The sequence below is a fragment of the Helicoverpa zea genome, chromosome 12 (genome assembly GCF_022581195.2).
Source record: "Helicoverpa zea isolate HzStark_Cry1AcR chromosome 12, ilHelZeax1.1, whole genome shotgun sequence".
Lineage (NCBI taxonomy): Eukaryota > Metazoa > Arthropoda > Insecta > Lepidoptera > Noctuidae > Helicoverpa > Helicoverpa zea.
This window is the reverse complement of record NC_061463.1, coordinates 4,865,287-5,151,701: the sequence shown is the minus strand read 5'-3', so window position 1 is coordinate 5,151,701 and position 286,415 is coordinate 4,865,287. Positions and strand designations below refer to the sequence as shown.

The window sequence follows — 286,415 nt, the reverse complement described above, 5'->3', positions numbered from 1 at the left end:
AAGAATTTTAATTGATAAGCGAAATATTGTTTTAAATCAGATTTCTTATAGCCATCAAAGCAAATTAAAAGGTGGCTACTTGACTGAGTAGCAAGCATGGCGCTACTTATTCAAAAGTTATCATACAACATTTGCGCGGTTGTGCTGTGCCTGCACCAGATATTAATTATAAAATTAACCTATTCAACGTAATTCACAGTAGGAAAACATTTATTTAACAATTAAGTTTCACTTGCTAAGTAATAGAAGATAAGTAACTTATGTTACTGGGGAATAATGTATGTAGCTTCTCAATAGTAAAAGGTTTTTTTTGGAGAATTCTTTCAATTCGTTTAAATAGTCTTTCGGAGCCTTTAGGATACAAACAACTTCCAAAAAAAGGTTTTTTCTTTCTTATGAAATGCAGATTATTCTGGCAATACCTACTAGATTTTTAAAAATCCAGATCAATTGTGATTTTCATAAAAGTTTATCACTATATAGTGTAAAACAAAGTCGCTTTTTCTGTCCTGTTGTACGCTTAAATCTTCAAAACTAGGCAACTGATTTTCATGCGTTTTTTTTTTTAATAGATAGAGTAATTTAAGGGAAAGGTTTATATGTATAATTACATACATTAGGTAAATAGTGGAAATACTGTTACCTAGTGCGATGCCAGAGCGGGTCGCTGGTTCCTAATAAATACCTACCTACAGGCTTCTGCCAAGCCAACCGATCTTTAGATGTAAAAGAAATAGATAAAATGTCTGAATTTCCACTTCAATATGGTAACATAGAAGCTTGATTTACACAATATTGCTCTCAGGCCCATTCATCTAAAGCTACAGTTTGTCCAACAATAAAATAATGAAAAGGTATCGTTTCATTCTTCAGAACACCTGAGGTATATTTTGCTGGGATTTAAAATTCCAATACGTATTTGTGCCCGGATTGAAAGGGCTTTGGTCCATTGTGGAGTGTCTTTTAATTCTATTTTCTGGCTGCGGCGGCGGCGCGCCGTCACAATGTATCTGTGCCGTGACGCGGCGCGGACGCACCTGAGTATTCCGACTCGTTTCACTTTGAGAAGCCGCATCTTTCTACCTACATGATCGGTTAAATGATATCCCTGATCCGTGTAGGTAGGTACAGCTAATAGGTATGAGCTACTTTGTTGTTGCTAGCTTTTTGAAACACTTTATAGTTAAAACTAGATAGATAGGTATGCTGCATTATTTTTTTAGATGTTTTGTTTAAAACTACAGCTAGGTACGATTTCATAATTATCGTCAATCATGATGTGTTCTATTTTAAGAATGTCTGGACACTTACAATATGTAAGTAGTGGCGTCAGACAATTTAAGCGGGTGAGGTGCTTGAGGTGCGTGGTGGGACGCAGGCGCAGGTCACGATCTGCGCGGGCGCGGGCGATGTGCACGTGTGCTCCGACCACTACACAGATAAAGAGAAAAAATAAAACTGGTAGATAAAGGCGTATTTTGACTCGCTTGGAACCGCGGCCGTTGGACCTCTCCAAGGCTTTTTGTTTTTGTAGTGGACAGCACATAAATATATCTGCTGTGGAACCTAAGGCACTTTTACTGATGGTTTTTGAAAAAACAGTTTCATGGAAACGTGAAAGCTGAATATTAACTGGAATCAAGAAAAATAATTACATACATATAATAGCCACAAAGAATTTAACTAGGTATACTAATAACTGTAATTCATAATTATGAGCGATAACATTAAAAAAATCGGAGGATATGAACATCAAACCATTCTGTGCAGCAGAACTATCGCGGCATGATCTTGACCGATTGATAAAGAGCTTGCGAAATATCGAACGAATTTTTGTATTTCAATGAATTGGATGTTGAGTTGCAGGACTGATTAAATGCCAATAACATAAAGAATAGAGGTATTTCTATGCCTAGCTATTATTACTATTTTTGATAACAATAGAGTCGATACGTGAAATAAAGAACAAAAAAAATATACACAAAGCAATGCTGCCCACGTTCCTATAGGCGTTGTAATCCGTGAACTTGGCAGCGCCACAACTCACTCACGCGGATATCTCGGCCAATAATTTAAAAGGCGCGAACACTTTATCGATCAACCGGCTGCCGCTCGCCCTCGGCACTTTATACCAATACAAGATTCGCTTTTAAGATCCTCTTTGTGTTAAAGATTCTCTTAAGATTGCCGCCGAGCTAATACATAGGATCTAGATTGTTCTAGGCTTGCATCTGTCGGTGCCTTAACTGCGTAGCTTATAGGTGTTTTATTCAATGCTGGTTACTTGGCGAACATTTTGTCTCGTTCTTGTCGTTATGCAGTCTCCAGGTTTACTAAATCCTGGACCTTTCAGTAAAGAATCTAGACCCACAAAGTTTCTTGAATTGAAATGGGTAGGTCCCGTCCCATTAGTTCGAAAAACTTTGTTTCAGCCAAATTCAACAGCCAGTGACTGTTGAATTGAAACATTTAAAAGTTACTAGAACTTCGTTTAGCATCGTACAATCACGAGTCTGGTCTATAGTGTGCACATAAATCTAGTGTATTAAGATTATAATTGGGAGAGTCATACAGTCTGAGAGGTGTCAGTCGGACACTGACACTGGGTGTCTGACTCACCCGCGGCTGTTTGGACAGGGCGCGTGGCATTGTCTTTGTCTATAATGTTTTGTCAAACAGAGTTTCGAGGAAATTACAGCCATTATAACAGTGACCGTGTTTATTGAACGTCTGCGGGTTGTTGATAGATTCGTGGTCGTCTATGTGTCACCGGAGCGAACGGAGCCCGTTTGACAATATTACGCCGGGGTTAGACATAACACGAGCTGCAGCTGAAATTTCAGACGATGCTATAACATTACAGCGATTCAGACGGCTATTGTCAATCGAATGGTATCGATTATCGCTTTTCAAGGAGGGGTTTTAAATAGCCCTGAAGCCGTAGAAAGAAAACTACGAATAAGTTATTTACCAAAAACCTATGCACTAGAATTATGGTTCAGATTAGTGTCCAAATATTGCGTTTAGCTTGTAGGTATAAGCCCTACGTATTCGATTCAAGAATTAACTTTATCATACCTGCAGGCCAAAACAGTATCTCCTCAAGCTTTTCGCATTAATTCATGGAAATAGCCCGTAGAACAATTTCTCCGGGAGTGTCTGTGATGGCTTAGATTGCAATCAGCCAGTTTATTTGACGCGGAGCGTGACGTGCGGCGCTCGGCTCACTATAGGAATGCAATATGGCCAGGGCCAGCCCTAAATCCCTCTGTAAACATTCCTCCCACACCTCGCCGCCGGGTAACTCAATATATGACGCTCAGATCCTGCATAGGGTTGCGAAATTTTAAATTTAAATTGCCTTAATATGAGCTGTGGGTTATAGTTTTTTGTCGCAGCTAGATTAGCAGTTTTGCTTAAACTATGTTTTGAGGCATCACGTAATACACATAAGAAGTCCTTAATAGTTTTGGTTCCGAACAGTTTTCCTGTGATTTGGATGACACTCCTATCTACTACCTATAGAGGCATCATTATCAAAACATTCGTTAATCGGACTGGTCTTTTACTACAATGTATGATTTCCTTACATGTTTACTTAGGAGATAACCCTAGAACTCCCCTTGTCAGACATACCGGCCCCTACTTTAATAAAACATCTCGATAATGAAAAGTCAGGCATTCGCAGAGGGTGGCGAATTAACCCTCAATCCTTAGCTATGTCTGTGCTCATCGAATATATGCTCTATCTCGTGGACACACCAGCCAAAATTCAACAATAGTTGCGTGTTCAACATCGCGCAATAAATATCTTAATGATATGGAATCAGAAAGTATCTTCGCGTTCGTTAGAGGTAAAAAGACCGAAGTGCTCGCGAGGGCGATGCGAAATGTGTTTTACGTTTTTTATTGAAGGTTCTTTATATGCATCGTGGTTGGCCAAGTGCGGTGTTCCGAGCACATTTGACATTCATTGCGTTTTATTCAAGTCGGCACGTGCGTGGCCACCTGTCGCTGATGCTGCACTTGTTCTAACTTTGCCTACCAGCAATTTAATTAATAAATGCTAACGAAATTGCATGCGCATGGAAATTTACGGTGGACCCCTTAGATAGAATCGTGTACTTGCGATAAAACTTATGTTTATTTCTTGGTGGGTTTTTAAAGTAACTTTCTGATTTTAAATCACGAGCGCTCGAATAACATGTTTGTTAGCCATATCTTCAATCTCGAATAATTTAAAGCGGACTTGGGGTCATGCGCGTCTGTTTAAGTGCGTTATTTAAAATCAAGGAAAGACATCACCATAGAATATTAGTTTGGTTAAATTTAATCGATTCTGGGCTCGTCCGATGCAAATGGCCGGCGCCGGATGGACCTCCCATCACTTCGGCGCTGCACCGACAATCGGTGACAATACGAATTCAAGATGGCGCCTGCATGGTTTATTGCTCACTGGACATGTTGCTACCTTTGGACTGAGCACCAATAAACGCTTCCGCCGACTACGTGCTACGATTTATTGATTTGCCTAATGAGTTGAATACTTATTCGTATTTATTTGTATTTATCTCACATAATGTTCATTAATTATAAATATTGAAAACTACTCCATCAGTATGTTATATCAACCTTACGTTTACTACATTCGAACTGGAATTATGAAATTAAAACAACGGATTTAAATCTCAATTGCTAAAAGTGGTGCTGAGAGACGAAAGCCACAAGTTAAATTGAGTGGTTTTATGCATAAGCGGTTTATCCGACAGGCGTAGTAGCATTGACTCTGAAATAAGATGTGTCATGGATATACCTACATATTACGACTATTTTAACGGAACTGACCATTTCGTAATCGAATGGAAATTCGAAAATCTTGGATATAAAGAGGAAAGGATAGTTCAACTAACTAGATACATTTTATCCGGTCTATAGTTCAATTTATACCTATAATTTGTATTGGTCTTCACTGTTATTTCAAACCTTTATTTACACTTCCCTATAAGAACAACTGGTGAGTTCAATACAAATCGTGATTTCCTTGTGATTGAACAATACTGTTAGGTTACCCAGGGAGAGTGATGGGTCGGATCGTGACGTGTCTGATCGATCAATCTGATCATGATCAGCGCGCTCTTTAGTGCCAGCCTACCAGGCAATGCCAGAATCGATAGGAATGAATAATGCACAATACCTATCTTTCTCTAAAAACGATTGCATTGGTACTAAGTACAAACATAATAATTTTTAGCAAGTGTGGAACCAGAAATAAGTCCTTCGGAGTATTTTCAGGTAGGTACATAGGTACGTTGTAATTTATAACCAGAGTTATTCCGAGGTGTAATTTACACACTGTTCCTGATCTCAAATTCATATAAGTAACCCAGCATACAGCATGTATCATTACCTCGTTTAAGTTTAGGAAATAAAATATATTTGAGTAGCTTCGTTAGTTTCGTAGCTCGTAGCAAGTTCGTAGCCGAAATAATTGGCTTATGAAATAATGGGTGTTTATTTACATAGATATTTACAATACATATTTACAATAAAAATCAAAAACTATCCTAGTAAAACAAACAACTAAAAAGCGTCAAAAAATTCGTCCCCATCGCTGTCAACTGGGAGCGTGCCCAAGAGGCTGGCAGCATTACCTCGTTCGATCGCCATGCTGATCCTTTGTCCGAGGTAATAGCCAGCCTTCTGGTCACGAGAAGCGTCAACCAGCCGCCTAGAGAGATCTTTAAATAGAATGTGGGCATTCGGACCCCACGACCCGAGGGTTTCAACCCCAAACGGTTCGAAAATATAGTTACCGACAAGGCCACTATATTTCCGCCGCTTGAGGTTCTCCGCAGCCGCAGCGGCAGCAGCAGCACAGCACGCAGAACTTGGAAGGTGTGGTGGCGCAAGAGTATCGACACAGGTTGCGTCCCATACTAAAGGCCTACCCATCTTCCAAGGGAATAACGACATGCCGTCTGGTCTCTTACCGTCGTCGCGTGCCAATCCGTTTGGTTCTAATACAGCTGGTACCCCGACGGCAACAAGAGCTCCACGTATAATGTCATTGATGTTTGTATGCCATGCAATACGGCCCGCACTACGGCTGCACGACAGGCCGTGGTGTCCGAGGCTGGTGACAGCCTCACCACAGTGGCAGCGATGAGGGGAGCAGCACGGTGCTCCTATACGTAAACAAGTAGCGAGGCGGAAAGTTGTATCGTCAAACATGGTGCCAATGTTTGCTGGGTAAATTTTCGTTCGGGCAAGTAATTTTCCATGCATCCATAGCCTCGGCTAAATACGGCACCTCGAAATCAGCCAGTGTTGGAGTAAGAATATTCCTGGTTAATTTCTCAGTGCCGTGAACCGAGGATATGAATGCCGGTAAACTAATACTGGTAATTTTGCGGACGCCGAGACCTCCCATCCGGATGGGCAATGTGGCTTGTTACCAGGCTCGGTCGTCTAGGGCCACATTGTGAATGGAGCTGAGGGTATGGCGGATAATTTTATCAATTGGGTCTAAAAGGTGGCTATGTTTAAAGAGATGAGAAGAACGGAGGTAATATGTAAATTTAGGACCAAAACAGCAGTGTCGAATAATTGTGATGGCCGAATGCATTGTAATTTTCTGTAGGCGTTCCGAAATATCGTTGAAATTATCAATTTTTTCCGAAATAAATGTAGAAAAAGATTGGTCTAGGATGGGAGCCCCAAGGAGGCGGAGAGACTGTTTATCTATAATTTTAATCTGTGGTGCTAATGATTGAAATTTGGATATTGTCATTTGTCTGTCAGTCGTGTCAGTAATAAATAATTCACATTTTGTACAATTTAGTTCTAAACCAATGAAATAATTAAATTATATTCGGAATGCTAGTAGGTGGTAACGCGCCTAATGACGAAGAATTCGGAGGGTCTGTACCTTCATTTCCAATACATTGATTATGAGAAGCTTATTTACAATCTAATTAATTAACTTATATATCGTTTAAGTTTTTAATTGAGCCACTTGTAATAAAGTTGATCGCCCGTTATCTATGTCTCAATTAAGTTAAATGAGATTTACTTGGAATGATAAAATTAGAGGAAACAGGTGTTGGAATAACAAACATAGCTTGCTTAGCTAAGGATGTCTGCGATTGTGCTAATTACAAGCATTTGTGTGCTCGTTATAGTCTAATATGGTGGTTAATGCTCGCTAATGTTCTTATTTATTTAGAGCTAGACATTGGTGACATTCATGGAAAACCAACGGTAGTTACTTTGCAGATACTACATAGCTTCTAGTTTTCTTGCACAAATTCGAGTTGATCGTTTGAAGAAGTGAAGCCTTGATGGAAAGCTTTATAGTTCCAGTGGATTAGTAGGTATATTTTAAATAGCTGTCGAGGTTTTGTCTGTTATTTTTATACCTTGTTGAATGTCGTCTACCTATTATTGAAAATATTTAAATAGGAATGTGAAGCAGACACAGCTTTCTCGTAATAATAAGGAGATATAACTCTATCGGACTGATTGGAGCTATGACTTAACGATTTACGTGATCTCATTTGAATATTCCATCAAGTAGGACTTAAATTCTATGAATAATATCGAAATAAAATCTGTGAGATTACGAGACAGTCTGTGGGCACAAAGGAGCATTAACCACGTCTGTGTCCCATGGCTGGCCGGTATCGGGAATAGTAAATTAGAAGGTGAGCGCACCTGTGTGGCCCGTCGACCAAAAAACGTGCCCGCTACCTCTGGACTAAACGAATTATTAACCACTACCTGCTACGCTCACACGTGTTCCGCCCTTCAAAATGAGGCAACTCTGCCTTGTCTACCATCCACTGAACCATTCCTTTACATGTTTGAATCTGATTGTTCGAACTAGCAGCAGTGTATAACAGTAGTCTTGCATCTCTCGTTTCACGGTGATTTGTAATAATCGAAATATTAGTCAAGTGGTCCCGCCTTCATTCTCAGGTGCATTTTTGTATTGAAGAAACGTTTGTGTTTTTTTCTTGTGTTTTAAAAGTCCTTTAAACGTCAAGTTTCCCAAGATTTGTTAATAAGGCAAGCTTTAGAGTTCTCTCCCGGATTTATAATATGGTTTGTGAATATTGATGGGATGTATAAATTATTGCATCGAGATTACTAATATAACAATTCCCACTAGGAGTACAGTACTTTTTAGCGTTGTCAATGGTTCTTTGTTTCAGATTTATTCTTGTTTCATAAATATCGAATCTTTATGGTCCCAATTTAATTTGCACATTGTGTATGTATGTTGTAGAATTTAGAATGTGCACAGTTTTTCTATACTTCATTCTATACTTTTTACTTCAGTTGCTCGAATATTGTACTGAACTCCAACGACAGAACACCGTCACTGACTTGACCGAAATTTTGACTAGTCACAATGGTCATTACAATTTTCTGGGTTGTTTCGGAATTTTTATTAAGTTAAGATAAGGTATTCTGTAGGGTGACTGTTTTTGTCAATATTAAGGTGTTTTCATATTAAAAAATTACAATTTATTATGTTTCGAGTATTAGGAATGTATTGTATTTTGATTTAGTCCGAATTGCTGAATTATTCAGCATAAACATGGGTAATGTCCATCTGGCTGAATTTGAAGCTGCTTTAATGTGTTTTTGAGAAATATAGCGGATTTTAGAAGAATGTACCTACCTGGGCCCTACTTTTACCACTGGTAGACATATCTATTATTCCATATAGGCGACCTTTCTAAAATGTCGAGTTATCTAACCTATTGTTAATTAGGCTAGTTATTTTTCTGTTTTTTGTTGTGCATTCCGATAGATGAGAATGGTGAGCGATGACGTGAGGGCATCATCTTGTGTTATTGTGCGGCGTGACTAATGGGCGCAGTATGTGGCAGCAGGTTGATAAGCCGCCGGCGCCGCGCTGCCGAAGCCGATAACCCTGCCACCGCTCACCGCTGACCTGCACTAGCCGCCAGTACAATATCCACCATACTACACTAACCAAACATCACATAAGAACACAACAAATGAAAACAAAAGACAGCTGCCCATCGCCAAACACGCAGTGGTGTTGGTGACCACAAACTCCGTTTTTCTGCAACCAGAACAAGCGATCGATGTCAATAAATTTGATGTCAGCAGGACATTTGCGATTGCAAAAAATCAATGATTGATTACCGCAACTTTTTCGCCAGATACTGACGTATGTACGGATCGCTTTAATGTAAACAAATTATCCCACCCAAAACATAAATGTGAAAGACTGCCAAGTTCGATAATATGGGAACGCTTCGCCTATAAAAGAAGTGAGATCTGAATAAGTACCAAGTTCCATACACATACCTCAGTTAAAAATAGTTACTTTTTAATGATGCTACTTGGCAAGTTTTCACACACCTTGTTATAAACCTACTAAATGCAATGAATCAAGTATTTAATTTTCTATTAAAACTTGCCAAGTAACATCATTAAAAAGTAACTATTTTTAACTGAGGTATGTGTATGGAACTTGGTACTTATTCAGATCTCACTTCTTTTATAGGCGAAGCGTTCCCATATTATCGAACTTGGCAGTCTTTCACATTTATGTTTTGGGTGGGATTTCATTTATTTTTGTAAGGTTGTTTATTTTATTTTTTGACGTGACAACGTCTTATAAATCGATGGAGCCGGCTGCACGCACGAAAAAACATGACTCATGCGGCGTTACCTCGCTCTGAGGCGTTCCGTTTAAGGCTTGAAGTGCAAGCGAGAGCACGCAGCGAGCGACAAAGAGGCACAATCGGCAGCTACTCACGTTGTCACGTTCAACTATCGTCAGTAAAACGACTTTACAGACAATGGTTTTTTTCATATGACTAAGTTAGTTAAGGAAATGACTCATTTATTCTATCTTTCAGATTTTTTAATATGCACGCTTCTTACAAAGAAATGAACTAGATTTACCAACTGACTGACATGACATGTTATCATATATTATGTTTGTGGATCAAAGTTACACATTCGTTATTTTCGAAAGTGACTCACACTTGGCCGTTTTCAGATTTTTACTTTACTTTGACTAAATACAAACCTTTGTAACGAATTTCAGATCGGTACGACCATTCGAAGATACATTATATAAATATAGATTAATTTAGTTCGTTTTAGTTCCTTAGGGGTATAAAACACCTTCATTATTTTAAAACCGACTCACACTTGACCATTTTCAGATTTTTCCCTTTACCTTGACATAAAGACCTACCTCCATGCCAAATTTCAAGTCAATACGACCATTGGAAGTGGTCTAGGTTTTTGATGAGTGAGTCAGTCAGTCAGTCAGTCAGTCAGTCAGTCAGTGAGTGTATAGTAAAAATAGCGATTTTCTGACGTCAATATCTCAAGACCTACAATAGGTATATTAATGAAATTTTGTATTTTAGATACGTGAGGGGGTCTCAACAGATACTTGAAATTTGATATGCGTGAACAAAATAGATTTTGAGTTATAGGGTGTTCGAATTTGGCCCGAAATGGTTCGTGTAATATAACCCACGGCCGGTGTGTCGCTTTTTTTGCTCGAACTTGGCGGACACACTGCCGTGTGTCTAGATAAGGAAGAATGCCAATTGATGCAGAACATTCGTCCGTTTTTACAGAACGTTTAAGTAACACAAGTTCCTCATTACGTAAAGTCAAAGCGGCTCTTTCAGTTCACCTGCATCCATAAGAGATTATTATTCCTTTTATATAGCAAACATAAAAATGTACATTTTCTTGCCAAACATGGCGCACGGAATGGTCGATGGAAGGCAGTGATTTCTTTTAATAACGAGCTCCCCTGATTTAAGGCGACGTCAACTTTCCTTGCGGAGTTAGAAACAAAAAGCAACAGCACTTAGCTTTGGAGATGTGATGGCCTTACATAGATGGACGACTCGATAGCGCTTAAACTTTGCAAACCACGCACGTCGGGAAAGGGATGCCCATAAAATTTCTTTGCATTTGGCGATGCGCACTTTAGTTATGTTGCAGTAGTTGCAAGTATCAATTTAAATGTATCCACAAGCATGCATATACATACATAGACGTAGAAATGCGTAATACACAGGTACTTATGCGGCTAAAGTATTTCACAAGGTAATCGGAGTCTAAACATTGTTGCACAAATGTAAATAGCAATTGTATCTGCTAATATAAAATGGATCAATGTGTCTGACAGTACAGTAGTATGTTTACGATTTTATTATAGCCACCTCAGTAACTTTGTACATATTCAAAGTAGGGATCAAATTTCACGACTTCAGTGCAATAAATTTTAACTAGGTGGACGTGATTCGTGTACTTTATTTTACTTTATAAAGCGGGTATTGGAAAAATGTTAATAGAAGCATTGAATGTATGCGCCGGCGCCGTAGTCCGTAGAGGTGGGATGACGTCACCGGCGCGGGCGAGAGGGCGGGAGTGCGGTGCGCGGGCGCGGGTGCGTTGGCGAGGAGCGCGCGCAGGCTCGCCACCATTGGGTCGCGACACCTGCAAATCGCGAGTCAATGATCTCGGCGGCGGTCGTCGCATCGTCGGCGTAGGATTGCTGCACGTGTGTGGCCCTCCACTAACTAGAAACTCGTTTTAATGTAACTGAATCTGCATAATGCGCACTCGACGTCAAGTGACAGCACAATTGTAGCAATCTTCTGTACTGTTCTTATTATTCACGACCTGGGTAGTACCTATGCTGGTTAGAATGCTTACCTGTCTAACATTATAGCTGTGTCCTCCCAAATTGTAGCTAATAACATATTATTATGCAAAGGTATAATTACCTTATTCAACTTGAAAGTCAAAAGTGGGCAGTTTAAACCTATTGTCTCCGAGGGCATTGTTTGAACCATTTTTTTTGGTTATTAACAAACAGGTAGTCATCTTTCTATTGTCAGCATCCAATTAACGTTAGTTATAAAAATCTTAAAAAGGTACTTTTACATAACAGCTTAATTTCTAAGGTGGACCACAAAAGAAGTTATTATGTAACTAAAATGTACCACTTGCCCTTTTAACATTTCAGACACCATAGAGTGTTATCGTATGGGCACCATCAATATAATATCATGCTGTATTCTCGAATTATTTGAAGGGGTTTCAGTTTGAAACTTCTATTAGATACTTCTAAAAGATCCTTTTAGATATATATTTTTATTTAATAATTTCTGTAAAAGAGGCAGAAGTTTTGCATTGAATTTTAAGAGCTCCAGAATGATCTCGTTTTCATGATAACCACAACAATATCTTCACAAACACTTTCGAATGTATCTCTGTCTGCTCATTTTGTAGCTCTATGCTTTATGAAGTGGACAATCGGACTGGTCGCAACTTGCACTCAATATTGGTGACAATCGTTCATTGAAATGTACAGTGGCTATTATTTAGGGCATTTCCGCCACAGTGCCGATCCGTGCCCACCTGAATGTATTACAACGAGAAATACTGCTAACCGATGAATGGGCGATATTAAGAATAGTGTTGTCGGAGCAACGGTCGGTTTGAATAGCGCATCGACTGTCGGTGCGCCCGCGCAGCCTTATTGCCTATTGTTAGCGAACAAACGCAGGAAACTGTAAAGTCGAAAGTCCGCTGAGAGATTTCGCCGTACAGACAGGTAGGTCGCAGGTGTTTCTATTCTATGTCGACGAACACTCGGAGTTGCAAACAACCTTATAAACAATGCCCAACCTCGCTGTATGGTGACCACACATTTAATGAGTAAACTGTGTATGCAGATAAGTACAACACACTAGATATATGTATACGTTTCTATAACAAACATTATGTACATATGAAGCAATTTTCTTGAAATGTTATGCCATTCAAACACTGAAAATATAAAACCCAAATAAATTTTAATTCACAAACTTGGTGAAATACATCTTACAAAATAATACGAGATCAAACTTCTTTCAATTCATGGACCCAGCAGTTTATGGTTGCGATTTCAATATTTGTCCTAAACCACGGTCACCCTACAGAGACTACACAGCTCTAATGCGGTTTTACTTGTCAAAGAAAAGGAAGTTGTTTTGAAGAGTTTCGCGAAAGTATAAAGAGATATATCAATTAGCACAATGCTTACTCATTGTATTGTGTGCAGCGGTGTTGGTACAACACTAGGGAGCTGTTTGAAGATTCGCTTTTGACTTACAATGCACGTGCAATAAGAATTTACGGGTATTATTTCACGTCGAGTAGAGAATCAGAATAAAGCCTTTGATGGATAATAGAACCCTGAATGTATGGGATAATAGATATTTAAAGAAAGTGTTACATGAGAAAACCCAACTGCACATTTTGTTAATAGTTTTACTCAACAATTAGTTACATGTAGTTCCCACAATGTTTGAATTGCCTTTGTTTAAAATTTAATTAAAGTAAACTGAAATATTTTTCGTTAATATCTCGAGTTATACTTATTGTGTGTGACTTAATTTGGAAATAGAACTATCTATAATACAAGTGTGTACCTACCTTTATGTCTAAGTCTAAGTAAAAAGATGCATTGCTCAAAGGCGTGCCTATATACCTTCGTATAGAACACTATCATAGGTATAATTACAGCTTTGCACCCTACTATAAAACGGCATAGAACGTCTGAAAGCCTTCCCCAGTCACTTTCCCCTTCGCAGCGTGACGCGTTTCCATGGCAACGGCTTTTCATACCTACCAGCATTGGTCGGAAAATTCAAAATGGCGGCGAGTATCGATCGCGAGGGTGACGGAGAATGGAGGGGGAAGGGGGGAAGGGGAGACGGAAAATTGTATTCACAACGTTAATATTTATGGTGAGGTAACTGAAATATGATTTCATGATACATCTCCAATATTGTTTTCGTTGTTTTATGTATAGTTCTGAGTGGTGAAAACTGTTAATCGTTTCAGCATGTCTTTCGTGAGAGTGAAGGGTAAAGTACCACTTATCGTGTTAAATGGTATTTAGATTGTAAATATCTTTGTTTAAGTTGTAGGTCTAGAGGTAGGTTTAACAAAGACATCTTTTATGAAGATGATAAAATCGTATTGTGCATGTATTGTATTGTATCATTGTTGACTTGTGTAATATTTACTCACTCTAATACCACAAATATTTACAAGTATAAACGCACTTTACGACGTCAGTTAACTATTATTTATTAATATGGAGTAGGTATGTTAACATAGATACTTACCTACTCGCTTAAGAGTACGTAGCTACGAGTATAATGAACCTCTTAAGCTTGGGTTTCCTAGGAAAGCGGTGCAGTCATATAGCGGCCGTAATATTACGGACGCAAATAGACGGTCGTCTTTACGGTGATGACATGCGGAAAGTTCCACGGCCGTTTTAACACACCGTCATAAACTTTTTGTTAGTTGTATCATACTTACTAACCTGTTTTATTTAATATTTCTCAAATTTCACGACACCAATTCTGTTTTAGTTGACTTTTTCTATAATCTTTATTTTTTATATTATATATTGCTTCGTGGTTACGAACGAAATCTATTAAAATTTCGTCGTCCTCGCTGCTCTAAGAGTTGTAACTAATTTTTGACGTTGTTCCGAAAAAACAACACAAATACGTATTAAAAAAGCTTCACCGCTTTCAATAAAACGTTCACCAAACTATCTGACACCGTCAAGACGGCCGTCATGCAAATGGCGGCACCGCTTTTTGAAGTTACGGTGTCAGTTACCGCTCTCTAGGAAACCGCCCCATTTTGTTTACATAGACAACGTTCTGGTGACGTCTTTCACCGCTGTATTACGGCCGCTATATGACGGCACCGCTTTCCTAGGAAACCAAAGCTTTAGGAAAGTAGGGTCATATAGTTTATATAATCATGCTTAAAGTTTTCTTCTAAACATAAACTAATCTAAACATAAAATAAGACGTAAAGTGAAGGTACTTTACTAGCTATATTGTTTACGATGTCCTCCATTCTTCATACGTTTACTTACTACAATTGAAACAGTGGTATAATGTTGTATCAATTAAAAATACATATTATTAAATATTTAATTGTTCTCTTACTTAAATATGTAACAGTGTCGCATGGATACTTAAAACATTGTATTCTAACGACACTTTTGCGAGACAAAGTTGTGAATAAAGAGTCATTGTCCATATGTGTGTATATTTAGAAGTATCGATGACACGCGCGGTACCTACATTTAGAGTTCCGAACCCAAAGGGTGGGCAAAACGGAATTTTAGTACTAAGACTTTGCTGTCTGTCTGTTTATCTGTCATCAGGCTGTACCTCATTAACCATGAGAGCTAGACAGCTGAAATTTTCACAGATACAAGATATTGTATTTTTATTGTCGTTTCAACAACAAGTAGATAAGTTAAAAAAAATATATACAACAAATATTGCAGAAGGCTTCCATAAAACAAACATGATTTTTCTTACGGAACCTTGAGCATGCAAGTTCAACTCGCACTTGGCCGGTTTTTGGAATTAGGAAGAGGCGCCCGCGCACCGAACGCACACGGCCGTCGATCGGCATGGATCGTTGATGCACGAACAATGAGAGCTAAATGCCGCCATGCACGGCATTGTGTGTGCCTTGTTAGGTATGTGGGACGAAACGATGATACTACAGCAAATAAAAAAATCAAGTCTGCGCTATGCTACTTAACACTAAACTGAAAAGTCCAGTTTAATTTAGAGGAAATTAGAAGAAAAAGTTTTGATGAAAATCTTCATGGAAAATATATAGAAGATGAGAAATCTGTAGCATTGGAATGTTTAATTTAGAAATGCGGTGTGTTCATTATTAAATTCTTATGTTTATATTTTAATACTGTTACAGCCTTTTATCGTCCCACTGCTGGGCACAGGCCTCCTCTCACACGGAGAAGGATTGAGCATCACACGGAGAAGGATTTTAATAAAACAAAATAAAGGCATGCTAACAGTTGTAGGATGAAAAACTACATTCAGATAGGGTATAATTTAGGCGGTCACCAAAAATATTTTTAAGACAGAGGCACCAAATAAAATAAACAACTCCAAAAAAAATAAATTGACTTTATTAAAAGGGCACTAAAGTATATAATATTATGATCCAAAAAAAATAAAATAACATCAGAAAAATCGCAAATCTCGCACTCATATTATTTTTGGTTCCCAAAATGGATTAATGGTCACCAAATTCTATCCAACTAAAAGATTAATATTACCACCAAAAATCAAAGTTAGTGACGAAAACGAATCGCTGCAAAACCGACTCCACGTAGTCTTGTCTGCCCTACCCCTAGAGTGCAATTCAAAACCGCGTAGGCGCGGAGGGGCGAGGCGGCCTGCGAGCTGAGGCGCAGGTAGTTTTAAGGCTCGCCACTGCGGCTGAGGCTGGCCGGCGGAGCCGGCCAGCAAGCCGAAGCTGCGGTGGTGAGCGTGAAAACCATCTGCGACGATAAGCTCGCATGGGACCGCCGGAGCCCTGCAGTGCCGGAGCCGTGACAGAAGCCATGCTTGCTGCATGTTGCGTGCTTACATTTTAAACGCACTGAGTTACACACAAATTCATATAACAATAAATAAGCGACGTACGTTTGGGAACCCTAGTATATTAATTGGTATTTGGGAAATATTCTAGCGATCGTTAGCTTTTTTAGTCTAACAAAAATGACCAAATTAGGAGTCATGGTATTACATAATTGGTAACATCTAAGTAGTGACAATATATAATATTTGGTCTAAAGTGTATTTTAAAGGCGTCCATATATTTTTTTAGTAGTCAATAATATGAAAAAATGGTTTTATCTAATAATATTTTTGGAAACGTTATTTGGTGACCATTTATCCATTTTGGTAACCGTTTAGATTTTTTTTGGTTGTAAAATAGGTACTTTTTTGGGTGGTGTTTAAACACAAGCCATTCAGATATTCGTAACAATATGCACACTACGTATTTCAAGATAACATCGCTATGTAGAAAATGTCATTTTGAAATGAATAAATGTTTTCTACCATCGATATCTGCGATCTTGCCATTTTAAATTTCGTGATTTGAATATAAATTGTAGGAATAATATATTTTTTCTGTAAAATGTGTGTAAAGCTCGCTGTAAAGTTTTCGAGCCAACTTCTTGTGTTTTACAAATGTTCCGAAATTCAGTGCGGAGTTACACAAACGTAGTTTCTTTCAAAGTGTCGAAGTAGGTAGGCAATGTATATTAAGATTTTATGACACGTGCTTAAACTTAATAAAGTCACGCTACTTGATAATCTGTCAAGTAGCTTTTGTAAGTCAGATATTGTAAGTTATACTTAGCGGAAGCTTTTTCGCAGCGGAAGCTCTCTCGTCGTTTTGTTCCGTTGTTTGAGTGCGAAGAGATCGTTTGACACGTGCCATAGAGTATTTTTAAAGCTTAAGGTGCCCGTTTAATTTATTTTTGAATAGGGTTTTAATTAACTACTAACAATGGTAAATAAAAGATCCAGATAACACAGTAAAAATTGCAATACATCATACACGTAAGCAAAAGCTTTGAGATCATCACCACGGCTTAGTGTTTAATATGAGTACGATGTTGTAAGGAAGTTAGCAAGGACTAATGATTAACCGGTATACAAAGTAAGAGCACAGAGTAACCGAGAAGATATTTAGGTACAGACAACAGACCGATTTGTTGCCAACATATTTATGAGTTTATTCGGCCAAACAACACACGTATTGGCTTACAATCAAATTATTTATTAGCATATTGGAATTAGCAATGATTTATTTACACAGTGGCAGCAACGTGAACATGAAAGCGAAATGTTGATTGTTGTGCCGGGATCGGCGCTGGCCAGATGACCAGATGTTATGACACCGCACGCTAACAAACAAAAGAGCGATTTTACTGTCGATATAATGTTTGATGTGGTGTTTTATCTGTGGGGTGGGCGTGTCCGCGAGACAATGATCTATTTTTACGCGGGCGCGTAAAGAGGCGGCCACGTGGCGGGCAGCTGCGCCGACGCACGTGCCGCGTATTTATACTGAGACGCCGACGACGACGCCGCGACGCCGCCCTTAAGGCGCAGGATGCGTATTCTTGACCGACAATTCGATGCAAGCCGTTAATTATGAACATCTTAAAGCTCCTTCTCAGAACGTGTTTGTTAAGGTACCCGATGAAAATTTCTTAAAAAGGACTGAGGCTTCCATTACATGTTAGCGCTCCAAGATATAGGAAAGATGTACTTTTAATTTTGAAAACCAAATCGATTGCTGAAACAAAGCTTGATTATTTTCAACAGCTGTTTTACCGCGATAAAAAATGCATGAACAAAGACAGACACGATCGCTAGTTTACTTAGGTATATTTAAAAACGCAGCCAGAGCAGCTGTCCCCGTGGGTGTGATATGACGAGACGGAAGAAAGCGACAGCCCGCCGGACGGCGAAATATGAACACCCTCCGGGGTTATTAATCTGCTCAATTATTACGAAACTGACGCACAAGGCGACATGCGTCTTCTTTGTCGCATCCGTTCTACGTAGGGATGTCAGGAAAACTTCTAGCATTTGAACGATATTTGGAAAATTACGCCGTCACTATTGTGGTTGGGTGTTGTCGAATGGTCTGCAGTGGAAAAATGATTGACAGCCATCTTAAAACATATCTAAGTTATGCATTGTTTTATAAGGTTTTTATTGTTTTTTCTATATATGATTATATGGTACGAGTAACGAGAGGAAATCAGTCGCAGATTTAAGTAAATTCATGGTTAAGTGTAAGTGCTTGAATTGATCTACAAATTGTTCCGAATAATGGTTTTACTTGTATTTTTTGAAGTAGGTACCCAAATCATACTGTACCATGCCGAGGTTCTAGCAAGCTTTTGGTCCTGGTCATGAAAATTTAGTTTGTTAGAGCGAACGGTTTCCAGCCCTGGGCGGCTGGGCGGCGCGCGCGCTCGCCCGCCCGGTCCAATGTAAGCGGACAGGTGTGACCGGCTGCCGCGCATTTTCATACAAAACCAACGTTTCAGATATAAAAGGCACTTCCTTTCATCCCACTACCCACCGTCGGGAATGCCCATTAATTTGCCAACACAATATTTTTAGTGCGCGGCTCGCGTGTAATATATCGTGGCCACGTGTCGCCGTATGTCGCCCGCCGAACGGCTGCGTCAAATTATTTTCGTTCATGTCACAAGATACAGCGTTCATCTGGACCTTTCTTCCTTAAAAATCACACCATTTGTTGGCTTAATGTAGTTACACGCATTATGCATCCGGTGGAAAACGCGCGCGCCGCGACGCTACCCGCATGCCGGGGAAACTATGACCGCGGCTACGCAATGCTTTCACGAAACATCATTTGAAATTACGAAAACATTTTTGTGATAATGACATATAATTTATTTCCATAAATCACTGATATTGTAGGTTAATGATATATCCAATTGTCTGGTTTATGCATCAAAATTGTCCAGACGAGGAGGTTGAGATTTTCTCGAAACGATTTCTTTATGAGCATATCACGGCATAAATCAGTATTATTTAGTTTTTCAAGTGCGCCCTCGACCCGGTGGGTACTGTAATCATTGGTGTATATCTCATCGCTGTAAAGTTTATATGCAAATCATCTAGCAATTTTCATGGAAACTGACCGTTTCGCGGGATGATGGATGGTGGCCGGCGCCGGCGGCGGTGCGGCCGCGCTACAATTTTACATTATCGCACCATTTTATGCTTCTCTCGCCGAAACCATCCATCAAACAGCATAAGCGTCTCGTTACAATAATTTTATATTTTAACACTAGTTTATTTTAGAGTACTGTTACTGCGGGATACTGCCTAGTGAGCAACTATAAATCTTTTTCATATGCGCCAGATATTTTTCACATGGCAGATAATAGTTCTTTGTGTTATTTATGATTTAATGCAATCCTTTTTATTACTAAAACGACTTATTAATGGTGACTTTTTCATCGCGGGATTAACATCAAAGGTAGATTCTTATAGAGATATAATGCCCTCATATTTAAAATTGAAATGTTGCGGAAAAATGTTGGTGTTTTTCTTTGTGCTTGACATTTTATTATTTCTGTGAAAATGTATTTTATTATTTGGTCTAAAGGTATGGATAAACAGATGAGTTTGCTGTAGAAAGTAAATGTTTGCCCTGAATATTTTGAAAATTCAGTGACATTAGTTACAATTATCAAAAGCAATACTTTGGAATCAATACATTTAAAAATGCAGATAATAAATCCAATTTTAAACAACAAAACAAAGTACCACCACAAGAATGAACATACTTAATTAAAACCTTTTTTCATGTCGTGTTTAAAAGAAAATAGTTTGGAATGATTAATCTGGTACTGGTGGTAGGATTGGTTGCGCGCGCAGTTGAAGACAAACGCGATGGACAACTGTTGTCTGCTCGTCTCGACAGCTGCGCTCCACTTGCGCGCGCGGCTGCTCACATAGATCGTCGACAACGCGATTTACTGAACAAATATTGCATATATTAAAATATTCAACTCATTTTCCGAGACAGGAACATGGCGTATGAAGGAACGCTGCGATTGTAGTTGCCGGCTCTCGTAGGCAGCCGTTTGTTTGGCTCTGCATTGTCTGGTTCGCAATTTATCTTACCTACAATGTAGTCGTTTTCTGTGGCCGGGGTTAATCTAACAGATTTATTTGAATAGCTATTTTATATAACTATTTTAGTTTTATTTTTTACACGAAAGCTTCGGCATTGACAAGCTTTCAAGCTGGTGTAAGCGACAGCGTGCTCATGCGTCGATCTGGCAAGCAATTCATCGCTACGTCTGCCGATGTAGCCAATACCTTAAACGCGAAACGATGCAGAACGAGTATCAGTCGTGTTTCTTCTCCAACTTTAAACCTTATAGCTTTGCGATACTTAGAATCTGTCGTTATCAAATATAAAGGACACAATTGTTACTAAATGTCGCTGTCAGGGTACCAATGTTGGTATTAGTCATGGAAGTCGCACGGCTTTGCATGTTTAATTAAGCGGAACATGTTCAATGTTCGTACGAAGGTACGTATCGATATAGAGCGGTTGGATTAGACCGAATCAATGTGCTTGTCCAATAACGTGACTGTTTGACTGATTGAAATGTTAGATTAGTTGGCTGGCAATGATTTGAAGAGTTTGTGTGACAGGTGAGTAGTTGAGCAATGTTTTTAGTCGATTCTGAATGTGATGTTTTGATGAAGAGGGTTTGAGTCTATTACTAAGAAGGAATAGTTGTCATACAAATAACAAGTCTGCAACATAATGTGGTTTTGATGAATAAAGGCCATGTAAATGCCTTTCCATGACTAGTCAAAAGGAATGCTTTGAACAATGTAGGTGCTGAAAATCTTACTATATCTGTCTGAGGATTTCAGTCCTTTGAAGACAAATTCAAATTGATCAAAAGGGAGTTCGAAAAAAGGAATGACTCACGAAGCTGTCACCTACCTACACCCCGTACTCCAACAGGTAACTAATAATCTGAATCATATCAGTAGCAGTAATTATCGTCCGTACATTCTTAAGCTGAAGCTCGAGTGAGTCATTTGGACGTGTGGTAGTCAGAGGAGCCGTCACTAGGCGTCAGGGTGACGCCGCCGCGGACGGCTGCGCCCGCGCAGTGATTTATTTATTTGTAACTTGCGTCTGCTTGCATTTGTTATTCATTGGTATGAACAATAGTGTTGGTGAAGGTAATCGATATGAAGTTGTAGTTGCATTGCTGCTTATGTACATGCTACGACTATGGGCTTGGGGAAATATCACGCATCAATATTATTACATTTTACTACGGCTTTCAAGAAAATGGACATCGTGTTTAAAAGGAAGCTATAAGGGAATAAAGAATATGCTTTGATTCTTATCTGTTACACTAACAATTATTGTGTATATTTTTCGTACAATATACCGATAGTTAGTTACGACAAGAAAGTACATGCTTAAATATTACCAAATTGCGATTTTCCCTGTAAAGACTTACAGAGATCAGGAACAGAGCAAGCTTTATTTAGAGCAAGAAAAATCGACTTGTTACACTCACAAAGGATGATAGATATTGTCTTCTAATAATACTCTAAGCGTAGCATCTTCACAAGTTGGTGGCGCACATGCGTGTTCGTCGTCCTGCGCACGCGCTAGTTCGCTATTAATCACGATCCACGCGCGATCATAATCTCGCGGTCGGCGCCGCACGCCCTCTCTGTTTGGATAACCGTTTGGTACAAGCACCTTGACTGACAGATGAAACGCATACGATACTCGCCTTATTATATATCCAGCTCTAATAACTGTGAAATTGTTTCATCACTCGTGACTAATTAACTGGTCAAGAGATAGAAGAAATTGGTACGTTTCGTTGAACTTTGAAAAGTTCAAACCCCATTTAGAACGCTGCACTTTATCAGAAGCACAAACAGTATTGTTTCGTTACAAAAGGTGACGTTAATTACTGGCACGGCTTTAAAAGTCATCTTGATAAAATACCGGTCCACAAATATCCATTTCGGGTTCCAGTTTTTGTCGAGCGTTAATTGGCAGACGCGCGAGCTACATTTGTCATTCTTCGGACATATGCGATCTAAATTGGTAAACTAAATAAAATTAGAGTTTTCACTTGAACCAAGCGTTACACATGCACGTGTGTATTTTCACAACACGTCGAATTATTCGCCTCGTTTGCTTACGATAATAGTTCTAAAGAGAGCGCGTTGTATGACGTGTTAAAAAGTTTCCAATGTTATTGTTTACAGTAAGTAGTGTATTAGCTGAGCGGCCATGATGAGAGAAGCTTTTAGTACGATCGATAATGATGAAGGCGCCACGGATAAATGAGATTACATAACAGTTCTGTTTTTATCGATTTTCCATCATTATTTTAGTTTTCATGTTGCATTGTTTATTTTTACTGTCGACGCGAAGACAGAGGAAGAAAAAAACCATGGTCAGTCTGTAAAAGCAAATAAAAATTCTGTTCATATTTTGGGAAAAGACTTCAACAGTTTCAGTTTTGGAGATTCAGTAAACGCTAAAATAAACTAGTTGGGAAATGTTTACAATGTCATTAGAGCTGAGCGAGTTCGTCTACTGTAAACACGCCATGTTTTCCTATAAAAACAAGGACTATTTAATTACGCTCGGTAATGTAATTTCGTTGATGGTGTCGTGTCCTCTCAGAGGGCGAAGTCTCTGATACAAATTGGCGCGCGCATGTCACGTAACTTAATCAGCACCCTTCCCTGCCCACCCCACTAGTTTTATAGGCAAATATAGCGATATATTTAATAAAATATGTACATTGCTCTAAATTAGGATCGATTCAGCCTTTGTTACACTATTTAATGAACCATGTTTGTTTTTTTTAAGTCTAAAAAACAACCATTTGCGATATGGTAACGTAATATGTAATTTACTAAGAAATATTTATAGCATGTACGAGTCAAATTAAACAGAACGTACTTAAAACGTGTTTACACTTCATAAAGTTTCATGAACGTCCAGTATTTAGGTTATGGCTTTAAAACGGGCCTTATAGAAATTATACTGAAGATACGTATTAGTTTTCCACGTTCTAGACTGTAAATCTGTAAACTCTTTACAAAGAGTATTACAAAAGATTTGTTGAACAAACTGACCTGTCACAACAAAGATAACACAGTGTGTAACATACAATCGCAATGGTTACAGCCACAAAGTGAAACCAAAGAAAGTTGTATCGTTTGTCGCGTCATCGATTGCAATACGCAATAACATCGCACGTGCATTTCCAGCGCTCACTACGGCCGATAGGGGGGTACTTGTGAACTACGACCGACGTACTCTATGGGAAACCTTTTTATTAAATTGGATCGAGGAAGACAGCTGGCTGAGTTGTATGGGCTCGTCCCTATGATTTATGCCGCTGCTTGCTATATGTTTAAATAAAATTAATTAGTTGATTGAATTGGCGATACGGACTACTTAGTATTAAATAGTTGAAATAATTGAGTCAGACTCGCTGAAGCGACGCTGTTGATGGAAGAGATTATAGATGTGACTTAAAAGTATTCTTGTCGTCAAGATCAGTCAATATATAGTTCGGCCATTCAGAGAATGCGTTCCTGACACGTCGCGATTGAACTGACGACGTAATAACATTCATTGATTATTGATATAATAATGTTGTTTTAATGCTCCTCAATTGTTAAAACGGTAAACAACCAGCAAAAATATTTTTATCGTAACTGCAACGCCATTGCAAAGTTACGTCGTCAGTTCAATCGCGACGTGTCAGGAACGCATTCTCTGAATGGCCGAACTATAATAACATTGTCGAAGAAGTAAAAACGTTTTTACGGCATCATAAACATTTAAGTCTTTCTTTTAGTCCATTTAAAAGGATCGAAGTCGTGGAACATTTTCAATGAATATGTAGTTACATTTTACGGGTGCTATAAATGTGTTTTGGTATAATCTGAAAGGGAAGGGCAGAGCGGATATTTTGTGAATTGCGAGCACGTTTCATGTAATTTAGCCGAGCGGGGCCGACGCGAGCCGATGTGGCCCGAGTGGAAAACGTTGTAAGCATTTCATGCGCCAATAATGCACGATCGCAAATACCCAAGTGTCAATTTAGGACGGTACGAAATAGCTGAACTAACATTATACATTATTGATGTCTCTTTACGGTGACTCAACTTTTACAAAATGTTTACACAGTTCCTTTTACATTATCTATAATGCCTATCTGTTTGTGATCTCTTCATCTTAAATGTTACGTTACATACAGCACTGTGAATTGAGACGGAATAGCAGCGGTTTTCATGCAATCAGCAAATACTCACTAAGTCATTTAAAGAAGATTTGGAACGTTTATTTACCTTGTTTATCTTTTATTATTTACCTTATTTCATCAGAGTTCCTATTTTCTACTATTTTTATATTTTCTTTCTCTAGATTTATGTCAAAATTCTTCACAACATTTGCTTACCCCGAGTAACCCTTCCGTTGCTAGATCCATCCCCAGGGAGTGGTGCGCCCCGCCCGAGCCATCGCAAGCGTCATTGACTTCACCGTGTTAAAGCAGGGACATTATGTGAAAACATGGTGTGTTTGTTTATTTTTGTAGGGCTAAAAAAGTGAGAGGACTTATTGCAGAAAATAAAGAAAGGACGGAAGGTCCTTTCGAACAGGTTCTCGCGTTTAATATTTTATAAAAGTGACTTACAATTTCATACGACAATATCATATTATCGACTTTTTATAGGAAGCAATTTGTCCTAAAGCATCGATTTATTTGTGTGCTTAGTTTACCTACTTATTATTTTAAAATGTTGATGGCGTTAGGTAGATATAGTACTGTTCTCAGTAATAAATAGGTAGCTACGTTTAATTATTCGCCCTTTTCACACAGAGATTTGCGTGTAAAAATACACAAAACTTTTTTATACCCACATTTAATAATAGATAAGGAAAGTCGATAAGTTTTTCCCACAAGTCACGTTACAAACGGGCGTCTATTTTCGGCACAAGACCGGAAGTCCGGAACTAAGTACACGTGCCGCTGCGGAACTTACGTCAGTTTCCGTTCTATCGCAATCAGGGTGTTTATTGTTTGTGTGCTATATGCTGCATACTACATAGGACTGTTATGTATTACATATATTATAGGATAACTATATGAATATGTTTTTGAAACTGATTAACTTTCAGATATTTTCAGTCCCGCATTAACTGTAATGGGGTATTTAATTAGGTTACACAGTGAACTACCTACATAAGTCTATTTTTCAGCTCAATAGATTTTGTCGCTATTCTTAATGAATACTTACGTACTTATATCATTTTAGTTCACACATAATTGAGTCTAATGGAAGTAATATTACATTACGTATTAGTGGCATAGATAGTAATATTATATAAGTAAGTCCCACACTATGAACGTCTTTGTTGTATATTTCGTAACCAAGAACAGTATTAGGAATACGTAAAAACGTTGACAATACAAGATCGATAGTTAAGAAGCCACGTGTTAAGATAAGGCTGAGCGTGCACTGCACGTGTCACAGCCGAGGGGTTGAATTCGGTTACCATGTTCTTATTTTGAACAGTCGATTCGTGGACGGAAGGAATGATTGGTATCTATTGCATATCAATTATATGCTTGTAGTACCAGCTCGGTATAAATTAAGAAATTACTTAAAATGTAAACGAATAATTTGGGTGTTAGTTTAACTGCATAATATATACCTCAGTATAATATCACTGAATGGTCCCAAGGATTCATTCCTATTTCAGTGGTCTTAGTTTTTCAGCATCCAGTCAGAGCGTCAAGATCAGTGTCTTCCTCAAAGTTATATTCATAGGCTATGTTTAGTGGCTAGCAAAAATAAAAGATGAAATGTTGAGTTCCTGGGATGTCATATTTCACATTACAAAATATGAACTTTCTTATACACAGAACATTATCTCAATTCCTTGTCTAGAACAAGCGTGACTGTAAGTACGTTTTTCGTGTCAACTTTTAGCAATCTTTTCTTTTTAATAATTTGAGAGTTGAGACCTATTGTCGAAGTCGTGCGCGTATTACCAATGTAGTAGATTTCGACTCACGATCTTACTATTGCTTGAGGTAAGGCTGTTGGTAATTTTACCGATACCTACCATGTTGTACGGTTATGCAAGAGATTGTGTTGTGTAAAGGTGATTGGGATCTGATTAGCACGTTTAATTTTTGAAAAGTTGACGCTGGAATAAGTATATGTAGCGAAATAAATTGACAGATAAAAGATAACTTCATGAATTACCTTGCTCATTAAATATTTAGCCATGTTTTTAGACCCATGAAAATAATAAGCTTTTGATTGATTTATAATAAATCGTCGTGTGCCGTTCATAAATATTAAGTTCCATTTTATGACGCTGTTTTGGTTGCTCTTTATAGAAATAATCCACGGCCATAAAGCCAGTCATCAAAAAGAAATCTCAGATATACACACCGCTACTGTTTCATCCCCCTTCGATACTGACCAATATTAGTAGAACCCTCGTCGTAATTTAATGTAGTACATGCTTTGGGAGCTTGGGAGGTCTTGTAACAGTGGTCCTTGTATCTTCCCCACTCGGTTTTCCCTTTGAAAGGCCCTCAGGGCGGGCGGAGCGAATCACGACGAGAGTGCAGTCGGTAATGACGACACGCTCCTCTAACTATGAAAGCCATTTCGTGATGAATTTTTCTGCTGAGCTGTCTCACAATTTTAGTGGTAAACCGTATTTGGAAAATATAAAAGCATGTAGTAGTAATGTTTTCGTTTGTATTCGTTCAAAATTCGGTTGTAAGTAGACTATAATTCTAGCGGTTTGTGAGCGGATGTGGGATTTATTACCATTCAAAATCTACAACCGGTCCATTCCTTTCTAATATGTATAGCAATTTTTCTTTGATCCCGATGACTTCTTGAAGATATTATCAACCACTTAGAAGTTCTATTTGCGTTAAACGAACGATATGTTTACGAATGTAATCCTCATTCGCCACGGATATAGTTGTGAATGCTTAATGCAAATCGAATGATTCGCGCATCGCCACTCTTGAACGTTGAATGGCACTCGATCTGGGGTGCGTTTGCGACTCTGCGCGTGCGCCACTGAACACTTGTCCGCTGTCAAACCGACACGACATACGCAATTATCTGCACCGTACAAATGGATGGCTAATGCGTTAATTACAGACACTTTCTTTTGTTAGCTACTTCACAATTTGTTAATTTAGAAAGCATTCATAACAAGCAGCTAATATAGATTTTCTTCGATGGTTTATTTTTTGCCTGTTTGAATATATTTTATAACTTTTAGCAAAATAAAGGAAAAGTTAAGCCAACATCGCAAGTTTACAGAAGATAGATTGCTATTTAGCACGTGTCCGCGATGTCCGCTGGATAGTGACAGACTGACAACTGGAGAGATGGACCAATATTTGTACGCAGGCCAGGATGTTTGCACTACGTATAACGCCGTCCGTCTAAAAGCTAAGGAAATATTTAAAAACGAAAACTTCACGGGCAAATACTGGACAAAAAACTGATCTCAACTCGACCTGAGTGAATAAGTAAATCTGAAGTATCTTATCTCGTGGCTGTATAAAAAGCAGTTTTGACAGAATGCTCTTAGATAGGGGAAAGTTGATTTTTTTTTGTTATTATTAAGTAATAAATACATGTTATGGGATGCTGTGACGATTTCGGTCGTGCTTATCGTGAGTGTTATCAGCCGGAAGGCGCGCTCTTGACCCCGTATTGATAAAGCTTACACAAAAATAGCTCGGCAACAGATAACGTATGCAACGTCCGCTTCTCGGAACTGTGGGATACAAAAACTGTTATACTGTTACTCGTATTACGTTATGATTTATCGTGACTGGGTTCCAAAACATTAGGATGTGAGGATAAGTCAATTAAGAATATGACAAGTACCCAGTAACCATTGTAAAGTTCAATTGAACTTACTTCAATAATCCTATTCAGACTTCCTATTTTTCAGCCCCGGATCTTCAATTTTTATTAGGCGGGGCAAAATCTGAAAAATGCCGCCCCGCCTACCTACTTATGCTTATTTTCACCTTTACCATCTATATAATCAATATGTAGGCAGGCAGGGCCGTCTCTAGCTCACGTAGCGCCTGGGTGCAATCATCACCCAAGCGCCAACTATGTATTGAAGTACTTACAGTAGTTACAAGGAATATAAATAAGAACGTTCGAATGAAGTGCACTTTTTTGGTAGGTAAAGGACTTAAAAAATGTGTCCAATTCTTGTAGGCTCAAACTGTTGGCCAGGTTTAAGTTATGAAAGTCGAGACGGACGAACGCAATTGTGAAAAGTAGCGCGAGCGGAGCGAGCGCGCAAATTTTTCAATTTTGGGACACAAAAAGTTAATAAGTTTTAAAAAGCGCTGTAAAGTAACAAGCAGTCGGAAGCGCAAACTTTTTGTGGTTTTGAGGACTCCATAAAAAAAATGTTTTCTACATTTGACTTATAAAAGGTGAGACAGCGTGGACTTGACTGACGAAGTTATTAGGACAATGTAAATTTTTTGAGCCTACGACACAAAATTATCTGATCAAGTACACTGACAAGACTCACAAATTAAACTGGGAATTACGTACAAATAAAAAGAAAACGTGATTAGAGACCGAATCAATGACCGAGTCAATAAAAATAATAAACAATCAGAAAAACAGGACATACATTGTCATTTAACCGCGAGCGTAGCGAGCGAGAATTTTTTCACTTAGTTGGAGGATGTTAAAAGTAAAAAATAATGAAAATGATCAATCAAACAAAGCGAAGGCGACTTTTTTAGGAACTTTGATTGTGAGTATCGTGATACAATGTGGAACTTCCTTATCAAACGGGTGAAATTTCATCCAAAATTCCTGGTGGTGGGGCGTCCCGCGGCGCCCCTGAGACCGAGGCGCCCGGGTTATTCACACACCCTGCACCTTAGGTTAATATGGCGCTGTAGGTAACTATTACAGTAATCTGTAATGTAGGATTTAAAATAAAAATAAATATGCGATAATCCTGGCTCATAGATGATCGCAAATAATATTTAATCAATTTTAGTTTGCTAAAACTTCGCCTCGTGAATAATAAATGTTCGTGCAGTCATGCAGCATGTCTCACTCCGCGCTCAGGGTATCGGTCAAGTTGATATGGCTATGAAATTGCTGTACTTGTGCTATTTTTATTTAACCGTTAATTTTTCCGTGGTCAAAATTAGTTATCCATTGGTCTGTGAAGTGTGAGTTTTGCCGCCCCCTGAATTTGCCGCCCGGGGCACAGGCCCCGGCTTGCCCCCCCCTAGATCCGGGGCTGCTATTTTTGTAATCTACTGTCATTTTCAACCGGTAAGTGTAAAAGCAGGGAACTGCTGTTGAAACTGCATGCAAACTGAATAGTTTTTCAAGCAGAATTGTACCGTCCAAACGTGCCATGCACCGTGTCGTATTTGCTTTCGTGGGAATAAAAAAGAAAAGACTTATGAGTTATTCCATAGCACTGGCTAGACTGAAGCGTGAAACATTTCATAAAAACCGTCAAGTGTCGCAAAAACGTTGTTCCCAAAACGTGTGAGTCAAATAGGTTATATATTTCCAGCTCGACTATCTTCGTAAGCACAGGCCCATCAAATATTTTGACACTCAACTGTCGTCAGATAAGCAGTGAGACACTAAAGTCATCGTCGACCAACACTTTTGACTTTTATCGCCTTTAACTTTTTGCGAGCTGTCGTAATATTTTTTCTTTGTATTTCCAATATATAATTATATTTTCAGTGCGGTATATTCCGACTATAAAACCCACAGGTGACTGTGTTATCTTGTTTTAATGATGATTGATTTTTTATTTTAGAATTTGGGTTAGTTTGTTTGTGTAGTGTTGTTTGAGTTTTACTGAAAGTCATAATATGAAGACGACAACGTACCTTTACAATCATTCAACTGTCTCATTTACTTCAGTTTTCATGGAGATTGTTGAAATATTGTTTATTCTGGAATAATACTGGTGGAAAAGTCTTTCGATTATAAATGTAGGTATTTTGAAGCAATGAGATGATTAAAATTCCCTATGTAAAAGAATAGTGAACAAAGCAGGTTTTTTTAACGGGTGAGAGTAAACTTTTGTTCTGTGAGCTGTATTTTTTAGTTCCCTTGAAAGTGGTGGAGATATAGATACTGACCTTTTTTGCGTTTTTCTTTGACAAATCAGAATAAGCCGCTGTAAAAATCTGCACTAACTACATACATTTTGTGCGATGTGACCATCAGGCGAATAACAAGAGGCTCATTCATTATGTAGGCTCGGTAAGCGGGGTAGCCTCGGAGAAAGGGACGAGAGACGCCGCACGATCAATAAGTCAAGACGTAGCCAGACAACGCGCACTGCATTATATTATTAAGCTCAAATTCAGTGAAAAAAGGAAATATCGTAGAACATTATCAATTTCTGCTTCTGCAATGTTATTCTTGCGAACAGGAAATCGTTATGTGTTAATGTCTTATGTTTAAGTATATATGTAACTTGGTAACACGTGTGTACTTATATAAAGTGAAGACTTAAAATTGGACGTAGTTATGCAGAAACGTTCCAACCCACAAGTCACCCGAAATCGAGTTATTGTGATTGAACAGCCTAAAATTTAGCATATGGTTATCTAAACTCAATATAATTCAACAATAAAACCTCTAGTACCTTTACTAGTTAGAATAAAAAAGAATACAACTGCTTATATCTCAAATTACACTTGGATTTGAGATATAAGCATTTACGCGTACAGTGGGTTGGAACGTTTCTGCATAACTACGTCCAATTATAAAGAGGTAAATGGGATAAAAAGTCCAAAAAGAAAATTCGCGACCCTGCCAGGATTCGAACCTGGAATCTTCTGATCCGTAGTCAGACGCGTTATCCGTTGCGCCACAGGGCCAGTTGGCGATTTTGCTAAAATTGCTTATTGGTTTCCTAAACACTCATATTTAGGGTAAAGTCGGAAAAGTGGCATTAATTTTTTGTGATATTTGAATTTTTTTAACTTTTTATTAGAAACTGATCATTACTTAGAAAACCATTGCGTTATTTCAAATACATTTAACTATGTAATTAGTGTGCCTTTATTAGTTTAGCCGTATTTCTTTGATCGTAACATAAAGGGGTTCATTAGATAGCGAACACGTGAACATTTTACTAATTAACGCTAACAGTGAGGTCGTGTGCAGGCCGCGTGCTCATTAGTGCGCGCTCCGGCCGCGGGGAGGCGCCACTGTGCACGCTCACGCTTACTATAAGCACCATTATTTGATTTTTATTCTAATTTGACATGGCAGATGCAAATAAAAAATCTTGTACTGATCATAATTTATTTTGTTTATAACATTATTAGTATGTGTACCCAAGATGTAAGCCATTATAAATCATAATTTATCGGAGAACAAAATTAATATCTACAATAGGAACATTTCTATTAAGGTGGGAAAACAAGAAAATGCGGGCTCAATAAAAAAACTTTACTGGCCACATATCATCATCAAAATATAATATCACTTCAAACTTACGAATGGACCCTAAAAAAAGATTTAACGCGAACATAATTTTAATATCATTTCATTTTACGATTTCCCTTGTCGTTTCACGTGTGAAGGCGGACTATTTTTCATACTATAAAACATTTCAAGAGGAACATTAGGTACATAAATTAGTGCGACGAGGTTCCTATGGCTATCAACACTTCGTCGGCTGGTGTGTCGCAACTGTACCACGCACCATCATTTCCACTTCCCTCGTTAAAATGCGGTTTTATGAAGTTTTTTTTATACGAATAAAATATAATTTGATAAAATAACGTTTGAACATATGTACCACTGTAAAATTGGTTAAAAGTGTAAAAATTACGAATATCAAACCAGCTATGTACCTATTTCAAAAATGCATGAATATTAATGACATGCATATCAGTTTGTGAATAGCTTAAGATATTGTGTAACTTGAACCATAATAACATGAATTTACGTAACTTGATAGTTTTTGTGTACATTTCTAATTTGGTATCTTAGTAATATATAGCCAGCCACTTCAGCAATTTCTCGCAACTCGCAGCTGCTTAAAGATTTGTGTGAAGAGTTGAGTGTGAAATGATAACTAAATGTCAGCTCGGAGAGGTGATTTCAACGCACCGAGGGCTTTCTGGCGAAGCGAGGCTCGCTTACATTTATCTAAATCCACCACTTGAGATAACGCGATAGCAATGTACTGCGCAGGTGGTTATACTTAAAACGGAAAATTGCTAATAAACACGACATGGTAATGTAGGTAAAGAGATACTGTTAGATATCAGAGGCTGCTATCGTGTTTCAGTGCAAAAACTTCTGCCAGTACATTTGTGAGAAAAAACGTTCCCATTATTTAACCGTGTTTATAACTAAGAAAGAATATAGGCAGAAATAAGAACTGAAATCCCACATACAACAGTGTTTATTGTGATGAAGCATAACGTCGGAATAGTGAGAAATTGAATTCAGTTCAAGTTATATGTCATGAATAGGTAGCTTTAGCGCTCGTGCAAATAGTGAAAAATCATTTGGTTTCTAGGAACCCATTGCTATTGTCATATTTACAGCATAAAGTAACAGCTTAGTCTAGCCGGTCAAGTATAACATACGCAACGCGGGCGCCGCTCTCCGGTGCGAGTAAATCCCATACATCATCAGCCGATCCGCTTCCGTTCAAATAAACAAGCTTCATAAAGCTCGCCCGATGACGTCTATATCTACTTCGCACCCATCGCTCTTTATAACACGCTATAAATATGTAAGCGATGTATTTCAAATGGAATAACGCGAATTGTTTGTGTGTCTAACTGAAAAATATTACCCGCTAGTTTTTTGTATGTGAGTGGGTGCACTGTTATTGGTACTTCTTTCTTTGTAAATAAGCTATATTTCACTAAGCGTTATTACTTGAATGAACATAAAGCGGGATATATCTTTGACAAGGGTAATGTAATATGTAAACATTGGTCATACTTCAGTTATAAACGCAACTGTGTATCGTCTTGCTTTAAACATATTACAAGCGAGAGACCTATAGAACCTTCTCCCACGACGCTCTCCGTCATAAAAAACCTTCTTACATTTGTGGCGAGTCCTGTCAGCGGGTGAGCATTTCATTCCTGTTTCCGCAGGATTGTTGGTAATGTCCTAATACGGCGACGTTCATGTCTTGTGTTCGTACCGAGGTGCTAACAGGCAGGCCGTGGGAACTGCAAACAAATGATTTACTCAAACAGCTCATTCAAAACTTCTTGAGGTCCATTCACGTTTTGAAGTATAAGGATCCTCTGTTTGAAGGTATTTAATCAATAGCCTTACATAAAATGTTAATTTTTTGACGAACTAGGAAGCAGTAATTTCAAGAATTCCTAATTTTCCAAAGCTTTCACTGAAAACTTTTTCAAGTGCTCGTGTACCTACTGATGATGGACTTGAAATAAAATACATAATGTATTTCTAAAAATAAGTTGAATATTGGTCTTTAACCATTCAGGCAATCGTGTCATGTTCGTTTTTGTGCAGCACATATCTTCTCTCATGAAAGATCAAGTCATATTAGTACAGACAATTTCAAGAATTCATCTTATCCACCGGACAACACTTGTAACTGTCCAAGTTTCACAGAAGTTAGCAGGAAGATCGTATTGCATTATTTATCATACCGAATAACTTACAAATAAAGTAGGTAACGATGACACCGGTCTCTAGGAACGGACCCACGGCTCGAGGTGTCAATAGCTGGCGCCAGTCAGCCGCAAGTGGTAGGCACGAACCCGACACTGTCACACGAGAACGGTACAATACCATTATGAATGCAAATGTATGATTGCTGCATTCTAAATATTTTTCTCGTCTTACCGATGGGATAAGCTGTGCTGACTGTGTTGTTATGAGTGAGAGGTTTCAATGTAATTTTTAACGAACCATACGAGAAACGGGGATTATTAAAATTGAGTCCAGAGGATCTATCAGTCTGTTCAAATGTTTCTGTTATTCAACCCTTATCCTACAGAAAGGTTAATTGATAGGAGGCACTTGCAAAAGTAACAAACAAGATAAATAGGTTTATTCCCTAACTCGTAGGTCTTGTTATAAATGTCATTATTTACTGAACTAACTTGCACATTGCATGGGCTATAAAACTTGTGCACGAGCAGTTGTACAAATTAAGTGACTGAACTACTAATGTCCGAATTTTCTCATCATCCCTAATGCATGCATATGTCGTTGCATCAGCTTTTCCGCCCTAAACTACTAAGGATAATAGACCAGTTTATAAGGACCTACCCCGCCCCCTTCTTCTTCTAAAAATCTGTTCGTAAATAGAGGGGTGCTATACTTTATCAGGGGTCATGAATTTTGGTTGTTTATGCATTGCGCATGGTGTTACGCCATATGGAGTATTAGCGGGACACTTGGGATTTAGATGCGGGATTGCTTCGAATGGAAACAACTGGCTACATTCGCGATCTACTTAATGTTGTTTTATGATAACTCCATCCCTTCTATAAATAACTGACCATGGTAAAAAATAGGGTCTGGGGACTTTCTAAATTTTTTTAATGATGTTGAAGATGACACTAAATATTTAGCAAGTTCTCTTCAGGATTCGATAATAATTTCGACTTTTAGTTACCCACTCACAAAAACTCATATCGCATGATAATCACTACTCAGTACGAGACACCTGCATGTTCATATTTCTGTTAAAAATGCGAAATTGGCTTTTAATATCAAACTGCATAATTAACAAGAAATAAAAGTCATAATCCATCAATATCTGCCGTCGACATGAATTCGAGTCATAAATTCATACGCGGGGCGACTTAATCAAAACGCGCACTTGGCCAGCCCCGAACCCTCGGAGGGCGCACAATGTCGAATATATTCATTTCCTCCGCAATATTTGTACATTAGAGGTCTCGGCTCGCTACGCTCCCTATTACTCTCTAGTTTGACTCTATGGCTTCAGTTTTCTATGGGGGAAAATTCGCCCTTACTACCACTTCTCGAATCAGTTTTCAGGTACAATTTTCAAAGTGACTATCTTCATTTTTGTTTCAACAACGTTCTTGGACCATCTCCGGTAGCAAAACCTTGCAGTAATGTTGATGACGTCAATTGAAAATGCAACCTTATACGTCGCAATAATTAAAACTAATTTTAGTGTCCAGGTCATGCTCGTATTTGTAATTTATGAATAAAAGTTGCACAGTCATATAAGAATTTAAATATTGCAATTAATGCTGATTAATATTTGTGTAGTCACTTGATATTATCTTCAATAGCCTGCACATTTTGAAAACAATTTTATGCCGATCAGTGTTTGTGTAGACACAAGATGGAAAAAAAACATCTTCACTTAACTTGTAGTGTCAATAAAGTATTCTACAATGAAAGAGAGTGTGATCGCTTTTTCCGAGCGAGTTAGCTTCGAGTTTCCTGCGTAAGGTTCCGTAGGTATGAGACAAGGGAGACGGCCGCAGCCGAGTAATGAAACCTTAAATCCCTGGTATGGACTCGTAATCCCATGACGAGAAGTGAGTGCAGGGGTGCCGCGCGCCAGTTGGCCGCACCTAATGTGGTTTTGTGTTTCATTTCCAGCGCAAATTGTGTTTTTATAGAATCATCGTGTTGTTTTTTATCTAAATCTCTTTTGCAACTGTTATGGGACTTTCACATCGGTGATTTGAAAAGAGGATGTCTTTGAGAACTTGGCTTTTTGAATCTTTGTGTACAGTCTAGCATCTTTATATGGCTAAGATATCTACAACAGCGAGGTTAATGACGTTAATATTGGTATTATACTGTATGAGGCAATCATTGCCTTGTCAAGTAAATAGGGATTTCTACGAGGTCATTTGTGTTTTATTAGAAACTGTATCTTCGACAGAGTGACTAAAACTCATAACTGCATATACTTAGTGGCTCCCAGATTAACATTTTCAGATAAGCCGGTGAAGTCATCTGGGCGAAGTTCCTTATGAAGTCAGCTGATTACGTAACGACCAATGTTAGACTACGTAAACAAAACAACAGTGACGAAACGATACAAACATTTCATTGAGATGATTGCTGCAAGAACGTTTAAATTCTACAGTTAAAACTTAATCTGTAGCCGTCAACCTTGACGAGCAAACTCGACCTCGAAGTACGATTTTCCTGTTGGTTATCTTTGTAAATATGTTCAATATTAATGCTGTGTACTTTTAAATGTTTGAACAACATTGTAGGGTTCCTTGTGATACAATCAGTACGATCTTTACTTTTACCGCAGTGTCGGGTATCGAGATTGCACGATCGGTGGTGTCGCAACCCTGTGCGATCGAGCTCGGCACCGCGACTCGAGCCTGCCGGCGACGCACGTGCACTCCGCCTAATGAGACCCTGCCAGCCATCTTCCGATCGATGTTTACGCTCGTTACTTTCCTCGATGCTGGATACTGATTTAAAATAATGACCGCGATAATTAAGGAGGGGTTACACAGCCTTTTGCTGGTGATTTTGTTTTTTATGTTTAAAATAGATTCTCATTGATGTAATTTTTGCAAAGTACCAGCGATATAAATACATTCAGACACTGATAATACAAGCATGTTTATAGTTCAATGAACTGTCAATGGCATAAAAATAAAACAAAAAGGTTTTTCGCAGTCGGTAGGATTCGAACCTACGCTCCCAGAGGGAATCTGATTTCTAGTCAGACGCCTTAACCGCTCGGCCACGACTGCTCATGCCTGTAGAACGAAATTATCTATCTTTTGCGTAGAAGTTTTTATATTGATATTGAATTGAAATAGAAACGATTCATTTATAAAAATAAAAAACTCGAAGTGCCCTTAGACTATCTTATTATAGTTTGCAGCTGCTTTTAATTAAACAATTTAGCATTGATTATTCAACATGACTTATCTTGCACAAAGATCACGGAGCTTGACACCCTGCTCTTTGAATTATAAGAAGAGAGAGCGAGAAACTCCGCATTCCTAATTAAACAAAGATAAACTGATTACAAATTGAAAGTTAAATCGGAAGCGGTGGCAGTAAGTAGAGGCTATTTGTGGAATCAATGTACAGTAGTGGCCGCCTATTTACTCAGCTGTAAGGCAGGCACTAAAACAAAATAAATGGACCGAGAAATCCCCGCTCTGTTCACAACACAAGTGCGGTTTTATGATTATAAGATGCGCACGCGCCTGTAAAACGCCACGAATTAATCATTACGCGTGAACATCAGCTTTAACTATTTTATGCGTAACAACAAGGAACTTGCTTTATTAGTGCTTTTTCTTGTACGTTTCTTTGTGAAGTAGATTGATTTTGTAGCTTCCTGTAATTCCAATTGTATTGAAGTAGATGTAATTAAGCTAGTGCTCAGTTATTTATCTCCTCGGTGAAAGTAGTGAGTCGAATTTGGATCAGAAACACCCAGAAACTAAAAATTAATGGGGGCTTTGGTACCATACAGAATATGACCAATGATGAGCACAGAGGCTTAATTGAATAAATATTTTGCATTATGAATACATGTTAGATGTGCTGTGAAACTTGCTTAATTGGCTGTTCTGCAGGTTCAGGCAAAATATCATTAGAATAACAAATGCCCCACATTAATGAATGAATGCCATGAATGAGTCCCATTTGCATTCGATGACATTTTCGGTGATTATATATTTATATTCCATATGGTAATACATTGAATATTCAAGACAAATATTACATAAACTGGTCGGCAAAAACAGTGTAGATACGTCAAATGTAACCTTATGAATTTGTGAATGTAAGTTGTAATGTAACTGTTTTTACCAAGGCTCTGGTGTAAGGCTTCACTGGATTTGGTGATGATGAATAAAACATATAAATATAGAAGTAAAGTAAATGTAGTTTGTCACGAAGAAACCACATTGACGTGGTTACAGTATCGTGAGCCTGGTGTGACGTAAACAAAGCCATGTGAACCGGTGTATACCGGTATATGCCACGTCAACACCTAGGGATAACAGGGAATTCTGACCACAATATTTACTAACTTTGAATTCTGTTTGTACCTAATTGTATTATATTATTATATACCTAACTAGCTTAAGGTTGACGTCATACTATTGTACCGTGAAAGGATTAAGAAATAAATACGTAGGTAGCTGTTGTTAACACAGGTCGATAAAAAATAAACATTCTTATACACATAAGTTACCAATGTAAAGCTTTAGAGGTTCTATGTAGTTGGTACTTTATCGAGTCAATATCAATTAGATGACAAGTTAAGCAACCAACAATGTAACATTAAAATCAAACTGGCAACGGACACTTGTATTGTAACAGACTTACAAATGCAGAATATTATACTGACTAGCAAAGTAGTTTGACATTGACACGCGTTAAATGTGTCTATTTACTGCATGCGGTAGCCCTAGCATACAAATGAATGCGCTTTACTAGACAGTTGCATTCTTTTGCATGCCTATTGAAAATAGTGTACTGTTCACGGTACAAATGTGAACCAGGGAGGACAATACAGAGGCGTGAGCTAAGCGATTTAAATTTAGAATTGTCGCACAAACGCCATACGTTACCGTTTTGTCGCATATTGTCGCGATTTGTCTCTATTGCTTCAAACTGTCACATTGAGTATGTTCACATTAAAATATGCGACGACTCAGTGTTAATAGGGTATGTGCATGTATTTTATGAAGAACAACTTTATTGCTTAGCTTTATTGCTGAGTTTTTAAGATGACACGTCTTGTCTACGTGACTTAAGTTGTTTTCATGACTTGTGTGTTTTAGCAAAATAACATAGCTATTTTTAAACATTTTTTGATTGCAATAATTGTACGAAAAAAATGTTCACTCATTATTTCGAAGTGCAGAAAAATGATTGCGAAACAAATTACAGAGTAATTACTTTGAGCCTTCTCCATCCTTACTCCATGCAATTTCGTCATTAGTTATGACTCGAGTGGTCTATTAATTGTAAATTATTGCAAATGTCGAGCACTTAATGTGTGGTAAAATAAAAAGGCAAGCAGATCGATGAAAATGGATCAAGAAAATGTTAAATAGTTCTGTGCCTTTCAACTATTTGAATAGAAAAACACAACCGATATATTAATTAAACACGTTTGAAGTACATTTACTGCTTCCTCAATTAAACTGCCGAACTAAATAATAGTCGATTTTATTGTTATTTAAATTACTATTTTATCGTGAACACAACGATTAAACACAGCACTAGTGACGTCAGCATTCAGTATTCACAATGGAGGAGCGAAACAGCGTCGAATAGAATTACAAATTGCATTTAGCTTTATCGTGAATAAGCTAAAAATAGAATACTATGTCAGAGAAGGCAGTATAGCAAGCAAGGCGTGGGTATTTGGTACACAATGCACGAGGTGACTGGGGCATCACTTCCGCTGCAGCTAACGCAACGCACCAGATAGGCTCAGCACTAGTGTGGTAACACCACAGTCTAACAATGCACTCATATTGTAGGTACCTACCAGTACACCCACGGAAGATAGAAAGATGAACGGAGATGCCATAAAGCCGGTAGGTCAGGCGCCTTCTTGTAGGTCAAGTAACATACGGTAGACGTGACCAAAACTATGAGTTACTATTAAACTGACGTTTTGAGAAATCTGTTAAAGATTGATTGGTGATTTGGTTTTGAAAAAATATGGTATTTTAAGAAGGTGTACGCAGGCGGAGCTAGTAACGTTCCACGTCCACCTAACACACGCATTTTGACTCGCTATTTTCTGTTACATCTCCGCGAGTCATTTTATTCTCCGTGTGTGTACTCGCACCCGTTACCCATAGAATTGGCGCAACATGGAAAGAATACTGTACCGTGTACATGTTCGTTCATGTCCACGCTTTCAACGGATGCAGGTGGTGAGGTGGTATTGTCACCTTTCTCTGCCGGTACTTGTTCCGTAGTGGGTTTAATAGCTTTGGAAATCTTCGTTTGTGCATTACTTTTGCTATTCTAGATTTTGATGGCCATGTTAGTTTACGTGCATTTCTATTTATTGTTAGATATTTTTAATTATCTTCTGTAAATAGACTTTTAAAAAGTAGTCCTCTGTCCCGAAGTAATACTATTCGAAATTTCCCGTAATACACAAGCAAATGCTCTCAAATGAATTACAAAATTGTTGTTTGTCAGTCCAAAGTGTTTGGCTACAGTGTAGGTATATTTGTATGTTTCGTTTAGTGTAGACCAAATAAAACAACTATAGAGTTATGAAATGAAAACAGAGGGGTAAATACAGACGACCCTGGGGAAATATGCGCTGTGTTGCCCTTTACACCCTTTGAATATTTAAAGTCTATGCCAGTTTCACTCACGTTTGACCCGAGGGACTTACGTGGAACATTACTGCATTGTTTCTTTTCCTATCTAGACACACGGCAGTGTGTCCGCCAAGTTCGAGCAAAAAAAGCGACACACCGGCCGTGGGTTATATTACACGAACCATTTCGGGCCAAATTCGACCCCCCTGTAACTCAAAATCTATTTTATTTACGCATATCAAATTTCTAGTATCTATTGAGACCCCCTCACTTATCTAAAATACAAAATTTCATTAATATACCTATTGTAGGTCTTGAGATATTGACGTCAGAAAATCGCTGTTTTTACTATACACTCACTGACTGACTGATTCACTGACTCACTCATCAAAAACCTAGACCACTTCCAATGGTCGTATTGACTTGAAAGGACATTGTTCAATTTTGGCCTAAGAACCGATGTGAATATAAATTATACTATAATTTTCATTTATTTTTATATTGCTTGAAACATATTTTAGTATTCCACGGACACTTCAAATAAATACATTCCAAATAAAAAGTTGGGTCACAATTATTGATGCCTTATAAAATGTTTCCGTCAGCCAGTGCTGCCAGTTTCGGAAGTTTTCGCGATTTCGGTAAATACGGATCGAATTGAGAACCTCCTTTCCGAAGTCGGTTATTAAAATTAGTTGGTAACACTTTATTCATTTAAAAACCTAAACTGACTAGCTAGAAAAAAACTAGTATTCTATTCTTTTTTAAGCGAAATCGCGAATTTCTAGCTTGGCATTCGAGTATTATAGTTTTCGTAATTGGCAACACTGGTGTACTTCAGTCAGTTTGATTGCTTTGCGACTATCGTTTCTTTTGTGATTTTCTATGCGTTTCATGGTTTTATTCTAACAATTTTGGCTTGATTACGGACTCCGATTAGATTGCGTACTTGGTAGACTCGGCTGTGTGTAAAGGACTGGATTTTCCTGGCATTTTCGGATATTGCTCTGTCTGTGATCGAATTTAGTTGTATTATAATTACAACAATGGATGAAGAATATAGTTTATATTGTGTAAATTGTGGATCTGCTGGAGGTTCTTTGGTATTAGAAAACGAAGATATACTTCGTTGCATACAACAATGGACTGTTCCCCGTATGGTAAGTGGTCTACGAAAGTGTTTTTCTAATTTTGATAAGAATGTTACTACCTACTTATGTTTTCATAAGCACACAATTTCTCGGTTTTCAAATCAATTGCCACAATTGCAAGTTACTTGACATTTACTAATGTTTTATTGTATTTATTTATTACAGGTTGAAGCTCATGACCTTATATGTACGACGTGTTGGTCTGAAGCAGTCGAGCATAATAAGATGCAATGCACTGTTGGACGCAATTGTGTACTTTGTAAGAAGCTCCTACCATCAGGCATTACTGTTGCAATTGTATCGTTGAGCGTAGAACAGTGGGCTGTTGTGCCCACATAATGACTATTATCTGGTACTTAAGCTGGGCGAGATACCAAAATTCAATTGAACCCCCTGCTCAGTTCTTAGATAATATATTATTGAGGAATATTGATGATTAAAAACCTTTAATTGAATATAAATATTGTTTTTATTGCACATCCTCGAAAACCTCTTTCATTGTTATTGGTAAACCTTACTTTAACTGTTAAATTATTTTGTGTGGTAATGACATTTTTAGTATGGTCTGTGCCTTCTTGGTAATAGACCGCGGGTTCGATTCCCGCCTTATGGCATGTAGATAGCTAGGTAACTGTCTAATATAAAAGTAGTAACAATCATTTAAATAAATAATTCTCTATCGTAATAATATCGATAGGTATTTTATGAATTGTGGTGAATGGAACTCTTCCATTTTGGATACTTATGCGTTTTATCACAAATCCAAAGTGGATTCACTATATATTTAGAAACGTAACGTTGAAAGCAAAAGCGTTTAGGTAGTTGTTTTTCATAAAAAATCTAAGCATTTATGAAAACTAGCCACACGCCCCATCTTCGCACGGTGGCAATGTAAAACCTTGGTGTAAACCTTCCTCTTGACCTACTCTATCTATTAAAAAAAATCGCACCCAAATCCATTGCGCAGTTTTAAAGATCTAAGCATTCATAGGGACAGACAGAAAATGCAACTTTATAAAATGATAATTGTCAAAGAATTATCTTAAACTTGATTAGGTAATATCTTTTTTCCTAGTATCTAGTAGAGTAGTCTTTTCCTAGATCTAGAAAAGAACATATAGAGCTGTACATAGTATTGTTGATATTTTGTATAGTGTAGTTTGATAATACTAGATACTCTGATATTTCACGCAAGCTTGGTTATTTTTTATTTATAACCTCAAAATATTAACTTTTTTCGTAATTATTTTAGTTTCCTGAAGTGTCCGTTCGTGAAAACTTATTTCATAGGATTCCATATAATTTTAAGAGTTTATAGAAGTCACTTTCCATTCGAACGGTTCTTAGGCAGAACATGTATGGAGCCGGAACAATGTCCTTTGGCATGGAGGTAGGTCTTTATGTTAAGGTAAAGGGAAAAATCTGAAAATGGCCAAGTGTGAGTCGGTTTCAAAATAATGAAGGTGTTTTATACCCGGTGTAAATTTATACCCCTAAGGAACTAAAACGAACTAAATTTATCTATATTTATATAATATATCTTCGAATGGTTTGTATTTAGTTTAGTTAGAAGTAAAATAGTGTAGTTAGAAGTAAAATAAAAATCTGAAAACGGCCAAGTGTGAATCACTTTCGAAAATAACGAATGTGTAACTTTGATCCACGAACATAATATATGATAACATGTCATGTCAGTCAGTTGGTAAATCTAGTCCATTTAGTTAATCTAGTTCATTTCTTTGTAAGAAACATAGTGCATATTAAAAAATCTAAAAGATAGTATAAATGAGACATTCCTTTAACTAACTTCATCATAAGAAAAAAATAAAATAAACAACCTTACAAAAATAAATGAAATCCCACCCAAAACAAAAATGTGAAAGACTGCCAAGTTCGATAATATGGGAATGCTTCGCCTATAAAAGAAGTGAGATCTGAATAAGTACCAAGTTCCATACACATACCTCAGTTAAAAATAGTTACTTTTTAATGATGTTACTTGGCAAGTTTTAATAGAAAATTAAATACTTGATTCATTGCGTTTAGTAGGTTTATAACAAGGTGTATGAAAACTTTCCAAGTAACATCATTAAAAAGTAACTATTTTTAACTGAGGTATGTGTATGGAACTTGGTACTTATTCAGATCTCACTTCTTTTATAGGCGAAGCATTCCCATATTATCGAACTTGGCAGTCTTTCACATTTTTGTTTTGGGTGGGATATTATGTACAATTCTATTTTCTGGAGTTTTTATCATTTTTAAAGGTATTTTAAACTGATGCGTATTTGTTTTTCCAACATTTGACACACCTCACACCTGTATGCACCTAACGATTTGATAACGATGTTTTCCTTAATTATTATCTTTGTTTGCTATCGATAAGTTTATTGTGCGATAGGCAATGAGATTTTGTTTAGTGCAAACGAATTAATTAGAAAAATGTTAATCGTTTCCGCTGCAGTGAGTTTGTACTTGTTGCACTTAATATAAGATTGCCTTGAGAGATTGTAGTAACGAAATATTTCATCGAAACAGGATCGTAAGAATCCAAAATTCACTATTGTTTCATTAAACAAAACTTCATACAGAACCATTGTTCCGTTGTGAATTCACCAAGAAAACGCTACGACAAAAAAAATAAGGAAAATACTATGAAAAAGTTTTTAAATAATTCATAAGTCTGCCAGATGTTGTGTTGAAAACTGTCCTGAACTCATGGGCCTCTATTTAGAATTTCAATTTTGCATGAAAAATGTATTAAGATTACACAAAAATCTGTTGTTCCGCCTTACTATCATTGTAATGTATGGTAATGACTTCCCATTATCCTAGGTGAATGAGCTACCACCCGGCACCTGTATTCTTTGAAGCCCCGAATGTACGGCGATGGAAATTCGGCTCTATTTTGAAGAATTCGTAAGTTTATTTCAATTATGGCATGAATAATATATTGTGTCGGGTGTTCGTGAAAGGTTAACGAGTTGTACGTACCCTCGCCGATTGTGAAGCACTTAGGTATACCATATGAATATTTTGTACTGTGCTTGTAGGGTTCAGTTTTATGACAGCATACCTACTGTCTGAGTGTTGCGGTTATGGCAGATCTGAAAATGTGTATGGTTTATGTCTAGATTATCTCCTTTGGATGAAAAGAAGGGTGATACATCAATGGATTTAACCATAGACGTTTAAAAAAAAAATTGCGATATTTTCTTTTTATTTGAAAACTCAACCTATACTTACGTCAATGCATTGCATGGAGTAACGCGATTTTGTACAATGCGAATAATGCGATTTTGTGCCTATATCCGCACAGATAAACAAATAGGCATTGTGTAAGTTAAATAATTTCCACGTCATCTTGTTATTTGTGTTTTTACAAATATACTACGCAGTACGTGTTGTTTATCTTTTTATTTATAAAGTAAATAATCATTGGTACCTATAATTATCCTATCATTAATAATCCTTTAGTAATCTTTAACACATTGACTTAATTTCTGATGATTCGATCTAGCATCTTGTAAAAACCGAAGATTTATTTATTTATTTATTTATTTATTTATTAAAAATAAGCACACCAACAATACAATCACTCAATGTTATACAAAACAACAAAAATCAAACAATTGAAAGCACAAGCAATTGTACAAATTACAGGAGTGCATGACATTAAACATGAAACTCATTTGAGACTTACACAAAAATAACTAAGCTAATAAAATTAAGACACACATTAAAGTAATAACGAATGGGCACTATTCACACTGTTTAAGAAGGGAGCGTTTGTATGATGCGAACTTCATAAAAATATATCGATGGGATAATCTGTCACAATGGTCCTCTCATTATATAACCTTGCCATACGTGTTAGAGGGCTATTAAATGTGGTATTTAGAGTAGATATAGGAATTTCAAAAACTCGATGATGTCGCTTACTACGTCGGTCAAACCGGAACTTTAAACCTTCTATCAACTGGGCATCAAGAAGGCCATTAACAATTTTGTAAAGAGTCAGTAAATCAGAATGAATTCGCCTTTCTTTTAAGCTTAACAACCCAAAGTGTCTTATTCTGTCACCATAATCAGGAATAGATCTTCGAATGCCTTTCTTTGAACACAAATACCTAACAAAACGAGCCTGAATAGATTCAACCTTGTCAGCATAAGTAGAGTAATATGGAGACCAGATTGTGGAACAGTATTCCAGTGAGCTTCTTACTAGTGCATTAAACAGTAAAATAATACTGGTGCTTTTACGATACACGTATGTATATAAGATGTAGATATACATACGTGTAGATAGTAACGTAACATAGTATATTTGCTATATTTTATAAGCTATATTTCTCTGATATTTGATGTCTATATTTGCTCAACTCAAACACAATTTCCTTCAGAAATCGTAAGTCAAGTTATCATTTAATCGTGTTAACGTCGTTATATCAATTTGGGAGCGTCGGTGCGTCAAGTGCGAGTCGGGTACAAACACCTGTAACTGATAACTGTATCGTCACTATCTTATGCGGACTTTGGCGAAGTAGTTTACTAAGTGCTGAGATAGCGCGAGATAACGTTAATTTTACGGCGATCGGTACATTCAGATTTTATTGTGAGCTCGCTACTTATAAATAAAGTTAGGTCCTGCTAGAATTATATTGAAGCATAAAGAAATATAAGATACGCCATATTTCACATTAGTGTTATGAAGCAGGTGCGTAACTAACACAGTGTAGGTACTTAATGCTAATTGGCAAGTGAACTGACAATTATAATAATCTGAACATTTGTATTTCCACGGATGTCGGTTTTTCCGCATTCTAAATCTTACACCCATCATTATTTAAATGAATGAATATGCCTACCCATTTAACCTAATGTTCGTCTATTACCAGTCATCATATTGTATATTGGTTCATAAATGTGCTATGTACGAACATAGTACGCCTTATATATATTATTGAAACTTATATTATTGAAACACGTGTCTTGAAAGCATTGCTGAAACACCTGCTGAATAGTCGAGTTTACGGACTGAACATTAATATAATAATAACTTATCCTGACTAACTTATCCTGGGAAATATATAAAACTCAAAGGTGACTGACTGACTGACTGACATAGTGATCTATCAACGCACAGCTGAAACCACTGGACGGATCGGGCTGAAATTTGGCATGCAAGTAGATGTTATGACGCAGGCATCCGCTAAGAAAGGATTTTGATCAATTCTATCCCCAAGGGGATAAAATAGGGGATGAAAGTTTGTATGAAACTTTGTCAATTTTAAACCGATCGGACTGAGACTTTGCATGCATAAAGCTACTATGGCGTAGGCAATCCTTAAGAAAGGATTTTGATAAATTCCATCCCTAAGGGGATAAAATAGGGGATGAAAGTTTATATACATCTTCTTAGATTTTATAAAGAAGTCCTGATGACGAATCAGAATTTTATGATGACGTTCGCTTAAATACGATTTTGATTAATTCAACCCCCATTCAACCCCCACGGGTGATAAAATAAGGGATGATGAAGGATGTAAAATGTATTAGTTTCAACCTATCAGTACGTAATGGAACGAACAAAATAATGTTTAGTTCTAAATGTTGAGAAGATCTGCCTACCGCTATTAGATGGCGCTGTGCATTTTCGTCTCATTTCTGAATCGCGGTGTTAAGATTCTCCGCCAGTTAATTACCTTCGAACTGAACTGTAGATAATCTGTTTGTTTGGTTGCTGCGGATTGCCTTCCTCACTGACATATTAAACATAAATATTTCTAGCGTATTATATTTGACGGTTCTTTTCTTGGCATTTTGGTTTTTAACCGACTTCCCAAAAAGGAGGAGGTTATGGTTAGTCGTTTTGGTCATAGACTGCGTTGTATTTGGCATTTGTTTTGTTTTCGTTTGGTTTAAGTTTAGATTTTGTTGGTTAGACTTATTTTAAAATGGCTAAAGAAAATCTAAACGTTAATGGAGAAGTTGAAGAATGTACTGTCGTCCCTATTGTTGGTGACGGTGCATGTTTGTTTCGTGCTCTCTCTTATTTAATGTACGGAACACAAGACAGAGCAATGGAGGTGCGTACTTAATACCTAACGATATCCCGTTCGAATTTAAACGATTACAGTTTCCCCTAAAAGTCTGCTTTGCCATGACAATAAATAAGTCTCTCAAATTTGCGGGTATTGACTTGAGAGAACATTGCTTCTCTCATGGACAGTTTTATGTTGCTTGCTCACGAGTAAGTTCACCCAATAACTTAATAATTTTAGCGCCTAATGACAGATTAGTAAAGAATATTGTGTACAAAGAAGTTTTGTAGGCCCTAATTTTTTACACACGCTAAACAAAAGTAAAGCCGCAAAAACCATACCTAATTAATAATAATACTTCTTAACGCGAGCGAAGCCGCGGGCAACAGCTAGTACGACTATAATACGTTATCGAATTTAATGAAAACTCATGCAGAGGAATGAACGTATATCAGAATTATGCGAATATTTGTTGAAAAGGCTTCAGCAGCGGTGCAAGTAGGTATTAAAATTTATTTACGTTTCTAAATAATATCTTAATTAGGTCTCACATTTTAATTAATCCAAGTAAATGACATTACGGTGCCTGTATAGAATTGAATCTGTAACCCAGGTGTTACGGTCACTGTCAGTTATTGTTATGCTATGATTCATCCTTAACAATATTTATTTTTATATAGATATCGAAGTAAATTTAAGGAATAATCCGGTCCTACAGCATAGCTATTGTCATCAGACAGAATTATAATAAGAGTTTTGATTGTATTAAGAATACATATAAACGAAAATTGATTTAAATTTCGGAACCGCTAGAAGACTGAAAAAATACAGTCGGGAAATGTGTACATCATCGGCCATTACGGTGAAGCGTAATACAAAAATAACAAAGACTTTAACTTATAAAACTTATAACGGATTCTGTTATTCTAGATATTTCATGCTGGTAAAGAAAACAAACCCATAAAATGGCGTATGCGAAGCGCTTATCTAGTTGTGCAAGTTGTAACACTCGACTAAGGAAAATCACTTATGGTTATATGTTCGAGATGTGCTATATTTACTTAGCTTTACGAATAATTGGCATATAATTTATTTGTAGATGTGTATTTTTGTCATCGGTAAGCTCAACCGTCATTACTGATAGCAGCTATGGCGGGGAACTATTGTTCTAGACTATGTGTAGGTTAAGTGACGATAGTGTGGCGATTAACATTGAAATTATTCCCAATTATGGTGCAATGTTCCTAGTTCAATTCAAACGCATGATCGCCCAGAGATATTCTATTACTGAGGGATGAGTGATAGAAACTACAATCTGGACCTCTTACGCAGTAGCAGATTCTTCTATGCCAACTAAAACTGTACCTAACTTGAATTTAGTCATATACTTAGACTGGTATCGTCCTAAAAAAACACAATGAAAATTGTATTGTTACATGTGATCGGCTACACTTCGTATTGGCGCGGTGCTCGTTTACGTCTCCACTGCGAGAAAAAAAGCGTGCTCATAATAACGGCTCTGGTATGTTTCCCCGAGGTCGATTCCAATTGATGAGCCTCTTTGACATTGATGTATAAAGTGGACAATCAAGTTCTTTGTTCTTCCACGACGTGGGACGTAAATTTTACGTTGTAAATCAACATTGTGCAAGTTGTTTGGCCGTTACGACGCACTCTCGGTATTACAGAGTATTGTTTGGCCACAGATTGCGTGTGTAAACTTATGTAGCCGACCGTATCGTCGACTAACAACGGCTTATTGTTATGGTTAGCATAACCGCGTTGCCTAGTTACGCTTCTTGTTGCAATAATTCGCGGTTCGTGCGGTATTTTGCTTGCAACAAACCATGTTGTTGTTTCGTTGCTTAACTCCCTTAAGCTTTTCAAAATAAGAGCTGTTTTCATTTGCGTAGTCGTTGATTATAATTTGTCATAGCAAATACCTAAAACAATCTGACGCGACAAGCAGTCTTTGTGTTGACTTGTTTACACCGCTGGGCACACTGTAGGAATTTTGTTTGAATGGTCATATAACATAGCTGTGAGTCAATAAATATCAGAACCAAGCTTAAAATCTGTCTCTATTATCGCCATTGTCTTGGGTAATTGTAATTTAGTTTGATTTGTCACTGATATATCAGTTGAAGCCTGCCCTTCAACTGAGGTAAGTGCCATTTACAGCCTTTTCACACTGGCGTGTTTTCCGCTCGGAGAATTTGCCAAAGTGAATATGTAGATTGAAGCACACTTCATATTTTTCAGTACCGTTGAAATATCCAGGTAAAATTCCTATACCGAATACTTTACAAGGCTCACAAAAATTACGGCAAAAATACCTCTCATACCTTTAGTTACTTACACCAGTACGCTACGGTTCTTGAGTGATTAAGCCTGTTATCAGGAACGTTATCAGCGCGGTGCGGGTACACTGGGCAAGTGCAACCACCTGCCCACCTGTCAGCGACTCATCACTGATTACACTTATCAGATTAACACGTACTACACTATACTATTTCCGTTTATATATTTATCAGTGCCTAGACTTTAGCTACGCACATACATATAGTTTCATACATACTTACATTTTTAATTGAATAAAGAATGGGGTGTATTAATGAAAAATCCTTGGTTGTAGATTTCGTAATGTAATTAGATTTCTTATCGGTAATGTGTTTTATAATGTAGCATGAATTTCTTTATGCCATATAGTGGTGGTTCTGATGTAAAGTGATTATACATAGAGATCGCTATTATGTATTAACTTACTGTTTAATGCCTTTTTAGATAGGTCATAAAACCATCATGTTTACTTGCGATAGAGATATTTCGAGCAGGATTACCACTGGAAATTTACTGAATTTAGGATTTTCTAACTGTCCCCACTACGCCAGTCATGTCCTAATTAATGCCAAGATCCCGTCCGAAGACTTTCGGTTCATGTGATATACTACACCTGCAAAAGGTCCACAATTCAAGGCTGGTCTTATCCAAAGGGACATCCCGACGCATTCACAAGTGCTCCCAAAAATACTAAATGATTAATATCATAGACCTATACCTATAGCCACAATTGAATGTCTGAAAGAATGAACATACGCAGTAACTGCGTAGTCGTTATCAGAGGCTCAGCCAGGCTTCGCACGGTAGATCCGTGTAACAACGTAATGCGTGTAACAACGTTTTCCACGGCTCCATACAGAGCTGCACAATCAACGCCTAAAGAGTCACTGCTCCGACGCCATTTTAGTTTTTGTACGAAGTATTTTTGTTCGAGTAATATCGTTACTTATGTGGTTGAATAAAAAATGGTGTCAATTTAAATGTGATTGATTATGAATAGAGAATCATATTTAAGTTTCAACTTTATTTATTCACAAAGCAGGTAACTAGCCTAACCTCGAGCTGTTTTTCAGAATTTCCCGTCATTAAGCTGATTAGCTAACCTTATAAAGGTCGCCGGAAGACGCTGGATGCAGGTCGCTTCCAACAGGTATCTGTGGAGATCAAAGGGGGAGGCCTATGTTCAGCAGTGGACGTCCTATGGCTGAGATGATGATGATGATGATGAAGCTGATTAGAACAGTATACTATCACTTATATTACATACACAAATTATAGGGAAGAAGCTTACTAGGTAAATCTTAATGATATATAGGTACCTATGTTTAGTTCCGTAACAATTATCTACATAAATTATCCTTTGCAGGCAGCTGTCCAAATAGGCTTTGTGTAGCTTGAAATCTCCGCTGATAATCTATCTATCATACGATGTTTTTATCAGATGTTGATAGGTACCTCAACAATAATCAATGAGACTCTAGACCTCATCGTGAATTACAGGATACTTTAATTAGCTCTCTAATTTATAACCAAGGAAATCTGACAATATCTCTTTACCTAGCTTTTAATATATCAAGTAAACATTTTTTCCTCTCGAACAACAAAGTTATTTGTCATGTACTGAAGACAATACACGTGCACCGAGCGAAGGTCGCCGTCGCCGGCGCAGGCGCACCTGCGTGAATAATCGCCACTCGGCTATCGGCGTGATAGCGAGTCGCCTGAAAAACCCGTTAACGGTATCGAGACGTTTGTGATAATAAACAGTTGGTGAGTTGGAACTTCTAGCGGTGATCGAGAATAAATTAGCGTTTTGAAAATGCTTGACGATATAAGACGAAATTACTGGTAGACTAATTAGTGTCAATTTTGATTATTCGTGGAGTATATAAAGTTGGTAGGTACCTGATGATGGCTTTCAGTTCCAGGTCAGTCGTTGTCGGCTACTGCGTTTTTCTAAGGAGATCAGCCAGCTGCGAAGAATGTTTTGTAGTGCACAAGCATTTGCGTAGATACTACATCTGGTAGCTCATACAGAGTGACAGGTATACTAGGACGACCTCCAATTAATGTAATTTACGTTTGCTAAAGACATAGAACCACATACATTACACATCACGACAAGAGACTTCAGTTTTCCCACAAATATTGGTTTAAGTTCACATACAAATATATTGCACTGGACATCCTGATCCGGATGAATCAGTATGTACCTAAATTGTTAATAGTACTGCCGTCGAAAAAAATATATGCAATTCTTTGTTGTTCACACCACAAGCTGCATTTACATTATCAGCAATTTAAAATAAATATGTGTTGTATGTAATCGCGAGGCACAGTCCATTAATTGTCGTCATCCCACGCTATGTCGGGTAAGGGCATTTCCTCGGCTTGTTATTTAGCTAACAACCTGTCGGCACAGCTGTGCTCTCTGACCTCAGTAACTCCTACACAGCTAAAGTGTTGGACGTGACCGCGAATCTTGTGTGTATTTATGTACTACCTAAGTAATTGCATGTGGATAATAATAACCTACTATATCTACTTGCAGTGAGAGAAAAAACATACCTACACATGAATATTTTGATAGAAGTTAGTTGCTACACGAATGAACACTTGAGAAACGGAAGCATAGTTTTTTTGTTAAATATTTGATTATGTAAGGACACGATTTCTATGGCATTTAATAGAATCTGAAGCAGGGTAGATCGTTTCTATTGCATACCTACTTTTACAAGCTGTTGTGATAAAGTACATCAATACATGAGCTTAGTAAAAAGAACGGCAGAGTAACGTTGTATTTCGGTTGCCACATCAACAGGCCCTGTGGCGCAACGGATAACGCGTCTGACTACGGATCAGAAGATTCCAGGTTCGAATCCTGGCAGGGTCGCGAAAACATTTTTGTTTGTAGTATAATTTTGCTTGTTTACCTCATGTTAGTAATTAGTCGCATTGTTCGAATGACGGCATCCAGTTAATGTTTGCGAACAAACGCTCACGAAACCAATTATGAATTGTGTTTTCAGTGTACCGTATTCAACTTACTGCTATCGCATCACGGTACAAATTGCTTTGTTAATAACGTAGATTTGTAGATAAGCGAATTTGAGCTCTATTCTGTGCAGTTAAAGCCTATTCTTGAATGCGTGATTTATGTTGTTGAAGTTCGTAGTACATTATGTACGCAGCTGACCAAATATTGTAGTTGCGATAATTGGCTGTGATGCAATCGCGTGATCTCGCCGGATCCGAGGTACAATGATTTTTTTAAAAGTGTAAGTAAGCGACAGAGTATTGAAATCATATCATTTTTATTTTACTCCTTGTTTTTAAAGTGCAAATTAAACTTCTGAGTTCTGACATTTTTATATGGGTAGGTACGTTGTATAAAATGCTCACGTACCTATATCAATTCTCTCTCTTGAATATATTTCTCGAGATTTGAGAAATCCAATGTAGGTAGTAGGTTCGTAAAAAGTAGACGTCTTAGTTTCGTTTCTGTATCATACAAAACCTATAAAAAGTATGTAATAGAATAAGTAGGTGTATTACATATCTTTAGTAAAAGATCCTCAACGATCTAACGAATAAATAATACTCGATATTTTTGTATAACCTGTCAATATCCAGTGCGTAGCATTCCGTAGTCTGCTACGAGAATTAGGGAGAAAGCTCGTAGCCATGTGGTATAATCCAAATAACTATGGACAAGGACATTGCATTGTACTGTGTTAATGAATATTATTGATACACCTGCATGGTTTGTTTTGTATTAACTAAAATGATAGTCATCATTTTAAGTGGTTCGTAGCAGTCTACGAAATGCATACTGTTATATTCATAATTAGTTCGCGGTTATTGCAAATGCATGCATTTTTGATTACTATAAAAATACTTGCAACCGCGTGGCGGCTTCAGTCTACCGGTGCCGTCACTTTGTCAATATCTTATCCTGACGAGTTTAAGACAATCCTTTACTCTAATCCTTGTAAAGTTCAAGTTCTTTCATTAAAGTAGTGTTAGCAGTATCAGTGGGTTTTTTTTAAAAGGACTGACACCAGCCGCGTCCTAACAGTACGAGCTGAATTCTGATTTCTTAGATCATATTTTTTAGGAACGTCGATTTGTATGTTTGTAGATGTAAGTAGTGTCTGCAATTACTGATGATAGAGAGAGATGATAGATGTGTAGTGTATACAGGACTGTAAAAAATAAAAGATTTCAAATAGCCTTAATATTTTTTTATTTTTCTTTTCATTGTACTGGTACTTAATAGAAAATCAGTGCACAATTTATAAAACTAAATAATAAAGGAAAATGTGGGTGATTAACATCGTGAAATGCAATCAAGACAGATACGGTTTGTGACACAGAGTTGTTACGGATAGCTGCCGGGGCCGCTGAGTACTGTGGGCGGCACAGCGTGCCACATATCTACTAACAACGCATATTTGATCATTATTAACGCACCTCAACTAAAACTATAACAGTCTATTTAAAATTATAATACAATAAGTAATCATTATGTATATAAAGATAATTAAAGCATCTTCACCTTATAATCGAAATAAAATCATAAAATGTATCAAATCGATAATTTTCAATTAAATTTTATATTCATTTAGTTTTTATTACATACATTATTTACATATAGTAATGTGCTAAACACAAATCATAAGTTAATAATAGAAAATTTGCGTGAAGCACTCACAAAATAATATTTTATTAGAAACAAAATCGCCATGCAAAATCACACTCATGAAATAACTTAGAATAATATAATTATATACGTGGGTCGACTTTCAATCGGCCCACTTCTTTGATATAAATGGAAGCATTAGTTTTATAACTAAAAGATAGGATTGACATGTTCTAAAAAAAAGGATTTTTACAAAATTGAAAAACTACAGCATTTTGTACGTGAAGTGTTCTGAACAGTAATAATAAGAAATCTATTTATTACAAAATATATCTTCTGTTGTCAGACAGGATGTCCCTTGGGTGTACCACAAAACCACTCAACATACTTATTTACAAACATGGAAAATTTACATTCATTACACTACTAACTACCTAGTAAAGCTTTTTACACAAAACATCATAACAAAACTAGCCGCGGCGCCCGGGCGCGCCCGTGCCGCGGCCGATTGCATTGCAATGCTCAAGTCTTCTGCGTGTAATGCCACAAAACAATTACATTAAAGTAGTTTACTGATCGTAACGAGATCGTGCATAGGATATCATCGTCCATGATGATGTTCACTGGAACTGTTGGCGGGGCCCCGCACCGGCCCGGGGGCCCGGCGCTGCCACCCGCGGCGACCCACGTCGCCACTCGAGGTATATAAACATTACCATAAATTATAGTGTCTCTCTTAATCTAATCACCACTTAGCATGAAGGCCTGTCAAGCTGATTCTGCTTTTCTGGCGTCTGTAACAAAAAGAAAAGACACATAAGTAAAGTTTTATCAATGCATCAAGTGGCGTTTAGGAGTTGACATGATATGAAAACAGAAGGATAGCCCATGTAATCACTGACGAGGGTGCAGCTACCAATCATTGCACAGATGCGCGCGCACATGTACACCTAACATCTGACATGATCGTAGCGCAAGAATTATAATATTAAGACTGAAGCTTGTTTAGTAGGGTTATTATATGTATGGTAAGCGATAGGAGCAATTTTTATTTATTACGTCCAATAAAGTCTCCCTCATCGTTTTAGTGTTATTAGTGATTGCGACAAATAGTATCGTGTGGCACATGCGCATCCCGCGCGCGCCCGCGTCCGGCCATCTGTCACCGCATATGCGATCGTTTCAACACTGTTTTAATTCATTAGTACCCTGACAATAGCCCTGCTGTTATTTGGTTGTTCTAATGTACACGTGAAAGCGTGTGTGAGCCGGGGATAGGGGTTTCGATAAAGAGGCGCGGAAGGCATGGTTGGATTACTTTTTTCAGCAGCTGGAGTGCGGTGGTAGTTTCAGTGTGACTTTCCGAGTATCAGCGAGTGTTAGATTACGGCTTCCCGTCCGTGCACATCCGCGACACAGCTGAACGGCCGCACGTGGCCACACCCTATTTACGGACACATACCGAAGGGAGAGCACACATGTCCCGAACGGATCGGGACTTTGCGAGTGCGCACACGTGAAATCCCTTTATGAGACGAGCATTGTCGGCCGGATAATGAATAGGTATGTTCAGTGTTCGTCGCATTTATTTAGCTATCCGGCCACCGGCGCCGTCACGTGTGTTCACACGCAGCTGCGAGCGACCGTTACCCGCACAATGCCCTCGATCGATCCGTCGTCGATGGAATCCAAGCGATCGGCGAAATCGCTGCACGTGTGCAGGCGCTGGCGAGACATTTCGCGGTGAAGTTGCATTGTCTACTCGCCGACGCCTTGCGGTTTATTAGTTCGGAGAAGCGTAAAGGTGCTCGTAAAACTTTCACGTTCACGATTTATGCGCGAGGTGCGCGGAGACAAAGATATTCAGAGGAGCGGGGTGCGTGGGCGCGGACACCTGGCGGCTCGTTAGTGTCGCCTGTCGGATGGACGCCGGGCCCCGAGCGCGTAGGCGAGCAGGCCTGCATCCACACGTCAGTGCTAGCTTGTACCACGAGCGAGAACACTTGTTCATTCAATATATGAGCTTGATTTAAATTGGCTTAAGGCACAAGATAAATATTACTGTTCGATGCTTGGTACGCGACGATTAACAGTAGGGGTCCTTAAATTGGTAACTAAAGGCAACATACGGGCCAGTAATTGGATGATAAAGTGATATTGACAAACTAAAGTTCGGTTGTGACTGACTATAAGAAATATGTCTGGTAAACAAGGAATGAGACGACTCATTGATAACGTGATCCTTTATGTTGTATCAGATATGATTATGAAAAGGGTCGCACCCTTTATGTGAAATAAAGCGGGGGAGCTACCGCAACGGATTACATGCCTAACAATCGTCATTACGGTACTTAGCAGCTTATTATGGTTGAAGTGCAAAGTCAAACAAGAACAAAAGTGCAATTGGGGTAACTTGGTAGACATAACACCGAATCGGATACTGATAGTGATTTTAGAGAGCAGTATCTAAAGAGCAGAGTGGATTGATCTCACGGCCTTTCGAATGCCGGCGGGCGGCAGCTGCAGGCTACAATTACGGCCGGCGTGGCGTATGCTCGTGACCGGAGGTTTGTGGCACACGGCGCCGATGGCCCACGAGATACCGTCGTGAAATGCCGCCTCACGACGACCACGATGCAGATCCAAATACCAGCACGATCGCTCCCAGCCCACTCATTCTTTCTAGAGCTTGTGAACCACTGCCTCGTGTTTAACGAAAAGAAGATTTGGCTGTTCAAGATAAATGTCCTTGTGAACATGAATATTCTACTTTGTATTCAAGAATGCGGCCCGATTAGGCGGCATTCCGATATTTTACTAGGCGGTATATTAGTAAATATCTGTCTATATCGCGATACTGCCGGCGCCTGTCATTAATTAATTCATGTTGTTTGTTGTGTCGGTTTTACTGATTAGTTTTCCGAGAACAAAGTTTATTTTACTTTTTCATAGCATTTTGTTTGTTTTAACGGACTTAATGAATTCTCGGCGTCACTACTTCTTAATGCGTCGATAATGTTACATAAAAAGAGAGATTTATCTTTTAAAGCCGTTGCTGCAAAGTTTTACAACTCTTTGTAGATGAGGTCGTACATTAGACAATATGGGTTTTTGTTATAAATGAAATGTCGTCCATCACGAGTGGGATAGTATATAGCCGTGGTGGAACTATGTATAATTAAATGCTGTAGTGCAGTTGTCGTCTACGTGGCACTTGCGTCGCTGTAAATACAGCAGGCACGTTGCGTCTCTTAAATCACGCTTGTTTTGAACATTTCCCTCGGTTCCAACAACTGGCAGTGATTAAAATTTACGTGGCGCGACCAAGTATTAACGAGCGCGCGTTGCTCCTGGGGCTCGTAATCGCACAGCGCACGAATAAATCCTGCGAGATGCACCTGCTGCATGCCGCGACCAGACAACACGCTCGATGTGCCCTGCACCACTGTTACCCGTCCACAACTCGACAATTGTCTAATTGCGTGACCACAATTCTGTCACGGTAAATGGGAATGACGAAACGGCAATCACACACAGGTGTCAGGCGGAAAATTAAGCGACCAAGATAAATATGTGTTGAATATTCAGATTGTGTGTCAGTACACGGTCGTTTACGCGGCGCCGGCGCAGGTGGCCGCGCTTCAAGGCTGAAATTCAAAACAGCAGTCACGCATGCGTGAACAGCGGTTTACTCTCAGACTGCTTATTTACCGAATCTATCTATTTCATAATGAAACGCGGTGTAGTCATAGAGTAAGGTCCGTTGTTTATTTATTTGCCAGAGTTAATAAAGGAAATAAGTATGTAGATAATTAGGACTGCAATAAACATTCTGACGCGACAATCGATTGTTTGTGCGACGAGAGGTTTACAGTTGATTAGACAATCAATATATTGGCAAGTTATGCGTTTTGAAATGGCGGAGTGGTGACAGTTTATATGAACGTTTGCAGTAATAATTGTGATGGTGATGCGTGTCGTGTTGTGAAACTTTGCATCTCCGCTTTTACCTTCCCGCGCTTGCGAAACACGCAGGTGCGCGCGCACCGCAAAAACACCGACACGGCCGATTTCATTTACTTTTTATGCAATAGTAGGTATCTCTTGTACTAACTAGTGCACAGTTACATTATCTCTACTGAAAGCCGCTAATAGCCGCCGCACGTGATGTTTGTTATTGCGAGTTAACTTTCTACTTTGGAAATAACTATTAAGTTAAAGCGTTAGTCATTTGTTTTAAGATTGCAATTTGCTTTGAAGCAGATTAACATTTTATTTCTAGACTGTTTTAATTAATTGCTACGACATGGTTATTTGTATTTGAGGATTACATGGGGTATCATCTTCTATTTACTATATTTAATTTGTTAGATAGAGTCACGGAGAGTACACAGAATTAGAAACTTACGGTTTGGTTTCTGTGTTCTTGACTGAGGTCTGTTTTGCGGAGGATGGTGTTGGGCGCGGCACGGGGCCCGAGCGGGCGCCGGCGGGGTGTTGGGGCCGCGCAGGCCGGGCTGGCCAGTGCACCCTCCGCGTCGAACTGATCCATGGCGGGGTGGTTCTCCAAAGCTGACTGCAGGTCGCAGATGTAGTCGATCACGTGCTGGATCACCTCCAACTTGGAGATCTTCCTGTTCTTGGGCATGAAGGGCACCAAGTCCTGCAGCTTGGACAGGTACATCTGTATCTCTGCGTTTTCACCGTCGCGGTGCCGCTGTACGCGGCCGCTGGCGATGGCGGGCACGGAGGCGCCGGTCGCGCACACTGCTGTTATCGCTTTCATTGTGACTGTCACTGAACACGAACACTGGGTTGGAACTGACACGAGCGCGTACGTGCGTCGGGCGCGAGTTACGAGCGAGGAATGAGGAGATGCGCGAGTCGGCGTAGTATTTATGGGCGCTGGTGGGGCGCGGGGCGGCGCCGGGCGGTCCAATGGGCGCGCGGGGCGGGGGCGGCAAAGCCTGATTTTTCCCATGGCGGGCGGTGGGCGCCGCGTCTGCCGCGCTGGGCGGCCCTGACTAAGGCCGTTGCGCTCGTGACATGCACTTTGTCCTGTCTGTAATCTTGTTTATTTCTGGCTTCTTAATTATTATCGTTTGTTTATTTGAGTTAGGCCTGTTACATTAAAATCTTGTGCGGCCTACCCCAACTTTATAGATTTATTTGCAAATGTAAACAATAATTAGTAGCAATAATTAATTGCAATTTAAATTGATGAAATGTCACGGGATGTCAATTTACTTTATCGGACATGTGCAGGTAAAAGTATTGGCGCACTAGATATCTAATGAGTGACTTCCTTGCATGAGCCTACATATCTACAAAACATAGGTAGGTACCTAGATACGTAAGGTAAAGGAAGACATTGGTGGATACGTTTGCAACCGTAATTTTGAACAAAAAATTTAACCTCCAAATAACATTATTACTGTTACCTGACCTACCTTCGTAGGTATATAGGTATATGGGTAAATGTATAATCAAATATGAAGCCTAGCCTTCAGGACGAGGGGGCGCTCATGCCTGAGACGGTGAGGGGTGAGGAGGAGGATGGGGGGGGGGGTAGGCTGCAGGGGTGACGAACAATGGGAGAACGTGAAGGCATCCACTTGTCGCGCTCCCACGGCGACAGGTACCGGAGGCTGCGACTGCGCAGAAAAAAACACCTTTTGAGCCTTACCCCGCCTTTCAATTTGTATTGTATAAACATAAATCGTTTTTAATAAATAAGTCCTTTATTAATAATTGTTCTTTAATTTGATTCTTGGGAAGTGAGATGTAAGAAGGGTCATGAAAAAATAAGTAACTGCAAATTTTATTTCTTTTTTGTTTTAATCGCGTTGACAAGAGGAATGTCCTAAAAATAAACAGCAAAATTATGTAAATGTGGACAAAACGTAAAAGAAAGAATGTTGAAGATTTTTATTATCAAATGATTCAGATCCTGCTTGACAAGATACTAAATATAATGTAATTAATCATTTTAAAATACGAACTACTTTAGTAAATGCCTTTCGTGATTAATTAATTATCCGAGAGTTTCACTAATCTAAAATGCAATTTTAAGGTATAAAGCATTTTATTCGTGTTGTGGGCAATAACTACATAAAGTACATTTTAATTGGAAGGTAATAAAGTTTATAACATGGTATTTACCAAGTGTTATACAATTTCTGATATATAATTTTTAGGTGAAAAACTTAAGTTAGTCGATATTCAATACACCGATTTATTATGTAACTTTTTCAATTACAGATTAAAGTGTCAGGTAATAGCCAAAAATTCTTCACACTTTCAAATAAAGTGCGCACCAATTTATTAACGTCTACATTTCACGATGACATCCAGAATTTTTTACTGAAATTGATGACTTGAAAGTTTGTCACAAGCGACGTTAACGTCCATTATATTGGTCCAAGATTTATGTTTTACTACAAATTAATTAACTTACGGTGCTATTAATGGCTTAGGTATTTATGTTACTATATAACCACTTTATCGTTTCGACCACACGGAGGTCCAAATCGCAATAATACTGGTCATAAAAAACAAAGCAACAAAAAGTCTCGAGTCACCTTGGAGGCGGGAGTAAGGAACTCAGGTAGTGAATTGCTTCATTCTGAGTTATTTGGACCGCCATTTAACGTTATAATGTGATTCGATAAATTGGAACGTACACGGTTACGTGACGAACAGTAAACGCATTGTTGTCGAGGTTTTGATGTCCGTTGAAACGTGATTCGTTTGTTACGGATACTTTTATAAAGTTAAATAGTCATTATAACATAATATTTTTTTACATCGGATTATAAACTACTGAAAGTAGACTTTTGACCTTTTCTGCTAGGTATCCCGTACCAAACGTCTATAGTTTTCGATAGGTTTCACTAGAATATTTAGTTTTTTTTTTCAGGCCTATCCATCATTAATCTCTAAAATGTACAACAAATAAACTAAACTGACCACTGGTTTCTCACCGAGATAAATAAATACATGTATCTATAAAAACTCGAATAATGTTCAGATTATCAATAGCAAGACGTGTCGTCACGGCTACCTGTGAAATTAGCTGTCGCGACGAAGGTGAAGAAATTTATTTTGTATTGTTTCCTCACGTTTCGGACCATTGTCCAGTGGGCGATGGTCAATTTGCGTGTTGCCAACGAGGCACCTTGCTGGGCAATTGACAGAATATTGTTTTAGAAGTACAGGTATCTTTTGGAGGATTAGAGAAAAAACGTTTTGAGAAAAAAGGCTACTCAAGTGCGAGGCGGATGAGGTGGCGGTGGGTTCTGTAGCTTAGTTCTTTTCAAGTTCAGATGATATTCAATTTTAATAAAAAAAAATAATGATTGACCTTTGTTATTTTAATTAGGCATTAATTATAGGTTTTATTTCTCACGATTGATTTTAAAATGCAATACTTGTACAATTTCATTATTGGATGAAGGAGGCATCACAGTGTCTCCCATATTTTGTAAAGTCTTTCGAAAATAGCAATAGGTACCTTAACTTGCCAGGTAAGGTTTCGACATAACCACCATGGATGCGGAATCCAAAACTGTCGAGACGTTGAAAAAATGGTACAAGAGTACACGGCCATAAACACCTCGACTCCCAAACGATGACAATGCGTAAAGTGTTTTTATGTCTACGTAAATATTAAGTGTCCGAAACAAAAAACATTCGTCAACAGGCTTTGTGTGCAGGTGTCGTGCATTCTCATGAACTCCTCTTAAATAGTGAGGTGTGAAATTAGTAATAACGGAAATGCATCGTTCTTTAATGACATTTCTGTACAGTTTCATGTTTTTGAAAAGCTACAATGGAGGCGACACAATAGCTATTTGTGTTCTTTAGGTTTACCTATGAATTGACAAACAAACAGACTAAGTATTCAGGTGATGTAGACACTGGTGACCCCCTGTAGGTGTTCCCATGGAAGTAACTAAGTTGTTTTATAATCTGGACATTGGGATTTATGGTAAAATCGAATCATTTCCTGCTGACAAGCTTTTAGAGCCTTTTTAGAAGGTTGACATAATCATGAAGGCCGTAAGTGGCATTAATAAACTGCAGGTAACAGCGGTAGTCAATTGTTTATAGTCATAAACAGCAGCGGACCTGTTAATTGAAATCAATTCTGCAGTTGAGTTCTTAGTAGCTATTCAGTTGACGTGTATTTTCTTATAATTTCAACCTTGGACGAAGTAGCTATAAATAATTGATGGATAAATAATGGAATCAGTAATAGGAGATATCGTAATCTCTATGCTTCTCAATAAAAGCCGGTTCAGCATTCCTTTTATTTGACATCATTGTTCATATTGTATGTATTTCCATTAAGGTCCGCGCATTAGGTCGGGGTGGAGCGTTTACCCTCGCGCGTGTCGTGGGAGTGCCGTGCGCGTGCCGCTCCCATCACGCGATACACCCCGATTGATCAGTGTTATTTGTTACGACATTACTGATATTAGTACACTCTTTGTGTGCATGCGGTTAAGTGCTGTTCTAAACAATTGTTTAAAGCACTTTATAAGTCCCCTGTGCTTTTGTTAATTGTTTGGAGCTTGACTGTCTTTGGAAAATTAAATGTTGCTCGTGAAACTATAAACTCGCATATTGATTATGTTATGTAAATACTGGTATTAGCATATTTCACATAACAGACATCGTAAAATCGTAAACTTAGCTAGTATACTGCAGGAATCGAATTTACTTGTATCTAATATCATTAAGAGAAACCCAATATCCTCGCCAGAGGCCACAATCAGCCCCCGTGCAATATTGGCTAGCCGTTATTGTTCCTCAGTGTGTGCTTATGGACAGAACAAACAGTTCGATTCGTGCGATACCCTCCGCTCCCACGGGAGGGCGCGAGAAATCCCTTAATTCGGACAGTGCAGGTGCGGGCTCATTACGCGCTTTTCCGGCACGTGGCGACGCGTGCACTGCGTATGTATAGACTTTAGTTTTAGGTCGAATGCTTTGCACGCACTTAGAATATTACTTTGATCGACGCGACGTAGATTAATGGTTGAATGTTGTATATTATATATTGGCGCCTGTTATGTGTTACTTACGTGATGTAGGTGAGGCTGAAGTTATCGTGTAGCTACTTTATTATGCATTGTTTAAGAACTAACTTACTAGTTAACTTATGTACTTATTCTTTATATTCTACGCGATTGTCTCTATGGTAGCATTTCAGAATTGGAAAAGACATTGTTCGTTCGATATTGTATTGCCCATGTAAGTACTTGTAACAACTAATATTTTGTAAACTCTTGTCACAAATAAGTACTTGATAATCGTAACACATAAAATGTTTCATATTATTGCTGCTATGTTTTTGTGCTGGCCCCAAAATATTGAATGTAATGAGCGCTTCACAGTCTGACTCACCCATTATCGGCGGTCGAAACCACAAAATTCCGAATAAGCTTGGAAAATTCAGAGTTCCGATGGGAAGCAGTGATTCTCGTGTGAACAGCTCGGCGTGGGAAGGTTGGGCGGGTGGCTCGGGTCACAGGTCGGGATAATTACGAGCGAAGCCGAGCGCTCGAAGACGCACGCGCAACTCCACGGGGTGCGAGACTCGCCACGGCCAGATACTGCACCGCTTATTACACGTTTAATTACCTTTGTTTATTCTTACTTGCAGGATTTCAGGGCATGGGACTTTAGTTTTATTCTGATACATCTATTATCTTGACCACATATTTGGAAATTAACACAAATGGCTTTTCTAGATGGGTTATCGAAGGTGTGAAGGAATATACGAGGTGTTAATATAAGACTTTTAAGTACAGTCCACAAAACTATTAAACGAGGATTACACAGGAATGCATCATCGTGAGACTGATGGTGTTCCCAAAGTAAATCGCGGTATAATTTAGTTCGAAGCATGCGAGTGCGCAGGCCGTGAGATTGGAGGTGTTCCTATGTGAACCGGCCCGTGAGACCTCACCGACGCACCGTGGGGTCACGATCATACAACCTTACATGAGTAAAATATAACTACTTAATATTGGTAATGGGCTGAGAATTATGAACCGTTCCTATTTAATGCCTGAGAGCACGCATCTTATCCTTACAAGGATAGTCACTTGTTTTTGTTGCTGATAGGTGAGCATTACTTTTCGCTCTGTAGAGACATGTGCATTTGAGTCTAATAATCTCATCTTAACAACTACCCCAGTAATGTTGGGGTATAAGTTTTAAACTGCTCTTTTTGTTAATCGATGGTTATGTCAATGTGATACAGCCGTCTCCCTTAACAACCCTGTCTAGAGATTAATAACATGGCTCCTACATAGTTGGGGGGTTTTAATTCGCAATAAGCGTAAAAGGCATTTAATAATGCAGACGTCCGACCACGTGCGTGCATAGTGAACAAATACCTAGCAATCGTAGTAATGAAGGCGCGCGGGTGGGGGGTCGGTGAAGGGGAGGGGGTGACGCGTGGCGGTCACGTGACAGTTTTACATTACCGCCCGCCGCTCGGGGTGATTTACATTAGGTTTTTTTGTAACATTTCCACTGATTAAAAGACAATATTAGAAAAGTGATAGCGTGAGTTATTGATGATAGTTAAATATCATAAATGGCTTCGGGCTATTCAGAAACAACGCTGTCAAAAAGAGCTTCTAAAAGAGAAGTCTAGATAATATGTATTTTTTGCAAGTATGTGCATTTTTTCATAACTGCGTGGACATAATTTTTTTTTAAAGTTTTTATACTTAATTGTGTTTCGCTTTTAAATCAACAGCAGTAGGTTGGTATGCGTTAATGATTACATTTTTCACTGAATGTTGACATTCTTTATGTGTTGTGTGTGACTGAGTACATGCCTAGACTAGAAACTCTCAATTGTTTCCCACTGCGAAATCGCAACTGTCGAGAACCGTTAAACAAAGAACCCACATAGCGATGTCAAAACGAAACTCCCACAGATTTATAACAAAAACTGTGTCGATTTTCCCACAATCGCAGTTATAATGAACGCTGGGGATCAAACGGATTGGATCACCCTGGGCGCGTGATCTGACGTCACCCCGCGAAAAAGAACCAATTTATCAAGACCTTCAATTATGTATAACGGGACTTGGCAAAGCTAGAACAGCGAGAGGTCTTAATATAATGGTGGGGTTGCAATGTTCGTATGGGGTGTTTTGACATGGCGTGGGAGCCGCCTCTATTGTGAAGGTACTTAACTCTGATAAAGGAACTATAGGACCATTAGCTGGATTCGTTTTGCTCATTCCTTGTCGCTGATGAATGGACATTGGATTATGATACGTAAAGAGATTTCGATGGAGGCACGATGCTGGAACGAAAGCAAAGCGACTGGAAGATTAATGTTAGCGAATATCATGATAAGTTAGTTTGTTATTGTGTTGTGTGAGTAGTCTAGTTTCTAGAAACATTATCATGTATGTAATTTAGTGTCGTGATCTTTGTTTTTATTTCCTATTTCAGTTATTTATATTTTCGGCATTCATATTATTGCAGTCATGAGATCTTACTATGGATTACGGATAGAGGTTCTAACAAAACAATCAAAGATTGCTATCAATACTTGAACATATTTTGCGGAAACAATAAAAAAATCGCAATACTTGTCGTTATATTTACAAGACTATGGGCCCCATTCACGAAACCAATGAGCCGTGGAAAGTATTATTGAAATTTTTCGAGCACCTTTGAACGCGATAATAGAATAGCTAGTCCCGGGGTGAAAGCCAGGTGTATCGGGGTACGATATCTTGATTCACTTATGAGGGCTTTATGAATGTCGGTTTTTTGGTGAAAGAAACGCCCTTAAACCTTTGGCGTCAATTATTCGTGACCCTAATTGCAGATGATGCGATATGACCGTATTGTGATGCAGTTGACGGCGCTATTGCTTTATTTGAGAAGTTTTTTTCATCCCTCGGCTGCTGTATAAAGCAGTTGTTTGGGGTTTGAAAGTTTGTTTGCTATTGTTGACTTTTTAGACATTACCCACATTGTAATAACGTTGTTTTCTCATGTTGGTCTATTGAACAGATGTTGGCTTTTAAAAAGCAGCCTTGTAATCGGTTTTGGGAAATAATTTTGAGCAAGAACCTTTCTTGTTTTGCCGAGAAATTACTTTAGTTTTTGGAGGGATTTTATGTCTAAAAAATCGCACTACTTCTCTCGATCATCTTATTAGTACAGCGTCACACAGCTCGCATCCTGTCTTTGGGAAAGGCTGAAATTCACATCATTGTGGCCATCGTTTGGTTTGTTATGAATGACATCATAGGTACTTGAAAATCATTGAGCCTATAATAATAAATTGGCCAGCTGAAGATGTGAACTAAAAATAGTATACGGCTCTATTCATTAATTGTCTTACTTGTGGTGTGAGTCATCAATTTATCCCAGTTTTGGCTACAATTAGCTATCATTGTAATTGTTTGACATAAGCCTTTTATCTTTACCGCAGCCTTAACATTTTTTTTATTTTATATACTATTTCAGAAGTCGTTAGCAGACAAGTTTTACTTTGATGAAGGCCGTAGATGTGTTATGGCTTGGTCTTGCAAGAAAATGTTGAAAATTTCTTTCTCAATGATCAAGTAGGTATTACTTTCACACTTTTACGATTATAGAAAACTCCAAAAAATAGTCAGATGCATACTGTTTGTAAAGGTGTTCTTACTTCCCCTATAAAATCATCAGCCCAGTTGGTGTGTATGTGAATCGCGGTGCGTTGCTTTTCACACCGTGCGGCAAATCGCAGCTGCGACGGACATCGCGACTACAGCTGCCGTCGTGTTGTATGCAAACGCCCTAATAAACTAACACTTTTTATTACTTTGTGCAATATGGGCGTATTATGACCTCGTAGATTATAACGTTAGTCCCGATAGATAAGACACCTCCTGTACTTCAAGAATGGAAGATGCTATAAAAATACTTTCTTATGAAATTGTTCTCATGGAACTATTGTTTAGCTATTTATTATTTGTTGGTAGAATGTATTTGGTGGTTAAGTTCAATCTGTCCCACATCTGTTACACCATTTCAGGAAACAGTTTTCAAGTACAGAAAATGTTGTAAAGATTTTACACATAGGTATCTGTTCTGTTAAATATGGATTTCGTAAAAGAAGATTGTCTCCTAACAGCGAATATATTTATAACTTTAAACAATGCTGAATGATTATTTATCTCATAAACAGTGTACAAGCACAGATTACTAACAAGTCAACTGGTACAAGCGTATGTTTCCATCTGCGGGGCATGTGCTGTCCAGGTCCACATGGCTGGTGCAGATGACAGAGCTCCTTGTTGAGCTATATCTGTGCGCGCACGTGGCGACGCGGGCGCAGGGCGGCCCGCCCTTACGGCAGGCGTGCCTACAGATACTCGTATAGTTTTGACTTTTGTCTGTCATTCACTAAGTTGTACATGTACTTGGGCCTTATGGCTGTTTCCAAGATTTTATCTAACTGTTAATTTGAACAAGAGATATAAGCTAGATAGAATATAGGAAATTACCATAAGGCCCTAGGCTGAAGTACACCGAAAATACAAAAATCGGTTTTCTGAAAACGACATTTTAATAAGGATTTTAAAGTTCAATTTTCGTAAAGTAAGTACTTAAATCGTTTAAAAAGAACGTTTATGTTATCGGTGAAAATGGGCCTGACTCAAGTATAACACTGATATTTGAATCGAGATCGATATTGGCAAATAATATCGAGTAATTTATTTTATGGTTAACGATTATGGAAATATCGACATTAAGATTAGATATTAATAATTTATTTCTAACAAAATATCTGGTACCTACATATAAGTATTTCTAGTAAATACTGGAAACACATATTTATACTTATTATCCTTTGTCTAATTTTATTGTAGTTAGGTACATGGTTCATCACAATATGTTATATCTAAAAGTTTATATTGCGCCATAATGCACTTCCAGACAATGTCGTAAAGGTGATCGTGATCATATAACTTTATGGCGTATCTACGAGCTGTTGCCTTTTCTTCAAAACAACAAAAATAGATTCTAATTTCAAAATATGTTATTAAAGCTGGCCAGTATTTAACGGTGTTATTTTTTACTACGGAGGTTTGTTGTAATGAGGTTCAGGTTTTCAATATTAATTAAAGTGCTCACATGATACCTGGTAAAAAAAGCTATTGGGCGATTCCTCGAAATTAATTGGTCCGTCTCGATAAGAATACGCAAATTCTGAAATCTGATTCAAAAAACGAAAGAATAAATTCTGTGAAAATGTCTCCTGGAACATTTGGTCTCTGCTTAGAATGGAAATTTGACTAAAGATAACTCAGCAGAACAGTGGAGCGACTTAACTAATGTAAATCTGCGACACACATGCGCTCTCTTCGATGTTTTTTTATATCTACACAATCCGTAAATATTGTGATTCCTTCACTAAAGTATGGCTTGTTAGTTACGGTAGCATTTGCTTTTAACAACAATTTTGTAGCAAGTATTTTGTGGAACATTACAGAGCTTCTTTTCATAAACCTTTTCTGAAAAATATTATAGGTATGTAGTTAATATTTTCATATTAAGTACCATTCGTCAGGTGCAAATCTGATAACGTTTTATTACCGCGGGGAAACTTGCATGAATTATGGTAAAATATGTACTTGACCGGTGTTTAATGGCCATTTATTTTATAACTGAAATGTAAAAAAATATGGAATATTCTATGATTTTTATTTCAGTATTTTTTAACATTTTCACTTTTGATAACTGTATTCAAAAGGGTTTTGGCATTGATCCCTCATATAATGATCCTGAACAATAATATTTTAATGGGCAAGAAGGCCAAGAAGTTGAACTATAACTGGCTTGATTGATATCACCTAACAAAGTAAGCACGTGAGACATTTCACATCTGGGCACATTCAGTGCTCATTGTCGGACCCCCGGAATTTCGCCTGATTAATGATAGCAACACTGTGTCAATATTTGCATAAGAAACGGACAAGAAAGGAACTTATCATCCCGCAGATCTGGCTTGCGTACATTTGATCACTTTCCTGCTGAATAACGTTTAATTTTATCAATTTATTTGTATTTTGAGTTCTATTTCACCCCTTATAAGTCCCAATTTTATTTGCACACTTAACTGTTCACACCTCGGTTTTAAAATTAATCTTAACTTAGGGCAATAAGAATCAAATTAGATTGAGTGTTTCACAGCCAAAGATGCGACGCAGACGTCAAGATCCGATGTAAACTCGTCAGGCGCGTCAATAAAAATATTCATTGGCTCACACTCTATTTAACAGTTGATGAGACAACCCTGCGAGATTTATCAAGGATGTGCCAGATAGTGTTTCTTGAAACTCACAATACGAAACACGTACATACAGTTTTACTGGTCTACGTGAAGATGTTATCTAACTGTACAGCGTGCCTTGTTTGCATAACAAGTCACTCAGAAATAACTTTAGTGTTTCATCTGTCCTTTCTTACATTTCAAGGAGGATGCAGTACACATAAAACTTGGTCGTTAAAGTATTAGGCTTTATCTCTGTCATCAGTAACTCGTTCGAGTTATCATTACCTACCTGTATTTATACGTAATAAACAGCGTGATTCATCAATTTTATCTTATTTGTTTATGATACTGAAATAATTCAATGGCAAAGCAAGATCCTAGTGCATTTTCGGTGCAAAGATTATAAACCGCAAATTGAAGTGCCTACTAAGATCCCTTGACAACCCTAGGTATCCAAGAGCGGTCCACATAAAGCTGGCTGATTGATGCAATGAAAAATGACGCGACAATGTTTTGAGAAATTGCGTGCTTGAGAGGGACAGCTTTGTAGCGGACACAGAAGAGGATTTTATTACTTGCATAATTTAATACGTGCAATACGAACCGGACCGCGGGAACATTTTGTATGCCTTTTGTACAACACTTGATTAGGGACATCACCTTTACTTTCCGTTTATGATGTTTCAAAAGATTGTCATATATCTGCGTCTTATTTTTAGGAGTCATTTCGTTAATGTCATTCATTGGCTTGGTCAATGACTTTTTGTATGTTAATACAGTGTTCTCTTATTGAGGACATTTTAAAAAAAAACTTCAAAAAGTTTTCGTAAGAGTTCCGTAAGTCATGCCATTACGGAAGATTGATACTTAGCGAGCAGCTCAAACGATTAGCGTGGCGCGGTCATTTAGTATTGAGTCACTAATAAGCTGGTGGAAGTGTAATGACGTCGCGAACATTCGTCACCGCGCATGATCTGACCGACTCCCGCGCAGGTGACCGGCCTCAGCCTCCAGCCTGTCCCTCCACTCATTTGTTCGCGTCAAACGCCTGTTATTTTTGACCAGCTCGTCTTACACGCGCTCCACATATCAAATCTATTATAAGTTGTTCTCTTTCAGTTCAATAACAAGTCTGACTGATTGAGTAACCTGAAGAAGTTTTTATGCCGCCCAAAAGATTTCTGGATGGATTTATAAATTAGCCTCTTTCGTTAAATAGCTGGTTGATGACAAGGGTTCTGAAATTAATGGTGGTTTCGTACTAATTTACCCCCATTAGTCGATATTTCCTCAAAACTACCTAATTTATATGAATAAGTAAATCTTGGAATTTATTGCCAAAACATTAATTCAACGAATTTAAAACAATGAAAAGGATGAAGCAAAGGGTTTCGCTCATTGAACACCTGGAGTAGAATTCTAGGCAAGCCAGATTTTACCCACGGTCGGACACAAAGATAAGCATGTACAATATACTAGCTGCACACGTGCATTACTGCAGATGCGAATAATTACCACCACCTACAATTATGAGGAATAAGGAAACAATAAGACATTTATTACTCCAGTTTATTGGTGGCCGCCCGCGCGTTCCGTTTGACGGAAACGCTGCCCACATTTGGCGATCACCTTTCTTTAGAAAGCTATAAGCGCTAGTAGTAAAACATTTCATAAAACAGTCGTTATCTCGCCATGTGCGCTGCAACTGCAGGCGGTGGTTCCCATACCGGTGCACGTGTAAGGAAGCTAGCTCGCAAATCTGTGCGACACATTGGCGCACTTATCAGCTACAGTCGCACATGGGGGACTGATAACATTATGGGCTTATTGGTAGCTGGAGCTTGCGCCCGTATCTTTGTTTTGATGCTCCTAATCGTTTCAAGGAAATATTTTCAGTGTCATCTGGACTGTTTGTCGATTTTATTTGGAGCCCAAAGAAGTTTTCCTCTAGGCTTAAAATATGGCAAAAACAGCCACTAGAAAATATGATATTAAATTCCATCCGTGAATTAATGTATTTTTAAACAACAGCCTTATCTAATTCTTTTTATCAGAATGTACCGAGCTCGCCTTCTCACCATGTGACCCGAATTCGTCAGTACATTCAGGTGCACCATATTGTGTGCTATCAGGATTAACATCATTAGCTAATTTAACGAATTTATCTTATCTAGTAAAACACGTGCGATACTGGGTACGAATTAGGTGCCAAATGTGTCATCAACTGCACCTGCCTAATTATACGTAGGTATTATTTCCGTAAAGTAAATAGGTTTAATGAATTTTACTGCATGATAAGGAAAGTGCCAGTCTTACTGGTTATTTAGTGCATAATTACAGTTGAAGATATAAAAACGAAATATTTTTAGTGCTGCGTAAAAAGCTCCAGAACTTACAAATTTCGTTGTGTTCTGGATAACGTGTGTGTTATGTAAATAATTATAACTTACCTACCTATGTGTTGTATATTAGGTTGTTCAAGAATTCGAATAAAGGCATTAGGTATATCTACGATTACTCATTTATACCCGACTAATAAAGATTAATCACAAATTGATGTACGTGAGTGGTGCAGAGGTCATTGAACGGCATAGTAAGTACCTAGTTCTATACAAACATCAGACTTAGCCCACAGAAGGATGACGCATAAATCGCATTGCCTTTATCCTAGTGTAACCATGAGCAGAGTCGACAGATGTGCACCGATATCATATCTACGTAATAAGAATCGCAACTGTCACGATACTGCCGTAATTGGTATACCATAGTGTTGTATCAGTACTTGAAACGTTATCAATCAATGCATGGCTAACATGGCTGGGCCTCTAAAGCTAATTATGTTCGCTCGTTAATCCCGGAAAGTATTGATTCGAGTGTTATGAGACCGTAACAATATAGCTTGTGACATTACGCAAGTACATGAATGTGGATTTCAGATAGTTTATTGAGTATAATAAGGAAATGCGCTAGATTGCGGACACAACTGCATAATGTACTAAATTGTGAACAGCTATCGATAAGATTTAGATGTGGAGTTGGAATGTATTAGAGATACTTTATGTATCTAGCATTAAATCGTAGAATTGGGTATCGATTTGTTCTTTTTTTTCAATATGAAGTTTTTTTAAAAATTTTTATGGAGATTACAAAATGTGACGGACCTACTATGTGGCGAATGATCAATAACCCAACCAAAATAAGCTAATTCTTTATAATTAATTCCATTATACTTACCTGAAAAACTTGTGTTTTCTAAATCGGGATTTTAAAAACTACTATTTCGGTAAACAATAAAACAGTCGAACAATAAGGCATTATTGTACTAGGAGCGCACAAATTCAAGGATATGTGTTAGCCACACGTGCGATCATCAGTGCGTACAGCTGCGAGCACGTGTGCTGTCTCATCTGGTGAATCCTACGCATCTACCCAGGTGGCTTTGTGATTCTATATGTATTCGTTACAGACTAAACTGTACGACATAATTATAGACTTCGAAAAAGATGTCTTGGATTCTTTCTTCATAAAAAGTTAGGAGAAAAAAGTAAGAAAGCCTGGCCAACAAAATTCTGAGTCATTAATATAGTATTATGCAGATGGCATCAACAAAAACATATTTTTCACTAACTCCCAAATGTTTTCCATTTCAAGAAAGCAGATGTGAAACCATAAAGCCATCTGACTTTATAAGCTCTAATTTGTAAAACAATGGAAATGCCCAGTAAAGCCCGCTACAAATCTCCATATGTTTCCGAAGTAGGTGCCTATCGTAAAAATATATAAACGAGTGTTTCTTTCACCAACAAATGTTTCTTCGGTTCTCACGTCCATGTGGACTGCAGGATTTTGGGCAATCGTCATGGTATACGTAGAATCTGCTTTGCACATGGTGACGGGGGGCGGCTCGTTAAAAGTCTGACTTCCAGTAATTTCCCAAATTAAATGTACTTCAAATTGTTCTCATATGAGTAATCAGTCTGTCTGAAGTCTGAAAAGCTTTTGTTTTTTGTCATTTAAATAAAGAACGACACTTCGTTAACCGAAAATTCCAAATACGAAAAATGTAGAACAATCTATTACGAAATCTAAAAAATAAATTGATGAAAATTCATGGAATTCCTTACAATCTATTTAAATGTAAGACGCTTTTCAGCCAATAAATATTCCGCCTAATTATGAAAAATATCTGGGGACACTGGCCGCCTATAAATACTTCCAATCATAATTTGAGTTCACCTAAAAACGTCGGATCTTTGTGGAGACAGTGACTGAGCGACAAGGCGAAACTTTATACCGGCCGAACTGGACGTATCGCGGTGACAAAGTGGACAGATTTTACACTTTTTAAATAGACTATTGAAATAACAACACATCCTGATACTTTCTTGTTTTGCAAGATTAAGAAATCACTTTAATTATTTTAACTTTCAGAACATGTAAAGTGTATGAAGCCTTGTAATTGTGACTATTTTTTTTATCAACGCCTATGATTTTAAATGTCAATAGGTTTATTATAGTTAAATTGATAAATATAGATTTATTGAATGCAAAAAAGCCAATAACAATAAATTTGTAATCTGAGATTGAATTGTTCATATTGGAATTTTTATTAGATACACGTCTATCTGTTTTCGCGAACACTTCGGCGTTTGTCATAAAGTACGACATTTATATGGAAATGTCAAGCATATTTATAGGCAGCTATTGTCGTTAAAAATAATCATTTAGCATACAATAATATTCATTAACATCCGGCCGGACGAAACCGTGAATGTCTGCTGCGTGTCCAGTTTGCATAAGACGTTCGTGATTCGCACATTCGTTTTTTCTTCTATGTATCATCTGACATCATTGTTTGGCGTACCCAAACACTAATCATGCAAATGTCAGGTCGTATTTCTTTATTTAATGTGCGTACATCCTTGTTTTAGTACGCACTCAAGTTACTTAACACTGCTGTGACTAAACCACCCAAGTACTTCCAAGCAATTGTTTGACGGCTCTATGATTCAGCGTGCAGTAAAAAAGTTTATGTTTCTTCAGATTTATATCTTAGAATTATCACATGCCATTGTAGAAGGGGTAATAAATAATATTTTCGTGTGTCTGTTACAGACCAAGAAAAATACACATGACATGGATACTAATCCTAACTAAATTAGAAATACGAATGTGGTTTTGTTTGTTTTGTCATGCTTTCACGGTACGGTAGCTGATCCATTTAGAGGCAATCTACCTCCAGATGAGACCCAAAAAATCAGGCAACTTTATATTCCGTTGCATCAATAACGCGGGCAAAACCACAAGAAACAGCTAGATTCATATAATTTCGAAGTACCAAAATATTGGCGCATGTGGGCATCGCATGTGCGCTGAAGACAAGGGCGCATTGAGCATCGCAGGCGCAGGCGGCGACAGCGACACCGGGCCACGTGCTGTACAGATTGCTGGCCACATGTGCAAGCGCAGAACATACCACCACTGTCTAGTGTTTGCTTTGATTCGCTATCTATTATGTTGTTTCAGGTCATGAGTAATAAAGTTCTACTTAATTATGAGTCGACAATGTGGAGTGCGCAGTATCTAAATTGAAATAATAAATCATCTGAAACACTTCGAGGGATCTAGCTGAGTTTAAAAGAAAATCCCTTGCATGATATTTATCTGTAAATGCATTTTGCAGGCCGAAGGCCGAAAGTGATTGAGAAAAAATAGGGGATATCAATTTGAAAATATTTCCGATGCCAATAAGCGAAAGTCATGTAACGTATTTTCAAATCATATAATCAGTCTTGTGTTCAGTTCTTCATTCCACATATCGATAGCTTTATAAAATTCAGCACGGACAATAGTGACGTCACAGTATAATCTCGCGATCTACGTCACGTTTAACAAGCTATTGCAGATAGCGCACGCGCATGGCGTACCGAGACAATGGCATCGCTTGATGCCGCGATATTCGCCCTTTGTACTCGCCGACTGTAAACTGGCGAATCTAACAGATGCTTACAATAGACGGATTCAATTGTACACTAGAATATTTGCACATTAATAATCACATAAGGACATCATCTAGGCAGTTTTGTGGTGAATTCCAAAGCAGACCCAGACTTTAGCGTCATAGTTAAGATAAAGCAAGGCATCCAATCACAACCCACGCATTGATAAAGTTAAAGTGATAAGAAATGACGTCACCTCCTGTTACACTTTCTTCCAGAATTATCAGTGAGAAGCACAACAATGGTCCTAGAGAATAGGTCGTCTAGATAAGGTGGAATTAGTAAGATGCGTAAATTATATTTGTCAAAACGCAGTGAGGGTGCTATTTTTAATCATTAATCTTTTCCGCTCGCTGTTTTAAGCCACATCAGCCTATGCTGAAACATTTTACAAGATAAGGAGGTTTTAATACATTCTGCGCAGTATAAAAATAAATTGCGTTGAAGGTATAAAGCTGTAAGTCCTATAATATACACCTGAGTGTTGATGACGCAACCCGCCAACTGGACAATGATCCACCATTGTTGTATGCAAAGGAGGAAACACGCTTCCGGGACCACGGTTTGATGGCGTGCAAATTAACTAGGTAGCTACTTTTTATAAGGCGTTGAAGTATTTGGAGTTCATGGTCAAAATTGCCTTGGTATGATATAATTTTTTGTCTGGTTGGCGGTAACAGACTACTTGCGGGTTTAGCAGACTACTTTGTGCATAAAACAACGAATGAAATCCAGTCTTCAGTTTGTCACTAGTCATTGCCATCAGTCAGCACAGGTTCAGATTAGGTACAGCAACTTAGAAATTCGCACCAAAAACATCAAACAGTAGACCACACAGCAGAAATTAGCACGATCCTTCAACGAAGCAGCGTAAGTGTGGCAATTTAATGTCTTATCAATGCTCTGTTTAACACATGCCAGTTATCATCACACAGCAGAGCCACAAATCGCTGCACAACATCAGGGTATGACAAGCGCTGAATATAAATAGTCCTTCTGGTTTCTGTTAGGGTGTCAGCCACACGTGCCCTGAAGCGGCCCAGACGCAGCCCTCGGGTGCTCTGTCAGTGTTTGTAAACATCTGCTGCACTCACTTTACTTGTTTTGCGCACTGAAATGTTCTTGGTCATTGACTAGTTCATGTTTTGGTACCTTATAGTTTGTCATGTACCAGTGTAGGTACATGACTATTCCAAAATCTGGTAGGTTCTTTTGCGTTTGGTGGAATATAAACTGGCGGATGTTTTCATGTGTCATTTTAATCATTAATTTTCATGCAATATGTACCTTTTATTTCTCCCTTCATTATAATTTCCAGCATCCGATTTGAATATCTTAAGAATGTTTTTCGATGTGTTCACATATTCAGATAGAATATAATACATAAATTTTTCGTCAGGTGGTAAATGTATGTAAATGTACCGTATATGAATAGGTGTGAAATTCAAATGTGGATATTATTCCGGATAAAAAAGGGCCACGGTTGTTTTGCGAGCGGCCAGCTGGTCACAGCGGAATGAATTACCAAGTTGATAGAGTGACGCAGGCGCCGCGCGGCCCCAACCTCCGACCTGCGCCGGCGCGGGTAAACGTGCTACCTAATGATAATGCTGTGGAATATTCTTACCAAGCTGTTGTTTTGTCTAGAAAGAAATTAAGTAATCATTAATTATAGGTTCCTGAGTAGAGGTATTATGTAACTACAGTATTCATCTTTCATTTGTTAATACCATTCGCTTTGGATTGACATTATCATCATGTCGAATGATTCAATAATTTAAAGATAATGCTTTCTTCGAAAGCATTTTGACAGCCTTTGCCTGAGCCGTGATTTGCACTTACTCAATATTATTCCAGTAGCCAGTCACCAGCAAAAGATAATCGCACCTTTTTTCCTGCGCACGATCTGAATGCACGATTCGTTTTAAAAAAGTAAAGCAACTGCTGAATATTAACGAGTGTTCCTTGTCGTGATATCAGAAATCCGTGAGGGACCCATGTCTCGGTGGTCGTGACCATCGCACGTGGCCGGCAGCTGCACTGCCCACTGCTGATCCAATTTATTGTCATTGAAATTTAAATACGGCTACCTACTTACTGGGAATCTGGAAGTATTGATTTATTTAAATCGAGAACCTTGATTGATTTACTTGCGATTCAACAGGTAACGTGCTCTATATGCGGCTCGAAAAACCTGACCTGTTTACGCACTGAATATTTGCCAAACGAGATTTCTCTTTGAGTATCTCAAACTTCTCGAGGCAAAATTGCACTTCCAATAAATAGTAACAAAAAGTGAGTCAGTTAAGTTTGTTTGGCCAAGAAGTTCTCACACCAAACATTCGTGTAAAAGTAATCTTTTATTTAAGTGCTTTCGTCACATTTTCAATGTTTCAACAATTTGTTTGACATGTGTCGGGATTATGGCTCGTAAAATTGGTTATTTATGGCAAAATATATTGAATTTTAAACGGCATGCCGTTGCCGGCCGAATTATCGCCACAGATTAGAAGACCCGTTAGTATAATTAGTTCGAAAACTAATTAATTGGCGACAAGGACTGACAGATTAGGTTACGACAAATGACGAACACTGATTGTAATAATGGAACAGAGACGTTTATTAACTGTGGAAATTAGTTTAGCTACACAAATTAAATTAGTTCAACATACACGATACCTTGGTCAAATTATGTCTCGCTTGCTGTTATTTTTAATTTATTTTGCGGTTTGTCTGGTTGGTTATTCCGTCTTGCATACAGTAGTGATCATCATAACCATGGCATTTCCTGGGAAAAACCTTTTTCTCAAAAATGTTCCGCTGTTTTGCCTTATGATAAAAATTTAATTAGTTGTCATTTAAATATAATTTAGGTGACACTCGTGATTCATAGACGCGGGATAAACCCACAACAACAACGGACACAGATATGTAAATAAGAATAGTACGTTTGTATATGAACTCGGTATTATAGGAACTATTTTACTGCTCCAACGAGCTGACATGCGGTCGCGAAACGAATTCCACAACAAAGACTTGTACAAGGAACACCCATAAAGTTTTTGTATGAACACCATTTTAATGTGGCCACAAACAATCGGCTTGTCGTGTCCTAGTATTTGAGTGAGAGGAAACCTCGTAATTAGAACAGGGTAGTAAAATAACCATCAAACTTATTTGAGAGGAGTGTGTCGCTGTTAAATCCTTGCCAACTGCTATGCTGATCTAAATGTTATTATAGTCTTTGCTGCAGTACTTATAAGATTGAAAATCCTACTTTATCTACGATATTGGCGGCATTAAAGAGGTTGCCTGGACCGCGAGCTCCATAAATTAGGTTGTGTATGACAGAGCGCGTTGTTGCAAGTTTTTACGATCGGAAACATCGGCGGTGGGATTAACTTAGTCATATGTAAGGTCAGGTACTTAACTGCTCTCGTAATTGTATCCTTGGTATGTATTTATTTTATGATACCCGTCAAGGTAGTCATAAAACTCGAGTACTTGTTGAAGACGAAATTAGGCGAAGAGAAGAACTTGAGGTTTCTGAGACTTTAAATGGCACTTCCATTTGAAATAAATCTTATTTTGGCTAACCTTGTAATATTCATGGTTCTAGTCTGAAATTCTTTTAACTTGAGATGGTCTCATGTTATTTCTAAAGGAACTGATGAAATATTTTTTGATATGAGCATTAAGTCTCATCGGTAGAGAGTACGTTTTTTTTCTTATTAGTTTACTTCTTAAGGCTCAAATCTGCGAAATATATTCAGTAGCATATTGAATGGTCTAAATACTATTAATTAAAACTGCCTCTGGGATTTTCTCTTTAAACAAAATGCAAATAATATTGTTTGGGAGTTGTCGGTGAGTGACGTGGTATTGTACAACAATTTCATTCAAACGCCTGAAGGTACCTTAATATTGATTAATGATTTTTTTATAGTTCAGGTTATTCTAGTGCTAAAGCCGGTCAATCAGGAACTACTTCATGTAAATTATTTTGTTCATTCATACTTTATCCCAAGCAAGGTCTGCCTAAGAAATAAAAAAGACTAATAGCGTATGAATATTTAAAGTGTTCATCTCAAATGAAACACTTTAATGATTAGATATGAATAATCGATTTACTAGTATTTAAATTATTCAATTTGCGCCTGATTAATGGCAATAGGCCCTCTATTAAGCGGAAGTTTAGATCATCATTATAGACAATAATATGAATCTATAGTCTATTAAGTTTAACTTTGCTTTGAGATGAGCAAGCGTGATTATTATTCTATGTAATGTTTTCTTTAGCAGCTGCATCAGAGATTACTAAGCAGTTTGCATTAATTCTGAGCTCTTTGATTTAAATGTTGTTTGAATAAATAATCGGCCAGCATGACATCATTTAATTGCTGTGATTTGGGGATTTCCTAGGTAAATTCTTTCACTTGGAAATCTTAAACTGGTATTCAAGTAGATTTAGATTTCCAAGTAGGTAGATGACTTGCCGCATTCCTACGTAAAGTTCGAAGAAGTAAATAAGTTTTATTAATTTACACAAATAGAACTAAAAATTAAACATTAATTCTTGGACTTTGACTAAATACGAAAAAGTTTACTTTCTACAAACAAGGCAGCGTTCCGTGCGCAGGCTGTAAGAATTCAAGCACTAGTGATGTGGCGAGTTCCGGGTAATAGAACCGATATCGACAGTTTGACCGAGATAGCGCCATCGCGACGCCAGGTGCAAGGCCACGATGAACGAAAATGCGACCTCATTAGACATATTTACATTATTCATTAGACGAATTCCGCTCAGATGGCTATAATTTAAACTTATTATGATCCTGGCTTCGATATTATGGCTTCGCTTGAAATCATCACACCTGAGTATTCGTGATATCTGACAATCCGACCTGTTTAATGTGAATTTAAATTAGCATCTGATAATGAATTTTGGACTAGCTTTTCTGTTTGCTTAAACTCGGTTTGGACGAATGTAATTTGCTACTGTATTTATCCAGAACGAGGTTGAACCTTCTGAATAGAAACGCTTAAATTACGTCTTCATGTTTGAGCATAAAGAATAACCTTCAAAAGTTTCGCATAAATACATTTATATTTTTTTTAAACGTATTATATCGTAATTTTTTTTATATTTTTTTTTGTCGCAAGTGCGGCTGCTAAGCACGAGGTCTCGGGTTCGATTCCCGAGTCGGGCCGAAATCGCTTTGTGGGTTTTAGAAGACTTTCACAAAGCAGCCCGGAGCCTGGAAGCTGGTGATTGATACACCCGTGCATCGGAGAGCACGTAAATGTCGGTCCTGCGCCTGATCTCTCTCCGGTCGTGTCGGATTACCGTCCCATCGGGCTATGAGAGTTAAGGAATAGTGAGTGCACCTGTGTCTGCGCAAATGCTCGTGCACTATTATATGTCCTGCGTAGTTGGCTAATCTCCTTACATGAGAACAGCCGCCGTAGTCGATAATCGGCTAGGAGGACATCATATCATCATTTTTTTTAAACATTAGTAGGTGTGCCCACATATTTAGAGCAGGTATTATTGTTGCAGATTTTTAACAAAGATTAAACACCTGGGTCCGCGTTCTTTATTATTCATTGTCGTTTGACCTTACGCAATAAACTAAGATATTAAATTAATCTTAAATGTTAGGCTATTAATTGTTTTTTTTTTAATTTACGTAAACTTTCAGCCTTATTAATATAAAATTGAACACATGACGTGTGAACGACGTCACTTTTGTGCAATAAATACATAAAATTCTAGTTCATAATTCCAGTAACAAGAATAAAATTACTTTGAAAATGGCAATCTGAAGTTAAAACCATCGAGAAAAGATTTCTTCAAGCTATTTTAAGTACCAGCTCATAAATTTACCATATCTGCCTCATAATACCGAGATATTCAACAGCAGGCCTAATCATTGTGTCATTTGTAAGCGCATCCTCTAGACGCAATCGTTGCCGAGTGCGCTAAGTACATCGTAAAAACATTATACGTCATAAGACAAGTTTTGTCGATAACATCCGTGTACAAATTGGACATGCCTATCCTCAGCTGAGGTATCTAGAAAAACATATTAAAAATATTTTTATTGATAAACAAAATGAACGGAACAGCTGTGCCGTAGATGAGATTCAAGAAATTTTCGTACCTACTGCGATTTACATAATGGCACGGGTTATTCCGAATCTGTGGAACAGTTACGCGACAAGGCCGTTCACGAACTGTTCTCTTATTTGTTACGTTTTAAACAACTTAATTGGTTTTATTTCCGTGGTTGCTAAGGAGGTTTTAAATACCTCAGTTTACCTGACTTATTTATAGAATTAAATGTTGATGCCCTAAAGTCTTTTGACATTTGAAGCTAAAGTTACAGTTAACTTTACGACTAACGTGCATACAATACTTTAAACATGCTATGTTGATTATAACCGAATATTCAATTACAAACCTTTTTCAGTAGAAAAAAGCCTCTAAACGAAAAATCTCTTATCGTATTCTTAAATTTTATCTGCCGTGAGGAACCCTAATGACACCTTGTAGTGACTGAAAAACAATTCAATAAATAATCGGAGATTAGTCAAAAATAATATTAGAAAATAAATAGATGTCAGAAATAGATAAGTACGTGCAAATAAATCTATTTATCATAATTCTGTCAAAAACAGCAGGATATAGGTATAACTTATTTTAAACAAGATTTTCTATTTCGTCATCTTTTCGTCTTTTTTAAACGCGCACGTGCACGGATGTTGCACAACGTTGCAGAATCTCAATAACTATAGTTATCAGTTTCTCTGGGATTGATATCTGAATATCTAATGAAATTCGCAGGTGATGCATTATCGCTAAAACATCATTATCTTATAAACTCATTATGGTCTTATCTATTCAAATCATTATTGAAATTATCATTGTCTGATAAGTCCGAGACGCTTTTAATTAAATTAGTGTGTGTTTTTACATTTTTATGGAGTTCCGTGAGAATGTTTTAGCTTGCAAGCAATATCATTTTGAGTGCTTTTTAAACAGAAAAAAAATCCGAAAATAGTTTGGGTAATACAAGTATGACGTTGAAGATAATTTAAATTTCTAATCAGAAAATATTCACCCAATATTTATGTAATTTATTCATATTTAATGCTTATAATTTACATATTTGTATTAACTTCAAATAGTTGATAATCCTTAGTCATAATATAGTTGGTAGGCAATATAAATAAGCATTCTTAAAAGCAATTACAATAGTAACAGCATAGTAAGTAACTCCATTAAAAACTCGATATCAGCTACGGAAACACAAATGCGATTTTTAATTGAACTTATTCGATTTAAAGTTATCGATTTAAATAATGTTTGAAATTAGAAACTCGTTATCGGGCCCTCGACTGTAGGTAAGAAGTTAGAACGTTGGGCAAACTGTACTAGCGATGTGGTTTGACCAGCCTTGCAAGGCCGAATAATTCCGTAATTAGTTAATAAAGTAGGAATGTGTACAAAAACATAATATTGTGAACATGACGAGGTATTAATGTGAATTTTCCGTTGCGATATTTGTTATGATTGGGCTAAGTATTATTTTGTGTGATGATGTAGCAAAAAGTATGTAAGGTGCTTTATGAAACTGATGAAACTTATTGTTTTTGTAATCATGTACAAATTAATATTGGTCAACCATTTTCCTCAATCAGCAATATCAAAGTCATATCTTAACATAACCCAACATTATACACAAAGGCAATCAGCTAATTGCTATTGAGATAATTCCTATTCAAATCAAACGTCCAACCAAGCTACATTATTACCATCGTGAATACCTCGAGCCGTTTGGAAGGTATTTATCACTTATTTAGAGTCACAATAAGCGGAATGCACGGAATAAATATCCCACAATTATTAACTAGTGTCTGCGAACAGAACACGTGCAGCGTTCCAGTAAACAATTCGTTTTGATGTAGACAAGCAAGAGAATAAATACGCAGAATACCCACTACATTGTCTTTACTTTCTCCCTAAATCCTAAACTTTACGGGTTTCAAATTGAATGTCAATAATATTGTCTGAAATTGGGATCATTTTCAATTAAAAGGTTCTTAGTCGCCAAAGATGGGATCTTACTGGAAATGTTCTATCTTCAAATTACGTAGGTACGCATGTTTCGGAGAAGTAATTGGCCACCATTATGTTGGTCTCCATGCAATATTGGTCCTATGTTTCTCGTAGTAAAGCTTCTGTCTGTCTCCTTACTGGTTGCGTAGGCGCCGATCTGTGGTCGCCGCTGTCTCTTGATCCCTGCCGGTTGACAGGCATTGTAGTTAAATTATAATAACCAACACTTCCTGTTGTTCAGATAAGCAAACTGTGCTCAACTGATTAGCTGGAAGCAATACTTTTTGGTGGGGAATGTTTATTACATAATGCCATACGAAGAACATCTTTATTTAAATGTCAACCGTCTGATATCTGAATATAGCAACACCAAATTATATTCGCACTGATTGCGTCTACAGTCCCTATATCTTTAGGTAAAGGAATCTCAAGTAAGCTACATACTAGTTAGAGATACCTATATCTATTTGATCTACAAACTCGGTCAAGAGGAGTGTTTAACGGTAGCACGTATTGCACAAATGATGTCCAGTGCCCGGGTGTTTACGCGATCCGATATTCGTTTCCGCAAATAGTTGCGCTAGCGCAGCTGTGCGCTTGTTTTGGCGCCATCCTGTCGAGAAACTTGACCTGCTTATTGTGCTAGAACGTGCACCTATGTAACACACAATCTAGCCGAGCTACCAATTAATTCATTCATTTTATGTAACTCCCACGACAAACGAGTCTAGCCTTTAAATTGACGGAGAGTAGAATGGAGATCAAATGTCAATCCGACAGTAGCTCTTCGTTCATGTAATTGTGCAATCTATTTTTGGCCGTTTCTTTAATACACACGTTATGTTATACATTTTCTTTTACGGCATTGATGGCGAATTCCCGACCTCCTTTATTAGAAGCATTTTGTGAGTCACACAATTTTACAAAGTCGTTCCATTTAAGGCCGAGGCAGTCTGGAAACCAGTTTTTTAAAGTCTAAGCGCTTCGGTCAGCACTTTGGGAATGCAACAAGAGAAAAATGTTTGGTCTTAGGTTGGCTTTACACTGAAGCAACATCACCTGACATTTTAGATTGTCTCTGTTTTGGGTCACACGTGTAGAAGTAGCGATCATTTGTAGCGTGGAGCAATCTTCTGTGGAGACGTCTGTCGCGTGAACTTTGGAACATAATGAAGCGTATGCATAATGATTGTGTGGTAATTGACTACGCCGACAAGAAGTGGCTTATATGTGAAGCCGCCTTTACCAGTGAAAAAGAATTATAAACTACAGGGTCTGCGGCTGCCGTGGAAACAAAAGCCTTTGTTGTGTTCCACGTATCCCGGCCGCGGTGTTGTGTTGCGGAATTCTATAACCAATCGAATGGATTGTTTGGTGAAATCTGATTAGCGCGTGTATGCTTTATTGGTCTGGAGTCGCTTTGATTAGAAGTTTCGTAACTTGAATTCTAAATGATTGTTTAGTCTTTGACTGCGAATACGATCTCTTAATGCCTCAACGAGTATTGGATCGGGTTTTATTTTCGTTAGCTACTAGAGAGAAGCTTGGGGAATAAACTTTATAGTTTTGAAATGTGCAATTAAACTTCTTAATTCCGAATTTTAGTACCGATACTAATTTAAATGTGGTATTTGAACTTGCGTATGGTATTTAGTTAACGATTAAGGTTGTTTATCGATTTATGACGATTTTTTTTTGCCGAAATTCTGTTAATTGATTTGAGAATATTTGTATAAAAATATTTATATAGAAATATTTGTATTCAACTCAGAATATTGTTTTTGTAGTAGAAATATTATTTTTGCTCTTTCAATTAAATTATATTCCTAATGTTCGTTGACCTACTAGAGATAATTGAGAATAGTAGACGTTTAACATAATTCTACATAAATATAAATAAACAATTTAACGAAACGGTGAACTGTAGTTAATTGCGATGTGACTAATCAAGCCAGGCTTGATATTTATGATAATCACCAAGAATATTCATAGATTCAATTGTGAAACTGTAAGAATAATTTTTACAAGAAATTCATTATAATTCTACACACTGAGCTGTAAATTTACAACAATTAATGTTATTGTCATTCGCGCAAGCAATTAAACTCCGCGCGAACAGTAACACTATCTTTATTAAGGTCTTATTGCATAAGCGAGCGGTCATAGAAACGCGTGATAGCGCACAATTAAGAGTAATCGCGTCGCAAGCGCAGCCAACAGCTGTTATTAGGTATCGCAATAATGTGAGATGAATGGGGAGCGTAGCGCAGTCGCGGACGTGGCTGCCTGGCGCCTCGCGGGTTATCGCGGGTCAGCACAGCTGCGCACGCCGCGATCAATGGACCGCAGCTGGCTTTGCACAACACACTCGCTAATATTCCATTGATATCTATTTGTCAGTTAACTGTACACTCGATAATGGCTTCCTGTTGTTCACATGGTCCAAAGATAATAACAGGATCTGCTTAAGAGATAAGTCTGGTGACATCACTCTCGTTCGGTGCAGTATGCGTGCATCTCGACTACATATAGCTATTGTCAATATGATTGCATCATTATGAAAATCAGTATTTTTGCAGTCAGCACGAGTGCACATTGCTGACATTGAATAAAAAGTATGTAAAATATCATTCGCTGCACGTACTCGCTTAATATGTCAATTTAAACAATTTAATGTTGTTTGAAGCGCGGTTTCACATTTCTGTATGCGCATGAGTTGCATCGCGTCTTCGCCGGCGCCGGCGTCGCGACCTGACCCGATAGCAATGCTGCGTAAGTTATAATTCTTGCAGCAATCGCTGACTTCTATCTACTTTGAATTAATAACAGCTCATATGTAAAGTAAATATGTAATGTTGAATCATCTACGAATATGACACCCGATCTTTATGTACAAGCATAATGTCCTAATAAGTAATTCTTTACATATAGCACAGCATAGCTTAGTTTACTGTTTAATACTAACATGTTGATCTTGAAGCAATTACTTACACTGTCAAACCATAAGTACTTATACTTAGGCTGCTTTATATTATGTATATTTAGAGAACTAGAAAGACTACCCAGTTTATGTACAAATACATAACGCTCACATCATTTCATGGATTACAGCTACCAACAGGTCCGAATATGTAGTTTGAATTTTCTTTTCCATTGAACTTTTGTAGAAGCTGTCGTAACTTATGATGATCAAACCAGCTATGAAGGAATGAAATATTGGAAAATGTGTTACAAGTTTTAACCACGTCACGTATTATTCCATCGCTATAGCATATCTTTGGGTATTACGTAGTGCAATTGTTTCTGCATATTTTGATGACAACTCGTGTTTTATTTAGTGCAGCACGCTTGCTATTGAATATTTCATAATATACAGAAATTGTGATTTTAAACACGAGTTCGACGCCACAATGGGTGGCCACGCTCATGACGAAATTATGGACGGATTTTCGATATCAGACATTATTGTGATTACCGTATTTCTGGTTCTTTTGTTTCTGACTGGGATATATCTTCTGAGGCAGTTGAGACGGCAGTGTATCAGATACATTCAGAATGAAATACAGAGAGAAGTGGAGGCAGCGGCGGCGGCGCAACAAGCGGTCAAATTTATTTAGTGTTAATGTTCAGTGAATAAATTATTATGTAAGTTTTATTATGTTTGTTTTATTTATCTTTTGTATACAGTTTTACGTAACGATACAATTTTACATCAAGTTGTGTTTAATTAGAAGTATTAAGTCAGGTTCATAGAGACAGTAAGGAGTTCACAATATGATATGTAATAAGTACCTATAGAACATGCATAGAAAAGTAAAGTTATGTAGCAAAGATAGATAATAGCGAAACATGGTATGACGTGTTTCATAATGAATGGCTGTGGGGGAGTGATTTACTGCAAGACTCAGGTATGTATTTAATAGACAATGGTAACTTCTTACCTAACATATTGATAGGTATATGTATACCTAATCTTAGGTGTGATATCGAAGTCGACTTTGGAGACTTTACCTCTTTATTTTTACATGCAATTTTACTTCAATGTTCTGAAAATTGAGTTTAAGTTATTATTAACTATATGAAACAGAATGTTTATAATATGACACGAACAGTTAGCCAAAAAACTATTATGATAAATACAATACAATAGCTAACAATAACAGTAAACAGTAACAATAGAGATTGCGCGACTGCGCGCGCGCAGATGTCACGAGCGCTCCTAACTACACCTGGAGGTCAATCTGGGTTAATTTTGATATATTAATTCGGTTATTATTAATAATTTGAACAACGGTATTTAGATAAAGACTAGGTACTCATCATAACTTCGGTAATTAACTGACCTTATTTGATTCTAAATAGTTTTTCTATGAACCTCATAACATGTTGAGAGATTATAGGTAATGTAATTTATTTATTGATCGATTTTTTAAAAGGTTCTGTTCTAAAGTTGCAGTGGTTATAAAATGAATTGAGTAAGTATTTTCTGTTACTTGTAAAAGTATGTTGCGATACTTTAAAGGAAACGCTGTCTTGTCAGCATAATTTTTACATGCTGCACACGCAAGACAATACGAAAATACTCTACCCATTAAAAACCGCGAGTAAAAGTAAAACTAACTAATAAAAATCTCTAGCAAACAATCGATGTCAGCACCAACGTATTTTAGCATCTGTCAGTAGCAGCCGCCATGACATGTGTGACTCCCAACTACCCCTGTTCGAGGGGCGACACTTCCACCACCAGGTGAGTTACCAAATGTTCGGCAAATGTTCCAGCCACGTGTGGGGAACCCCTGCACAGGTGCCCGCCATCAATGAGCCATTGTTGGCCACTCCATTGACAAATGTTTGCCATTTGGCGCGTAATTTTGGCGGGATTATGAAGCGGACAAAAGGGTTGTTTGTACTGACGAGTCTGCGAGTTTGTTGGCTGCCGTCCGTGAATGGAGATTTGGTTACAAGTTTGGACTGCCACTTTTGGACTCTTGACTGTCTTTGTCAGGGTGGTGATTCGGTTTTATCAATAAAAACAATACACCACAGCTCAGTTTGTCAAATTGCATCACGAATTTTATCCTTGTGCAAACTAAAGATTAGTTATATACTAAATTGTACCATTTTTTGCATGAAACCGTTTAAGAAGTACCGAATAGTAAATAAACATGATAAGCGTATGAGTAAAATAAGAAAAAGTCATAAAGACACTCTTTTGCCCATATTTCAACCGCATAATGCTAATTTGAAATTTCAAGTAAACGGTTCTACAATGTCCCCTAAGCCGAGTGGCACGGTTCCCATGCTTAAGATTCCCTAAGGAACCCTCGCACAGGTGCTTATTGAGGAAGGTCAAGGTGTTCCCATAGCTATGGGTCAGTGGCCACGTCTTAGATCGGCAGACCATGGATGACCGTTGCTATTCAATATGCGTAGGTTTTTTTTTGCTAGGATGGTAATTATTGGATGTAATCCCTTCACTGTGTAAACTTTGTTTGGATAAAGTTTTAAACCCTTATAAACACATACCCTTATACATACTGCATTTTTATTTACCTAATTATGTTCATCATTCATTTTAATGCTTCCAGAATTGCATTTTAAACGTAAATGCACATTATGATCAAAAAGTGTTTCTTCACATAATCTATTCTAACTCAGACAAAATATTAACACATAGCTTACTTAATGATGGTCATGTACTGAGAAACGATAAATACCAACTGTTGCAACTAATAATGATGGGCAAAATAAAGGGTAAAAGACGCGTTGGAAGGCGCAAGAAATCTTGGCTGCGGAACATCCGAGAGTGGACGAGTATTGCCAGCGTTGAAGACCTGTTTCGCTTGGCACAAGATAGGAAAAAATTTGCTGAGCTGACGGCTAACCTCCAGTAGTGGAGAGCCACCCGAAGAAGAAGAAGACTTAATAATGAATTAGGTTAATAATGAAAGTCTACTTGACTTTATAATAAGCTCTACAATGTTCTATCAAGGAACAATACGCGTCAATTTCCTACAATTCGTCTCTCTGTTAGTCTAATACGGTGACAATAGAAGTCAGACGGCAGTCGGGACAACGACACATATCCTGCGCAGGATTACGACCAGTCGGCACAAAGTACTCGCAACTACTACTTCCTCATTAGCAGCCAGTAATCGCCGCTTCCGTTAACATCCGACGACGAACAACTCACTTTACGTAAATGACTTGCCCCTATAAGTGTCCCTGTATGACATGTAGGCGGAGTGCGTCCCAAATTTTACAAAACGGCATTAATTGGCATTCTAATCTGAGAAAAAGATCTCAATCAGAAACAAAGACAGCGGCACTAGGCACAAACAGAGTTTTCTTATGTATCAACCTACACCTTAAATAATCAAAACAAAATAAGTAATTTGCATGTGGGCTTTAAATCTATCAAGTTCATATTCGGAATGAGTTAATTTGTTTACAATTTTGCAAAACCAATCAAGCTGTCCAGTGCCCATATACGTTACATACCTTTATATAAATTTGTATACATATGAGTCGACGGCCATATTTTGTAATACGCTATTAACAATGACCTCAATCGATAGAAATTTACGTAATAACAACAACAATGTGCTTTTACATCGAAACGATTTACGATCAAAGTACGCGCGTGACCATAGGAATCGTGAGCCAGGTGCGCGCGCAGCGACACCTAATTGGCGCATACCGAGACGCCTTCGTGTAATTGGACGTCATTTACAGAAATTGTTCGCTGATTGGTAGATATAAATGTCATGTGAACCTCCACACTTGCCGTTGAGAAATTAATATTCAAACTGTGATCTGATTTCATAAGTCATTATTGTATTTAAAGAAACACTTTAGGGACTAAAATGATCGATTTATAATAGCACCCTTAAATCTGACAGCTGGAGAGAATCAGTTAGCCGTTGTACCGTGTTTAGACACCGTGATTCCTGTGATTCACTTTTTCAACTCTCGCCGGTCATTCACCAAGAGGCATCAGAGCAAAACGAAGAATTGTGAATAAAAAGGTGTGTCGAGGAATCACGCTGTGTACACACCCTAGTCGAAGGAAACGGAGATAATCACACTGAGGAGACGGTTGGTAATGCACTTTGCAATTGGGCGAAGACTGTGCCGTGTGGTCACCCTCGCAGGAAGTCCAATTTGTGTGATTACTGGTAGTGATGTCGTGAGCGAGATTTACTGTGCCTCGTAAGTGCACATTACATGTCATTGTTACTCGGGTAATTTAATTTCAAGAAATTGTTCTGTGTATCCATACACAAGCCTCCAGGCTTATTGAGTTATTTTAAGACGGTTCACCTGTTTTTAAGTAAGCACACCTGTTGACATAGGTACTGTTTTACTTCAGACGTTACACTCTCGACAATCATTCGGGATAATCATTAAAATTACTGACGCAAGTGACCTCATACATAGGCGTAGCAACAATTCAAAATAATTGATTTTCAATCTCATAGAATGAATTCCCTTCACAATAAATTAGAAATATGATTGATGACGCTCCATGACAGATTTGGAATGAATTAATTCTCTCTGAATTCACCTTAACTTAAAGTAGGTAATATACTTACTCACATCTAGTAGGTACTTAGTTTTAAAAGTGAAAACTTACTGAGGTTCACCGCCTATCTATCGAAGCTGAACTGCATTATATTTTTTTCCAAAACCGCTATTTTTTCTACTTAATAGTCATCACCTATTCTCATATTCAAGCAATACCGTGCATTTACTGTAAAGGTTAAGACAATTACCCTTCAACAGTCACCGTGCATCATGAAACAAAAAACTATCTAAGCACCTACAATAAAGAATCACCATAAGGAACTCCGGTCACTGATCACAACGACTTGTAAGCAAAAAGCATAACGCACCCTCTTGGAAGCCGGTCACGGGGTGAGCACAGTGATTGCTATGCTCCTTGCACTCCTGCGCAGTAATGCTTCGGTGAACAGCTACCAGACGGAACTGAATACTGATTGTAACTGACGATGATTTGATTGGCTTTGTTATTAATGGTGGTGACTGGTTTGGTTTTACTTTCCAATGCCATGTTTGGTTTTCATTAATGTTTAATTTTCTTGACCAGCAGATTAAGATCGATAGCAGATTTAAGAAGAATCTTATGGGATATAAGTAAAGTCATTTGACTGGAATCATAGTTTCTCAATATGTGTCAACTTAATTTTTTGCGGTGAGATTAGAATCTATTTCTCATGTGAATCGGAACTATAGCCCATATCTCATGCATGAATACGCATTAGCATTCCCATGACCTTGTTAAGGGTTACAAATTAGAAGGATATCCTGACCCACCTGACCATAACATTGACTCCTCAAAACGCTCGATTTGTGGCACCATTCAACCGGCAAATTGCCTCGTTGTTCATAAATTATCCCACAAAAGTGGAGCTATTTGTTTTCTTTTTCAATTAAATAAATAGTATACTTTATTTTCAATTGTCTACAGATATTTAGGAAATGAAAGAAGGCTTATAATGATAGTTGTTTCTGTTTGAGAACGTTTTTTACTACACCAGTTGCCGAAAATGTGGTCGAAAGGTTCTGCTTTGTACAATACCAGATAGATACTTCAAATGCCTGTTCAAACATCGTAACAATTACAATCAAGCCACATAAAAGTGAAACGCACACAAAAAGTTAAACATGATGCGATGTAATTCGTAACACACATGTTTTTCCGCAGTTAAAACTGTTCGATCAGACGTCAGACCGAGTAAATGTATTTTCAGAACAAATAAATAGTGTTTAACTGTGAAGCTATGGAAATTCAGCGTCGACGCACGCGGACTGCGCCTGCGCCGTGAAAATCGTTTGTACTAAGTTTTAAGCAAGTATTAATAGTTGAGGTAACAATACACAGATCGTGGCCGCGAGCGCTGCGTGTGGCCCGAGCTTTATTCTCCAGATGAAGACCAAAGGCTATTGTGAATGCTCGTGATGTTCAAGAATTTCCTATTGTTCTTACTTTTTGAAATGCAGTATATAACGCATGGAATGGACGTTATTGAAAAATATTGACCGCTTACGCGCTTTTAAAATTGATTTATCTTGAAAGTTTGCTCGAGGCTGTTATTATAAAAACCCCTGCATATCTTCCTGCGAATAAACTTGTACAAGTAATTTGATTACATTATAATCGTTTACGCGAATTTCAGGTAAAACGTCGGTGCATCAATCTGGCGAGTTCGAAATTTCCTAACTAGTGTCAGGTGCGTATTATTTAAGTCGATAGCTCATTTAGCATCGTCCATTAAAATCACGTTATAAGGTAATTACTTGTGTGTTGGTATGTGGTAGAATTAGTTTGTGTGCGAGACATTAATCTTGTTGCAAAACTTTGGGAAACTGCGGTGTGAAACATATTAATCAGTGAGAAGATTTGTTCCTAATTGCCTTTTAGTTAGGCACCTGTAAATAAAATACATATTGCTTACTATTTCTTATCAATGCCTATTAGAGAAGTGTATGTACACCTCCTTTCGTTGCCAGATATCGATCGTCCTTAGGAAACGCAAATTGGTGCCATATACTTAGTATACTTACGTACAAATGCTTCCCAAATTGACAATGACACTGAACTCTAATTTGTCGTACCTGCCTATGTATTTTTTGCGAGTCCACTTAAGTTTTTTGATCATGATGATAAATGACGGCAATTATTCGGCATACATTATCATGCTACGGCGTCATTAACATTGGCGCCAAATCAATTACAAAAAGACAACGTGATTTTTAATCAGCGATAAAGCTCTATGGATTGTTGACTGTTCTTATATGGTCTGATTCTACAATCCTAGATACAATGATATTAATATAGAGATTCTCGTGTAATATTATTCTTAGAAAACCCTTATACGTGGGAAACTAATAAAATTCTTTAAATACGATCGATAATAATTATAAAAAACTTCTTGCAATAAATTCTATTAGTCATGATGGTGGTATAGGTATTTAATGGCATCAGCACTTAGCGGATATTTTAACGATATGAATCACTGTAAAAAAAGTTATGAGGATTCCTGCCGGACTTGATATGTTAGTTACTTTCTTATGAGTGTAGGGTAACCAACATTATCATGGGAACTTGATAATGCATCAGCTATAACGACATATTGCATACTTCATTTCAATCATAACCTTATTTATATCCTCTACCCTTTTGTAACAACGTCATCTACCAAAAAAAATATGTAGATCTAATAAATTATACGACTATCTGAACGTTATATTCAAATCAGCGCAAGCGCCGGGTCGCAGGCGCCGTCTCACCTACGCAACCTAACTGTCGCTTACCACATTTTTTACTGTCACTATCCTTTATTTCAAAATAGATTTGTGTAGTTGTACATTTAAACATCTATGTAAGATGCCAGAAAAACTAACGAACAGGGTTGCCCGGCTAACGGGGTTGAGAATGACACATAAACAGTCGCTCCTTGTAAAACACTGGTTCTCAACCGCATCTGATTAGACTGGAAGCCGACCCCATAACAGTTAGGAAAAGGCTACCCAGATACATTTATGAAGTTGTACATTTTTCTTTGATTATGGTCACCGTCGTGATTGCAATCTAGGTGTAGATACATAAGGTGCGCAAGCGCCGTCACCTGCGCAGCTTCCCACGGTGACTCACTACATCCTTGCGGTCTGCACACTATCCTTCCTCCCGTGGTTTCGCCTGCGGTTTTTCAACGGATTCACCTGTGAAATCATGATAATTGTTTGTGCTTGTGTTGTATTTTCGTGTAATAAGTACGCGTGCTTTTAATATTAATGATTTTATTAGTTTGCTTTGTTAAAAGACATTATAATATACGAGTACCTACCTACATAATTTCAGTCTAGTTGAAAAATATGAAAACCCTTATTTCATGTTTGCCAAATTCATTTCATTCATTCACTTACTTGTCTACTTCTAAGAACACTAAATCAGATTTTGCTGTGTTATTATTAGGTGAAAAAAAAGGTAAAATGATTAGGTGGTAGTAGGTTTCCAGTGCTATAACTGGTATCCAGTATTTAAAGTTAAGAATCCTTCTCGAACTATTTAACTGTTTCTTGTGGGATCTGTCCGTTTAAAGTCAAACAGCCTCTACAGATCTCAGCTCCACAACATTTCCAATAGCACAATTATTTTGTCAGTTGATCGTGCAAATTAGCACTTAATTACCGTCATTAATCGGAACAGCATAGACAGTAAGAATGTACTATATAAGTAGACGTGTCACTTAGCGTACATCACATGAGGAGGAGATAAACAAAAAGTATTATTTTATAATTCCCCGCATACATGATACACCTGCCTACTGTTCCCACGGTGTTCTCTGTTTCATTGATAATCATGGGAATTATCTATTTTCTTCTTTACATAAGCATTGATTTGAGACAATGAGCTGTTTTTGCAATAAAACTGATGTTTTGCCACCAATTTACGCCGTTAATAAAAGAAGTCGGGTGCAAAGATTGCAAGTTGCGTCACTATTTGCGCTGCAAGTAAATCATAGCAAGACATGTGTAAGTGATTTAAGGGTGTATTGTTTCACACCGTCTGGAATTGTAAGTCGATACGCAATCGGTACGATATAGGAATGCCAAATGCGTAGCGGTTGAAGATTATATACGCGTAAGTGAACGATGATGCAACTGACACTATTCGCACGTATCCAGAGACAAAATTGTCTTCATTGTATCATTTGTCTGTCACCTAGCTTAAGTTTCGTGATTTCCTGAAAAATAAGTCTTCTCATGTATTATGCGTACCTATTTAACTATCGTTACATTGTTGAGTAACAAACAGGTATCTATCTCATCAACAAATGTTAAATACATAACGAAGTATAGTTATGTTCTAGACTCACTGCCCACGATAATGTCCTGTCCACTATACATAGAAATAATACGTTCTCAATAAATAACTGGCTTCTAGCACAAGTACAGGAGCTGGTAGTGATTTCCTGAGGCTAAGCTCGCACCTGTCTGCCGTTCCCACACGTCTGTTACACAATGAGCGAGTTTTTTATCCGTCCGCGATGTTTTTATAGCCAAGTGAGGATGCGGCTGATATTGAGGCGCATGACAGTCACCGAGTAATGACTACCATGTCGGAATTATGGTTGCAAGTCAATTTCATTGCTGTGGCCGTGTTTTGTTTTTGTTTTGTTGTGCGCAGTGAGCTTAGTGTTTATTATTCGCTTTTTATAATTTTTATATCATCTGACTGTAGGTTCTGAAACCGGCTGTTGATTTGTCACGATGACTGTGTATGTGATTGTCAACACAAAGATTAAATGAGAGAGTTTAATTAGAAATTCAAATAACCTCCTAATTAGAGTTAAATCAGACTCCATTACTAGAAATACCAGCAATTTTCCTCAATGAAACTATTAAATAATAACTACAGAAAATGCTAGGTGTAGTGTATGCAGGTACATGTGCATCATTGTATAGGTTATGTCATTATTATGACGCCTCGTGCGCATACGTCACTCGGTTATAAATACCGGATCGAGCGGTGGGGAGTCAGTCGTTGTCAGACTGTCGACCTGTGTGGTGGTGCGTTGGCGAGTCGATTAACATAATAAAATGAGCGTACAATACATTGGCGACGAGGATAAAACCGTGAGTGTTTGGACCAACAGTTACCTATTATCTAATTTTTATAATTTTGAACTACCTATTAGTTCTGTGATCCAGAAAAATATTTGATATACAAGGTTATACTAAATAATTTGTCCTATTCATGCCTATACCAAATTAATGTATGCTAAATAAGCTTTGACAACAAGTAACCTCTGACCGATGTTAATATTCAATCATATTAAAAAGAGCAAAAGGAAAGAAGGAAGGGAAGAGAGTAGAATGACAAAGTATACATAACTTTTATGTTCATGTATGTATCACCCGAATTGCAAACAAATTTTAACCTTTTTACGTAATTCTTTGTTTAAGTTTACCTTGTTACAATTCTAATGGAAGTAGCAATATTTATTGCAGGTGTTAATATTTATCAAATGAGTAATTTATAATACGAAATCATTACTTGGTGATCAGTTTACTCATTCTTAAACCTGCATCAAAATTTATTCAATAATAGGCATTTATTGGAAGCAATATAAAGTTGCTGGTTGTTGAATTGTCGTCAAGACGACTTTAGCAGTGGTGGGATTTCCTAGAGGATATAATACAATAACCTATTTGCCTTATAATCAATTGTGTTTAATAATTGTTGTGCTTGCATGCCAACAAGGCGGAATGTACACGGATCTTATTATGTTGTTTACAATCCTATTTTGTAAGTGCCTGCATTCTAAGCAAATAAAGACCTATTCTATTCCAAAAATCTGCTGGTCATTAAATTGACAGCTTGACGGTTAGCAGTAGTGTATATCTACTGGTCATTAGATTGACAGCTTGGCAGTTGGCAGTAGTGTGTATCTACTGGTCATTAAATTGACAGCCTGATTGTTGGCAGTAGTCTATATCTACTGGTCATTGAATTGACAGCTTGATGGTTGGCAGTAGTGTGTATCTACTGGTCATTAAATTGACAACCTGATTGTTGGCAGTAGTCTATATCTACTGGTCATTGAATTGACAGCTTGATGGTTGGCAGTAGTGTGTATCTACTGGTCATTAAATTGACAGCCTGATTGTTGGCAGTGGTCTATATCTACTGGTCATTGAATTGACAGCTTGATGGTTGGCAGTAGTGTGTATCTACTGGTCATTAAATTGACAACCTGATTGTTGGCAGTAGTCTATATCTACTGGTCATTGAATTGACAGCTTGATGGTTGGCAGTAGTGTATATCTACTGGTCATTAAATTGACAGCCTGATTGTTGGCAGTAGTCTATATCTACTGGTCATTGAATTGACAGCTTGATGGTTGGCAGTAGTGTATATCTACTGGTCATTAAATTGACAGCTTGGCAGTTGGCAGTAGTCTATATCTACTGGTCATTCAATTGACTGTACACGCATAAATTATCTGGCGATAGTTGTCAACTACTGCAACAACTAAATAGTAAATCTTGATAATTTTTATATTTTCTGTGCCCGGTGATTTGGATCATAAAAAGCTTCCAAACTTAACTTCTCAGAGTCTAGTCAACAACTTATACCTGCTATATTGTTCTGGTACTTAACTAACTTAATTCAAGTGCTTGCAATATAGAGGATATTACAAGAACAAACTGGTGGGTTATATACTCAACGGTTCTACAAATGACAAACATGTGCTAGGTATCTAGTTAAACAAACAGCACATTGAGGGACCGTAGTAGGTTGGCCATGTATGTTGAAGAACTCGCCCAGCTATAACTGGTATGTATTCACCTATGCACAACATCCAAGTCCATCAACACCTCTAGTGGGTTGCCTACCCATAATAGTGTTAATTATAACAGTTGCTCAGTCACCCCAGGTATAATTTCAATACTTTTACTTTATTTTGCTGTATTAAAGAGGTTGTTATACAACAGAGATATTCCAGAAGATACAGAACAGTAGAACAGCATACAAGCAGCAATACTAGCTGGAAAATATGGATCAAAATTTTGGTATTCAATAGATAGAATCTTTGGTAAACATGCTAGCTCACAATTGTAATTTCAGTACTTTAGGTTGATATAAAACTCTTAGATCAAAAGAATATGGAACTAAGCATTGGAGCAATCTGTGATTTATTTGACAATGCTACTTTATCTACCCAACTGCCTCGTTGGTCTAGCTGTCGCAAGCGCGGCTGCTGAGCACGAGGTCTCGGGTTCGATTCCCGGGTCGGGCCTGGAAGTTGGTGATTGATACACCCGTGCATCGGAAAGCACGTAAATGTCGGTCCTGCGCCTGATCTCTTTCCGGTCGTGTCGGATTGCCGTCCCATCGGGTTATGAGAGTGAAGGAACAGTGAGTGCACCTGTGTCTGCGCAAATGCTTGTGCACTATAATATGTCCTGTGCAGTTGGCTAATCCCCTTACGTGAGTACAGCCGCCGCCCGTAGCCGATAATCGGCTAGGAGGACATCATCATCATTTACCCAACTGGGCCGTCTCATCTGTGACAAAAAATCTTTTAAGGATGATACCTGGAAGGAGTTCCAATGTAGATACTTACTCTGGGAACTGTCTAATGATGATTAGCTCATGGATGATTGTTGCAATCAAGTTCTCAAAAGTTGATGATTGCGTGTGCTTTTAAAACCTTCAAGATTCAGGCTTGAATGAATTTTAATTGATATCTTGGCCTCTTTTTTATTGATTTACATTGGTGTTTACAAATAGTTTAACAAAGTGGCCCTCATTATAATATTGTTATTTGCAAATTATGTTTTACAGTATTGCAGTACCAATAAGCAGTATAAGTACATTGAGAGTTGTGGAAGAATATGCTTCCATAGGGGCGAATAACATAACCATATATGAACATATATGAAATAGAATCCATTTATTGATCTCAAGTTAATAAATCATCACATTAATATATTCTTGAAGTGCACACCTACTTGTAATATAAAGTTGTGTAATTTCCTCAACCCATCCCATAAGATAAGATCCATATGGGTGGTGGGATGGATATCTATTAACAAAATAATGTCCTGTGTCCATAGCGTTAGGGTTAATAATAATTGATCTTAGAACACCAATCTTAGGTTACCGTAAGACAATTGGAATCGCACGAGAGGTAAAGAACTTTATCACTATTTACATTTATCGACATTTATTACTCTTTTGTGCTAATTAAACTACACAGTTGCGTCGACATTTGGTTAATAATAACTAAAATATTATTAAGTTCCTAAGTCCTACTGCAAAATATAATCTGAGTAAGTGTTCCTTAAAGTATAGGAAGTAAAATTGCCCTTAGTCACCAAATCGTTTAAAAATTTACTGGGGTGCTGTCCCTATAAAAGATAATAATATTTTTATATTCTGGTTGTCTAACTAAAACAACGTAGATAAAGTCAGCTGCAATAAAGGGTAAGCGCTTTTGAACGAAACAATAAACATACTTATGCAGCCAACTATACTTACATAAAAAAAAAAAAATAAAAAAATATTACGTTACCTATACGTGGTCATGAAATTGGAAAAGCGTAAAATATTAAAAATGGAAGCAGCACAAAGCTGATCATCAAATTGATGAGGTCAAGTATGACATGAGAGCAGCATAGCTGCTCATGAAATTGAGATATAGAATTAGAATCCCACATTTATCTATGTGTAGACAGATGTTTTAGAAAGGTTAGCGGTTGTTTTGCAAAAGGAAAATTGCATCGACTAGAAAACTGTTTATGAGCTGCTGTCACCTTGTTGAAAGGAAGAAGAGCATGAGTTGAGGGTCAGGGACTCTTCTATTTTATGGTGATGCAGAATGTCACAGCTTCAAAATATATAGTGCAAAGTTAGTGACACCTGTTAAAGTGCGTTCGTTGCATAATATGGTTCTAATTAGTTAAAATCTGATTCGTAATGTTACTTTACACCTTCGTTATAATCAATATGTAACCATGACACTAAAAAGCTTACCATCAAAGCATAATAATTCTTTGACTACTTAAATTTTTGAAAACCACATTAGGAAAAGCAAACAAACATTACAGAACGCAATGTCCGGTGATAATAGTGTTCTTGGATGCCTAACCGAAATATAAGTATCCCTATCGCACTATTATATGCAGTAAGGTATTCATATGTTGGGTGTTGAATGCTAAGAAGCTTACAGTTTCTTGACTAGATATTGGACATACATTGATGTAGGGTATTTAAAGCCTATATCAGAATTTCAGCGAGTGTACTAGCAGAAACGTGCAAAGTACCAGCGCTGATCAATAGGGTTGAAGACCAGATTGTTTGTTACATTGCTGAGATAATGATAGGCTTTGATATTCCACTCTCAAATTAAAAACTACATATTACCAAAATTAGTTGAGTTAGCATTCTCTTGCTTACAAGGCACACAAAGTACTTAACTCGTACATAGAACTACAATTTAAACCATTAAATTGGTGACAAAATATGTGGTCGCCATTAAATTGGAGACAAAGTATGTGGTCACCATTAAATGGGTGACAAAGTATGGAGTCACCATTAAATTGGAGACAAAGTATGTGGTCACCATTAAATGGGTGACAAAGTATGGAGTCACCATTAAATTGGAGACAAAGTATGTGGTCACCATTAAATGGGTGACAAAGTATATGGTCATCATCAAATTGGAAACAGTCCATCTAGGTCACCATTCAATTGGGACGATCTTATGTGATTACTTTCCTCGTACGGCTCGTACGGTTTTGAATGAGTGAAAAGCATTGATGAGGTACCCTAATGCCGATCTTTTACCTTGGAACAATGCATTCTGTATCAGTTTTAAGTGAAGTCGAACCAAGCAAGATGAGTGCTCATTATCTGAAGGTACAGCAATATTTGAGACTTGCTTGATTTCACATGGACTGATTGGCGGGATGTCTGCCAAATGGATGGATCATCTCTAGTGTAGATATAATACAGGGCCGGAACAGCGGCTACAAAACCTGAAGTTAAACTTGCCGGCCTGATATCACTGCTACGAATTTGTCTTGTTGAGCCTGAAGCAGATGCTGGTATGTTACCGTCTGCAAAGGGACGGATTTTTATTTATGTTTATTTCACAAGGGAAGGGATGTAGTGTCCTGCAGTATCACCGATATCTGTCGTCTCCTTAAATGGAAAGGGAAATGAAATGGAAACGGAACAAAGTAAATCAGTTTGATGGCAGTGTGATCGGTGGACTGATCTGATAGCGTGGTTTTGTTGTGCTGCAGGTGTTTGATAGATCTTTAAGAAATGAGTTTGATTGTTGGACTTTTTGAAACAAGGTTAAAATCAAAATAACAAGGGAGAGATGTAGTGTATGCAGGTACATGTGCATCATTGTATAGGTTATGTCATTATTATGACGCCTCGTGCGCATACGTCACTCGGTTATAAATACCGGATCGAGCGGTGGGGAGTCAGTCGTTGTCAGACTGTCGACCTGTGTGGTGGTGCGTTGGCGAGTCGATTAACATAATAAAATGAGCGTACAATACACTAGGTAATCCAGAGGTTCAATTAAATGAAAAGCTAAAGCAACTAATTGCAAAATTATAATAAAGTTATTAGCTAAAAGCCTAGAATTCATTGGGGTCTACCATTAATATTCTTGGCCAGTAAAATGATCTAGTGGCTGTATAATTATGAAGGCCTAGTACACAAATGATTATAGATGTAATTGTGATTGGATTCCGTCAGTGGTCTCTCAATGATTCAGGAGGTTGTTCCTTACACCTGTCCAAGATTCTCACGTTCTGATCCGGAGATTATGGCCTAGTGAGTCCATGGTAACCACTTAATGTAATAGTGGCAGGTTGTGTGATCGCGTTCCTTTTACAATTTGTCTGTAACTACGAAGTTTATGTATGTGTTTGTTGAAATGAAATATCCTATACACTTAATAACATTCTTTAAGCAGGCTTAAATCTTATGTATTCATCACATTAGCTTAATTACTGTCGTCGCCAAAATGAAGGTGTTGGTAACCTCTAAATATCGAATCTGCCTTTTTAGACATTTACTTTTGGAAATAATTTTGTGAAATTCAACCATTTAACAGGAAACGCGGTTGTTAACTTCCGCAATTTAAGTTTCTTAGATACAGGTGCATTGGTACTAGGGAATGCAATCCCGACTCGAGATTGCAAATTCGGGATCCCGCGGGATTAGAAATATCAATCCCGCAGGATCCCGGAATTTTCGGGATCCCGTCTAATTAAAAAAAAAAAATTGAATTCAGATGACTGAAAAAGCTAATAACTGCTTGTTTGTGATAGTGAGGTTAATTAAAATAACATATCACTCGAAAGAAAATAAAAACCTTTATTCTTTAATCTTACCAACTAAATAATAATCAGGTTGTAAGGAAATTAACGTAGGTAAATTAGGTAATCAAAACAATAAGCTTATTTCAAGGGAATTAGGAAAAAGAGTGATTTTGAAAATGACTCCTTAAAAAACAAAGGGTATTAATAGTTTCATCTGCTAAACGGCATCTAATGTCCGTTGCAATGTACCCCGCTGCTGAGAATGCCCTCTCCGACTCAACGCTGGTTGGCAACAGCGTGGCGAAGCAATTATACGCAAACTGCAAAAATCGCCCCCTTGTTCCTCCACACTCAAACAAATCCTTTTCTTTTTTAATGGTAGATTCTAATTTGTTTAAGCTCGTGGACGTAGATATACGTGCAAAAGGACTTGGTTGTGTGTGTTGCGTCGCTGACCACTGCCGCCCAATCCCGTCAATCTCGAACGGGATCTCGTCATATGATGCGTCGGGATTGATCCCGAAAAATTACACGAGATCTCGCGAGATCGGGATCCCGCGGGATCGGGATTGCATTCCCTAATTGGTACCTACACCTATTGCGCCGGTATATAATGATAAAATGTAAATACACGAGCAGCTATAAATGAGTCACTTGTCGCAGACGTAGGTAGCTGCTGTACAGGAAACTCAATCATACTCACATTATCTAAACCAGAATAATATCTAAACAATCACTTAGCCGACCGGATCGTTAAGTCAACAAGGTATCAAATACTCAATAATGCATTCAGCTGTAACAAGCGGATTTATTATCAAAGCCTCTATAGACTAATTTGCTGTGTCAGCTAGACGGAGTACATTATAATTGATTTTCATGGTCCACTACAATGTGGCTCAGCACGACATAATTAAAGGCTCGCTCGCTCGTTATTTGCTCGACTCGTCGCAAATGAGTTTTTGCGACGCTATCAATGCGTGAAGCTCACTTAAAAGTTAATTACCTACACTTCATGAGAATAATCTGATTATGCCCGCTTCGAGTACTAACCATATATTTTCTTACGGGCGCAAATGTAAATTATACTTAATTTTACTATATTTTTTCTTAAGGCGGCCGCGAACCTGTAAACTGTAATGAGTACCTGCAAACGAAATGTGCATTTTTTACAAATATCTTGTCATCTTTAAAGTGTTGTGAATGTGACTGGTTCCAGCGAAAGAGAGCTGTTATTACGTGCAAATGGAGATTTTATTACTTTCAGAAATCTCAGAAAGCTACCGACCGATTTGACACTGAACGGACTGGTTAAACTTGCAAATGCGCTCTGATTTTATTTCTTAATACGCCAATCTGTGAAAGTGGAGCACAGTTAACCACCCGGATTTTTATGTAAAGATCGACATTGCAAAGCTGTCCTGTCTTTATTGTAGGGTCTTTAGTATTTCTTAAACCTTCATGAATATTTAATTTGCGACGTGACACTGTGGTACACAATTTCATTGGACAGTTGAGAGTCAACAATTAAGTGCCGGCTGACAGGCGGTGGACAAACAGCGCAACCTTGAGACGCAGACAGCTCAACTTGTTCGAACTTGAGCCCGCAATTGGATAAGCACTTTAACGACATTGTCCTGTTGTTGAGTCGCGGTGATGCAGTGCAGGTGCACGTGACGTCACTGCCCATGAGAATATCCCGCGACTTGCCATTCTCACGCCTCCGCAGGACGACAATCGCGAAACCAGTTCCTCCATTAAAAGTGCCGTTAAAGTAACTGCATGCTCGTTTTAGCGGACCTGATCGAACCATGCTTACAGATCATTTGAACAGGCTTAACTGATAGGCTTAATGTTTGCACCCTCATTATCATAAAGGACCCGTAGAGGAAACATAAAAATTAAATCTTCGGATGGTTAAAATGAGCAGCGATATCGAAGTTACAGACTATCAAACTGCTATTGACACTTGCTTACGATCATTACCATAAAAGATTTACAGCCACATCTGCAATCCAATATGGGATCCGAATGTAATGGAATTTTAATTGCACGTGATAGAGGAAGCGTGTCCGGGCTTTTGATTGCAATTACAAAGTCAAATCAATAATGAAACAAAGTCACCCTTGTTCAACACGGAAATTACCATAAAATCAGTCCCACGGCCGGCAATTGTTTGTAGCGGGGGTGTCGCCGTGTGAATGGCCGGCCGGATGCCGTGCTCGGCGCTCATGCGTGAAAACTATTCCAAATCCAAAATAGTGCAGCACGGCCTTTGTCTTATGTGCACGATGCGTTGCCGACCTCAATAGGAAATCAACGTGAATCGCCGCAATTGTATCAAGGTTCGTCACTTACCACGTCATATACCACGAATCACGATTACAAAAAATACTGTAGTCATTTCTCTAAAGATTATTGCTGTTTAATCTGCATTTAATCTGTACACAGTTACTTAGCTCAGTATTTTATTGAAATCACATAAGCTCAGGTAGGCTAAATCGATTAAACCCTACGATGCACAGGTGCAATCTTCGTAACAATCATTGCATCGAATCGTTTAATTGGTTACGAGTTTCGTTTGATATGTGGAACTGAGTTCGCCTGCAAATTGTCTTATGTTTTGCGATTGATTGATATTTTATAATCAATTCCAAGTTATGTCTGATCTGACCTATTTGCTTTTATACGGCGTCTGTAGCTTTGTTCCTGGTAATGTTAACGCAGTTTAACGCAATTCATATCCAATTTAGAGTTGTGGTAACCTAAACAACTATTCATCTTCAGTTAGTGTGGGTTTTACTCACTCGTAGACAAGTAAGCATATCAAATTGATTTACGAGAAAGTTTCAAGGACTTATAAACAAAAGAGTGGAGTGTCAAACAAGAAAAACAAGTGCGAAATGATGAAGCGGCATCGCATGCGACTACAAAGCGGTCGAGCAGTATTGTTTCGCGATGCGTCACGACATTATCACGGCATGCGTCGGGTTATATCAAGTGTAGGCTGTAGAGTCAGCGGTTCCTAAAATAGGGGTATTTAGTGTCGGGATAAAAATGGTACTGGTAAATTATAATAGATCAAAAAGGTCCAAAATATAAAAAGAAAACTACTTCGTGTGTAACGAACAGCTAAAGAACTGACATTTGAGAAGTAATCCGGACAGACTAACAGGCTGTAGACCTGACTGACTAATGCACATTCAAAAGAAAATGAAAGCAAGGATTAGAAATCGTCCGAATGTGGAATATGAACTAACATCCATAACTTACTCAGAAAAGAGGTGGTGTTTTCCTGAGCCTACATCTTAAGAGCAACATGTTCGACTAGGTTGGGAACCACACAAAGAGAGCGGGTAAGCCGATATGGCGTCAGACGGTAACCGAACCGCGGTCTCACGGCACGGAGCACACGTCTTGGCGCGCGCTGCGCTCTGCTGGACAGACGGACAGGCCGCCGTGACCTCCAGGCGAGGGACTTGGTATCAAGTGATGCTGAATGGCCAGTCAGGCCTTAAGACCTAGTGTCAATTCCCATACATTCATACTGCAGTGCTCAACCTGGAAACCTGTTGGAAATACCCAAGACCCTCTTTCAGTTACTCTCAAAATGGTAAAAGCTCATTTATTTGTAATCATATTCGGAACTTTTGCTGTTTTTCCATTTTCTTAGCTCCAATTACTGCCAAAAAACAATCCGTCAGCAGACTGTCTGTTTCATAATTTAATGAGGTTAAATGACTACAAGTTATATTGAACTTATCCATATATTCGTTTTAGCTTCTTACCTTTTCAGTCCCTTAGTGTTTATGAGTCCTGTAAGTCGATGCAAACGAATGTGGCATTAATCGAGCATCTCAGTTAATGCCACACCTTATGAACTCAGTTCAGCCAACACCAGCTCACATATTCTCATTATTGACATTCACTATTTACATAAATACTCGTTTGTCACGAACAGACGAGAGGAGGACAAGCTTTTAGCGTTTACATGTCTTTGGCAGTCAAATGATAATAACACATGTTCGCAATCATTTAATTCGATTTATCTTACAACATAAACCAACAGATATAGGTACAGCAAATTTATAGTGGCTTTATTGATGCAAATACTAGCATTTAAATAAATTATGACGGGCGCCCGTCTAGACGCAGACTTCGTCACCAGTAATGTGCCTTTCCAAGTTTCAATTTGGCGAGTAACAAACTAGGAATGTCTTGACAGCTTTGATTGCTTGCATATTGTATGTCTTAATTTATTCCATTCTACTTATGTTTATGAGTGAACTTAATGAAAAAAGCTTCCTTCATCAACATTTTGTCTACCACATTTTCTTCGTTTCTGTTAAAATAAAAAACATAGATACAAAAACATACAGCAACATTATAAATCCTTTAATATTTCTCTGTCATCGATTTATCGGAACAGATTAGGGCACGGTAGCCACGGAGCGCGATTGGTACTAAATTAATTGTCGATCACATCGGCCTATCGATTCCGTCAGTTACCCAGCACGCTAAGTATACAATCGCTTACGTATTTAGTTACACGTCAACCCGTGTAAGATATTACTTCCTTGTGTAAGCGACAGCAGGCTTGGACACATTTATCCTGGTATATAAAGATACTTTTATATGTAGACTGAGGAAAAGTTAGTTGGAAATCACTACATTGGTCTATCTATGGCAATCTAAGTCTGTTCAGATGACATAAAACCTTTTTATAAAAAGTTGAACGAAGTTATAGTCAATAGGAAAACTCAATGGTTCTCAGCTGTTAACTGATTCAAATAAATTCTAGAAGTTTGGAAACCCACATATTTAATATGGCGGATATTATTATGTAGTTACAAAATTGTCGTGGATAATGATAGTAACATTAACAGTAGTAAATGTTTCAACTTAACGACATTAAGTGCTTCCTTATTAAACAGGGCATTTCCTGTGTTTAGTTAGCTGGTCTCATATAAACAGAATTTATCTAACTACGTAGTAAGAAACTACGTACCTAATATGTAGTATTTTTTCTTCGTACTTAGTTTTTTATCCTTCACTTAATGAGACTTTTTGCTTTCCTATGGTTGATTAAGCGAAGAAACATATATTTATTTAGACAATCTTGAAATAATGAAGATAAATGTAGATAAAAACAGCGACTTCTGAAATTTTTCGTGGTTTAAAATTATTACAAAAATGTAGTAGATTATCTATAATAGCTTAATAATAAAAATTGCGTAGAAATCTATGAAATGATGGTTAACGATCCATATTGTATCCGGGTGATGAACCACTTTCTAGAATTATAGCATCTCTTAAAGATTCCATACATCAAATAAATGCTGAACAAGTAAATGTAAAGATACTTGTACATAAGTATGTATAGGTATGTATATGTCTGCCTATAAATGCAACGGCTTTCCTTAACATCCTCTGAAAGTAGCACAATATTCAAGAGTCTAGTCTAGACATATAAACTTATGGACACTGTCTAACAAAAGTCGGTCAGATGCGAGCGTACACTCGAGTGCATTTAAATAGTATGAAAGATAATACTGCGAGCTAAAAGTATCGGTATTAACTTTCAATTTCAAGTTATTGGAGATACATTACGAGATGGCGACATTACAGTTAATCGGGTAACTGGAAGCTGGGTTCAAAAACCTACGCCCGCCGCTCCAATTAGGCTACCTGAGCAAATACGCTCGGTACCAATGAATCAGTTACGAAAATCTTTTTGTGTTTTACATTAATCATGTTGACTTTAACTTTGTTTCTTTTGTTTTTATGCAATTAAGTAAAATAAGGATTTCGTTTTAAAGGCAGGGTTTAAATCATAACTAATTTTGGTGATGTTACGATCTTTGAACCATTAGCGTCAAGGTCATAGAAAACAATGAATTGACGAAGCCTCAGGTTTATTTTTCTTTATCTACATTGATTAATGATATGTTCACAAAACATATGACCCAAAAAGGTACTACGATCACTGCCAAAAAAGCCCAATAATTGGCCTCACGCTGGCTGTCCGGCTTCTCCGCCTATGGGCACAGACTTCAGATAAAAACAGTATTGTCCAGGCCACTGAACCTTAAAAATCAAGAGCACCGAACATTACCGGTGCGTTATAGTAAATTATTAGTTTGCGGTACAGTGGACGTGCCTCCGGCGCGGGCGCAACCATAAGCGGACCACGTAATGATGGCCAATTTCCGAACCGACGCAATTCAACTATAGGTGTTTTATTAGCCCGGAGAAAGTTCCGTTTTATACCGATTTTCATAGACCCTTTACGGTAGTTTTTATTTATTTTAGATGGGGTCATTTAAAGAGATGTTGTTGGAAATACTTAGACAGCGCCGTAAAATATGCAATAAACTAAATTGATAATTTTATGTGGTCACGTAAATATTTGTCGTTTAGATAAGGCTGCAGTAAACGGGGCAGTTTCATTTAACGATACTATAATGGAATCAGTGTAGTAAGGTCGTTTTATTGTATAGAAAATGATTCGAAAAATCATAAAACGCTTTGGTGCGGCTGAGGTGCATGATCATTTTCTACATAAATAAATTCAGTAAATCGGCTCATAAAATAAATTAAATTAAAGAATAACAGCTACATAACACTATGCATTCTCAATTCGGTACATCGGAATATAAATCGACTTCTGAAGTAGCGTTGACCTCTCACCAATTAGTAAAAAAACTTTTTATTTCCTCACTTTGAAACAAGTTTCTTTTATTTTTATTAACAATTTGCGATTACACGCACAATTTCAGCGGGTATCATAATAAAGTTAGATTGTGAAAGATGAGAACAATTTGGCAATTAAATAGATGCTGGTAGCGGCGCCCGCGCACCTCAGGTGTCGAGGTGCACGCAATTTACCGTAACTTTTAGTAATATGATTGGCTCAGATGTTATTTTGTACATTTGTATTGAAGTAAATACCTATTCGTTTATTCGTAAAATGCCATTAAAGGGGTTAATTAGGTCATTTGGGAGAACGTCGAATGACAGTAAAGAGCTAGATGAAGCATCCAAATTCCAATAAATCTGTTGCCTAATGACTCACAAGATTCACGGATCACGAAGTAGGTCTAACTACTTCAAATCCAAGGACAGTTAAAAAACAAACGCACACTATTTCCGATTTCGTCGTGACCATAAACTGGCTCCATACATTACCTTTCAAAGCTTGACAAATGAAAAACTGTTCGACATTGCTTATTCCCTTGTAAGGCAAACTATAATCAATATAATGGTCTCGCTTCAGGACCATAGATGTTGTTAATGTACTATTAATTCTTTTTATATTGTAAACAACCGCTAATCAGTGATTTGCTGCTACCCATGTTAGGTAAGATTAATGAAAATTAAAGTAATGGCTGTAATACTATTTTCCTGACTCTTGATGAGTGACTAAGCTAAGCTAACGTACTACGTTAACTCGTACTATCTGGGTGTCCAAGGTATGGAAAATCTCGAGTCGTTATTGTTAATCGAAATCTCTTGATCTCTCGATATCTCGAGTATTTTCGAGATCTCGATAAATTTGGAAACCTATTCCTTCCTCTCCTCCAGATCTTCATATACCTACACTCATTTTTTTTAAGGAATCTTAACCTCATGTTATCTCATCGGGTGTCAAATGAACTTTCGGAAAATTACACGAGTTGTCGCGGGAACCTTGCAAGGTCGGGATTTCCATATTCATTCCCTGGGTATGACAGACTTATTATTACTTAAAGTAGTAATAGCAGAAGTTTTAGTGGTCTCCGAGCCGGTACAACAGTATGGTTGTTGTTACCTGTTCCAAAAATTGTTCCAGTAAAGTTTCCACAGGATGTTTTCCTTTCGTTAGTCCAATGACGCACGACATAAGCTTCATTAGATCCGCAATCGTAAGATCCGCATTTGCAAGATTCTCATTTATTTTGCACCTACAAATCTTGATATCTAAACACTACCTACTATGTAGATACTTTTTACTTTATTTTGTTGCGCTGGCTTCTCATGTCCGGGTCAGTATAACATTTTAATATTAGTTAGGTAATTTTATTTTTATTGTTTTTCAGTTACCTACAGAAAACAGGATCCTTTAATCTGTCATGCTGTCGTGGTCTGCCGTACGTAATGTCTTAATATCAGATTACTGCGCCTTCTGTTCCCAGTATAACGTCATCAGTGTGCAGTCTGCATACTAAATGAGGTATCCCGTCAACTGGGTAGAAAGCTGATTTATTCTTTAAGCAGTAATTGGTACGCTGTAAAGTGCCCTGTAAACCTGACTGTGGACCATAAGTATTATGTACTTACTGCAACAAGCATAGTACTGCCCCATAATACCCCTTGGTTTGAGTCCTGCATGGTTCTATCAAATGGTACCTACCTAGATACATCCACAAGCTTAGATGAGTAAAGATACATTGTTTTCGTATAAGAAACCACAAAGTTTGAACGGGAACAGGAAAATCTGCATTTTACTCTGAAGAAAACTCAGATGTTAAAGGAAAATTCATTCCACTGAATTTTAGAACAAAACTTATACTAAATAGATTTTCCTATGCCACCTCATTCGCATTCAGTAGTAGGGGACATCAGTACTTGCCGCTTTAGGTGCCGGTATGCAAAGTGATTATATCCTCCGCGCGGTGTCGCTCGCTCTACTTCACCGCATTTGGCCCGTGCTCACTGATCCGCCTGACATCTGGCCCACTGGTAAGGCTAGGGATACAAGAAGGTAAAGTAACCTGCAATTTATTGTGGGCTCTAAAAAACACAATCATTAGCAAGATGTAAGTTAATCGTGAGGTCTTCAGGGTCCAGAAACTAGCAAGCATTCTTAAACTTATAGTCAGAACCAGTTTTACATACGTTTTTGGTTATGTTCACCTCAGTGCAATAAAATAATAGTTATTTGAAGTAAATCTCCACAATAAAAAGCCTACTAACATTTCTATTTACTTCTTGAGAAGAACTATCAGATGTTTATGCAGTTATTATCAAAAATTACATTTTCGCACTAAGCTTGATTCAATTTACCCTTTCTTCATGCTCAGCCTTCCTATCGTCCCTCGTGTGTCCTCATCCTAATCAACACCGGTGACAGTCACATGTGTTTCGACCTCACCTCAACGGATTTAACACAGTTTTGCTACTTTTTGTAAAACTTCCTCTGGTAATACGATAGTTTACGGAAAGAAAGTTAATTGAGCTTTTAAACTGCTGCTGCCTACTTGATAAAGGTTTAATATGGGACATATGGCGTAGTGTCTGAGAGAGGCTTAAGCAAGATAAGATCAAGGTTTTTAGGGTAGATTTGGCAAAATGTTGAAAAAAGAGAAGAGAGAAGACAAAAAGAAAACAATATTTAAATTAAAGTTTATGTTTACTATAAAATAATTATGACCTCAGATTTGTCACAAGTAGATAATTAATTCGACATAAAAGTTAGACGATGAAATATCAAAGTACCTAAGATTGTTATCGCCCCATTAAAATCCATGCATCTGATATCATATCTACAATTCTACATAAAGGGTACAGTCACGACTAGCCATAATATGCAAATAATCTCTGATTGGTTCCAATGAATTGTTAAACAAGGCTTTAAACAATACACTTTATGGCAAATTACGAGTAATTACCGACCGGCTTCACCTCTATGCTAATATTTGTTACAGGATTTACTAATAACTAAGCAGAATTCCAATTAGAAACATTATTATGTGGCAGTGAGTCCTGTATGTATGAATTTGAATTTCTAACGGCATGCGTAAGCGCGTCGTTTCGAGACAAACTCAATGTCTAAACTAAATCATCGGTTGACCGTGTAACCCAAATAAGAATATAGGGTTTTGTTATTGATTATGAATGAATTATATTTTATTTATTCAAATATACACACATTGTATCAACAACCTTACTTTAGTTACGTTTTAATTGCCCACAATGCCAATTACAGCTGTATTTACACAAGTTTCATAAGTGGTTAACAATTTTATTGTTTAAAATAATACTGTAGAAAGACAACCATTGTGTACCCAACTGTACCCGCAGCTCGTTTGCAACCAAACGCAAATTACGAGCTCATCGCTGTAGCCTCCATAGCTCAGGGGTTAGAGCACTGGTCTTGTAAACCAGGGGTCGAGAGTTCAAATCTCTCTGGGGGCATTTTTATATTTGTGCAAGATTTAATTATTTCGACTAAAAAAATTCATTAACACGCGATTATGGTAATAACTTACATCTTATTATGCTAATTAATTCTTATCTGGTCATAAACGGTGTAAACATTCTAACACTCTTTCTTTTTGGAATTAATTCTTGAAACTGCAAAATTGTTTTCGTATTACATACAAAAAAAAATTGAAAATTAATGTAAAATTAGACATTCATTTCATTTAGATCTACAGATATGAGTGAGTGGAACGGTAAAAGAGGAGGTTCCGGACCGAGTAAGCCCCATTTGGTTAGGCTGACAGCCTCTCAATATTCTCTTTGCTCTGAGCAACGCTACGAGAACGGCCTCGCACAGGTGACCTCCCCTGCGAGGCCGACCCGGCCTCCACCATCACGGTGCGACGCTTTCCGCCCTATCTCCGGGGACTTTCCACAGGGTGAGATGAGTTACAAGAACTCTGTATGTGACCCCGATGACTGAACTGGTCGGAACCCTCAACATAATACACGAATTTCCGCGTCACTCCTTATTTTAGAGAAAACTTTAATAGTGCGATTTAGGACTTTGCGTTAAAAAATGCTAATTACACTTGTATTAGTATGTAAAATTAATTTAAAAAATATGTAATTAATATAACTATTCTATATATCAACTTAGGGAATTTATTCAAGTTCACAATTACCAGCAATGCAGTAAAATTACTCTTGAAATAAACATTGCAGCTGACAGCGCCATCTAGTTGATTCGTCCGAAACTAAAGTCAGCAAAAAGTTGTTTATAAGTTAAAAATAATGAATTCTATTTTTGCCCCAGACTTACTAAACTTACTATGTATGTATATTGTTCGGGCTTTCATGCATTTGTCTGTTAATGAGGCCTCAAAAAGAATCTTCTTCTTTAACTTTTCTTTGTATCTTTTTTTTGGGCTTCTTTGTTTAAGTTGGTAGGTTTCTCGTTAACTTTTACTTGAAATAAAAAATGACCATATTTCTTCGGCAAAGGAATCTTTATAGTCATGCGTTGACCGTAAAATCCAACTTTGCTGTAAAGGTAGATACTACAGTGTTTTGTATAGTTTGTTTGTTACATCCGTGATTCGTAATGAGGGATTTTAGTTGCGCCATTGGATTTAGAAACCAATGTCGTCAGCTGTAAGGTGCTTTTTGGCTTGTGTGTGTTGAGATGCGCAGACGCAGGTGTGCGGCCGCCTGGTCGTCGCCGCGGCTACTGCTCTCGGATATGGTATTCATTTATTAATTTGCTTGCGTTGACCGACGCGCCAATTCATTTAGTTGAGACGTCCATTGTGCTTACATACTTTTTTGTAACTTAAAAACTTATTAGTTTCAAATAAATAGCCGAAGGCAAAAAACTGAAAGCAGCATTATTAATTAATTTGACAACTCTCTAATTTAGTTTCGTAAAAGATTTTGACAAAGTGCTTTTGATCAAGCGTTTCTGTTAAGAACCCCAAAAAGACAAATAGTATGTTCGAAAACGTTGCAATCCTCTTTTAAAACGTAAATTTCATTATTCTCGTACCTGCTTGTAGGCTATGTGGAGACTAGATACGTGGCCAAATTACGTACATATTTGAGTCCCTAGAAAGATAAACACCAGCGTATTTACACAACAGAACCAATTTAACAAATTATCTCTTATGTAAACTCCGTCGACAAATAAGCAAATAATGACAATTGCTCACACTAACGTTGTAGGCGTTGAATGCTAACAAAAAATACTTATGTGAAGCATTGTTATTTACTTTAGAACTTAGTTATGTGGGCATGTTTTTTTGTTTTAAACAAGTAATTTGACAGATTCAATGTCATCCAATGATTATTCAACGGCAGTGTACATGCAATGTACCTGCTACACCATATGTACCGTCTTTACTTACTCAGTCAGTTTCATATAATGTTATGTTGCTAAGGGTTTCCTAGGTTTTCTCCAATAGCCAACAATTACTTAGGTAGTTAATATATCTAGAAACAAATATTGCAAAGTGACAAAAACCTCGATGTTGCTAACCAAACTCAAAACAACAACGTCAAAAGAATGTAATCCGGCGATCGATAATTCGATACCCATAAACAAACCTGAAACCGAATAAAAGACTGGAATGCCAAACAGCCATTAGGTATTTAATTTGCAATATAAATAAAGCCGTCGATAGCGGAGCGTTTTGTCTGAGTAAATTGTGGATAAGGCTGGGTACACATAAATCATTGAGTGAATTAATGCAGGCTAGCTGCATTCCTGTGCCGGCCGGCCGGTCCCGAGGTAGTTATGCCAACTATTATGATGCTGAATTTGGGATCCGGATGTCTTTTACAGTAATACTAGTAGCGGTAAGTTTAGCGTGATTTTTTTACGATTGAGATACACTTTTTGGTGAATTCAGCAAGATTTTGAAGTTCAAAAGTGAACGGTTTTTGTGCTTATAATAGCCGGAAAATAAGAATGAAGCCGGATTTTATTTCGGATGGCTATGATGTAATGAGCTTTTAGTGCGGAATTTCCTACAGAATTTTCCTCTTACAGGGAAATACTTAGTGGTCAAAAAGTCCCAAAATAAATTGAAATCAAGCTTTCCGCTTAGGTATGAAGGCCGCTGCTGGTAAACCGTTAAGTTTCTCTATATTCAGAACCAGATTATTATCCATCTTTCTATTTTACTATGATTATTAAGAAAATAGGCCTGTCTTCTTGTAAAACCGTGGTATCCTAGAAGGCTGCAAGTGGAAGAGAAAGGCAAACTGCATTCTTTATGTCGTGCAGCCAGTTTTTGCATAAATGATGATATGAATGAATTATTGAGCAAAACGGCGCTGAAAACATAAAGTGGTGACCCGAAAAACTACTTAAGGATCTCTAGCTGTTCCCCGCGGGTCCACCCGCATCCTGAGGAAATTATTTCTTGCAACTTGATAAATGCTAACGTCCTTTTACAGGCTCTTACGATCTGTGAAAGTTAGACGTGAAAGCCCGACCGACAGATAGACAAAGTCGCTTTCATTATTTTAATAATAAGCAAGGAATATGATTCACAATAGGTAATGAAAAATCTTATTTAAAAAATCTTGCCAAACGTAAATCCTCGTAGATCCTGTATGCCAACCTTAGTCCAACAGAATTCCAGAATATAGACATTCCACTCCCTGATCTACACAGGACTTTCAACATCATATATCTGAGAAAGCAGGACATTCCTCACATAACTTTATCCCTAGCAACAGTCTTCTACAAACACGGAACTAAAAACCTTTGAATGAATTCCAAAGCGTTGTTTTTGCTAAAACCTGTTGCCACGGAAAAACCCGCGCCGTTCGAGACTGCCGAAATATATTTATGCAACCAAAATAATCGATTATTTAATCGATAGTGGCGCCAGAATCTAATTATAAATATATATTGTTCCGTATATGTGGCGAATAATGAATAGTGATAAAGTTAACAAAAAAAGTGCTTATTGACAATTCAAATTCATATACATATACATGTAAATAGTTAATTAATGTATTCAAAGAAACTAGCTTGTTCACGTGTCTATGGTCACGGTTGATTTGACATATTACGGACATAAATCACTTTTTGGCTCATCTTCATTAAATAAATATTTATGAGCCACATGTAAAATTACTAATAAGATTTTGCTCTTATTTTTCTTTAAGATAATCCTAGTGGTATTAACTTTTTCTCAGCACAAACCTACAGACACTGTTGGTACCATTACTTATCTATACTAATATTATAAAGCTGAAGAGTTTGTTTGTTTGATTGTTTGTTTGTTTGTTTGAACGCGCTAATCTCAGGAACTACTGGTCCGATTTGAAAATGTCTTTCAGTGTTAGATAGCCCATTTATCGAGGAAGGCTATAGGCTACTTTTTATCCCAGTACGGGAAGTAGTTCCCACGGGATGCGGTTGAAACCGCTGGCAGAAGCTAGCATGACAATAAGAATTAAGTAAATTTAATTAAATGTAGACCTTCAAAAAATGTGTAAAAACTGTAAATTGCATAATTAATTTTCATGTCTAGACGTCTAGCCCGAAGATAAACAAAAGTATCTATTTATGTAAATAGCCTGATAAAGTTTATACACGCACCTGGTAATAAGTATACGCGGAAAACTTCTTAACAGATTTTCTTGTAACAATCCTTCTGAACTAACAAAGAAAGTTCAGAACATCTCCATTTGGATTGATAAAAGATAACGCGATCTATTTTCCCTATAAACTTTTCCAAGAAAAATTGAAAGTAGTATGTATGTACCTACTTCACTAATTTCTTTAGACGCACTAATTTCTTTACACTCGAAAGCGCCAAAAAATATTCCAGAAAAGCAACTATTCTGCCCATAAAGGAACAGGTTGCCAACCCACGTACATAAAACATTTAGGGCCTTACTACAAAAACTTTAAACCCTGTTTTACACTTGTCTAATAAAATTTTGGCTGCAAAATGAACCATATGTCAACGTCATAATTTGACATTTTTTTAGACAAGGCATAAACTGACGTTTAAAAGTTTTTGTGGTAAGACGGTTAGTAACCAGGTTTTTTGCGATAACTTTATCGATAAGCAGTCCCACGTATCGGTTTTTGACAACAACAAATAGATAACTGAGTTACATGCTTACGGGACAGGTAATGAAGGATGGGGGCGTCATTTACCGTTAATTTGAAAATGAGGTGATAGCTGACAGTTATTATTAGATGAAAAAGCTTCTTGTGCTTGTTTCAGTGGCTGTATGTTAATGAAAATGTTTTGCTAAAGAAACTTGTTTAGGTTTCCCTTTTAAGGTAGGTGTTCGTAAAGTAAAATTCAAAACGTAAAGACTCAAAAATAAAACTAATCCCACATTAAACAGACCCCAAATATTGCGTGGACCATACAAGTATTCGTCAAATTTTATCAGCCAAAGTAAATTGATCACCAAGCTTTATGACTAATTTAAACCGCTTTTACGTAGAACACCTGCTTTCTTATCTGTACAGCGCAACATATAGCGACATGCCTTTCTTCAGCTACTAAACTACACCATAACATTGAACAAATATAGTATGGATCGAGCAGGTATCGAGTAGGAATCGAGAATCGAACAAGATCATAACTCGGCCACGGGTGTTACTGCACGTAGAGAGGTAATGGCTGCCACCATTAAATAACCCCCTTTCATCATTAAATTAGGAGAAGGCACGAAAGTCGTTAAAGCCTGTGGGATATCGATACATGTGGATGTCCAGTGTTTCATGTGTTTAAGAAAACTATATCGATTTGATCGTAATTCTGCAGCCAAGGGATTATATTGTTCACCACTAGTATTATTATTTATTTCACCATTTCACCACTCTCAAAAAATCATAATAATTTTCTTAAATAGGTACTTACTTCTTTATGAAAAGAATTTTCACTAGACACAGACTGGAGTAAAACTTCAGTTCGATCTAAAACAGGAACTGTTATAGAACTGGTTCAAAATTTACATACCAGATTCCTAGTTGATACAAAAGACAGACAGGCAAAAAAGTGTGATACAAAATAACAATACCTGCCCAATTTTGTTCACACACCTACTTGTAATTCCGAAATCGTTAAGATTTTATAGTAGGTAGGTATATAGATTCTATTTATCAATAATTCTAACAAGTAAATAATATAGCTGAGTATAACATACACCTATTATCTGGTATATTTTCATTGGAACACGGCTAATTAAAAAATATATTTCAAGGAATTCCACAATGACTTTCTTGTTTCTGAGTCCTACGTCACCATTCAAATAATTTGTACAGTCGAAGTCAAATAATATGTAAACGTTCACAGATCACATACAGCCGAGCGCTAAGTGCTTTTAAAACAACGTCTGACTGAATGGAAACCACGCTCATGGAATACTAATTTGCTTAATCAATAATGTACGGTATACATAAATTGTTTTTTCCTTCCCCGGGTTTAATTATAGGAGATAAACAGCCCGAAGTTCGTATTTATACCTTTTAACATGATGTTTTATTGCCTTTTTCTTCATCCTGTCGTTTTCCCGGACCGTGGTCTCTGCTTACGTAAAGGAACCTGTCGCATGTTCATTAGAAGTACACGCTTGACCGGTTCATCTAATCATGGTATTAAACTAAGTAAACGATTCTTGCACCTCATCGGAGGACCGTAGCACATGTTTACTGCTTCTGAATAAACTTATTTTCAAGAATTTCTAGCAATCTTTTCCCAAAGATGAAAATAATGCCTCTCCTAATTAAAGGCATCGAAACCCTAAAGCTCTGACAGACGATTTAAAAGCACAATCTTAATCGTTCCCCAGAACTAAGTGCACCATTCCAAAGCCTTTTAAAGCCGAATTACAAAACGAAACACGTGAGATCAGTGATACCTCTTAAAGCAACGCATCTTTATTTCAAAGCGACGGTAGTTAGTGCATCGCGTGTGGACCGACACGACAAATTACTTGTCGCAGGTGGGAAATGACACCGAGGCCGCACGTCGTAAAACATTTTAATTTATTTTACGCGTCCCCTGAATTATTGTCCCGACTGTACAGAGCAATCTTACAGTATTAAATCGCTATTTTATTGCGAGTAAAAGCAGAGAAAATCGTGTGAATTGTGGTTCGTTTAAAATAATTGTGCTATTTGAAATGGAGTCATAGTATATGATTCAGCGGCTATTCTTAGGTAATTTATGTACCTAATAATTATGAAAGCATTACAAATTCATTTTGTTATTTACGAATATCCGGAGGAACTTTTAAGGCCACATGAATTTTAACAATGAATATAAATAGAAGGCAATGAATTATCCTTTTTCAGTACGTCAAATCATAACTAGGTGTAGACTTGTAAACCATTCTATAATGAATGGTGCAACTTAATTTCACAGTCTCTTCAACATAAAAAAAAACATAACATTCCCATTTAATATCTACAGCTAATATAATTTAGGCCACTCTGTAATAACATAACACAAATTGGTCTATAATCAGGCGTTATTACGTGTGATGTGTCGGCGCTGTAATCCAGCGAAGCTGCGTGTGCGCACATCCCGCCCTTTGACTCCGCCGTTCTAAGAAATAAAGCCTCAATGTTAAACACGTTAGAAATTCTCACATTAGCCTTGATTTATCTTTGATATTACCGCTCTTTATGTGCTTTTAGTTAATTGCTATGTGATTAAAAACTTCATCACGTTTAAATCTTTGCATTTAATGATCTAACTTCAGAAAAGCAAAGTTAGGTATTTGTCGGAGACTACATCGTCATCTCCCGAGCCTTTTCCCAACTATGTTGGGATCAGCTTCCGCCTTAACGGATGCAGCTGAGTACCAGTGTTTTACAAGGAACTACTGCCTATCTGACCTCAGCTCCGCAACCCAGTTACCCGAGTAACCAATTTTTTCGTACCTACTGGTGGAGACTGCACAGTGGTAGAATAAATTCTCATTCCTTCTCTAGATATAGGTAGATACGTAGGTATCATACTCGTAACAGCCTATAACTTCTGTTTAAATGTCTGAAGTGGTTAGCGTGCCTACGTCACATTACAGATGACTTAACTCGATACTCGAACTATCGAATATCGATAAAATTAAGGTTGACTCGGAATTTATTACGAGTAACGAGTAAACGTCATACTTATCTGCTTTATCAATTTATAAGTAAGCCTAGTAGCAACTGTCTTTTAGTTATTTGTAAATAATTTCTGTGACACTATTTTTATGTATTTTCTTCAATGATTACAGACCAAGTTTAGAACTGCATGATTGCATTAATAATCTATTAGAAACTGCGTGGTTTGCTATTATAGTCTATGATTTTGTGCCTATTTAAAAATCTAATTGGCCATTCCTGGTGTAATTGTAACACGTACCTATGTGGTATAAAAATAACGACATGTCTGCAGTCTCTGAAGATGCAATTATTGACGATGAGTGTTGCAAAAACTGGGTTCGTCTAATAATATAACAGATGTGATTCCTTTTTATCTATCTGAATAATTGTATATGAAGTTTGTTTTATTAGTCATTGGGTACTGAAACATCAGATTTTCAAATATTTTTCTATATTAGGAGGAGGTACCCAGAACTCAACTGAGACTTCTCCGATTTTGAAACGTTGAAAATACTTAAAGACAACTCGACAATCTTATCCTCGGGCCTCTTAAATTACTGTAAGCCCTATTAGAATTAGTGAACCAAAATCAGTCTACAATTATTTCGTTAATGCATTAGACACCAATAACTTCAGGCTTAACCAGCAACAGCGAAATAGTCCGCCCACACATTAAAACAGATGGAACGATATCCTCCAAGCTCCAGTTTTCCGTGTCTTAATCAAAAGGACACTTAGCCATAAACTGATATACAGTTACCGTGACAAACCTCCTTAATGGAAGTCGTGGAAACCAGAGAGCCAGCAGAACTTGCCAGTGTTGCCACCATAACGATAATATTCAAATGAAGCTGTAATCGACGGCAGCTCAGCCATTAGCTACGATTTAGATATGAAGACTTATATGGAGCTGAAACTGTTAACACCTTAGGGAGACGGACATTATTTCTTAAAAAGTTATGGAAGAAAATTGTTTTTGTTTTTAAGATCCAACGCAACTTACAGTTAGGTCAAGGACCACAAAAATAGCGATTATGTACAAAGAAAAGATGTTGCATGTCTTCCCATTGTCTTGCCTCATTCTTGGAAATGAATTTCAACTATTCTGGTCTGGTCTGACCAAAAATTCTTATAAGTAAAATTGGCCCTGCAAATATTTCCCTTTGATCGATTTATTTATATGTCCTTTAATCTTATGACATTTTTTAAATGAATTGCACAATCTTAATTAAAGGTATATCATTACTAAGAACGGATAACTGAGATGCTTGCAAGCATGTTAATTATATCATCAATATTAATATATTAATCCAACAGACGAAGCAAAAATGAGGAAAATGTCACCAGTACTCCATTACAATGCATGAATGCAACTCTATGTAGATCTGTGCGTATTAACGGCTAATTAGATTCAGTGCGCGGCGCTTGCGCAGCGACGCCAGGATGTGGCGTGGTGTCGCATTGCTACCTACCCGACACTTATCTGTGACTTGTAATTACTTGCTACCATTATAAGCAATTTTTGCTACTCGTAACTTCAACTTTGAGGTGACATTAATTCAAAAATAGAATAAACAAAAAATATTTTAATATCCGAACGTCAAAAGGAGGATGGTCAAGGAAGTCGCTTCTAAAATCGAATGAAATAAGAAATGTAAAAAATGACGGAATCTTCTGATAAGGTGTATCGATGTTTATCCATTTGATATTTCTTTGAATAGGCATAATGCAAATATTGACTAGTTGATATGGCCTGAATGCAAATATAGTTTTAATCGCTTGGACCTCGATAAGAGAAGGCACTCCCTGTTCCATCTTCAGGATGAAAAGTTCTGTGTAACCATGAACTTTTAAATTCACCAATAATTAAGTTTGTTTGTTTAAATATTCAAATGTTTACTGCAAATCGCATAAAATTACGATGAAAGCCTTTTAATAGGCGAATTTTAATAATAAAGTTTAGCTTTAGTTTCGAGATACTTGTACGAATCAAATTCAATCCAATGTTGGAACGTCATGTACCCCAAACCCGTCGGTCATTACGAGAATAACGACTGCGTAGGTGTTAAATATGCATATTTAAAAAATAACATCTCACGTAATAAGCAATTAAAATAATCCCCGATAATCCCCAATCACACGAACCGACTCGTAAGTTGCACCCAATCGAAATACATTATAGATTCATTACATTCCGTCGAACATTCGATGGGACATTCAACATATTAACACATAAAATATTACGTGATCAAGATGACCAATACTTAAAAAAAAAACAACTAAAACCTCAAAACGCATTCTTTTTAAAAATAAACATTTATAACGTTCCAAATTCAAAAGAAGAAGTGTAAACCGTGGACAAAATCCAAATTTTTATCTGTTCTCAAAAGGAACACATGTATTTGTAAGCGATCCTTTTCCTGTGATAAAATTCAAAGTAAACACGAGTATTAGACGTACAGGTGCGCGGTAATCAGTGCTAGGAATGCAGAAGGCAGGTGACAGGACGGCCGTGTTTCACGTACGTACTCGCACACCGCTCTATGTTCTATGCCCGCAGCGTTAGAGCGCTCAAATCACGTCCATTAACCACAGGACTATGACCGACCATATGCGTACGAAGATGTTAGACTGGACATCTTTAAAAGAAGGATATAAATCAACTACTTTAGCTCTCGTTGTCAATGGTAATATGATAATCGTTTAAGGTTTTCTCCATTGATGAATTTGTTGTTCTGTTAAGTTATAATCATCACTTAAGTAAAAGTTTTTTTCAGCGCAATCGCCAGCTGCCAAGGAAAATCCAAGTACCTATTAATTTTCTCTACGGTGATTTTCATCTAAGTAAAATAAATTAGGTATCGGGATTTCCACCTGAAACTCTCTATTTACAGTATAGTAATCTGTGGTAGTACTAATCATTCAAATTCTGAATTGTGATCAATTTATATCTACAAATGATGTCATTGAAAACTTTTCATTTACTGCCTATTCATTTACTCTTCTAAATAAAACTGTTTTCAAAACACCACTTCAAAGAAAATCCACCTCTAAACATTACCAACTCTATAGTGGGTGTAATAGCGTAATTCTAGACGGACGCATATAAGGTATAGTGAGTAACAAGATTAAAAAGCTGCGCGTCTGACACCTGGCGTTAGAACCGCGTTAGCTACAGGCTTCATGCACTAATCATATTACTTGTACCCGCTTCGATACGCGCCCAGTTCCTAGTGGTAGACGATACGCGTCCAATTCCTAGTGGTAGATACTCAAGTGTAAGTTGAGGTTGCGTGCTTGAAATTCTTCGCGATTAGATGGGTATGAGAAATTCAAGAGTTTGAATGCGATGGGACTCACTAAGAATAAGTACTTTGGTAATCTATGTGGTAATGAATGTGTTCTACTTTTAAGCCGACTCCAACATAGTAAAGTCCACCGTAAAAGCTGGGCAGATGATATTACAAATTTTTGCTTATCAAGCACTACAAGTTTGCACTTACAAGTGCTGGAAATGGATTTACCTACACATCCCTGAAACTCTCCGATTACATGGTTATCACAAGATGACTAGTATCAAAAATGATCAACACCCTTCACGTAGATAAACTTTTAATGGAAAAAGTCATTCAAAAACTATTTTTATTTTTATCAGAAGCCTCACACATTTTGTTCATTGTTATTCCTTAATTTTCACATGCCGAAATCTTTAAAATCCTAAATAGGTAAAAATGCCTATGTTTAATAATGCAGCTTAAATCAACCAAGCCTTCCAACAAACCTTTACAATCAACACTTCTAATAAATTGCTATAATATTTATCTAACTACACACAAGTACGTAAGATTTGTGAAGCAACACCGTCGAGCATCAAACCTCTCTAGTACTTGAGTGTTACATCTCACACCTGCGCCGGAGCAACTATGTGACGTCTAATAAATATACTTAAGTAACTGGAAAGAGCTTTAATATTACGTTGATTGGATATTACGGTATAAGAAGTAATGGTTTTTAGAGTATTCTAATGGATTTGTATAGTTAAAATTATTTTTTGTAATTCTAACTGTGAGGGAGATAATTTTTAATAAATAAATAGGGGTAAATAGAATAATATTCATTTGCTTTTGAGAAGATACATTATTTTTCTTCATTAAGAAAAAAATATTATGCATGGAGCAAACACACATCTCGCTACATACTGCAGTAATGATTGCAAAAGGCACTTTTATGAATGCAGAGAGCAAAAGGAATGTGTTAGCTTTTTATTTGAAAAAAAAAATAGATTGTTATTGAAAATCGAATCTATTTTTGGGGTGCTGAAAACAAAGTCAAAATGTTTTCTGCATCCTTTCATTTTAATTATCATTCTCGTTGTCATTTTGTGTTTACACAATCATGAAATCATTTTCCATTACCGTGCCTAATTAAGTTGATACTCGATGGACTCTTCGTTCATTTATTTTATTACAATTATGGAAAAGCTATCCTACACCAATCCACTTAAAACTATTATCCAAAAAATCTTATCTAATCGCTTCAAAATCGTTTAAACGCGGAACCGATTGTAAATGACAGCTAAACAAAAATATATTGGTATCCGTTATCTCAGCGGTGGTAGATAAGAAAGTGGCCAGCACCTGCCGTCCAATAATTACGGAATAGAACCTCTAACACGATTCTAATAGGAAATGTGAACTCCAACGTGCTTCGCTAGCCACCTGCCTTGCTTCTCCAATCACGATCATACCCTCATACAGTAAAGTAATAACATGTAGGATACATGTGTCACTTTTGAATTTGGAATTTGAGAGCTTGTCGATTTGAAATTAAGCTGTTTAATGTTTTATGTGGTGGTCGAAATGTTATTTAATTTTAAATACGTATGTATGCAGCTGTTTTCTGTGGGTTTAATTAAAGGTCTAGTTAGTTAAAAATATAATCTTGTAACATCTTTCATCATCTTATTTTGTTCAAAGTTCCATTTAAAAATTTATATCAATAAAGGAAATGATTCCTTAATCATTTGAAGCATTATCCAACTGTGTATTATGCTTTGATCTGTTAATCAATCAATTATAACAAAAATTAATCTTTCGCCAACTAAATATAAATTTTATCTAAATCAGCGTATCATCCGATAGATAGCAAGTATTTATAAGTCGATAATGCTGAAATCACGGTCAAAAACAAAAGATAACAAAATATTAAAACCGTCGTATCTACGAAGTATCGCATTGCGTATACGCAAGTGATTAACTTTGTTAGCGGCAGGAAATCCTCGATGTTATTATGAAGCAAAAACTGTTGTAAAATCAGTACGTGGGTCTTAGTTTGTAATAAACTGGGCAGGTGTGCTCATTAGACGTAGAAAATTTGCAGCGTACGCCACCTGCCGGCAGGAAAATGACAATTTTCTCGAGCTATGCGCCCGCGCCGCCCACAGGCGCGGCCGACAGCGTTTAAAATACGTGAAAGCTCAATGGTGTGGATTATGTCCGTAAATCCTGGTAGGATGAGAAGTTAAATAGTCGTTTTACCTCGGAATGGAAATAAAAATCTTTATAATCAAATTGATATTCTGGCTGCTGGTCTGATAAGTGACTAAGCACTACTGTATATTTTGACTAGTTTTACATAAACTAGTTCACGACTGGATACAGTGAGCTGTCAAACGCATGCAATTAAATTAATTGCATCGTTTTTCTATTTCAAGCTCGAAAACCACTCAAAAATTTAAAGTAGGTAGATTATTATTAAGATCATGTAAAATGATACCTAGAATAACGTCATTATCAAGATCAAATCGACACTAGTGGACTAATTATTTCATGTAAAATGGGTTTAAAATGTTAATTTTCGTCTTAGAATCTCAGTTAAGATCTCAAAATCTTGAAAATAATTCAAAATGTTCGCAGGTGTTTCCTGCAAGTGGCCAATAAACTTTAAATTCAGGTATTTCGTGTACATTACGTGTTTTTTTTTATTTTTAACCATTTTAACGGAAAGCGCGGGTACAGGGTGCTCTATTTTTGATTGAAGGCTTGAGCTATCCGACTAGAGTACATTAAATTAGTGGTAAATAAAGTTTACAATATGTACACTGTATAAGAATACTAATTACTGTGAACAGAATTCGGTGTAGGTATTCTAAATAATTTATGCGAAAATATATATTTTCACGAGCTAGCCAAGCAACATCTTTCTTTATGCAACAATGAGATTAACGAGATAATATATTCTGTGTTAATTGATTCATACATTGATCACCGATACTCAATTAACAAACACAGCCTGCTGTTTTTCAGGTTGATTTTAAATTAACTTTGTAAGGACGTTCTTAATTTTTAGACTAACTTTTTTCGAATTAATTCTACAAACACCCCGTACACGCTGTAAGAAAGCCCACCTGTGCACACTGTGCGGTTCCCACAACGCCCGCGCGTCAATATTGACACAGATTAAATCAATTCCGTGGATGCGCGCTATCTTACGTCAACCGGCGCAGGCGCAGCGGCAACCTCTCTCGTACTTGTTTAAGTCTCAAGTATTAGGTAAAGAACATATATTAACATATTGGCTATTTTTAAGGCTAAGTATTACTGTTTTTTCAAGTCTAAAGGAAGGACGGACAAAGGCGTAGATGCGACTTTTACATAGGCTTAGAGTCAAGCTCGTCCTACTCATCGGGAAGAATCTGAATAAGGAAAATGTATTTCTATTGCAATTTTTTATGTAAACTTTTACAGTTTCTCCTAGCTCTTTCTAACAATAGTGAAAGATTGACTAAAAGAAGAGAGTGAATGTTACGACGTATGCTAAAGGAATGGAGGCGGAAAACTTAAGACCCTTAATTAGTTGGTGTGTAACCGTTCATAGCGTAAGAAGAATATACCTCTAAAATTCGTCACGTTACCTAAACGTATCCTATTTGCTTTAGAAAAAATAACATAAATATAACACAATACTCAAATAATATAATAACACAAATTATATAATAGGTAACACAAATAAGTTAACCTTCTATGCTATATTCTATTTAAAACTCTTTAAACAGCTATCTCTGGATGACAAGGCATAATACAACATTATTCAGCAACCCATTTATAGGGAGAAACATACACCACGTCACCCGTGACTTGACTTAATATATATCGACAATTAAATGAACTTGCTTACTACATAGTGCGATAAACCAATTAACTGAGTTTTGCTCCATCATTTAATTACAATAACAATTACTCAAATACTGATATGAACTTCAGGAAAATGTAATAAGTGTTGTGAAAATGGTATCGGTTCAAAGTAGGTTACCCGCATGACACCACGCTTCTTAATTTGCACTCACTTCACTGAGGGAAAACCTCAGTCCGATTCGCTAAAATAGGCATGAAAATATTGGTCTTCGAGACGGAAAGTCTGGTTGGACTACTTAGAATTAAGATAGTGTATGAATAAAAAAAATAGTACCCAAAAAGCTTTCCATAGGTTCAAATTCTTGCCAAAACTAGTAACTGTTAAGTAAAATTTCTGTGCCAAAAGCCTGTTTCATCAACTAATGATGATGGTTTATGAATGGTTTTTAGTTTTCAAAACATTTTCCAACAGAATATGTAAGAATAAATGTATTGTTATTATAGTTCGGCCATTCAGAGAATGCGTTCCTGACACGTCGCGATTGAACTGACGACGTAATAACATTCATTGATTATTGATATAATAATGTTGTTTTAATGCTCCTCAATTGTTAAAACGGTAAACAACCAGCAAAAATATTTTTATCGTAACTGCAACGCCATTGCAAAGTTACGTCGTCAGTTCAATCGCGACGTGTCAGGAACGCATTCTCTGAATGGCCGAACTATAGTAACCTTAATTTACATATATCTGCCCATATACCTGTGCATACCTATAATAGCCAATGCCATTTCAATAACGTATATGATTCTTGGAACTGACTTGACTGATACGTACCTATTTATATCTATGTGTGAACATACTAATAAAACTTTCCTAGGTTCCTCTACCGTCTGAAAAATTTGCTTCCGCCCAGTGTGAAAGCGATGCTTATGCGAACCTTAATCTTCCCCATATTCGACTATGGTGATGTGTGCTACTATGACCTGAATGCAGATCTGCTCAACAAACTTGACCGGCTTCTCAATAATTGCATTCGATTCGTTTTTAATCTTCGCAAGTACGATCATGTGTCAGTGTATCGAACGCAGCTCAGATGGCTACCTATTAGGCAGCGTCGTGAGGTGAGGGCATTGACTACTCTTTTCTCTATTCTTCACACTCCTACTTCACCTTCTTATTTAACTTCTCATTTCAAATATCTTGGCTCACATCATGACAAAAATTTACGCTCTTTCAACAATCGCCTTCTACAATGTCCTACACATCGTTCTGATATCATACACTCTTCCTTCTTTGTAAAATCTATTCTTCTCTGGAATGAGTTACCTCTGGAGATCAGGATGGTAAATACCCGTCACACCTTCAAACTCAAAGTTCGTGACCACTATCTTGGGAAATTGGCAGAAACATAAATAGTCAGTTTCAAATTAACTTTCTTAATATGTTATTAGTATTGTTTGTAGTGTACATATTTATATAGTTATATATATACATATATATTATTATTAATTTATTTGTGTATTGTAATATATGTAGGTATATGTTTCACACTAGTTTTTCAGATTTGTTTGCACCTACCAACGCTTTCTCTCCGCCACCCAAAGGTAGACTGGTAGAGAACGCCTAAGGCGTTAAGTCCGCCATTGTACTATGTGTGCAAGAAGTATTTTAAATAAATAAATAAATAAAACTCTTGCCGTGATAATCGTGCTAATTATTATAACAACTATAAGCTAGGAAAGCAACAATGGCAGTAAAAATAAAATAAATAGAGGAATAAAATATTTGCGGACGTCTTAACGTGATGACGGTGTCTTTGCTAAACTCTAGAGAGGAGCCCGGGGCACGATCACAAACATTTGTTCAATCGAGGAAAATACCCATTGTATATCACTGGCTAACAGATATACGGCCAAAGCAAATATTGAGCTGTATACAAATAGTATCAGGGAGAATTGGCCCTTTTTGCTAATCATCTATTTGGTGCGATATTTACTTTTAGAGCAATTTTATTGTGGTAGTAACGACTTACAAGTTTTTAGTGCAAAATTAGGATTAAGGTATACCTATGTAAAATAAAGGAAAAGTTGGAAACTATTATTTTGTTACAGAATAGGAGGAGAAGGAATTGGCCATAATTGAATAAAGTTGTTTTTGTAATAGCGTAGACGAAGTGCCCTAAAGAACCGAAATCCCAGCTGTTTAATTATGTACAAAGTATTCTGATTTATGTTTGTTTTCCACATTTCAAAATGAATCATCATTAGTGTAAAAAACAAGCCAATTTTAAATCCCTCGCCTAGACCCGATGTAAAAATTATACGATTTGGCACCGTTTACCAAAAACACCGAACGGCATTTAGACGTCAAAAAAACGGTTGAATAACGCCCACATAACGAGCGCAGACGTTTTAGCAGACTGCCAAGACAGATCACATGCACAGACAGACAGACATAATATTTTTAATATATTGTTGTGAAGATCAACGACTCTAAATTATGGTGTTAAAACTTGCTACAAAGACACGCCGATAGCTGACTGATGGTTATTGTCCGTAGAAATTAAACAGGTCTGCCTTTTATGGGATACAAAGCAACACCTGTATCGTGAATGGAGCAAAGGAAATCGATGGTCAATAGCAATCATGGACTCGATTCTCTTCCGTCTTCCGTTTATTTAATTGTCTATATGGCATTAACAACAATATGTAGTAGGTAAGTACATATTTTTTCAAGAAAATTGATATACATCATGAAATATTTTTACGGCTCTTGTATCAAAAGATGTTAGTGAAGCTATCAGCGTATGCAAATTACTGATAAGCATACCACTACCATTATTGTTTAACTTAATCAAACAGTAGGTACTTATGTAGAAACATTTACATACATCACGTACAAATAATTAATATTCATATTCTATGAAAAGGAAGTTGGATTTGAATCTTGTCAGTCACTTGATTTGACATCTCGTGCCGTAAAAGATTCCGTAGGTACATATTACAAGGGTATACAGGAACCCAGTGTCATGACTATATATAAAAAAAATAACAACAGTACTTCGAGAAGTTACGGCAACCTTCATGAAAAAAGTCTGCGTGCTACTTATTCCCAAGTCTACAGTCGAGTTTCAGGTTGTCTGCCTGCGATTATGTTACGCGTTAGTTTTATGGTCCTTGTTTTCAATTAAGTACATTTTATTTTGATGTTAATGTTCAACTAAAGCAGAATCTAGATCAGAGTGGAGATCTAAGGGGGAGGCCTATGTTCAGCAGTGGACGTCCTATGGCTGAGATGATGATGATGATAAAAGCAGAATCCAGAAAAGGCTAGGCAAATGAGGACTTTGAATGATAAATTGGTCTTGAATATTCATACACGCCTATGATCAGTTATCTATGAACGTTTGGGAGAAACCTGCACATGAGTAATAAAACTGATAGCATCAGAGATAAGAATGATAGATAATATATTTGTATTACATTGTTATCCACACGTAACCATCAGTAACAATCTGTTTTTGACCTGACTTCCCAAAAAGGAAGAGGTTCAATTTGCATGTTCGTATTTTTTTCTAATACATAGCAAAACTTAACGTTTGCTGGGGAGTTTGTTGCGCCACTTCTTCTTCCCAGCAAAAACACATAGGAAGCGATGAAGGGTGTGCGTTTTGGGGCTGTCTTATGTAAATTCCTGACGTTCAAAAAGTGCTGTCTTGCAGCCAAGTTTGAATAAATGATTTTTGATTGATTTTGATTGATTGTTTGTGAACTGTATCCCTGTTTTATAACAGGTATATGTTTTTTGAAAATCCCTTATATTTTTATACATACCAAATTCTTTGATAGGACATAACTCGATACATATTTCATATATGCAGAACCATCGTATGTGAATCTAACCCTTACAATGTCGGGATTGTTTCTACGTGACTGATATATGACACAACATATTCCAAGTCATGTTAACCACTTGACAAATGCGATATAAAACAGTATTATCTTGAGACTATTAGTTATCTATTTTCAGCCGGTTATCAGTGGTAAAACACTTGTATTGGCTTAGAACGCTTAACTGTTAGTCACTACTGTCAAAGTTAAAGGCACCGACAAAAAAGAAACTCTATCTGTAAGATTCTATACAACTAGTAAGAAAAATCGTGTTGGCCTAGTGGTTAAACCACCAATGTTTCGAGTACGAGTATGTTTGTTCAATTCTAGGTCAGGCCAATACAGGCAACTGTTCTAAGTTACACATGCCAATGTGTGGAAGTACCAAATTGATCAATCTTAGACATCTAACTGAATTTAGGTAAAGGAAAATATTTTGAGAAAACCTGTATCTGCAGTGGAACAATAAAAACGCTGACGACGATAATAAGTTGACAAAACAAACCGTTTTCTAATCATGTAGACGAAGTATGAAAAGGAAAGTTTAAGAAGTACAGTTTTCAACGCAAAGTACGAGTCGGTATTTTAAGACAACAATAATACAAGTAGGTATATGCCAAATGTGATAATTGGGTAGAGATTGCCAAATGTAATAATAATTCAATGTGCATCAAACAAATATGCAGCGCTTTTTATAATGAAGGTTACTCCATCCATTTTTCATCGTCTACAAATGAATGGAGCAGAAAAATAAAAAGGTCTTTGAACGTCTCTAGAGGTTGTCAATGACTGCACACTAAAAATAAAAACAAAATGCTACAAATGTTTTGGAATATGCATATCCAGTGAGAGACCACTGGTTGCCAGTACCAACCCATACACATACATTATGTATTTACTTAGGTATGTATATTAATATTATTTAGGTTGACATCATAGGTTCAATTTACATTCTACTCCGGACTAGAGTAGTGTGCAAACACTCATCTTTTTACCAACTTCAAGGCAAGGAGGTTGTATTTTACTCGCGCTTTGAAAGATGTTTATACATTTTACCAACATGTAGGTAGTGACCATATAACCAAAGATTGTTTTAAAGTCACATTAGAAGTTTTAATAACTACCCAATGCAAGATAGTTGTTGAGCATGTAAATAAATACCAAAGATGAATGCACTGCAACGATATGCAGTCATTCATGAATGTATTTGTTAGTGAGAACTTATTATTGATATCGCAACTACTAAACAGTCCACTGAGATATTAATTGAAAATGATTATAATAGTTTTACTAATGAACTAAATGCATATAGATATCACGCGTGCGGAAAAAAATACATTGTCTAGAGATCGATGATAAATTGACTATTAGGAAAAGTAATGAATGACAGATTAACTAGTTTATCAGGAACACAAAGGAAACCGGTTTGCCAAGACCAAGAAGTTTGTATTGTGTGCAATGACCTTTTCAATGAACAGACCTTGACATCCATTAACGACCGATAACGCTCTCGTTTGTGGAAGAATTCTCATTTCAAATAAGATTTATATGTATAGTGGCCAGTACTATTCAGATCTAGTTGATGTGTAATTTAAAAATAGAATGACCTATTGTTGCCGTAGTAGCAGTCAGAATGACCAGTAAAAAGGATTCATGGATTGATTGAAGTTTTAGCGATGGTGAATCTAAAATGTGTAAAGAAAAAAGAAAATTTTAAAAGTTATCATAAATAATAATTATTTATTATCTTAAATATCAAAATAGAAATGACTTATTTAATAACATTATAATATTCAAGAACTTATGATTATTATAAATAACGCTTAGTAACGTATTGGATATAATATCAAAGAAATTCTTTTCTAGCACTAAAATACACATAATTTCAAACTTATGTAACTTGTAACTAAGACTATTCGACATTAAAATCACATTGTCACTTACCTACACTCTTCGACTGTCATCAATAATCACAATTGTCAATAAAATTAACTAACATATCAACTATAAAAAATAGTTACTCTTTCTTCAATAATTACAAGCAATACTGTTACTTAGACAACTCTTCTGGCACTGGTGTGTACTTAAGGCCGGTGTCGCACAGAAGCGTGACGACCCACGCGTCCTCAGGAACAAGTCCTGACTCCAGCAGTTTGACAGCCGCCGCTACGTTAGCTCCACTCGTATACCCAACGTACAGACCCTCCTTCTCACCAATTAAATCCTTGTACTTGACTGCCTCCTCATCAGTCACGCTTAATGTGCCGTCCATGTAGTCGTACTTGAACAAGTTCGGGACACACCCGTATCCCGAGCCCTGCAGCAAGTGAAGCGGCTTCGTTATCTTGTCGCCTTTGATCGGCTCTGCGCCAGCAGGCTCCACAACAAATGTTTTTATATTAGGATTCTGCTCCTTCAAATATTTTGATGTGCCCACAAAAGTGCCAGCAGTGCCCACTGTTGCTACGAAAGCGTCCACGTGATGTCCAGTCTGCTTCCAGATTTCAGGCCCCGTGCTCTCGTAGTGAGCTTCGGCGTTTGCTGGGTTATTGAACTGATTGACGTAGTAAGCATTTTGTTCTTCGACGATCTTCAAGCCCACTTCTTCAACAGCTTTCACATCAGCGAGTGTTACGTTGCCGTACGTTCCCTCCACTTGATCTACTCGCACACACTTAGCGCCCAGCGCCTCCATGTGAATAGCCCTCTGAGCACTGTTACCTTTCGACATGGTGAGTGTGAGTGGGTGACCCAGCACAGCGCACACTACAGCTAGCCCGCAACCTTGGTTGCCTGACGTCACTTCCACCACGGGTGCACCGGGCTTCAGCTCGCCAGATTTAAGAGCACGATTGATCATGCTCAAGGATGAGCGACATTTTAGCGATGCACCAGGATTCATGAATTCACATTTTGCCAACACGCGTCCAGGTCCGGAGTAGATACGATCCAATGCGACGATAGGTGTGTTGCCAATTAATTCCAGCGCAGATGATTTGATTTCGTTTTCTTCATATTTCAGTTGCTGGTGCTTTTCGATGGGAGCCATGTTGCACAGTTGATTTGTTGTTATGAAGCTCGTTGTTGAAAGTTTACTTTGAATGTAGTATTCAGATATCGGTTGGATACTGAGTTGTTCGGCTGCGGTAGCGTTGTTATAAGCGCTGGAGCAGAGCGCGACCCGTGTGCACACGCGGCCGCTGTGTCGCGACGAGCGCAAAGCTATCGCTCGCGTGCAGAGCACTGACGAGACGCGATTGATATTCCGACTGACTCCTGTACTTTAAATTCAAGGCTCGAACCGTTTATTTACATGTTCATTAACAAGTGACGATAATAACTAGATACTTATGATATACTTACTTATATATGGTATTAGGGCGCAGTATCTCGCAATTGGCCGTTCAAACTTCTATTTTAATTATGTATATATATTCGGTTTAAGCTGGCAGCATGTTGACCTCACTTCAGGACGATTGACTAATCCAAGTGGAAAAGAAATGAGGCTACTTACGTAACACACGTCTATTTTCCTGAATTTACCTATATTGTTGCAATATAGTGAATCGTTTTTTGTTTATTGCACAGTCATTCATACTTAGGTAACCTGTCTAAAAAATAACTAATGCTGTAGTCGTTGTTGGTGTGTAAAACATCTATTTTGAAACTGAAGAAAAGTGAACAGTTTTTGTTGAAAAAGAGTGAAAGTGTGACTTTATTTTATAGTTACACATATGAAGCTATTGGCTATTTTCATTCAATCATTCTTATCCCTATTAGAAACTATTTTATCCAAGTATCTAATTGACTCTTGCTTTCACTTTGTCGTTTTTGTAATAAATTTACAAGCACGTGCTTAATTAGCTACAAACATTGCATGTGGCTGCCTGCGCAGACGCCGTTCTTACATAATATTGCGCCAACTGGCAAAACACACAAAAAGTACAAATAGCTGTTAGCCTTTGCCGAACAAGCGATTAACTTACGAGTGGCAATCCGGGGACACTCGACTATTTGGATATCATTTCAATACAAAAATAGCTTTAAAATTGAACATCTAGGGTGCATTTTGCATTGCTTCACTGATTAAATCAAAAATATCTATGGCTACGGAAAACAAGTTCTTAACAGCTTTAAAATAGGGTTCTTTTATAAATATGTGTCTCTGTTATGTGCAGATGTCGTTCAAATAGGGTCTATTGTTAACAAATACGGGTACAATTGCGAACAATGCAATACATTATTTTATTTGGCGGAGGCAAGTAACGCCAAATGTCAGCTGTTAGCTAATTGAGACATCAATCGAGGATATGGTGCAAAATATGTCGAGTTTGGTGACCAAATGGCGCGGTAGTAACAAAGTCTGTCGACTTTATCAATGTTTGCTAAAGTCTGTCTGTAATAAACAAAAAACGGGCTGACATTATTGTTTTAATAACTTTTTTGCCTTACAAATTGACCGATAGCTATTTAAAAAAAAAAAGATTAGAATTGAAAGATATTCTGGCCTTTTGGTTTGTGTAAAACCAGTTGAACTCAGACGGTATATAAAAAAATATTTATTAGTATATTTTTTTGTTTTAAAAAACATACACATATTTTCATACCACACCCATATTAGAAAACCATAATAATGTTTTTGTGGAAAGTACCCAAATGAAAAGAAGAAAATCATCCTGCTTTATGTTTCTAATTTTTCCAAGGTTTCTTTGGACTAACTTCTTAAAACAAATGACGAGCAAATAGATCACATTTTACGTAAAAACGATGTCCCTCTATCATGACAAGAGCTGTATCGAATTCCTTATCACAGTACAAGTTTAACTTTATCACAAACCTGACCTCCGCACTACGTATGCTCTGTATTTAGTAGAAGGGTCATCATACAACTACGTATAATCATATAAAGATAGAGACATAATAGTGCCGTCTCTAAAACGTTACAGATGTGGACAAATAATACCTACATCGTGTGTCGGCTAAAGAGATAAATTGTTTGACGTTTCACGATATGGATACTATACAGATTACCGTTTTTTCATTTGTTTCAGTGACACCCAAGGAAACCTCAACCGCAAACCATTTAAAAAAACCAATAATTTAATCAGTCATTAGAAATGTGAAGAATCAGCTTTATTGCTATGATATTTAACCCCTATTTATTTACACAATGATACAACGGTCAATCCTTTACCATGTGAGAAGAGGTCTGTGCTCAACAGTAGGACGATAATATGGTTGTAACGATACAACGCCAAAGGAATCAAATACAGAAATCAGTTTAAACGTAAAGCCTTCTCTCAAACATTTATCTATTTACTTACACACAGACCACCAGCAACGTCTCTATTACGCAATACCACTACAATAAAAATCACAATCCTTCAATAGCATTGCAAGGCACACCCAATTATTATACAAGTCTTATCCGAGTCCGAAAATGTCGGATTCCCACGGGCGCAGGTGCAGGAGCTCTTGCGCATACAATGCGGAGCGCGCTCGCATTCCAAGCGACTCGCGCGCACCGACGCAGGAAAGATCGTGACTTGTATTACATGCTACATTAAATGATACGGACACAGATTTAGACTTAACGCAATATTTGTATCAAAACATCTTATAAAGATGAAGAGGTTTTTTTGTGTAACGTTTTAACAAAACAATGTACACTCAAGACGCTGAAAATATAAGAATAGCCGAAAATGATTGAGGGAGAGAGATCTGAAGCAAAGGATTCAACAAAGAACTGGTTACAGACAGGAGAAATATTGAGAATAAATAACCAAAGGTACCTACTCCTCACCCTTTGATGGCCAATACTTCCTAGTCAGATAGATTTGAAATAAAATATTGACGCCTTTAAAAGCAAAATCTTTTAGCTCCAAGTAAATCTCAAATCTTCCGCACTCCAAAGTTTATAAGCAAACACAATTTTGCCGTAATAAGGAAATCGTTTCGTAAATCAAGTAAATAGTTACACCAAATATCGTAACGTGTTATTGAGCAAAGTTCGAGTCGGTGTTAATCAGTGGCACACTTATATGGTGCGGCGACAAATGCCACAGTAGCTGGCAATACCATTTTAGCTCTAGTGTCGTGATATGCGAGCAAATGACAACAGAAGCGGAGAAAACAATCCGTACTATAGACAACTTTTTTTCAGTTGAAGAAAGAGGATTGAGTGCGACATACTTACGTGGGAGTTTTCTTCATCTGCCTAGCCTTTCTCAGACGATTTCTCCAAAAGTATGTTGGCTTCCAGTTGAATCAGATGCAGCTTTGTACCATTACTTTACATGGACCGTGGAAGTTGTGTTATGAAAAACATTGCTAAAATGTATGTTGCTAATCCTAGGAATTTTCCAATATTTTCACATCAATACTACAAACGTTCTGTCTTTATGTTTCTGAATACATATTACTATTAAATGTTGCTACATTTTTTACTGTTGTATGGCTTTTATTCCAAGAGATGTCCAGCATTGAAACTCTCTTTCCTAAAAAGAAAATATCAGCAGTTTCTGATATACCTAATGAGAAAAAAATTAGGAACCATTTTTAGTTTGCCGTAATTAGGTATAGCTTTGTTTCTTTGAACAACAACGATCATTGTATTATTACTCTCAATTGAAGGTGACAGGTTATCCTGTTGACAATATGGTGGTAGGTGACCGGGCTAACAACCTCGTATAATCTCCTCTGTTGTGTGACCTTCAACCATTTATATTTCAAAACCATTCATCAACAATACTTGAACATGTTTGCAATGCAACAATATGGATTAGTGCTAGAGAAAAAATGAAGAGGGAAAAATTGCGAGGCAGTTAAGATGTCAAAATTGCCTATTAATTTCAGATTGATTACAAAATTTCATCATTCATTTTATAAATAGGTAGCACCTGTACCTTCATGCCTATATGTGTGATAATTTTATTGCGTTGTACCACAGATTACTTAATAGTTACTACGAGGTAATCTGATCAGATTTGTATCGCAATGTTAGCGCCTAGACCGAAGATAATGTGTATCATGTAGTTACTACAATATACCTAATAGGTAATTTTGCACCCGTCACTGTCGATCTTTAATTTTTTGACAAAATTTTTACAATTTTTTAACAGTTTTAAGGAAATGGGATAGGAAGATTTCAATATCAGTCACAGTAAAATAAATATTTAAGCCTTATGTACATACAGTTCACAGACTTCTTAAAGTAAAGCTACAAAGCCATTAATAATAGAGTCATGATATGACCGTTGGTTATCCGCCCAATTTTTGACATAGGTACCTATTCAGGTACGTTATTTGAAGATGACATAATCCTAGTCAATCATAATCAACAATCGGGTGCAAAATTGCACAAAAACCTTTGGATTTTGCACGCAGCTTCGGGCGTTTGCACACAAAGTTTCGTGTTCCACACGGCGACGTGATTTGCACACGAGTTATCTTTAACAAAAAAGATAACAAGAAGTTTTAGTTTGTTGTCAATTTCCTTATCTTGTTTTTTTACGTGTATCTACGTTGTAGTTCTTTGATTGCGTCATCCTAGGAATCCTTTTAATAGCTTTGGGCATCAACTTCAACTGCTCGCAAAATCATGAATGGAATGTAAATTGTAAATAGCTGGAGATCGTGAGTTCATAATTACGGACTGACATTCGTCAACTTCTTACGAGTAGAAAAAGGTTTACAACGACGAGAGCCTGCTTATGAAAATGCAGCCTATTTGACCTCACTTTGGGTTAATAGACCATCAGAGGCCTATCATAGTTATTAATATCGCCAATAAATAATTTCAACAGAACTATGGTTCCTAAGAACTTTTTAAAAATATCTGGGTTTAATCGTATTTTTTTTTTCAGAAACCGAGATCTCTAGACAAATGATATTGACAGAGAAGACAACAATGAGTAAAACGCCGGCCGAAAATAAAAAGAGCTAATGTTAGTCTCGCTCTGTGGGAATCAAATCACGACTCACGCGCACCGCTGTGAAAGGATACTGGAACGACTGAGCGGTGATACAGCGGGATGGAAGTCAAGGAAGAAATGAAATTGTGGGAAGAATTTATGTAAAAGTCCATAATTGGGATGAAATAGAAAAATCTTTTAAAGGAATAAACTAAGAAGTAAACTAAGTACATAGTGTAAAAAAGTTAAATTGAAAGTAAGAGACATGGAAACTAAATAAAACGATCATCGAAACGAAGATACAGACTTAATGGCAATACATTCAGAATTCTTTGTAAATTAATAACTTCTAATTTCACCAATACACCACATGCTGTTTTCAATAGACCCAACTATAACTATTAAAAGAAAAAAAAAACAAAATGCAAACGTAAAGAATAAATTAAACGCAAACGCATTCGAAACTGCACAAGAAAGTGAAAAGAGCAGAAAAAAAATACTACAGAAAGAAAATAAAGCATAACGAGTTACTTTGCACTCTCCTAGTGTTCTATCCAATAAATTACAGCCGGCCTATTTAGAACGTAAAAAGAACACGCTGTACAAAATCCGTGGGCACTGTGGGCAGGTTCGGATGCACCTGAGTATTTCACACCGCGACTCGTTGGCGCCGACGGCCAGTCTACTATAGTCTGTGACCCGGTTATGTAGACTCAAGAACTTTTAGAACTGATTGGGTAGGTTGAAGCTGGTGAAATTGGGAAAGAAGAAAATGTTACAGAGAGATTTGGTTGAGAACTTGAAATTAGGATCATTCCTACTATGATGTAGATTAATATAAATCTACTTACATATTTACAATAGCTACTTCAGGAGGTTGAACAAATCGAACGGAAACAGTAGTAATGTTAATGAAATTACTTACCTCTGTGCATTAATAAAATACCAGCGGAAGTAAATTGTTTCATATATTGAACCTTGTATAAGGTTACATTCTCGATATAGTCATGTCTTAACTGTTCCACTTTTAGTAGTACATCGAGGGTCAAAATATGAACTGCTCAATTTTGAGGTCAACCCAGCCTTAGCAAACATTAATTGTTTAGCTACGCAAACAACTTAATTGTTGTCTTAATTGCACTTGCAATTCTAAGATAATAGTCTCAATTTCAATAAAAATACCTTAAGTAGGTACCTGGTTTTTTGGAAGATAATATTGTAGGGGAACTATATTTTTTGTCACCACATATTGTAGCCTATAAATATCATAGTTTTAAGTACTTTTAAATTTTGCATGCCTGCTGGTAGAACGTACAAGGATTCTTTTTTTTCATTTATGTAACACCTTATTTATGTACATTCTTGGCAAATAAAAGTTTTCTATTCCTTATTTTTCCATCATGATAATCATCAGCCATTTTTGTTTTTCTTTAATGTTCTGTCTATACATTGTGAAGTATTACCACCCACTCGCTCCAAGTGTACCGTGGTCCATAATGGTATTAGTGCATTCCGAACACTGCGACTCGGTTGAATGCTGGTCGGGCCACTGCGCCCCCGCAACCAGTATTATATCCACTGTACTGTACCAAATGGATACTGAAATGATTTACCTTAGGTGTTGCATCACAAGGCCCTTTTACGGAATGCAAGAAAGACTTAGTTAATCGATATAACTTTATAGCTGTTTACCACGGTTTTTATCTGCGTTCCGGGGGAATTTCTCCCCATACCCTCGTTACTCGATTTGAACCATAAAATCTAGCTACATTCCGACTCCCTAAAAAGTCGCTTCGATAGTCAGAAATAGTCTCGAAAAAGCTAGTAACGGTGGATGTAGTAGATATATTATCACAGATATTATCTACAAACCTATCAAATTTTCTCCTCAAAATAAAACGGCAGCTTCTTTACCTTTCGTATATTTCGAGTATAAAAATTACATAGATTCAGTTTTGTATGCACGTTTATATTTATAGTGACCACTTAATGCATAGTACGTATAAAAAAATATTACAATGAGACATTTGTCTTTTAACTGCTGGTTTTACATTTCTTTTCATAGAGCTCTTCAAAGACTTTCATCCTCTCTGGATAAACTTCATACTTCATCGTCATGGTCTTGTCAATCACTAAACAAGCAATCCCAGTGTCAGCTATGGGCTCCCATTTCGTTGTTATCAGAAAATCTAGTCTTGGTGATGGGTCTCTGGAAAACGCAAAATAAAGTATTGAAAACACTTCACTAGATTAACTTCAAAAATTATATATTTCATCATCTATAAAAATAATTTTAGAGAATCACGCAGTTGATTTTATTTATAGCTACTGATAATGACTTCAGATTTGAGATAAGTAAATCTGAGATTATCGCAACTCACCCGCAACGAGCGAAGTTCACCCACATTTGGTTCATAGTATTCCTCACGAACGTGTCTCGGTCTGTGATGGGCCCGGTTAATTTGGCACTCTTGACTATGTAACCCCCATCATCTCCGTGACACGCTCCCTTGCGGTCAATGTTGTAACATTTCTTGATATAATTCAAACCTCCATCATAAGCAAACTCATACATAAACACAGGAGAGTTGTGTTTAGCTATTAATGTTGCAGCCACGTAAATGCCACCAATGAAGTCGACATCCGAAAAGAAATCGATCGCATATGCATCTTCATCAGGGTATAATTTCTCAGCTTCCATATAATTTCCCTTTAGTCTCAATTCTGTATCTATTTTCTCTGGCACGTCTAGGTCAAATGGGAAATAATCCACGAAAACTTTATCGTTTATGAACTTCTCTAAAGTTGGTTTATTGTGTGATATCATGAGGAGTCCCTCTCGTGAGCAGAATCCTGTCATGTACGGTACTTTATGAAATTCCCCTTTAGCTAACAAGTCATATGGAGACTTGCTCAAAAACGGTTCCCAATTACCGGGTTGTTCGATAGTCGGCACAAAACCAAAGTAAAGACCTCCTTTCGCTTTTTCAGCCGACACAACCATCATAGACGCAGTTATTAAATCATGTGTCGATAAACTTTTTAAGTATTTCAAAAGCTGATCATCGTCTGTAATTACTTTACCATGGAGAATCGGTATTTTAAAAGCTAACTGTTGGACGTTTGTGTTGTGAGCCCAATGCAATAGGGATGACCCGGACTGGGCAATAGCTTTATGGAAGAGACCCTTCGCCATAGGTGACAAAAGGAGGTACTCGACACTCGCGGCACCAGCGCTGATTCCGAAAATGGTTACATTTTTTGGATCACCACCGAAACGCGAAATATTTTTCTGAACCCATTTCAATGCTTGCACTTGGTCTCTCAAGCCCATATTTCCTGGCGCTTCCTTATGGTTTAAAGACAGAAAGCCAAGAATCCCGAGTCTATAGTTGATACTGACGATTACTACTTTTTTATGAATCAAGTAATCAGGTCCGTGCGCCGAGTCGTCCGTACCGTTGCCAAAGAGGAACCCGCCTCCGTGAAGAAACACCATGACGGGATATAATTTATCCCCCTTCGTAAAGGAAATCGGTGTATAAACATTTAAATACAAGCAGTCCTCATCTCCTTTGACTGCTTTTTCTTCTTTGTCGAATTGTGCACATATGTTGCAATCTTTGGTACCGTCTCTGACTCCAACCCATGAATCTGGTGGCTGGGGTACCTAAAAACAAACAATAAGAAAATCTTGATAAGTCGCAAACTAAACATGTAAGTACATCCTATAGGTATGTTAGGCAGAACATACATCTTAAGAATTGCGTAATTGATAGATAAGATGTTTGACCATATCTGTAACATACATTTTCTGCAAATAATTGATGTCTATTCTATTTCTATTTCTACTAGTATATGTAGAATAGGTACAGAGTCTGTAAATCGTTTGTCATTAAAATCCTACTAGGTACATTAATTAGTTAGATGTTTCATAATAATTTTGTCTGTTTATTTTTATCTAAATGAATGTTAACTTTGCGACAACCATACTTCTAATGTAATTAGAATAATATAAGATGCTTTCAATGACCTAATTAACTAACTACAGGCACGAAGTCATGATGTTCAAGTTAATAATCCAGATAGCAGTTGCTCAAAACGTTTGTGTATTTATCTTAAACCAACGGTACCAAACTGCCAATCTCTGTCATGATAAGGAAACCCTCCGTAATTTTTTGTTCTATTTAAATAAGCGAAACCAGTTGTATCTTATTACAATTTACAAAAAATAAAACTATCTTACATAATATAGGTACTAGCTACACCTAGATACATTCACTTTGCCTCGCTCTTAAATGACAAGGAAGTAGTCTAATTGTAGAAAAAAAATAATATACAACAGTCTTTCAATACATTTTAACAGAAACAAAAGAAACGTGAATTGGTTAAAGCAATAACATAATAACTTATAATGTAAATATAATAATATGAATAAATAATGTAATCATTCACTTACAGAAAATCTCAATTCGCCAATAGGTGGTTTTGCATACGGAATGCCTTTGAAGCTACAATACTCAAAATCATCGAAGTTCTTCAACACCTTCCCTGTTATTTGACCCTGTTCGGTGTTTACCAGCACTTGTGATGACATATTTATTAGTGGGTAAATAAACACAATTATTTTATCAACACTATTCGCACTACACAGCTGTTTTCGACATTAGTATAACCTCAAATCTGTCTGTGGTTTGTGCTAGTGCAAGGCAGCATCAAGGCAGTGCACTAGCTCCTTTCTAACATTGAACAAAGTTCGTGACGTTGAAACTAGATGGCGCTTTGTTAAGTTAATTAAAGTTCAAATTTTACACTCTCATAATAAAATAAAGTATTGTTAATTATATAGTTACCTATTAAAAATATGCCTAAATAAAACAACTGGATTATTATATTTTTAAAATCTTCGTGTATAATTTTCAACTGTAATAACAAATAGCAATGGCTAATCATTTTATTATTTTTTTCAATTAAATATTGTGAATTAGTTGCTGATAAACAATTTATTTAATAAAGCAACCGTAGGATATATCCTTGTAAATCATCATGTATAATTTTAAACTGTGCTAACAAATAGCAATAACCATTTCGACCATTCACTAAGAGTGCATCTGAAACGAATGAATCCAGCCAGTTACCAAAGACTTCGAACAAACATTGACTCAAATCATTGATCTTTGTTTCGGCACCACAATTAGAAGGCTTCACTAAACTGATTCGAATCCCGCGCAGCCGAGATAGCCGGATGCGCACCTGTGTTCCGTCGTTGTGTCGTGAGAACCGACCACGATCTTTAAAACAAACCCTTTCATCATCCTCATCTCCATCAAATCAAACAATTTTGAACCTTATCTTCTCGTCAGAAAGAACTCCAGATTTATCTAATCCGCAAATGTATTGCGGTCAATTTCATATAAGGCCATACAGAGTTCCCTGTTACGCCATGTTTGTTGTGTTATTTTGTACGCTTTTAACATCCGCGCTATTATCGCAACTTTTTATCGTAGTTTAACCATGTTTGAGGAAGCATATCGAAATTTTGGTATTTGAGTAATTTTTTTCATTCTTATTCTTTACAGTAAAACTATTCTTCAGAGCAAGCTATTAAATAATTGAGTACCTATTCAGCATTTCCATCAAATTGTAATTAAGCTACTGAAAAAGCATCACGATTTCCGAAGATTCACTTTTTTTGTGTTCCTAATAATGCTGTTTATTGTTTTATGATAACTTTTTTTCACATTAATAAAACTGTCCTTAACAATGAGGATTTTTCTAAACCACGACCAGGGATGACAACATTATTGAAAACCAATACCTATTTCTATAAAAATACTTGTCTAAACATCAAACACGATACAAAAACAGATGAAGTGAACCGAAAACATGAAAAAACATCCTTATTTCTTAATCTTGTATTTTCGGCAATACAAAACGGACACCCTACACTGCACACGTGAATAGTTTGCGAAATCCCGTGTGCTGCGTGTGAACCCGATCACGATCTTTTCTTTTTAAGGTTTTCCAGACCAGCAAAAAGTGTTTGAATTATAATTCATTGAATCAGCCTTCTATAGATACCCGGATTCCTTTGAGGCAATTTTATCTATTTATTGGACGTAGCAATACAATTAATGTGTGTGAACTTTCGGCGCCTTTAAGGTTTTCATTTGGTGTTTTTAGTCTAATGTTGTGGTACTTACTTGGTTTTTGTTATTTTGTTTTTTTCTCTTGAACCTATTAAGCATGCAGTTTTGGTGCATACTGTAGAAATAGAATAAATAGACATACCTATACTTATACCGACGGGTAATCTATTTTAATTCATGTTATACATATGTATATTACATTGAATGGCACAAGATTCAATTTTATGTAAAAACATAAGTACCTATTCTTGTTATATCCCTTACATAAAGTACACACTTCGTAGTCTTGAGTGCCTATGTATTGTATTGGTATAAAGTTCAGTATAATAACAGAGCTAAATGAAAGCCTAGTTTTGCCGCCTTTATGCCAGTCTCCATAAAACGTCAGTATTGTTTCTCAGGTGTCTACGCTGGCGTTTTCCTCAGTAATTCATACTGTATCGTGTACGTGTTGCGTGATTAAGTGTCAATTAAGTATTCAAGAGCCGTCAAAGTGTATTCGCATTAGACAATGGCGGCAGGGCCGGTCTGTGCTTTCATGTGACCGCGCAAGCGCGGAGGCGGCCATAAATCGCGATGCGCGAGCGCTGCTCAGCTTCTTTTGTGTGGAGTGAGTTTATTCGCCGTCCGTACAGGGCATGGCAGACGTGTGTGGGTGTTGCGGCGTGATTGTGTATACAATTGGTGCGCGCGCAGGTGTGTCCGAGACTGGCCGGCGCCGGCGCACATTCCTCCGGCGGTCACGGCGCCGCGGACTGAGTGCGTACTTGATGATTGCGGACACGACTCATGCGCGTTCCCAAATGACACTAACGTCTAAAGTATTCGATATAAATTCTGTGCGTAATCAATGGAGCTTATTGTTAATCATATTAGTCAGTATAATATAAACATTAAGAAATAATCTGCTTTGGTTTGTATGTATGATGTTCCGATAAGCTTCGTTTGATCTCAGGGGAAGTAAAAGTTATGAATAAATAAAACAATGGATAGGTTACCAAAATCTATACACAGCTAAGCATGAGAATATTTAGAACAATCTAAATGAATGAAATGAACAGATGAATATTTCTTAACCAAATAATGCAAATCGAAGGTATTTTTATAAATGACTGTTATTATAATTGTTTCTTTCTCAAGTGCAACGCTGGTTTTTCTCTTGTCAAAAAAAGCTGACATAATTATTGTAGTCTTTGAAGCTGACAATAAAGCATGTAGCATTACCATCTATGAACATAACATAAAACTACACTAGTTTTAGATACACTTAACGAACATAGATGGCGCTATGCGAAATACGAGGAAAGTTTTTGGGATGGTTACGTTTTTAGGCGATTATCACACTGCCCCGCATGATGCAGCGTGGTGCGTGGATGCGTTTTTTTCCGTTGTATGGAAATATCTCCGTTTGTATGGAAAACACGCATAGTCCAACACACTGAAAATGCATCCACGCGCGTTCATGCGGATCACGCACATACATGCGGAGAAACACGCACCCCCGCGCGTAGGTGCGGGGCGAAACGCAAGGTATGGCACACTGATCCCGCAATGACGCGCGTGATTTTGAATGGGCGTGTAGATAATCTGTGCATCATATATAACCTGTGACTGGCAGATGTACACTCTCTCTCTCTGGACATAATAAACACAATGGCTGCTACTTTAGCCCGGCCGCAGACATCCGGTTTCCGGATACGATTTCCTGATCAGGAATTCGGATTCGGAAACCGAAATGCTCTTTTTTCATACAAAATATTCACAACAGCGCACACGTTCTTACTTTTTCCGGGAGGAAAAAAACCCGACATTCGGTTTAAAATTTTCTGCGTGCGTTCGGGTACTCAGAACGGAATAAAACCTAATGACGTCATTCCGAACGCAGCGCTCGCGAACAATGAGGGTTTTTGAAATTTTTTCTGCCGCCAGGCGGCGCTTCGTATGCGTCAGGTCCAAACAGCTGTCAGATAGCACAGATTCTTACCGAACGTATTATTATTTTAGTAAAATTTTATGTATTTGGAAGTGTTATTGATTTTATTATGGATTACGGCCAAAGAAAGGTTGCCGAACTAAAGATTGAGCTCAAAAGTTACTGGTACTAAAGAAAAGCTCATTGAAAGGTAAACATAATCTACTTCTATTTGTTTCCACAATTTGATTGATTTTTTTTAACTACTAAATTGAAGTTATTTGTGTTTTAGTGAGTTGTTGTTGATTAATGTATATTATATATTCCAGGCTAAATGACTATGACAGAAACAACAGCTTCAAATCAAATAAAAATGATAATTCTAATCTCTCAAGTGAGATTAATTATGTAATAGAATGGCCAGAAGAAAAGTTATACAAAAGTGTGGATTCAACAACAGTTTTACCCAATTTTGACATTATTAACATAAATACGTATTTCCTTGAATTGTATAAAGACAGCATAGGAATGTCAGATTAGGGTCGCATGGTCAACAATGGATCAGTGGTACACAGATGATCACACACACATCTGCGCCATTTATTAATGCAACACTAAACCAAATACGTAACCGTGTCTCGTTTGCGAACCCCCTCCCACTCCCGCAGTCGCCGCGCGGACGCGCTCACCAACAGACGCGAGAGCCGGCCGTTTTAATTTTCGGGAGCAAAAACTGTCGCTAAAGTAAGTTGAATTTTGTTTATATGTCATAATCTGTTGGTGTTATTTTAAATATTTTATCCTAGTTGTTTGTGTACATTCATGTAGTATGATTGAGAGCTAATACATTTACGTAAGTATCTGTGGTTTTTGAGAAATTTTAGTTAGAACTTTGTAGTGGTAATATGGTTAACAGTGGATTGATTCACTGTGTACACTATGGATTATGATTCACTGTGTACCTTACCCCGACCCAGAGTGTACCCTCAATTAAATGAGGAACTTAATAGAAGTTTATCTTTACAGAAATGCCGAGGAATAGAGTAGAAGAACGAAAAGTAGGTGCTCATACACATGAGCAAATGCGTGAAGCATTACAGGCCATAAAAGATGGAAAAAGTATTAGACAAGCTGCTGCTGACCATAATATTCCTTTTACAACACTCCAAAGGTATCAAGCCAAAGAAAAAAATGCGCAAAACCAGCTGACAAGGTTGACTCCTAACTACGCCGTGAACCAAGTATTTTCTAAGGACCAAGAGCTAATATTGAAACAATATTACATAAAATGTGCAAGCCTTTTCTATGGTCTTTCTGTTAAGGATTGTAGACAAGTTGCTTACGAAATGGCCAAAATTAATGGCATCAGAATGCCAAAGACCTGGACAGACAACCAATTGGCTGGAATAGATTGGCTAAGGGGTTTCCGCCAACGACATCAGGATTTGACGCTGCGTAAACCCGAGGCGTGCAGCTTAGCACGAGCATCGGCTTTTAATAGAGAGACCGTCAGTCATTTTTATGATAACTTGGAGGACGTGATCAAGCGCCATCCTGCATTTGCTGATGGTACAAGAATTTATAACTTGGATGAAACCGGTACCACCACTGTGCAAAAGACCCAACGGATTATAGCGCCAAAAGGTAGACGAAACCTCTGTAAAGTCACCAGTGGTGAGAAAGGGACACTTGTCACTACTTGCAACATCATAAGCGCTGGGGGTCAGGCAGTTCCACCAGTGCTTGTCTTCCCACGAAAAAATACAAACCCTCGCATGGCTGTTGGTACCCCACCTGGATCACTGATTCTGGCAAACCCATCTGGGTGGATGAATAGTGAGCTGTTCTTGGATGTAATGAAGCATTTTATACGAAGAACTGGAACTACTAAAGAATACCCATCGATTTTGATTATGGATAACCATGAGTCTCACCTTTCCATAGAAGCGCTTGATCTCGCTAAAGAGTCTGGGGTTACTGTGCTTACATTGCACCCACATACATCAGCACGACTGCAACCACTGGATGTTGGTATTCACGGACCCTTCAAAACATTTTACTATTCCGCCATGAGTTCCTGGATGTTACGCAATCCTGGATGCCCTGTAACTATTTACGACGTGGGAGCATTAATTGGACAGGCTTTCGCAAAGTCTATGACACCTTCTAATATAATACAAGCATTCAGAAAAACGGGATTTTTTCCTTTTGATCGATACGTTTTTACCGACGAGGACTTTGCACCCAGCAGTGTTACTGATAGACCTGAAAATGCTCAACCTGAAAGTGATTTTAGTGGAGAACACGCAATTACTGACCAGCAACCGATTTTAGAGCTAGAAGAGAACACACTTAATTTACAAATAACTCATTCTCCTAGACCTTCTAATAATAGCACTACTGAAGCATCTGGAAATACAATGAGTCCATCTCTAATTGAAAATTTTGTCGATTATTCAGAAATTACTTCGATGCCAGTATTTTCCACTCCAGAAAAATCTATTTTAATTGATATATCTAATGTTTTGCCTCTTGACGGTTCTGCAACTCAACATGCAGTTATTATGTCCACTACTTTTCCTGAAAGTGAGTCAACTTCTTCATCTGGAATCAAATCTATCATTACTCCTGAACAGTTTCGGAAGCCACTTAGAGCACCTACAAGAACTGGAAAGAGGAAGCCAAGAAAATTAGGTAAAAGTCTTATAGCCACTGACACTCCTGAAAAAAATGCTATTGCAGAACAGAAGGCAGCCAAAAGGAAGAAAGAAACTAAGACTAAAGGGATAGGAAAGAAAGCTATTCGTCAAGTGCTGCAAAGTGATTCAGAAGATGAAAATGACATGATACTGAACGACGAAACAGACGATGAAGGAGACTGGGTTGAAAGTGAAGAGACCATTATAACAGAGGATTTACTAAAACAACCACTCCTGCAATTACCAAAGGAAAGTCAATACGTATTGGTGCAATTTTGTTCCAAGAACCAAAAGATATTTTTTGCTGGCAAAATTCTCGAGGAACGAAATCCCAATACGTTAGAATTTTATGTGTCTTTTTTAAGATACAAAAAAGGGAAATTTGTTTTGCCTGATGTCCCTGATTTATCGTACGTGAAAGATGACGACATAAGGCTAATATTGCCGACGCCTACCGTTAGTGGTAGTACGGCCAGGCAACAGTCATATTATTCATTTCCTGTAGATTTAAGTCACATTAACATTCGTTGAGTTATTTATTTTTAAATTCTTTGATAGATATTTTTAGTAGAAGATAATGCCTAAGACTAACTTTTAAAATCTGTGATTTAAGATAAGAATTGTTATTATTTTACTATTTCTTAAGATAGTTGAAAATAAAAAAAAGAAATCTTTACTAGCGATAAAGAAGTAACGTTCAAGACTTAGTAGATTCTAGTTAATTTTATAGCAATATTCAATGAAGACTGTAAAAGTACAAAGTTCCTTTAAGTTTCATAGAATTTTTTTTTTGTTATGTCTCTTGTGGTTAGTAATGTTTACGATGCTTAAAAATAAACATGCAGTTGATTATTTACTTTGACTTTTATTACTTTCCTGTTCAGATTTTCTTTGATCCACTGTAAGCCAGGGGGCGATCCATTGAGTACCCAGGAGGTGTACACAGTGGATCAAAACCCACTATAAAAAAAATATATACACCTTTTTTATTGTACACTGTTTGTCAAAAAGGCTAATATTATTTAATAGCTTAATAACCACACGTGCCCCTGGCAAACTTTCGTAAAAATCTGACTATTAGTTTTTATAATACAATGCGTCAAAAAAAAATGATCCACTGTTGACCATCTTACCCTATTCTGCAGTGCACAGAAGAGGTTATAATATGCTGCAAAATAACTACCTACTCGCATTAGTGACCGCAAATACTAGTACACATATATTTTTCAAAGGTCAAGTCCATTCTGAAAATACAAAAGCCCTCACTTATTTTGCTTCAATTGCCATATGTAATGGAAGTGGATCTATTATACAATCGGTGTGTGAATGTGTAGCAGGGAAAGGACCAAAAGCCATTTGCAAGCATGTGTCAGTTTTGTGCTATGCTATACTCAAATTCCGAGAGCAGAATAAATGGTTCATTAAAATGACTCCAACACAAAAAAAAAACAAGTATGGCATGTACCTAAAAAAAATAAACTTGATGTTTCGCCGAAAAAAGCAGAGAACCTTTCATATGAAATAGCAGAATATAATGTTTGCAAAAAATATAAAAGAAGTACGTGCTATGATCCAAGACCACAGTCCTCTATCAGTCAGGGAAAAGAATGGGCTGCAACAGTTAGAAATAAAGTCATTAACTACTGCTCATTGTCACAAAAAAGAATAGGATTATGTGGAATTTTGGACAGTGCTAACATGCAAGATGTGATACATGACCATGATTACCTACCTTTTCCTTTACATCATCAACTTATTCTTAATAAAATATCTGTAAGCCATTTATTCCAGATGAATTTATTCATTATAGTAGCTACGACTTGTACAATCTTATTGACTGTACTGTTGCAAGCGAGGTGGTGAATCATGAGAAGTTGTAGCTACTAGATTTTTTTATTATTTAGTATATTATGTAATCATCAATATTGATTGCACTAGCATAGGGATTATAGATGTTTGTTTAAGTTTATACCTTCATACTTTCATTATCCTTTGCCCCTAACAGGTAACTACTGACTCAGCAAAGGAAATTGAAAAGAAAACTAAAAATCAGACGAAGTCAAAGTTATGGTATACAGAACGATCTTTTCGAGTGACTGCTTCAAGAGTCGGTGAGATTTATAAATTTACTGCTAAAAAGGACCAAGAAAAGTATGCACAAAGCCTTATATGTAATAAGAAAATAGTCCGTCCTCTGTGAAGTGGCTTTTGCAAACGAGGCTATTTTTCGTTGGAGTAAATTTATCTCTTCGAATGGCTACAAGCCACTGTTTTAATCGGCTTTTATCTTTTGTAGGGAACTTATGTCCTCCTTTTTTATTTGCACACATAGGCACTGCACAACACTGTGGCATTTTGGAAAACAATATTCCGTTTGTAACGTTTTTAAGAATAAATAAACCAAAAAAATGATCGAAAAATATAAATCGTGTATGTGTTTTGACAGGTACCTGGACCTGACGTCTCGGTGCTGCCACCTCGTGGACGCCATTTTCGAAAACCCTCATTTGGTTCGACCGCCGCACACATACGGAAATTTTCATTCTGAATCAAGGTAGCCCTGTTCCGAATGGACGTGTATCAGAGCATTCAGAGCCCGCCTGTGACTTGCATTTTATATATGTTTTATTTTTGTATTAATATTATTAAAAAAAAATCCTGTTTATAACAACTAGCCGTTTTCCGTGGTAACTACTGCCCGTACCGGGATAAAATATAGCCTACTTATGTTACTCGTTATGTTATGTTAGCCTTAAATTGGTGTACCTAATAAAGTATATCTATCTATCTATCTATCTCGTGGATAATGTAGCTTTCGAATGGTGAAAGAATTTTTAAAAACTATCCAGTAGTTTTTGAGCCTATTCATTACAACCAAACAAACAAAGTTTTCCTTTTTATAATATTAGTATAGATTAACAAACGTATACATAATTTACATAAATAAACACCTAAAATAATGTGTTTTTTTTTTTTCTCTTGTAGGTACTTGTCTTCTATGCCTTTATGAAGTTTATCAAAGGATTTCATGGACTTTCTATAATACTTAAATAATTCCTCTGGGTATGCTCGTAATTTAGTTCTTTTAACATAGAATTGACTTTCGGATAATCTTTGAGCATTCGACGGGTGTACCCAGTAACGTCGTTTCCTCTTTTTCTTGTTTAGCGCCAGTAAAAGTGCAACAGCAATCAATTCGTCATAGTCCATGATGTCGTGCCTTCAATATGGTTCCTCTTTCCGTACTGGCCATGTAAATTCCGAATGAAAAAAACCGAATGTGTGCGCTAGTAACACGGATTCCCGAATCTGAATTCCTGATCAGGAAACCGTATCCGGAAACCGGATGTCTGCGGCCGGGCTTATAAATATTTTATTCAACCCTTAAATTGGCAGTGTACTCCACCAAAGACATTAACTTTTTTTAAATCGATTGTAGTACTAATCTAAAAAAAAGAATTTATTATTATTTTTGGCTTGCAATAATTGTATATTTTGATAGGAAAATGAATGAATTTGAATGTGGTTCCATTGAAAAATGACAAATTCAAAACGTCTTCAAAGCGGTCTGGTGTATCTGGGTCACGGGTAAGTTTTTTGTGTTTTTCTACATTTTTTGGATGAAACTTTAAATTGCATAGGAACATTATAAATGATTTCAATCATTCGTAATTTTGTGTGTAAATAATGTAATCGCAATTTTATAAGTTCATAATAACTTTGTATGTACTCACTCAATACCGTTGCTAAGTACGTAGTGAAGTCCACAACATAAACTTTGGTATACACGGAGTACATTGTTTATTACTTAGAAATGCAAACTAGCCTTTTTTTGTTGGTTTTTATGTAAAATTACTTCAGTTGTGTTGTGAATTGTATGTCGTATAGCATGTTTTTTTTTTCTTTTTCTGCATTGCTTGAACCTGACACGACCTGATTTAGCAGATATGCTTATATCTTTGTACCGGACCCCTTTCAAGAGCCGACGGTGGTATTTGGGCAGGTGAAGGAGAAATTAATTCAGAAACCTACAGCGGAACGGCTGATAGACAGTGTCAGATAATGCTGTAAGACATTTTCCAGAAATAGCAAAGAAGCAATCACGCTGTAGGTTTTGCAAAGATGGAAGAACTAAAGTTTTTTGCGTAAAATGCAATGTGTTCCTGTGTTTTATGGTAGGGGAAAGTAACAAAAGAAATTGCTTCCGCCAATTTAACACGCATAATACATTTTTTGTAGTAAATTGATTCACCAATTTAAGGGTTAAACACCACAATAACACAACATGGCGCTGCAGAAGTAAAAAAAATTAACGATAAGGATTCTGTGCTGGTAATAACAGCAAAATTAAAGCAGCAAGCAGTTATTTAAAGAAAAAAATTGCAAGATGTCGACGGATGGCGGTGTTCGGATTAAAACCCCCTTCGCCATTGACCACGTTAACCGCCGAAGCATATAAGAGGTGAATGAGTCTTCGAGATATATCGCCAGGCCGCCGGCATAGTTGAAAATGAGGAGTCCGTCCAAGTGGCAGTACTACTACACTCACGCGCTCACGCAGAGTGTTGAAATTTTCGTTCAAACTTTCTAAAGTTGGTATTCCTGTCAAATTTGTCAGTTGAGCAGATGGCGAATGATTATTTGTTTCGTGTGGCCTGAAAATATTTTTCGTAAGTTTTTTATTTTGATTTCGCAATTTGATAGGACCCCCAACAACAAAAATATTATGATAGAAATAAGTCAACATACGCACATTGAGGACTGACGAAAAGAGGAGTTGAGCAAGTTACATTGGGACATTATAGGGTTATGCGAATTATTATATATATGCTGTATATATGATATATGCTGGAGTGGAGACCAAGGACTAGCAAGCTCAGGTACATTAAAAATAAGTCGAATAGCTATCTCGTGGGTTCATAATTGTGATAAGCGAGAAGCTAGTTATTTGTGATTTAAGAAATTAAAGCTGTGATTAGTAGAGTCTATTTAGTGGTTCTATCTAATTGTGATTAGCAAGTAAATATCTAAACACTTCAAGGAATGAAAGCTGTGATTATAATAGTAGACTTAGACTTAGATACAAATTTTGATAAATAAACGCACAATAAATCAAAATCACTAGTTTTATTCGTATATAAGCCTGGGTTTAACAATGACAATATCGATATAAGTAGTTAACTTAATATGTATTTAGAAAATTGAAAGTATTTACTAACCTCAATGTTACCCAAAGCTTCTCTTCTGGCGTAATACAAAGACGAAAATTTGTATCTCTTCCAGTAATACCTGTTCGAATTTTGCTGAGTAAATAATCAAAAGATGTTGTTGACATTCTAGTGTAGTTGAAAAATTTATCTTCATATTTTCTAAGGTCCCTATAATTTTGAACAAATGACCCATTCAAAGATCTGGTTTGTAAATAAGGCTGCACCCAGTATCTTCTACGGGCACGATTTCTTTTAATTTTACCGTACAAAAACCAAACAGTTAGTATAATAGCAGCGTCCTGAACGAGTTCCACATTATTAACCATTTTTATCAAAATTATCAAAATTATCCTGATGCTCAGTACTGCACGACCACCACAGATAAAGATTAACCACAGAGAAAAATGAGAGCCGCCGTGCGTGAATCTACAAAACGCACCTACGCGCGTGAGTGCGTGAAAAACCCGCACGATGATGCAGATCTGCACTCCCGCAGGAACGCGCGTAGGTGCGTCGACACGCAAGATGCAGCGTGATGCGGGGCAGTGTGAAGATCACCTTAATCATGTGGTAATGGTAAGAAGTATTTTATTTACACATACTCTAAGGGTGCAAAATACCAGATTTACAAAACAGTTATGCAAAGAATAGAAAGTGTAATAATTTAGTACTAAAAATCACTACGCAATATACAGAGAATTCAGAAAGAAAAGATTAACCGAAGCTTATTAATTATAAAATCAGATGATTTATTTAGATAAAATATATGAAATAAAAACATAAAAAGTGCTATTGATTGAATGGAGCGTAGATAATTATTTTATTTACTAAATCTAGTTCCCATACAACTTTACTTAGGTACCATAACTGATGAGACTTCTGTATTTTTATAGGAACTAGGTACTGATTTATTTTCAACTAGTTAATTAGCATTCGTCACTCATTCCGGATAGATTTCAATGAGGCAATTCCGAATTTATTTCAATTTCTATTTATCTGAATAGTTAAAATGAGCGCCATCTATTTTTAATTTTGTGTACTTCAAATACACGGTAAATTCTGTTTGCTACTCGACGCTAGAGGTCGTTAGTGCGTACCCTTGTAGCGATATTAAAAATGTTCAGTTTTAAGTCATTTTACATTATGTTTTTGTATTTTCATAAAATAAAATATAAATTATTTTTTGTTCAAATTAGCATCAGAAACTTTTTAATTTTTAAAATCAATCGAAATTCAAATTTTCAAAAATCAAACTGGCAAGTGGCAACACCTCGGACACATGGGGAGAAAATGAGATGAATGAACTATTGTCAAAATTGTACGATCGCCGGTCGGTGTACGAGCTCGAATATTCTAGATTAGAATCGGTGAGCAGGCTCACAGTCAGATTCAATTGTTTCCCTGAAAAACTTGACAACAGACAACATGAGCGGCAACGTAGTAAAGCGCCTGATTCCTCTGCTCGACCGTGTCCTTATTAAAAGGGCCGAAGCAGTTACAAAAACCGCGGGCGGCATCGTCATCCCCGAGAAGGCGCAGACCAAAGTCCTGCATGGAGAAGTTGTGGCGGTTGGTCCTGGTTCCAGAAAAGAGAACGGCGACTTCATTCCAGTGCTAGTCAAGGTTGGCGACAAAGTTCTCCTACCAGAATACGGCGGCACCAAAGTTTCTCTTGAAAATGATGATAAGGAATACCACCTCTTCAGAGAGAGCGACATCTTGGCGAAGATCGACAACTGAATTTAGTGCTAGTTTTAGTTTATGATTCTGATTCTGTTTAATATTAGTTAAAATTTAGTACATGTAGTGAATGAACATTGTGATTGTGTAATATGCTACTATGTTGTGAGGGGTATTAATGTTATCTCCTTTGCATTTCTTATTATAAATTTGTTACGGAAATAATGTCTTAATTCATTTTACTCCTAAATTCAGTATTTCATCATTCAACATAACCTCAAATTTCTGCCAATGCCATTCTCATTAGTTTGACATAACCTATACTTGCACCAAGTGATAATCAACAGCATGCTATTTGCGACAGTATTTCACCTGGAACAAAGTGCATATTGTTTTCTAAATGAAAAACCGACCCACTGACCAAACCTTATCAGAAACCGATAAGCTCAGCTAATAATGATGTTAAAGCTCTGAACTAAGTTTACATTCCAAAGCCTACACCCTCTTGTTTATTTGGTAGTAAAGTTCTACACTAAATTGTAATTCCAAAGACTGCAATTTACACCACATCCTTTTGACTGCCTTTACTTTTATTCTCTAGTGAAGTGTAGTAAAGTCACTTGAACAACATACCACACCCAGAAAATAACAGAGAAACAAATGTGACTAAATGAATAGCCACACCTATGTTATCATTCTATTTCTTTTATTATGTAACCTCGAAACAGCAATTGCATAATTTGGCAGGACCACCATTCTCACACACCACACAAAAATAATAAAATATCAAGTGGTAGTATAAAATATTGTATTTCACACAAATCATCTTTTGTACAACCGAAATACATTTTTAATTTAAATCACAGTAAATACAATATCTGTAGAGAAGTCGACATGCATTGTTAATTGGAAAAGAATTACAATAAAACAAATCTAGCTTTTTTGCCATAGGTATCCCCTAAATACACACCCCTAATAAAAGTAGGGACTGAATGGTTGGTTACAGATATGATCCATCTCTAGAGTTGCATCTTACTACACACACCATTTAAATCTTAATTGGTTCAGCCTTTTTACAGAAAGATACAAACTAATACACATCTGCTTTTATAATATTTCAATTTCAGACTTATTCGTGAGTTTAGACTAAATCCAAGTGCAGCACAAGAACAATGAATGAATAGATTTACATAATCATGGCAAGCTTGAAATAACATGTTAATAAGTACATTGCTAAGCATATTAATTACTTGTTGTGACTAAACACTGTGGATAATGTTTAAAGGTAATACTGAGTTAATTTCAGATATCAAACCTTATTATCTAGGTACTTATTTGACTTATAATAATATGCAACAAAGCATGCTAACAACAAAAAGGTACATTATAATGGCATATCAATACATTAAAATGCATAATCTATTGTAGAGATATGGCAGTGCGTCTCACAGCGGCTGACAATGCCGGATTTGGGTCTGGAGGCTCTGTGAGGAGTTGTACTGATGTCCAACATCCATCCTCATTAGATTGACGTAAAGCCTCCATAGTTGCTTGTACTCTTTGTCCATCTTCAAATGTTGCTGCAGACTTAACAGGTTCTTTTACCCAGTCCATTTGTTCCTTGACAGGAAGGAATGCCTCTTTTAATGCACTTATCATCTTACACAACCCTTTTATGTAAGGCTTCGGTACCACACTAGAAGCGCAGCTCAGATCTTCAACATCAACATATATGACCTCTTCCTTATCATGAGGCCTCTTGCCTTCATCCTCTGTGGTCTTTCCATTAGATTTATGTAATTTACCATGGAGGTCTCCACCTTTCACAACCAGGTACCCTTTCTTGCTACACACATAAATTTCCTGATTGAAGCAAGGCCCAGGTAGGTGATTATTCAATGTAGCAGTAACTAACAAACCTTTATCCATTTGTAATTGGAATGTACAAAAATCTGGAGCAGTTATCTTCCTTATACCGTTCACTTTACTAGTTTCTTCTACAAAAGTTCTCAAAACTCCATGTACTTTGACTACTTTCTGACCAGTCAGGTAAGACACTAGATCTATAACGTGACTACCAACTAATGTTAGTGTACCTCCTCCCATAGTATCATCACACAACCAGTTGTAGGTGTCACTTATAAGCGGACCCATCTGCACTCTAACATCAATCAAGGTGAGTTCATCAGGGTTCCCCAAATAGCCATCTTGAATAGACTTCTTCATGTGACTAAATGCGGGCAAGAACCGCAAGGAATGATTAACTATGGATATCAGTGTAGGATAGTACTGAGCGGCTCGCACCATTTTGAGGGCCTCTGCCTGGCAAAGCCCAGCCGGTTTGTCGCAAACAACATGCTTGCCTATTCCCAGAGCCTTTACTGATATTTGGGCGTGCAAATTCGGCGCACAAACAATAAATACGAGGCTGACATTCTTCTTTAACAAAACATCGTCAATTTTATTAGTAAAAAACGGGATCTTAAGCTCTTTAGCAGCTAATTCTGCTTCCTGTAGAGTCACTCCCCATATGGCTTCAACTGGAAATCCTTTTTCTCTTAAAAATGGCACCAAAACCTTTGCAATAGCCCCAGTTCCAAAAACCCCAATTCCCGGTAACATTTTTTATTTCTCACGCAAGCTTCTTATTACGGCACTTGCTTGCGAAATAGCTGAACTGTTATTTATTTTTGAAACATAATTTTTTTGATATCACAAAATCGTCGTAGTTTAAGTAAAAATATATTATTTAGGATCCACAACAATATTTTAGCACATCAACTTTACTTCGATTTCGTAAGGTTTCCTCATAGTGTTTTATTTAAGCTATCGATATCGAAACAAATCAAAACGAATGCATGTATCCTGAACACAATGAAAATAAATAAATCTCAGGTAAATAAATTCTGAAAGTTAAAAGTCTAGTGTTGATAATGACGAAATTTTCGTTACAAGACTTTTTAAAGACCATTTATAAGTTTATTTCACAGAATGCACACAAAAAACAGACAACAAAGTATCTTCATTATAATAGCAAAAATCAGAAAGACACAATATTTAGTTTTTTGGTTACTTTAAACTTTAAATATCACTACTTCTGAAAAGAAAACTCGAACACTTAATTTAGTGTTAAATATTTTGGTCGACATCGGTATCATTTCGAATTGGTACAACCCTATAAACGTCAGAATCCGCTGTCATAGATTTGGCGTTTCAAGCTGCATGTTGCCATGCACTACAAAATTTTAATAATAAAAAACGAGTTTTTCTGTTTGGCAATTAACAATGAGGTTATGTTTCAATGGAATGAAGGTTTTTTTATTCTCTTGATCTCTTCATAATCATTACTTTACTGATGCCTAGAGGTAACACTGATCTTGGTATGTTAAGTACTGCAAGGAATGGAGCGCCATGCCTTATCAACTTCATATAATTCTTATAACAAAAAATAGGGAATTAAAGGAGAAAAGCAGTCGGTAAGATTCTTATCCCTATGTCCCGAGAGATTTTAAAATGAATTTGTGCAAAAATCTGTGACTTTATTGAACCATGCCACAGATTGTAAATGGCTCAACGCAATGTTTTTTAGCCTTCGCACTTTAGCAAAGTCCCAGTAACGTAATGGGTACAACGCCATCTATCGAGTTCTTGGGAGTTTTTTAATTCTCCGAAAGAAAACCTCCCATTACGTGCTTGATGTATTAATAAATGGTTACGAAATATCCCGCTGTGATGGATCAAAGTAGTGTAGGTATAGGGGCGCCGATTTTCTGAAGCCTACTTATTTTTCCTACATTAGATAACTATATAGGTACTATAAGGTCATTCTAAGTTACTGTCTGGCTGGAAGCCGACAGTAACTTAGTCTTTAGTCTCACTAAATGTAGCTGAATACAGTGTTAAGCATGGAGCGACTGCCTTTCTGACCTCATCAACCCTGGACATCCCGATACCGCTTGGTAAAACTGGGCCCCGATTCTCCTAATTTTACTTAAGCGTCATACGATTCACGTTCGACTCGATTCGACTGAGGTCCAATCCCGACTCGATTACGATTGAAGCGTATGTGGCATTCCGCTATTTTTGCTTTGAAATAAACATTTTTATCCTTTTCTGTCATTCAATAATGAATCATTTTGTCTGCAAATGATTTACGATTGCAAAATGATTGTACAGCAAACTACCGTATGGACCAAAATCACCAAAATAGCAGACCAATCGCACACCAATCAAATGTCAATCGAATACGATTGGTCTTTTATTAGTAGCAGAATGCCCGATATGGTTAAAACTGCTATTGCGATCATATTGCGATTCGATTTCTACTCGATTTTGACATTATTAACTTAGGAGAATCGGGCCCCTGTCTATCAGACTTTCTGCCTTGTCACTATATAGATGTCCAAATAACAGCCTGGAGCCACTTTAATGTGTCTTTCGAAACACGAAGGAACTCGTCACAAGGAGTAAAATGGTCTCAAAACAAAGCCAAAATGCTTAACTGAATCGATGATAACGGCTAGCTCTAACTGATGGGAAATAGGTTACTTACATCAAACTTTAGCCACGGGTGTGCTGCACCTAAGTGCTAGGTGTAGCCGTCGCCGCTTTGTTGAAAGCTACATCTAGTTCTAACCGAAGATACAACTAAGTTCAGCCGCAAATGCCCGGGAAACCTAAGTACCTATAACCGCACTTCGGGCTTTATAACCGATATATACGCAATAGAACTTCCCGTCTAACTGCGATAAGATATCGTCATATTTATTCAAAAGCCCATAAATTCTTCAGATTTTCTTTAAGAGATATCGTTATTAATTGTATGCGTGTAAGTGGAACAAAGAATAATATTAGTTGAGTAAACAGTAGCATCGTAAGTCACACTGTACGGCGCTTAAAACGAATCACTTTTCGTCAGAGCGGTTAAATTCAATGCTTTGATATACGCCACCTGGACTATGTAGGGTTGCTACTTAAATCTTCGCAGGAAAATTAGTTATTTGTAGTGAGTAATTGTCGAATAGGTAACTAACTTTCTCTTTTTTCGTAAGAAAATAGAAAATTTTCTTACAATAAAAAAAATAGTTATTCGACAATTAGTTCTTTAGTACAAATATGCTTAGAGTGTGAAAGTTAATGCTTAATGCTTAATTAATGGCTTAATAATAGTTGAGTGTCGTAAAGAAAGACATGAAAATCTGCGAACTCGAAGAGGAAGATGTCTTGGATAGAGCGAAGTGGAAGAAGATGCGGAAAGTGGACCCCGTCACAAGACGGGATAAACGTTATGAAAAAGAAGAAGTAGGAATATGCTTAGACTTAGATCTTCAAGAATAATAGGTAGCATAGATTGCACCTAGATCCTGTGAATTGTCTGTTTGCTAGAAGTTAAAGAAGTGTTTCTTGATCTTTTAGCTCATTTTTAAACAGACCGAAGGGGCCCAAAAAGAGGTCGTTATAATTTGGCTTTATTTCTTGAATTTATTTTAATCTTAATAATGTCACTTTAAGTTAACTTCACTTACGCATAGCAAGTGTTGACATAATGTTCTAAAATGTAACAGACAAAAGGCCTTCAATTTAGTAAATAGAATAGGTTTAAACCCATAACTACAGACAGAGTACGTTGACGACCGTCCAACAACACATTTAAAAAAACGAATTACAATTATATTTTTAATACGTACTTAAAATTATCGGTAGCAACCATAACTGCATCCTATTTGCAGCAATTCGTCTAACACCTCACAGTTGGAGTTCCCCGACGATCATCTCCACAATTAGGGCTGACTGACGACCACCAATTAATAATGAACTTTAAATTACACGATACAATTATAATTATGTTTTAAATGTATTTAATTATTGATATATGCATACAATATAATGTGCGATTATGGTTTGTGATCTTCGCAATAGCTGAATTAAATTCAGGTCTATTTTGTCTAATCTTGGATATGTGCATCAAAATATCAATGGAGAGACTGTCGTCTCTGCTAAGCTCTGTAACTTTTCTAATACCTGTTCTAACTTAGTTTTCAGGAGCACCTATAGTAGGTATCCCTAGCTAATAACTAATCTGTATTAAGAATAGGTCTTCTTTATCTACTTTAAGGAAGCTGCACCTATTTTACCGGAAATGTAAACTACCACCTTACTGAAACTTAGGTAGGTAGGTACCTGTATTTACATGCATTTTGTTAACCTACAAATATTTTTTATTTAATAATTTACTTACCAAACATTCCGCAGAGCAACATGGTGACGCAAGGGTTCGTCTGCATAGCACGTGTGTGTCAGGATGGAGTTATTCCAAAAGTATTGAGTGTCACGGAAGTGTGACCCGCGCGGCTTTCTGTCATACGAACTTTTTGTGAGAACTCTTCGACGGCGCTAATTGCTTCACACTTTTGTGGGTTTTGATTACATTAGTCATTTTAGGAATTAAAACCAAAAGCTTTACTTTTTGGAGGGGTTGTGCAAAATATTTGGGGATAGAACAAATACCTATGTGTGAAGTGATTAGCATGCTGACTAAAATCAATCCATACATTTTCAATCGCTTTATACGTTCTGTGCTATGGCTATGATAAGTATTTCAAACAATTCTGCCACCCAACTGGGACCTTTTGATTCGTAGTGGTGAAACTTACAAGTTCATAAGTAGCATAAGTATTTTTACTATGTAAAAATATTAACAGAAAAGGTAACTTATAATAAATCTGTGGCCAAGTCATCGGTATCATTTACCTGCAGTTATATTTATCTGTTAAGATCTGGTTGATATCTAAATATGCTTCCTGGAATTAAATAAATAGAAATTGACCCGCTCAATAAAGCTAGTGTTTCACAACCATGGGCTATAAGGAGTACCTATACAAAAACATACCAAAACGATGTGCTATGTATCTTGCGTAAACCATCGTTCATTAGTCGACCAGTAATCCTGATTTCTTGTTCGGGAGGGGCGAGTTTTGGCGCCGCCCAGCGAGCCATGCCGCCCGCCTTGCGCTCGCGCAGCTCAAATGATAAACGTCACGCCGGTAGACAAGAGGGCACCCACCCCTAAAATTCTTCGGTTCGAAATTTAAAATATGTGGTAGTGTGGTGACAGTGATATAATTAGTGCAATATACAAAATGCCTAGAAAGCGAGTGAATCGGTCCCCGCCGGTAGAGAAAAGAACAGAAGATGGCGATGATGATGACTTCTTTTTTGATGATACTCAATCAAATTCAGGTAAGATTTTCTTTTATCAGGACATTTCAGTTAAGTAGGTTTGTGAATAACTTTTTTTAAAGATTTAAAAAGTGATAAATTTTGGATTTAAAAAATGATTTAAATGATATCAAAACTCAGTTAAAAAAAAATAATAAAAGAAAATACAAATGAATTGATAAATATTTTTTTCAAAAAATGTTGTGTTTCTCGAATTAAATCAAGGATTTTACCTTAGTCTGGGTTTCATTGCCATGAATTTTACAGCGTACTTAAACTAAAATTATTCAGCCTTACTTATAAACGTGAATTAAATAATAAGTACCTAATACTTAGAACTGTTTAAGAAAAATTCTTACTTATAAGTAAACGTTCCTTAAGCGTGTCTTAACCTTAACTAATGAACCCATATTTTTAATCACTACTTAAGGCTCTAAGTAGTAATTAGTTAAAATGATAAAATACGGCTGATTGTCCCTAGGTCGGAGTTCACAAGAGCCTCAACACAGAAATGCCGCCAACGCACGAGAGAGAGCAAGAATGAGAGTCCTTTCTAAAGCATTTTGCAGGTAGTTGGTTTCTAATGAGTTCGCATTGGTCTAATAATAAGTGAGAGTATAGCAAAGAATGTCTATGATGTAAATGCAAAACTGGTAAATAAATTGGGGTTTCTCTGAGCGGAAGCTAAACTTTCTTACCAAAATCATGTAGACCGTCGGACAATTGACTTGTTCGGGGGCCAAATAGGCTCAGTCTGTGGAAGTGCGCATTATTATTCGTAAGCAATACTGATGAACAAGTAATTTTCGTAACTGAAAACTATGGGATACTTATGTCTAAAAGAGAAATCGCCTGAAGATTTTCTCTACATGCCATAGGCACTATAGACAGATTTTTCGGGTATTGAATGTAACTGTGCATTATTAATCAGTGCAACAATAGTAGAAATTTTTTGCTTACCCACGCAGTTACACTCGCGTCCTGAAAGACTACTTTCCACACCCTGATACAAAGTAGGTAACCCATGATTTATGTTCAACTGCAATCTATAAGTTTATGTGTTCTATTCAGCTCATTTTGTTAGGCCGTCAAAGGGTGATTGATAAACAAACATTTAAATGGCCAAACCCGCAAACTTTTAAGTAAATTTATTTTAATTGTATTATATTACCTACCTTCCTACAACTTTCAAGATTGGAAATGTTAGTTACTTACAGCAATTTATCCTCCAGGCTGAAAACCACGCTACCCTGGGTGCCGGCAGACACGAAGCTGTCTAAACTGGACACGTTACGTCTGGCAGCATCATACATAGCGCACCTCCGAGCCTTGCTGCACGAGCCCAGGTCGGCGCATACGCCGCCGCACCCACTAAGCTTGGTAAGTAACTTGTATGTTTATTAGTGGTGATTACAGAATTCCTTGTTATATGTATAACAATAAATAGTAAAAGTATATAATAGTTATACAATTGTTGTTGTTGATTAGAGAATTGTTTGTTAGTCAAAAAGAGGATAAAATCGCAAAATACGCTTAATTTTTTTATAAACTATGTATGTAATGGCGGATTATTTACTTAGGTACAATTTTGTGGCACAAGTGGGATACGCATGTAGGAGGGTTGATACTGAAACCTTATTTATTTAGAGATACCCTATTAAACAGACCATTTTGTACACTACATGGATAACAATGGAATGTACAAAATCGGTCCCTGCTAAACTTCAATGCATATTCGTAGCAAATCTGCTACGAGTTACTTGCTACGGGGCGAAGCGGGGATCGTGATTGGTAAATATTCGTCAGTGCTGATTTCATCATCTAGATTACCTTTTTGAAACAAATTGCAGGAACACATAACATAGATTAATGATGACATAGGCTATAGAGAAATTGTTATTTTGTAATATTTCTATGAAAACGTAGTAGGTACATATTCTTTAGATCCTTTCTAGATAGCATGTTTTTTCGTCTAAAATGCAAGATATAAAACCTCCCTTTAGCCAAAAACTAAAATTATAATAATAATACCAGATGTAATTATATACCTACATTATATATATATAGATTTGCATACACATTCATTATAGATTTGCTAACAATATTTAGGTACGCTAGGTATTTATAGCAGATTATTAAAGAACAAAAAGTGTTTAGCGATAAATATCGGTCGTGTACATATCCCACCTGTTCTTTGCAATAGTAATATTAAATCGTACGTATGTTTCTCTTCTTTCTATGACCTACTTCAGTGTATCTTGCGAAAGTTCTATTTACCTACTTCATGATATAATCCTTATGCAGTGGCGGCCCTAGGGGTGTGCGAACTGTGCCATCGCACAGGGCCCCGCGCTTGGGGGGGCCCTCGCGATACAACCCAAACTAATATAAAAAAATTAGAATTAAAAAATATATATCTGGTCCAAGAAAAAAATGAGCATTTTTTCTTTATTTCTAATTCACTCTGCGTTTACTTTTTGAGTCCTCAATTTAACATAAAGTTGGAACACCAAAGTAACAAAAACAACTGGCTCTCGATCTAGTCACGGATTCTTTTTATTTGTGCTTAATTCCTAGTTTAATTTGAGAGACCTTAAACAAACAATTTAAAAAATATCGCGCTCGCTGAGCTCGCGGCTGTTCACTTGACAGTACCTTTCCTTCTAACTTGATTAGAGTACTTTTATGTCCCAAAACTCAAAAATTTTCGCGCTCGCTACGCTCGCGACTTCACCTTGCACTGTTGTTTATTATACAAGTTTAGGTGATTTAGTGATCCAAAGCTCAAAAATTGATTGCGTTCGCTACGCTCGCGCGTCCTTCACTTCCCACTTGTTTTATTTTTTTCATCCTTTTTTAGCCGAACCTAGAAGGTAGCGCCGCTTTTAAATCCTTTTATTAACAAGAAAATAACTCTTTCTAACTACTTTCCGTATGAACTTTCTAATTTACGACGTTTGAACTACTGAAGAATCTTTCAATCGGGACATGAGCTAGAGACGGTCCTGAATCAGTTTACGAAGAGCTGAATATTATCTCGGTGCTGAAATATATTTAGAAAATAATTTAACTGAAATTTATCCCAACAAGTCTTGAGCAAAGAAAAAGCAGTTTTTCGAGGCTTAAAATTATTAAAAAATGTTTAAGGTATTCGATGACACAAGATCGATTTTCAGCCCCTGCTGTTCTTTCGATCGAAAATGACATTGCTCATTCATTCCATTATTCTGCTTTAATTAAAGATTTTAGTCTTAAGAAAAGTCGCAAGCATCAGATCATTTTAATATTTATTAATTTTGTGATTCTTTAAATATAAACTGTATTAAAAATAAAATGTTATTAACTTGTTTAACTTGAGCATTTCTCCTCAAACATGAAGATTAGCTAAATTAAAACACCAGCCTACTCTCGCAACACATACTTTTCACGTAGGACAAAGGGCCTCGCATAGACCTGCCGCACGCAGCCTCGCAATGGCTAGGGCCGCCGCTGTCCTTGTCTTGGTTTTAAGAACCTTTAGGTAAAACCTCGCGTAATTAAGTCCGCGGCAGGTTATGGTGAAGATAAAGTTATAAGAATTCTGTCTTTGTCATACTTTCATTACCTACTAGAAGACCCCAAACAAAAAATTACATCGAATATTCATCAATGTTGTTGTGGCGACAAGTTTAACGCAACAAAAAGTTAGCACCCGTCCATATATCAGGGAGGCGTGAATCGTATAATTTTGTTCACGATATATTCCCTGTCATGGCTGTCATCCCCTTAATCGTGCGGGCACGAGTCTCGCCCGCAATGAATTAGTGGCAGGCCTAAAAGACATTTGCTAAACGCCGAACGGCGAACGCTGTCGTCGCAGGATTAGTGAACACGTTCCACGAAGGTCGCATAATTGATTGATAGCCGGATTAACTGTTTGTGAACGCATCGTTAAAGATGGAACATTTTTCAAAATAGGAATTATTGTTGGAACAACATTGCGTTCATTTAGTGGTAACGCTATTTTTCTGGGTCATTAAGCTTCGCATAGGATTTTTCTGGTTTTAAATAGTTGTTGTATTTAATGTAGTCATAACTAAAACTGGATCATAAAACGGTTTGGAAACCCTTGGATTATTTTTTTGCAAAAACATCTTGTTTTGTTTACACTTTTTAGATTTTTTGGCATACCACGATCTGTACATAGGGTTATAAACTTCGTGTGTGTTCCCTTTAGACATGGGGAATAAATAAATACATGGAGATTTTTTCTTCAAATGAGAGTCACTTTTCCGACCCTTCTTCCTAATAACAAACAAAAAAGTATATCGGTACAAGTGGTGGAGATACATAGAAACATAAAGGTTAAAACAATAAACTGGAGAGTTTTACGCTGCGCACACGACCTGACCAAAAGTTTGCAGCTGTTCTGAGTATAAATAACGTTTATCTCCGGACGTTAAAGAGATGCTCCAGTTTTATTGTTCCTTGGTTCCTTTGTCTTATTTACTGCTTCATTACGACCATTAGGAAGGCTGTGTTTTACATATTCACTTTTTTTTCTTTCACCCTGATTTTCAGTGTGGCTCCCAGGAATTTTGTGCCATAGAAAATTGCCTTTCTTACCTTATACCACCAAATGTTTGGTTTAATGCTAACCGCTATTGTGATTTCATAGGATTGGAACCCTATTTGAAGATACATTAGAATTCAAAAATTGCCTTTAACATGCCAATCCTCATGACTTCTCTGTTTTGTTTTGAGATACACATGTTCGTCAAAAACAAACTTTGTTTGTTTGAACATAAAAAGTGCGGTCAAGTCGCAATAAACGGATCATCATAACTTGATAAATACATTTTGCTTACTGGGTGGTCCGACTTTGTACGTCATTAATGTACGAGAAGAAGCTAGTCGTCATAATGTAGGTACCTAACTATACACTTACTTGCCAATTCGACCAGTGGTTCGATTAAAAACACGGGCTGATAGCGTCTTGGCGCCTTGGAAAAAAGAAGAGTATAATAAACTTCACATGGATCGTTGACATTTTTATATAAAGGCTCATGACATTTTATATTTTAAGATGACGTTCATAGTCCATGGCTTAACGTCAAATAACTCGTGACTAAGCTAGGTCTATTCTTTAACCCTCTTATAAAGCAAGCTAACAATTCCCCATTACTTCCAGGCATGGCCCTTCGCCTTCCAGCACGGAGGTTCGCTCAGCTGCGCTATATCCCAACGATGGAACGTCAACCCTTCAACCAACGACTCTTCGAACTACCTGAACGCCCAGCCTCCTAGAGATACCGTCCACGACAGTCAGAACAACTGCGAAGGTTACCAAGAGTATCCTGACAATGAGTATGAGGACCGGTGCTATGAAGATATGAACACGAAAGAATGTACCCCCATGCAGTATTGCAATTATGGGTACAAGGATAATTATTACGATATGAGAAATGATATGAGGAACTACGGTTCGGATAGCATGATGAATTGATGTGGTCACCAAAGATTTATGATATTTAAGTAAAGTGTAAAATATAGGAGTGATTGGGTCTATAAATTAATAATATTGAAATAAAATTTATTCAATTTATAATGTTCTTACTTAAATTGGTTCTGAAGTTTTAGCGTGAAAGGGCGATAGACAGAAGAGGTAATTATTTTCGTAGATATTGATGATTTACATAGGCTCTTTCTTTAACAAGCCTTTGCCCAACCTACTTCGGTTCAAATTTGTTCAGATATTTTAATAACTGGGTGACCTTCAAAGTCCTGATGTAATCCATCAACGGATCAAGATTTGTCATATCAAATGAGGCAGTAAATCATCTTCTTAGAAACGTTAAAATTAATTAACGATGTTAAATTAAGAAATTCAACATACTGCGAACTTCAAAGCGAAATTCAAAGGATGAAGTGTCACAGGCATATCAGCTTACATTTCTGCACAACATTAAACTTTTAGAAAGCGCTGGAGTAATGCATTCTTAGAAAACCATAACGATACTTAGTTTTAGATGACTACTTGACCTAAGTAAACACAGACGGAAGTTTCACTAACAAAACCTAGGAACTTTTTCTTATTTATTCCCCAAAGTTCTAGTTATCGGCACGAATCTTGAGCTCTGACCTTCACCTGTGCAGAAGTAATTTATTGGGTCCCTTTTGTGGTATGTTGTAAGGCGCGGAGGCGGGCTAAAGCGGTGATTGGCCCGCAATGCATCGCGTCATAGCCGTCACTCAGGATTGGTTCTTTGCTAATAAATCACTTCTGCGCAGACGTAGGTCAGAGCTCAAGATTCGTGCCGATAACTATCCTGATTTAAAATTGGATGGACGGTTCGGATATGTTATCGTTAGGTAACAATCGAGTTTTTTTAAAGACAGCCTCATTACTTAGGTTCTTTTCACACTCCCTGTGGCTCCACCTATAAATATTTTCAACGCCTCAAAGCACATGAAACAATCAGGATAGCAATACAGGACTACTATAGAAAACTTTAAATAGGTTTTCGGAAATAAATGCATCGGTTACATCGGTACGAATCCGGAACGCCGCTCATTTGAGGTAAAGTGGTAACTTGATATTTAACTAAGTAGACGTCAAGACGCGACATCGCTTCGAGCCTGACAAAACAAACACGAAAATAGTTGTCGCTGCCAGAAAAAATATATTTATGCGGAAACCGCTTTAAGATTTGCTTTGAATTTTTGTAAAGGAAGTAGATAAGTATTTTCTAAACTAACTAGGTACCCTAGGCTTTCTAAGTATCTGTATCTTAGACACCAATGACTGCTGTGTTTCGGATGGCACGTTAAACGTAGGTCCCGGCAGTCATTGAACATCCTTGGCAGTCGTTACGGGAAGTCAGAAGCCAGTAAGTCTGACACCAGTCTAAGCAAGGGGCATTGGGTTGCCCGGGTAACTGGGTTGAGGAGGTCAGATAGGGCAGTCGCGTCTTGTAAAGCACTGGTAGGTACTCAGCTATATCCGGTTAGACCGGAAGCCGACCCCAACATAGTTGGAAAAAAGGCTCGGAGGATGAGATGAGGTAGGTATCTTAGGATATTCGTTTTTCATGTTTCTGAGAAATATTTATGCTATTGACAGACTTGACGAAAAAAATATGGTCTTTAAATGTAAATTCCTAATTTTCCGGCACTCTATTTCAGTAGTTTATGCTAGCTCAGCGTGTTTTTTCTTTCAAGCATATCAAAGTTCAAATCAAACTTCTTGTTATTTATTTTTGTTGCAAATGGTTAACTTCATATTTCAGGCAGCGGTTTTTTCATTCATTTTCTCTATTGTGAAGTCACTTGCAAACCACGGGCGAGTCAATTGGATAATGTTAGGTACTGGATACACTTTAGCGCCACGAAAGGATACCTAGGACTTGTAGGTACATATTACTGTGGTAGGTGATTTTTTAAGGGTTCGTGAGGATTAACGAAAACTCAATGTTAGCAGGTGAAATGTTTATTTTGTAAATATGTTGTATTATGCCAGAGCACACTACAAAAATTATCGTTTTACATATTTACAACAAAATAAATGTAAATCTTAAGCGAGGCATGTTTTGGTAAAATTTGTTGAAATAATTACACTAAAATTTACAACTAAAGCGAATATGTTAATTGATTTCAAATGATGTATAAAATAATAACTTACGTACACGTGGGTAAGCGGCAGTATTTAACACATCGAATAGCTTACACAGCTAAATCATATTAAAAATAAAAATTGTACATTATCTAGGAAACATTTAAATTGCTTTTTGTGGCTTATTATTTTCTAATTCATTTTAACGCTTTCCATTTTCTATAAATTATAACTAAATCTACGGCTATCCTGATAAGAAAATGTTATACGATAGTATAAATTACATACGGTTCAATATCGAACGTAGTCTAAGTTATTTGCTCATTAAATTAATGTTTTGGACATTAGCTTACGTGTCAATAAATGGTAGAACACGATTACATGATAGTGATTCTGATAGTATCCTAACTCTAAGTTTAGTCGAAGTCTGTCACTCGCACTACACTCGCACGCCACACGCGTGAAGACGAATTTTATTCATTCCTCACACTTACTATACTAAAGCATTTTGCCTGTAAGTCAGTTATAGTATACATTACAATAAAATATTATCTCTACCATATTTTTGGTAGCCTCCTAGCTTTGTATCCACTCCATTCCATTCATTTACTAAACTTAAACTTTTCAAGTTCCTTTACTCTACTGCCGAAGCAATCCGATCCCTCATACATAATTTATGTCTAATTTTCACTAAAAATATTAATTTTATTTTTAAAATTTTAATCTAAAGCAGGTAGCTAGACTTTGGAAAGGGTCCCTAATCAATATGAGTATGTGACTACTTTTTTTGAAATTATATTTATTTAAAGTTTTCTAAAAAAGTCGTTTTATATCCAAAGGGTACGTGATCCACACTAGATTCTGCTTCGGGACTTTATCATGAATTTAAAGTAAACCTAAAACTGTTTAAAATTACATTTCATCAGTTTCACACCCAAACACTACATTTACTATGTCAAACATTTTTCTTTCTCTTCTAGAAATAATATTTTATCGGACAAACCATCCTTTACCTTTGTCTAAGCGGCTGAAATTATCTAATTCTTCTATTGAGATATGTCCACATCCACACCTATATTTAAGTCAAACTGTCGACATCGAGTCATTTCATTATGAAACAGACGAACAAGAATTGTTTTTGAAACAGCTTTGCTTACACGTTATTACACAGATTACACACACAAATACAAACTGAACTAACACATGCACAACTTCGCTCAAAGCCCGTCGTTTTCGAGACTACCGTTATAGAAAAATATATAAATATAAGAACATACATCAGAGTATTCGTTAAGCCTAAACGCTATACTTTCTCACGTTATTGCATTGCTTGTTGCATTACATACACTTATATTAACGTAACATTACGCTTCTATCCAAATGGATAGTCAGAAGTGTAATAGAAAACCAACCTTTAGAGAGGTCCCAAGTGTAATAGGAAACATCCTATTGCTAATATATCGGGCACAACACTATTCCAACTGGAATCGAACTTAGGACCTCGTGATCGTGGCGTACTATAAGATTATAATATAATGGTTAATATTACTGTGATTGCGAGATTTTCATTGATACAATAGTCACAAAACCAGTGTGAATAAATATTAATTATGTTCAATTTTGCGACACAAAACCGAGATGGAACTATCTGTACATTGCTACAATTTTTTTTGTTATGGTCATAACTTTAGAGGAGTGAGAATCCTCATATATTTGCTTCGGTTAAAGCAGCACTCTTTTTAGGAATCTACCTTTATAGTAGTATCCTATTACCATAACTTTTTAAAGGAGTTTTCCTTCGCCACGCTCAATATTTCGTACATTCGTACATTTTGCCTGTCTATTTTCACAATATACAGTCTCCATCCATCGTTTGTGTCGCTAAATTGTATAAATACATATTTTTTGCGCGCCGAAAACAGTTTCGTTTTCAAGGCGAAAAATACAGGGTACTTACAAGTACCAAGTTACAAACTTATACATAAATGCAATATACGATACAGGTCATATACGTTTCTTATTAAGTCTATGCTTTGGTGATACCACAGATAACCCGAGAAACAAGTACCTAAATAATTTTCGGTGGTTATTTTTTATTTTAAAAAGTATTTGATTGCTGCTAATTTAGCTTTTATTTTATTTATTTGTTTAGGCTGTAGATTTTGGTGGGTTTACTGTGGTATCCCATTACAGTACTCGTTTAGACTTATCACCAAATAGAAAGTCCCTGTAGAATGTCTTTTACCATGATTAAGAGAGCTTTGTTGTGATTTTCAACATACACTAAAGTGAATTACAAATGTATTGATATATTTACTTATTTTACAGGCTACATGTTATCATAACTACACTATCGGTTATTACATTGATATTTTGTGCGTACCGCCATGATATAAAAGAACATCGAATGAAATAACACACTTTATTTTCTTACAAAACAAACATAAATTAATTATATAATTTAATATGACTTAAATTACCGATTCAAATCCTTCATTGCATTAAATACAATAAATTAAAACAATAATGTATACATTTTAGATAATAAGTCCATTGATAGTATAATTAAACGTTGCATCAGCATTACGTAATTAAATAATGGATAATAAACCGATTAAAATCATTTAATCAAAAATCATAGTTGTATTTACAAGAGTCGTCATAAAATAAGATCCTAATTATTAAAATAATTCTAGAAGGTTGTTTTTAATAATAATAATTTAATTTTAATTATTTAGCAGTCGTGTCCGTAAGCGGGCGACTCCCGGCGATATCATCGGACTTGCTCTTGTAAGCATTACAAGTAGTTGCTTGCGTATGCGACGGACACAGACTACCTTCCTGAGAATATGCTGATGGAGTTCGACGCCGTACGTTTGCGGACCAGCGTGGCTTCGACTGGAATAAATAAAAAAAATATATGATGAAACCATAAAATTGCAGCTTTATCTATTTCAGAGAGACAGGAACAGGACATGAACCAACCTATACCTCACACTTGGCCATTCGCTCTTACATCCCCTATCATATAATAGGGGAGAACCGATTGCTATTTAACCAAGTTTTTGAATACCACAAGACTTAACAGGTGACAATCGAGGTGAGGAGTATGAAATGAGGACACCACAAACTTAACCTATATTGCGCACCCATCCGACTTAACCTAGCCCATCCAATTGTTAAACCCCAACTTACTAAGTAAATCCTGGCTAAAAATACGCATCCAGTGTTTCTTGAGGAGGCTGTAATAAGCGTCTAGGTGTTGTTGACAAATGCTTGGACCAGAGGGTACGCCTCGCCATCACCATTGGGCCTGCAGAATTTAATCTGATGTTACCTAGGTATGGAATTTTTGAGACTCCTGCCAATTACGTCTAGCTAAAGCACTGATGTATTTATGGATTTTTCTAGGACCCCGTCATGCATTGGTTAAACCATTTTAAGCAACGATAAGTGGATAGTTAGACCTGCATAAATTAACTTTAGCTTTTGGGAGAGCAGGTTATATAAATATTTTAAGACCCAATAAAGCTTTTGATAAGCTAGTACGCTGCCCTAGTTATTCTTGCTAAGCAATCATCTGCATGCAGTTAAGTTTTCTGAAAATGAATAGTGAAGAGGGGTCTTTGCAGAAAAGCTGAAAGGAGGCCATGATAAACAAACTAAACTTTTCTTGACAGACTTGCTTCACATCTGGTTATAGAATGTACCATCAGAGGCGCCAACGCAGTTTACGGATAGTCTAGACAAATCATGTTTACGGAATTTTGAGGTGATTAGGATGGAACGTCGGCAGTGACGTAAAAAGAATCTGTTTGCTTTGTCTATCAGAGTAAGTTAACAGCACTTTAAGGTTAATAGACTGAAGATGGTCTATCACGATTGTAGGTCACGATCAATGACGTGCAATATGACGTACCTAGTTACAAAATTGTTACCAGGCTACCTCAACAGCTTGTTTCTTCTTAGTTATTTTTGAATGATAAACAAGATATGAAAGCCGTTGCTTTAGGAGCTCAGAGACTGGTATGATTAATAGGCCCTGTTTCATAAAAATGTGTCCCCAGAGGATAATTTCTCAGGAGTCCAAAAATAAAATAGATTCTTTAAAAAATTATATTTTGCACAGCATTTTATACCCAGCAAAAATAATTCTACTTTCCAAAGATTCTATTGACTCTTCAAAATTGAATTCCTTAACATTACAAGCAGCCCAGAGTTTTCGAATCTAAGTACATGCTACTTCCATGCCAAGGGTTTCGTTATAGGCCATTAAATATGGCCTTGAAAATTAAAATCGGAAACATTTGTCGGTCTTACCACTATAAGATTGATCGTATAATATAGCTGGGTCTTTCCCGTGGATTTAAATACACCCGGAGCATTTGAATCTAATTATTTGGCTGTACCTGGTCATCACACAAACGCATTAAAAATATCACTAAACTACTCCCAACTGTTTTTCCGTAGAATCGTGACAATTGAGAGTAACCTACTTCCCAATTAATAGAAGTAGAACAAACAAATATTTTGTAAGTACTTACTGAAGAAAGACAAAATTGTTCAAAACAGTGCGTGTATGCTACGTCACGTAACAATGACGTCTATTATCTATGACAAATATAACACAATATTTCACAACTAGTAACACATTTGTCATCATCTGGGAACTAGAAAAACCTTGACTGTACCTGTGTTGGTACTGTTAGAGTCATTGATCTCTAACCATCAAACATTCCTACTTACAGTCTGCTCAGAATTGTAACAAGCTCATCATGACTCATGATAGATAAGTTATTTTTTGCACTTATTCGTGGGTCATATGAAAACTAAGTAAGTACATTAGATTGTGCTTTACGTTATTTTAATCTTATTTTCCTACTTACGGTTCAAAGTACTCCTTTGAAGTATAAAGCATAACAGTTATTTTCTTTTTGCACGGAAAACCCACTTTTTACTTTCAGTCTCTTTAGACTTGGAGTTTGTTTTGTTTGCACTTTACACAATCCTTCATCCATATAAAGGTTTTTCAACTCTAGATACAAAATTTTCCAGTAACTAGTAAGTACTCTCATCAAAATTAGAATGCTTAACTAACGAATTATTCTTTCCCATTCCTATAGTAACTACTTTCTACCCTTTTGATATTCAAATGACTACATGGGCGATCGTCAATTGTTTTCACAAACCAAAAAAGGAACCCTAAAGACATTATAATAAGGTCCAAAATGCAACTCACTGGTAGAATCCTGCGGTGTAAGCGGTCTCTTGATGGTCTGCTGTATGACGGCCAGCCAGCCACCACGGTCTTCATGTGTAGTAGCGGCAAGACAGTACGTCCTGTCCGGCGTGACTAACTGGAAGGGGAACCGCGCGTCCTTGCACCCGTTACCGGTGTTCGTCACTTTGATACAGTAGCCGTTTGACTCGTGCCCTGAAGAAGAAATTGTAGGAGTTAAGCCACGGAGGAAGGAAAGATGAGCAAAGATGCCATAAAGTAGGTCAGGCACCTTCTTGTAGGTAAAGAAACGGATAGTAGGCGTGACCAAAACGATCAGTTACTAATAACTATATAACAAGGCGTTCGGGTATTTTGACACATCTGTCAATAGATTGGTGTTTTGGTATAAAAATAAATGGTCAGCTCCCGAACACCAGCATTTTGACACGCTGCTTTCTTAGGATATTTTGCGTTATGACATCTCCGCTAGTCATTTTGTTTCTCCGTGGGACATGCAAACATTGTTGTTGCGTAATTTGTTTTGGTGGTAAAATTGCTGAGTCATAGGCTGCCTGTTTGGACAGGTCCGCTCTAATCTGTCGCTTTTATCATGTCATTGTACGCATGCGTTAACACGTTTCTTTTGAAGGTATAGGTAAGTACATAATATTATTATAGTCTGCATAAGATTTTTGAGGAGATAAGAGAATTTAGAAGACTGTCATTGTTGTTACTAAGATTTCAACCGAGATGGCGTAAAAAGTGAAAATATAGGATAGACGTATGGGGCATTTTTATATAATCTATACTAATGTTATAAAGCTGAAGAGTCTGTTTCTTTGAACGCGCTAATCTCAGGAACTACTGGTCCGAAAATTCTTTCAGTGTTATATAGCCCACTTATCGAGAAAGGCTATAAGGCTTCTTTTTATCCGCGTGAAACCGCTGACAGAAGCTAGTTGATAATAACAGTATTCATCCACAAAAAAAGTTCACACTCACCAACAAAAATCTCGCCTTTCGGATAAGCATCAAGCGGCTCATCATGGTACATGAGCTTCCTATTGTCCAACGTGAACCAGCGTCGCCGATGAGCATCAGAAGGTCTCGGCCCAGTCTTCCACAGCCACCCTTCGCGGGCGAAGTCTTTGGGTAGACGGAGTACCAGGTCCGATTGGGGCATGGATGGGAACGCCACTTGGAGTAGGTGCAGTTGGGCGCAACGAATTGCTGTGTACCTGTGAATAAATATAGTAGAGTAAATATTTCTTCATGTAAATTTTTTGTGAGAAGGTAATATTTTTCATGTAGGAAAAGTAGAGTTGCTTTTTGAGGTCTTATAGAGTACAATCCAAAAATGTAAAAATAAGTTGATGGATGTTGTAACTCCTTTCATAACATCTATCCAAAAAAACTTTATTGTTGAATTTAAAACCTAGTAGACCTCCAAATACCCAATTTTATTGAAGCGAAGTTTCAACGCTAACATTTTAAAATGATTCTCATTGTTAGTTCTTTAGTGTATCCACTTGCGGTTACCATATAAAAAAACACGTATTTGCGCATCCTTCCCCAGTTGCTAGTCGCAAAAAAGGGTAATTTATGGCAACTATTTGTTACGTTTACGATATTAACATATCAAGATCATAAAAATTTATGGGAATTCCTTGAAGTACTCTCTCAAGGCTGGGGCGAATTTCCATAATTATTTAACAGAATATTTAAATAATTATGGATTTAGGTTTCGTTTTTTGTTTTATTGTACTATTATAGATTTCTCTTTTATATATTTATTTTGGATTTAGTGTCCTAAATGGTCACGCTAAGTGTTAATTTACGCTATCATTTAACGAATGAACATAAATATTAATATAATTAGCTTAAAATTTATAGATTTGTTATTCTTTTTTTGAACCAAAGAATTTATAATTCAGAGTTTGTCCAGATTTGCAGTTAGGTTTGTATAACCATTACATAACCACACTACAGGTGCATCGAAATATCGATATCAACAACATTTTGGCACAGAGGCCAATTTTTATTTAAAACGAACTTATCAAATCGCCGTGACGTCACAGACAGATAATGTTCTAGCCAAAATACTCACCAATTGCTAATAACTTCAGGGTCTTCGTGATACACGTAGATGTGTCTGGTGGACCCGTCTTTCATGAACGTCAGTTGCATTGAGTTCATGTGCCCGATTTTGGACGGCGCAAACGCAACGTTCAGTTCGGACAGTTTGAGCACACCCTTAGGTTCCTTATTTTCCCTCACGTGATATCTGGAGATAAAAAAGTGCCTTATTAGTTACAGTTTATAATAATGTTCAGAGTTGATTTCCTTTTCTAAGTAAACACACGGGTGCTTAGAGTGCTTAAGGATTAGGAAGATCCCAAATTCTCCTTTAATTTAAAATTCGTCAACTCCCTAGGTATATAGAGGTACACTGGATACTAGAGAAATCCATAATTTGGTCTCCTTTACAAAGATAAAGAGTGCATGAAACCGTTTTGTTACACAAGTAGAAAGTTCGATCGAAGTTTAGCCACAAAATGAATCAGATTTCCATTCATCTGTGAAACTTTCACTTGAAGACTGAAATATTCTAAAGACGGGGAAGAGATTTGGCATGCAAGACTTTATATCACCATAACCTAGCGAAGAAATATTAGGTCTTCGATTAAACTGGAAAAATTGTATTCTTCGGTGAAAAATCTGTTGTAGTAATCCTAAGTTCTAGATATCTAAAGGTGCCCATCTAAACATTAATTGAATAAATAAATCAATTAATTGTTTACAATATAACGGCATTCGCAAATCAACCTAATGAACTTTGTAACCAAATGACGTATCGTGACGTTTGTTTGTTCAACATGTTTACTGCTAAACACCTACCTACACCCAAGCCTACTTACGCTAATCCACTGGCTACACATTAGTTTCGCGAACATTTAAATTAGTGCGACGTCATTCGGTAAATGTGAATGTCCCCACAAGGTTTTTTTAGCAAAAACCCAACCAAAATACTTCATTTCTCTACGGTATCACAATGTGACGCAATATAGGCCAAATATGTTCGCGTCTTGAACTCTCCGTTTCAACCCTGTAACTGCTGCGGCCGAATAGTCGCCGACGAAAAATACATACAAAAAACTCAAAGTCGACGAAAAAATCAGACACGAATGTTTTGCAAAAGCACACATATTGTTATGACACATAAATTGCAGGCATTAATCATAAACAATAATATCAAAAAGATACTATCCACGTGCATATAGACGTATCACAATTTCATAGAAAAATAACAGTTTTGCCGCCGTATTTGAATAAAGTACAGCATGCCCAACCATGAAAACCAGAATATGACTACATGCAACATAGATGGTACTGATTTTGATGGTAAACTGCGCATGAGAATGACCTTAACATGGGGTGATAGAGGTTGACGTTTATTCAACAGCTCTTACCTACATTCGAGACTAACATAATCGTTTGAATTTGGAATTTTCGTTCAAATTCTGCTTTCGTTCTTACCTCAAAGGACCAAAGTTTTTGACGCGGAGACGATCGATTAACCGATCGAGACAACCAGTTGTACGGCCGCAGCCGTCGGTAGCGGGATGATACCTAAGAACCAGTCCGGATATGTTTAAGCTAAACTACTTCGAAAACAACTAGCTTTAGCATTCGTAATTATAAGGGATAGCCTGCATCAAACACGGAAAATTGTTCCCCAGCTTTTTGATTACCTAATTCCAAACCTCAAAGTGATATTTTATCGTACTACGAATACTACGATATGTTATTTTCGGAACGGGTTATGTTATGGGTTATCCCGAAATTGCTATTATTTGAACTTACGTTTACTAATTAGATTCCTAGTGTTACAGTAAATAATGTTTTTGTATGTAATGTAAACAATCAGGGAATTGCCCGCCGCCCGATTGCGGTAAAGAATGCGATATGTCAGCATTAGGTACGTATAAATCGAGTAACGAGGTAAATTACACGATGTTAGGTATAATGACGGACTTAAAATTTATTTTGATAAATGTTTTTCCTTTTACGATCAAATAGATATATTGTGACATATTTGTTTAAATATCTGTCTCTTTTAGTCTTCAATCATCACTACTTTTCCATAAGTAGATTAAATGTTTTCAGGTCTTTTAGATATACTTCTACAATCATGACAAGTTGTTTTATTATGAAACTATGTTAAATCGTATTGATTATCATCATAATTATGTGCAAATCGTATAAGCAAACGGATGGTCACAAACAGTACAGCAAAGTGGAACTATCCAACAACGCAAGGTGAAGGATATCTTTCATCACAATGTCAATGTTCAGTGACGTAGACTGATCATGACATAGTTACTGTCCATTAAATAACACACAGCTTTATAAATAAACTACGTCATAGAATTTTGAAGTTTTGTAAAAATTATAACATAATTCAACAGTGTTTGTCTTGGAAATTACACAAAGAGTGTGAAAAACAGGAGAGTAGTCGGCGTGGCAAACAATTTTATGAGTCCATAATTACGTAGTAGGTCAACATTTGACTTGACGTAGGATTGCAAAAGAGGTGTGGAAGTTTTCGTGTGATGTACGTCACAAATTTACCCACTATTTTTCAACGAAACCGATTTTATCGTGGTTATCTTATATCTGGAGATAAACGGAGCGCGCCGTCACTGAGTTGGGACATTTTCTTTAAGTATTTCATCAACCAGTGACAGTTTTATTATGCTGTTTGATATGTAACAAGTTAACACATTTACAAATAACGTACTGTGCATAACAAGTTCAAAAATAGCTCATTATTTCATTACTGTGTAATTAGATTTTGCGTCATTAGAGAGTTGAGGCTCATGTCTATTTATGAAAGTAATTAAGTATTGTCCTAAAATAACGTTATTTGGGAATGGTTTAACTGCACTGTTTGAATAAATTACCGTCTAAGTAAACGTATGAACTCAAGTTTTGCTTTGCAGATATGTTTTATAAGCACTGACTAAAACATTGTTAGTTGGAGATTGAGGAAGACCGATGAACCCCGTTTGTCTAATTAAAAATTGTTTTTATAACGCACGAGCTGCTACCGCATAAGTACATGTTTATAATTTAGTGACCCCGCCTAACTAGCATCCGTTATCCTGCTTTATTTTCCAGTCAGAATACTGTATGCTATATTTACCACATAATAGGTATGTAATTAAAGTGTAACTTTGACCGTTAAATGATTATGATCATGAAGATTGAGATGTGATAGCTTTGAACGTTCAAGTATGATTAAAGATCTCAAATCTGGCCATGATTGTAAGCTAATGCGTGACAAATATTTTTTAAAGAAATATAAACAGGCAGACAATAATTCTAACATAAATGTGACTAGCATGATAACTGAATAAGTGGCGTTCACGAGCGTTATATTAGTAACGAAAATGCGACAAATGGTTATCTTTTACATAAAGCTTTCATAGGGATTGCACTTGGTAATTTTGACCGCATTCTATCGGCAACTCACATTTTTAAACGCGTCCTTATTTGACGGCGGTGTACGCGAACAACTGCGTTAGCACGAGCAGGGTTAAGTGTTTCGGCGAATTGATGTTCGAATGCGGCCAACGACCAAATGTAATTGTGTCATTATGTTCAGTTAACGATACATTTTGACTCACTTAAGGGTGTCCTCGTTCTCACTTAACACGAACTTCCTGAGCTGGTAACGGCTGTCTTCTTTACCTCGCTTCATGAGGAATCCTTCCATAGTGCCAGATAGGTAGCTCTGACGTTCAGGGTGGCAAAACTCTTCACGTTCATATTTTGCCCGAATCCACTGCTCAATCAGTACTCTGAAATAAATTGGCAGTATTCTTTAGTCAAAACTTTATTGATGAGCTAATACTTTTTATCGCTGTTATCTAGAAAGATGGGTGCACAATACTATTAATGGTACCTTGTAATAACGTGCATAACAATATGCATTTTATAGAATTACGCTCACTGCATGATTTCATGATATCTATACTAATATTATAAAGCTAAAGAGTTTGTTTGTTCAGGAACTACTGGTCCGATTTGAAAATTTCTTTCAGTGTTAGATAGCCCATTTATCGAGGAAGGTTATAGGCTGTTTTTATCCCGGTACGGGAAGTAGTTCCCGCGGGATGCGGGTTAAAGCGCTGGCAGAAGCTAGTCTTAACATATTAGAGTGTACCTATACACTTACATTATACCCGTTTTCGGAAAGCCCCGATTTAGAATGGGAATAGTTTAGTTATTTATAAATATTTTAGGGAAAATAGATTTTCCTTGTACACATCTACTGACATAGAATGCATAATTTAAAAAAAAGATCAATTTCAACTTTAGAAAAAAAGAACTGTTTTTAGTAAACTATGTTTGTTTCCTGCCTATCACATTTTATGTTATGGGAGGAAGATAAAACTATGTGGGTCAAGTTTTGATATAATAGATAAGTCATGTTATGACTTACGATTCTTGGTAATAGGTAGGTAGGTACCTACTATGAAGAGAAGTAACAACAAAAATATAGGAATGTTATCTAGGTTGCCTATTACAGCTATAGGTAGATATTTTATCGAGACAGGCTGAAAAGTGTGAATTTTTTCGTCTTCCATCCAAAGAATACCTATGCAAAAGAATTTAGAAGCCTAGAATTTATAATCCCAATCAAAATTTTCATTTAGGGCCTTTGGTTGGCTTTACATCCATGTACCCCTAAGCCCCAAACGCGTATGACTACGCACCCAATCATTTTCAAGCATAGACGCTGTGAGTCATAGCTTGCAAGCTACTTACATCTCTGAATTTACCAAAATATACTTTCTAAGAGGTTTTTCCGAAGGGAGCTAGCCGCCAGGGTGGATTTACAAACGCCACTTCTTTCAGGCTAGCGTGAATCATACACATGACTCAGAACATTATGAACTGCGAATCGATTTCAGTGTTTTCTTTTACAGAGAAAGAATATATTGTGGTGATTAAGTTTCTGATTTAGAAGTTCATGTTTTGGATAAACGAGAGCTACTCTACTTATAAGGAAGTATTACTTAATACTTACTAGTATTACCTAGTCTGATACTTTAGTACTATAGGATGCCTACCTGTATTTTATTAATGAAAGTTTCCAAGGCTAGGCTCTCATGGGACGGACTACCATAGCCTAATTAGGTAGTGTTTTTTAGGTATTACAAGTCTATAAACTAAAAATATCGCTTCCCTACCTATACTATTATTCATTTTGTTTATTACTCGTGCCAGCTTTTAATTATAATAAAAATTACTGTGGTACGTAACGACATAATTGAGGCAAAAATATGTCGTCAATGTGGTCAGTTTGTTTCGAAACAAATAAATACATCGGTTAGTACTGACGAGACGTAAGAAATCTGAGTACAGGCTATTTTTAGCGGAACCGCAATAGAATCCTTCTAGCTAATGTGGGTTACATGATTTAATTTAAATTGATAAATAATATTACGGTATGGTGATAGAAGATCGAATAAAATCAGACCTTTGAGGTCAAGAACTCAAAAAAAATACGCAGATATGGAGTTACTGACAGATAAAATGCCAGCGTGGTTTTCAAAAACAGCAGCTAGATTAGAATATTTTTGTGTGTTGACGTCACTTACTGTGGATCGTTCCTGTTAGGTCGTCTATAGCATGGCGGGACTCTTTCCTCGTATTTATTCTTGGCGGCGTTGTTACCGACCTCCTTCATCCGCTGCACCTGAGAGTCCTCCCAGCGGTCGAGCTTCAGATGTTTCACTTTACTGATATGCGCCCCCATGCCACGGTGGATGCTGGCACAGCGCATGCATATAAATATGCCGAGGTTGTAGGAAGCCCAGTCAGGGTCTGGAAAAAGAAACATAAACATAAGATGCCACTTCTTGTTAAAAGATCGAAAAAAATGTCCTTTCAATAATATTTCCATAATGTTTACAACCTAAGGACATTTACGACCACCTGCTAAAAACAAGATAAAACAGAACGAGATAAGATAGTATTAATTATTTATTATGTATGAAATGTAATACAAACAATAACAAAATCAAAATACGAATTGGGTGTTATTTAATGCAAAATTCGATTTACGGATTATTCGTTCCTTTAAAATACACAAGCTATAGAGTTTCCCTATTTTGTTTACACAGAGCGATTCTTAAATTTTTACTACTACCTATGGAGCAGTGTTTACACCTCCTGATTGTTTCGTCTGCCCAGCCTTTTTCCAGCTATATTGGGATTGGCTTCCAGAAATCCAGACTAACATAGAGCGACCTTTTTTTGCAGGGAGTGACTGTTTGACTGACTTCTCAGGCCACCAAGTTACCTGGACAACTCTATACCCTTAGACTGGTAATCATACTTTCTCGCTTCTGACTCCTCTTAACGACTGCCAAAGATTTTCAAATGACAGCCGGAACCCAGTAATTTATCGTGCCTTCTAAAACACGTAGGGACTCTTCAAGATGAGATGGTAATCTAGAGACCGATCACGCCAAGCTTCAACTCATAAGTTTTAGGGAAAATTAACTATTTGTGCTAATCTAACCACAACTCTACGGCAATTTAACTAAGCTCAGTAACCAGGACAATAAAATGTAGCCGTCGAGAGCAGAGATTTACTTAGTTCCTCTTCAAATTCCTGGTAGCAGTAAACAAGTTGTTTATTTCTACTGATTTCCTTAATAACAATAGTGTTATTCGCCTGAATACATAAACCATTGTTTGTAAGCGTCACTCTTTAAATTTCTGTAGGTGAATGACTTTCACTGTTACAGTTCTTGTGGGTAAACAAACAAGGTAAGTAGGTATATATGCGTAGGCAGGTACCTACTACATTATGTTTATGTTTTGACTACGTTGTAATAAGAGAAACTTTATAATTTAAATATTTTGGGTCCAATATTTATCTAGAACAGTGTCTCTAAAACTTTTCTAATGTACGACCCTGTAGGGGGGAAAATTCAGGAATTGTAGTTTTTAGAACTTTTGACCTGCTGATCACCTATACAGGTTCCTCTTTGATGAAAATAACATCTATGCCATTATAAAGAGGATAAAATTGTATTTTTGTTTCTTTAATGTAATGGATAAACTCAAAAACTATTGCACCTATTTTAAATATTCTTTCACCGTTGGAAAACTACACTCTTTCAGAGTTACATAGGGTATATTTTATACGGGCAGTAGTTCCTACAGGACGCGGGTGAAACCGCGGGAATTATTTACTTATAAGGAAAATACTGTCCGTTCATTAAATTTGATTTCGAGGAAACCTCTTGCACGTAGAGGTGTGATTTCCGAGTTTCTGTTTGCAACATTTTGGTACTTAGAATGTATTTACATATAATATGACCTGTATCTTTTTCTAGAATATATTTCCATAGCTATCAAAACAATAGGTTCGTAATACCTACGTAATTTACGATAAGAATTCTGCAAATCTTCACAGATTCGATTAGATGCCCTAAATGACGTATTACTATGCATAACAAACTATTATGCAGGTGCGTGAGTGACGTGAAATCTAGAAAAGTTGCAGTCATAAATAAATGATCGTTTTCAGGGTGAAATTGTTCAAATTGCTCTTAATTTAATGATATTTGATAACAAAAATGTTCGTTACACCTATGAATGGGTTGATTACGTGTCGAACTCAGCGAAGTCCAACTAAATACGTACTTCGCGATGGTCGAACTTAAAATAGAACTTGATCCCCGCAAAGTTCGTCAGTGTGGCCGTTATAAAACTTAAGCTTCGATTGTTAATTGTTGAAAAGCTTTTTTGTGGAAATAGGCGTTTCCACGTTTTCGTTTCGCATCACATCCGTGTTTATAAGCATACACAACACACCGACACGACGTCACGCCGCCACACTCACACATCAACATTTGGCCTCTGCGCCACTCGTAAATAACATAACGCTATGTCACAACTCTTGGGATACCTGTTAGATACGAATTACCTTTGTTTCAAAACTTGCAATTAACGTTTACACCTCTCTACTTGGAGCAAATAATCAGTAACACGGTTAATCTGCTTATCCTGTAAAGTACCGACGCGTAAAGATACTCATGTGCTATCGTCTATTTACAGCCGGTGGACTTCTCAACGCTCATTGATCAATCAAGGTTATCGTTTATTACTTAAGTTTATAATTATGTTTAAAATAAGCGCATATCTACTTGTTTAGTGTTATTCTCCATTTTGTAACTGTTTTGTTGTCATAACGTTTAAGCCTACATAGAGTTTAATACTTGAAGGGCGCATATTTATGAACTACTGTTAACTTACGCATACCTAAAACAAGTCAAACTTTATTCAGAAAATATATGGCATATTATTAAAATCTGTTAGTCTGTTTGTTTAGTAGCATTTCACCCGCTCGAATAATTAGTCATTAGTGGCGACAATTTTATATTCCCCTACATTCTAATAAGTCAGGTAATACCGGTATCATTAATTGAGCTTTTGGGTAATAATAATGAATTTGAGCCCCTTCGTCCAAGTGAACTAGGTTCTAGAACACAAGGACAAAGATATTTCAATTAAATATGCGACAAATAAATAAATATATAGCTTTTTTTACGGATATGATTTTCTTTCATTACTTATGGTGTCTCTATCCATATGTGACTCTCCCGATTTCTTTACTATGCTTCCGATCACGTGAATCTTTATCGATATCATAGCTTTGTATTATCAATTATTGATTGCACACTTTTACTTTGGGCACAGATTACAAAATATCTTTGGGTAACTGAAACACTTTTGGGTCTAGCTGAGTTGGAATGTTTTGCATGGGGTAGGTAATAGTCTCTATGGGCAAGTTGGTCAGCCTCTTCTTCAGGTCGAACTATCGACTTCTGCAGCTGTTACCTACTTAGCCACGAGCTCCATATCATACTAATTTAAAATATTTTAAAGGATATAAGTTGGATACTCTTTTACACAAAAACTACCTACTGATTTTAAGTATATACCTATTACCTAACTTATGCATCGGAAAGATTAGATTTAAATAAATAATTAAAAGAACACACATATAGGCTTTTATCTGGGTGTAGGAAGCGTAACATTTGCTTATTTTCAGGTAGATTATAGAACTAGTTTTTAAAAATAGGTCTGCAAAATAAATAAAGCAAAGAAATTATTTATGCATTCACTAACAATTTAATAGACAAATAATTAATTATTATTCTTGCTTTTTTATTATTATGTATTTTGATATCAATGAGGAATGAATGATAATTTGTCCTTGTAAGTTATTATTGGAAATTATAAAAGAGCAATAAAACGTCGAAGAAGGAACTCTACCATTCGCAAGAACTTTAAGTTTTTTTTTTATGTACCTAAACGACATTGTTTGTATTTCAAATTCCAATTTGTTTTAGTGTAATCTAGAGAATTAAATCATAAAAGTCGATCAATATCTCATACCAACCACGAAATCACTAACAAAATGTAATTTATCTCAACAAAATTTTGCATAAACCCTACACGATCTCAGAGCAAATCACAAGTTCGTATAATAGAGTTTGGACATTCGCCGCGCAGTATAGACAGACATTGAAATGCAAAATTAGGTCACACTCACACGAACGCGCCGCTCACATCCTAATTTCTTATGATAGATTTATAGGTATACAACAACGATAAACAAGCGATTACAGAGAAATCTTTGCGGTTTACAGATTATCATACTGCTAGAGCTAGCCTAGCACACTTTTGCATGGAGTTGTCCATGCAAAAGTGTGCAAAATACGGAGAAATTATGGCATACATGTCAAGGATACAGATTATCCACAGCAGACCTACGGAGGGCAGAACCTATGACTCATGCTAGGCAACCAGTTATGTACCTGCTTAGGTATTTATGATAAAACATGTCTGTAAATAGGCGGGTTATTTTTAGGTTCGTAAATTAAAATAAATTAAAAATTGTTGTTTCCAAAAACAAATGAGCGTGAGTTCATTATCAATGATTCACATGATTGTAATCGGATTTGCGAAAAAACCAAATATTTGCAGTTGTCACATTGATTGAAATTAAATTTCAATTAACACGATACATTTCATCCGTTTGTGATAGACATAATCGCACAAACATCACTGATGTATGGAAGTATCTTTACTACTGACTTAGCTGCATGTTTTGAATCATCGTAAAATGTGCTGGTCGATGATTTGTTTTCATTGAATGCATTTTACGTCGAGGTCACTGAACTCCAAAGCATGGACGCATTTACGCCCCCCGCCTATTCACCACCCCATGAAAATACCACGCACAAGGAAAACACAATCACTAAAATCGTTAAGAATCACTTATAACAACATACCCGGGTTTCCACAATCGGCACAAACATTATTTCCACTTTTCTTTTGCAACTCCTGTAACAATTTCTGGTTATGATCTACCATCGTGGAACTTTTGCATCAATAATGAAGACATACACGCTAGCGTACGTCGCCGCTCGAAAGTCGAACGCCTCGAACGAACGCGCTCTACCACTGCGCGAGGGAGCGAGCGAGACTTCGGCCGAGCGACGCGACGCGAATCGGTTCAACAAACGCCATTTCGTAGGTGAGGAATGCCATTGCATTCACACCCATTTACGTTCGGTTAGCATGAATGAGATAGAAAGAGATGTCTAGTTTCGGTATATGAATGAAACCAGTGTGTAGTGGATGGTAGTGGATGCTCGTAAAATTTATTTGTGTGTGTGTGTAGCGTAGTAGGTACGTGATGCGATCATGCGACGCGAATCCAAGCAAGCGCCCCGTCTCGCGTAAATACGTGTAAATACTGGGTAGGCATCTAGGTAATACAAGTCTATCTATAAATTATTACTCTTCGCATAACTAAATAGGAAGGTACGCTACGGTACTCGTAACGTAGCCGTCATTATGCTGGTCGGTCAATGCTTTGAGAGTCGGCCAGAGTATTGATAATTAAAATGCACTTCCATTCTTTTAACGATTTGTATAGTATATTGCATAAATAGATAGGCACCATTCAAGACGATAATGTGAATGGTTAGATAGGTATGCCGCATAATTTCCGATTGGATCATATTGTTAGGTCTAAGTATATTTAGAAGTAGAAATTAAAATGAGTTCTTGGCATTTTAAAATTCGAGGCATCGTTTTTCGGTGTAGGTAAGTTAGGAAGTCTGTTTGTCGACTTATTCTTACCGATTTATGCCTAATATTTTTTCCTAATTTTCTCTGTATAAAACCTTTAAATAGCGGCTACAAAGATTTGATGAAATACCTATGCCATGATGATATGAATTTTCTTAAGACCTAAATTGTATCAACAGTAAGTAAATAGATTTCTTTCTTGGCGATAGGCCCTTTACGTGTGAGTTAAACTGTAGGTAGGTATGTGTATAACATTTCGTAATAAATACCGACCTAATAACCGTTTGAGCACTATGTTATATCTTTTCAGAAAGGTCATAACTACCTAGGGGTAATTAATAGTGTAAATTTAATGAAAATGAATGTGGATATCAAATATCAACGAATAATAATATAACAAAAAAGTTTTACCTGCTCTACGTAGCGACGATAATAAAGTAAATTGAAAGGTAGGTAGGTACTTAAGATTTTTAAAGTCTTAAATTAATCTAACTTTTACGTTAGTAATAAAATATTTTTTTTTGTAATTCTACGTTGGTATTTTTCATAATATTAGGACTTGTCGACAGTCATCATTATTATTTTGTGAATAAAAAGATAATACAACGCATGCACTACTTTGAATACTTTCATTCTAGTTTTCTAGGATAACTGTTCAAAGTTGACTTATCCCTGGACTTCGGAAAAGTAAAAGGGGGCAAAATACATACTAGTACTTTAAGTAAGATACTTTGTCCCACATAATGCATGCACAATGCACAGAACAATCTTTCACATGAAATGTAACGTGTGTTTCGTGAACAGAATAGAAAAATACATGAGTTTTATGTAAAAATAGAAAAAGGGCTATTTTTATTTTTAAACCTACGAATGATTTACAAAATTAAAACCTAAACATAAAACCTTTTTTACTTTTGAGTTTTAGATAGGTAATGATGATACTAGCAACATTATTAACCTTTCAATTCAGTCAATGTCAGTTTGCTGTCAGATTTGACAAAAGATAACCTTCCTTATGTCAAACAAAATAACCAAACGAACGAACGCTTGTTGGCTTGGAGAGTTTTCGTTTGTGAATTTTGAGATCGATTTTTCACAGAAGTAACTGCTAGTAAATAATTATTTAGTTTTAGGTTAGCTACAATCAGCCAAGATGGGGCGCCGTTCCATAAATACCACTAAAAGTGGTAAATACATGAATCCTACAGATCAAGCAAGTAAGTATTGGTTATATTTTTATGGAAACTCGTTTATAATTCTTCACGACATAATTTTTGTGTTTTAAATAGAAAAAAGCTAACACATAGTTTCGTTTTCATGTTGTTATAAAAATGGCCTAACTATCTTGGTCTTTCATTCCTCCATATCCATCCCACTCAAGGAATTGTTTGAATATATTGACTGCCCTAATGGTCGCTGCATTTTATGATGAAAAATATGTAGAAGGAAGCTTATAATGTACGTTACTAGCTTCCGCCTATGGTTTTAGCTTCATCCGTAGGGAACTACTTCGCACACATGGAATAAAAGAAAGGAGCTTGTTTGTTATTCTGCTATACGCTACCTGACCTATAAGCTACATTACTGCTAGTTAGATTTATCAGAATCCAGCCTATAGTTTTAACATTTAAGAGTAACACGTTCAGAGTACAAGACAGTAGAATTATTTTTTATTGTTCATGCCTGAATCCAACTTTTTCTGCCATCAGGAAAAGAAGCAAGGAAAAAGGAATTGAAGAAGAATAAACGGCAGCGGCAGATGGTGAGAGCCGCTGTACTGAAGATGAAAGATCCCACTCAGATCTTGGAGGAGCTACAGAAAATTGATGAAATGGGTAGGTTTTGTTTTAATTCATTTAAACTTTTTAGTTTGCATCCAAAACCTTTTAGTTACCCTTCCTCTTGAGGAGACTCTTAAGTAACTTCCCCCTATGCCTATATTCCTTGGGAACTACTTAGTGCACCGGGTAAAAGTTATACTTAACACTTAAATATTTTTTTTATATTGTTTAGCACATTCAAGGAAAGGAACATAATCTTCAGGTTTATAATAATAGTACAGATTATGTTGCATGACTATCCTACTTATGATTAATAATTAACTTACACAGTTAACTCTGATGAAATTAAATAATCTCACTCAATTAAATTCTGAAGACCACAATTACCAAGGTAATTGGTGGCAACACTGGGTGGGTTTTGAGCCGGTAAGAGTCCGGCACACCCCCTCCACTAACCCCGGGTGAAGGGTAGCCCATGAGGATTTTCCCCCTGATGAAAAAAAAATGATACTGAATTCTTTATTCTCATGTTTACCCAGAGTACAACGTCTTACAACCGTCACCGCTGAACGAAAAAGTTTTAAAAGAGAAAAGAAAAAAATTAAGGGAGACTTTTGATAGAGTTCTGAAGATGTATGTAAGTATCAAATATTTTTTTTTTAAATAACCTTTTACCATATTATCTCTATAGGATTATAGAGATTGCAAGCGATGGTGTTGCACAATATTTCCCAAAGTGTTGAAACTATATAGAATAACAAGGTAGATTAAAGAAATGCATGGTAATATGATAATCAAAATTTTACAATGCTATGATGACTTTGCATTTTTCTACCTGTACTATGGGTCTGATATTAAGGTAAACAAGATGTGAGTGAAAACATAACTTCTTGGCAGTTTAGGTAAAAAGAATAAATAAAATCTAAAAATGGGTGTTTTGTGGGGATTTTGAAAGCTATTTTTGCGGTTTGGTTTTCTAAAGAAAAATCATAACAGCCTAGATTAGTGTTGGATAACCGTTATAGGGTTCTCAACCTTATAAATGGGAAACCACATAAAACTTACATTGACAGGAAAAGAGAACAGTGAAATATTTCAAGATTATTCCCTTGCAATAACATTTTTAATCAAAATTCTAGGATAAAGATGACCCAGAAAAATGGGTGGACCTCAAACGTCAGGAAATGGAATATGAGAAAAGGAGGGCCCATTTGATATCATACTACGAATCTGTGAAGCATGCCCAGTCAGTACAAGTGGATGATATTCCTTTGCCTACTTTACAAGTAAGTTCCCTACATATATTGAATATTGTTTATGGTCATTTATGTTTAATTTTTATATTTTTTTCTGGTTTCTATGATAAGAATTTTACTGTGTCAGTTTTAATAAAAAATGAAAAAATACATATTAAAATAATCAAAAAAAGATCCTGCTTTAACAACTTTTCCTAAGAAAAATTAATTTTGGAAGTACAATTACTTTTGCAGGTACCAGATAACCTCATATTTAGTAATGTACCCTCACAAATACCTCTACCTATTGACGCAGTGCATCCTGTGGTTGTCAAACCTATACTGAAGAAAGATTCTGCATACAAAGTAAGCTGGTTTTTCTTTTCGTATACATATTAGACTCTTTTTGCTGCAAATTTTTTTACCAATGTGTTTCGAAACTCGATCAAGATGGTCCATTTCTGATGATCTCAATTTGTAGTATAAGAGTTGACATAAGGTATCTTTTCATTATATCTACTTACGTAATTTATAAAATTCGAACTCCCATTAAGGGTCTTTTCAGCTACATTGCTCTTCATCAGTTTCTTTTTCTAAATAAATCAAGATAATTTTAAATCACCACTTTCGTTCATATAAATCTTACACTAGAATACAACAGTTTACGCTTGTATAGTACCGCAATATTCTAGGAACGGCCGGTTGGCGTAGAACCGCCTGGCGTGCCCCCAGGCCCGCCGTGTGACTTCGAGATCTTAGTACTGGAAAAGGAAAAGCATGCTAAAGTACTGCGCTTCTCTGATATGCCGGATGAAGGACCACCTGGGGAGTGTGTAAGTATATTTATACGTAGCTATGTAGTTAATATAAAGGTTGTTGTGTCGTTGAGTGGCTAATCTCAGGAAGTACTGCTCCGATGGAAAATACTTTCAGTATAGGTTGTCAAAGTAATTTTATTTTATTTCAAAAAAGCCTATGAAAGCTCTTTCAAAACGTCAAACTAGTTGCACGGTTCCAAAGAGTTGGTCTTATGGAGAAGAACCGGTATGAAGCTACACAGACACTCAAAAAAGGTGTGTGAAGTAGTTAAATAGAAACAGCGGGAATCTGCTAGTTTTTATGTATCAAAATATTTTTATTTATTGCGCGTAATAATTATGAAATATCCACTGCTATCTTATGATAGATAACAATCTGGAATCTTTAAATTACACAATTTTGACTTTTGATTTGTTTTGTAAACTGGTAGTAGGTATTTTTTTATCACTATTTATCAAAAGATACCTATTAATACTTAGCATAGGAAATTCCTAATTGACTGACATTTGGGGAACTAGTTCTTGCAAAAAGGCAGTACAACATAGCCATAGACCATTCTCAATGTCTCTTAAACGAAGCCTATACAACACACAAAAATTTAACTAAACTCAAATTTTCAGGCACCATTACCAAAGGTTCAAGTTCAAGCGAAACCAGTTCCCGAAAACATAGACGGGGAAGTCGTTGAAGATGATTCAGTGAATCCTCAAGCGAACGCCGCGACTCAAGCACCCAAACCGACGTCCTTACAGCAACGCATGTTAGCGCTATCTGGTCAGAACATTGATGACTTTATGAAGGAAATGGAAGAGGTGCATCGGAAGAGGGAGAGAGATCGGGCTGCGGATTTGAATGCTAGGTAAGGATTATTTGAGGAATCTGGTTGTTGTTGTTGGCTTGGATTGTGATAGCTCAATCACCCAAACCGACGTCCTTACAGCAACGCATGTTAGCGCTGTTTGGTCAGAATATCGACGATTTTATGAAGGAAATGGAAGAGGTGCACCGGAAGAGGGAGAGAGATCGGGCTGCGGATTTGAATGCTAGGTAACGATTGGTTTGAGGTATTTGGTTGTTTTCATAGTATGTTAGCTCAGGCAGGCGCCCAAACCCACGTCCTTACAGCAACGCATGTTAGCGCTGTCTGGTCAGAACATCGATGACTTTATGAAGGAAATGGAAGAGGTGCACCGGAAGAGGGAGAGAGATCGGGCTGCGGATTTGAATGCTAGGTAAGGATTATTTGAGGAATCTGGTTGTTGTTGTCGGCTTGGGTTGTGATAGCTCAGGCGCCCAAACCGACGTCCTTACAGCAACGCATGTTAGCGCTGTCTGGGCAGAACATTGATGACTTTATGAAGGAAATGGAAGAGGTGCACCGGAAGAGGGAGAGAGATCGAATTTGAATGCTAGGTATGGTTAAGTTTGTTGGTTTATTTGAATTATGGTTGTGTCATTTTATGTTTTGTAAATTGTTCAGACATCGAAACGTTTTTATGACACATACGGCACCTTTTGTATCCTTATGTATTGATGATAAAAATTCGTTTTTTGTTAGCCTATGCTGTCCCACTATGTTGAGCAGTAGGTCAGGCAAAATTAATGCATTTGCAATGTGCGTTCACATCTGGCGAATGTGCAGCTCGAGGGTCTTTTGCGAGCTGCCTGCGTGCATTTTAGTTCATGCGCCGCTCCTGCGGCGCGCTAGGTCTTAAATGATTCTACAACATTACTGAGCCTATGTGCGTGGAGGAGCTCGCGGGCAGCACGTAAATGGATCGCGAGCTGCACATTTAAGGCGCATTCGCCAGATGTAGTCGCACCCTTTCGCAAATGATGAAAAAAATAGTGCAAGCATCCAAAATATAATGGAGTGATAATCAAACTTCCTTTTCTTACAGATTAAGCGCCCTCAAACGTTCGGGCGGTGGTCGCGACAGTGACTCGGACAGCGAGCCGGAGGGAGGCCCGCACGTGCCGCACGTGGCGCCGCCAGACTTCACGCTCGAGCCGCCCGGCGCCGAGCTCAGGCAGATGCCGCCGCCGCTCTTACCTCCTGGTGAGTGATCATGTATGTGACAGTGACTCGGACAGCGAGCCGGAGGGAGGCCCGCACGTGCCGCACGTGGCGCCGCCAGACTTCACGCTCGAGCCGCCCGGCGCCGAGCTCAGGCAGATGCCGCCGCCGCTCTTACCTCCTGGTGAGTGATCATGTATGTGACAGTGACTCGGACAGCGAGCCGGAGGGAGGCCCGCACGTGCCGCACGTGGCGCCGCCAGACTTCACGCTCGAGCCGCCCGGCGCCGAGCTCAGGCAGATGCCGCCGCCGCTCTTACCTCCTGGTGAGTGATCATGTATGTGACAGTGACTCGGACAGCGAGCCGGAGGGAGGCCCGCACGTGCCGCACGTGGCGCCGCCAGACTTCACGCTCGAGCCGCCCGGCGCCGAGCTCAGGCAGATGCCGCCGCCGCTCTTACCTCCTGGTGAGTGATCATGTATGTGACAGTGACTCGGACAGCGAGCCGGAGGGAGGCCCGCACGTGCCGCACGTGGCGCCGCCAGACTTCACGCTCGAGCCGCCCGGCGCCGAGCTCAGGCAGATGCCGCCGCCGCTCTTACCTCCTGGTGAGTGATCATGTATGTGACAGTGACTCGGACAGCGAGCCGGAGGGAGGCCCGCACGTGCCGCACGTGGCGCCGCCAGACTTCACGCTCGAGCCGCCCGGCGCCGAGCTCAGGCAGATGCCGCCGCCGCTCTTACCTCCTGGTGAGTGATCATGTATGTGACAGTGACTCGGACAGCGAGCCGGAGGGAGGCCCGCACGTGCCGCACGTGGCGCCGCCAGACTTCACGCTCGAGCCGCCCGGCGCCGAGCTCAGGCAGATGCCGCCGCCGCTCTTACCTCCTGGTGAGTGATCATGTATGTGACAGTGACTCGGACAGCGAGCCGGAGGGAGGCCCGCACGTGCCGCACGTGGCGCCGCCAGACTTCACGCTCGAGCCGCCCGGCGCCGAGCTCAGGCAGATGCCGCCGCCGCTCTTACCTCCTGGTGAGTGATCATGTATGTGACAGTGACTCGGACAGCGAGCCGGAGGGAGGCCCGCACGTGCCGCACGTGGCGCCGCCAGACTTCACGCTCGAGCCGCCCGGCGCCGAGCTCAGGCAGATGCCGCCGCCGCTCTTACCTCCTGGTGAGTGATCATGTATGTGACAGTGACTCGGACAGCGAGCCGGAGGGAGGCCCGCACGTGCCGCACGTGGCGCCGCCAGACTTCACGCTCGAGCCGCCCGGCGCCGAGCTCAGGCAGATGCCGCCGCCGCTCTTACCTCCTGGTGAGTGATCATGTATGTGACAGTGACTCGGACAGCGAGCCGGAGGGAGGCCCGCACGTGCCGCACGTGGCGCCGCCAGACTTCACGCTCGAGCCGCCCGGCGCCGAGCTCAGGCAGATGCCGCCGCCGCTCTTACCTCCTGGTGAGTGATCATGTATGTGACAGTGACTCGGACAGCGAGCCGGAGGGAGGCCCGCACGTGCCGCACGTGGCGCCGCCAGACTTCACGCTCGAGCCGCCCGGCGCCGAGCTCAGGCAGATGCCGCCGCCGCTCTTACCTCCTGGTGAGTGATCATGTATGTGACAGTGACTCGGACAGCGAGCCGGAGGGAGGCCCGCACGTGCCGCACGTGGCGCCGCCAGACTTCACGCTCGAGCCGCCCGGCGCCGAGCTCAGGCAGATGCCGCCGCCGCTCTTACCTCCTGGTGAGTGATCATGTATGTGACAGTGACTCGGACAGCGAGCCGGAGGGAGGCCCGCACGTGCCGCACGTGGCGCCGCCAGACTTCACGCTCGAGCCGCCCGGCGCCGAGCTCAGGCAGATGCCGCCGCCGCTCTTACCTCCTGGTGAGTGATCATGTATGTGACAGTGACTCGGACAGCGAGCCGGAGGGAGGCCCGCACGTGCCGCACGTGGCGCCGCCAGACTTCACGCTCGAGCCGCCCGGCGCCGAGCTCAGGCAGATGCCGCCGCCGCTCTTACCTCCTGGTAACTTATACTACTACATGTCCAACAACTTAATATCTCTTATCCACAGATAGACAGGTTATTGAAATTCGCAGCAAATCAATATTTTTCTTGATTGGGGATAATATTTTAAAATTTTATGGGCTAGTTCCTTGACGTGTAAGGACGGAGCTACTAACGTTCCTCGTTCCCCTAACATCCGCATTTTGGCGCGCTACTTTCTTAGGAGATTTTGCATTATGTATATCTCCGCTTGTAATTTGGTTCGAAAATAAATTTTCGTCAACATACATAATTAGAAATAGCCAAATAACCTACCAATATGTCTACAGGTCTCCGGCCACCACCTCTCCGTGCGCCATTAGCGCCGCCACTCCGTCTGGGCCCGCCCGGGCCACCTCCCGGTCCCCCCGGACCACCGCCCGGGCCCCCGGGACCACCGCCTACAGGTAAACATTTCGTGCCTGAATATGGATATTTTTTTTGATAGGTACTGCAATAATTAAAGCTGTTGCTTGCAGTACCTATACCTATACCGTCTGACTCGGACAAGACGACTCTTGTCCGGGTCAGACTGTTGAGCATTAAAAAAGAGGGATGTGAAAGAAAAAAATTATTATTATTATACATAATTCAGATCTATAAAAATATTGTAAGGTCATCCATGTTTTAGCGCCGATGCACACCAAGCTATTTAAACAACGACGGCATGCTTTTATGTTGTCTTTCTTAGCGTTTAAAAACGCGTTTAACAATTATATCTGCCTTGTTTTTAAATGTTTTCGATGCAATACATACGACTGCTATGACGCAGCTACTTTACGATAAAAGACCTGTAACCTACAGTAAGACAACAAAAACACTAATAAACACATGGGCATATCGTTCCTCACTCTATCTTCAATTTCTAGGCCTTCCCCGCGGCATGCTACGCCCGCCGGGCCCGCCGCCGGGAGCTCCGCCCCGCCTGCTGCGGCCGCTGGCGCCGCCGCCGCCGCCCAAACCGCATCCACAGCTCTCCGTGCTCAGTGCAGCACCGCAGCTTATTACTAAGAAGGATGCTCAGCAAGGTTAGTAGTAGTTTTATTTTTTATATTTACTTTATTTGTTAGGAGTCAAAAAACAGGAACATAACCAGTCATCAGAACCTTGCACCGGTCTATATGAAATAAAAACCTTTGACTAAAATTAATGTTATTCCTGTTATGGTCAAAGACCGTCTGTTAGTCTTCAGTGCTGATTTTGGTAGATAACAGGTGAAAGTAGGTACCCGGATCATATTCAGGGAATGCTTGTCTAACACGGGTAGTGTACACCGCATATAGCGAGGTCAAACTATAAGGAATTTATAATTGTCTAGTTAATAAAATTTCAGACATTATTTTTGAAACTATAAAACCCCCTACAAAAGTTTACTATGACCGTCCCTAAAATCCCATTATCGGTCGCACACCAATTAGTTTTTTTTTCAGTTCAGTTGACAAAACCCGTCCGTGATCAAACTTATTTTGCTTTTATTTTACAAAATATTCCATCCTGTAGCTACACCTCGTTCAGTATCCAAAAATATTTATTCCAGGTGCAACAATCAGTGCCAAACCACAGATAAGGAATCTATCAGCCGACGTCACCAGATTCGTGCCGTCAGCTCTAAGAGTCAAACGCGAGGACAAAAAGCCTAAGCCGGGAATCAAATCCGGGGCCATACAGAGGCCGGCTGACATACCTAAACAAGTGCCGAGCAAGGACGACGCTTATATGCAGTTCATGAAGGAAATGGAAGGACTTTTGTAGCGAGTTATAAGACTAGGTGTTTTTAGGTCATGCGATTTTCAACTTTTAGTGAGAGAGTTAAGGTTCAATTTTGATTGTTGGGGCTTGACCGTGAGTAAGAAACAAAGGAACTATGAATTTGAAAATCCTTTGATTAGATGGCAGAGTACTTCGTTCTGTCCTAGTCTAACTACTGACTCCAGTAATGGAATATAATTTATAAATAATCTAAGACAATATTCACTCTAAAAATCAGTCTTTAACAGTCATTTGTACGGAATCGTACTTCTGACGTGAAGATGGAAATATTTCTAAAAATACGACACAGTAACGTATTTTTATATTAGGTTAATACGATTCGGTAACATTATCGTCGATATACTTTTAATTGAAATACTATTTTCTTTTAGCAACTGATTTTCAAAATGGCTTCGAATAGCCACAGCATGCCCAAAGTCATAACAACGTGCTAGCCTACGATCTAATTTTGTAAATACTATGTTTAGGTTATAAGTATGGAATAATAAAATGATTTTAACGTTTTCGATTCTGTCATTTTGTTTAAAATCCAAAACTAATATCACACTTGCTCTATATTCCAAAAGTAGGAAGTATAGAATCTTTTGTTTTTAATATTTTTATCGTTATTACATAAGTTCAAAAACGAAACAATTTAATTTTGCACTGCCTATATCGAAGTGACGTAGCTATGTAATCGCGAGTTGAATTATCAAAATTATTTTGAAAAGCTTCTGAAATACTAAGAATTTAAAATAACAAAATATTGGAATGTTTATAAAAAACAAGACGTTAATTCTTACATTATCTTGTGTTTACATGAGTATGCAAATGACCCGTAAAATCCATATTTAGTTTGGATACCGGAAAATAAAAACAGTACCTAAACTTAATTATTACCAAATCAGGCAAACATATTTATAGAAGAAAACCACATAATAGGATAATAAAGATAATAAAATAATGACTAGGAATAAAGTACTAGCAACTTGCCACTGTTCTTATTTTGGTTGTATAATACAATCAGTCATACCGGTTGATCCGTCAATGTATTATACTACAAAGGACAATGGGCGATTCCGGTCCAAATGTCCACCACGAACGAGACCTATATAGCTAGATAGCCCGTTAAATACGGAACATTTTTTGTTATGAAAGTAAAAAAAAAATATAATACCAGAAAAAAGTTATAGCAAAATCAAAAAACTCATTGCATAGATTTTATCAATTTCATTTTTTCAATTACTTTTCGTAATGTTCGATTTTCGTACTTTCTGACAAAATACAATTGTTCACTATTAGAGAGAAGATACCGCCAGTTACATCGACCTTTCTTAGATCCAGGCACCGCTGAGTATATTCAAGCACTTCTGGCGCCTCAATTGGTTAGTGATTCGTCATCCATCGGGCAAAAAAATATGCGTTGTTTATATGCAAATTAAATAACTCATCTTAGTTTTAGATAAAGTGCGGAAATGGAAGTGGAATAAAATAAAAAATAATAATGATAACATACAAAAACTACCGAAAATTAAGAATACATTTTTGGCTATAACTTTTTTTTGGCATTGTTTTTTTTTTACTTTCTTAGTAAAAGTTACTCTAAATTAAGTGGACTATTGAATTATATAGGTCTCGTTCGCGGTGGACATTTGGACCAAACTTCATACATTCTTGCCCAATCTCCTTTGCGAAGGTTAGAATGTTACTAGACCTTTATCTAATGTCCGGGATCGTACATATTCAATCTATGTGACCCAAAGTTGAACAAAAAAATAAAAAATATAGTGTATCTTGGTCCGCATTGAGCAAGCGTGGTGATTTATGCTCAATCCTTCTCCGTGTGAGAGGAGGCCTGTGCTCAGCAGTGGGACGATAAAAAAAGGCTGTAACAGTAACAGCATCTTGGTGCTTCTAAGCTTAAAGAATTTCCGATACACTTCAACTGTATATAGTCCCTAGAAACAAATTGATATCTATGACTATTAAAAACGTCAAAACATATCAATAAAAATTGCCATCCGTCGTACTGCGGGTTATCATTTTATCATCAACTAGAAAAATAAGATTCATGCATGCTTGTCACGAAACTTAAGCAATCACGTGTCAAATGAATTCTTATTTGTTCATATTACTAATTAGCTGTGTTCCCGCGGTTTCACTCGCGTCCCGGGGGAGATTCTCCCCGTAGCAGGACAAAATATACCTTATGTTACTCAGGCATAGTCTAGCTTCCCAGTAGTCAGCTCAGTAGGTTCAGAGCATTTAAGGTTTGTAGCAAACAAACAAAAAACTTTTTCCTCTTTATCATTTAGTATAATAGATGATTATCGTATTCTCTTGTGTAGCAATACAATGACATGCACAACTTGAAAAGATTGTTGACCAGTTCTTGAAAATGGGTATAATTTAGGCGATCACCAAAAATATTTTTAAGACTCTAAGCTGAGGCACCAAATAAAATAAACAACTCCAAAAAAAATAAATTGACTTTATTAAAAGGGCACTAAAGTATATAATATTATGATCCAAAAAAAATAAAATAACATCAGAAAAATCGCAAATCTCGCACAAATATTATTTTTGGTTCCCAAAATGGATTAATGGTCACCAAATTCTATCCAACTAAAAGATTAATATTACTATAGTACGCGCCAAATAAACATGCAATAAAGGTCATTCAACCGCCCTGCCGTCAGGGGCGCATCACCTGTCCGCCATTTTGTAATAATGTCCTTCCGTCATTTCGAATTTGGAATGCGCTTGGGATAGACTACTCAACTTGTGTAGGTACTCTACTCGGAAAGTTTTACTGACTGATCATACTTTTGACCAAAGGTTTGTAATCCTTTGCGACAAGGACGCCTCTTACCGCGATACACTTGTTTTGATCGTGTTACCATTGCACGTTTATTTGGCGCGGACTATACCAAAATCAAAGTTAGTGACGAAAACGAATCGCTGCAAAACCGACTCCACGTAGTCTTGTCTGCCCTACCCCTAGAGTGCAATTCAAATCCGCGTAGGCGCAGAGGGACGAGGCGGCCTGCGAGCTGAGGCGCAGGTAGTTTTTAAGGCTTGCCGCCGCGGCTGAGGCTGGCCGGCAGAGCCGGCCAGCAAGCCGAAGCTGCGGTGGTGAGCGTGAAAACCATCTGCGACGATAAGCTCGCATGGGACCGCCGGAGCCCCGCAGTGCCGGAGCCGTGACAGAAGCCATGCTTGCTGCATGTTTCGTGCTTACATTTTACTACTGAGTTACACACAAATTCATATAACAATAAATAAGCGACGTACGTTTGGGAACCCCAGTATATTAATTGGTATTTGGGAAATATTCTAGCGATCGTTAGCTTTTTTAGTCTAACAAAACTGACCAAATTAGGAGTCATGGTATTACATAATTGGTAACATCTAAGTAGTGACAATATATAATATTTGGTCTAAAGTGTATTTTAAAGGCGTCCATATATTTTTTTAGTAGTCAATAATACGAAAAATGGTTTTACCTAATAATATTTTTGGAAACGTTATTTGGTGACCATTTATCCATTTTGTTAACCGTTTAGAATTTTTTTGGTAGTAAAATAGGTACTTTTTTGGGTGGTGTTTAAACACAAACCCTTGAAAATTACGGCACCTTTATTTGGTTATAGTTTATTAGTTTGGTATTTGATTGATACTATTGTTATATTGTTTTCTACTTCATGAAAATAAAAAAAAATCGAAAGTTGTGATGAGTCAGTGTTTTTGGTAGTTATGAGAAACTAATTTGTTTTCCTGTTAGGAAGGCGTACGTGATAATACAACACCACATTTTTTCCCAAACTGCTCTAGCCACTCAAGCGTCCAAGCCGCGCAGTGATTCTCGGCCCACCTGTCCGCGCATGAAATGTCAATTGCTTTTTTACGACCAAGCGAGACTCTCTCAACAAAAATGATTACTACTGAAAAACTACAATAGCTAGATTCGAATAAAAAATACTCACGGAAAGCTAAAAGAACGTAAAATTTAATTTGATTAAAAGTAAATTACTTTAATTAATATTATAGGATGATAATAAAGTATAAAGTTGAGGATATCAAAAAAAATATCGATTTTTTTTTTATTCCGAGTTTTATAAGAAAAATATAGTGATTACTGGTAACAATGTTTTTTTATTATATTAGTACAGGATATACTCTTTAAAATGATACCAATATCTTAATATAAGTAATTAGTTTTCTGTCATGAAAAAATAAACAAAGTTAAGTGTTTCTCAAGCGGTCACTGGGCCTCGGGCGACGTAAAAATGTGACAAGATGGCCGCCCGGCTAATAGCGTGTTCACACGACGACGTTGTTTTAATGAAACACGCATATTACTGTTCGGTATGTTTATAGAGCAAACATGTTTACTTTTATATAATTTTATTACATATAATTTTTTATTATGTTAAATAGAAAAAAAGAAAGCGGTTATTGGTATTACAGTAAAATAAATACACTGTAAAACTGTAATTTTAGGTATTTTTCATTCTTTGATATTGAAAAACGAAAACTAAATAAACATGCCGTCACCTATAAGTAGATACATAAACAAAGCCAAAAGCCACAAAACATTCCCAAATTGATCATAAAACGCTCCGTGTGAACAAACCATTATTTGCGTTGTAAGTAGATCAGTCCAAGGGGAGTCGGCTCACCAACACTAAAATCATGAATAACGTCTTAACATTTTAATCATTATAGACCCCATCTCAATGTATTTCGTTTGTAAATAGCCATTAACGTGCTAATAGTGAACGATTCTCGTATATTTTGCATTTATTTAACAAAAATAACCAATTAGAATACACTGTAAACAATAGAAAAGTATCAAACGATGATCGTGTAGTGATCGTATAACTTTTCCACCTAAATTATACTATGTAAACGTTTTGAAATTGTCGTAATAATACATATTTCGTAAAGGAAATTTCTTCACATTTATTTTGATATAAAATAACAATCTAAATAAGGTATAAAACAAGAAACTTACCACATTTTTGTCAAGAGCTCCACACACAAAAAAGTCACTTGTCAAAAACAACGAACTGTCACTTCAATATATTTTTTTATAAATTTAATGTTGCCATTGCACAGAAAAAATCACAACTCACGGATGACAAATTTAATAACGCGCCATCTAGTATCAATCAACTATATTAATACCACCTGGCTATAGCGCTGTACACGTTTAAACCGAACGATGTCGTTCGGATACTGTAGTCACCATGGACGCTTAAGGCAAGAATTTTTTTGGTGACTGTTATCACCTCGGACGCTTGAGTGGCTAGGTTTAGTTCTCGCCAAACTTAATGGAGACTCGTTATCAAATTCCAAGCATATACCTACCTACGCTCATTCTAAGGCTTATGCCTAAAAATGGTTCCAGCACAGTTCTTAGTCCCCGTAAATTCTGGGTAATAGGGTATGACTTACGAAGATTTGGAATAAAAAACATTTGAGCAACTACGACACATCTCAAGATAGATTTAAAAGGCAGTGGAGAATATGACTAAAGCCAAGTTAAGTAAGGAGGTTAAGTAAGGTAAAAGCTTAAAGTTAAATACACCTTTAAGGAAACTTTGCCTTAACAATTAGGGAAAATCAGAGTTCTGCGCAGTACTACTTGATTATCTCAGGGCTGTTATTATATAAATTGTAAAGATAAAGAATTAATAGCTACCTAAAAGTTTTGTAACAATTTACGTGAACAACAGATAAGAATATTATTATTTTGTTTTTACAGTTTGCTGGTGATCTTGTACCAACTGCAATGTACACACATGCACATATCTGTATACCTACTATAATTACCTGTATGTCCTAGCCTTACCTAACATGCTCATCACGATATGTGTTCTGATTTCGATTCATTAGTCGATCTCTCAATAGTTGCATAGGAAACAATATGTCATCATAATTTTCTTTCAATATGAGTACTTTAGGGTGCGTCCACATCTGGCGAATGTGCCGCGAATGCGCAGCTCGCGAGCCGTTTGCGACCTGCCCGCGAGCTGCGCGCGTGCAGTCACTGCAATAGCTTGGTGCGCCTCTTTAGCGCAACTCATGCAAGGCTCGTATAGAGCGCGCGAGCGGCGCGCGATCTGCGCGCACTTAGTTCTCGCCCTTTCCGTTTATTATTTAATAAAGAGCGCGTCGCGCGCCGCTTGCGCGCTGATCGTGTACGGCGCTTAGGTCGCGCGCGAACTGCGTGCGGGCGGCGCAGAAGCGGCGCACGAACAAAAATGCACGCGCGCAGCTCGCGGGCAGGTCGCAAACGGCTCGCGAGCTGCACATTCGCGGCACATTCGCCAGATGTGGACGCACCCTTATACGTTATGGATATTATAATATGAAAAAAATCAAAGAATTTTCGCAGGTGGTAGAATCTTGATAATTCTGATTACTTCTGATTGCAAGTATAAATTAAAAACAGTATTCTTTCAGTATAATATAATTTACAACAGTCATTGAAACTAAAAATAAACATATTAATAAAAACTTACCAACTAAAATTGAAAATTAGGTACGCAACTAGTTATTCTAATTAAAATAAATATTAAATTGGTGGGCAATGTGTTTTAAAGCAGCGTTGTCACGGGTAAATAACTTATAAAGAAAAGTTATAAAGAAACATTAAATAAAGCTTATTTTAATACACCATTCTAAGTAAGACTTCGTATCAAGTTTTCCCAGGGATTTCCTTCAGAATTTTATGCATATTTATCAAACATAATTATAGCACAAACGTGTGTCAAAATGGGTGTGCTATGCTTATTAACTAAAACCGATTATTGGAGACCTCTGCTGGAATTTGAAGGAAACAAATTTTCATACGGTGTGAGATATCTACTTCTCAATAGAAAAAGACCACTTCAACCTTTAAGAAGATTGGCAAGCAAGTTCAATATTGATAGTTTTCTCTAGCCTACTCTACTAAGTAGTCCTTAAACATCAAACATAAAATAATTTAGCTAACCTAGATCGTGATAATCGCGGTATTTTGTAACTAAATAGATCGAATGCATTAGCAAGCCGACAATAGTTCTGGCAAAGAACAAGGCTTTGTACAACACTTTTTGATGACGCTTTCTCTGTGTTCCCATTGTCTTAATGTCAGTTCTTTGGGGATTGGCTGCATGTTGACCTCTTCTGAAAAGATAAAGATACAATTTGAATTATTAAACTGAATTAAATTCATTAAGAAAGCTACAAGTTTTTAACTTGCCCGTCTTCTATCTACATATACAAAGGATTTCTTTATCAGTTGATCCAACAAAATATATATTCCTATGCATAGGCATTTACGGTGATTGTTACGGTTTGATGTACATTATGTCTTGATAAATCAGAATCACTAGAGACCTAAAGTTATTATCAGTCAAGGAAAGGTACTAGAAAAAATAGAGCTCACATAATATCTAATAAAACCTAGGTTGCTATAATATTAATGCTATTGAACGCTAAGTAATTGTTATCAGGTGTCCCTATATAAAAATATTGGCTTTAATAGCTTTTATGAAATGACTGACAACCAATAATGACGCTCATATCTGAGCTATTCGTAATGAATCTAGATTATATCATCATTCAAGGTACTGACCTACTAACAACAGTGTAATTGTATGAATTTTTACTTAGAACATAACTGATTTGAGATCAATGTCAAACAGGTGCTATTAGCTTATCATTTATCACAAATATTTGCTTTATCATGACAGTTATTGATTCAAGATTATAAATGCTTTAAGTATCCGTATGATTTTACCTTCTGAGGTATTTGAGATAGTACTACTTTTCATATTGAGTCTGTCTAATGCGTTTTTAAGCGCCTGCCGCTTTAGATGCTCTTCTAATTTCAATATGCAGCACGTTATGCTATGCAGATAACAAGAGGAACTTAATAGTTAAACAAGAAAGAAAATAAAGGGAAGAAGGTAAGTTGCGTGCCAACGTGCCAACTCAAAAACAAATTTTATACAATATCTAGGCATTTAGAAGTACAGTTTGTAAAAGAGCCTATACGTACAAAATATTCATTTCGTGAGCTGAGGAGAGGACCACAAACAAAATGATGTTTATTGCCTACTCTATAAACGTTGGTAATCTCCAGTGACAAACTAGGTCCATTGCATCATGATAAATATCTTTCTACATACCACATTAGCACCCTTATATTGTGTTACATAAGATAATTACCGGAAGAGTAGTCGCCATAAGCTCCGTATGTGGGGCATAAATCGTTCATCACAGTGTACGTTAGTATTCTCATACAAGTTGGTAAAGACATATCCATGTACGCCGATGTTAAGATGTGCGATGAAGCAATGTGGTGGTTCAACGATATCATTAGCACTACAAGAAAGTATTTGCCTTGCATCTTGTTTGTATGTAGGTACGCTGAAACAAAAGACGATCATGTTAGGCGAGAACGATACTAAGTAAAGGTAGGTAGCTACTGTCTGTTCTTTGAAATAAACTAGACAGTTTCTATAACGTTGATATCAAATCTGTGACGTCACTTGTCATGTTGCTAAAATAAATAAATTACTCTGTGAAGGAAATTATTTTGTTCAGAGTATTTTTAAGGGTATCTGACGATGCATAAATCAATGGTTATTGCTAGCGCTTTACCGCAGGGACCTAGACATATAATTAGAAGGCCAGTTCTGGTCGCTCGTAACTTATTTTTATAAAAACTAGCTCTGTAGTGCATTCTAAAGGGGTCTAACAAGTTCGTGCCGAGGAAACCTGGTTTAATTTCATGCTTAGAAATGACAGGAATATTATATCTAGGAGTGCACGAGTAGGGATAGGTACTCGTCTTATAAAAAGTAGGTACCTAATAATGTAGGATGGTTTACTTTGGCACAATGGACAGGGAGATTAATATTCTAAAATTGGATCAACGCACGCGAGTGGTGATAATTTCTGTTTGTGCTAAGACAATTTATCAATGTGGGGTTTGTTCTTGTTTAGCGGCGCCAAACTTATATTAGGGCCACATTAGTAGTTAGATTCTACTACTACAACCAAATGTGTAACTTCCTGGTCCGATCTTTACTAACACAGTTTTAGAACCCGACGCGTGATTTTTTACTGGAATCTCCAAACATAAAAATCATCTTTGAAAAGCTCGAGTGAAAAATAACAAAGAAAATTATGGTTTAAAAAATTACTCACCGATTTATCACTGTGAAGAACCTCGGGGAAACTTAAATAAATATAACACTCCGTAGATGTTCCCTCATCTAATGGTTGGAAAATAAATAGCTCCAGTCTTTTTATACTCGACCCTGTGCCGGTAAACAAGTCCCTAATAAAATTCTAGGTGCGTAAATAATTTTCTCAGCGCAAAAACTTTTGTAACTAATTATATTTTACACATAAAACGAACTCATTAAATTCCGCGCGTAACTCGTATTTTTGTCGCGGGGTGATCGCGTACAAAACTTGAATGAGCCCGTTGGCTAGCACCAAAATTTCAACGTAAACATGTTGTTATAAATAACCCGAACATAGTTTATCGGTAACTACATTTTATCAAACTAAATAAATGACCTATGTCTCTTAAGTATATATTTAAAAACTTGTTCAGCTCAAAGGTTTTTATTATAGTCACGATCGTCTGTGGGGGACCACCCTCGACACCCTTCCGTGTTTTCAGATCTTTTTAGTAGTTTAAAAAGTAATATAAAAGCTAATAAATAAATTATCAGACAATCTTTTGATAACTTTCTTCTAGTTTCCCTATCTTCGACCTTCATTGGCATCTCATTTAGGCACCACGGATCGTAAGCTCTGCTGGAAGTTTCGTGCTTGAATGTTTTGCACGTCTGCGTCTAGTCAGACTACTGTTAGTGATACTGATTACGTTTTAATGAGTTACGATGTTGACAAATTAAGTTAATCGTAACCTCATTATTCTGTACTGTAGTTTGAAAAAACAAGTTGTTAGGTAACTATATTTCGGAACATTCCATTCATTGGTGTCAGGATGTCCCTCGTCTGAAAAAAATGTAGGCTTTACCTGTCATTTCATTTCAAGTAGGTACATGCTAACTAATATTTATTTAAAAAGAGGAAACAAGCATCTAACTGCGTCAATTGATATAAGTAGGTACCTACGTTTAACTATATTTTCCGTAACAAACAAAGCGTGCTGTAACTATTATTCAGTAAATAATTAATTATCTGTAACTGTGGAATTTTATACATAAACTACATAATAGGTCATTTCAAACAGTATAACACATTATTTTTAGCTCGCAATGTGGGCTATGTTTGCGGATGTTCGGTCTCCGGGCAAGTCGTTGTTCCACATAAAGGAGTCAACATTAGAGTACACTAGCACTTTCTTTTTCATTCATAACAGATAAGAAATTTTGGCCGTTATTGCTAGGTATCTATTTTTCGTACACATCTCCACAAGGATGTATCAAAAATCTGAGCAATGATTGCGTATCACTTTAAGACCATTCGGTTTTTTGGTCATATGGCAAAATTTTGTGACACACACATGTTTCTTGAATTTTTAGATCTTTTTTTAGATTTTTTTCTTTGAAACTTCTAGAAACTTAGGTTCTTTGGTTATCCAATGATTAATTCTTTTCGGTGTGCGACGAACACATCAAAGCCATCAAAGCGGAGATAACTTTGAACACGCAGTAAGTCTGTGCTTGAAAATGTGAAAAGAATGTCATTTATTACCTACTCATTAGTGGTGTTAGGTATTTCGTGGCACGAAAAACTACAAGAGACTAATTACCTAGTCAGAAATTAAAATTATCAGTTCTATACCTACTTGATATTTCATTTAGGTAGGTAGGTACCTATGATGTAAGAAATATCTTTGTAAAAGTGTTACCTATATCTTTCACTGAAAAAAATAAATTCCTAATGTCTGCAGACCTTTTATTATGGACTTTCAAACTAAAGGTTTAAAAGAAAATTCGCCAAGCAGCACGGAGTCTGGAATTTGGAGGTGTTACACCCCTATGCCTGGTGGGACCCCGGATTTTTATTGAGCCTGGTAGGTGATGAAGATCAAGAATTATAAAAGGTGTCGCGGGTAAAACTGATAGGTAACAGGGAATAGAAGCGTGTAGACTATCAGTAGGTATTTGATACGAATTAATGACTACCTACTTGTTGTAATTAGGATACATTTATTATTTGCGATAGACATAGCATTGGCGTGTTGTCATGGACACCGACTGATAATACAAACAGCTGCCTACATTAGTTATTTTTACAACTTTATTTTGATAATAAGTAATTAAACGAATTTAATATTTTCTTGGAGGAGCAGATTTGAGTATTTTTCAATAATATTGTTGACTAGCCGTTCACCGCGGTTTCACCCGCACGCTCTTTGAAAGGGAAGACCTTATGGCATGTGGACCGCCAGTTTTAAACGTCTTCATAGTAGGTAAGGTTTAGCCATTTGCTAGGTTTCATTTCCTAGCTTAGCCAAATAATTTTATCACACTATCGAATTGACATAATATGTATAGGAATGTAGGTACCTATAGCATATATGTATGTTATAGATGTTATGATTTCAAATAACAAGTGATATTATTACGATAATCTTTATCCAATCAAAATCAAGGTAACAAACAAAGTCTAAGGACGTGAAAACCTAAGGAAATCTTATCATCTCTATTCCTAGTTCTGATTAGTTAATTCTAAATTTTTCCAACACCAACTAAGTAGATAATCTTTGGGCTTCCGATACTTACCTGTGTTTATTTATACTTCCTGATAGTCCAAAGATTACAAATTAGCTATTTCTAGAGAAGTCTATAGTGTTAATTTATGTATTGAATTTTAATAATTTATTTTCTAAGTTCAACAGTAACATCATTTTGTTAATGTGAGAAGTCATGGGGGTGTAGGTAGGGTGGTTAGAGTTAAAGTGAGAGAACGAGTCTGATATCAGAATCCCTATTTTATTTTGGATCGGTAAAGCATGTCTTCCTCAGTTTTTTAACTGACATCATCGTAAAAGTGACATTCTTTCCAGCCATACTTTCATACTCAATCCAAGAAAAAATAAACCTTTATAAGCTGTTAATTAAATTCCTTTCAAATGAAGTCTGATTTGTAATTAGAGAAATTGCAAATACATTAAGCAACTCCCTAGACAAGATTACGATAACTTGATGTAAGAAATAAACATGTATTTATTAATATTAGATATAAGTAATGTAAGTATTATGAAAGTGCACATGTATGTCATGTGTGTCATTAAGAGCACCTGTGTCTTCCGGGTCGATGCACCCTGATGTCCATACAGACCTCATTTTTTGCAATAGTAATTATCTTGATGAGGGAAAACTTTGTTAGTAAGTAGATGTGTATTGGGCACGCTTTTCTGAGGTCACATCAATTTATGCCTACGTGGAAGCTCCTTGTAAAAACAATCATACCTTTGAAGTACAGTTGAATCCGTTTATAATGACATCGAAGGGACTTTACAAAAACGTCATATTAAACGGTCGTTATACAAAGCATTTCGTAGAAAATAATAAAAAGATCTCGTCATTTTGTCAGAATGTACATATTTATTTAACTGTGCGTACTTAATCTTCCACGATTCCTCATATTCCGATTAAACTGAGTAAATAAACAATGACAGACTAAGTTAATCAAATAAAATACACATTAAATTAATTGAACAAGATCATAACACTTTGGTCACATAAATTTGCATTAATACAAGATATGTTACAATGGCAGTTGAATAGCACCATAATAAATTTAAAATACTTAGTTATTTTAATAACGCAATTAATTATTACTATTTTATGCATTGTTTGAATTGTTCGTGATTAATTATTTTAGATCTTATGCGGTTACAGCCACGATTGTCTAAAGCTTAGAATAAAATCACACGCACATTTTAATGTAGGATTGATCACTGCCATTAACGTGGGCACGAACTATGTAACCATGCAGTGTCTTACACGGAGCGACTGTCAATCTGACCTCCTCAGTCCTCAATCCAGTTACCCGGTAAATCCGCTTGGTAAGTCTGGCTGTCAGTCTTTCTGGCTTTTGACTACCTACATGTAACGACTGCCAAAGATGGTCACCACCAAGAGGTATCGTATTGCCCAGGTAACTGGGTTGAGATCACATAGGCAGTTGCGATACTCGGCTGTTTTCAGCTAGACTGGAAGCCGACCCCAACATGGTCGATAAAAATGTAGGTAGGTATAACAATAAGTGTTTTTTCTGGAATTCTACTTTTATGTCCACTGCTATTTTCCGCTGTGGTTTTACCTGCGTCCCAAGGGAACTATGCTACTTATGAAAAGTAGCATGTACCTAAGTATACTATAAAATGTTATTCTGATATCCAAGACGGTATCAGGTGTAAAAGAGAGGTATTTAAAATGATACAAGAATCCGTCTTTTTTAGTCAAAACAAACATTTCACTTGTTATAAAACCGTTTATTTCGGTATCAAAATAATAAACAATGTTCACGTTTTCAACGGATGTATCTGCGAGTATGAATTCAATGTAGAGCCCAAGTGCGCAAGGTTTCCCACGAAAATGATAACTACGTATACTGTTGTTGACTTTTCATTGCTTTATTGCTACAAGTATTGTTGCTAGGGGTTCCACGTTGCATTAATTGAAGAATAATTAATAAAATAAGTAATATCTATCATAATAATTTCTTGCATGACAATATTACAGAAGTGTGAATAACAACTGTATTTGTATGATATACAATCGTTAAAGATTTATTGTCACTCTTGAAATAATCGTAATTATTACGAACATATCTCTTTGTAAATTAATACAATTATTGCTCAATTGTATGACGTGACGACAAACTGTCTAGCTATTTGACAGACTTTTACTCATAACTCAGGGCAGAGTGTATTAATGATATACAAGGTCAATGAACTTATAATAATAAATAATTAATTTTCGTAAATTGTTCCCATATTAGGTACCTGCCTTAGTTACATAACATGAATAAGGTATGTACTTAAGATAATTCTATTACGTACGGATGAAAGGTTAATGAACTCAATTATCTCCCTATTACTTAAGACAAAAGATTTATGGCATTTGTATATACAATTACATTTTTCCCACAAAAACAATACAATTTATAATTTCAGAAACATTGAATAACAAGTTTTTTATTCTCATATATGATATTACCATACCAACTTTGTGAACACTACGTGAATTTTATTGGCATGTATGCGGCGACTAAGTAAAACGAATATAGGTTTAAAAAAAATAATAGAGTGGGTACCATTTATAATGGGTTGGCAACTAAAAAGGAGTATCATAAAAAGTAAAAGGTAGCATATTAATATGTCAGTTATGAGGTCCGTTTTAATTTAAACTAGCATCAAGTTTTTCTTTTGGCAACTGAATTAATATCTAAGCGAAAACTTAATGATGACAATAAAATAGAAAATGGGCATTCATAAATAATACAAATCAGGTTCTATTTAAAATTGTTTGGATGAAGAATAAATATAAACTAGCTCCTATTATAAATATATTGTGCGACTTTTTAATATCTTTAAATAAAGTCTAAAATGGCATGAAGAAAAAATATTTTGCGGTTGTTATTTTCAAAATTATAGGTGAATAGCATGGAAGTAAGCATGCAACATGCAGCAAGCATGACTTCTGTCACGGCTCCGGCGCTGCGGAGCTCCGGCGGCCCCATGCGAGCTTATAGTCGCAGATGGTTTTCACGCTCACCACCGCAGCTTCGGCTCAGCCGCGGCGGCGAGCGTTAATTTTGAACCTTACATATTATAATAGCCGCGAAAATATTTAATCGCTGGCAAGTTATTTTATTTGTTGCCAACATTTGTCGACTTTTAAGTTATTAGTCACCAGGAATATAATAAGCCAATTTGATTTACATTTGGGAAAAACTCGTAATTTATATTCATTACCGTGAGACCAAAGAGTTCGTAAGAAACTCATTCACACTTCTATTGAGTTTCACTCGATTTTCTCATGTCACGGCCTTACAAATCTATAACTATACTTAGAATTGATTATACAGCTTAGAAACCTGTATTACATACCTTGGTTTAAACTTGATATGCCTGCAGGTCAAGAACCAAGTAAAAGCTAGTATTCTCAGGCTAGTCTCAGTAATTTTCACGACCGGTTGCTTTTACAGATAGTTACTTTACTTGCACCTGTAGATAATATCTGATTGCTAGCTATTTCCTGGGGTTTCTCATGCAAGCAGATAAGATGTGTCGTTTATCCTTCCTTGTTTCAATGCAGGTAAGTACTCATACCTTTGCGCTTACCAACTAATTTAATTTTAAACATAACAATTTTAAACAAATTTTGAAAAATAACAAGGATACAGATTGTTAGTTTTAGCTCGACCTCTGTATGCCTGGATGATAAGTGGCCGCTCAAATATTTTTTCAAATCAATCAATCATAATTTCAAATTCGTAAGTTCCGATAACACGTTCAATCAACCAACAAACTTTTTAGCTCTTTAGTATATATATTTTATTGGTAGAATCCACAGCCTAGTTCATACTACCATAATAATCAATATGACACCTCCATGGAGTTGTTGTTACCTTTAATTAAATCTTTACAGCATGAAGTGGATATTTATCGCCTTGGCATTTCCTCACAATCATTGTTGTCGACAACTCTTTAAACGTTTCTTGAAGACTATGTAATGCTATATTAACATTTAAGACGAAGTAAGAATGAAAGGGAAACAATGCTTCCTCAATTTATAATTTAAGTAGGTACTTTCCCAATATGGTAAGTTATGGCATTAAACATGGAAATTCACTGAGTGATAAAACAATGCTTGTATGTATGGTTACAGACTACAGAGACAATAAAGCTTGTGGCACATTATAGCAGCACCGCAACAGCACGGCTCCACACCAGCATTTAAGTTGTCATTCAATTTAGAGTATTAAATCGTGTATATTATAATATATTTCGTAATGTCAATATGAAAAAGCCAACGGCGAGCAGTCAGCGTGCTTGCCGCTTCCACACAACTCGACTCGCCGCCCGCGTGCTGCAAGCGAGCGGTCCTCATGCGTACAGCGCGCCGACGGCGTGCTAATTGCGCGCCGACTCCGAGCCGGCAGCGAAACAACGTCATTACGTCGTGTTCAATCATAACATCAATCATAATCGTCTTAAAATAATATTGAGTTTGCGGTGACAGCAAGCTTACACCTCGCGGCCGGCGCGCGGCCGGCGCGCCGACGGCGAGCGGACGGCGCGCCGACGGCGAGCGGACAGCGCGTGGTTGGCGCGCTGGCAGCTAGCCGTAGTCTTAATTCGAGGCGACGCCGTGCTGCAGCCGTGCTGTTGCGGTGCTGCTATAATGTGCCACAAGCTTAAGTAAGTAAATACCATAGATGTAAGACAAACTGAGTCATCCAAAAAACACAACAATTGAGGAATATTCAGTAAAAAAACTAATACGAAAATAGTACAAAAGTATGGCTTTTAAAAAGGTAACATTTTTTTTTCTAATTGTGACAGATTGTTGGTTCAATCCTTACTAATATTATAAATCGGAAAGTGAGTTTGTTTGTTTGTTTGTTTGTTTGTTCCGCTTTCACGCCGTAACTACTGAACCACAAGGTAATATATTGCAAACGAATATAAATATGTAAATTTAGAATCTAAATGATACGATAATGAATCCTCGAAAATGAGGAATTCCCGAGGGATGATGTACAATTTGTTTAATCGTCTAAACTGTTTTTTTTTTTTACATCTACTCAGTTTTTCTACATCAGTTTTGGTTTAACAACTAATCGTATCCAGCGTTACATCGCGCTTCTTAGATTTTTCCGTGGGAATGAGAAGTTTTCTTATAGTTGTGATTTATACCGCAATATAACCGAATTCCACGCGGGCGAAGCCGCGGGCGGAAAGCTAGTCTAAAATAATCCCTCTTCTATCTGTCACTATCTAACACTGAAAGAATTATTCAAATCGGTCTACTAGTTCCTGAGATCAACGTGTTGAAACCAACTCTTCAGCTTTATAATATTAGTGTAGATAGATTGCCACATTAATATCGATCCATCACGCTTACAACATGAATGCATATTGTGAATGCAATAAGAGAACGATTTCAGCACATTTCTTTCTTCAATACAAATCCTAATGACTGGTAAACGAAGTGGACGCTGCGACGCATAGTAATAGTTTATTTACACGGAGAATAATCTACTGGTTTGACACCGATATATAATACCGATATATATAATACATATAATACCGATTGAGGATTAATATGATTATCATCTGCCAAGCCTTTTCAAGAACGTTGGGGTCGGGTATCAATCTAAACATTGGTCATTGGTCACATCTGGCAGTGGTCAACCCAGTTAGCCGAGCTTTCTGGATTCTGAAATGACAGCCAGAGTACGAGAGCCTTCCGAAACACGGAGGAATCCGTGAATCTGGCATTTTTCTGCAAAAAATATTTAAGTATTTTAAAAGATGCTAAGTGAATTGTAGAACCTATTAACTGAGTTTGGGGAAACATTGCTCATTGCCTAAAGCAGTTATTTTTGTCATTGAATGCCATTGCTTCAGGTACTAACACATTTTGACTATAATTACGTTTTAAAAAAAGATTATTATTTTTGCCCTTTTTTGAGTGGTTAAATAAAGGTTAACCGAGGGTATAACCATAACAATTTATATATTAATAAGTATGTATTATGATCTTATGAAACTACTTCTAAATATTCTATGGATGTATATATTTTTTAATTTTGAAGGATTGTTCAAATGCAACGTTTTGCACCTTTGAGAGTTTGTTTTACAATTATTGTCATTCCTTAGCTGCAATGTTTTATGTAAATTAATATTTTATGACATGGTCGGTAGCTATGGTTTTAAAGTTCAACAATATTATTGAACGTAAACAACTATTAGTATTGATTTATTTTTTTTACTTTATTTTTTTATAACTGTAGCAAAACTAAAAAAAATATTTCAGGATTGTTTCTTGCAGCGTGGAAATCGTAGAGCTATCTTGTGTTGATCCTTTTTTTATATATAAATAATATAAAAAAAGCTTGATTTCAAGGATTTTTTATTATTGAACGTAAACAACTAGTATTGATTTCTTTTTTTATATAACAAGGTACAACAAATCTAAAAATATTTCAGGATAGTTTCTTGCAGCGTAAAAGGAAATCGTAGAGCTATATTGTGTTGATGTATTTTTTATTTTCTTCTACAATAAATCTCTTTTTCAAAACGAAAAAAAACATGATTTCAGGATTTTTGTCTTGCAGTGTAAGGAAATCCTTAAATGGCATTTTTTTATCAATTATAAGCGATGCTGACAGACTAGCTAATTATAAAAAATTTAAGATGTTTATTGCTTATTGCACTTAATGTTTCTGTATTAAATACCGATGCATAAAAATTGTTCAGGTGTTCATCCATCCTGTAAAATGCAGTTTGTTTAACATAACTGTTTCTTGTTTCTTTAAAATAAGGATGTTATAAGTAGTTAATCCTCTTTTTACCAAAAATACATAACATTACTCTTGATCATCCGATCAAAATATTATAATAACATGATTTCAGATAATATGACAATAATAATTTATTGGAGGAGTGTGAAACTATCTTTTCCCCGTCGTTTTGTCCACCTCTGTTCCAGTAAATTTTCCTCTTATTTTAATCATTTTATCATGATAATGTTGGATGCAGTTAATTTTGTTTAAAATTTTTACAATTTAACATTTACGAATGGTTGTAGTATTAATCAACTTAAAGCAAACACTAGACACCTACATTTAATAATTTATTCTTAGTTGTAACGTGACAAACACTGTGTTACAATCGCAATACATACAACTTTTTCGAATACATCAGAATCTACAATCGATTACATTATTCGATTCCACATCGATTACTCGATTCGACTTAACCCCAATGATTTTGTTTAGGCGTAACCATGGTAACCGTAATACATCGTAGTTTGAATGTTTGTAATCGTTCTATGTTTAGAACGTAGGGGAACGCATGCGCCCTTTATGCGTCGTTCCCGCGCATGAGTCAACACCCTTGTCAAGTTCGTCATTGGACGCAGTGCCAATGGTTCCGTATAAAAGAATCATATAATATAAGGCTTTATGGTTTTTATTAGAATGTTCTTTAGGTCTTATTTCTCCTGCCCTATTCCCAAGTTATATGGGGTCGGTACAATATACCTATTTATATTTTTTTACACAATATTACCACTTAAGATAGGTATTACCTGAGTAAAATATCTCGCAAAAAACTACAATTTTTGTGTTTATAATTAAAAAATAATATTACGTAACCATAATACGAGATAACGCAAGTTATCAAAACTTCGAGCACCTTTCAGCTAAGTTAAGGTCAACTGCCAGAAAGTCTACATTTAAACATCTCTTAATTAATGTAGACTTTTTTGTAAACGAGCATTTTTTATTCGATTTATTGTTTAACACCTTTCACTTATACACAATTACTTGAACTTATGAGTTTAGCTTAAATATCGTAAGTTTATATGTTGTGCAGAACAAGACAGAATTTGCTAAACTTAAACTTTAGGCGCTTGGCGTTGTAACCGTCGGTGAAAGTGAATCTGTGAATGAAAAAAAAAATGTTCAATTAAAATTAATTCAAAATGAACTATATAAAAAATAAAAGTAATAAAAAAACTTGAAGGTGCAATATGTCACCATCACTCTACAAAGTCAGTTCCATACTGACGGATCCCTAAAAATGTTTCAGTGCAGACAGCTGACGGCAGGCGCTCCCGACTCCGTTGTTATATTCGGTGTTTGTGTTGCGTTCGGCCAGTCTCAGTACATCGCTGCGCGCCAACAAGCGCCGGCTGCGTGCGTACTGGCACAACACACGCCATCGAACGCAAAAGTCAATGAAAATTCAAAATAAGAATCATCGAACGTCTATGAATGTCATTGCTCTGAGCGATTCAAAAAATATTTCTATGTTCCAAATACGAATGTATTCGTAGTGGTATTTTGTGCAGTAGGCATTGTGTGTTTTTTTTTTGTTTTGTGAAAGATTTACTGTTAGTGATTGTTTTGTGAGTTACACAAAGAAAGGTAAGAGTTCTATTGTTTTTTCTAATAATGATTAAATAGAGTACTTTACAATTGAGTGACGGAAGTTTTCAGTGTGGAACAGTTAATGCTTTGTCATGTCATTGAAATTATGTATTGTTCATAAATTAAAGTTAAGCCGTATGTTTTCGAAGAAAGTAGGAACTTACACGCCGTACAGAAATTCAACTAGAGTCGAATTTTTTTTAATGAATAAAATAATTATTTTTGTTAGGTTTTTATTCATGAAAATTTGCCTAAGTGTAATTTAAAATAAAAATAATGTTTGCGTCTGAATTGCACGTTTACCTATCTTTTATAATTAGGCAAGCAAGTTTGACATTAAAACGATCACGCTGTATATATTAATACTGGAGACAATAGAGTTACGGAACTCAGCTTTACCTACTAACATTTACGAGTGAAAAATATTGTAAAATTTAAAATATATATACGTACGTATTTATTAATGTAAATATTATAAAATATATTTGTAATGCTTCAATATAAAATTATGTATGTATGTAGGAGGATATTAAACCTTCGTACGTATTTTCTAAAACCACGATAATACAGAACAATAATTTGCCTTAACCTTTATTATTTTTTAAATCATGAAAAAAATATTACCTGGTAACTATTTTTAAGATATCATCTCTATAAAATCGTGACTATCCGGCGTAGAATCATTGATACTAATTTTGCGGTCGACTGACGAAAACCCAAATCGTGTTGCGTGACTTTTGTGTACAATTTTTGTTTGCTGAGTGATAGTAGGTAATTTCTGCGTGTTTTGAACCGCAGTAACAGCTTTCTATGGTCCTCTGTGATGGCAATAAAGGGTACTTATACCACACATTACTGCTTTATTTCGCTTTCTAATCTTTTTTTGGTACATAAGAAACCATAATGTGAAGTTGTGGTAAAGTTAATATGTGGCTCCTCAAAAATTAGGATGATCGAGCCGATGTGGTGTATGTTAACAAAATCATCATTATTTATATCTATCTTCTAAAGCTGTAGTGTTTATTTGAACTCAAAAATATCAGGAACTACTGGTCCGATTGGAAAAATTCTTTCAGTGTAAGATAGCCCATTTATCGAGTTGGAGGCTGTATTGAATTAGTTGAATAATTTAAAACCGAATAATTAGGTAATGTATAGATATTCTTAATCTGTTGATAGAACATGGAAGGTCATGGACTAAGAGTATACCTACCTTTGCCTATATAGATGTTAGGCACTACATACATATTTATATTCTTATATTACACGTGGCTAACGAAATTATGATTATACCTAATTGAAATGAGTTCTGAAATGTGTTTACAAAATTAAAAAGAATATCTTATCGCAACTATCTAAAATTACGAATATTGTTTTTCCCTATAGTATAATTTGTAGGTACTATCACTCTATTATCTCACAATAATAACATTAATTACTATTTACGTTGATATTTAATGTTATAATAGATATTCTATCTCTGGAAAATATTCCAAGCTAATCTAATATTTAAACCCAAGCCTTCAGTGCAATAGTTTTTATCCGCCCTAATCCAATTATGGAAGTAGTCGCAAATTGATTCACGACCCTTTATAACTGTGGAGTGAGTTTCAAATAAAAATGAAAACTATAATTTCCTCAATAGGGTTTAATTTCGCCAATAGCTGCACTTAAACAAGTAACTGAGCGTCATTCGGCTAACAATGGATTCCTATGTCCCATCTATCCAGACTTGCAGATAGAGGTTGATTTTTGACAAATATGCAATCGAAAAATAATGGATAGATGGATTATACAAATTCGCAGCTAAAGAATAGATCGCAAGTGTGTTGTGTTGACATCAACTATTAGAAAGTATTCGCGTTTAACTGCAAAAGGACGTAAGTGTAATCTCGGCGTGTAACATCGAGGTCACGGACGGAACATAGCTTAAAGATGTGAATACACGAATACTAGTGAAATGTGCTTATATTTTGTTCCTTTCTAATCTTAAGCAGTTCTGCTTTTCTAGAAAGATTTAGTTGGAAGCTATATTTTTCTTTCTTGAACACGATTTTATTAGGTCGACATGTGCCTAGGTGACTATACAATCTCAGGTAACTAATTTAACCATCTTACAAAATTGGCAACTGTATGTACATAGTTCTGATGACAATACAATTATGTATATGGTACTGTAGATCTTATGATAAAGCTTGAAGATATGGACTGGAACTTTATAATTGAAAAATCATAACGTAGTTATTTTTACTTGCATTTATATAAGCATGTATTTTTTTAAACCATTAATTTATTTTTATATTGATCTTATTCAGATAATACTGAAGCAATTATAAATATATTGTACTTAAAAAAAAATGTTGTCAGATGTGTATCTGTGATCAATATTCGGCTATTCAAATTAGGGATGTGCAATTTAAATTAGGTATCCGGCCGAAAATTTTTCAATGCCGAATACATATTCGCAATTCAAGTAAATCGTTTAGATTCCATTCTTTGAAAACATACACGTAATGGAATCTTCGATAAAATAATCAGTACTATAGTTAGATAATAAGAATGTTATTGTAATCTTGAGATATTATTATTTCTTTCAATAACGTTGCAATAGATCCATACGAACATGAATCAAAGTTCAGAATAAACATTACAGTTGACATAAGGTGACCTATAGTTTTATTTTATTCAAAAACATTTAATTGAAAGCGTACTGTTTTTCCAGTTACACAGGTAAATACGGATAGTAAACTAGGCATTGGTATTCTCATAACACTTTTTATTGCAATCCTATATCTCTCGGATAGGTAAGTAAGGTTAGGTAATATCCCATAAATGAACGAATATCTTTGAATATTTATGAACGCAAAATATGACCTTAGATGTTATTTATTGATGATTGTCGTTCAACTGTGTTAAATTCTTCAAATCGGTTCAGTAGTTTCGGAGCCTGTAGGGTATAAGTTAACAAAAATATGTTTTCTCTTTATTGTATAAGTATAGATTTCCATTTATTCCATTCCCTTACGAATACGGTTTTATGGTAACGATAAAATTTGAATCAGCGTTACAATGTAGGTATTCGATAAGAAAGTACATAAATTGATTTAGGCTTGCTTGTTTATGAAAACACGCATGGATTATGATAAGAGTATACCTAATCTTTCTTTGAATTTCCTGTTTTTAGGTATTCGAATATCTCTATAAATTCTCGAATCAACAAATCAAGTACCTACTCTTAAATCGCAACCTAGAAATATATTATAACTAGTTTTCGCTCGCGGCTTTGCCCGCATGGTGTGTCGATAAAAAGCAGCCTATGTGTTAATCCAGGGTATCACCTATTTACATATCAAATTTCAACCAAATCGGTCAAGCCGTTTTTGCGTGAAAGAATAACAAACATACATCCATACATTCTCACAAACTTTCACGTTTAAAATATTAGTAGGATTAGTAGGATAACGCAACTATCCAGACGGGACGCGATAAAAATAATAGGAACCACATTTTGACGGCACTGGCATACTTATGAGTCACTATTCCATTAAAGTTGTCTCAAAAAGGCTTCAGCGTGTTCGCTTCGTTTTCTATCCAAAATTCGGAATTCTACCGCTATAATCTGGTCTAGTGGAACATTGTGGAATATTCTGACATATTGTGATTATTAAGGTTTTATACAATTTGTTTATTTTCAATCGCAAAGTAATGATGATTGCTTTGAAAAGGAGATATTTTGGGATTATCTGTTACGACTTTTCGGAACTGATTGGGTCTGATTAGAGTTTTGCGTGACCACAATGATTATTGTTGGTAGCGTCCTAATATGACCAATCATACCTATATAACTGTGGATACTGTGGTGCAATTATGAGCTGAAAGGTATTTGAAAATTGGTTGGTTTCCCATTGAGGGCTGCGGACTTTCTACTGTATAGCTAATTGATTGCAAATTATTCATTTTCTAACTACAATGAACATTGCGATTCTATGGCTCATGAACGAGATCTCATTGATTTTATCGTAGGATGGCTGATACGAGAGAGTGAGTAGAGCAGCCCCAGAATAGTACTAGATTATTATGTTATTATGCAAATTAAGGTATTGTGTACCGCGGCCCTGGTACGTAAAGGAAGGTTAGGGAGGAACATGGTGCATTTTAGTCAGAAAGAGTCTGACACTCCCTCACGCTGTTGACCAAACAAAGGTACTGATCCAAAAAAATAAATGCTGTATATAATTAATCATTTATGATTGAAAGAGGCTCTCTCAATCATCATTATGAAAAAGGTAAAGGTGGGCTAAAAATAAACTCGCCAGTTTATTTTTAGCGATCCTCATTTGAACCTGAATTTTGAACTCAAGTGACCTCAAAATTTCTATATTTAGCGCTTCAATTATTTTGGGGAAAATAAGTCAAAGAATGTATCTGCACAGGTGTATATGTCATAGCTGACGTAATTTTATAAGGAAAATATAACTTTTGTTTGACAGATGGCAATACCTTCCACGTAGGTATTTGGATAGATCGACAGAGAATTAATATCCATTGCACATAGCCGGACTCACCTTAATGATATTTTAAATTCTAGAAAGACTACACTTAACACTTGATAATCTTAACACCAGGCTATTTCCTGTCCAAAATTATTTTTCTTCTATATTCTTTAGAAATGCAATAGTTAATAACCCACATAGATTGTCTTAATGAAAAGCAATAGATTGCGATGCAGACCATATGTTGCATCAATTATAGTCAATGAGCTGCGATGTTAGAACGAGTCCATCGTCCTGTGCATGAACTTCTAACGTTCATAGACATGGACGCATCGTCGACCGCATTTTACTTAGTTAATGAAAACACTGGTGCCTCTATTCTATTAGGACATATAGTGCAGTTATAAATTTTATTTGGTCCTATCTAAATTAAATATAGTAATATATCTGTGGATTTATATAACCGATCCATCTATTGTTGCCGATTACAGATTGAATTTTGACGTTAGCTTCATATAAATTATGTCAAAATCTCTCGGGGATTAAGCCAGATACATTTGACAGGTTAAAGATATTCGGCCTTATTTTTGGCACTTGATACGACGAAGGATACATTGTTGTAAACAAGGAAGAAGTAACCAAATATGAATGATAGTCACGTTTGAATCATGTGAATTGAACTTTGCTCGCAAATATATTATTATTTTGTATTATTTATTTTAATGCGACACATATGGGCCAAGGCTTGTTGATAATGTTATCTAATTAAAGGAAGCGATCGTCGCGGACGTGCAAGTATTTAGGGCTAGGCCTACATTTGTTGATTATATAGGTGTCTAGGCGAGCAATGCTTGTGTTGATTTGTATACGAACACGTGAGTGCCCCGAACTTTATGTGAGTTCATTAGTTTTACTTGGAATTGATAACGTATCTTGACTTCTTATATCTTGACCTTTTTGCTGGTATTGATGTACTCCATATACGAATAGTTGAATCCGTAGTAGTGATTGCTCAACTTGTCTTTGATGTTATTACATTCAAACGACTCTTCAGCGGACAAAAGAGACGTGGGTGTTACTATTGTAATAGTAATTAAATAGTAAGATTTTGTACCTCACTCTCAACATTAAACTTTGGATCTGCGCTATAAAAATAGGGCAGTTAAAATATCCGCTTTAAAACGGAAAGTAGGACGTAAACAAGGTATTTTCAAACTTAAAATCATCGAGATAAAATGAGAACAAGAATGCAAATTCAACTGTAAAAACTGGTTCACGCATAAATTCAGAAAGTTTCGAAGCGATCCCTTTTGCTAAAATAATATCGCATACGATTTATCCTCTTATCAAATAACACGGCAGTTGTCAAGTGGAAGAAAAAATAATTGAGTAAGTAAATAATAGGTTTTATTTACACCAATCAAATGACAAAATAAACAAACAAATATTTTTTGCAATCAATACAGTAATTAAAATGTTTTTTTTTTTTTCTACAGATAACTTTATCACAGTTGCTTTTAAAGTTCAAGTTTTTTATAACAAGCGGAATATACCTAACCTAACCTAAATATTTATTGGCAGTGCAATAAAAAACGGGGAAATATAAAATACGGTTACCGCGTGCAATCTGTCAGCAGTGTCTACCTAGAAGCAGCTGCATTAAGTTCGTACGTAAGAAACGCGTTATGGAAAGGTCATTGACTGTAGCGCGTATCGGTCAAGAACCAACCACACAAATATTAAGGCCAAGGATGAAATCATTATTATTTATTATGATATTTTTTGTAATACAAAATTAAAATTTATTTGCATTCATTATAATATTTTTTTTTATTTGGTGTAAAAAAAGAATTTTATTGAGAGCTATGCGACGTATTTGATGAGTTGTGAGATATGCATATTTTTTGTAGAATTTATTTATTGAGCGTTGCTTAGGGAACTGCACTATCATTTGGATATTTTGTAGTTTTATTTAAGAAAAGAATGAAATAAATATATAATAATATTTATTGATACAACACAAAGACAAACGCAAACAAGGGAAAAAGTACACGAAAAAAATGTGTGTGAGTATTCCTGTCGTTCAAAGTAATGAAATGAAAAATGAAATGAAATTTTAACAAGACATCGTAATTACGCAGCTATTGCCAGCGAGCTCAGAATAGAAGACATTTCAACAAAGTATTTTAATTAGGTAATGTATTTTGAAGACAAAAAATACTCAAGGCTAGGTTTAATAAAGAAAAATTAATATCTGAATACGGAAATGAGCCACACACTGACATTGAATAAACTGACTGAATAAACGAAAGATTATCAATTATAGTAGATAAGTAACCAATTACACTTGAGTTTTTTTGTATTTTACCAATCGGTTCAGCTACTTATTTAGGTAATGTTAACGCAGCTAAATAAAATACAGCAGCTCAATAAATAATAGACCCTGTCTAGAAATAATAATCAGACCCTATCATTTCAAGTTGGTTTAATTTAAACTATCAGGATATTACTTGCAGAATTTATTAGATCTTCGTTATGATACCAACGTTTTTACACGTACTATTTTATACCGTACTTACCATAGTTTTTATTCGATTCGTATGGGAATTCCAAATTGAACTGAACGCAGTTTTTTACAAGCAGACATTGAGACGACTAATGGTGAAGACCTTCCTTTGTTGTTCACAACTTTGCTAATAGTTACGAAATTATGATCATTAAGGGAGTAAAAAAAGGGTTTTCATGAACATAATGTCATAGTGATAAACTTGCATTTAGATTTTTGATATTTATATTTTTAAAACAGCACTTTAAAACCCCTATCCAAAACAAAAAAGAAACCCGGCAAAACACTGTTTTCCAGAAATGGAAACAATATTCAGATGGACCATAGGGGATGAAGCAAAAAAAGTGTTAATGATATAATACCTTATAGAATAAGATTCAAACAGTAAGACCAAGGATAATCTGATGAGCTTATTCACTGCTTCAGAAGAAACCTTATACGATCTATTCGCCTTTAAAGTTTTTTGTTTATATTGTGTACCTGTCTACGAATCGTACCATTTTTTTGCCCTATTGCAATCAAGATATCGATCGTGACACCTGGGAATGTCTATACCTTTACGGTTTAACGCTCTAAGATCTGAACGGAAGGTTGACTGCCAGCAAAATTTATGCACCTATGCAGTTCCAATTTATTTTTATAAGTATTACGCACCTTCCTATCAGAAATCCGGCTGAGGACAACTGGCCTACTTTTTCTACTTCCGATTTTAGAACGTTGCCCAACGTTTTGCAACTTTATCGGATCTGACCCTATAATTAGCGTAGGAAACGAAGGTTTGCAGCCCATTTAAAGTTGTGCAAGATGGTGATAGCGGTTAGGAACTAGCCTAGCCTTAGGAACTTCATTTCAATATAAATCCGGTATAAGGAAAGTTTTCGAAAGTTTTGAGTTACTCTGTTGGTAATAAATACATTTACTCTACATATTCACACTGTGGAATAATTATGGAAGGTATAAAATGTTCTACTATAGTAAAGACCCAGGGATAGGTACGTAAAGTTTTATCCGCTGGAAATAACAGACTAGACACAAAACTATGATTAATAAGAATTACTTAAGCAAGAACAAAATGGTCACTTCAGTCCACTGTAAGCCTAATGGTATTTATTGCAAAAGCGTTCAAGAAAGTGAGACAAAGGTGAACGGTCCATTGGAACTTAATGTTTTGTATATAGCTACAAAGTCGTTTTATTGATTAGCATGCGCTAGATTATGGCGGTGCTGAAATTACAGGACATTAAAGCAAAATCTTTTAGTCTTCGAAAATAATAAAATATCTATATGTACTCCTGATACATATACTCCTATAGGTATATTATTATTTGCTAAATGTACACAAAGTAATAAAAATAAGAAGATTTCTTCTTAGAACTACTAATTAGTGTCACTTATTACTATTGTGTTTTTAAATCTTAACGTGCATTTGTTTTTGTTAAATGCTCTATTAGTCGTTTTCCTATTTAGGTACCTACATTATTTCAGGACATGCAAGTATGGAAAAAGTGAATAGCTTTAGTTAGAGTGGATAGGAAAAACTTTTATAAAGTAGTATTTTCTTCGTCACAGTAATTTATTTCAATGATTATTTTATTCAATTTCAGAGGTTACGAGGCGTGGTTTGTTTCCGCGGTACATTCTGATTACATTTTCTATTGTAAATATTCTAAACGCGTAGTAATGGATAGATCTATATTGTTGTTACGTGTTTCCATATTCCCTTCCTTAATCGCGACCTTTACACACACATGCGTAACTTAGGTACTTTAATGCCTGTAGCACACCTCCGCTGCGAAACCCAAAGGGCGAAACCGCCATAGTTTCGCTGATGTAGACGGCGCCTAAGCAAATGAGCGAAATCATGTTAGAAAGAGACAACGTCATAGTCAGTTTTGTACGTTAGAGCAGGGAATTTCGCTATTGTTTCGCCGCCCAACAACTCACAACTCACAGCGAAACTATGGCGGTTTCGCCCTTTGGGTTTCGCAGCGGAGGTGTGCTACAGGCATAAAGATTAAACACCTACGCCCCAAGAAGATACATAAACCATAATAGTCTTTTTTAATTAACTATAGGATTTTGGAGTTTCAGTAAATAGTTACCTATGTATACCTATATTGAAAACGGGAAAAATAATGTATATTGATTGTGGATTTCATATTCGGTATATTCAAAATTATTGATACAAAGAGCAAATAACATAGCTTTGTACATATTAGATGAATAAATTAATTTCCATACTTTGCATAGCTTCTAGCTTGAACAATACATTGTTGTGACATGATCACTAAAGTATGTTCTTTATACTTATTTCAGAACTAGCTTCTGCCCGCGACTTCGTACGCGGATCCTGTCCCTTATGCCAGCGACTACGGGGTCAGCAAAATCAAAGATCTGAATAGTCGCAATAGACGTGAACATAGGGATAAAAGTAGTGATTCTAATTAGTCCGCATTTAAGTTGTGTGTGGCAAAAATATTACGTAAAAAAACATTAAATAGATGACAAAGTCGTGGTGACTTAGTGGAATTCGTGGTGGTTTAGTGGGTAGAGAACCAATCTCTTAAGTATGAGCGTGCGTCTTTGATTCCAGGTCTGGCAAGTGCCTGCCAATGCAACTTTTCGAAGTTCGTATGTACTTTCTACGTATATTTTGGATACCAATGACCGTTATTTGGAGGGGATGTTAAACTGTAGGTTCCGACTGTCATTGAACATTCCATTCTTGGCAGTCGTTATGGGTAGTCAGAAGCCAGTAAGTCTTACCAAGGGGTGTTGGGTTGAGCGGGTAACCGGGTTGTGGAGGTCAGATAGGCAGTCGCTCCTTGTAAAACACTGGTACTCAGTTGCATCGTGACTGGAAGTCGACCCTAACATAATTGGGACAAAGGCTCTTGAGATAATAACGACAATAATAATGAGATATAGGCACCGCAGGACATCTGAGGCTGATGACGGGGAGTAGCGACCCCGCGGGGCTATATATACTGAGTTCTCCAGGGAGTGTATACTGTCCCCTATCTCCGGCCGGTCGGAGTGAACCATGACGGGGGTAGGTGAGACCTACCCCCGTCATGGTTCACTCCCGCCTCTGGCTTGGCTTGGCCGTCCAGAGTGGAGCCGTCGCTAGAGCAGGATTAGTAGCCTTGCTCGGAAGGTAGGTGCCTCATGGTAAGCACAGGGAGCGCGTAATCTGCGTTTAAAGTCCCCCGAGTTATCCTCACCCTTTAGCCGCTCATGTCCCTGTTGCCCTCTTGTTGCTATTCAGTGACTGGTTCCCGGGGGCCCAGTAAGTGAGGTGGCGAGTCTCCACCTGCCGTTTTTACATGTACCTAAAACATTGTCATCCACTAACATCCCATCACAATAGCCCAAGTAGTTTTCCTCCATAGTTAGCAATAGTTTAGCACAGAACCGGGGATTGTCTTTTTTTTTAACGACCTCCACCGGGGATTGTCCTTGGATTCATTTCTATAGTGTATAAAGGGATAATCGTCGGTTTTGTGTCGCCATTTCATTAAAGTTGTCTCAAAAGGACTTCAGCGTGTTGGCTTCGGCCCCACGTTTGCCTCCCAAAAATTCAGAACTCTGTAGTCCCGAGGTCTAGAAGAGACATACAAAATAATAATGAGATATAACGCAACAAAGTTAGAGAGCGGGGGCTCGTGACGCCACGTCTAGGTATGTAAAATTTGTACTAAGCAGTGACTTAACACGAAATTCAAGCGTTGTTGTATCTTCGTTATTATTTGTTTGTGTGAGAGAGAAAAGAAAAATGCGTCAATAGAGAGTGCTTATCAGATTGAACCACTTTTGCTAAAACGTCATATCTTCATATGCTTCATATAGTCTAGCAGGGCTCCTGGAGTTCCACATCAGGTGTTTTACATCTTCAATTTTTATAAGTCAACAGAGAGTGCTTATCAGATTGAACAACTTTTGCTAAAACGTCATACCTCTATATGCTATAGTCTAGCTGGGCCCCTGGAGTTCCACATCAGATGTTTTAGATCTTCAATTTGTATAAGTCAATAGAAAGTGCTTATCAAATTGAACAACTTTTGCTAAAACGTCATACCTGTATATGGTACAGAGAAGCTGGGCTCTTGGGGTTCCACATCAGGTGTTCCAGATCTTCAAATTTATTATCTCAGCTGAAAATGCTCATCAAATGAAACAATTTTTGCCACGGCACCATATTTGTATCTCTTATAGTTTTATTGGTCTGTTGGAGTTCTGCATCAGGTCTTCAACTTTCGAAGATAAATTATAGCCTATATGTTGACCAGGCTTAATACTGATACAACAAAGAAAAAATCATTGAAATCCGTTCAGTAGTTCGGAAGATTAGCGTGTACAAACAAACAGACATACAGACATACAGACATACAGACATACAGACATACAGACAGAATTTTTTTTTTGGATTTGTGCTCCATTACTGTTTCTAAACCCCACCCAATTATTATTTTTTTAATATATTCAATGTACAGACACAGTTTTTTTACAGATTTATTATATGTATAGATTATGTGGGTCTCATTAATTGAATCATCGAGCAAAGTCCCGTTTAGATTGTACCTATTGCAATCGCACAGTAGCTAGTAATAATGTTTAAACAATAATAAAAGTAACCACATGATAACAATTTTATTCGTATTTACAATAATTTATTATGGGCCGTGATTCAAATGTTATTAACAGCTGCAATAAATGCAATTAGTAATATCGATGATTAGTAAAAAGTTTTTATTGTAATAGGTTAAAGTGTACACTATTGCTTTATGTGATGTTGCTGTAACTGGATTACTTCATGTGCTCTTTGAGACGAATCTTCTCTCTTGGACGAGATGTCTTAAAACATGTCGAGACAGTCAGGTGTTTCTTTAGAAGCTTTCGACATGTTAAGAAACTGTGAGCCGTAGGTGAAGCTGTGTTTTAGCCATCGCGGGTGTAAGTCAACCAAACTTTAGACTCAGGGCTGCTGTGTGAATATTTCTAAAACCTACAAACAAAGCGCTTGTGGATTGATCCCGGGACCCCGTACATGGCATTCGTGCTTAAGACTAACGAGGCAATTTCAGGTTTCAGTGGATATTTTTTTATGCGTATTCATCAAGTGACTCCTCCCGCTGTGGGTGCAGCGTTAGCGAGTGTCAAACTCTTACCGACTAAAACCCACCATGTTCCTTCTTTTTTTTTTTTTTTTTTTTTTTTTTTTTTTTTTTTTTTTTTTTTTTTTTTTTGTCAGGGGGGAAAATCCTCATGGACTGTACTCCACCTGGGGCAGGTGGAGGGGTGTGCCGGACTCTTACCGGCTAAAAACCCTACCTGGTGTTGCCTCCAATTACCTGTTGTCGAGGGCACGGGTATCGCCAAAGCATTCTTCCGCACCCCCGACAGGTATTGGCCCGCCAGATGTTCGAAGGCGGGCCCCGTCACCCTCTGTGGCCGTCACCCAGCGGCCACAGTAACTCCACTGAGAGAGGCGCGCGCAACACAACGCCACCGTCTCGAGGCCTGTTTCTGATCGGACGACAGACGCCCCTAGTCTGTCGTCCGCAGGCCGCGCCCTATGGTGGCCGGAGATCAGCCACCCTGCGACGCCCCCTACGTCTGCTGCGGGTGGGGAGAGAGGTAGCAGATTCTCTCACCCTTTCCGCCGCCTCCTTTAAAACCATCACCTCCTCGCAAAAGGAGGCGACGGCATTCCACTCTTCTTCGCTGCTGACCATGCAAGACACGACGGCCGGCAGCGAAAGATTTCCCGCAGCATCCAGTACCGCAGTTAAATCACGGCGCTGCGTTGCCCATGCTGGGCACTCCGCCAACGTATGCAACGCCGAATCTTCGTTGCCGGTGCCACAATGGTGGCATTCGGGCGTGGGCTCCCGGCCTATGCGACACAGGAACTTTCCGAAACAACCATGTCCGGTGAGAACCTGTGTCAGCCGGAAGCTGAGGGCGCCGTGGCTTCTCTCCAGCCACTCCTTCATTACGGGCCTTATCGCCGCGATAACGGCGTGCCCTGCCGTGGGTCGTGCAAGCCTCTGCTCCCACTCCGCCATTAACACTTGGCGGAGCTCAGCCCTATGCGCCTCAACTTGTCGAGGTGCGAGACGCTCGCCCCGCCCCACCGCTTCCTCGCGCCATGTATAGAGTGACGCGAGGACTCTTCCGTCCATGTCCCACGGCGGAGATCCGGCTAGGAGACATGCCGCTTCGAACGAGATCGTTCGGTAACCCCTTATGACCCTGATGGCCATCGCTCGCTGTGGTCTTCGTAGCGCTGCGCGGTTGCGGGCCGCCAGGGTGTTCGCCCACACTGGCGCGGCGTACAGCGCCATCGCCCTCACGACCCCCATATAGAGCCTCCGGCAGGAGTTGTTGGGCCCCCTGAGATTGGGTAGCAAGCGCGAGAGCGCTGAAGCCGCGGCCATCAAACGAGGGGTTAGCCGCTGAAAGTGCGGCCCGAAGTCCCATCGACTGTCGAGAACGAGTCCGAGGTATTTCATTGTCGACTCGACAGCGATGGTGACCCCTCCTACCACTATGCTGGACCCCGGAGGTGGCTTCTTCCTCGGCCCATGGAAACAAAGGGCCTCAGACTTGTGCAGGGCCACCTCGAGGCCAAGACGTCGGATTCTGCCCACAACCTGTGAGACACTGGCTGTCGCCCGAATGGCCGCCTGGCGGTACGTCTTCCCACGTGCTGTTACTAGCGTGTCGTCAGCGTAGCATATCACGCTGACGCCGTGGAGAAGCGCACCGCGCAGGACCCAGTCGTATCCAATGTTCCACAGGAGAGGGCCAAGAACCGACCCCTGAGGAACACCGCACGTCATCTCTCGACGACCCCATCCTTCTCGACCCGGGTATACGACAGCTCTTTCCGACAAGTAATCCCCGACTATGCGGCGGAGGTACGCTGGCACTCCATGGTAACGGAGCGCCTCCTTGATGGTATTCCAGGGCAAGGTGTTGAATGCATTGGCGATGTCGAGCGACACCGCCAAGACCACCTCGCCCCGGGCGACAGCTTCCTCCGCCAGAACCCTTACGCGCATGATCGCGTCCACTGTTGAACGCCCCTTTCGGAAACCATATTGGTTGTCCGCCAGGTCTGGCCCTTCGCTAGACATGTACTGAACAAGGCGGTCGGCGATGATTCTCTCTAAGATCTTGCCCACTTCGTTCAGCAACACAATTGGCCTATAGGCAGATGGTGAATCTGCGGGGCGTCCGTCCTTCCTGAGCAGGATCAGCTTTCCGGTCTTCCATCGGTACGGAAATTGACTCTGCTCCAGACATGCGCTCAGGAGTCCTGCTAGTCGGGGCCCGAGAGCCTCAAAGGCCAGAGCCCATGCTCGGCCTGGAATGCCATCGGGTCCTGGAGCAGTGTTTTTCATGCGAGCGACCGCCGCTTTTAGCTCTACTCGGGTCACATGAGGCACATCGTCGTCGTCGACCTCGGCGTTGGGCACGCTCGAAGGCGGAACCATGGCAGGTGGATTATGCTCCGGCCTCAGGGGGAAAAGCGCGCTGACTACATCTGCAAGAAGTTGGGGCTGCATACTCTGGGACAGTGGGGGAGCCCACTGGCGCAGCTTGCCCCTTACCATCCGGTAGGGCCGACCCCACGGGTCGCGGTCAAGAGTCGCCAGCAGTTCCCTTTGAGCCTCTGCTTTAGCCTTCACGATGGCCAGCTGAAGAGCACTCTTTGCCTCCCTGTACGCCTCGTAAAGTTCCGCCTCTTCGACCGACGCTGTAAAGGGCCGACGGCGTCTTCTTCGGCACCTGGCATACTGGCGTCGCACTTCCACGCATGAGATGCGCAGCTGCGCGATCTCCTGCGACCACCAGTATACCTGGCGCCTGGGTGGTATTGGCTGGACTCGGGGCATGGCACTATCGCAGATTTGCGACATGCTCTCCTGAAGCCATTCCGCTTCCTCTTCGATGTTGGCAGGTCTGTTCGGATGATCCAACCAGGACTGCACGATAGCAGCTTCCACGAAAGCCTCCCTGTCCAGCCGTTTAAGTGCCCAGCGCGGGCCCTCTCCGATGGTCCCCGGAGGCGCTTGGACCGGCCCAATTGAGGTAGCACTGGCGACACTGAAGCGAATGTATCTGTGGTCAGATAGCGTCTCCACCTCCTCCAACACGTGCCAGCCCTGGACGCGATTTGCGAGCCCAGGGCTTGCAAAAGTGAGGTCCACTATTGACCCTCCCAACTGTCGCACGCACGTCTGCACGCAGCCCCGGTTCAGGAGAAGTAGGCCTTGCTCGATCGCCCACTCCTCCACTAACTCGCCCCGCACATTTGTTCTCGGGGAGCCCCAGGCGATAGACTTTGCGTTGAAGTCCCCCAAAACGAGAACGGGGCGAGGATGGCTACGACTCACCACCGCGCCCAGCTCTAATAAAATCACCTCGAGGTCAGCAAGTGAAAGGCTGGGGGCGAAGTACACTCCCGCGACTAATAATTCACCCCACACTGCCGTAACATAGCCGCGCCCCCGGGTGACGTCTTCAAAGGGTGGGGTGTCTGCGGCAACTCTTGTTATGAGTGTCACCGAACCGATGCTGTCACACACCCAGTCATCCCTGGGTGGCACATAATACGGTTCGGAGACGACTGCAACGTCTATCATCCACTCCGCCATGCTCTGGAGCAATAGATCCTGAGCCCTGGCGCAGTGGTTGATGTTTGCTTGGAGGAAATTATGACTTAGGTCCATTATTGGGTGTCCATAATAACCTCCTCAGTCCTCGGTGGATCTAGTACCGCAGCCGGTGGTTGAGCTGGCTGTGAGAGACTGCTTGTTTCCATCCTTGTTTCCACTGGGCTATTACTAGCCGGCGGATGAACCGGCTGTGTGGTAGTAGCCCTCCTGGGAGTTCCTCCATTCCTGAGTTTGGGCCTCGCGCAGCGTTTGGCCCCAGTCTGATGGTCGGCTGGTTTACCAAGAGCCGCGCAGAGGACGCAGTGCGGATTGGCAGTGCAGGAGTCAGCTTTGTGTTCGGGCTGACCACAGCGGAAGCACAGTTGGCTGCGATCGACCTCCGAGGTGCACTGTATGCCCACGTGTCCTTCTTCTAGACAGCGGTAGCACCGGTAAGGCTTAGGCGCCTGGAGCGAAACCTGCGCCGATACCCACCCAACAAGTAGTCGCCTTCCATTGTTAACTCTGTTAGCCGCAGCTACAGGACAGCTGACTAGGACTTTTCCAAATCCGGATGAGTCTCTTCGTATCATGCCCACCTTGATCTGATCTGGTGGGCAGTTTCCAGCCTTTGCTATCGCAGCAGAGACTTCTTCCGGGGTAACTGAGTCATCCAGGCCCGAGATACGCAGGTCTGCGCTCTTGGTGGGCCTGGACACTTTGACGTCTTCCGTACCTAGTGATGCCCTAATTTTTCAGCTAGGGCGTCAGCTCTTGGGCCACTAGTGGCCCCCGAAATCTTCAGTAGTCGAGCACCGGTAACAGTTGTTTTGCACCGAATGCCCGAGATGCCAAGGTCACTAAGCGAGATGTTTTCCTTCGCTTTTGTGAGGACTTCGGCATAAGTTAGACCCCGCTCCACCGCTCCAGGCTGGAGAGTAATTACTACAGCCGTAGAACGGGGGGCACGGAGCCTCGTAGCCTGCTTTTTGGCTTCAGTACCCTTTTCTTTTTGTTTGGCACTGCGGCGCTCCTTCTTTTTTCGGCTTTTGGTTCCCACCACTGTCCATTCCGTGTCCTGTTGCGAGCTATTCTTTGGAGTCGGTTGGATGGCTTGCTTTGGCGGTACTTTTGCAGCAACCGTGTCACCCGGCTGTTTGGTCTTGTTTGACTTACCCTTTGGTTTTGTGGAAGTCACACCAGAGTTTGCAGCAGCTGCTTGTGCCTGATGATCGGCACGCGGTGTTGCGGCTTTTGCCGCGTGCAAAGCGACTGGTGTGTTTTGTTGGTTAGCAGCAAGAGGAGGACGCAATATCCTGCCCTCCAACACCGAAAACCTTGCGTTGAGACTGGCCATCTCCCGCTGCACTATACGAGTCAATGTCGACTCATCTGCCATTGATTGGGTTTGGGACTGCAGATCTGGTAAGCCTACCTCCCGTCTGAGGTGCTCGCGGCGGAAGGACACCATCTCCGCTTTGAGCTCCTCATGTTCCTTGCGCAGCTGGTCCATCTGCGCTGCCAATTTCGCATTCTGCATGCGCAGCAATGCTGTTTCTTCTGTGGTAGTGCGAGACAAAAGGACCTCGGCGCTTTCTAGTATCGAGGCCGCAGCCTCTTTGAGTGCCTTCTTGCACACACCATTGAGGCCCTTTGAGATTGAGCCAACCCGTTTTATGGCTGCAACTGCGTCAACCATTTTCTGATTTAAATTGGAGGCAGGTAGATCCTCGACTCCTGTAATCAGTTCAGAAGCGGTAGACGCTGACTCCATGAGTCGTGTGACTCTTGCTTCTGACACTTTCTTTGTCAGAGCTGCTATCTGCCGCTCATCCTCCATCTGTTTTTCGGCGGCTACTGCGGCCTTCTCGGCCGCCGCAGCCTCTCGCCGAGCTTGACCAATACCGACATACTTGCCGGTTGTAACTGGCCTGCCTCTCCTTTTAACTGGTTTGGCACCGGACCTATTGGCCGGCACCGTTACTTCACTCGGGGCCGAATCCGACCCTGAATCATCGCCTGTTCTCGGGCGCTTGCGCAGACGACTCGAGCTGACGCTAGCTACGCTCGCCATGCTGTATAGGCTGTCACTGTCGGAGTCCGACAATACGCCCACGCTCTCCACATGTACCAGTGGTACCTTTTCACCCACACTATCATCGTTTTTTGGTTTTGGTTTTAAAAATTTGTCCATTTAGATCCCACGAACATGAGAGCAAAGGATGTCCACCCCGGCAGTGGCCTCATACCGGGGCAAGCCTACATACTGTTGGGGGCGGCTGGCCCCAACAGGTGGGAGCGCTAACGACCGTGTCCCCCACGGCCATTCATCCCCTCGCCGCGCTCCCGAAACTTGGGATTAGGTGGTTTTTTATCTTAGAGGTGTCCTTCCTCTGGGCCGGGCGGTTAAGCCAAGCCCTCGGCGGCGGCATTCTACATGCCTCCATCTGCTGTCCGGCCATCCCGGCTCAGCAGACCCGCCGAACGGTTTGCTCTTCGTTGAACGAGGAGACAAACGAGCGCCGCTTCGGTGCGCCTGCACCTCTGCGGGTATGGCCGCATCCTTGCCAGGTCCACGAGCGTCGACTAGGCAGGAACGGCCCCTCCCTGGGTCCCTCTTCGTCTGGCCTCTCCCCTGAACCTTTCCGGCATGAGTGACTCTACCGGCAGAGCTCCAGGATCATAGAGGCACGCAAGCCCCACCACGACGACAACGTGGAGACACCCTCGGTGGGGACCATGTTCCTTCTTATGCCCTTTATGTACCAGGGCCGCGGTAACTCTTTCGAACAAACCCGTAGCCCCAGCGTATTAAAGAAGCTGCAGGAATATTTAAATAAATATTTACGTATTTATGTTTCATTCAGATTTTGGTTTAAGGCTGTTTTTTGCGTATCTCTATTCAAACGTAGTCGGTTCAATATCGTAATACAGGCATATTGTGACACTGATAAAGTACTATTACAAAACACTGAATGTATGTATGTGATCTATCATCTTCAACTGTTGTTTTATTTCACGAACAGTATTCTACGTAGTATTGTAGTCAGTTTCATTGGAATCCAAGCCGTGGTGATGTCATAGCCCTTTTTATAATAATTCTCAGCTTGTATGTATTCAATGGTAGATCAGTAGAGCACATGTTGTTTATGAGTACTGCTCAAATATCCGTATTTTTTGCTCGTCATTTTGTTTAAATTTTAACTAGGAGTATCGTCGCAGTTTACTAAGTTGAATTGTGTATGCAAAATAAAAAGAATACATTTTTAAATTTGATATGTTAATAAAGCTTTACCTAAGTGTGAGACTAGCTCTTGAGCTTTTATTTATGTAGGTATCTAATTATGATCCAATGACGTCGTATGCTAAGATGACTGTAATTTTATTACAATTTCAACCCAATAAAGTATTCAAAATAAAACACTTCTACATTTATCAGTAACACGATATTAGATAATCATGTAAGGAATTCCTGAAACTTTCATAAGGCCCTTTCCCACGATAAACCAAAGCTAATTGCAATAACTTGTGCGTAAATCGCTGTATCTATAGGTTTTCGTAACATTGGCTGTTAGATTGCGTCCGAATTCACTCATTGTGGGAACTTGAGCAATATTTGTATGAAGTTACTTAAAATTTCTTGCTTCAACCTTCGTTTGCAATCGGCTGTACGATAAAATGAAGATACAAAAAATTACAAGCCTCCTTGGCGATAAACCTTTGTGAGTGTTGTGAAAAAAGGCGAAAAAAATGTTTATGGTTGCTAATGATTTTTTGTGTCATTAAATTCTATTATGTAAATGAATTATACGATCTTTTGTTGTAATTATTTTTTGTTGTTTGGTTTGTTGGTTTATGCATCAATATTCATTGTTTATTAAGTTTATAGTTATGTTTTTTTTATTTGTAATATGTTGACTGATAATAGAATAGGTTACTTTGTTGAAGATTTTGATAGTCAACATCGGTGTTCTGAAAAAGGTTGCCAAATCTTCGGGAGGATTACAAATAACATTTTTCATACTTTTGATGCTATAAAGATTAACTGACACGGGGTTTAACCTTCGAAGCTTATCATCATAATTAAATTGTCTTCGCGATATTGACGTGCAGAAAATAATAACATAAAATTACTGATTAACTTTTTATACCGTTTCGACTCAACATCACTGTTTTTATAGTATCATCTTTGCACTTTTTATACATTGAGATCATTTATCATGTTAATAGGTACGTAAAATGTAGGTAAATAAGATAGAAAAAAACTTGTTTCGTGTCAAAGGGCGAATCATATTTCTTTATGATGGGCATTTAAGGAAGTTAAGTACGGTCTTATACCATAACAAACAATTATATACGCATTTGAATAATGTCGTGTTATTTTCAATTGAATTTACAAGCATTTGTTTGTTTATCTATTTTTAATCGCGAGTTATTTATGTAGTGTTTTATTTATAAATAAACTTGTTAGAACTGCTCCTATATTGTTATAAGTACAAATATTTAACGACACGTGTGGTTATTTAATTTGCAACGTGTAACATCACAAAATTTCTGAATCTCCAAACGATTTTTGATTCAACTGACCAAATTCAGAGAGAGAAAAATCATTAAAAGTTTTCTTTCTTCTTTCAGTTAGTGTGCACATGATGATTTGTTAATAAATATAAGCATATTTTTTAATGAAAATTAACAAAAATAACACATGAAAGTGTTTAAAGTTTTTTTCATTCTTCTCAAAGTATTTTTAGGTTATACACTTTATTAGGCTGTCTACATCTTAGGAGTGGTGTTATGAAAGTATGTGTGAAAAGATTAAAAGTAATAAGTTTTATATACTGAAAAGAGCTCCTATTACTTTTACTTTAAGGCATATATTTAAGAGAAGTGTTAAAATGTCTTGTTTCACGAAATCTGTTCTTGAGCAACAGCTGACAAGGTCAATCTTGTACAATATGTAATATAATGACTGACTGACATAAGATACATAATTATTTTTAGATTTTATACCTAATCGACTGTCTAATGCTGACTTGCACTTTCACTCGCGAAGTTTTTATCTTTCTGTTGTAAATTACTGAAAATTGGGACATTTCGCTTACGAAAGTTGTAACTAAAAATCTAGAATATGTGACGGTTGTTACTGAAGATTTATGAGTTACTAAACTCTAATGTTTCTATTGTTTTATAACGTAAAACTGCTAATATATCAAGATGTATTTATAATCAATTACATGGATTTAGAATTCTCTAAGGATGTCACAATTTTTTCATATTTCTAACAGCTCGGCAATTTGCAATCGAAATCATGGACATCTATACAGCCTCGGTTAATAAACCGATGTATGAAGGTTATATATGTCTAAATCAATACGTACTCTTGAAATCTGGATTCTGGAATTGCGATATTATAATTTTGTGAGCTTATTCCCAGAGAGATTTTTACTCAAACTTTCTCTCTAGGAAAGCTGTTAGTAGCTTTCTTAATTAAGTGAGTAATTAATAGTTATTGCCTTTAAACACCAAATTGTTTAACTATTCTATCTGCAACAACAAAGTAGTCAAAATAAGCTTATCAAACTTATAAATCAATTCCGATAAGAAATTACTTAATGAAATAAAAAACCATAACATTATTACATTTTATTTATAATAACATTCTCTAAGTAATTGCTTGTAAGAATTATAGCTGACATGCCCTTGAGGTGTGGCTGTCGTGGGTACATAGATAGCAATCGCCGTTGCCATGGTTACCACATATTGTTTGGGTAAGTGTGTAAGCAAGTTAGTATGTATTTCATGTTTAGCTAGCTTGTGAAAGCGTTGGATGTTCGAGAAAGATCTGGCGATGAATGGTAGCGTGTAAGTTTTAGTTTTTTATAAGCAAAATATTATGTTATCTCAATGCTGCTTATACATCTTGGGTACGAATCACAAGCTGAGAGTCCTGCATATTTTAGCGCATTAAGTGTGCCTAGGCCTTTCTAGTATCCTGCTGGGGCTGCGGGATTGTTTGTAATAGTTACCGCGGGGACTTAAGAAGGAACATGGTGGGATCTAGTCAGTAAGAGTCTGAAACTCAATCAAGCTGCAACCACAGCGGGAGGGCTCATTTGATGATTTAACAAAAGAAAAGGCCTTGTTTGCCTATTTCATAATTATATCACATTGTCTTGAAAATTCTCACGATTTCTGAAAAATGAAATCTGTAGACTATTTACTTCATGACTCATTGTTATCCTGACAAATCTAAAATGGAGCCTTAATTACGAATTCTCTTATGTACAACAATGTAAAAGATAGCTTTGTCATTGTAATTAAATCTATCTTAATAACAATAAGATTCCTAGCGTACGTCGCTATGCTTGCTTTCTTAGATAAGACAAGATTTATTTTTTATTGTTTGAAGGCTAAGTTACCAGAACGTGAAAGAAACGTTACAGTTTCATGAATAATAATTCTTTTGAATGATAGGCTTTGGTTTTATGACGTCAATGGGTAATACAAAAAATGGTACCTGTGTTACTGTTGGCTTTTATAACGGTTTCTACCTATAATAGGTGCGGGCAATGTTTTTTTAGAGTAGGTATACGCACATTACAAACTCTTAGTCGACTAACAGTTTGTTCGGGCTCATAAATAGTTTGGAAATGAACGGTAGTACGCACATAACAACGATCAGGTATGGCCGGTATCAGACCGACGAAAAACTTTGAATTCACGATTTTCTCAAAAAAATATTTACTTTCAACAATGCATCGGGCCAAAAGTAGCCCGACAGTTTAGTCTGCAGTATGCGGGTGCTCTTACCCTGATATAAATTATATCCGTAAGACTGCCTGTCTTTTGTTTGCTCACGTTTCATACTCAAAGATCCTATACCCATTTAAGTAAGTATCGCTCCCAATATCCTATCTTTATGTTGACTTGTTTACTGGAGATCGAATTTCGGCATTAATACAAGTAGACTTATACATAGATAGAATAATTGGGAGCAGCATTAAACAAACCTATCTATATGTAATTAGATACCAATCATAGGAGCTCTCAACAATCTTCAATTGGTTAATGGAATCGTAGGTATTCATTTGAATGTTGTTTTTTTGCTTGCATTAAAAAACTAATTACAATACTACAATCAGATGATACTAGTGATTAATTAAATGCATGCTTGACATGACAATTGTGTTGAAAATTAGAAAAAAATACAGTTACTCTGATAAAAACTTTAGACAGATGATCGACGTGTGTTTTTTACTGTTAAAGTGTAGTTATGTAAATTAATTGTCTGTTTGTATTGTTTTTTGTTGCATTTTGTAAAAGCTATACTTAATGTTTATGATAATGAAGAGCAAACAATGTGAATAAAATGTGTACCATGAGTATAAATGAAGACGTAGAGCGCATTATTAAAATATTGTACGAACAAATGTTCACCTCCCGCTCATCAATCACTTTTATATGTATTTTAAATAATATCATAATGTGTCAAGGTATCTGGAAATTAACGTTATCGTATATTTTTTTGACAAGAGATTATTTTTAAACATTACACGTACTAAAAATATTCGAGTACACATAGTTACACACATATTTTGTGAATTGCTAAGAAATACAGTATGACACGATGATTAATTACTGATGATAACATAATCATATCATAATCTTCAAAGCATTTGCTTGCGCAAGCATATTGTTTGAACATGCGTGAATGCATAGTTGCATTTATCAGTGAATGTAAATTTTTCTCATTCAATATTTTTTCCCATACTCGCGACTAACTGAATGCATACAAAAACCAAGCACAGTCATGCTTCAGCTTTCTTTTCTTTTCCTAGAAAATAGTTTTATGTTTACATCGTCTGATTCATTCTTCAAAGAGTTTCACCGTGGACCGTGATGATACCTCACGATCAAACTTGAATAAAGTACCTAACTAAGTTTAAAAAAATGTACATTTAAATAAGTGCGATTTTGCAAAATGTATCCACATAGTGTTAGGATCAGTTAGCTTTTTACTATTCTGATAAAGTCTGATTTCCGCTTCAGATTTTGGTAGGCACCTATAACTTTTTTCCACGCAAAGGAGTTCGGGGAAACCTGATACTTATCTAATCAATCGTGGTCCTATAATAGACATCGAGCATTTGCGTAGACACAGGTGCACTCCCTATTCCTTCACTCTCATAACCCGATGGGACGGCAATCCGACACGACCGGAAAGAGATCAACTCCTATGGTCCTAAATATATAGCATAGTAAATCAATGCCATTTTGATGGTATGAAACCATGGCGTAGGCACATAGGTAGGTACATCTTGTACCAGTTTAGCGTCTCGGTATGTGCAACCACAAACAATAATTTGTGGTAGTTTGATGACTTGCGTTACGTATTTGTTTGACCTCGGCAAATATGGTGAGATACCAATGCAGTTTTTGAGGCCCATACCTCACTTCAAACATTTAATTTGTAAGTTCTCTTCAGAGTCGTACTGTCAAGTAACTCCTGAGAGATTTTCAACTGATTTCTTTAGTTTATGATCATGAAACAGCCGCCCTGGTTGCGAATAGGCAAATGGAAGCTAGGAGAAAGGTTGATAATAGGTAGGTATAATATATAGGTATTCTTACCGGAATTTTGGTTGTGGAATTCTGGTAGGTGGTCATTTCAAAATATCTAAATTTATTAGTCATGTTTTTACACAGATGTATATAATTGCGCCTATAACAAAAAATATACTTACATACCTAATGAACATGTTCATATTGTGCTCGACGACCTTAGTTACAAAGATTTTATGAAACATCATTAGGACGTTGCACTGTTGCAACCTTGCTATAATTTAGGTCAAAAATGTATTATTCTACCTACAAACCTTTTAATAGAAAATAAACAAAAGCAAACCATTCTTAGAACTTAAATAGGTCCAAAAGCAATAACACATTGCTTGTCCTAATCTGTAACCTTATGCAAAAAAAAAGTTTTATTCTAAATTGGATTTTATAGCGACATAAACAAATTTTAAATTGCTATGCCATCCAAGCTTTCGTAGGATCGCCTTGGACCGGTCGAGATCACTGTGACAAGTGAAAGTATCAATTCATTGGCAATGATCCCGCTTACACTTCAAGATCACTATCATAAGAAAGTACCTACGGCTACGTACGGAATTGTCGCTTGAAAGTTGGCTTCCAACTTTAATCTTTGTTTTATTGCGAATTAAATGCTATAAATGTATTTTATTTATTATTTTAAATAGTTTATTAAATACTTTTTTGTGCTTTACAAACCAGATTCTTTATATCATTTATTATCTCCATGATTTTAATGTATAAAGCGTGTTTGACCTACTTATACCAGCCATTTATATCTTTTATATTTGGTTTCTATTAGCAACTTCTTTTTTTTAACGAACCTCACAATATGGAACTGCATTTACAATATTATAAAACATCAAGTTTAAAAGACAATAGTGGAAACGCGATAAAGATCACCATAAAATGGAAGCCATTAAAGTAAAATGTCAGAATACCTGTAGAAATTAGGAAGTAAAAGTTTCCGTAGTGAGATTTCGATAATAACAGCTGTGGGTTCATTGACCGCTCTTGACCGGTAAAAGTGAGAAACACGGTTTATTCACGTATCAAGTTTATTAATAGCTATAAACTTTATTGTTATGCCACCAGCCACCTAGGGCCTTATACCTAGTAAAATTATGACGCGTTTTTGCTGTCACAATGGAATATTTTTAAAAGCCTTTCCCAAAAATGAGGAGGTTCTCAATTCGGATATTTGTTGATTTAAGACTGATAGATTAGAATCGTCTTCATTTGTTATGTGTTCTGTTTTTAATATTATGCTTCACTGTAGTCTTTCTTCACAATCCTTCGTATAGGCAAATATGATTTATTGAGCGACCATTGTGATACTTATTAGCAAAATCCGTTCCGTACAAAAGGATTATAAATGTCTTGTGTCCCAATAGGAAATGCTGTATGGGTGGTATTACACATATTATTAACATAAATCTTCATCCAATGTTGATTTTTTAATTAAAGTTATTCTTGAATCATCTAGGTCCTAAGTGTCAATATTAAATGAACTCAAAGTTGCAAAAAATCGCAACAACATCTTTACTACGAATATTCAAGGAATAAAAGAAGTGTTAATTCCTCCAATTAAACCTTTAAATAAAACTCCCACGATAAGTTTCGACAATTTTTTTCAGCAAACAATCATTGAGGTTTTTCGCCTTTTTAACCAAATAACCTAACGTCTTTTATAAGAAACCTTAGTTCAACGAATTACTTTAAATAACGGACATTCCCTTGTTCTTTACTGATTTGAGACTTAGGGTCAATCCCCACTGAAAGAGCAGCGGCCGGCAGCGGCCGGCAGCGGCCGTAAATGCAAGTGATTGAGCGCGAGCGCGGCGGGCCGCGCGGCCCCGCGCCGCCGCCGTGCCGCGCTCTTACATTGTCCGTGCTCTTACGGCCGCTGCCGGCCGCTGCCGGCCGCTGCTCTTTCAGTGGGAATTGACCCTTATGAGCACTGAATTTTATATCATCTTAATACCTATAAAAGAGTCGGTATGCTGATGTATTGTCATATAGTTGCTAAGGTGTGAACCATTGATTTTCGAGGCCATGCGTATGAGAAAACAGTGTGTCGTTCGCAACTACTTTCACTAGTTGGGTGTTTTTTTTCTTTATATTCACGATCGAAGTTCGAGATTTTTTGCCAGTGTCTTAGGCCGCTGCCTCGAATTTTGCGGGCAGCGGGGCGGCAGCGGCGGCGGCGCGGGAGCGGCAGGTTCTTACGCGTATAATCAAATGGACCGGCCCTCGAATACAGCGGCGCGGGGAGCGGGCAACGAGCGGTGAGCTCCAGTCAAACGGTGACGGCCCGCGCCGCCGCCGCTGCCGCCCCGCTGCCCGCAAAATTCGAGGCAGCGGCCTTACTGTAGTCTTTGATCTTTTTCTAAATCTGGAATCCATGGGCAAATGGATCATTGACCTACAATTAAAATCTTCAATGACATGTAGAGTCCCAAAATTTTAAATTTAGAACAGCCGTAAACTTCAGAATTAAAACTAACCAATTATCTAATTAATAGGTAGGTACCTGTGTTAATACGTCGAATCAATAAAATATGTATATATATTTTTTTTATAAAATCGTTTTTATAAAATAAAAGTAAGTTTCAACCTTTATTTGAAATAGGTTAACACCCTTATGCTTGGCATTTTGAAAATAAATAAATAGGTAGGTACTGGCAGATTAAAAAAAATAAAAATATTTCAACCGTGCATTTATTGATTTTGTCCTTAACTGTTCTTTTATTTTCTGATCATGTTTAAACGTTTAAACAATATGCAATTTATAACATGTCTATTATGGATTTAAAAAATAAATAATCTGTTAATGGTTGCCTTATCGAGACTTTATGTTAATTCTAGGTCTCATTCATGTTTAATAAAAAAACATCCAAATAATCAAGATTTATTTTATAATTGTTTACAAAAACTCAAAGTATTAACTTGTTCATTACAATGGGTATGTTTTGTCGTAAATGTCATAATAAACTATGTTGGGATACTGATGTGAAAAGTGCTGTGTAGCTGTACATTTCAGTGCGGGCTAGCACTATAGACCTGTCAATATCAAAACAGTTTACAGTTAAAATACATGAATGTGACTGCATTCTATGTTATCTGTTCAGAACATTTTTTTGGATATCGGGGCTAACCTTTAGTCTAAGTAAATAAAATGTAAATACCTAGTACTTAGATATTTTTTTACAGATAGCATTCAACAACAAAAATAAACATTTTGGACATTAATTATGTAACTTCAAGAAATATTATCGCAACATATTTATTTACATGGTACATCGACATCGGATGTTCAAAAACGTGAACATTAATTTTCACTAAAATTGATTTGGAAAAATCTTTTAGTTTTTGATAGCTACTTTTTGTCCAGGTCAGAGCAGTAGTTCACACGGGATGCGAATGAAACCGCTGGCAGAAGCTAGTTTAAAATAAAATTTTAACAATAAAATATTATAAATATCTACGTTAAGAAATAGTCAATTGAATCAGAACAGTATGTCTATATTATTGTAATTTTTGTGGTACCAATTTATCCTGTTTCCCGCATCACAAACTGTTGATTCATTAATCCAGTACTTACGCACACTGGTACTTTTTATGACTGCACTGGCTATAAAAACATTCCGGAGAGTGCCAAGTGGGTCACATTAAGTGTTTGTGTAGAACTACATTTCGTAAATACGATGCTCTTTTGTTTACATTCTATATTTGCGTTGTAAACTTTTTGTTACTCTCAAAAATAATTGAAGCGGAGTTTAAAGAATACTAACTTATTCACATTTTGTGTGCAAACCTTTTTTGCCAAATTCAGAAAATAAGAGGCTCTCAATTCAGTTTGTTTAAGAAAATGAAAACATGGGTATAGTTAAACTAACAATACATTGAAGCAATGATCATTAGTTTGTTGCTTAGTTTATAATTGACATGTAGATGTTATCCGGGTTCATAAAATTAAACCGTGAGCTCGTACTAGAAGTAAGCTGTGTTATGGAATATACCATGTTTTTATGAGTTATCCAAAATTATACAAAGTTTTTGTACTTTAAGTTAAAAGGTTAACTTAAATAGAGACGGCAGTATCCTGATTATTTATTTCTAACTTCTGGCAGGTGTCAATATTTAAGGTCAAGCTTATACAAGGTGTTGATTTGCATTTGTGCCATAGTTCAGGAGGAGGACATACAATACGTAAATAATCGATTGGAATTACAGTAGATGGGAAATAGCTAATATGCACTGCTTTTTTTGTCATTGTAATGTCGTGACATTTCCGAAGTAATCCCATTTTATGAATGAAATTTATGAGTGATCGTTGCGTATGCTTTGTGTTTGCGTTTGTGTGAGGGTGCAGCACGGGTTTAATGCCAGTAACATACGCGCCAAGTTTAAATAAGGCTAGATGACATTTACGGAATTCCGAAAAAAAATTAAAGAAAAAAAATTACGTACCAATTTTTTTATTGATTTGGGTCGAGAATCATTAGCATAATTACCTCCTTGAATATGGCACGGATGCAAATCAACAGCTTGTATAATGTGTTTACAAAGATAGAAATAATATTACAAAATAAGTTTTTGTGTACATAAACCCTTAGATAAGGCATTGAACTTACTTTTTCTTACTTTGGTAGGATTACTCTAGAACAAATTAGCATTGTATTATTGTTATTGTTTCTTAACAAATAGTTTTAGTATTGCCTTTTTTCTATGAGTCCACTATTTTTATGATTTCACTATCGTAAAATTGAATGCATCCTATCTATCTTATTCTTTAAGATACGAACTAGAAAGTTAACTAAGTAAAGAAAATGAACAAAAAGATACATGATTTAGGAACATTTCTTAACCATGGAAGTTACGAAAAAAGACAAAGAAATTGATGGTTTACGTAGATGGTCACTTACCAACATTACTTTCACTAGTTTCTAAGAATAGGCGAGCCTACTTAAAGAAAGTATGTACCTGTACCTACTTACGTAGATCGTCATTTTCGGCGAAACCTCTTTACATCAAAATTACGATTAAGTACTAAAAAGAATAGTAAAAGAAAACAGTAAGTAGGTTTTATAATATTTTAACTACGCTAAATATAGATAATATACTACTAAAAAAGCAATTCAAATGTAAAGATAAACCTGTTACATTTATTTTAGATCTTTTATATTCTAAGACCATTTTATAGGTTCTTGTTTTATTCTTAGTAAAGCCATAAACGTCAGTCAAACATAAGTTATGATGGCGTCCATCGTAATAAACAATTATTGTTTTTGTAAAATCTATTTGTACGTACAACTCAATATTAATTACTTACTAGCTTCTACCAGCGGCTTCACCTGCGACCCGTGGGAACCTCTGCACGACCCCGGATAAAAAGAAGCCTAAAACCTTCCCCGATAAATGGGCTATGTAAAACTGAAAGAATTTTTCTAATCGGACCATCGGTCTTGAGATTAGCGTATTTAAGCAAACAAACAAACAAACTCTTCAGCTTTATAATATTAGTATAGATTCTAGTCTTCTAGAATCAAGTGTGATGATGTTTAATGACATACCTACCTACATTAAGTATGGCGTAAATTATATATTCAGTGCATTGAACGACAATGAACTTCTTTTATGAGGAAGTACTCCTTGCTGACATTTTCCTCGATCGAAGTATACGCCTAGATCCGGCATTGTTTTTTCATTCGATTTTTACTACAGTGAACATTCTTCATTTAAAAGGGGATGCGAGTGATTTATTCTTTTGTTTATGAATTAAACGTTTATTTGTTTACGAGAGAATGAATTATTCCTGAACGATACTATGGAAGGAAATCTTTCACAAGCTGAAAAATTAGTCTTCTGTGTTCCGTATTAGATGCTTGTCTTAAAAACTTTCTCCTAAAATAACGATGTTTTTTTTATTGTTTCAGCTTAACCAAGATGGATTTGGAGTTTCGGAATTTAACATACACCGTCCAAAACCGGTTTCCTAAGGGTAAGTTATAAGTAAAAGCATCAGTTCAATAGTTTATTTCATTGCCATTGCTATCCTTACTCTGGTTTGAGTACAATATGTTATATAAAAAGAATAATAGGTATGTTACGTAGAGATTTTTGAGATACCTACAATATCTTTGTAGGCAGTTCACAATCCCGTTAAGTTGACAAAGTTTGAAAGAGAAAAAAAACGACAACGCCATTAAAAAACAAATGACTAGTACTATATAGTAGTAGTAGCGATACTAGACTAGAAAGTCTTTACTATAGTCACGTTTCGGCTATTCTTAAGACATTGTTATTGTATGTTCAGCCGATAATGAAGACTTTATAACGGTAAAGTCTTTAAGACCAAAAAGTAGGTTAAAGGCAACGCAGAAACGACTTTTGGGTATGGTGAGTCTACGAGATTGTTCGAAAGAGTTACCGCGGCATGAAGGGCGCAAATGAAGGGCTCAAGAAGGAACATGGTGGGGTTTAGTCAGTAAGAGTCTGCTCTCACCATACTCCTTCACACTGCACCCACAGCGGGACTGGTCATTTGATGATGATTTCGCACCAAAAAAAGGTATCAGAAGTTGGCGGAGACGAGGGAGCGGTATGGAACATATGGCGTACTTTGGGCGTACTTGTGCTCGGAATTTAGTTACGGACCGCCAATAAGTTTGGCAAGAACTGTACTACACAGTCGTGCTTGAGAGGCTAGTGCTTTAACCAACTAATTATGCTACCATACACAGTCGCATGCGTGGTCTATTACGCTCTTTTATTGTAGAAACATTGTTTTTCTCTAGTTATCAAACGCACGTGTTTGGTACTTCACCAGACGGCTGTCACACTGACCTTAAAGAGGGAATGATAACCTAATTAGTGAACCTTCGTCACATTTCTTATTAATTGGGGGCTTTAGAGTTATTTACAAATTCAATGGTTGCGTCGGATGCCATGTGATAGTTTGTAGCTGTTTCGTGTGGTGACACCCTCGTTCTAAGGGAATTCTCATAGTGTAATAAATAAAGTATACTATAGAACTACCTGTAGTACTTGGATAACGTTTCGCCTATGTTAGTCAGGGATAACGTAGCACACTGTACAATTTATGCTTTCGGTCCAGTAGTTTTTAGATTTGTTTCACTGCGGCTGTAGTTGATACTTTTTTAAATTATTATACAACGAATTTTCTGGCTAGACTTAGTGTCTAACTAGATGGTAGCAGTTTATATCATTAACCCCATATTAACAAGACTTTTATTGTATTTATGATATAACGTAATTATTTAACTGCAGTAAGACAATAGTGGTATAAAATAAAAGGTTAAGTAAGTTTACTGTATAATGACTGCAATTTATTTAATTTTGTATGCATGTGCTGTTACTAGATACATATGAACGGAACTAGAAACTGTGACTAAAATAAATTCGGCAAACTGTAATAAAAAAAAAAAAACCTTTTTTCAAAACAGATTGATAAGGTACCTTTAGTTTAGTCAACATTCATATTCTTCAGACTAGGTAAGTCCATGGATACAGTAAGTTACAGTTCGAATAAAAACACGTATTCTATGAATTAAACATATGTTCGTGATATGCCAGCAATAAATCAAGAGTACACTCATCATATGCAAATACATTACAAACACTATGCCTCTATACCTATATACCTACTGAAGAATGCATCTTTATTGAATCACTAGGCATCATTAGAATCGTAGCACCATTATTACCTATATACTTTATGTATTTTATCGGTGAGTAATAAGGATGTGTTTCTCATAGAAACCCATACTAATATAATAAAAGCGTGAGTCTGTCTGACCGGCTTTCAGGGAAAAATTACTAAACCGATAAGTATAACTTAGGCACACAGGTACAGAGTGCTTTTTATCCGGGAGCGGGTCGGGTAGTACATCTCTCATACATATATTTAAGTATGTTGTTGTGGCCGTCTATCAGAGTGGTGTTAAAGTTTGATCGTTAATTATAAAAAGCGCGATGTCTTATCCTGAAGCAATTTTTCCGAAATACATTAAAGAAAAGCCTGGTAAGTTCTCTCCTATCATCAATTTAGATGAAGTTTGTTATAAAGAAATAGTTTCCAGTGCTCATTATAAGACAAAAGAAAGGTAGAACTCGAAAGAACTACTTATAGATAAGCTTGACGGTTCATTACGTATTAAATAATCCTTTGTTGATATCATTATTTAAATTTTATATCCATTTTATTATTTTAAGTGCGAGCATCTACTTACCTATATTGTTCTGACGTGTGAAGCAACCCATTATTATATTATATTTATTTTTATTACATAAAGCACTCTTTAAGTACTACTATGATTATCGCATAATTAAAGGGCAATGGAAAATAAATAAATACTAAAATATAAAAGGTATCCCGCGACCAATTCCAAACATTCGAAACTTTGTATACTTCTTATTGTTTCAAAAAATATTCAAATTGTAGAACCATATAGTATCGAATAACTAGTGTCTTTTCTACATTCGGAAATTAATTAATCAAATACGAACAGTGTAGAATCGAAATGCTATCACAGGAAACGAAATATGTGTCGTTGCGTTAATAGAATGAAAGTTCACTATGATTCAATTATTAATTTGCATTTAAACAATTGGGTACATCCGACAGTGATTCATTGTTCTATTCCATAGTATGTAGTTGTTCTAAGTAGGGAATGTACTTATCTATTTAGTGCTTTTGAAGACTTCATAATGTTAATGATACTAAGAGAGACGTTACAACAACTATAGTCTGCACGGTGTGTTGCACCATTTATCTATGACGATAACTGAAGCATTTTCAGTTTTTGGCCAATGGACGGCAGTTTGACGGCTGGTCATGAATTTTATTGGTTATCGTTAAAATTAAGTGGTGCAACTCACAGTCTACTTCAACTAGCTTTTAGCATTATTTAAATCGCTATGTAAATTATGAAACATTATACAAACATTACATATCCTTTAAGGGACCTCTAGACTGAGTTACAAATCAAACTATCTTAACACTTCTATCAATCTTGTGGAACAAGCTACCATTTATTAGCACTCGTCTCGCTGACCTAGCTGTCGTTGATAAATATCGCCTTAGCACGGTGATTTATTTAATGCTTGCAATTATTGTTGTATAATGCACTTAGAGAATTAAACCAACAGGAGACACCATTGCATTGACATGAATTTTCTTTTCCGAGGCGCCAGATAGTCACTGTACCATAACCTCCATATTTTTATGTGCATCAAGTTTAAGCTCTTGTTGTAGAAACAGAACTTATTTATTTGGCAATAATGTAGGCAACAGATGAACACATATGGTGTTAGTTAGGTTGTGGAGTCCCAATACAAATTGTGCCGTGCAAAATTATTGAACGCTGTGATTGCAAATACATGAGTCAGCTATCACTAATAACCTTTCTTTTTAATTATTTTTGTGCTACTTATGAGGACCTGCCATGTCCAGTTGGTTAAGTGTTCTAAGATAAAACGATCTCCTTCACATTATGACGTAACGTTTTCAATCAGGAGCCGTAATGCGTGTCATAATAAGGTCTAACCAATAGGTTATCGGTTCGTAAGGGTATCCTTAACCTTGTTCCTCTGTTGATTGATTTCTACTGCATTTATGAAGTAATTAGCGCTCGTAATAGGCATGATGACAAATTTTTAAATTCCTTTGTATGATGTAGGTATACGTCTATTTTATATGAAAAATTATTAATTTTAAGAAAATGCGAAGTTTTTTTATCAAATAATTGCATTTTTCTCTATCCACTTTGAATCCGGCGCGAAAACGCTTGTCAGTGTCATGTCGTCACTTGTGACGTCACGACTGAAATTACAAGACGCAAGTAAACAACGCTCGTGCAATAATTAAGTTTTTTGTGTTATTAAATATGAATTCGAAAGTGCATAGGTGTTGTGGGGTCCCCCAGTGTAAGAACACATCCAAAACAACTCCTGGTAAGTTATTTGTGTACGTTCCTCACAATAAAAAAATACGAAACAAGTGGCTTAAACTTGCAAGGCGAGATTCAAAAGCAATATTGCCCAGGGTACAACTTTATTTTTGTGAAGATCACTTTGATGTAAGTTATTACATAGTTCTCTAGATTCTAACATAGAAGTTTTTTTAATTAAACTAATACACTTACATGGAAGTTTTTTTTTATTAAACTAGTATACTTACATGGAAGTTTTAACATTTCTAAATTCAGCTGAACAAAAATCTTTATTTGATGCCAAAAACTCTCCCAGCATTATGATATCAATTCTAGGCAAATTAGCGCTGTTTGCCTTGATAAATCCGGGCTCCATAACTCGTGTTATACACAATTAATTAATTAAAAACAAAGATCGCAGTGGAAGTTCACAATAACGAAATGTGACGTTCGCGCGCTTTCGCGCGAGTTGTTTTGAGAAATGACGTCACGAGCTCTGATTGGTGTTCAAGATATCATGGCGGATTGCCTTATTTCGTAATTTTATTTTATAAAAATACATATTAATCACATTATTAATAAAGAAAACAATGCGCGTTTTATATTCCAAGCTTCAAGTTTAATTTAATAAATATATTATTTTAATGATTTTTGATTACTGTCATCATGCCTATTGCATATTAAGATAAACAATGTATTTATGAAGGGACATTACATTATATTGACAAACATCTTGGGCCGATTATCTCCAGTAAGTTAACCTTCCGATTAAGGAGAACAGCTGTTTATTATAAATCAAGAACTTCAAACGCTTTTTGTTGTTAAAACGATCATTAGATTGAGGAATCCAGATAGGCAGTCGTTCCATGTAAAACACTGGTACTCAGCTGCATCTGGTTAGACTGAAAGCCGACCCCATCATTATTGGGAAAAGACTCGGGAGAACATGACGGATTACAAAAGCTATTATTCTACAAAACAGAACTATTCATATTGCACTTAGGGTGGGTTGTACTATTTAACTAAGTATAAATTAACGACAGCCAAACCATAGTTCGCAGTGAAATTACCACCAATTGGTTAAATCGGCGATTTGACGGCTGATTATAGCACAGTTATTGTTATAGTGATATGGTGCAACCAACCCTTTGTATTGTTCAATTTGCCTGAGGAGTTTCGTGACTCTTGAAGGTAAAATACAGCATGATTGATAGACTAGTCAGCCGAGACACTAACACCGCCTTTAGGGGACGTTCCTAATGATGAGATGAGATAGACAGCTGTCACAACAGATGTTCTCTTATATGATAATGTTTTGTGAAAAAAGTGACTGCCTTGACGTTCAGTAGGTTATGGGTATTATGTCGAGCTTAATGATTATGGGTTACCTACATTGATATTCTAAAGCTGAAGAGTTTGTCTGTTTGTTTGCTTGAATCTCAGAAACTACTAGTACGATGAGAAAATAAATTTTTTCAGGGCTAGGTTCCTAGGCCCATTTGTCGAGCTTTGGTCAACTTTTTATTCAAGTACGAGGAGTTCTCACGAGGCAAAGTGCTGGTTCAAGCATATCAAAAAGGTAACAAACTATGTAACGTAATAGTCTAACAATATAAATAAAAGTTAATCTTTTTTTGAAGTCATAAAATGAATTGTAAAATTATTTTTAAAGCAATAAAACATCGCTAGAAAACATAGTTAATAGAAATACCTAATCTAAAGCATGAAAACAACACTGCGATCGTATAGAAGTGAATGCATTGACATTGGCCTTGAACTGACCGGCCAATGTTACGCGTGCGCTACTTGTGTGCGAGTGCCTATGCACTTCTGACGTTTTGCTTTCTATTATAGTCAACTGCAGTAATGGAAACTTTTTTTCCTCTATTGATTGACCTGATGGGTCAGTCTATTACAGGCAACATGCATGTTTTTACGCGACAAATACATATGTTACATCTGCGATGGAAACTTGAAGCCCTGGTAAATCTGAAGATGCTATCTTTATTTGGTCTTTATGGTTTCAGAACCTTTCATGTCATGTCAAAATGTACCCATCTTTATTGATTTATCGAAGAAAATAATTAAAACACTAATGCTTAAGTTCACCGGCAATATAAACGTCTATTTTGTCTTTAAACAACTGTTTAGGTATTTTTAAAAATGAACGTGAAAATTCATACTTATCGTTGTATGTTGTCATTGAAGTTAGTGCAGTACCTATTCAGAACCTTTCTTTTCGTGTTAAAGTATCATCTCCCCTTTACCGTGTGTTACTTACCTACATACTCCATTTCCTTTAGCACGTCAATTTAAATATTCATCAATTCATCATAAATATGACGCTCGTCATTTATTTCCCTGTCTGAATGACAATAGCTTCCCTTACCGTTCGAAAATCGCAGAAATGACCAATAACAGCTCGTTACAATGCTGGGCACGAAACAATGGAAGGTCGAAATACATTAACATATGTATCGATGGTTAGTGAACACTGGGTTTTACTGTTAGTCATCATATTGAAAGTGTAAGGCCCATAGCACACGGCGTTTTTTAAATGCGCTGATAACGCGCGTTTCAGGAACGCGCTTCTTCGGCGCTGTAAACGCTAATTGTTGCGTTTGCATTGATAATAGAAACGCGCGCATGAAGCGCGTATACGCGCATTTGAAGCGGTACAAACGCGCGTACAAAGGAGCGGAGTAGGGCAGAGGGGGTGGGGGTCCACCACTGCGCCCGCGCCTCAGTTGCAATAATGGTTTATTGTGTGCTGCGCGTGTATCTCGTTTAAAATGGAACCCTTCGACACCGACCGCTTTATAACAGAAATAAACAATCGTCCAGCTACATGGAATTCACTACTGCCCGAATATTCAAACAAAGTGTTAAAAAGAAATGCTTGGGATGAATTGTGCCAAATTTTTTATAACAATTTTAATGAAAAAACCAGTAAGGAAAAAAACCTGGCAGGTAAGATTTCTTATATTTATTTAAAAATAATTTATTATAGTTTATAGTGCGACGGTACATAGAACAGTAAAACAGTAGAACATGTAATTAGGTAGGTACCAGTGGCGTAGCCTCCATACAACACGATTCCCATCGGCTTCCCTTGGCAGATTCTAATAGGTATATGTATTTTTTTTATATTTACAACAATAGCTTCACTGAGCCCTAGTCTTACAAAAATCTATTCGACTAATCTACGTAATTATCGCAAACAATATAATTACATTACACCAGGGTGACCATTTGTGGCAGGTTCCTGCCATTTTGTACAGATTAATTAATGACAAAAAAAACCAGGCAGTTGGCAGAATTTATTTAATTAATTTAATGAGAGTATAAGTAAATTAATTATATAAATTATTAATCTATGCCAGGCTTTTTTTGTCCTTAATTAATCTGTCAAAATGGCAGGAACCTGCCACAAACGGTCACCTTGCATTACACGCTTTCACAAAATATTCTTCAATAAGCTGAATACAAAATACGCAATGTATTTGAATCGCGCAAACGCACACGTATATTATTTTACGCGTGCCGATTTTACTCGCTCATATTTATGGGAATTCAAATGTTTGAAATGTATGCGATTCACGCATACATACACATTACTACCACATGCAAACACTGTCGATAATATGAGCCGGGTAAAGCCGATCTGTGATAGCTTACAATCTTTATTATAAGAATATTATTTCGTTTCATTTGTCCGTTGCAATATAATGTTGTAAGTTAAATTTGACCCACTTGTCGGTTTCCAATTAAGCTGAAATTTTGCATAAATGTGTAAATCGCATGACAGTGGAATATTATGATGATGTATGACGTAGAACTGATCTGATGATAGAGGTGGAAGGTGGCCATAGGAACTCAGTAATAAAGCGATGTACTTCCATCGAGTTTGGACTCGTTTCATTTGTCTTGATGAGTATTTTGTATTCAGACAGTTTCCAAGGTCTCATGATGGAGCTGGAGGGTGGCCATGGGATCTCTGTAATAAAGCAACGTAATTCCGTCGAGTTTGGGCTCGTTTCATTTGTCTTGATGAGTACTTTGTCTTCAGACAGTTTCCAGGGTCTGACGATGGAGCTGGAAGTCGGCTATAGGATCTTCGTAATAAAACAAAGTAATTCCATCAAGTTTGGGCTCGTTTGATTCGTCTTGATGAGAACTTTTATGTAAGTAATTTAATGACGTCTTGTTTATTGACGCGGTAAACTTTTTTTTGTGCTGGCTTTACTTTTCTTTTTTTTCACCCTACGCTACTGGTAGGTACCCTAAATTTTAGAATCTTGCCATGGTACTGCACCTTCATCACTAATAAAATAATCAGCGTACATATTTCGTATCATAGTTCCGCTTAATTGTCCCTGTGACCGTCTTGCACCAATCGAAATCAAACTTGCATCTTCAGGAGGATCTTCTAAACCAACTATACTCAAAGAATTATGAAAATTATAACCGTCACGTTCACGTATGAAATTATGCAGTACACAACAGGCTTTCACAATAGCCACACTGAAGTCCACGCTAACGTTCAGTGGCCGATTAAAGATTTTAAATTTGTTGCTTAATATACCAAATGTACATTCAATGTATCGTCTGGCACGTGTCAAGCGGTAATTATATATTCTTTTCTCTCGTGGCAAGATTTTTCCAGCGTAAGGTCTCTGTAAATGTTGAGATAATGCAAAGCCTTCATCTCCAACAAACGTAAATGGTATTGGCACTCCATTATTAGATATTGGTCTCGCATTTGGTATATTATAATTTCCTTGCCTTATCTTTTTGGTCCATTCACTACATTCATTTATTGTTGAGTCTGCAGCCTTTCCATAGCATCCGACATCTATATCGATAAATCTGTAATTTGCGTCACATATTGCAAGCAATACGATGGAAAAATATTTTTTATAATTAAAATACTCTGATCCACTATGTTGAGGTTTTATAACTCTGATATGTTTCCCATCGATAGCCCCAAGTAGATTGGGAAAATTTGCGTATTTCATAAATCCTTCAGCAGTTTTTAGATGTGATTCCTCGGTTGGTTCTGGCATACAGATGTTTTTTAATTTATCCCATATTATTTTCACTGTTTCACGGACTATGATGCCTGCCGTCGTTTGTCCACACTTAAAGTCATAGTGAATATCTGAGAAATAGCAACCCGTAGCTAAATACCTGAAAAGAATAACATTTTTAAAGCTTCTCTTGTTATCGTAAATTTTACATATTTAATTAAAATTAACCTACAACTACTTATTTCAAATGAATTAAAATTAACCTAATAAATAACTAAACTATTTACATTATTATTGTTTTCAGTCATTGAACTTCAAAGAAAATGGAAGAGCATTAAGGACGCTTATAAAAGAGACAAGGCGAAGAACAATAACTGTTCCAGTGGATCTGGAGCTAAACCTAGAAGACCCTACATATATTCCAATTTGCTAACTTTTTTAGACCCGCTTTACGAAATAAGATCTCCAAGTCAAAATGATGATGCAGCACTGGGGAATAACCAAGACTGTGATTTTCAAAAACCACATTCACCAAAGAAGTCTAAAAAGACTCCAAAACATGAAGACCCACAAGACAAATTGTATGAAGCACTGACAGCAAATCTCAAACAGTCTAAGGAAGCGAATAATACAATTTTATCTGAAAATCCCGACATACTGTTCTTAATTTCGTTAGCTAAAGATTTTTCTGCTATCAAAGAGGAATTTAAGTTAGAGGCCAAAGCTGATATGATAAATTTAATTCGTAAATATAAAAATATGGGACACTCATCGAGAATATTGAATGAAAATAGATACCAAGGTGCATTTCAATATGAACATCAGTATGGATACCAGTCTGGATATCAGTCTGAATCTGGATATCAGTCTGAATTTCAACCACAATATCCAAGTAATCAATCAGCGCCAAGAAACGAATCTGTCAGTTCACTTCAAAATTTAGATAGCAATGAATCGGTTACAAATGACTCCGATATCATATCTGACATGTATGATGATATTGAATAAATCTTTTTCTCTTATTCATAATCTAAGTGCACTTATAACATTTTACGATTGATTTAAAAATGTAACAGAACAATAAATAAATAAATAAATACTAGTTGTTTTCTTACCTCAATGTGATGAGCAAACGTTCTTCTGCCGATATACATGATCTCATTGCTGTATTTTGACGAGTTAACTCAGGTTTTAGAATCAAAAGAAGTTCTTGGAATGACGAATATGACATTCGATAACAATTATAAAATTTCTTCCATCTTCTATGTATTACCAATTTTTTAAAAGTTGTATGATAATGACCACTCAATCTTTTTTCACTCGTAAATGGATCTATCCAATAAATTCGCTTTTTTTTACGTTTTTTACTTTTTAAAAGAAGTACTAAAGCCAAAGTAAGCAGTGTTGTCTCAACCGACGCCATTGTACAACTGAAGAAGAGGAGTCTCTGATCAAAACGCAAAAGGTACGAGCGACTACAGCGCGTCTTACCGCTGTACCTGCGCGTATACGCGCAGAAGAGGCAGGTTTTATAATCGCCCCGTGTGCTTAAGTTACAAGGTTGCGATCCAATCTCGTTTGAATCGTGTATACGCGCGTTCTCTGCGCGTCGTCAGCGCGTTTAAAAAACGCCGTGTGCTATGGGCCTAAGGGTCTGTCATGGGTAAGACCACCATCAGTCTATGGTTCTGCGAATTTGGAATAGGTATATTAAATGTGATAGGAATGTACATTTTTATTGGGGTTCCGTCAGAAATCAAATTGCTCTGTGAATACTCTGAATATTTGAAATGCAAAATGATAAACAAAACAATAAATCAAAGCTTAGATTTGAAAATCGAAAATCTAGAAAAACAAGAAGTCTTTATTGATATTAAATAACCTGTCATCAGTTATTATAATTCAAAGGCGACGTGCGCTAAATACTTAAATTATAGCAATTTTTTGTTATTAATTTCATATAAACTGTTCAAAAAAAACACGATAACTTATTACATTGGAAACAAATCTATTCTAAATGTAAATTATAATATGGAAATTATTAATTACTGAATAAATTAATTCAAACCGCAGTTTTTTCTGCACTTATCGAAGTTTTTTGTACCGCAAGCATTACATAAAGCGCGTATTTACAATGAGGACAACTACCTCATAATTCAATACACGAACCATTTACCCAGACGCCGGAAGAACATCCGCGGTACAACGTAAACCGGTTATGTATGGGAATTTTACAAAACAATATGGATGCTAATTACTTAGCATAAATATGGCAATGGATTTCACTTTTAAGGCCGCTTTTTAAAGCTACTTATTTGAATTTCTCTTCGGGTCGTCGATCGACCGTGTCGTCTGCATGTTTCCGAAAGAGCGTCTTGTCCAAAGACAGTTATCATCAAACTAGCTTTTCTGCCAGCGGTTTCACGCCATTTTTTCGGTTTCACCCGCATCCCGTGGGAACTACTTCCCGTACCGGGATAAAAAGTCTATAGCCTTCCTCGATTAATGGGCTATCTAACACTGAAAGAAATTTTCAAATCGGACCAGTAGTTCCTGAGATTAGCGCGTTCAAACAAACAAAAAAACAAACAAACTCTTCAGCTTTATAATATTAGTATAGATTAGTGGTCTAGTAATTAATTTAGTTGATATTTCTAGTTCTACCTTTTCAACAGTAGATCCTAAAGGGAAGATATAATGTATCCAAAACTGCGTACATTGTTGATTTAGCATGAAATCGGCAAAGCCTTTATGGTAACACCCACGAATAAAAACGTTCCTACGTACCTATAAAGGTTTTATTTTCTTGCCATTGTCTCTCTAGCAGCTCAAGCACATACGATTAATTAAAATAAAAGGAAAATTTGTAAATAGTAATGAGTCGCCGATACCTAAGTCATCAATCAGATGCAGCTGCGTATTACGTACGTACTTACATGCAATGTGATGGTAAACAATACGATTGTACTCCGGTCAGCGGATGTCACACAAATCCATTCGGTAAGTATTCGTCATGCGGTGCGTGACTATATTAGCTATCAGTGATCTTTGAACTTTCGTTATTTGTTGATGGTTTTAGTTTAATTAGATCTTAAATATCGACTTCTAAAAAAAACTGAAAAAATAAAATGTTATAGCGGAAGATTATTTTGCAAGTTTTTTTTGCACTTCTGTTTATTTTGAAATAGAATGTACCTAGGTTCTTAAGAATATCTAAATACAGACAGTCTTTACGACCAGCGAAGAAGAGTGTACCTACATAATTATAAATCACCCAAAACAGTAGTTTTTACTCAAATTACAATATTACAACCATAAAATATCCAGCTACAGTTTTATTAATAATTAAGTTTGAAGTTAATTACTAGTGTAACACTGGCCGTTACCTCGCAAAGGGACCGTGACCGTCCGGTGTATGAATCATGCGCAGGAGTCGACGTACTTAGGCAGATCAGCATTCTCCCGCCAAAATACCAGTATTATGGACATTTTGTGATGTATATCTCAAATAACTGGAATTGCAACACTGTTGTAGGAGATAACAGTGTAATAATTTAATTAGTAAGACTTAAATAATTAATAAGTAAATGTTAGAGGTCGCTACGGTTTACTTGAAGTGAAACATAACATTGGTCATATTATCCGCACGGGGAAAAAGATATGTAACAATGTATTTATTCTAGGTATTTTATGAAATAGATAAGTCTTCACCACTTATTTAGGTCCATATTAACCTTGTCAGTATGCCTCTCATACTCGCACTCTCAAAATAGAATTGCAACTTTCACCGAATTTAGAGAATTTTGGCACTGATTTCACGTTACATTGTGTCGTGAACTCATGAAACTGAAATTGTTCTATTTTCAGCATGCACACCAATTGCACACACGAGACGTTTCTAATGAGATAATTTTAGCTGAGACACACGTGGATATTTTTGCATGGAGGCAGACAAACGAGGCGTGAATTCGGAAATCGATTAACGGTTGCCCCAATATCCTGTCTACAGATAGAATTTTGGCATTACCACCATACAAGGAATGTCAAATTCCTATCCCTGGTAACCAAAACCTCAGATAGGTAGATTATTGAGAACGACTGTCAGTAAGTACCTAAGTACCTAATTCTGACGGATGAACGAAGAAAGCAACGACATTGCAGCATTATGCAAGCAACGACATAAAGTTTATAAAAATGAATAATTACTTAAGTACATAAAAGCAATCGATAAATCACAAATCACCAAATACATAAATCGTGAACTTGCGTTTTTTTACGTCCATTAAGAAAGGGAAGCAGTTAACAGCGCTATTCAATAAAGTAAGACTAATGTGCTGGCTCTATGCACTAATTATTTTGATTTATATGCATTGTGAAACTGTAAAGTTTCTTAGTTTATTTAAATTAGATTGGTATTTATTGGAATATTTTTGTCAAAAAATCGCCTTCCTACATAAATGATAGATTTATTTGCAGCAAAGAGGCTTTTAAGCTTTAAAAATACCTTGTATACTAAAGTATATTAATAAAATGCACCTCCAAAAATATTGATAGTCAATTTCCCAACAAAGTAACTTATATGTAGAACTGGATGTTAGAGTCAACTAGACTCTGCGTCTGAACCATCAAATATTATGGCGATAACATTTGAAAGAACATTAATACTCCATCACAAAGCCAAGGACTTTATATAACAGTGTCCCAAATAAAGCAAACAATATTTACAAAGCCATGCAGCCATTATAGTCTTAACATCGTTAAGTTAAAATTATAATGTCGTCAGGTTGTCGCGAGGCAATTTCTCGTGAAGAGAAAATGGGGCTTTATAAGCAAGGTGCTTATTATATTTGCATCAGCTTAGTCTTTGTTTATGGTCGTTAAATTTCGTAGCGAAACAGAAATAGGTTTGTTAACCTTTTTGTCATCATCAAACCCTTTTGATGGCTACCAAGAAACTACATAAAGTTAAGGAAAAGATTCAAATCAATTGTTAGATTTTTATTGAGCTATGCCTGATTCGAATTATAAATCAAGAAACCGCAGGTGCCAATAAAATTGGATTAAATCCTTACATTCTACACCCTACAGACATCTACATTCACTACCTACTCACAATTTTAGACCTCCAAACCGTGACCTATAGGTATACATATCTCTAAAGTACTTGATAAAGTTCAGGCTACAATATTGACAAAGGTACATTCATATTCCATCACAAATCCATATCATGCTACAAAGAAAGTCATGCTAAGTTAGATGTAGGGATTAAGTAAGTTCATCATTAAGCCAGTAATTACAATTCTTATCACGTCTTAGTGCAAGAGTCAATAAACTGTGCGCCATAGACACGTGTCTATTGGCCGGTCACCAAGTATTTCTGCATCATTATACTCTTTAGTGCAGTTTGCGTCAGCCCATATATAACACGCATACGAGATCTTATCGCATTGCCTATTGCAGAAGGTACCTACCTACATAACAATGCGGGACCACCTACCTATATCGGGTGTGTCGTTCACAATCACATTAAATCATATCGCATATACTTTATGATATTCTATGGCGAATTGTAAAAAAAATAACCTAATCCATTCAGTGGTTTAACCACAGGAGTCATTTTTCGTTTTTATAATTTACAACATCATGTGTAAAGCAGAGATAAACTTAGGAGTATCGTATGTTTTAATCAGTTGACAGCTGTCAGTTTTCAAGGGAGAATTTCAGTTGTTTGTAATGACTGACTTTTATATGGTGTTCTAATTTTTGCACATTTTTATTCCATTTACTTTGTTTGAAAAAATCATTTTTTTATTTTTACGTATTTTTCTTTTTTGTTTGTGTTAAGCGACATATATTAACCAGTATATTAACGCATTCAATTTAATGTGATTATGAACGACACACCCGATATATACTTTTAAGTGTATATTCAAGAGGAAGTTTTTAATATACATACATTGGGCCCTTTTTTTTTTTTTTTTTTTTTTAGCGACGTAAAATAATCAAATGACCCCACCCGCTGTGGGTTAGCAGCGGTGAGGGAGTGTCAGACTTTTACTGACTAAAATCGTCGTGTTCCGTCATAGGCCTTTTATGTACCAGGGCCGCGGTATCTCTTTCGAACAACCCGCAGCCCCGGCAGGCCTTGGCCCTGCTGGGCCCCGCTGGGGTTGCTGACATCTCTTTGAGGAGCGCGTGGAACAACGCGCGCCGTCGACACGGGTCTGTCGTCTAGAAAGACAGAGGGACGATGAGCCACCCGAACTCACCGCCCACAGACCCACGCCTACGGTGGCCGGGAGTCATCTCGCGACACCCGGCGCCCATGGTGTCTACCTGGTCCAGCGCGGCGGCCGGGATGAGAGGTGCGAACTCTCTGGCGTTCCGCCTCCTCCTTCTCGAGCATGACCGCTTCGCAGAAGGAGGCGACGGCATCCCATTCCCTCTCGCCCCGGACCATGGCCTGAACCAGGGCCGGACGCGAGAGGTCGCCGCCGCCCAAAGCCTCGACGAGGACCCGGCGGTGCCCCTCCCATGCGGGGCACACCTGGACTGTGTGGTCCACCGTGTCCTCGGGGCTGTCCGCACAATGGTGACACCCGGGCGCCTCCTCACGACCGATGCGGTGCAGGTACCTCCCGAAACAACCGTGTCCGGTGAGGACCTGCGTCATGCGGTACGTGAGGGCGCCGTGACTCCTCCCGAGCCACTCCTCAAAGAGGGGACTTACCGCCACGATGGTGGCGTGCCCTGCACTGGGTTGCGACAGTCGCTCCCTCCAGGCCACCATGAGATCGCGCCGGAGCTCCGCCCGCTGCGCGACAACTTGCCGCGGCAACGGGGTTTCTCCCCGGCGCTGAGCCTCCTCGCGCCAGTCGTACAGGCGCAAGAAGACCCTCGCCTCCAGATCCCACGGTGGCAGTCCAGCAAGTAGGCCAGCTGCTTCGCGGGAAATCGTGCGGTACCCCCGGATTAGCCTAATGGCTATCACCCTTTGGGGCACGTTCAGGTAGTGTACAGCCCGCGGCCGTACCGAACGTGCCCATACCGGGGCCCCGTAAAGGGCCATGGACCGCAAGACTCCCGCGTAGAGTTTACGGCAGTGGGCGTTTGGGCCTCCCAGGTTGGGCAGGAGCCGCTTGAAGGCAGCACCTGTCTTCTCCAGTTTGGGGCCCAAACGTCGGAAATGTTCGACGAAGTTCCACCGGCCGTCGAGGACGAGTCCTAGGTACTTCATCGCCCTCTCGACGCCGATGGTAACCCCCCCCCACCGTGACCTGGGAGCCTGAAGGTGGCGCGTTCCGAAGCCCATGAAAGCACATGGCCTCGGATTTGTGCAAGGCCACCTCCAGGCCCAGCAGCTGGATCCTCTCGATGACTGTCGCAACCCCGCGCGTCATTATGTCGGCCGCCTCCTGGTGCGACCTCCCTTGTGCCAGAACCAGCGTGTCGTCAGCGTAGCAGACCACGCTGACGCCGCTAGGGAGGTCGGCGCGCAGCACCCAGTCGTAGCCGATGTTCCACAGGAGCGGCCCCAGTACCGACCCCTGCGGAACACCGCACGACATTTCTCGCCGGTTCCATTCCCCGTTGTGACCAGGGTAGATTATGGACCTATCCGACAGATAGGCCTCGACCACGCGACGAAGGTAGGTCGGCACCCGGTGATACCGGAGTGCCTCCCTAATGCAACTCCAGGGAAGGGTGTTGAAGGCGTTGGCGATGTCAAGAGACACCGCCAAGACGACCCCCCCCCGGGACACAGCATCCCCCGTCGTGAGAGCTCTCACGCGCATGATGGCGTCCACCGTTGAGCATACATTGGGCCCTTAAGGCTAAAGATTGCGATCAGGATATTTTAAAGACAGGTAAGTATAGAATTAGCAGAAAACAGCTATGGATGGAACCACTAGTTAATAGAAAACACTGTTAATTCTATCTTCTACTTATCTACCATTTCAACTCCACGTTAATCTCTAACTGTTCTTAGTACTGAGTACATGCCATGCAGAAATGTTCCCAGCAAACCAATCAATTTTAATAATCAATAGATATTTAATCGATTCACGCCTCGAGCGGCTCACACTAATCGAATGTTTTCGACACACAAGTTCAAGGTGCGACTACAGTAACTGTTTCTTTAATTAAATGTGCAAATCGATTACTATGCCTTTCATGTTTTGCCCATACAAACTCGCTTCACAGTTATCCTCCTATTTACCACTTCTGGGAAAGATATTTCCTTGTATCTGGTAATAAAACGATTACTATTCATAGGGATCGGTGTCGATTTTGATAATCGAAAATTCGGATAATCGTACATAGACCGGTGATACAGAAAAATGAACTGTCATCTGAGTATCTGAGTATGTTGCAGCTCTATCAGGCCTTAACAAAAATAAAAATTCACAACAACGTTAGAGATGCATAGTAGCGATTCGATTCATCGGCGTTGTAATGTATATCGATTACAGCAAAAGTCTTATCGATTCTCGGTTGTATCTCCAGGATTCTAGTGGCAAGGTGCGATGCACGAGTCGGGTCACATAACTGTTTCTCAGCCGAAGCCCGCCAAGGGCCGTGGGGCTTTTCCGCGATCCATTCGTTTAGTATGAGAAATTTGCTGTTCCATTTTAAAAATAGGTTAACATTTTCCTGCTTGAATATTTATGTTTTTTATTTGGAGCAGTTGAGTGGGTCAGCAAATGAATTTGAAAATTAACGAGTATTTAATGAATCTTGATATTCTAAAGAATTGTGACAAAAATAATAAAAGATACAGTGTAATTTTTATATAGTTATTTTTTCTAATTGTTAATATTAAAAAATACAATTATTTACATAAGTACATGTTTAATAAAAGATAAAAAATACAGTATATCTATAAAGACTATTCTTTTGTGTTGCCATGCTAACAGTTAAGAAAAAAGGTTATTGTGAAGAGGCAAGTAGCAACAGAAAGTACCTACATAATTGAATAAGGCTCTAATTGTTTTAAAACAATTATTTCATGTAATTTGCTGAAAAAATGTGAATTTATTTTATTTTCTCATAATTACCTACATTCAATTAATCTTCTATTGAAAGTAATCATATAGAATTAAACACAATAAGCTTTGTGTTTAAACCAATTATTATAGTTTATAAACATTATCACGTAAAATAACACAAATTATATCTGTATATAAGTAATTTGACGTCATTGGTGTCATTCACGGTATCACTATTTTTCATTTAATTGGATATTATGTATTAACATAAGCAAGTAGAAAATTATTACCCGTAGTATTATATAACATTAAAAACTTTTCAGATTTTAAAATAAAAAAAACCCCAACTAACATTGACATTGAAAAGGCGTACCTTATCCTTAAAAATACCCATATTGCACTTGAATGGTTTCTTGGTAGGTAATCAAATAACTGCACTGGGGAATTTCTGCGCTCAAATCCTACATATACCATTATACGATGCACTATTATACTGCATTACAATGTCTAGGTCAATGAACTCTGTGCGCACGTATGAATCTCTTTTCCTTTGCGTAACTGACTTTGAATGGAAATTCTGACGATTGGCTATTTAAGAAATAAGAGTTTAAACCTACTCATTTAAAAAAGGCATCCCTTTTGGATATACATGTGGCATATGACATAAATTAAAACATTCCTTTGTCTTACATTAATTTCTGAGAAACTAAATCTTGCTTCATAATTCTTGCAGAATAGTGTCGCAATTTATAGATTATATCTGGTAATAGACAACTAATAGACACAATACTATTGCAATTACCTTTTTCTTGCTTAAACCGCAATAAAGTTGTTAACGGAGTAAAATCGATTTAAGAACGATATTATCATTCGTTTCAGTAAAATAAAAAGAGAAATAAAAATACACATCGATTAGGCACTTACTTCTAAAATATATTAGAAACTATTAATGTTGCATTCTCCAAACTTCCTAAAGCTTAACCTATTGAAACTTTATTGTGAGCTTTAGATATTGACGATTTCTGTAGTTAAATTGATTACCTAGATGACTATAGTAATTTTAATCACCTGAGATCACATCTTATTCATTTTACTTATGGATAACATTATTTCTTTTCAGGACCGCGGAAGGTGGTGGTCAAGGGTGTGGATGGAAGGTTCACATCAGGCCAGCTGGTAGCCATCATGGGACCTTCGGGAGCTGGCAAGAGCTCGCTACTCAATGCTTTGTCTGGATACAGGTACGAACGGCAAACAATAAAAAATGCGAATATGAAACAGATTGCTTCTCCAATGGTTCAAGAAAAACAGAAAAACGTTGAAACTACCCTAAATTGAGTAGACATAATTTATTTACCTGTAAAGGTTCATCAAATTTTTACTCTCCACTTCTCAGATCTGCAGGTGTATCAGGAGAACTTCTGGTAAATGGGCAGCCAAGAGACGAGCATCATTTCCAGAGATCGTCCTGTTACATTACCCAAGAGGATTTACTCCAGCCATTGCTGACAGTTCGCGAAGCCATGGATGTGGCAGCCAGGTTGAAAGCACCCAAAGGATCTAAAGCACCTTCAGAAGAGATTTTGCAAGAAATGGGCCTTTTGGAACATCAGCACACGAGAACAGATATGTTATCGGGAGGACAAAAAAAGAGGTTGGTTTGTTTTGTAACCTTTTTGGTAATACTGGCTGGTAGTATTATAGTTCGAAATTTAAAATGCTCGAAGCTTAAAAATTTGCAAACTGTGTAATCAAGTTAACCTCAATATTTTCTAACTTCTATAAAGTCTGCCAATGACCTACTAATAATGGGATTGGCAACAGATCTCGATTGAGAAAGTTGTCCTAATATTCATATTAAGGAAAATTCGAGATCTTTTTAGAGGCTCTTTGGAATTGTTACTAAGCATTAGCTTTGTCACCTTCGGATTACCCGTTAAATTAACATAATTTGCTAAATACTTTGCGCAACAATACATTTCGGAGGTCCTGTGTAAGATGAGTCTATGTCTATGGCCATCAACAGGTCACAAATCCAGCCTTGCGTTGCCACTAAGAATTTCTACGGCATAAACGTAAATGTTCAGAAATTATACTTCCGATCGTCTTTTTAGATCAAATTACGTCGTGTTTTCTTATTATTCAATTCGATTGCCGATTATATGGAAATCAACATTACAATAATTTTGCAACTATATTATTTTCGGAACAAAGTCTCCCAATGTTGTTGGAAGAAAATTTCCCACATTTGTTTTAAATAAAACTGACTTGGGAAACGTTGCATTCTGCAGCTGTCGCATAGAGTATTTAAAGATACTGCTGTTATTAAACGAACGAACGAATTACAGTTGTAAAACCCTAATAAAATTGCATAAAACTTGGAACTTTATTAGGTACTATTGTGACTCACCTGTGTTTTTATTCATTGTGTTTTTGAGGCAGTCTACAAAGCTTACCAAAATACAATAATACAACAGGATACAACGATACAATAATAGGTATATTGTCATAAGCAACAAGGGTGCAAAAAAGGTGCTCATGAGTTTATGGTTTTCTCGCAACTTGCAGCCTTGTGCAAACTTCGAGTGTTATAATTATAGCTCCATGCATCATGCGCTGCAATTATAGATACATCGTAAATTCATATTTTAGCAACATTTTATTGCCATTATGATAATGATCGTTTAGGTTTCTCAATTTTAGTTTACTATGTACATAGTTAGTGTTTACTTTGTATTAACATATTATCATTCATCAGGCTTTCTAAAACTCATAAAAGCTTCCTTTCATAAAATTGGATCCGGAGAACCAGAAAAACTAAATGGCTGCAACATAGCAAGGGATTTTATGACTACAAATCACAGGAACTGCTCAATAGATTTCACAAATATTCACCCATACAAAGCTACATTAATAGTCCTTAAATCCGGTGAACAAAGTCAGGTAGAATGTTAAAATCGTGCCGGAATTGCTTCGAAACTTTCCCGGCTGGTATTTAAATATTAGTCCGATGTTCTAATCCATTTTAAAAGCTATTAGGCAGTATTAGTATAAGTTAGTTTTAATTCTACAGTCGAAATATATAGAACAGGATCAGTAAAAGGTCTAATAAACTTCGCACCCATTTACTTTACCAAAGCATCGCTGAATATCTAATCAATCTATTTTTTCGTCTTCCAGGTTATCAATAGCATTAGAATTAGTCAACAACCCTCCAATATTCTTCCTGGACGAGCCTACAAGTGGATTGGACACAGTCACAACAACACAGTGTGTGAAAGTGCTAAAACAATTGGCAAGGCAAGGAAGGACCGTCGTGTGCACTATACATCAGCCCGCGGCTTCGCTGTTGGAGATGTTCGATCAGGTAAGATTTGGAAATAGTGCTATTAGTACGTATGTCTCTGCCATCTAGGTACACGGGACTATAGACTCCCAGTCTTTGAGAAGGTGAACGTGGAGTCAAGCCAAGCCAACATTTTGAAGCCATTTTGAGACATCATCATCATCTGCCTTGCAATTTCCTAACTATGTTGGGCTCGGGGTTGTTGTATTTGAGGCAGCTTAAAAGAAAGTCGACTTGTCTATTGAAAGACTTTAATTCTGTTATTAATGAACCTATTAAAATTGTTCTTATACAATTGAAAACTCTGCATGAGTCTGCCGTTTCCCACTTTTGCTTGCAACCTATTTACTTGCTAAATATAATTTTAGATACGACTCTGTAGTTAGATATCGACACAGGAAAATGCATTTAATTTTATGAAAAAGTATTTAGGTATAAGTATGCAGGTACATAAACACAGCTTAAGCAAACCATACCTTCCAAGATTAATCAACGTCAGCTTTGCATATTAAGCTTTGAGATTTTCGTGGCTTTCCTTATAGTGTGTTACCAGCAATTTATTACATGGGTACATAATGCATTTACCTGCACGTATATATAAATAAAACATTTAACGGACTTGCAAACTGCTTGGTTTTCACATTCAGTATTAAAGCACTGGCCATTTTCCTCAAATCGTATAACTGTGGATTGCAATAATCGATCCATTCGTTGTTTTAGATTAGAGTTTAAATTTGACGTAATTTATTTGGAGCTAATGTAATAAGAAATTAGGTGCATACCGGTGTACTTTATTTATTACGAAAAACAAGATTTAATCGTAACTTACTTATTTGTACCAGGCTAGACTTGGGCAGAAGGACGGAAAACTAGAATTTTAATGTAATTTTTCGAATTTAGCTGTCCCGTACCTCGTTCTTTTTATTATTTATCATTTGTTTTAGGTGAATAGTAGGTGTATTAAGAGCAATTTTATGTCACCGTGTAGGTCCTTAAATATATCAAGATTTATTATTTTTTAAAAAGACCGATAATAAAATAAATCTATCTAAGTGTTATAAAGAAAAACTAAAGACTATTATAACAAAAGGTAAATGTTAGAATACCATTAAAGCTTGCAATGTTCATTTTATGTTCGAGTAACATACCGTATTATTATCATATCATTATTAGTCGGAATTATTATGAAGTTATTAACTCGTCCACACCTTCAATCGTGAGTTATTGTTGAAGGTATTATGAATTTTTGTATTTTAGTGTTGCTAGGAATCGCACTGATAATATGTAATTATAATTCTGAAGAGACACATAGATTACTGGTTAATATGCTTAAGCCTTAATTTAAATTAGGTATCAGCTTGTTTTTGAGCGTTGCTGAGAATCCTACCTCTGATCTTCTGTCATCCAAAAAATATCTAATTCATTTGCTTTATATGGTAACATTTTTTTTTACAAATTGTTGCCGAGCCCATTTCTGTTTTACAGCCTAGTTTTGAAGTTTCAGGTTCAGTTTTGCTGCAAGTAGGGCTTTTTTAAAAGGTGTTTCTCACCTGCAGTTTTACAGTTAGTTACTTTCTGTAATCAGTGGTTTATTGCTATTATTAGGTAGACTCGGTCCAGGCGCAACGGTCACATCCAACTGTGAACTTATATACAACTCTGTCGATCCTTTTGTAGATTACAGGCGAGATACCATGACGTTATATATCACGTAGGTATTTTAATTAATTCCAGTTATAATTATAAGAATCAACGAGAGGTTACATTTAATAAGTTCGTGACGATCACAGCGGTTTGCGTGTGACTACCATTGTTTCATTAGCTTAGTGATTATTTACATAATAACCGTAATCACCATTATTATACAATACTCTGTGATTTACTTTGACGTTTTCTTCTTCTTATTTTACTTTAAAATACCTACAAAAGTTTAATAATAAAAATCCTTGTCTACATGATTCAATGATGGAATAGGTGTTCACAATTCGTATGGACGTGTTAATGAGTTGGTTTTCATACATTTCGCATGAAACGCGATAGGTATTGAATTTTCTTTATATTTAGTGAATGGTTAGATAAATAAAAATGTTAGCGTTTACTCGATATACCTACATATTACGTAAAGGTATACCTGTATTTGAACGTATCGAGCAATCAAAGCTCTCAAGCGTTTCGAAAAAAAAAAACAATTCTGTAGAGAAGGTCTAGGTTCGATCTAATAAATCTTTTGGTTTATGCTATCTATTCAACTGATTACTTACAACTTTCACCAGATAATTCGCACTAAAAATATTGCGTACCTATAAGAAAAATATCATTCCATTGACGCATGCTATTAATGAAAGTCTAACACAAACCATTCAATTCTCGAATGATACAGATTCGCTAATAACGACCTTTCACCAAATTGTGATGTCAATAGATTTCCCCATGGTAGCACCGTTACGGCCGATCCCTATATTCAATCTCTCTATTATTTTGTTACCCAGAGTTTTTTTAGCCCATAATATCCCACTGCTGGGCAAAGGCCTCCCCATCTTGCTTCCACACTTCTCGATCTTTCGACCGAGTCCACAAGTCTCGACGATAGGCGTCTAGATCGTCACGCCATCTCTTCCGGGGCCTACCCCGCCTGCGGTGTCCATCTTGAGGTGTCCACTGGGAGACGATAGTGACCCATCTTTCTGGATGCATTCGGCTGACATGTCCGGCCCAGTTCCATTTTAGTGTTGCCGATTTGAGATAGTGTTTTCATATACGCCCCATACAAGGTACGTCAAATTCCTATCTCTAGTTAGCAATACCAGCAAATGGATAGAATATTTGGTTTGGCCATTAGCCATCACATACAGCCACAGCCAACAACTTTGCCGTCATATATTTTCGTGACAAATAGTCATAATGTATCAAAGAATACAATGTTGCTGATTATTTTTATCAAGATCACACGTGTAAGTAGATTATTAGATAATTAGGACAGGAAAACTATGTTGCTAAAGGTCAGATTTGGCTTGATTAAGCGTTACGAGTTGTTGCTACATCTCATTATAAGCTTTGCAAGTTTGTGTAGTTCTAAGAAAATATGCAGGCTTTCAGGGTTCGGAGGAAACAGAATGAAGCCATATTCATATTTTAACTAAATAGGTTGATTTAGGTATGGTTTATAGGTGGCTTATAGATTGGAATAGCAAGAAATTGGAATTAATAGTACATCCTGTGTTGACGTCTTGTTGCTAAGATGATGATGACAGTTTTTTGACCAGTATCTTACTTATGTTTAGATCTCAATTAGTAAGTTCGACACATTACCTGACTCTCTTAGTTTACAATGAAATTGCAATTATTCATGGTTTATAATTATTTTTCCAGGTTTACGTGATAGCTGATGGCTACTGCATATACCAGGGCGACACAAAAGCGATGGTACCCTTCCTACAGACCGTTGGCTTGCCCTGTCCTAGGCATTATAACCCAGCTGATTTTAGTAAGTACCTTTTTTGTTTTGGTTCATTCACCTAGCTCGTCGTCCTATTTAGGAAACCAGATCATCTTTAAGTAGGATAATAGAGGATTGTTTCCTAGTAGGTGCAGAATTAGGTGCTAGCATAGAGAGTAAAGTTTGCACTTTTGCAGGCAAGCGTGGGAGTTCTCGCGTATTCAAACCATGTGAATCGAGTTGTCTCGTGATTTCTCGGCAATAGTGTGGAGCCGCCATAACAAAAATGTGTTTTGTAGTTGTCATGATTAGAATGTTGACACGTGTTAAAGTTATCTGGATTTACATAATTATATAATGATTATTAACTTTGTAGTTCCATACTTAATGACAGTTTGAGAAACGTGGAATGCTCACACTTAGTTGCTAGGTCAATTAGAGCTGTAATAGTATCAAATAATTGTCTGGACTGATTATGTACCTGTCTCATGCAACTATAAAACCGATTAACCGATGTTGTTGTTTTCTAACTTTGTCATGTAGCCTGGGAAAAAATCCATAAAATATTTGATTATGTTTGTATTAGACAGGCCTACTAAGTATCTCCACATTGACTATTCTATAAAATATTGTTTGGGTATAGCATTGATTATGATGACAAAAAGGTATGCAGGCATGCACATTGTACAGTCTATTGATTGTTTAATCAAGCTTGGTCCAATTCAAAGTCTTTTACGTAGCAACAATACGATTGGCATAACAATAAAACAATACTTTTGTGTTCGTGTAGATACTGACTATTCACACCGTTTCATTCGAGTAGGCATCAAAGGCACTTCTTCCCTTGCCTAGATTAATAGTGGCCAAAAGGCTGGAAATGGCGAGACATTGAAAGATTACGAGTAGGTATCTGTATGTTTACAGTCCAACATAAAGCAAGAAACCTTTATGTGTATGTATAAATCTTCGGCACTAAAAATGGAGTTTACTTTAAGCTGACAAGTTTTTCATGTAGTTTTTGTTAAGAAGGATCACTCTTGGTTAATTTCCCGTCTCGTTTTAAACGTGACAGTTCAACGGTCTACCTAATCTGCAAGGGTAAAGAGCGCTACTGAAGGAAAACAAAGCTGAACCCATTTGTTATTCAAATCAGCACCTATCCATTTACTTACGTAAAGTGTTACAGAATTTAAAATATTCCATTGTGATACTGTCCCTCTTAAGTCACATGTTATTGTATAGGTACTGACATAATTTTATTAACGTTTATAAAATTCCTGTTTATAATCACTTTGTTTTATATTGTCAGGTCTTATTTTTCAAAACTATGCAATTCATAGCTATAGGTCATAAGGTATTACGTAGGAGGGTTATCTAATTTTAGCGCCTTCGACTAACATCTACTTATAGGGTAGGCACCTATTCTATAAACAAATCTAATATTCAAATTACAAGTTAAATAAACTTTCCATATCTGATTAGGATGTAGAGGAAGTTGAGGCACACAAATCGATAAGACGAACGATATCTTTTATAAGCCTTGGACTTCCTTTCAATTCTAATCATAAACATCAAACAAAACTTTCCATAGATATTTACTTACCTAATAAATATTTTTTTACTTACAGTCATAGAACTAACAGAAACACCAGAATTTATAAACCTACTATCCAAAGAGATTATGAACGGAAAAGTTTACAAATCAGTCAAACTGGACCAAGAGCAGGCTGCACCAAACACAACACAGATGCAGTTGAAGATCAGTTACGAAACAGAGGATGCCAACGAGACAGAAATAATCCTATCAAATGAAAAGTGCTCCTACAAAGTGCAAAAATACGAAGGATCAAGTGGCTCCGTAAGTTCGCTGTCCAGTCAGCTGTCGAATGGAAATTCTTCGATAGCTTGGATGAGGATGCAGAAACCAGACGCGAAGAAATATTCGGCGACGTTTTTTGAACAGTTTTCGATTCTGCTGCAGAGGATGTTGACACAGATTTTTAGGAATAGACCAGGTAAGGCTCTTATAAAATCGTAATCTTGACCTCTTTGACTATATCAGGTACATAAAGTTGATTTCCGAGAAAGTTTCGTGAATCACTTATTGCCAAACACTTTTATGCTCATAGCCGTAACGACAGACTTTCTAACACCACATCAAATAAGAAAAAAAAACTAGGCTCCAAGGAATGCACCCGTATATAAAGCGAAACCTTTACATTACAAGGATCTCGATTCCCAAAACTGTAAATAACCTCTATATTAATAGTTCTTAATGAATTTGTTCCACAATTCCAGGTCTCTGCATCCAGTTCATTCACCACGTGATGTGTGGCTTACTAGTGGGGATCTGCTTCTTCAACATGGCGAACGACGGCACGCAGATGTTCAACCACCTCAAGCTGTGTGTGGGGCTCGTCATATTCTTTGCGTATACGCAGATCATGGTGCCAGTTCTTGTATGTGAGTATTTTGATATCTCTATGAGACAGGTACACTACATGGTATTCTAAAACTTACTTGAGTTATTGAAGTATACCTATTACCGAGCAGGTCTTAACGAGTTAATTTCGTATGATATGATATAAATGGCATGAAATCTTCTACACAAGACCAAATTGATTTTAAACTAAACGGGTAAAGAAGTCTCACGCCCGAATACTGAAAAGCCACTCAAGTTTAGTCTGCTGAAATATTATATCTCTATAATACATAAGCTGAACATATATTTTGAGAATTTTGTGATCTGACCCCTTTCACCAAACTAATCAAAATGTTCACATTTCCAGATCCCCAAGAAGTGAAACTAGTAAAGAAAGAGCACTTCAACTGCTGGTACAGCCTGACTCCATACTACGCTGCATTAACAGTGTCCAAGCTTCCCGTACAAGTGACTTTCAACATCATATTCTCGACCATCGTGTATTTTATGGCTGGAGTACCGTTTTCTGTAATGAGGTTCCTTGCCTTCTGCCTCGTGGGGAACGTTGTGTCTTTGGCAGCTGAAGGCATGGGGATGGCGATTGGCTCTGTGTTTAATGTTACGGTGAGTTCACTATTATGTTATTTACTATTCATATTTTACAACGAGCTTCAGCATCCTTCTTTTGGTAAAATTATTGAGGACCATTCGCACGGAGATGTAAAGCGCGAAACCGTGAAGCTCCTGGTCAACTTCAATATCGTTTTCACAGATGTCTGATTATTCAGAAACTCTTCACACTATCCACATCTCCAGAAACTACCCAACATTTAACAGTCGTCCTACAAGCTACTCTTCACTGATATTACCATTATTTTCGTCAGACTAATTTATAAATTAACCTTTACTTTCTTTTTCTTTCAGAATGGATGCGCTATCGGTCCTTCAGCCATCGCTCCATTCCTTGGCCTCGCCATCTACGGATTCGACTTCGCACACGAGATACCTCTTCTTATGAACATCCTCATGAAAACCTCTTTTATCAGATGCGGTATAGTCGCCATGGTTCTTACAATTTTTGGCTTTGACAGACAACCATTAGATTGTGAAGACATGTATTGCCATTTCGCCAAACCAGAGGTTTTGATCAAATACTTAGATATAGAGAACAGTTCAGTTTGGCTAGAAATAGCAACAATGTTGGGTATTATGTTGGTCTTCCGATCTATGTGTTACATCGGCCTAAGATGGCGATTCGCTACATGATTTATATAACCATAGAGCCTTGTACGCGTCCCTTCAAATTGTGATATAAGCATTACACGTTTCTGTTAGTACAAAATTATTATGTTCTTGTGATCAGTTTATGTTAAATTATTGTTTAAGATTTAGGTATTTATGTCACGTAATATTTTTAATTATAGTTAGTTTGTATTCACATTTACTCCGAACGGGTGTTTGTCTCGAATTTTAGAAGTTATGTTATTTAAATTATTGTAAAACGTTGAATAGAAATCGCGATAAGTGTCTTTATGGGAACTTTACACCTAATCATTAAAATATATGGGTAATGGTATATAATCTTGGGTAATGTACAGCCAAAGATACCTAATATACATACATCTGTGACTGATTGTTAGTTATAACAAGGCAGTATGCTCATTTCTCTTGCCGTAAATTTAAACTACATAAGTATAAATATATAATCTAAATAAATGGATTTAATCATCTTGTGGTAGTATATACTTAAATCATTTTTTAATTATACAATCATGACCATCAGGATTCATGATCATCAGGATTAAGAGGAAAAAGTTATACATTTAAGACACCATTTCTTAGGAACATTTTATATTAGTTGGTTTATGTTAAGTTAGTGTTCTGTAAATACTAGAAATAAGAATGCTCGTCTTAGATATTATTTGGTTAAAATGTGTTAATTTTGGGACCATTATTTTGTGTGATATTTATAAACATATGAAACCCAGTACTTTAATGAAATGTATGTTATTTTAATTTCACCTTTGGTGTTGGCATTTGATGACTGTGTAATGGAAAATTATATGACAAATCAGGTGTAGAAAGAAGCTTTTTCCAACTAGCGGATTTTTGCGTATAGGTACAGATGCCAGTAGAACCTATCAGAATTTCTACCAATCGAACATTAACATTTCACTGTTGTGATAAGGTTGCAAATCTATTGAAGAAATTTGACAGATTTGGGTTGGTGTGTCTGAAGCTAGTCTCGGTTCTTCTACGCCTGACAAGGGTGAAAATTCTCTGTAAGAATGTTATTAGTTATTATTTTGGGTATTATTTGTAATCGTAGGTATGTCGCATACCAAAACTTTAAATTTCTTAAGAAATAAAAGAAAATTTATAAGTATGTTACGTGCTTAAATGCAAGAATTTTGTCGCAGTGACATTCGGATATAAAATTAAACTTTCTGTCACTCATTCCTATTAAATTATATAGAAAATAAAATTAGTAATGGTAAACGGTAATTTAGATTTAAAAGCTGTCACACAGCGTTAAATAAACGTGATATCTTTAATTTATGATAAATATATTATAGCTTTTAGTGTATGTAAATATATTTGGCATTGAATAAAGTCCACTTTTGCAAAATACCACTGCATATGCAGCCAATTATGTACTTTCCTGGACTATTTAAAGATATCAAACAGCGATTACATAAGCCCTTAGTGGAGTTAAATTAAAGCTGTTACTTTTACGATTCTGGACCTTATTAAAAGGACTTATTCCTTTTAATAAGGTCCAGAATCGTAAAAGTTTGTTAAATAAGTGGTGTTGTTTTAGGAAAAAAACTATACACGTAGTATAGATGACATCATCTCATTGCCAACAAGGCAAAATATACTCTATTAGCGATGCTTACAACTTATACTAATTTGGTATTTTGATCAGATGGTTTAAGGTTCAGTTTTCTTCAGCAGTTAGAAACTGGTTGATTGCAAGGGCAAGTGAAAACCGTGATAAAAATAGTAATGTTTAAAACAGTGATATTATAAATTTGATTTAAAACAAATGACGGGTTCCATTCGCCTAATCTGTGAATAAGGTATCTTTTTGTACTTTTATATGAAATCGAAACAAAATATAAATTGACAAGTAAATAATAGTTTTATTTATCCCTCTTATTAACGGCAGTTACATTATTGCAATAAAGGCACCTGTTTTATGTGTTGAAAACTAAAGTAAATACATAAATCTGTTTCAACCCTTCAAAAAAATGACAATATTTATTTAGTATTTAGAATTTATAACTGGAACTTCATTTTGTATGAAATTATTGCAGACGTGGTGAAAATTTTCATGTAGCACTGGAAAAAGTTGGCAAAAACCACCAACTTTGCATGTATAAAAACAAAACATTTATAACTATTTTATATTAGTGGCTACATTTTCTAACTAATTACCAACAAAACAATGTTTCTCTGTTCTATCTTTGAACACAGTGATACAGATGAAATAAGGTTTGGAACTGTAGCCCAATTACCTACTATTATGACTATGATGAGCTATCTAAATCAAAACAAAAAAATAGTGAACAAATAATATGACTCCATACACAGACATATTTGTTTGCGATCTCAGCATTGACCCGTTGTATGTCGGAGTGCAGATATACGCGGGACACAATTGAATTTCTATTGTTTTATCATTAGCGACATACAAGAAGTTAGGTAAGATCATCATAATGACTTCACTTGTTTAGCTGCTATTGTATTTTATAAAAATTCCTTATATTTTTATAGGGCACTTACGAAAGTACAATATAGTTAATTACTCTGTTGCTAAAGGAATATAAAATACAATATTTTATACAGAAATCTTTACCTATAAAGTGAAATAATATTTCTATCTTTTCCCCGCACCCTTGTCACGTCGTTTTTTGACATGTTTCTTTGTTTTAGTTTTCCTTTTCTCAGCTTTTTCTTCCTTCACAGCTTTTTTCCTTAATTTTTTGCTGTTTGGTGATTCATCTCTGGGTCGGGCGCTGTTTTTGAATTGCTTTGTTGTTTCTGAAAAAAAGGTGTTTAGTCATTAGTCTGTGTGATTAAGAATTTTTCGCTTAATTACCTGTTTTTTTGGTGTAGAATTTCCTGGGATTTTTTTAGAATGATTCAGGAAATTTTAAAGCAGGTGCCGGGTTTTTAGGTACCAATGTTGGATTAATCTTACAATATAAAGTTGTTTATTAGGAAATATTTAGTTTAATTAATGTTGTTGTCAATTTGAAAATAGACTTGATAACTGTTATTTGCACGACTATAATCAACCTTATTTATATTTTTGACATTCATAAGTGCTTGTCAAGAACCAAATGAAATAAATGAAATCACTTTGTTTTGATTGACATAACAAAACTAACAAAACCAAGTTCCAGAACTATTCCTATAATAGATATGGCAATAAATAAATACTTACGCTCATCATCATCCGACCCCTCAGAACCACTGTCAGAGCCACTGTCAGAAATCTCATCTTCCTGTAGAATATCAGGTTTCTCAGCTGCGGTCAGGTCCTCGTTGAAGCCAGCAATCTTCTTGTATGCTAGGTCTTCTGTGTCACCCTTCTTTGCTTTTGTAATGTCTCTCTCATAGTTTATGACCTGAAAGAATATACATTTCATAAGTTGAAACTATTTACCTTATAAAAAAAATATATTGATCTTAAAAGCACATATAAACTTGTACCCTGTATGGTCGGTAAATAGGGTAACTTATGTTGAAGCAATATTGCATACTGAGCAATTTTATGGTCTGTACAAGGAGTGAATGAGGTTTGGAAATAAATGTGGTTGCAAAAGCTTTACAATTTAGGTTTTGTTTAATATGGGAACCAATAGGTCTTACCTCAGTTAGCCTTTTTGGAATGTAGATATTTTTGAAGGCTTCCTCCTCAACCTGTTCTTGAGCTGTCATCTCCTCAAAGTTCCTTGCTGCAGCCTTTTCAGACAGTTTCTCAAGGCATTCCTCTAAATTATTCTCATTAATTGTAGAATCGGTAATAAAATCAAACAGTTCCTTAACTGTTAAGGTAGCTACACCCTTCTTTCTAAAGAAGTCTGAAATATTTGTGCAATCTTTACGTAAAAACTCAAACGCATGGGGATGATCATGTTCCACTGATTGTGATACGTCTATGATGACAACGTTCCCTTGGTGATACAAAAGATTAAACTCTGATAAGTCAGCGTGCACCAACTTGCATATGTTGAACATTTTCCACATCATCATAACAATATCTCTGTATAAAGAGCGAGCAGTAGATTGTGATATTTCAACGTCTTTTAATTTTGGTGAAGGCCAACCGTCTTCTCCCATAAAAGACATAACCAACACATGGCTACGTAGAATCACTGGTTCAGGGACAGTAAGTTGAGCATTATACATTCGTACCAGATTTCTCATTTCTTTCTCCGCCCATGTTCGCACCATCTTACGTGGATTAGACCTGCAGTAGCCATTTCTGAATCTGTATTCTCCGGACACATACTTATCTCTGTCTTTGAAGACTAGAATAGATGTTTTGAATATTTTAACAGCATAATCCTTTCCATCTTTTGAGGTTGCATGATACACGTTGGCCTCTTTACCAGTAGATATGCAACCATTGATTTCATTGATAATGCCTCTATTAAGAAGTTTGAATAATATCATTTTAGTGCGAGGGTCCATGACCTGCTCAGCAGTAGCTCTGTCATGTTTGTCCTTAATCCTAATCCTCTCATTATCGGCCTTTCTATCGTTAATGTCCATGAATTTTTCAGTTTTCCTCGACATTGGTTCGTATTTGTCAACATTGATTTTGTGAACATATTTTTTGAATAACTTTTCGCTCGGCTGGTAGGAACTGACTTTATTAGATGGTGCTTGAGAGTTGATGTTGTTTTTCTTCTTGTTCTGACTAGGATCATCGGAATCGTGAAAGTATTCGTCTGAATTGAAATCGTCATCATCTTCAGATTCACTACTTAGGTTTTTGATTTGTGGAACATCTGAAAACTGTGGAACATATGCATGTATTAGAGGGCCTAAAGTATTTCTTAGGTTAATGCCTGGTGATTTAACGTGTAAAGAGCACAGTAATATAGTAAAATGCGTCTTAAACTCACCCGAACACTCTTAACCTTAACAGTTATATCTTCCTCGTAATCACTAAACTGGCCTTCCGCCATCGTGACAAGAATACTTAGTAAAAGTAGTGAGCTTAAATTATGAACAATTTATGTTTAATATAATAGCTGTTTTTGTAGTAAAAATCCAAAACAACCTCTTAGTCCATGTGGATCGCGAACTTTTGTTGTTGTATTTTTGACAGTGACATGAACGACAAAATGGCACTTTGTTGACAATGCGTAAAATACCTCTGTTCCACGATGTAGTTATTCTTGCTCTGTTCCACCTACATTTTTTTATTAATTTCACTGATTCATAGATTATTTTTTTCGATTCAAGTTCAATATCATAGTATAATCTCAATAAGGAAATCATAGGATATATAATAGGATAATCATTGGTTGCTACAGCATAAGACGATTTATACACGACGAAGACGATTAATACACTAATATTCAATAATAATAGATAATCGGTTCAAACATTTACAAAGTCATACATAAGTACCTATATCTACAGATAAATCTTCAAAAACGTCGCTCAGAAGTCGGCAAGAAATTTTTAATTGCAGATAAGTAGATTCAAGGGCGGATCCAGCTTCGGCACCAGGGGGGGGTCACAGAGTTGTGATCAAGTCACAAAAAATGTTAATTATTCATTTATAAATATTAATTATCACGCAAAAGTTGCCGACATTTGGTTTTATATAAATAATATAATATTAAAACGTGTACTTCTTATAATATAAAAAGTACACCGTGCCTTCAAATACAAAGAGCGCGAGCGCAGCGAGCGCGAAATTTTTACGAAAGTTAAGAAAATTGTTTTCATGTAGAAAATGGCCCGAGCAGAGTGAGCGCAATTTCTTGTAATTATATGATTCATAATTACGCGAAAAACAAAAACAGCGCGAGCGAAGCAAGCGCGAAAATTTTTATTCAGTTCGAGGACTAAAAGTAGATGAAAGCGCTTTCTTGCTATATAACAAGTATACAGCACAAATACAAAAAGCGCGATCGAAGCAAGCGCGGAAATTTTTTCAGGTTTAAGACTATACTTTTGAAAAGTATTGTGTACGCAGAAAAGGGCGTGTAATTTGTATGTAGGTATGTAAAACATTTTCTTTCACGGATAGCGGAAGCGGATTTTTAGTAACGGGGTCCCGTTTCCTTCTTTTGGGTACGGATAAAGAGTAAATAAAGAATAGAGAGCGAGCGCTGCGAGCACGATTCTTCAGCAAAACTACTCTACCTCTATCTATCTGTGTACCTATTCACTCAGAATAAAAATTATCTTATACTTAAGTACTAAATGTATACCTAATGGAACAAAAACATAAAACATCGTGTTTAACCATTTCAATTAGTGGTCCACCTAGGTCGTGGTCCTGGCCTAGGGGGGGGTCATGAACTTGTGACCTACCCCCTGGATCCGCCGTTGAGTAGATTTGTAAAAATCATTAGGTTGTTATCATAAATACCTAGGTATCTACTTTTTGTCCTTTGACTCTGCCTAATCCTTTGGGGAATACAAGCACAACGTATGTCCGTGGACAGGGGAGGCTTGATTGAGTAATGAGCCAATTCAATGTCAATTGGAAAAATTGCGACGTTTTGTTTTATAAATATTTGATCTATCGGATTAATTGGACAATCCCCTGTACTCGGATTGATAACTACCGGTGGACTTTGTTGTCCCTGAAGACTGGCGTATTTTAATTTGAACACAGATTTTTTTGTTTTGCCTGAGTCTAATTGGTTGCAATCAAACGAATTTGCAGTCTGTAGGCATGTTCTTGCTAGGGGCACTTAGGGAAAATTCTCATCAGCTTTTTTGGTAAGGAATCAACAGGAGCTCAAAAATAAGAAAATTAGGTAAGATTTCATTTGGATCTTATCCTTATATAGTCCTCCAAGTGTTTTTTCAATTATTTTATGGAAAATTCCCTTACCAAACT

General features: G+C 37.3%; 13 protein-coding genes, 1 long non-coding RNA gene and 4 other non-coding genes across 20 annotated transcripts; 8 read left to right on the top strand and 10 right to left on the bottom strand.

Annotated features, from left to right (window-relative positions):
- Nucleotides 1–31,398: 31,398 nt before the first annotated feature.
- On the bottom strand, nt 31,399–31,471 carry Trnar-acg. The gene has a single exon. It is a non-coding gene; the product is annotated as a tRNA-Arg (tRNA).
- A 5,768-nt stretch (nt 31,472–37,239) lies between these two features.
- Nucleotides 37,240–37,321, bottom strand: Trnas-aga. The gene has a single exon. It is a non-coding gene; the product is annotated as a tRNA-Ser (tRNA).
- Nucleotides 37,322–53,243: 15,922 nt separating this feature from the next.
- Nucleotides 53,244–53,316, top strand: Trnar-acg. Its single transcript has one exon. It is a non-coding gene; the product is annotated as a tRNA-Arg (tRNA).
- Nucleotides 53,317–54,652: 1,336 nt separating this feature from the next.
- On the bottom strand, nt 54,653–59,947 carry LOC124635072 (protein extra-macrochaetae). The gene is made up of 2 exons (XM_047170861.1): nt 59,474–59,947; nt 54,653–55,859 (listed from the first exon to the last, which is right to left on the bottom strand). Exons 1-2 carry the CDS (start codon nt 59,849–59,851, stop codon nt 55,818–55,820), a joined length of 420 nt encoding a protein of 139 aa, XP_047026817.1. The 5' UTR covers nt 59,852–59,947; the 3' UTR covers nt 54,653–55,817.
- A 53,532-nt stretch (nt 59,948–113,479) lies between these two features.
- On the top strand, nt 113,480–113,552 carry Trnat-ugu. Its single transcript has one exon. It is a non-coding gene; the product is annotated as a tRNA-Thr (tRNA).
- Nucleotides 113,553–133,938: 20,386 nt separating this feature from the next.
- On the bottom strand, nt 133,939–135,469 carry LOC124635290 (putative inactive cysteine synthase 2). Its single transcript, XM_047171156.1, has one exon. The coding sequence runs from the start codon at nt 135,265–135,267 to the stop codon at nt 134,269–134,271; it is 999 nt and encodes a 332-aa protein (XP_047027112.1). The 5' UTR covers nt 135,268–135,469; the 3' UTR covers nt 133,939–134,268.
- Nucleotides 135,470–142,037: 6,568 nt separating this feature from the next.
- On the bottom strand, nt 142,038–144,850 carry LOC124635243 (juvenile hormone esterase-like). Its single transcript, XM_047171099.1, has 3 exons — nt 144,591–144,850; nt 142,513–143,801; nt 142,038–142,340 (listed from the first exon to the last, which is right to left on the bottom strand). The coding sequence occupies exons 1-3, from the start codon at nt 144,726–144,728 to the stop codon at nt 142,166–142,168; spliced, it is 1,602 nt and encodes a 533-aa protein (XP_047027055.1). The 5' UTR covers nt 144,729–144,850; the 3' UTR covers nt 142,038–142,165.
- Nucleotides 144,851–148,488: 3,638 nt separating this feature from the next.
- On the top strand, nt 148,489–151,747 carry LOC124635220. Its single transcript, XM_047171049.1, has 2 exons — nt 148,489–148,936; nt 149,219–151,747. Exon 2 carries the CDS (start codon nt 149,221–149,223, stop codon nt 151,420–151,422), a length of 2,202 nt encoding a protein of 733 aa, XP_047027005.1. The 5' UTR covers nt 148,489–148,936; nt 149,219–149,220; the 3' UTR covers nt 151,423–151,747.
- A 5,647-nt stretch (nt 151,748–157,394) lies between these two features.
- Nucleotides 157,395–158,003, top strand: LOC124635131 (10 kDa heat shock protein, mitochondrial). The gene has a single exon (XM_047170922.1). The coding sequence runs from the start codon at nt 157,527–157,529 to the stop codon at nt 157,839–157,841; it is 315 nt and encodes a 104-aa protein (XP_047026878.1). The 5' UTR covers nt 157,395–157,526; the 3' UTR covers nt 157,842–158,003.
- Nucleotides 158,004–158,572: 569 nt separating this feature from the next.
- On the bottom strand, nt 158,573–160,683 carry LOC124635130 (glucose-fructose oxidoreductase domain-containing protein 1). Its single transcript, XM_047170921.1, has one exon. It carries the CDS (start codon nt 160,401–160,403, stop codon nt 159,201–159,203), a length of 1,203 nt encoding a protein of 400 aa, XP_047026877.1. The 5' UTR covers nt 160,404–160,683; the 3' UTR covers nt 158,573–159,200.
- Nucleotides 160,684–164,711: 4,028 nt separating this feature from the next.
- LOC124635086 (neurogenic differentiation factor 1) lies at nt 164,712–170,583 on the top strand. Its single transcript, XM_047170873.1, has 4 exons — nt 164,712–165,020; nt 165,481–165,568; nt 166,232–166,379; nt 170,170–170,583. The coding sequence occupies exons 1-4, from the start codon at nt 164,921–164,923 to the stop codon at nt 170,482–170,484; spliced, it is 651 nt and encodes a 216-aa protein (XP_047026829.1). The 5' UTR covers nt 164,712–164,920; the 3' UTR covers nt 170,485–170,583.
- Nucleotides 170,584–172,451: 1,868 nt separating this feature from the next.
- On the bottom strand, nt 172,452–190,407 carry LOC124635110 (arf-GAP with dual PH domain-containing protein 1-like). 2 transcript variants are annotated; one of them, XM_047170901.1, is made up of 8 exons: nt 190,198–190,407; nt 185,482–185,707; nt 183,502–183,675; nt 179,919–180,095; nt 178,814–179,049; nt 177,830–178,024; nt 175,786–175,903; nt 172,452–175,488 (listed from the first exon to the last, which is right to left on the bottom strand). In XM_047170901.1, exons 1-7 carry the CDS (start codon nt 190,277–190,279, stop codon nt 175,800–175,802), a joined length of 1,194 nt encoding a protein of 397 aa, XP_047026857.1. In that variant the 5' UTR covers nt 190,280–190,407; the 3' UTR covers nt 172,452–175,488; nt 175,786–175,799. The 2 variants fall into 2 exon arrangements, with proteins under 2 accessions (XP_047026857.1, XP_047026858.1); XM_047170902.1 differs by lacking the exon at nt 175,786–175,903 and having other exon boundaries at nt 190,198–190,405.
- A 1,598-nt stretch (nt 190,408–192,005) lies between these two features.
- On the top strand, nt 192,006–201,178 carry LOC124635167 (WW domain-binding protein 11). The gene is made up of 11 exons (XM_047170973.1): nt 192,006–192,219; nt 192,712–192,837; nt 193,323–193,420; nt 193,923–194,069; nt 194,274–194,384; nt 194,711–194,851; nt 195,458–195,696; nt 196,739–196,896; nt 199,196–199,312; nt 199,775–199,933; nt 200,443–201,178. The coding sequence occupies exons 1-11, from the start codon at nt 192,156–192,158 to the stop codon at nt 200,655–200,657; spliced, it is 1,575 nt and encodes a 524-aa protein (XP_047026929.1). The 5' UTR covers nt 192,006–192,155; the 3' UTR covers nt 200,658–201,178.
- Nucleotides 201,179–207,116: 5,938 nt separating this feature from the next.
- On the bottom strand, nt 207,117–210,124 carry LOC124635128. Its single transcript, XR_006984971.1, has 3 exons — nt 209,862–210,124; nt 208,878–209,078; nt 207,117–207,830 (listed from the first exon to the last, which is right to left on the bottom strand). It is a non-coding gene; the product is annotated as an uncharacterized LOC124635128 (long non-coding RNA).
- Nucleotides 210,125–220,532: 10,408 nt separating this feature from the next.
- On the top strand, nt 220,533–281,449 carry LOC124634832 (ATP-binding cassette sub-family G member 1). The gene is made up of 10 exons (XM_047170481.1): nt 220,533–220,811; nt 251,071–251,135; nt 270,228–270,348; nt 270,504–270,761; nt 272,288–272,474; nt 275,823–275,937; nt 277,518–277,904; nt 278,188–278,352; nt 278,679–278,935; nt 279,236–281,449. Exons 2-10 carry the CDS (start codon nt 251,081–251,083, stop codon nt 279,575–279,577), a joined length of 1,887 nt encoding a protein of 628 aa, XP_047026437.1. The 5' UTR covers nt 220,533–220,811; nt 251,071–251,080; the 3' UTR covers nt 279,578–281,449.
- LOC124634837 lies at nt 257,631–261,216 on the top strand. 2 transcript variants are annotated; one of them, XM_047170485.1, is made up of 2 exons: nt 257,631–258,057; nt 260,422–261,216. In XM_047170485.1, the coding sequence occupies exons 1-2, from the start codon at nt 257,880–257,882 to the stop codon at nt 261,123–261,125; spliced, it is 882 nt and encodes a 293-aa protein (XP_047026441.1). In that variant the 5' UTR covers nt 257,631–257,879; the 3' UTR covers nt 261,126–261,216. The 2 variants fall into 2 exon arrangements, 1 of the variants encoding a protein (XP_047026441.1); XR_006984935.1 differs by lacking the exon at nt 257,631–258,057 and adding an exon at nt 258,466–259,271.
- Nucleotides 259,299–261,762, bottom strand: LOC124634836 (protein ALP1-like). The gene is made up of 2 exons (XM_047170484.1): nt 261,233–261,762; nt 259,299–260,277 (listed from the first exon to the last, which is right to left on the bottom strand). Exons 1-2 carry the CDS (start codon nt 261,538–261,540, stop codon nt 259,371–259,373), a joined length of 1,215 nt encoding a protein of 404 aa, XP_047026440.1. The 5' UTR covers nt 261,541–261,762; the 3' UTR covers nt 259,299–259,370.
- LOC124634833 (serine/threonine-protein kinase RIO1) lies at nt 281,434–284,655 on the bottom strand. The gene is made up of 4 exons (XM_047170482.1): nt 284,455–284,655; nt 283,193–284,344; nt 282,765–282,948; nt 281,434–282,358 (listed from the first exon to the last, which is right to left on the bottom strand). Exons 1-4 carry the CDS (start codon nt 284,515–284,517, stop codon nt 282,195–282,197), a joined length of 1,563 nt encoding a protein of 520 aa, XP_047026438.1. The 5' UTR covers nt 284,518–284,655; the 3' UTR covers nt 281,434–282,194.
- Between the last annotated feature and the right edge of the window lie 1,760 nt (nt 284,656–286,415).

Bases quoted from the DNA above. Each gene is read 5' to 3' on its own strand.
- LOC124635086 (XM_047170873.1), top strand. From the start codon at position 164,921: ATGCCTAGAAAGCGAGTGAATCGGTCCCCGCCGGTAGAGAAAAGAACA. The intron at 165,569-166,231 runs GTAGTTGGTTTC...TTTATCCTCCAG, and splicing joins CTTTCTAAAGCATTTTGCAG to GCTGAAAACCACGCTACCCT. The intron at 166,380-170,169 runs GTAAGTAACTTG...CATTACTTCCAG, and splicing joins CGCCGCACCCACTAAGCTTG to GCATGGCCCTTCGCCTTCCA.
- LOC124634837 (XM_047170485.1), top strand. From the start codon at position 257,880: ATGGAACCCTTCGACACCGACCGCTTTATAACAGAAATAAACAATCGT. The intron at 258,058-260,421 runs GTAAGATTTCTT...TATTGTTTTCAG, and splicing joins TAAGGAAAAAAACCTGGCAG to TCATTGAACTTCAAAGAAAA.
- LOC124635290 (XM_047171156.1), bottom strand. From the start codon at position 135,267: ATGGCTCCCATCGAAAAGCACCAGCAACTGAAATATGAAGAAAACGAA.
- LOC124635130 (XM_047170921.1), bottom strand. From the start codon at position 160,403: ATGTTACCGGGAATTGGGGTTTTTGGAACTGGGGCTATTGCAAAGGTT.
- LOC124634836 (XM_047170484.1), bottom strand. From the start codon at position 261,540: ATGGCGTCGGTTGAGACAACACTGCTTACTTTGGCTTTAGTACTTCTT. The intron at 260,278-261,232 runs GTAAGAAAACAA...TATTCTTTTCAG, and splicing joins CGTTTGCTCATCACATTGAG to GTATTTAGCTACGGGTTGCT.
- LOC124635131 (XM_047170922.1), top strand. From the start codon at position 157,527: ATGAGCGGCAACGTAGTAAAGCGCCTGATTCCTCTGCTCGACCGTGTC.
- LOC124634832 (XM_047170481.1), top strand. From the start codon at position 251,081: ATGGATTTGGAGTTTCGGAATTTAACATACACCGTCCAAAACCGGTTT. The intron at 251,136-270,227 runs GTAAGTTATAAG...ATTTCTTTTCAG, and splicing joins CCAAAACCGGTTTCCTAAGG to GACCGCGGAAGGTGGTGGTC. The intron at 278,936-279,235 runs GTGAGTTCACTA...TTTTTCTTTCAG, and splicing joins GCTCTGTGTTTAATGTTACG to AATGGATGCGCTATCGGTCC.
- LOC124635110 (XM_047170901.1), bottom strand. From the start codon at position 190,279: ATGGTAGATCATAACCAGAAATTGTTACAGGAGTTGCAAAAGAAAAGT. The intron at 180,096-183,501 runs GTGAGTCAAAAT...TTTTATCTCCAG, and splicing joins GAGAACGAGGACACCCTTAA to ATATCACGTGAGGGAAAATA. The intron at 178,025-178,813 runs GTGAGTGTGAAC...TTTCTTCTTCAG, and splicing joins GAAAGGCGAGATTTTTGTTG to GGCACGAGTCAAACGGCTAC.
- LOC124635220 (XM_047171049.1), top strand. From the start codon at position 149,221: ATGCCGAGGAATAGAGTAGAAGAACGAAAAGTAGGTGCTCATACACAT.
- LOC124635167 (XM_047170973.1), top strand. From the start codon at position 192,156: ATGGGGCGCCGTTCCATAAATACCACTAAAAGTGGTAAATACATGAAT. The intron at 194,852-195,457 runs GTAAGTATATTT...TCAAATTTTCAG, and splicing joins AAGGACCACCTGGGGAGTGT to GCACCATTACCAAAGGTTCA. The intron at 199,934-200,442 runs GTTAGTAGTAGT...TATTTATTCCAG, and splicing joins TAAGAAGGATGCTCAGCAAG to GTGCAACAATCAGTGCCAAA.
- LOC124635072 (XM_047170861.1), bottom strand. From the start codon at position 59,851: ATGAAAGCGATAACAGCAGTGTGCGCGACCGGCGCCTCCGTGCCCGCC. The intron at 55,860-59,473 runs GTAAGTTTCTAA...TTTTTGTTACAG, and splicing joins AAGAACACAGAAACCAAACC to ACGCCAGAAAAGCAGAATCA.
- LOC124635243 (XM_047171099.1), bottom strand. From the start codon at position 144,728: ATGTCATCACAAGTGCTGGTAAACACCGAACAGGGTCAAATAACAGGG. The intron at 143,802-144,590 runs GTAAGTGAATGA...GTTTGTTTTTAG, and splicing joins TTGGCGAATTGAGATTTTCT to GTACCCCAGCCACCAGATTC. The intron at 142,341-142,512 runs GTGAGTTGCGAT...TGCGTTTTCCAG, and splicing joins GTGAACTTCGCTCGTTGCGG to AGACCCATCACCAAGACTAG.
- LOC124634833 (XM_047170482.1), bottom strand. From the start codon at position 284,517: ATGGCGGAAGGCCAGTTTAGTGATTACGAGGAAGATATAACTGTTAAG. The intron at 284,345-284,454 runs GTGAGTTTAAGA...TATGTTCCACAG, and splicing joins TTAAGGTTAAGAGTGTTCGG to TTTTCAGATGTTCCACAAAT. The intron at 282,949-283,192 runs GTAAGACCTATT...ATATTCTTTCAG, and splicing joins TTCCAAAAAGGCTAACTGAG to GTCATAAACTATGAGAGAGA.